This window comes from Acomys russatus, chromosome 32 (genome assembly GCF_903995435.1).
Source record: "Acomys russatus chromosome 32, mAcoRus1.1, whole genome shotgun sequence".
NCBI classification, from domain to species: Eukaryota; Metazoa; Chordata; class Mammalia; order Rodentia; family Muridae; genus Acomys; species Acomys russatus.
This window is the reverse complement of record NC_067168.1, coordinates 3,769,541-4,055,183: the sequence shown is the minus strand read 5'-3', so window position 1 is coordinate 4,055,183 and position 285,643 is coordinate 3,769,541. Positions and strand designations below refer to the sequence as shown.

The 285,643-nt window shown below is 47.6% G+C and overlaps 6 protein-coding genes, 1 non-coding gene and 1 pseudogene across 9 annotated transcripts in view; 4 read left to right on the top strand and 4 right to left on the bottom strand.

The window, feature by feature from the left end:
* Nucleotides 1–8,831, top strand: part of Tmod3 (tropomodulin 3) — a 62,551-nt gene extending 53,720 nt beyond the window's left edge. Inside the window, exons 8-10 of the mRNA XM_051140510.1 lie at nucleotides 1,278–1,421; nucleotides 3,595–3,739; nucleotides 8,743–8,831. Of these exons, the coding sequence (XP_050996467.1) occupies nucleotides 1,278–1,421; nucleotides 3,595–3,739; nucleotides 8,743–8,777 (324 nt within the window). The 3' untranslated portion in view covers nucleotides 8,778–8,831. The remainder of the gene's footprint in view (nucleotides 1–1,277; nucleotides 1,422–3,594; nucleotides 3,740–8,742) is intronic.
* Nucleotides 8,832–16,801: 7,970 nt separating this feature from the next.
* On the bottom strand, nucleotides 16,802–27,499 carry LOC127184448 (RNA polymerase-associated protein LEO1-like). Its single transcript, XM_051140831.1, has 9 exons — nucleotides 27,350–27,499; nucleotides 26,567–26,712; nucleotides 25,501–25,585; nucleotides 23,082–23,176; nucleotides 21,641–21,775; nucleotides 20,000–20,132; nucleotides 18,685–18,763; nucleotides 18,304–18,402; nucleotides 16,802–17,065 (listed from the first exon to the last, which is right to left on the bottom strand). Exons 1-9 carry the CDS (start codon nucleotides 27,428–27,430, stop codon nucleotides 17,019–17,021), a joined length of 900 nt encoding a protein of 299 aa, XP_050996788.1. The 5' UTR covers nucleotides 27,431–27,499; the 3' UTR covers nucleotides 16,802–17,018.
* Nucleotides 27,500–34,668: 7,169 nt separating this feature from the next.
* Nucleotides 34,669–64,216, bottom strand: Leo1 (LEO1 homolog, Paf1/RNA polymerase II complex component). Of its 2 annotated transcripts, none has more exons than XM_051140514.1 (12): nucleotides 64,010–64,212; nucleotides 58,421–59,179; nucleotides 57,287–57,391; nucleotides 55,959–56,053; nucleotides 54,958–55,103; nucleotides 52,282–52,366; nucleotides 48,456–48,550; nucleotides 47,911–48,045; nucleotides 46,712–46,847; nucleotides 45,345–45,531; nucleotides 42,900–42,997; nucleotides 34,669–34,845 (listed from the first exon to the last, which is right to left on the bottom strand). In XM_051140514.1, the coding sequence occupies exons 1-12, from the start codon at nucleotides 64,065–64,067 to the stop codon at nucleotides 34,741–34,743; spliced, it is 2,004 nt and encodes a 667-aa protein (XP_050996471.1). In that variant the 5' UTR covers nucleotides 64,068–64,212; the 3' UTR covers nucleotides 34,669–34,740. The 2 variants fall into 2 exon arrangements, with proteins under 2 accessions (XP_050996471.1, XP_050996472.1); XM_051140515.1 differs by having other exon boundaries at nucleotides 34,773–34,841; nucleotides 64,010–64,216.
* Nucleotides 35,142–35,251, top strand: LOC127184494 (U6 spliceosomal RNA). The gene has a single exon (XR_007830137.1). It is a non-coding gene; the product is annotated as a U6 spliceosomal RNA (small nuclear RNA).
* A 15,509-nt stretch (nucleotides 64,217–79,725) lies between the features above and the next one.
* On the top strand, nucleotides 79,726–80,233 carry LOC127184447 (60S ribosomal protein L35a-like; annotated as a pseudogene).
* A 21,642-nt stretch (nucleotides 80,234–101,875) lies between these two features.
* Mapk6 (mitogen-activated protein kinase 6) lies at nucleotides 101,876–127,032 on the top strand. 2 transcript variants are annotated; one of them, XM_051140801.1, is made up of 6 exons: nucleotides 101,876–102,042; nucleotides 115,849–117,021; nucleotides 118,880–119,024; nucleotides 121,250–121,414; nucleotides 123,009–123,210; nucleotides 124,813–127,032. In XM_051140801.1, the coding sequence occupies exons 2-6, from the start codon at nucleotides 116,467–116,469 to the stop codon at nucleotides 125,918–125,920; spliced, it is 2,175 nt and encodes a 724-aa protein (XP_050996758.1). In that variant the 5' UTR covers nucleotides 101,876–102,042; nucleotides 115,849–116,466; the 3' UTR covers nucleotides 125,921–127,032. The 2 variants fall into 2 exon arrangements, with proteins under 2 accessions (XP_050996758.1, XP_050996759.1); XM_051140802.1 differs by lacking the exon at nucleotides 101,876–102,042 and adding an exon at nucleotides 102,579–102,704.
* A 49,247-nt stretch (nucleotides 127,033–176,279) lies between these two features.
* Nucleotides 176,280–207,058, bottom strand: Gnb5 (G protein subunit beta 5). The gene is made up of 11 exons (XM_051140191.1): nucleotides 206,847–207,058; nucleotides 194,135–194,271; nucleotides 189,024–189,065; nucleotides 188,537–188,613; nucleotides 187,103–187,235; nucleotides 185,588–185,731; nucleotides 183,930–184,021; nucleotides 180,996–181,044; nucleotides 178,794–178,890; nucleotides 177,901–178,067; nucleotides 176,280–176,522 (listed from the first exon to the last, which is right to left on the bottom strand). The coding sequence occupies exons 1-11, from the start codon at nucleotides 206,956–206,958 to the stop codon at nucleotides 176,511–176,513; spliced, it is 1,062 nt and encodes a 353-aa protein (XP_050996148.1). The 5' UTR covers nucleotides 206,959–207,058; the 3' UTR covers nucleotides 176,280–176,510.
* Nucleotides 207,059–217,183: 10,125 nt separating this feature from the next.
* Myo5c (myosin VC) lies at nucleotides 217,184–285,335 on the bottom strand. Its single transcript, XM_051140830.1, has 41 exons — nucleotides 285,191–285,335; nucleotides 283,930–284,075; nucleotides 280,669–280,834; nucleotides 279,436–279,580; nucleotides 276,265–276,421; nucleotides 273,916–274,059; nucleotides 272,485–272,566; nucleotides 270,623–270,730; nucleotides 267,336–267,442; nucleotides 265,193–265,458; nucleotides 260,788–260,869; nucleotides 259,784–259,924; nucleotides 256,656–256,781; nucleotides 255,280–255,363; nucleotides 252,736–252,870; nucleotides 252,087–252,184; nucleotides 250,805–250,891; nucleotides 250,228–250,339; nucleotides 249,016–249,227; nucleotides 247,057–247,222; nucleotides 246,644–246,790; nucleotides 245,572–245,736; nucleotides 244,366–244,459; nucleotides 242,884–242,947; nucleotides 239,781–239,961; nucleotides 238,252–238,345; nucleotides 238,000–238,063; nucleotides 237,329–237,409; nucleotides 235,467–235,647; nucleotides 233,686–233,779; nucleotides 233,193–233,256; nucleotides 232,845–232,998; nucleotides 230,398–230,485; nucleotides 228,709–228,807; nucleotides 226,712–226,866; nucleotides 225,576–225,665; nucleotides 224,661–224,811; nucleotides 223,154–223,436; nucleotides 220,148–220,322; nucleotides 219,673–219,753; nucleotides 217,184–217,380 (listed from the first exon to the last, which is right to left on the bottom strand). Exons 1-41 carry the CDS (start codon nucleotides 285,333–285,335, stop codon nucleotides 217,228–217,230), a joined length of 5,367 nt encoding a protein of 1,788 aa, XP_050996787.1. The 3' UTR covers nucleotides 217,184–217,227.
* Between the last annotated feature and the right edge of the window lie 308 nt (nucleotides 285,336–285,643).

Below are 285,643 nucleotides of genomic sequence, written 5' to 3'. Positions count from 1 at the left end.
TATTAAGTTTGAATCAAGCCTGTTACATAGCAAGCTCCAGGCCATTCTGGGCCACATGGTGGGATCTTCTCTGGCTGGGGGCGGGGGTCACACAACAGAAGCATGGGGCTGGCAAGAAAGATCAGCAAGTAAAGGCACTTGCTACATAGGAGTCCTGACAACGTCAGTTTAATCCTCAGAATGCCTGTAAAGGCAGAAGGAAAGAACTGACCTCCACATGTACACCATAGTGCATATGCAGGCACATATATCATAAACACACAGAACACAATCATACTGTTTTAATTGCCTGGATCTGGATGCAATGGAGCACACCTTAATCCCAGCAGTCTGGAGATAGAAGCAGGCTGATTTCTACAGTTCCAGGCCAGCTAAGACTACATTGCAAAACCTGCCTCAGAAGGGGATGGGAGGGCTAGAGACGGCACTCAGTCCTTCACATGAACAAAGTCCTGCATCTATCCCCAGCACCACACAAACAGTGTGGTGGCACATACCTATAGTCCCAGCATACACTATAGTAAATTCAGAAAGCAGAGCCAAAAAGATTAGAAGTTCAAGGCCATCCTCAGCTCCATAGAGTTTGGGGCCAGGCTGGGACACGTTAGGATGGCTTGGGATGCATAGTGGAGGTGCATAACTCTAATCCCAGTGCTTGGGAGGCAGAGACAGGCAAATCTCCTAGTTCCAGACAGTGTGGTCTACAAAGTGAGTTCCAAGACAGCCACAGGTACCCAGGGAAACCCCTGTCTTGAAAGTGAAATAAGGGGAAAGAGAATAAAAGCACTTTCTCTCTCCAGCCGTTTCTTACAGTTGTATTATTATTTTTATTAGCAGAATTTTCTTTCCTGGATTACTGCAGTTGCCTCTTCAGTGAGCCATCTCTGTCTACCCAACTCTGAAACCAAAAGAGATATTAATGAAATTAGCACCTTAACGACACGGAAAAAGTGTGAGAAACAGGAGAAAAAAATATTAAGTAGAGAGTGTCTTTTTTTTTTTTTCCCAGTGAAGTAAAGAATGAATGACCATGAATTATGTACAGGGTTAGAGATGTCAGCACCAAGAATTACAAGTTACAGACAATCTAAGGAATATAGATGGTAATATGTGTGGGAAATAAGTAAGTACCTGAGAGACCTGAGCAGGTGCGTAGCAAGCTGAAGCAACGTAAAGAGAAACCCAAAGTTCAACTCATGAATTTTACTTATGACCCATGCAGCAAAAAGTGGGTGCTATCAGATTTTAATCTCCAAATATTTTCTCTATATTTCTAGGCTTTTGCAGATATGTTGAAAGTGAACAAAACTTTGAAGAGCTTAAACATGGAGTCCAATTTCATCACAGGCGCCGGGGTGTTAGCACTGATAGATGCCCTGAGAGATAACGAGACCCTGACAGAGCTCAAGATTGACAATCAGGTGTGCGCTGTGCAGTAGCAGCTGGGAGCTGGAGTCCTCTCGGAAAGAAGTGGGCAGAAAGGGGTTATGAGCCATTTGGGGACCCAGAATCGTAACGTATATCAGTTAAACACACAGCAAGTCTCTTTGAGTCACTTTAAAAAGTTAGATTTGAACCAGAAAGACTTTTAGATGTGACGTAGTCCACGTGTCCCCCAGGTCTTTGAGAGATGCATACAATAGGTAAACCTGTCGTGTCTGTAGTGTGTTACATTCTCAAATACACAGAAGATGAGTAGAGTTGATTGCATGAAAGAAAAGAAATAAGACTGAGGAGATGCCCGGGTGGGTGAGGGCACTTGCTGCAATCGCAAGAGGACCTGCGTTCAGTCCGCAGCACCTGTGGGAAAACCTGGGCACAGCCACCTCAGCATGGAACACCTCCAGCACTGGGAAAAACAGATCCCAGGACAGGCAAGTCAGGCCCAGTGAGAGAAGCTGGCTGCTCTTAGGGCATGGGCCTCGCCTGACAAGGACGTGCTGTTACTTTGACTAATGTGGGGCCACATATACGTAGACAAACTTTTTTTTACACTTTTTGTTTTTATAGGCACGTACGTGCATGAGTGTGTATACGGAGGGTAGAGGCTTTGGATTCCCTGGAGCTGGAGTAAAATACGGTTGTGAGCCACCTGCTGTGGGTGCTGGGACCTGAACCTGGGTCCTCTGGGAGAACAGCAAGTGTTCTTAGCTGCTGATCCAGCTCACCAGACCCACAGACAAACTTCAAAAGGGGGGGAAATATACATGCTAGAAATATTTGCATATAGAGCAACTTTTTTTTTGTTTTTTTTTTGTTTTTGTTTTTTTTTGTTTTTCGAGACAGGGTTTTCTCTGTGTAGCCTTGGCCATCCTGGACTCACTTTGTAGACCAGGCTGGCCTTGAACTCACAGCGATCCGCCTGCCTCTGCCTCCCAAGTGCTGGGATTAAAGGCGTGCGCCACCACGCCCGGCTCAACTATTAATTTTTTATTTGGAAAAATAACTTTACTAGCTGGGGAGAGGCTCAGTGGTTAAGTTCTTGCTGCATAATCCTGTGGACCTGAGTTTGCATCCCCATCACCCACCAAGAAGCAGGGTGTAGCTGAATAGCTCTTTGACCCCATTCTGCAGAAGCAAAAGATCGGCAGATCGGCAGGCTCAGTGGCCTGCCAGCCTAGCCAAACAACAAACTTCCAGTTCCATGAGAAGCTCTGTCTCAGAAAATAAGGTGGAGAATGATGGAGGAAAATACTCAGTGTTAGCCACACACATGCACCAGAAAATGCACCTGCATCCATGCATGCACACGCACACACGCACACACCACATTCACACAAAGTAACTTAAGCTATTGGAAAAGAGGCAAATGGTCCCATAAGTCCTTCATGGGCACCAGGCATACATATAGTGTACATACAGGCAGAACACTTAAACACTCGTGCATGAAGTTTTTAAAAATCTAAAAAAATAATTTTTAAGAAAAATAATGTCCTCGTGGATATTCATATATAAATGTCTTATGAGCATACATGTCTATTTCTTGGGCCTTATATCTACAGGTAGAATTGCTAGGTGGTATGGTAATTCTGTATTTCAAGCAATTACCACAGCCCACTTTCCTACATTTTTGCCATGCACACTAGCACACTACCACGCCTGGTGCTTGTCCTTCTGCTGCTTTGTTAGTTTACTGCTTTGGGTTTGTTGGCGCCAAGGTAGAGACATTGTCTCAGGTAGCCCAGGCTAACCTCAGACTTCTCTGTATGAGACGATGACCATAAACTTCTGCCTTCAGCTCCCAATACTGGGGTTCCAGGTGTGCCCCACACCTGCTGTATGTGGTACTGGCATTGAACCCAGAGCTTTGTGGATGCTGAAACTATTTCCTCAGTCCTTTCTGTCTGTTTCATCATACCCAGCCTTGTGGGTATGAGGTGGCATTGATGGTATTCATACCTTAATTAATATTTATACTATCTGAGCTTATGCTATCTGTTGGTACCAGATACGTTTCTTATGTATGTTGTAGAAATTGGAAAACTTAAAGAGACAAACAGAATCCACATGGGACTAAAAGTCTTAAATCTTAATTACCTAAAAAATGTTTTTATCATGTTTATTAATACTATTCTTTGTTTCTGATTCCTCCAGAGACAGCAGCTGGGCACCGCTGTAGAATTAGAAATGGCCAAGATGCTTGAGGAAAATACAAATATCCTTAAATTTGGGTATCAGTTCACGCAGCAGGGACCGCGAACCAGGGCAGCCAATGCTATAACGAAAAACAATGACTTAGGTAAGATGTGTGCAGTACTGAGTCAAGTTTCTGAAATACAACACTAAGCTATTTTTAAAAATAAATTTCAACATAGAAAAATTACCTATGCTTAGTATCTAATGCTGCTGCGTGAGTCAGAGCCGAGCCAGGTTGTCATGTTCTTCGTGTGTTAAATCACATGTGACAGGCATGTGGTAGCTTCAAGTGAAGCGTCCCATGAGGTGTTTTATTCTCGGTTGTCACTTACGCCTTGTGCTTTGAAGCAAAGAGCTCGACACCAGGAAGCGTCAAGCAGCCCCAGGCAGAAACTCAGTTCTCTGTTATGAAGTACAGGGTAAGCAGAGTCTGACTCCCTAGCCTCCTGTGAGCGCTCGCCTGCCCCGCAGATCCCGTTCCCCAGCGTCCTCTACCGCTGAGCCTGTGGCTTCAGGCTGAATTAATAAGTAAGGTGCTCACGTTTTTTCTCTGTGTTTCCAGAAAGTGACTGTTCTTTTAAGTTATGCTATTTGCCACTAAAATACTTGACAAGATTCATTGTAGGCAAGAAATAAAAATAAATGTTCTTAACAGGAGTGGTGTTTCCGAGCAGTGTAGGGCTTTTAGGCTTCAGCCGTATTTGCACTTAGACTACTGTTGTTTCGGTCTTTAGTTAGGGTTGCGTGGTCAGTATTGACTAATCCCCGTCTGTGACAGTTGCCCATAGGAAAGTTTTGCGATTTGCTTTTCAGAAGAGAAGACGAGTTCTTTGCTGAGCTCTTGATTCTAGAGGTGGGTTTCGGTCATCCACAGTGTCTTCGTGTTGGTTCACTTGATGTATTTCCCTCCAAGTGTTAGCTGTTCAGAGCAGTGTTTCTCAAGTCTGGGCTGACTTTTGTGAATAGCTAGAGAGCTTTCGAAACACTCCTTCCCTAGAAGCTCAGAGGTAGAAAAGCATGAACTTGAGCAGAGTGACCCTTAGCAAGATTTCTCATTCTGTGTGGCAGTCACACCATTGAAATCCTAGCTCACTTCTCTGGATATCAGGAGGTATTTGAGAGTCTAAGTCTGACACTAATACATATCTTAAGCACATGTCCCATATATATTTTGTATTTATCACATTTGTCATACTTTTAAAATTGCCTTTATTTTTTAAGTTAATTGTAGTTCATTTAAAGTGTCTGTCTCCAGATAAGTTTCGTTTTTGAGCAGAGTCCTGCCTGCTCAGGCTTGCCTCAAACTCCTGGTGATCCTACTGCCTCCACCTGCCTAAAGTTTGGATCTAGCCAGCATGAGCCAGCAGGCTAGCTAAAATAGTCCTGTTTCGGGGCAGGCAGGATGACGTCATTGTGTAAAGTGGTTCACACTGAAGCCTGACAGGCTAAGTAAGTCTGATTTCAGAGCCCCTTAACAATGGAAAGGGAGACTGGATGCCGGAACACACACACACACACACACACACACACACACACACACACACACACACACACACACACATTCACCCATCATAAATAAATAAATTTGTTAAAACAAAAGTCTGTTTTCAAACCTTGCAAGGCTTTGTTTGTTTTTTAGCACAAGGACCATGTTGCTGTCAGGAGCCATGTTCAAAATCATGTCAGGCCCATAGTAGGTTTTTAATGAAATTGTATTGTGGCACTGGGATACACCCGAGGGACAGAGTGCTTGCCTAGCATGTTCAGGCTCCTGGATTTGATCTCTAGTAAAACCAGAAGGAGGAAGGGGGAGGGGAGAAGGAAGGGAGGGTGAGAGAAGTGAATCGGGCAGTGGAATTTATCTTTACTCAGTTTTCTGATAACTGTATCATCTTAAAGTAAGCCAAGCAAATCTTCCATTTTCCTGTCCTCTGAAACGACCTTAAGTCTCAGTGCCACCAATGTATATTACCCCTAGTCACCTCTGTCAGAGTAGATGACACCCACAGGAACTACATAATTGTGGCCCATAAACATCATAGCAGGAAAGTCACAGTAATGTTCTTACGCCAAGCCAGCTGCGGCAGATCGTTTGCCCAGTCCTGTAGGAAGGAGATACATGGTAGAGTAAGACAGCGTGTGGATGGGTGACACAGAAATGAGCAGCTCCCTGGGCTCCCATCTGTGGCCACTCAGCAGGTGAGCACCTGTCCACAGCAGTGCACTGAGGATGGGAGGCCATGCAGAAGAAGGCGTGGTCTGTCACAAAGCACAAGCGAGAAGCCCACACAGTCTGCTGGGAATTCCCTAGACCCCTCTCATGCTGATAGGAACTAGCATTACAGACGTGGACACACATGTAAAGTGACAATGAGGACATTCTTATAAGGGCACTGCTTGGATGTGAGAGCAGGCAGATTTACAATAAGCTTTCTAAACATGACTTGTGCAAATAAACACAGACTTTAAAAGTGATGTCACTTGTAGGCAAGAGAGGCGCCTGACAGGGGAGGGAGAAAGGCAGGTGGAGAGGGCGAGGGTTACCAGAATGCACTGTATACAGGTATAAAAACAACACAGTCAGGGCAACACATCAGGAAGATGGGTGGAGAGATGGAGCGGGCCTTTAGTAGAGGGCGCTAACGCTACATGACAGAGGACGTAGTAGGGCTTTTACTGCGTTGTATCAGAGGCCTTTGGGCGCTGGTATAGGCTGTATGATTGACACAGCTGTTTAAAACAAAAAACTAACTTTTTAGGGACTGAGTGAGGTTAGTTAAGGCTTATTAAAAATTGGCTACCAGTGAAGGATCAAGAATTTTATTTTGGAAAGAAATTAGACCTGGTAAGACAGCAAGGACACCAGGTGACAAAGAACAATCAAAAATGGTGCTCTGCCCTCTGCCTTGTTGTGCGCACAGCAGCTGCCCCAGATCTGCTCCAGCTTCACTCTCTCTCCGTGCACGGTGGTCGCTGCCTGTGTCTAAGGTGGAGAGCCTGGGGACGGCGCTTCCTAACAGCCTGACAGCTGGAGACTGGCACAGTCTCCTGGCAGTGCCCTTTCTTCAGCTCGCAAATGGGACTGTGTCAGATCTTGTTCTCATCCTTATAGCATCTTCTCATTCTTTTCTTACTCTCAGCCAGCCACTGAAATGCTTCTGCCTACTCGCCATCCCTGCAGCTGAGAAGTGTCCCAGCCATCACAGAAAAGAGGTTATATGGCACACATACCCTTCAACTGTGGGCCTCGAGCTGTTTATCTGTGCGCTAGCTGAGTGCATAATCAGCTTTCTACAGCTTTGTGTTTGCTGCGCTCTGTCCTGTAGATGCTGTCAGGAACACATTTTAACAATTTTTTTTTTTTTGGTAGCATGCCTTTTAACATCTGAAATGATTTCCCAAAAACAGCCAAACCCTGCCCTAAGAGCTGCCTGGTGTCTCCCTTTCCGATGTGTATTTGTATTTGTTTCTGGTCTCCTTGGCTTTTTTCTCCTTTAATTTTTCAGTAGACACTTGAAGCTTGTTCTTCATACTGTAGGTTAGAGTCAGGGAAGCTGAGTGGGTAAGAATAGTTCATGCAGACTTTATCCTTTGGTTTTATTTTCTGACTCCACCCAGCCAATGGCTGAGCAGTTTTTATGCAGCAGCCTGCAGTCAGAATAGCGTGGGAGCGGCCATGGCTGGGACTGAGTTAGGAGCCAGGTGCCCTCTTGACTAGCTCCTCTGACAGCTAATGCAGACTAAAGAAAAGCGGTGCCTTGTGACGTGCGTCCAGAAGGCATGTGGGAAGTCAGTAGCCACTCCTATTGAATCAGAATCAGTGTGCCAAGTACCAAAACCAGTATCACAGGAGTACAGATCCTCTGTGGTAGCCAAGATGGCTTCCTCACTAGAGAGATGGCTGGCCAGTGCCTCAGGCCCAGTGTGTAATAATCCTCAGGGGTGGCTGAAGGTGAGCTCTCTGTACTGAGGACTTGCTGTGTTCTCAGCACTGCTCTGTTCGGCATCTTATACCTTTAATCATGTGGCCATAAGCAGTAGACACCATTATTATCCTGTTATAGAGGAAAGTTGAGACCCAGAGAAGCTGATTGCCACGGCACACAGCACAGGAAGGTGGCAGAGCTGTGGTTATGGTCCTTTGCTGCCTCTGCAGCGTGTTCCATCCTCTTTGGGCAGTAGTGTGGAGCACTGAAAGGGTGGCTCTCAGCACATGCCCTTGGTGTCTGATAGTCAGAGAGCACAGTCGCTGCAGACCTTACCTGCCACTAGTGCTCTGGGCAGTGGTCTAATGTCAGCAGTCCAGGAAAAGGCTGAGTGCTGTCAGGCCCGTGCATCTTGTGGGCTCTGTCGTCTGGACTAGTTGGTTAGCCACTTTAGCAGCCAACATGCAGTGCCCAGAAGGAAAGTTTGTAAAGAGAAGGGAAATTTGGAAAGCAATTGCAAGTCAGTTACATTTAGAAATGATGAAAATATTCTATAGATTCCTTCAATGTAAGGAAATACATTGTATCTAACCAGGGAAAGATGCAAATACTTTTAATAAAACTTGTATAATTTTATTTTGTGATTTGGTGCTTTGCCTGCGTGTATATCTTTGTACCATGTGTGTGCCTACTACCTGTGGAGACCAGAAATGGGCATCAGATCCTCTGGAACTGGAGTTATAAACAGTTGTGAGCTGCCATGTGGGTGCTAGGAATCGAACCTAGGTCCTCTGGAAGAGCATTGAGTCATCTCTCCAGGCCCCTAATATAACTCTTTAAGCATATCTCACCGGTACCATTGCAAGCATTATTGTACTAATTGATCCTTTCTCTAGACTTAAGGTTTATTTTTCCTATAAGCAAATGACTTGAAGATTGAGTGCTGAATATTCTGTGGTGTCTAGCCAGCTGTTGTGTAAGCACCAGTACCATAAGATGCATGGCTCTTGTATTAAGTCAGTGACAGGCAGATGTCCAAGCCTTCTGTTCATGGTCACACACATGAGAAGTGCTCAGCTCATCTTCATGACATGTTAGCTGTAGCATACAAAACTTGTTACAAGCAAGTTAACATCTTATAAACAAATACGCGTTAGTAACAGGCTCTTTTTCCCCACAGTGCGCAAGAGACGAGTTGAAGGAGACCACCAGTAAGCGTGCCATGGGCAGCCTTTGGAAGACTGCAGATCACCGAGGCGCGTGCCGCAGGCAGCAGATGTAGAAGGGGAAAGACTGGAAAATTTTTTTAACTATATGCATTATTTTCCTAGCTTAAGATATTATGTTTGATTTGTAAAATGAGTAATAGATAGTATTTTGTATTTGTAGCATTTCTACTGAAATCAGTTTAATTTAGCTTAATTGAATGGTTTATAATGATTTTTAGACAAAAATGCAGTTGTAGAAGGTTTCAGAAGTCATGTATGTAAAAATAATTTGAACATCTTGAGGACCAATCTTTTTTAAATCAAAAAGGGATGTTGCTGACTCAATATTAATGTTGTTCCATGTACCTAAAGGGAAGGCACATGGCAGCTTTTTTTTTTTTTAATCCATGAATTTGGCAAAAGTTTGCTTTTTCATTATTAGGGAAATAAAATGTCAGAATTTTAAAAGATGGCTCAGAATCTGATATATCTAAAATAAGCCAAAGCAAAAGACCTCCAGGACACAGCCCGTCCTCTGCATGGCAGGGCTCTGCACGTGTCTGATAGGCTCAGCTGACTTGGGTGGTTTTGTTTGTTTGTTTTTAATAGTCCTTAGCTCTGCCCCACTGCATACCTTGTTAAAAGTATGGCTAATGTAAGGTAGTACAGTATTTCTTCTTGCCGTGGGCATTAAAAGTTTGTAAAAGCTAATGGCTAAAAAGCATTAGTGTGGAAAGGTTATTTCTTCCCCATAAAAGGCTCTTGGCCAATACCCAGTTAATTAGAGTAAAAGGGAAAAAACAGAAGGGTGCCGTTAGATAAATATAGGAGAGAGTTCAAGCCTGAAAAGCTCGCAAAATGGCCATTAAACTGATGAGCACTGTCAGTTAGAAACTAAAGTGCGAGCTAGCGGGGGTGGCTCCCTCCTATAATCCTAGCACTTGGGAAGCTGAAAAAGGAAGATTGCCGAATGGTCAAAGCCAGCCTGAACTACATAAGAAGTTCCAGGCTAGCCTGGGCTGCAGGTGTGAGAACCTGTGTCAAGAAAGAGCAAACCTGTGCCATGTGGTAAGAGGCTCCATCTGTGATCCCACAAGCGCAGCGTTGCAGGATCGCGTTAATCGCTACTCCAGTTTCCCAGCCAATCACAAAAAGTGCTGTTCTTCAGAAATCCAATTGTAGTGGATCTTGTACTTTTAAAGTCCGTATGGTAAAAAAATAACTTCTGTAGCATAGGCTGCCTTTATCACCCAGGCATTGAGCCCTGTACTGCAGCTGTGTGTGGGGGGGGGGGGGTTTGTATCTGTGCTCTGCCCTGGGGCAGTACTTCTGGAAGGAATAGCAGAGGCATGCACAGTAGGGACAGCAGAGAAGAAGTGCTCCAGTGAAGCATGAGCAAGTTGACTTTTGCTTATACCATTCCAGTTCTATTCTGTAATACGTTATATAACTGAAGAAAATACTTCTTTAAAAGTAACTTACGTGTGAACTCAATCCGCTTGAATAGAAAGATTTTAAGAATTATAATGGAGAACAGTGTTTACCTTGATCTTTCAAAGTCTGGCACCTCTTGAATTTTTAATAACTTCCAGTATTTTTTAGTTCCTCTGAAATTTTATGACACAGTAATAAATTAGGATTTTGTAACCGTTTTAATTTTAAGCCAGAGATTTTTGTTTGTTTTTGTTTTTCGAGACAGGGTTTCTCTGTGTAGCTGTGGCTGTCTTAGTCTCACTTTTTTTTTTTTTTGGTTTTCCAAGATTTTCTAAACCCTCGAGTTTTATGTCAAATTAAATGGTTGTCTAAGAGAACATTCTTTACATTTTTTAATTGTTCTTTTAAAAAGCCTTAAATTGTCCATTTTATAAAACTGTGTTCATATTTATCTCAAGGTATAATTTTTGGTAAATCTGTATGCAATTGTATACATTAATGCCACTGTTAGTGGGTAGTATTAATACCTTGAAAAGAGATTTTGGTGCTATATACTTACTATAGCTAAAAGTTTAAAGAATAAATAAAATACAGTTTCTAAGGTGCCTGTCATTTCAAAGACCAAATAAACATTTTATGTTAAACATATAAGCAGGCTGTTGGTGGTTTCAAGAAGAGTGTCTGTGACCATTAAGTTGCACGTTAATCATTAGTGAAATTAGCCGCATACTTTATTCAAGGGGTGCACTCCTGAGAAGTTACATGTAAGTAGAACTTTAAAAAAGTTTTCCAACTGATAATTCCTTCACATATTTTCCTTTAAAAGTGATATAATAAAATTATAAAAAAAGAATGTCTTAATAAAATATTAGTTGTATGCTATATGTGTAACCCATATTTCCACTATGGTTCCCAGAGCTGTCTCACTTTTCTGTATAAAGTCAGGAACCACGGTTCCCTCCCAGCAGATGAGTGTTGGTTCACCTGGAGCCGCAGGTGCTGCCTGCAGTGTCCGGCTGTATTCCAGCGCAGCTTTGCTTTAGACAGTATCAACTGAAGACGTGGCACCCAAGAGAAATGAACACGTGAGCATTCGAGAGCCAACTCCTGCTCTTCTGCCAGGCACAGGTGTGCGTTCTCAGATCTGAACATCCGCATTGCTGTCTTCTCCATCAGCTCTCACAGGTCTCTATGGTTTCTACATAGTTCTTTTTTGTTTTTGTTTTTGTTTTCAAGGCAGGGTTTATCTATGTAGCCTTGGCTGTCCTGAACTCGCTTTGTTGACCAGGCTGGCTCGAACTCAGAGATCCACCTGCTTCTGCCTCCCAGAGTGCTGGGGTTACAGGTGTGCACCACCGTGTATGGCTTGATAGGTTTTACTCTTAACACTTATAAACAAACCAGTTGCCATTAAATTGAGAAAGTACCATCTGTAAGTAAAGATTTTCTTTCATGTTGACTTCTGTGCACTATAATTTGGTTCTGTGAGTCCTTCTCTATGAAAATTAAGCATAGGGGTTGGAGAGACAGTTCTGTCATCAAGAACACTGGCTGTTCTTGCAGAGGTCCTCGGTTCAGTTCCCAGTCCCCACAGCAGGCAGCTCACTACCTCCTTCGCCTCCAGTTCCAGCTGGGATGCCCTCTTCTGCCTCTGTGGGCACCTGCATTCATGTGATACACAGACAAGTGGGCACATGCACATACACAGACAAACAACAGAAACTGAGCTATGTACAGATCTTACAGTAAACATGTATAACATTTCATTAACTCTCAACTTCTCCTTGAAGGTCTAGCCTTAGAGGTTAGCTTAATCACTGCCACAGATTATTTTTACTTTTGCTTTTCTCATGTATTTTAGAAAGCTTTCATTAATGGCAAAGAATGGAGCACGCCTGTGATCCTGGCACTTCAGGCAGATGACTGAGTTTGAGGACAGCCTGATCCTTACCCTTAAAGGTTGTATTCCTTTTCCTACATTGTCAGGGTTTTGATACAGAGCAAATAGTTCTGATAAAGGTCTTCCAGATATTCTGGTGAGTGTAAGAACAAATTTTAAACACATCTTTAAAATTATTGATATGCATGTCTGCACACATGCACACATGTGCTTCTGTGAACAGGTGCCATGGCACACATGTGGAGGTTGGGGAACAACTCTGTGAAATTGGTTCTCTCCTTCCACATTTCCATGACTCCGGGAGATCAAAACAGGGACCTTTACCCTCCGCACCAGGTCATTGGCCCTACTCTTTTTAAATCTGGATTTTTGCACTTAAAACTCATAACCCAGAGAACCCAATTACAATCTTCATAAGGGTACCAAGGACACAGTTTCTTAGTTTTCTTTTTTCCTTGTTTTCATTGCAGTAGCTAGACTATACTCTCAACTGAATAAACACAATTCCTAATAATTCAGATGTCTCAGCTTTGGTTATTAAGAAAATACAGTTGAGTCCATGAAGGGTCAAGGCAGCTGGGTATGCAGACTGAGCTACTCCATACATGTCATAGAATCCTCGACTGTCCTTTTTTTTTTCCTTTTCTTTTTTCTTTTTTTCAGATTTATTACATATACAGTGTTTGCCTTGTGTATGCCTGCAGGCCAGAAGAAGGCACCAGATCTCATTATAGATGGTTGTGAGCCACCATGTGGTTGTTGGGAATTGAACTCAGAACCTCTGGAAGAGCAGACAGTGCTCTTAAGCTCTGAGCCATCTCTGCAGCCCATCCCGAGTGTCCTTAAGCTGTCCAGGTCTGAATGCCAATGCCAGTGAGAGCCAGCCAGCATGTAGCCTTGGCATCCTTTCCATCCTTGGCACTGACGGCCCCTGCCCTCTGGGGGACACAGAAGACAGTGACCTGTTCATCACACTGTTGTTTCTTAGTGCCTCTCAAATGATGAGACCCATGCTTGGGGTTACTTCCTGCCGTGTTCACCTATCGCAGGTTGCTGTGAAGAGACACCATGACCAAGGCAACTCCTAAGGAAAACATTGAACTGGGGCTTGCATACAGGCGCAGAGGCTTAGTCCATTATCCTCATGGTGGGAAGCAAGGCAGCGTGCAAGCAGACACGGTGCTGGAGAAGGAGCTGAGAGCTCTACAGGACAGCAGGCAGCTGGAAACCTCAGCCCACGCCCAGGGACACACTTCCCCCAACATAGGGCACACCTCCTAATAGTGCACGCCCTGGTGGCCAAGCACTTGAATCCATGAGCTTGTGGGGGCCGTCCCTATTCTAACCACCCCATCTCCACCTCGGAGAACACAACCCCCCTGCGCCAAATTAAAGTTGAGCCCATTATAGCCCAGTCTCACCTAATGTCCTCATCACCTTTCTTGACTCCTTTGCGTAATCAACAGCTTTCCAAGAAAATGAACAGCCTCGCAACTGGTCCAGGTGATCCTGGTATAAGGCAGAGCTGTTCCACCTGCCAAGACCCTGGTTTCTCCACATTGGATTTGCTAGGGAAGAACTGTACTTAGTGGCCTTCAAGACATATCTCCAGTGATCTGAGGTGGCTGGGAACAGGGCCATGTGTTACTGTGTATCTTGTGTCTATGTATTGTGTGTCTTGTACCTGCCATGGCACCATAGAACCCTTCCAAGTATTGCCATTGACACCCCCACTTCCTCCCCAGCTATCCAGTAATGTGCTTTGGGGGGGGGGGGGTTGAGACAGGGTTTCTCTGTGTAGACTTGACTATCCTGGACTCACTTTGTAGACTAGGCTGGCCTCAAACTCACAGCAGTCCACCTGCCTCTGCCTCCTGAGTGCTGGGATTAAAGGCGTGTATTACCACTGCCCAGCACAGTCATGTGCCTTTTTAAAGGGCCAGACAGTGAGGTTCATGATTGATTAAGTAATCAGCATGAGCTAATGGCAATGAAGCTGTAATATATAAATGCAAGTTTATTAGAAGCAGTGTAGGAGGGGAAGGGAGGACGGAGAGAGGGCAGGGAGGTGGGAAAAGGACAAGGGGGAATGGAACCAACATGTCTGGTTTATACAGTGAGTATTTGGGAGAAGGGAAGCCCCGCCCTAGGTAGAGGGCTGGCATGCGCTACAGCAGGACCTAACAGTTCACCTTTTGCCACACTGAGGTTACATCCTTGTGCGGGGGTTGGAGGAGGGGGAGCAAGGGGGTGTTCATCCCAAGTACCTACTGCCTTGGGGCAGACTGAAACATCACTGACAGTTCTGTGAGCATGAGTCTTTAGACTTCCCCGTCTCCAGAGCTGTGAGCTCTCAGCAGGGTCATCGTTTTCCTTCTCTGTTGGCTAGTAAACGCTGTTCTTGATGTAATGTGAGGTTTCAAGTTGTAGAGCCTGGAAAGCCAAGGCCTGGGTGCCATCTGGTTTCCAAGTGGCATCCTCGTTGCCTGTCACATGGCAGAAGCATGGGGCTCCCTCTAGGTGTGTAGCAATTTTTAAGAGTTTGTTTCATCTCTGGTTTAGAAAACGAGATTTCTCTTTGTTTTTGTTTAATTTTTAGGACAGGCTTTTTACCTAGGCTGACCTCCAAGTTGAGGGGAGGGGCGTTGGCTCAAAGAGCTCTGCCTCCGCCTCCAGAGTAGCTGGGACTACAAACAGGCATCACTTTGCCTAGCTGAGGACTACATTTTTTATTGAGTAGTTTTGAATTTTTAGATTTGTATGCTTAGGAACTGCTGTTTACAGAGTGTTTCCCAGGCTGGGGTGGAATCCAGATCCCAGTCCAAGGTCACCCATTACCTTGAGTGCTGACCCTCTTGCCTTCTTACCCTCTTCCCTGCCTGGCCAGCACTCGATCTGTGTGTCCTCCCCACAACCTCTTGCTGAGGCCCCGGAGTGCAAAAGTGGTGGGATTTGAAGATGGCCTTTAGAAGGCAGAGGGGGAAAGAACATGCACACACAGCCCTTGTGAGTCCACATGTTCACTTTATTTCTGTTACAGTCTTAAAGTTCTTCTAATACGAACATATCAATAAATGCTTTATAAGTAGAAAAGCAATGAGTTTTTGTGACATTTTAAATAACACCATTCATAACAAAATAAAGTTTCGTTTAAAGACTAGACGACAAGTATTTAAAACATTGTATACTGAACCAAATAACTTTATTAAAGTTCATCTAAAATGCTATATTCCAACTTTTTTTTTTTTCAATCTCTAACTTTGACTCTACACATCCTTCAGGAGCAAGCTTACTGTGGGAGGGGCATGAATGAGGACCAAGTATAAAACACATATGCACGACATGCCATGGTGACCCTGTGTGTATGCTAATCTGACTTACTAGTCAACCTTTTTAAGGGTAAAGCTTATTCATTCTCCATGTTTTTACCCTCCCCAGAGCCCTATGCTGAAGCCCTGACTAACACGCGGTAGTGGTGGGGTTTGGAGGTGGGCCTTTGGAAGACAATTGGGGTATACAAGATCCCCAAAGGGGGACTCTCATCACAGAACCAGCAAGAAGGTGGCTAGCCGTCCACAAGCCCTCACAGGGCTGAGCCCGGATGCTAGGAATGGAGGAAGCAAGTCTGTTGGAGCCACTCAGTCTGTAGCCTGCATCATTGCCTGCTGAAGCACGCAGAATGGTCAGCAGTTGGCCATCTCTGCCTCAGTGTTCATTAGCTGTGTCTTCTGTCCAAACATGTTTCGCTGACTCAGGGGGTGGGGTGGGGGGACTGGTACCCAGTGTCCTTTGCCTCACTGCAAAACTTGTCTTTTGTATATGTCAGCTTAGTTTTATGGGCAGGCAATAATGAGTATAATTAAACCATATGAAATGAGTCTTTAGTTTGAGACAAGGTCCCACTATAGCCCAGGCTGGCCTCAGACTCACAGCAGTCCTCCTGCCTCAGTCTTTCAGATGCTATAATTAGGTGAGCTATAATCCAGCCATACCTGGCTGAAGTCACTGTTTCATGAGTAAGCGTGGCCATGGCTCATGGAAGGTCAGCTGCCCAGGTGAGAGGACTAGAGTGCTGTGGGCTGGGCCTGAACAGCGCCTCCTTGTGCTCTCTCAAGCATTCCAGGTAAAAATGCAGAGCCCAGGGATGAAATCTGTGTGGCTGACCACCTGTAAAGCAAAACTGTGCAACAGTGTTGCCCTTGCTTTCTTGCAGTTGGTAGGGTTGGTCTAGAGGTTCACGGATGTATCAGTGGCTCCAAGTCACACCGTACAGAGGAGCCCTGAGCCTGAAACTGAAGCTAAGGTGTTCCAAAGGAGTTGGGATTCTTTCTAGAGCTAATGCTAACTGAAAAGTTTTTACTAGACAACCACAAAATAGTGCTATAAAAGTATTAAGGAGGTCAGGTGTGGTGCCACACACATTTAATCCCAGCCCTCAGGAGGCAGAGACAGGCAGATATTCCTGCTCTGTAGGCTAGCCTGATCTACACAGCAAGTTCACAACCAGCTCATCTAAAAATAACAAGCTGGTCGCAGTGGTGCACTGTCATCCCAGCAGTCGGAAGGCAGAGGCAGGCGGATTGCTGTGAGTTCAAGGCCAGCCTGGTCTACAAAGCAAGTCTAGGACAGCCAAGGCTACACAGAGAAACCTTGTCTCAAAACAAAACACACACACACACACACACACACACACACACACACACAATAGAAGAGGATGGAATTTAGGGGTTTCCATGTGGCCCATCTCATTGGATCATGTAGGTCAAAACAATCATTCTGTCTTTAATGGGTCTGAGGGCTAGGGTGCCCCTAAGTAGTAGGGCGCATGTGCAGCACACCATGCCTTAGACCCAAGCCCAGCACAAACAAAGCTAACAACTTGAATATGCTAGACACAGGTGCATGTTTAACACTTCAGTCTTCCTCTGCATCCCTTGGCCTCTTTCTGGAGGGTTTATCTCCTAAACAAATATGAAGAATGGGTTATAGGAGCCAATATAATGCATTTCTGGCAGCCTTGTGCAATGTAGCTCTGAACGGACAGGAGACATTTGCCCCAGAGACCTGTGTCACACAGCACCACCTCTGGGAAGCTAGGTGCCTGGGACCTGGGTTTCCCTGGGTGTTCTCAGGATAGGAGAGACACTTTTCATTACTGTGGTAAAGTACTTGAAGTACATTTTGCTTCAATACTTGTATAAAATTCAGTGTTTTAAAGTCTGACTTTAGAGCTAGAGAGAGAGTTCTCGGAGAGAACTCAGGTTCAGTCCCCAGCACCCACTTGGCAGCTCACAGCCATCTGTAACTCCAGTTGGGGGATGGAGAGTTCCATCATCGCCTTCTGGTCTCCACAGGCACTGCATACATGTGGCACACATGCACACATGCAAGGAAACACTCATGAATAAAAAAAAAAACTTAAAATATTTATTATGTATACAGTGTTCTGCCTGCATATATGCCTGTACTCCAGAAGAGGGCACCAAATCTCACTATAGATGGTTGTGAGCCACCATGTGGTTGCTGGGAACTGAACTCAGCACCTTTGGAAGAGCAGCAGTATTCTTAACCTCTGAGCCATCTCTCCAGCCCATAAATTAAAAAATCTTAAGGACTGAATTTTAAGAGTGCTTATGTATGTTTTAAATACGTATATAAACATAAAAAGGAATTAAGGCAGCGCTATTCAGACATTCATGCAGCTGTGATGCCTATCCCCACCCTGGCACCTAGAGCACATTACAGAGGACACTGAGTTAGTATGTACAGGGGCCATAGCTAGGGACCCGCACACAGTTATGACTTAAAATGTCTTCACTCTGTCATCTTACAAGAGAAAAAGCAAACAAGGAGTCAGTGGGAAGTGGCACACACTGAAGAGCTCTCCTCGGCTGCCGCTCTGTCCGACAGCAGGCAGCTGTTTACCCACACCGAGGTTCGCCATTTTCTAGATGAGCTTTGGTGGCTCAGGGCCCTGTACCGTGCCTTCCAGTCTCAGTGTAGCTGAAAGGCTCACCCTGTTGTGTGGTTTTCTGGAATCTGCTGCCTCCCAAGACCTATCCTTTCCAGGCCTCAGGTCTCTGGCTCTTATGCTACACACCTGCTCCACTGCGTGTCAGTGAGCCGTGTAACTGACATCCTGACCTGTGAGCTGGCTCTTGGAAACAAAGTCACCTAGAACTGAATAAACGGAGCTTACCTCTGTCGCTCGTGAGTTTCCTGGCTTTGAGTAATCCTCTGGCTGTATCGTCTTCATATTCCTCATGACTGCAATCTGAGGAAGACAAGGCTTGTTCCTCTGAAACCAAAGGGATTTTAGGCTGCGGTTGACCTTCAGAGGGACCCACCTTTACCTGCCTGCAGCCACCTGGCTTGTAATTACCATGCCTGCCCCTTGGCAGCTGCTGGCTTCCCTACCACTGTCCAGCACACTACAGAGGACCGCACCATTAAAACAGCTGCGGAGCTTTCTGAACAGATGTGGTGCCATCAGGGTATATGTTCCCTACAAGCGGCTGCTTCCTGCCCTGAGGGAACGCCAGCTCTGTCTTGACTGCTATATAAGCTCCTACCCTCTCACCAGGTCGCACAGATCCAGCACTGTTGCTGCCATCCTTGACCATCATCCCTCTGCTGGGGTGTCCCCAGTATACTGCCCCCTGCAGGCGTCAGTAGCCAGCTCTTCATGATGGATTTTCCTAGAACAGCCTAAAAGATGAAGATGCATTCCTGAATACTGGCTGAATACTGTCCTTCCCACTGAACTTTTCCTTGAGAAATAAGTAAGGCATTGGCCTTCTGCTAGGGGAGGAGTGGCCGGCTTGCTTGCTTCAGGACACAAGTGAAGCCGACGTGCACGTGAGCTGAATGAACTGGGCTGTTATGTGCCCAGAGCCTAAGAAACACATTTCTGTGGAGGGTTTACTTGGGGTTGTTTTGCTTTGTTTTATTTGGGTTTTGAGACAGAGTCTCCCTTGGCCCATGTGGAACTTGTTAAGTAGTAGCTCGGGCTGGCCTCAAACTCAAAATCCTCCTCTCTCAGCCTCCATAGCACTGACAGCGTGCTTGTACCACCATGTCCAGGAGCTCATGACAGCATGAAAAACAGGCTTAAATACTGAGTTCTTAATTGTGCTAATATATACATTTCCCTCCATGGTACCTATCATGTGTAGAACAGGTTTTATGGTTTTCAATAACCTTTTCTATGGGTGAGTGACCCTAACCAAAGCAGAATGGAAGAACACACGTTCTGCTGTCTTAGGTGAATAACACCAGGAAGATGAAGAGCTCACTGGAGCAAAACTAGGCTCTGCCTACCCGAGTGAGATGTGAAACCAGCATGGACTTACTGTGGCCTGCTCCCTGGTGATGGCTTTCAGCGGTAACAAGGCTGGAGGCCTCACTGTCCTCTTCTTCTCCCTCCTTGTCTTCCTCTCGCCCCTCCTCTTTCTCTTCATCCACCTGGACGGTGGAACTTGGCCCTGGACCCCGGTGGTTCTTCCTCTGCAGAGGGATATTCTGGTGAGCAGCTACCCCCAGGCATTCTTAATTTTGTATTTAAAAAAAAAAAAAAAAGGCAGCCAGGTGTGGTGGCGCACGCCTTTAATCCCAGCACTTGGGAGGTAGATGCAGGTGGATCACTGTGAGTTTGAGGCCAGCCTGGTCTACAAAGTGAGTCCAGACAGTCAAGAGAACCCCTGTCTAGAAAAACAAAAAACAAACAAAAGGCAAACTTTCAACTTTAAAAAAAAAAATGAACTACTGTAGGCAGGATGTGGCAGCGTGCACCGGTAGTGGGGACCGAGGCAGAACGATAGCAATCTTCCTTTTTAAAGCTCAGGAAAACAGCTCCAACTGTACAAAATTTCCAACATAAAGCTTAGGTAATATACCTTGATTAAATCCGTGCGTGGCCACTCAGGGTCAGGACCAGACATCGGCAAGATTCTAATCTGTGTCTTTGAATTTGCATTCCCAAATGAAAGAGTCATCTTTTTATAGGTGGCACTGTCTGTGAAGTGAGGCCTGCCGGGAAATGAACAGAAAATGCCTGTCTCAAGTTTATCAAGAACACCAAACCCACCCATAGGTAATGATGACCTCACAGCAGGCAGAGGAAACAGGACCACAGTTCTGGCTCCATCTGTCCACTGCTCAGGAAAAGTAGCGTGAACTGACCCAGAGTGCAGGGGGAAGGGGCAGGCGGCCAGATCAAGTGCTTTTACAAAGTATACCCCCAACTATAATCACAGATGGGGGGCATGAAATCTCACTTCCACAAATGTGGAGCATGCAGGAACATTTTGAGAACTAAAAGTTGTTCCCTCCACTCAATAAAAGTAGGATTTTAAAAAGTGGTTTTAAAAAGTAGGTGGCTAGGTGTCTCAAAAACAAAGCGGGCCACAATGGCAAGAGGGGCCTCAACAGCTCAGGGCAAGATCCCACCAGTCAGGCAAAGGCAGGAGGATTGCAAGCCCAAGGTGAAGACGGACAGTGAGCTCAAAGCCAGCCTGGGCTGCGTGCGAGACTGTCACGAGCAGTAAGTGCTTCCTGAGTATAGAAAGGCAGCTCTTCCCTGGGTCCCAAAAAACGAGAAAGGACTCAAGGAAAGAAACTGTGCCAAGCAGTCAAACAGTAGCTCACAATAAGCAGTAAAAAGCAAAACCAGAACTGCACTTGTGTCAGAATACTTGGAGAATCCTGGGAAGGTACTCACTGTGCCTGGTCTATGAACCTACTTAGCACAACGCCCCTGTGATGCACACATTTTACAGCTCGGGAAATTAGTGAAAGTGAGAGCCTCAAGCCTGCGGAACTCCACCGTTGTTACAGCCTTTAAAAAACACATTTACTAATAATATACGTGCAATCGTACCTTATTTTAAGTATATAATTGGTTTTTTTAATTTACAAAGTTATACAACCATGACCACAATCTGATTATAAAATACTTCAGCATCTTCAAAGGAAGCGTGCTTCAGCTGTCATGGGTGCTGCACTTCTCAAGAAAAGCTGGATGCCAGTCACAGGTGTGTGCTTAGGGGACCGTGTCCAGAAGGGACCGAAGCTCTGCCCACTGCAGCTAGCAAAGCTGGCCCCATGTCTTGACTAGGCACAGGCTACATCCACCTTTGGTCACACGTGTTGCAAGCTCACATGGCAGCGCATTCTGTTGACAGTTCAGCTTTCTTAGGTCAGTCTCTCTAAAGGGTAAAGACACGCCCTGAGAAACCTGTAGTTGACTTTACAAACTTGTCTTGGAACCCGACATGGCTCTCGGTGAGCTGCACTAGCGAATGAAGTCCGTCAGAAGGGTCAGGCTTTCAGCAGCACAGCTCTGCTTTGTTCTTCAACTGCAAGTAGCAACATGTGCGTGCAGACCATTACCTAAAGGGCCAGGCGGCGGTGACTCATGCCTTTAATCTCAGCACTCAGATCTCTCTGAGTTCAAGGCCAGCCTGGTCTACAGAGGGGCAGCCAGGGCTTCATGGAGAAACCCTGTCTCGAAACAAACAAACAAACAACAAAGTTACCTAAAGGTAAGTCTGGATTTGAAAACCGCCTGTCCGCGGAGGCCAGTGTCTTCCCGTATAAACAGGTGGTGGTGCCTGTCCTGCAATGGGACTCTGTAGACATCGAACACTTCACTGCCTACATGCAGGGACATGCTGGAGAGGGTAACAATTCGGGTGTTGAGATGTTTAGTGAGTAGCATGTCCTCATATAGAATTCATAGAGAAACGAAAAAACAAGGTGCTCCCAATAGCCTGCTTCTAAGCTGGGCCCTTGGGAGGTGGAGCAAGAGGATCAGGAGCTCAAGGGCGCAGGTTCAGGGTCAGCTGTTAACAACAAAGTGAGTTCTGGGTCCAAACGGGCTATGAAACCCTGTCACTGGTTTGTTTGAGACTGTGTAGCCTTGGTTGGCCTGGAGCTCAGTGTTTAAGCCAGGCGGCCACTAACACACAGATCAGCCTGCCTCTGCCTCCCCAGGGCTGGGAGCAAAGGTGTGCACTACCACAACAGCTGAGAGGCTGTCTTCAAAACCCACAACTGAACTCTGCTCTTTGTGGTGCTGTGAATGGGACCGGCCACCTTAGACGTTCAGATGGCTGAACACTGGTTTCCAGTGGTTGCTGTTTGGGTAGGTTTAAGAGGTGTGGCCTTGCCAGAGGAAGTACGTCATTGGGGGTGGGTTCTGAGGTTTTGAAGCAAAGGCTAATCCCAGCCAGTTCTGGGCCTTGCTTGGTTCTCAGCTGTGCGTACCACCAGGCCTGCTGCCCAAGGCCACAGTTTCCGAGATGGGATCTTATCCCCCTGGAACTGTAAATCCAAATAAACTCCCTAAGTTGCCTTCGACATGGTATCTTATCAGAGCAATAGGGAAGTAAGTAATACACACTTCAGGGTACAAAGTAGTCAAATCTACTTTTTAGCTTCCAATAGAACAGTCTTATAATATCTTCCAATCTGTATCTTTAAATTAATAAATTGAGCCACAAGGTGGTGGCGCAGGCCAGCACTCGGGAAACAGGCAGGCAGATCTCTGTGAGTTCGAGGCCAACCTCATCTACAATGCAAGCCACAGACAGCCAGGGTGACACACAGAAAAACCAAAAAATAAAAAAATAAAAAATTGCAAACTGAAATGAGTTCTCAGATATTTCTATTTAGGGTCTAGGGCTACAGCCGAGTTGGTAGGACACATGCCTTTCGCACATGACGCACTGGGTTCGATCCCCAGCACTGCAAAAAAGATTATTTAAAGTGACCCTGATATTAGCTAGCAAGACAGATAAAAGGGATCTGATGAAACAGAAGCAGATGTAAGCGCCTCCCCAGCCCACCTGTAAGCCCACCTGCTCATCCCACTCAGGCTTCCCAGGTAATGACAGCAGCCCAGCTTTTCTCCGTTCTTCAGCCCTACCCTGAAAACCTCCACTTGTCCAGGCCTCCATCGGGTGTTCCAGCACTCACCTTCCGTCTGACCACTTCACCATGCGAGCATTGCTTTCTCTAATTTTGTAGCCTTCTTCATTCTGGGATACTCTCCAGCGTATGGTGTTTTCCATCTGGTCCAAAAGGAAAGGTATTAGACAAGCAATCAACTAGCTATTTGGCTTTGTTCCTCAAATAATTCACAATCACATGCCAAGGATTAATGAGTGGCAGTACAGTGGCCAGCTGAGCAGCCCTGCCACCCACCCAGTTACCACAGCTGTCTCTACTTGCTGCTTAGGCTAACCAGGCAGTCTGTTTTGTTTGTTTGTTTTTTGGTTTTTCGAGACAGGGTTTCTCTGTGTAGCCTTGGCCATCCTGGACTCACTTTGTAGACCAGGCTGGCCTCGAACTCACATCGATCCGCCTGCCTCTGCCTCCCGAGTGCTGGGATTAAAGGCGTGCGCCACCACGCCCGGCTAACCAGGCAGTCTGTTTACTCATCCTGAGGCCCAGGTCTGAGCAGTGGGAGGAGGCCACAGCCACAGCCAAGAGCTCCACAGGAAAGCAGAGGTTAGTCCTCACAAGGTAAGTAGCTGACATTACCACCTCAGCTCAGAGTGTAACACAGAGGTAGACCACTTGCCTTGCAATATGAGGCCTGCAGTTCTGTTCCTAGCACGGCTATGCACGCGTGCACACTTCTTGCAGGGCCACTTGAAGGACTGCGGGCCCAATGGAGGAGGGGGAGCTTTAAAAGTGTCTCTCCAGCGGCCCACAGAATCAACCAAAGCAGGGCTCACAGGGGCTCACGGAGACCGAAGCGGCAGCCACAGCGCGGTGTGGGTCTGACCTCTGCGTATGCATTTGGCTGTGTAGCTCGGTGCTCTTGTGGGACGCCTAAGAGAGGGAGTGGGGCTTTTGTGTGTGCTCGGGACCCTTTTCTTCCTACTGGGTTGCCTTGCCCAGCCTTGATAGGAGGGTCTGTGTCTGGTCTTACTTTAACTTGTTATGCTATCCATGTTCAACTGATGTACAGAGAAGCAGTGGATTTGGGGGAGAAAAGAGGTGGAGGGAGGACTAGGAAGGGTGGACGGGGAGAGGTAACTGTGGTCGGGATGTAATGTGTGAGAAATACACAGATAAATGAAATTCCTCCTTTTCTAAAAGAAAGGGGGAGGGGTGCATAGTGCAGGGCTCACTGGATAAAGGCCATTGCTCCCACGCCTGACTACCTGAGTTCAATCCCCAGCACCCACAGAGGGCTTTTTGACCCATGTGTACATACATGTGCATGCTCTTGCACACACAAATGTTTTTTTTTTTTTTAAGAAAAAGGTGTTTCTTAGTCTAATGAGATAAGATCTAATGACAGGTTAATTTTTTTTAACTAATTAACTAGGAACCAGAGAGATGGCTTAGCAGTTACGAGCACTTGCTTTTCTAAAGGTACCTACACACACATAGTACACAGACACAGACAGACAGACAGACACACACACACACACACACACACACACACACACACACCAATAATAGTCTTTAAGATTAGAACAATTACCAGAACTTAAAATCTGAAACCTGTACTTAGTTCTGTTTGAGTCCAAACTTATCTCATGAAGTAGAGAACACCAAGTCACAAAGGACCACTAAGAGCGGCCATGTCTAATGTCACCACCTGTTCGGGAAGATAACATCCCTGCAGGAACAGTGCCAGTACCCTGTCATCTCAGGTATCTCAAGAGAAATCCCCTACTGGCAAGGTGTATGCTGTGCATGAAGTAAGCCTCCATGAGGAGACAGTCCTGTACCGGGTGGTTGCTGGGATTTCCCTGGAGGAAGTGTGGAGGCAGGTCTACACAAATTACACATTGTTTATCCTGAGGGAAGCTAATGAGCTTCAACTGAGGCCGGGCGTGGTGGCGCACGCCTATAATCCCAGCACTCGGGAGGCAGAGGCTCTCTACAGAGAGAGAGTTCCAGGACAGCCAGGGCCACATGGAGAAACCCCGTGTTGAAGAAAGAAAAACTAAAAACTGAAAACGTTAGAAGAGGATAAGCCCCTGCTTCCGTGTTCCACAATACTTGCTGAGCGAGCGCAAGCTCAGGCCGCATGTCCTCGCCCCTGTGTTGACTGTCTACAGGAGAAACTTAGGAGGCTGCAGAAGTGACTCATGGTTAAAAACACTTGTTGTTTTTTCGGAGGATCCAGGTTTGGTTCCCAGCATCCATAAACTGCAGTTCCAGAGGGTTCAATGCCCTCTTCCAACCTCTGCAGGTACCAGGCACAAACACGGTGTACATACATACATAATGCAGTCAAAGGTCTCACGCACATGAATAAGCCTAAAACACATCATAAGGAAGTGGCCAGCCCAGCACGGTAGTGCATGCCTGTGGCCGCAGAGAGGTGGGGGAGGCGCCAGAAGGAAAAGGAACAGAAAATGGCACACAATACCTTTAATTTTAACCTAGTTTTGTCTTCATCACAAAGCACTTTCTCATCTTCAAATTCATCTTCATAAAGCTGAGGATCAAAAGGTCTAAAAAAATGTGTCATATTAGTCATAATTAGTGACTGATTGATACTATAAACAATTATGTCCACAACATATCACAGCAGACAAACAGCTTCGTGAGAACCCTCAGGGAGGACCCCAAGGACTACTTTCTTGAAATTTCTTTTTAAAACAAACTTCCTGAAATAAAATCCAAACATAGCTCAGAATTCACTCTTTGAAGAAGCACATCACATAAATATAAATATATCTTATAAAGCATAGGTAACAATCGCTCTATCCATATCTAAAATACGCAAGCCCTCTGGCTATTGCAGTGCTCTGAAGGGCTGCGAATGCAATGAAAGGCTTCAAAAGTATCCCTTGGGCCCAGCGTGGTGGCGCACGCTGTTAATCCCAGCACTAGGGAGGCAGAGGCAAGATCTCTGTGAGCTCGAGGCCAGCTTAGTCTACATATGGAGTTCCAGGCCAGCCTGGGCCACTGTGTTCAAAAAGAAAAAAGAAAAAAAAAAGTCCCTTAGCTTAACTAGGCAAAATCTGGGCCTGGCATGTTTATATTTTTAGAGAATAAATAATAACAAATTAAAACCTGAGACCTGTGTTTAGTTCAGGTGTTAAATGTACCCTGAAGCATTTGTATCTGAGTATCTTAGTGAGTAGGCAGAGCCAACACTATTTTGTGGTCAAAGTTGTCATCTGGTTGATATTTGGGGTCATTTATTCTGAACACCTGTGATTTCTCTGGCCTCTCTCTCACTCTTTCCATATTTTCAGCTTTACACAAGTGACACTGTCATATGACACCTGTTCATCAGCCGCACAGCACCGAAGGCTAGCTAGGAAAACCGCTAGCTTTCCAAGTCTCTCCAGGAACTTACCATCCTCTTGTTTTTCGGTCGCACGAGAAACTGTTCATCTTATGACTGATCAGTTTATGACAGATAATTCACATTCTATACAGGTTTTTTTTTTTTTCAATCTTGACCTTTTTTTCAGCTCTCTTACTTGGATTCTATCCTGAGAAATTTGGGCAGCTTCACAAAATGCAATTCATCCCCCAGGTCAGACTTGATGCTGGGGACCTCTATCTTCATTCTGGTTTCAGAAATACGCCGTTCCACGTGCTGGTTCCGAGGGGCGGCACGTGCGCCCTAAGGGAGGGATCAGAAAGGGGAGGGCGTGAAGAGAGGGGACAGATGTTCCAGCTGTGCCCTCCTCTGCATGTGGCAGACACAGGTTTGAAAGGAAGTCACACAGCCACACTTGAGAGATAGTCACCCACTCCAAGTCTCTCCCTGGTACCTCACCCCAACCACACCCATGAAGCAAAACAACAAATTCCGAGGATAAGGCTCGTTAACCTGCATTAGCAGAGAACTGTATCTTGTTGGCATTTCTATATTTCTACTTTGCACGAGACATTCAGGAAGTGTACATTCAACACATCATTACTAAGTAACTGCCAAGATCAGAAAACAACATCAACGTTGCCCAGACAGCACAGCACAAGTGTGGATAAGTAAACCTTTTAAATCAATCAAAGGTGCTCGCGCTAACAGCCCCACTGTCCTGCCCCTGAAGCACTGATCACATCCTAATGGATCCTCCTGTGCCTTCTATATATTTCCCCAAGTGCCCAATTCAGCTACGAATGTCAAATGATTAGTCCTCTGAACACACCCTCCTTTCCCGCCCCCATCCCCACAACATGAAAGACAGCCTCATCAGCCTTGGAATCTTGTCTTAGTCTTGCCTCCTGGCATCAGGTGGACTGGTGGTTGTACTCACAACAGGCTGTCTTGGGATAGGTGTTGGCTGGTCCTCATCGCTCTCAGAAGAAATGTCATCTATCTCTCCAAACAGATCCATGTTCCCACTATAATCTTCAAAGTTGAGGGAATAAACATTATTAATTGGTCTAACTAGAGTTTATTTTTTTGTTTTTAATTATGTACAGGGGGAGGGTGATATGTGAACATCGGTGCGGGTGCCCACAGAGGCAGGAGTCAGATCACACGGAGCTCGGGCCGCAGGTGATTGTGCGCTGCCCACCATAGGGGCTGGGAACTGAACTTGGGTCCTCTGCCAGAGCATGTGCTCCCTCTGGCCCCCTAATTAAAGTTCTTTATGCGGGGGCTGGAGAGATAGCTCAGAGGTTAAGAGCACTGACTGCTCTTCCAGAGGTCCTGAGTTCAATTGGTGGTGGCTCACAACCATCTATAATGTGATCTGATGCCCTCTTCTGGCCTGCAGGTGTACATGCAGGCAGATCACTGTATACATAATAATAAATAAATAAATAAATAAATAAAATTCTTTATGCAGTTTCTCAACACATTTACAACATTTATCAGACAAATCTGCACTGCCAGTCTCAAGCTGGCTCTCCAAGACTAGCCCTTAGCAACTTCACTAAAATGTCTCCAGGGAAGGGAGGAGACGGGGTCAGCAGATTAACCACTTTTGAGTTTAGTTCCCAGAGATCCGGGCATGGTGGTCCACACCATGCAAGGTGGTGATGGCAGCATTTAGGAAGTAGAACAGGCGTTAGGGCTAGCCTGGACTACATGAGACCCTGACTCAAAGAGCAAACAAAAGCCATGGTTCTAGTGAGTCCACCAGCTGTGACCTCTCCATCATGTCACAGCTGTCTGTGCAGTCGATGAGCTACCACCACACTTCCAAGGTTGGACAACGAGTAATGCTGTGGCTTTTCGGCTTCTTTTCCTTGGGTCCCTCACTGTGAGGGGGGAGGCAGATGCTTTGATGTGAGGACACACCCACTGCCTGTGGGGACTCCCACCCGTGTGGTGAAAAACAAGAGTTGTGTGAGCTGGCTTGGACGCAGATCCTTCAGCTGCAGGTGGGCCTTCAGGGAGAGCAGCCCGTGAGAGTGCCTGAACCAGAACCTCACCGCTGAGCCACTCCCAAGTTCCTGACCCTAAGGATCTGGGTGATTAGAGATTACTGCGCTGTTCCAAGCTGTTGTGCACTGGGATACTGTCACGCAGCAAAGATATGCCACAGTCACACTAGAAGCACTTTCTCCCCTCACTCCTTCTACCATATTTTCCGACCCATAAGATGTACTTCTGTGGGAAGCTGAAGCTCCTGGCAACCTGCCAGGCAAGATGACTTGCAATTCTGCTCCTGGCTGGTAAACAGTCCTTATTTGGGTTGTGGGCCGTGCTTTGCTCTGATGTATGCACCCCGCCTTGTCGGGAACCAATTGGAGCTACCGACGTAAGAGCTGCTGATTGGGTGAGGCAGAGGATATAAGAGGGGTGCTGGGGTGCAGGAGAAGAAGCTTGCTGAAAAAGTTCCTGAATAAACTGCCTGGAGAAGAACGCTCGGGTCGTGTCCTTATTTTCCGCTGGTCAGAAGGGTCGCGACATACTTCCTCCCCCCAAAGTGGGGGAGGGGGAGAAATCAGGATGCGCCTTACAGTCTGATTGCTGTTTTTTACTGTTTTTCTTGTTTTACTGCTCTAAAAACTGGGTGTGTCTTATGGTCAGGTGCGTCTGATAGTCTGAAAATATGGTGCATTTTCCCATTCTCCATATTCCCCAGGGTCCCTGGTGGCCTCCTACACTTAGGGTAACTTAAGCCTGAGTCCTCTACACTCATAGGATGCACCACAATGCCAGCTTTAAAAGTGACTATTAACTTGTCCAGTAAAGACATAAAGAGGAACAGCGAGATCGCCTGACTCTCGACTCTCTCAATATAATCATAATGATGTTCTCGAATATTCCCAGCCTTCCCAGCAGCTCTCCAATACTCCCTCATCAACTCTGGGCAGCAAGGCTGTTGCCCACGACCTCAGATGCTACTTTATACTTACACTTTAATTACCTGTGCACATGAACACCAGCATCCTGAAAGAGGAAACCGTCTAAGAGAACAGCTTGCCGCTGAAGCAAAACCAAGTTCTAGCCCTGAAATATAGCCTAGATGTTAAATGCACCAACTTTTTGGTTTTTTTCTCGTCATCGTCATCATTGTTGTTTTAGCACATTCACCTGTTTGTGTATATTATGGAGGTACATGGACAATTTGCCCGGGTCAGTTCTCTCCTACTGTGTGGCCTCCAGGAATCGAGCTGAGGTCATCAGACCCGCCAGCAAGCATCTCAGCCACCGAGCCATCTCAGTGGCCCTAATAAAACACCAAGAAGACACGAATAACAAACACCTCCAGTAAAGGAGGACTGCACCACAAAATGTAGCTGTTCAAAATAATAGGGGGAGCAATACAAACAAATTCAACAGCTTAAACCAAATGATCCAGTTAATTGATGGTTACCAACCACCAAAATTTACTTATGAAGAAATAATCAAAACATCCCTGTTTCTATTAAGGAAACCAAACTGGTAGTTTAAAAAAAAAAAAAAAAGAAAAGAAAATTAAAAGAGAAAAATTCAAAAACTGGGCATGGTAGCACATGCCTTTAATTCCAGCACTGGGAGGCACGGGTGGGCAGATCTCTCGGTTTGAGGCCAGCCTGTTCTACAGAGGAAGTTCCAGGACAGGCAGGGCTACACAGAAAAATTGTCTCAACACAAAAAACAGCGTGAGCTCCCGAGGCCCCACTAGGTTTTGACAGCTGGGCATACTTACTGTAAGCCCTAACAGTCAGTTAACAGGCCAGATCTGTGATGGACTCGCTAAGGTAATTTTCTAGTATTTTATCCTTACAGAAAAAAACGGGGAGAAAGCCAGGCGTGGTGGCGCACGCCTTTAATCCCAGCACTCGGGAGGCAGAGGCAGGCGGATCGCTGTGAGTTCGAGGCTAACCTGGTCTACAAAGTGAGTCCAGGATGGCCAAGGCTACACAGAGAAACCCTGTCTCGAAAAACCGGGAAAAAAAAAAGGGGGGAGGGGAGGAGAATGTTATAAACATTTTCTAATTCATTTTCTTTCTAAAAAGTGTGTCGGCAAACCAGACAGGTAGTACACCCGTAACTCAGGAGCTGAAGATGAGGGATTGCCAAGTTTGGGGGCCAGTCTAGGCTACATACTGAGAACTGTCTTAAAAAGAAGGGAAAAAAGGCGTGGGTGATGGCACATGCCAGTAATCCTAGCAATTAGGAGCCTAATATTAAAAAACAAAACCCCATCAGTTTAAGAACAGCCTGGGCTTTACAGCAAAACACTGCCTAAATAAATAAATATTTAAAAACAATATTTAAAGTTACAATTAAGCCTAAAGTTGTTTGCTAGCTTACTAAAAATAAAAGAATTTTTATCAGAAAGAGCCAAATTCAGAGAACAACTTTCAACCCAGACCTGAGAAAACACAGGGAAGAGGTAGAATTATCAGAACTTAAATATTTAGCCAGTATGGTGGCTCACACCTGTAATCCCAGCACCTGGGAGACAGAGGCAGGAGGATTACTATGAGTTAGAAGCTATCCTAGACTACAGAATGAGATTTTGTCTCAAACAATAAACAGCCAGCCAGGCCATTGTGGGGTACCTGGAGGTAGGCAGATCTCTGTGAGTTCTAGGACAGCCAAGGCTAACAGAAAAACCCTGTCTCAAATTATTTAAATTTTAAAAGTGTACTGGGGCTGGAGAGGTGACTCAGAGGTTAAGAGCAGAGGTCCTGAGTTCAACTCCCAGCAACCACATGGTGGCTCACAACCATCTATAACATGATCTGATGCCCTCTTCTGGCTTGCGGGTATACATGCAGGTAGAACACTGTATAAATAACAATAAAGAAATCTTGTGAGGGGAAAACAATTGAGATATAATCTGAATAAATTAAAATTTTTAAAAAGATTTATTTATTTATTATATACACAGTACTTTTTCTGCATGTATGGGCACCAGATCTTATTATAGATGGTTGTGAGTTACCATGTGGTTGCTGGGAATTGAACTCAGGACCTTTGGAGGAGCAAGCAGTGCTCTCTTAACCTCTGAGCCATCTCTCCAGTCCCCAAATTAATTAAATTTTTAGAAAGGAATCTATATATACTTTTTTTTTTAAGAAATATTTTTTTTTTCTTTTTTTTTTTTTTTTTTTTTTTTGTTGTTTTTGTTGTTGTTGTTGTTGTTGTTGTTTGTTTTGGTTTTTTGGGGGGTTGGTTTTTTCTTTTTTTTTTTTTTCCAAGACAGGATTTCTCTATGTACCCTTGGCTGTCCTAGATTCACTTTGTAGACCAGGCTGGCCTCGAACTCACAGCAATCCACCTACCTCTGTCTCCCAAGTGCTGGGATTAAAGGTGTGTGCCACCACACCCGACCCAAAAAAAAAAAAAATCTTTAAAAAATTTTTTGTTTAAAAAAAAAAAAAGAGCTGGAGAGATGGCTCTGCTCTTCCAAAGGACCCAAGTTCAATTCCCAGCACCCATGGCAGCTCACAACTGTAACTCCAGTTCTGAGGGATCTGACACCCTCACACCAATGCACATAAAGTAAAGTTAAATAAACTTTTTTTTTTTTTTTTTTTTCTGAGACAGGGTTTCTTTGTGTAGCCTTGGCTGTCCTGGACTTCTTTGGTAGACCAGGCTGGTCTCGAACTCACAGCGATCCTCCTGCCTCTGCCTCCCGAGTGCTGGGATTAAAGGCGTGTGCCACCATGCCCGGCGCTAGAAGAACGGATATTTCAAAAGATTGCCTCGCACCTGAAGAAGCTGTCCCCTGGTGACTCTTGGGGCACAGTGAGGTGGGCTCTCCTGGTCAGGTGTCCCGAAAGACAAATAAATTAAATTAAAATTAAAATAAAGAAAACAAAACACCTTTCTCTCCACAAACAAACAAACTTAAATACCTCGGGGAAAGTGCCCCTGAGGTGCCAGGCATGGCTGTACAAGCTCTAGAGGCTGAGGCAGTAGAGCCTCTAGGGTAGCGTCAGCCTGTGAGGGCTACACAGTTGTCTCAAAGAATAACAGGTATTTTTTTCTTTTCTTCTTCTTTTTTATTTTCTATTTATTTATTTATTTTCCCTTGGTTTTCGAGACAGGGTTTCTCTGTGGTAGCCTGGCTGTCCTAGACTCACTCTGTAGACCAGGCTGGCCTTGAACTCACGGCGATCCACCTGCCTCTGCCTCCCGCGTGCTGGGATTAAAGGCGTGCGCCACCATGCCCGGCGCTAGAAGATATTTCAAAAGACTCCCTCGCACCTGAAGAAGCTGTCCCCTGGTGACTCTTGGGGCGCAGTGAGGTGGACTCTCCTGGTCAGGCGTCACACTGGGCTCAGCTGCCGCGGGAAGGAAGGAACTGCTGGTGGCGAGCTGCGGCAGACCCCTCACAGAAACGCCAAGCCGACAGGAAGCCCCCTGAAGGACTCCAGAGCAAACAGGAAGGAGTCGACCCTCTCTCTGCTACCCAGCCCTCCAGTCTCCCTATAGCGCCCCCAGCAGGATGGCTGGCAAGGATGAGCACAGCGGCACAGAGGCTGGGAACTGACACGCACCTGTCTACTAGTAAGGACGGGGAACACACACACACACACACACACACACACACTCTCTCTCTCTCACTGTCTGTCTCTCTGTGTCTCTCTCTCGCTCTGTCTCTCGTTCTGTCTGTCTGTCTCTCTCTTCTTGCTCTCGCTCTCTCGCTCTCTGCCTTGGGAAGGACAGAGGCAACCCAGGGGCTCTTAAACCAGGTACAGGAATTTCAACTTGGCCGGAGAGATAGATGGCTCACAGGTTAAGAACACTGTCTGTTCTCCCGAAGGTGCTGAGTTCAATTCCCAGCAACCACATGGTGGCTCACAACCATCTATGATGAGATCTGGTGCCCTCTTCTGGCCTGCAGGCTCACATGCAGGCAGACTACTGTATAAATAATAAATCTCTTTTAAAAATTTTTTTTCAACTTGGTAAGCCACAAAATACACAGAAACTTAAATTCTAACTTAGGAAAAGGGGTGGGTTGGTGATTCAGGATTTTTCCTTTTAAAAGTTCCCTTGCACTCTAATCATGGAACTATACCTCAGCTTCTATAAAGCAGTATTTTTTGTTTTTGTTTTGTTTTGTTTTGTTGAAGCAGTATTTTTAGAGATCAAAATTAGGGCTGGCCCCTGTGCTGCTCCTGCAGAGGACCCAAGTTCAGTTCCCAGCACCCACATCAGGCATTTCACAACCACCTGTAGCTCCTGATCCAGGGGATCTGATGCCCTCCTCTGGCCTCCCCAGGTACCAACACACATAGCACATATACATAAACATAGATAAAAAATTTTAAGCTTTTTTATATTTTGTTCACTTTACATTAATTTTAAAAAGTAGATATGACTTACTGTAATTACTCAAGCCGGTTGAACTGTAACCCCCCAACACAAATTCATGTCAACACAGAACCTGAGACTGTGGCTTTACTTGGGAGAAGTTTCTGTGGAAACAATCGGTTAAAACGAGGTGGTGCTGGATTTAATTTGGGCCTCTGGGTAGTGGTTCTTGTTCTTGGCAGCAGAGGGCAGTACAGAGACCCAGAAGCCAGGTTCACACTGCAGGAGCCATGCTGCCACACGCTGAAGAACTCAGGAAAAGGAAGGGCCCGTGGGAGGGAGTGTGGTCCTGTATTCATCTTGCTTTCAGACCTACAGAGATAGTCTAGGATTGAGTACATTTCTACCACTTTTAATTTTATTTTATGTATTTGGGTGTTTTGTCTGCATGTGTGTCTGGTGCCCAGGAAGACCAGGAGAGAACATAGGATCCCCTGGGACAGAGGCTACAGATTGGGTGTAAGCACCCACTGGGGTGCTGGGAATCAAAGCCAGCATATGGAAGACAGTTAATGCTCTGAACTGCTGAGCCGTCTCTCCAGCCCAGGTATTACTGTTTTAAGGCAGCAACGTGTGGTCCTCTGTTAGGGTAGACCAAGGAAACTAGTCACTGGGGGTCTTCTGTACTCTTCTCTCTCGCTGCCTTGCCTCAGCCCTGCCTCAGCCATGCCAGTAGGCTTCTTGGTGTGGAAGGAGCTGAAGTCCACCAAACCCGGACTTTCTAAAATGCTTGCAAAATCAGCTTGCTTTTTTTCTCTTTCTTCCCGAGAAAAGCAGATTTGTTAGGCATAGGGATTTGCTTTTAAATGTTTTATTACAATTAAATTTTCACAAACACAAATTAATTAATCTCAATCAAAATAACTCATGTTTACATAGTATTTATAGACAAGCTGTACAACAGATATATAAAATGCATTCACAGTTCGTACTTCAGTCATCTTCCTCCTCCTCTTCATCACTGATCACATACTTCTTATGCTTTTTACTTGCTTTATCATCATCTTCTGCTTTCCTCTTTCCAGAAGATTCACCTTCCTGAACAGATAAAAACATTAAGTTTCAAAGTCAGAACATTCCTAGGGAAGTTTATCAAAATAGCTCTGAGGCAACAATTCTCTATTAATGTAACTTTAAAGAAACAAAAACGATGGGCGTGGTGGCACTCACCTTTAATTCCAGCACTCGGGAGGCAGAGGCAGGCTGATCTCTGTGAGTTCGAGGCCAGCCTGGTCTACAAAGTGAGTCTAGGACAGCCAAGGCTACACAGAGAAACCCTGTCTTGAAAAAAAAAAAAAAAAAAAAAAAGAAACAAAAACAAAAACAACTTGTAGGTGGTCACTTCAGCAACAACACATATACTGAAAGTTGTAATGATAGAGAGAAGATTAACATAGCCCCTGTGCAAGTTTGACACAGAAGTGATGAACCATTCCATATTTCTACCAAAAAAAAAAAAAAAGAAAAGAAAAGAGCAGAGCATGGTGGTGCATGCCTTTGATTCCAGCACGCGGGAGGCGGGAGGCAGAGGCAAAGGCACGAGGCTGTCTGTGAGGGACAAACAAGCCTCATCTACATCTTGAGTTTCAGACCAACCTTACAAGTGGGACTCTGCTACAAATAAATAAACAGTAAATAAATAAATAAAAAGATAGCCAATAAATAAATAAATAGTAAAAAAATTAAAAGATAACTTTGCAGGGTTTGAGTCCAGCAGATTGTCTTATACAGGGAAACCACTGTGGGCACTGAAAGTCACAAGCAGTGGGGTCTGCCCTAGGAAAGACTAAGACTCTCTCAAAGAAGTTCCACCTGGGCCAGCAAGATGGTACCACAAACACGCGCACACACACACGTGCACGCACACACACACACACACACGCATGAGGTTTCTAATCAAAAAATGAAGATTCGCTTGACCTGTTGGAACATTTTCCCCATGATCAGGTACTTAATCAACAGTATGTCCTTTCTCAGCATTCAACTTCTGTTCCTTATCTAAAAATTTTAGTATCAATTTTTAAAATAATTTTTGTTTGGCCACCTTAAAAACTCACATCATTAAGGTTTTTGAGAAATATTTAAAGACACCAAAGGCCTATCTATATACACAAGCAGAGAATCTATTAAGACAACTTAAATTCATTTGCACAATCCTCTGACAGAAACATAACTCGGGGGTTCTGTCACAAACCAGCCCTTACCTGAGTTACATGGTGGGCTGCGTCACCAGCCCAGAGGCAGGCTGCTTACAGGACAAGCACAACCTTGGGCTGCATCCCTGGCCCCACAGGAACAAGTTCCAGGGACAGGCAAACAGCTTCAAAATTCCAGTCAGGGAAGGCCACAGAGTGCTTCCGGAAGCAGAATGCAGCCTGGCATGCACTTTCCCAATCTCCTTGGCTGGCCCCCTCTGAGGACAAGGTGACACCAGCACCTGTTTCCTGCCCTTTTATCCCAACTGCACTCCTGTAGACTGCGGAGTGCCACAGGAGGGCTCAAGAAAGCTATGCGCCCACACAGGACACACAAGTCCTCCTTACACCCAGTCCCGCTGGGGCCTCTTGTAAAGCAAAGCCAGTAACAATTCTGAAAGATGGATCACGCCCATGACAAGTCACCTCCTTCCCCACTCCTCAGCCTAGCATACACCCGAATCCTCCTGCTGGGCCCTGGACTGTTCTTCCCCCTGCAGAACCCTGAAAACATGCCTGAACATACAGTGTCTGGTGTCTAGCTCTAAAATTCTTTGGTGGTGGAGACTAGATTTCAGTGGCGGAAAGAACTGGCATGGTGTGTCTAAAAATGTGTAACATTTCTTCAAAAGCTCTTGCACAAGGGGCAACAGCAGCCCAAGCAAGGCCAGGGCTCTCGCCGAAGTCTAAGCGGCACCAGGTCCAGTTCACTGTTAGAGCTGAGCAGCTGTGGGAAGTCTGCCAAGACTGACTGGCTCCCCACAGGCTACAGGCAAGCACAGCACAGGACCCCCAGGCTACAATGGAGCCCTTCAGGATGACCTTATTTCAAGCGTGCAGAAGGCTGCCTCACCCAACAAGCCAAAACACGCCCCTGTGCCACACATAATCAATAGTAAGACTAAGCTGAAGCTTTACCGTGTAGCCATGAACACAGGTCCCTACACACACGGGCAGGTCACAGGCTGTGAGAAGGCTACAAGGTGGGTTCCCGAGAGGAAGAGGGAACAGAGGAGCCAGGCCCTTCTGACGAACCCTTCTCAGCAGGCACCCTGTGACTAAGACAGAGTCCATCACGCCTCTGCTTTCCAGTCTCCATCTGAGTCTTTCAACTCAGTATTCCCTTTCCCTGGTCCCCAGGAAACAGAGAACTGACCGACAGTCCCCACTTTCCCCACAGTTATGAGCCACACTCAACAAAGAACAGACTGGGGGAAGAGCTGACTCGCCCCACAGCATGCAGACACTGACTGGCAAGTATGCGTGACGCTCAAATTCCACAATGCATCTGATGATAACCTTTCTTTTCACGTTTGTCTTTTGAAACAGGTTCTCATCAATAGCGCAGCTGGCCTGGAACTCAGTATGTAGCCTTCTGCTTCAGCCTCCTACAGCTTAGGCCTATGAGGGGTATGAACCATCGTGCTGGGGTAGTCTAGCCTTGCCCTGACCCTCCAGATCTGTTCTGGCAAAGCTATGGTTCCTAATGTGGGTGTCCTGACACCTGGATGCTCCCCACATCTTAGAAACACAGCCAGGTTACTGGCACTGGGGGGAGGGGACTGTTATGCAAAAGAGAGCAGGAAGGCTCCTCTCTGTTCCTAATCTGAACTGCAGATAACAGGCAAAGGCAGAGCAGAGGCTTGGAGGCAGAGGTATAACACCTGCTGTCAAGCTGGGCAGTGGAGACTTGCACCTTTAATCCCAGCACTCAGGAGGCAGAGACAGGAGATCTCTGAGTTCCAGGACAGCCTGATCTACAGTGAGTTCCAGACCAGCCTGACCTACAGTGAGTTCCAGGCCAGCCTGATCTACAGTGAGTTCCAGGACAGCCTGACCTACAGTGAGTTCCAGGCCAGCCTGACCTACAGTGAGTTCCAGGACAGTCTGATCTACAGTGAGTTCCAGACCAGCCTGATCTACAGTGAGTTCCAGACCAGTCTGACCTACAGTGAGTTCCAGGACAGTCTGACCTACAGTGAGTTCCAGGACAGTCTGACCTACAGTGAGTTCCAGGACAGCCTGACCTACAGTGAGTTCCAGGACAGCCTGATCTACAGTGAGTTCCAGGACAGCCTGACCTACAGTGAGTTCCAGGACAGCCTGATCTACAGTGAGTTCCAGGACAGCCTGACCTACAGTGAGTTCCAGGACAGCCTGATCTACAGTGAGTTCCAGGACAGCCTGATCTACAGTGAGTTCCAGGACAGCCTGATCTACAGTGAGTTCCAGGACAGCCTGATCTACAGTGAGCTCCAGGACAGCCTGATCTACAGTGAGTTCCAGACCAGCCTGATCTACAGTGAGTTCCAGGACAGCCTGACCTACAGTGAGTTCCAGACCAGCCTGACCTACAGTGAGTTCCAGGACAGCCTGACCTACAGTGAGTTCCAGGACAGTCTGACCTACAGTGAGTTCCAGACCAGCCTGATCTACAGTGAGCTCCAGGACAGCCTGATCTACAGTGAGTTCCAGGACAGTCTGACCTACAGTGAGTTCCAGGACAGTCTGATCTACAGTGAGTTCCAGGACAGTCTGATCTACAGTGAGTTCCAGGACAGCCTGATCTACAGTGAGTTCCAGGACAGCCTGACCTACAGTGAGTTCCAGGACAGCCTGACCTACAGTGAGCTCCAGGACAGCCTGATCTACAGTGAGCTCCAGGACAGCCTGACCTACAGTGAGTTCCAGGACAGCCTGATCTACAGTGAGTTCCAGGACAGCCTGATCTACAGTGAGTTCCAGGACAGCCTGATCTACAGTGAGTTCCAGGACAGCCTGATCTACAGTGAGTTCCAGGACAGCCTGATCTACAGTGAGTTCCAGACCAGCCTGACCTACAGTGAGTTCCAGGACAGCCTGATCTACAGTGAGTTCCAGGACAGCCTGATCAACAGTGAGTTCCAGACCAGCCTGACCTACAGTGAGTTCCAGGACAGCCTGATCTACAGTGAGTTCCAGACCAGCCTGATCTACAGTGAGTTCCAGGACAGCCTGATCTACAGTGAGTTCCAGGACAGCCTGACCTACAGTGAGTTCCAGGACAGCCTGACCTACAGTGAGTTCCAGGACAGCCTGATCTACAGTGAGTTCCAGGACAGCCTGATCTACAGTGAGTTCCAGGACAGTCTGATCTACAGTGAGTTCCAGGACAGCCTGATCTACAGTGAGTTCCAGGACAGCCTGATCTACAGTGAGTTCCAGGACAGCCTGATCTACAGTGAGTTCCAGGACAGCCTGATCTACAGTGAGTTCCAGGACAGCCTGATCTACAGTGAGTTCCAGACCAGCCTGACCTACAGTGAGTTCCAGGACAGTCTGACCTACAGTGAGTTCCAGGACAGTCTGACCTACAGTGAGTTCCAGGACAGCCTGATCTACAGTGAGTTCCAGGCCAGCCTGACCTACAGTGAGTTCCAGGACAGCCTGATCTACAGTGAGTTCCAGACCAGCCTGATCTACAGTGAGTTCCAGGCCAGCCTGATCTACAGTGAGTTCCAGGACAGTCTGATCTACAGTGAGTTCCAGGACAGCCTGATCTACAGTGAGTTCCAGGACAGCCTGATCTACAGTGAGTTCCAGGACAGCCTGATCTACAGTGAGTTCCAGGACAGTCTGATCTACAGTGAGTTCCAGGACAGCCTGATCTACAGTGAGTTCCAGGACAGTCTGATCTACAGTGAGTTCCAGGACAGCCTGATCTACAGTGAGTTCCAGACCAGCCTGATCTACAGTGAGTTCCAGGACAGCCTGACCTACAGTGAGTTCCAGGACAGCCTGATCTACAGTGAGTTCCAGGACAGCCTGATCTACAGTGAGTTCCAGGACAGCCTGATCTACTGTGAGTTCCAGGACAGCCTGATCTACAGTGAGTTCCAGGACAGCCTGACCTACAGTGAGCTCCAGGACAGCCTGATCTACAGTGAGTTCCAGGACAGCCTGATCTACAGTGAGTTCCAGGACAGCCTGATCTACAGTGAGTTCCAGGACAGCCTGATCTACAGTGAGTTCCAGGACAGCCTGATCTACAGTGAGTTCCAGGCCAGCCTGATCTACAGTGAGTTCCAGGACAGTCTGATCTACAGTGAGTTCCAGGCCAGCCTGATCTACAGTGAGTTCCAGGACAGCCTGACCTACAGTGAGTTCCAGGCCAGCCTGATCTACAGTGAGTTCCAGGCCAGCCTGACCTACAGTGAGTTCCAGGACAGCCTGACCTACAGTGAGCGTTCCAGACCGCCTGACCTCAGTGAGTTCCAGGACAGCCTGATCTACAGTGAGTTCCAGGACAGCCGAGAGGATACACAGAGAAAACCCTGTCTCAAAAAACAAACAAGCAGAGGGCCAGAGAGAAGGCTCAGTGGTTAAGAGGACTCGCTGCTCTTCCAAAGGTCTTGGGTTCAAATTGCAGCACCCACATGGTAGTTCACAAACATCTGTAACTCCAGTTGCAGAGGATATGGCATCCTCATACAGACATACATGGAGACGGAGAACACCAATGTATATAAAATCAAATCGAAAACAACAAAACCACTTGTCAGGAAAGGTAGACAGTACAGAGATTCGGAGAGCATGCTGGGGGGGGGGGGAGGGGCCTGGAAGAGGGGCTGTTGTAAGACCGTTGAGAGACATGTTTAAGCCACAGGTTTGCACTTTCCCTCTTTTCCTAGGAATAAACAGTTCCACGGCATTTCTCAGTTTCCTCAGCTTGCCAAGGATTAAGCATCTGCTTAGATGAGATCCCCATTTGCCAACTGTTCATCACACTGAAAACGCACTTTTAGGGTGTTACTTCATCAATCCACAACAAATATGCTGCAGAATAATGTTAACAGATTCTGTCTACAGCAAGCTACTCCCAAGAACATCGTAAAATATTAAATGTGGTAGTCAGCAGTAAACTAAGGACATAACTTTGCTTCCCATGCGAAGAGCTCATAAAAGCCCAACGTAAGTAAAGGAGCTGGAGAGCAAAACAGGAAGATACCCATTTCCTGCAATATGGCAGACCAGGACTTAGAAACCAGTGAATGATGACGAGGAAGAGAAAAGAAAAGCAGGACAGAGGCCAAAAACGAAGCAAAAACAAGAAGGCAGAGAGAACAGGGCCCTGGAGCAGGCTCCGCTCAAAGACACTGGGCTATGTGGCCATGAACACTGGCTCTTAGACCCTGCAAGGAGGGCGGGACAGAAGACAAGGGATAGAAGCCTTCAGTGTAAAAATGACTAGGACATAAGCTTAGCACTGTTTGTCTGAGTCAGGCGTCTACAAACTTTAAAGTTATTTGGTCTTGTATTGTGGGGTGGGGGGTACATTTGTACCCCAGCATGGATGTAGTGGTCAGAGGACAGTTTGCGGTGGTCAGCCCCTCCTTCCATTACATGGGTTTCACAGATCAAATTGGTGGTCAGGCTTTGCAGCCAAATCAGCACTTTCATTTTCCAAGTTATCTAGAAAGATCTCAATCTGAGAATAGTTTCATGTGGTCCTAGATAGCAGATGCCCAGGGCAGCCTGCAAAGACACATACAAATCGCCAGGCCTGGTTGTGCAAGCCTATAATCTCACTCAGCATTAGCAGGAAGCTCAGGAGTTCAAGGCATGCCGGAACTACACGAGACTCCAAAACCCAAACCCAAACTCAAAACCAAACCAAACAACAACAACAAAAATATCATCTTCAGAGAAATTAATCAATCTAAGTACGAAAAATTCCTGGGCAGGGCTAGGGAGAAGGTTCAGTGAATGAGCACACTTGCTGCTCTAGTTAAGGACCCAAATTTGGTTCCTAACACGCATGTCAGATGGCTTATACCTGTAACTCAAGATCCAGGGCATAAGACGCCCTCTTTTGGCCCCTGGGGCACCCACATACATGTATGTGCTCACACACAAAGACAATCACATACACGGACATAAATAAAAATAAATCTAGAAGAACTCCTATGGCTATCAGCTCAGTAAACCAACCAAAATCGATCATTCAATCACAGAATGTACAAAGAAATGGTACCATATTTCTTTGTATGAAGAAATAAGGTACAGCCAGAAAATGCCACAGTTTGTTTGGGTCTCATAAGTCATCCACTCAGATGGTAACCTCAGATTAGGAGGGCTCTTGGAAGGAGAGGGTTGAGTCTCTTCCTAGGACTGAAACATTCTATAATGCTAGCAGCTCCTTAAGCAGGAAGGTAATCAACTCAAAGCAGCTTCAGGAAGTCCCTGAAACTGACCAGACTCACTCACTACACCCATCCCTGCAGAGTAAGCAATAAAAGCGGAAAGTCCCTCTCAGACAAGTCAAGCCGAGCTACAAAGGCTCTGAGATGGGCAGAGCTGCCGAGATGACTTTGACAAGCTGAGAAGGCTCTAAGACTACACCAGCTGCAGACACCACCCAGGCTGCTGACCAGCTGTGGCACAGGGAAAGACCACCCTCCAACTTGTTGAGCTGCCTGTGAACTGAGCAGTATGCTCCCAATTCCTGGCCTTTGTGGGCTGTCACCCATGCTGAGATGGAAGTTGGGGATGGAGCTATCTTTGAGTCATTTCTGATCTTGTAGGTAACCCCAACAGAACTCACTGGGCCACCCAAGTGGGCTTTGGTGGTATCTGTACACTGCTGTCATGATTTCCCTATCTGGGATGAGTACACTTGTGTGTCCCTCCAGGGAAGGTTTTGTCACATGACAGTCATCAGGACATAGGCAGAGTCTCATGAATGGAGTGAGTACTATACAACTGTGGGCCCAGAGCCTGGCCTTACCCCCACGCAGGCAGCTTGTGGACTAGGACCTTTGTGAAGAACTCATTTGTGTCTGTCTCGAAGCTCCTCCTCCTCCCAGGAACCAAGTCCTAAGTACAGGGGAAGCCTAGAGTTCAGAACGTGTGGCTTACCTCATCACTGTTGAGTTTCTTTGCTTTGAGTAATCTTTGAGCCTTGTCTTCATCTGAGCCCTCATCACTGTCTGAGGAGTAGATTCTTGCCCGTTCCTCTGAAAACAAAGGATGTACACTCAGTCATTTTCAGACAATTACCTACTCACTTTTGGATTTTCTAACTAATACCTCAGTTCTCTCTACACAGTTTCCACAGAGGAACAAAAAGTCTCCTGTGGGGGGGTGGGGATGGGGTGTTGGTAAACCGTACCATTCAGCAGGGACAAAGCCAGGACACACGGTCGTGTACGTCTCATATTACATTATGGTTTCCAAAGCTCTGTTACAGTGAAGCAGGGAAGGGCTGCGCTGCAGCTCAGTGGAACAGCAATATAGGCCCTGAGCTTTAACCCAGCGCTACACCCAACTCAAAGCATCAGCAGACCTCATTTCTCATTCTATAGACAAGGCAAGTGACAGTCAGAAATGAGAAGTCTCTTGCTCAGAGTGGATGAGGTGAGAGAAGAGGCTTTAGGAACACTCATGCACAATGCACTGGCATCAGCCCCGAGTGCACATGTTCAACCCTCATTCCACATCCAATAGCAGACTGACTGATTCCAGATGACACAGGACAAGCTCAACAAGGTTATGGAGCCCTTCCAAAGTCACTCTGTTAAAAGGGGGCAGAAGTAGCCAGGCACGGTGGCGCACGCCGTTAATCGTAGTACTTGGGACAGGCTGATTGTTTTGAGTTCGAAGACAATCTGGTCTACAAAGCAAGTCCAGGACAGCCTGGGCTACACAGAGAAGTCCTGTCTCAAACTTTAAAAAAAAAAAAAAAAGGGAGCGGGGGCACAGAACTAGCTGGGCATGGTGATACATGCCTGTGACTCAGGAGCTGAGGCAAGGGAATTTCAGGCATCCACGCTATCTTCTCAGTCTGCTTTTCTTTTCCAAATGCATTATTGACTTTACTTAACATGTAGGTGCTTTGCCTGCATGTACATCCTGGACCCTGTGTGTGCCCATGTACATCCTGGGCCCTGTGTGTGTGCCCATGTACATCCTGGGCCGTGTGTGTGCCCATGTACATCCTGGACCGTGTGTGTGCCCAGTGCCTACAGAGGCCAGAAGAGGGCATTAAATCTCCAGGAACTAAAGTTAAAGCTAGGAGCCTTTAGTTTTATCAGCAAGAGCAAATGCATCAGAGCTCTGTGCAGAGACCAAACAGGGAATATTCACGTTTTCCCGGGGCCCCGTGTGCACTGAATCAATGCTATTCACGTTCTCCCGGGGCCCAGTGTGCACTGCATAAATGCTATTCACGTTCTCCCGGGGCCCCGTGTGCACTGAATAAATGCTATTCACGTTCTCCCGGGGCCCAGTGTGCACTGAATAAATGCTATTCACGTTCTCCCGGGGCCCCGTGTGCACTGAATAAATGCTATTCACGTTTTCCCGGGGCCCCGTGTGCACTGAATCAATGCTATTCACGTTCTCCCGGGGCCCCGTGTGCACTGAATCAATGCTATTCACGTTCTCCCGGGGCCCAGTGTGCACTGAATAAATGCTATTCACGTTCTCCCGGGGCCCAGTGTGCACTGAATAAATGCTATTCACGTTCTCCCGGGGCCCAGTGTGCACTGAATAAATGCTATTCACGTTCTCCCGGGGCCCCGTGTGCACTGAATAAATGCTATTCACGTTCTCCCGGGGCCCCGTGTGCACTGAATAAATGCTATTCACGTTCTCCCGGGGCCCCGTGTGCACTGAATAAATGCTATTCACGTTCTCCCGGGGCCCAGTGTGCACTGAATAAATGCTATTCACGTTCTCCCGGGCCCAGTGTGCACTGAATAAATGCTATTCACGTTCTCCCGGGCCCAGTGTGCACTGAATAAATGCTATTCACGTTCTCCCGGGGCCCAGTGTGCACTGAATAAATGCTATTCACGTTCTCCCGGGGCCCAGTGTGCACTGAATAAATGCTATTCACGTTTTCCCGGGGCCCAGTGTGTACTGAATAAATGCTAAGCACTATAAAATAGACACTGAGAGGAGGGACTCGGTAAAGCTGAAGGCCAGACCAAAGCACCATGTGTCCTCAATAGCTAAATTTCTTGTTAACTGGCAACTTAGTTGAATAAGGTAGTTTATGCCTGAAATACCAGCACTTGAGAAGCTGAGGCAGGAGGATTGCTGAAAGTGTGAGGACAGCCTGGACTACAATGAGACTCTTCCTCAAAACAAAAACTGTCAACCTTTCAAAATGGAAACCAGGTCAAGTGGTACATTTGCATGGGGCCTGAACTATGTAACCGCCTGGAACCCTCGTGCCCAGGAGACAGGCGTGTGGGAGCCATGCGAGGGGCGACTCCTCAGAAGATCCTACCCTTCCAGGCCAGCTACACACAATAGTGGCTGACAGTCAGTGCACGTGCAAAGCGAGCACACACTCACCGCGAATGCCCCCTTTGTAGCGGTTTTTAATGGCCGCCAGGCTGATGGACTCCTCGCCCTCCTCCTCCTCGTCATACCGGTCGGGCTCCAGGTAGCTGGCGCTCAGGCCCCGCTGGTGCTGCTTCTCTCGCATGCGGCGCTGCTGCGACTCCCTCCTGATGGAGGCCCTCAGGCGCTCTTCCTCTTTCTGGAAGAAGGCAAATAAGCCATGTGCTATGGTTTGAAAAGTGTCCCAATTTCATGTGTTGGAACTACCTAGTTGATAGTTTAACTGATAAATTAACAGGCTGACAGGCTGTCATGGGACTGGCCATCCCAGAAGTGAGTTTGCTCTCTGCACACAATGATGTCTCCACCACACTGGGACGCAGCAAGAAGACCCTTTTATCAGCTGCTGCTCCCCTGTTCTTGGACATTCTAGCCTTTTTTTTTTTTTTTTTTTTTTTTTGGTTTTTCGAAACAGGATTTCTCTGTGTAGCCTTTGCCATCCTGGACTCACTTTGTAGACCAGGCTGGCCTCCACCTGCCTCTGCCTCCCGAGTGCTGGGATTAAAGGCGTGCGCCACCACGCCCGGCTTCATTCTAGCCTTTTTTTTTTTTTTTTTTTTTTTTTTTTTTTTTTTGGTTTTTCGAGACAGGGTTTCTCTGTGTAACCTTGGCCATCCTGGACTCACTTTGTAGACCAGGCTGGCTTTGAACTCACAGCGATCCGCCTGCCTCTGCCTCCCGAGTGCTGGGATTAAAGGCTTGCGCCACCACGCCCGGCCACCACTCTAGCCTTTTTTAAAAATTCATTTTACTTTATTTATTTTGTTTGTGGAGGATAGGTCAGAGGCCGGCTTAAGAGAGCTGGTGTTATCCTCCTACCACGTGGTGCTGGATTAATCTGGGGTTGTCAGGCTTAAATGGAAGACTTTCTTGCCTTGATTTTTCGACAAGGTCTCAGCAGACACCAGGCTAGCCCAGAACTCACAATCTAAGAATGACTAAGGCTCTAGGTTTTATCCTCAACACAAAGCGAAACTCCGTAGATGACAGTGCCATCTCCTTCACCTGCCCACTGAGCCCTGACACAATAAACTAGTGCAGATGCTTTAGCAGCATTTGGTATGTGAAAACTCAGGTATTTCAGTGACCAGTTCTGTGCGACTTTCAGGCTCTACTAGGGGGAACCTAAGAGCATGCATCTATTTCACGGCCATCCCCACATTACTCCGCTTGATAAATGCTTAGGAAATTAACCTACCTCGTGTCATTGGAGAAGGGAAGGGCAGTCCAACAGAAGATGATGAGCAGGTGAACAGGCAGTTTGGGCAATCTATTCTTACTACACAGAACTGTTCCAGGATTACACTTAGGTGACATACCTTAATCATCTCTGTGCGCTGGCACTCAGGGTCACGGCCGGCCATGGGTAAGATTCTAATCTTTTGTGTCTTTGAACATCTGTCTGCAAGTGACAGAGTCATCTTCCTGTGTGTGGCACTGTCTGTCGAGTGGGGTCTGTGGGGAATGAGCAGACACTTCCCAATGTTTATCAGGTTTACCTGTGAACCATCCCACCCACATCACAAAAACATAAAGACAGCAGTCACTTCCGGGTCACCAAACAAGTAGGCCAGACTAGTAAGCTGAAGAGTGTCCCTGAGGACTGGACTTTCCTTCCTCTAGCCCATCGGTTCTCAGCCTGTGAGTTGTGACCACTTTAGGGGTCTGATGACCCTTTTACCAGGGTTAAATGACCCTTTTATAGGATTGCATATTAGATACTTAGATTATGATTCATAACAGCAAAATTACAGTTCTAAAGGAGCAAAGAAAATAACTTTACGGCTGGGGTCACCACAACATGAGGAACCGTGGCAAGGGGTTCCAGCATTAGGAAGGCTGAGAACCACTGCTGTAGTCCAATGAGACAAGAGAAAAAGAGAAAGCTGGAGTGAAGACTGCTTGTGTAGCACAACCACCAGCACAGCAAACAGACAGACTCCAGCAGCGCTGACGGACACTGTGCTCGGCATGCCACCCTGCACCTGACCTGTCAGCGCCGCCCCACCCCGTGAGCTCATCTCACAAGACAAATGCTGTCCAAGGTCAGGAGTAGAAAAGGACGCAGGCAGACCCCCCAAGCCTAGCTCTGCCTACCCCAGGGAAGGCCTAGAGAAGCACAGTGCCCTCACGGGTGCCCACACATTCCCACAGAGGCCTGGACACGTCACAACTAGGCAATGTGGTAGCCCCAAAATTCACAGCCCCCAACTCAGTGCCTTTCCTTGGTGCTAGCGTGTGACACTAGCACACACCAGTCCTAATTCTCAGTGTGTCTCCAGGCCGATTTTATTGGAAACAAAAGAAACATTTGACCAGCACAGACAAGCTCTTTAGGCCTCCTACCAGGGAACTGAGAGATGAACGTTCTGCTTTACATCAGCCTCTTGTAAACTTGGTTGGCAGGCGCAACCTGGCCTTTGAGGAAGCATCCTCAACTGTCCTTGACAAAAGTCCCTGAGCCTCCAGAATTGAGTACAAGCATCAGAACCCGAGCCACATGAGCAAGAGCACTTACCTGAAGGTGAGCTTCGTCTTAAAGACGGCCTGGCCCTGCAGCCCAGTGCCTTGCCTTATGAAAAGGTGGTTGTGGTCACCCTGCAGCGGGGCTTTGTACACATCGAACACTTCGTTCCCTAAATGTAGGGACATGCTGAAGGGGGAAAATCTCACACAGTAAAACCAAGAGGCTTTTGTCCTACATCTCCACTTCACTGACAATGCAACTCAGAAACTGTTATCCTCTACACAGAATGAAGGAAAACACCACACTGGGGGAAATGACTTGACAGGAGTCACCCCTGCTGGACTCAGGCCCCGCCCTGCTACACTCCCAGTGAAGGACACCCTCCCTCCTATTAGTGCTAACCTCACATTGTGTTTAGTTTATTGTCTTCCACTAGCCCGAACAACCTCCAACTCTCATGTCTCAGGCTTTCTATGTAATCACAGGGAGTAACGACTAGAGAGTCTCTAATAAGAGCCGGCCCTGAGCAAGGGCGGAGCCATACTGGTCTCTTCCTCAGGGTTCTGGGTGTTCAAAGCCAGGCATTCAGGACTCACCTGCCATCTGACCACTTGACTATCCGAGCGTTGCTTTCTTTAATTTCATTTCCTTCTTCATCTCTGCGTATCCTCCATCTTATAGTATTTTCTACCTGTTTTAAATACAAAGACTTAGAAAACAGTCCTTGGGGGATTTTCCCCTCGAGACATGCAGGCATAGACTAAGCGTACGTAGGTAAGTGACAGAAAGAAACAGCAGCTGAAGTCCTCGTGGGAGAAACTAGGAACAGGAGGGAAATCCGTGTTTGGAGTGATTTCTCTGCCTACACGCCCAGTAGCCAGGGAAGCACCTCCCTCACACACATACGGGGACTCATCACCTGCTGGATGGAAAAATGCCATTTAGAAAATCTGTCACTGCTACAGATGGGCATTCTAGGAGAACACAGCTCATTAAATGCATGGGTTTTTATCATGCCACATCCTGGAAACACACTTAAAAAACAGCAAAAGGGGGAAGTTCACATTCGCAAAGATTTAAAAAATGAGAACCACCCAAGTGTGGTGCGTGTCTGTGCCCCGGCGCAGGGACACTGTGGACGGAGGGCTGTGGGCTGGCAGGAAGATGAAGATGGCAAGAAGGAGAAGCAGGCGCTCCAGGCCACGCACCCCACTCCGTGACCGCCTACCCCACTCCACAGGCTTTGCCTATGGCAGCTCTCAACTGCCCAGTGCTTTGCTTCCGGTTTTCCTATTTACTTATTCCACACTAAAGAAGCAACTACTAAGTCAGCTAAGTAAGAACTTGATAACCTTAGATATGACAGCGTTTCTGAGATCATGTCAAAATCAACTAGGGAAGGCAGGGTGGAGAATATTGATGAAACAAGACTGCTCAAGATGCAGGGTGTGGTGGCGCACGCCTTTAATCCCAGCATTCAGGAGGCAGAGGCAGGCGGATCGCTGTGAGTTCGAGGCCAGCCTGGTCTACAAAGTGAGTCCAGGATGGCCAAGGCTACACAGAGAGACCCTGTCTCGAAAAACAAACAAACAAACAAAAACAAAAAAACAAAAAAGACTGCTCAAGATGACAGGCACATAAGAGTTCGTTACAGCATTGCCCCTATGTTTATGTGGGCTTAGAATTTTAATAAGAATTAAAATGGGCCTAGTAAGATGGCTTACCAGGGTAAAGGGGTACACCATGTGGCCAAGCCTGATAAACCTAGTTTAATTCCTTCCAAAGCTTTGTTGGAAAGAATCAATTCCTAAAAGTTGACTTTTGACGTCCCCATTTACAAAGTGGATTGTGCACGCTCACAAAGAGGTGGGTGGCGGTGCAGGATGAAGGGCTTGCTGGTCATTCCCAAGCCCCAGGCAACCCATTATCACTTAGGTTCACCCCTCAGGGTTGTAGGAACACGGCAGACAAACTGGACACGGGGGAAGTTGCAGCTTCAATATGGCCAAGCTGAAGAAAAGCAAGATGCCACAGAATAAGCACCCTAGTGACCAAAGAGACCACTGAGCAGGAAAAGAGGAGTGAAATTTCCTAAAATTTCCCCACACAACGCCACCTTTTCATCTCCAAGACCACCTCGTGATGTGGAGGAGAGCTACTTGCAAGATGGACACAGGCCACAAGCTGCTATGGACCTGGGCATTCGGCGCTGATGCCACTGGCCCTCAGGTCTCTGAAGGGGGTCTGCCTCACTAATAGGGCTGCCAAACTTTACCTGTTTGCCCTGGGATATTATAGAAAATCGTTTGTATGATTGAGGAAAATAAAAATTTAAGGAATTAAAACAACGTACTACTAATCCTGTTTTCCCTCTTATGTACAATAGAGGCTGGCCGAAAGTGTAAGATTTTTTAAATAAACCCTTTCTTTCCCAACTTGCTTTTGGTCATGGTGTTTTATTACAGCCACAGAAACCCTAACCAAGACAGTTGACTACATGTAAATATACAAACGTATATAGGTATGATCTTAGCTACTTTTTGTTTGTTTGTTTGTTTTGTTTTGTTTTCAAGACAGGGTTTCTCTGTGAAGTCTTGGCAGTCCTAGACTTGCTTTGTAGACCAAGCTGGTCTCGAACTTACAGAGACCCTCCTGCCTCTGCCTCCCGAGTGCTGCTGGAATTAAAGGTGTGTGCCACCACGCCCGGCTTTTTTTTTTCTTTTTTTTTTTTCTTTTTTTTTTTTTTAATCTTAGTTACTTTTATATTGCTGTGATAAAACACCATGACCAAGACAAACTACACAAGAATTTAACTGGGGGCTCATAAGTTCAAAGGATTAGAGTCCATGCCATCATGGCAGGACGCATGGCAGCAGGCAGGCAGCAATAGCTGAGAGCTCACATCTTGATCAACAAGCACAAGGCACAGAGAGCTTACTGGGAACAGTGTGGGTTTGAAAGCTCAGAGCCCAGTGACACACCTCCTCCAACAAGGCCACACCTCCTAATCCTTCCCAAACAGGTCCACCACCAACTGAGGACAAGTATTACCGCTATGAGCCTCTGGGGCCATCCTCATTCAAGCCAGCACAGGTATGAACAACTGAGGAGACACTTTGAAAGATGTCTTTGAGGACACACTATCAAGTCTTATTCTACATGCATGAAACACATGAAAATACTTCTAAAGACACAAAACCTCACAGAGCCACACTGCTCATTCCTGATTCATTAAAGAACTATGTCACCAATCAGCTCTAAGACTGTTCACCTTGTCCTAACCATCACTCAAGAAACAACGCAGCCAACGATATTTCTTTTTTTTTTTTTTTCTTTTTTTTTACCCCGAGACAAGCTTTCTCTGTGTAGCCTTGGCTGTCCTAGACCAGGCTGGCATCAAACTCACAGGGATCCACCTGCCTCTGCCTCCGAGTGCCAGGATGAAAGGCGTGTGCCACCATGCTGGTGAGATACTTTCAATCACTTCCCTAGAGTCTGAAGGAGAACTGCCTAAACTAAACTCTTGACACTTTCTACTCTGAAGCACCTGAGGCTTTGGAACAAAACACTGATGTCTAAACTATGATGTCCACACTAGAACATATAGGGGCCATACTGATACCAACAATTCACTATGACAGAAAATGGAAAAATGCCAAAATGATTAAGGTGAAAGGGAGCAGAAAACCACCACATTAATTTATATAAATGATGGAAATAATGAAAAGCAGCACATGGAGTTTGAGACATTAGAATGGTCATGAAAAAGTTAATACTGCTAACTCTAAATCAATACACACACGTTCCATGCAAATAATAGACAGGTGAGCCGACAGTGCAGAGGCATTGGAGGGCAAAGCAAATAAAGTCCAAACCATCTATCAGTCTAAACCTACCAGTTGTATGATCTTGAGCTCAGGCCCTCTTTCTTACTTACTCTGCATTTCCACAGTGATCACTGAACAGCTCTAGACACCGGCGCCCTAGACAGGAAGCATCCTTACCAATGTTGCTTAGCTCCTCCTGAAGCTGCCCTAGGTAAAGAAGGCAAACTCCTAGAAATGCAGAAGTGCAACCCTTAGGCAGGCATGTTGCTCACGCCTAGAACCCAGCACTCAGGAGGTGGGGGCAGGAAGATCATGTATTTAATGCCAACCTGGGTAACATAGTAAGACTCTGCCTTAAATTTAAAAAAAAAAAAAAAAAGCCTAAACTGCAAGGGCCTAGGTTCGATCCCCAGCCAGCATTCAGGGACCACAGACGCAGCTGCATGAAGAGTGTGTGCAGAGACCCACAGTCCAGTCCCCAGCACCAAGAGACGCTGAGAAGAACAAGAGACACTAAAACCATCTTTAAACTCAAGTCTTAGGTTAGCATCCCCAGACTCACTCTATGAAAAGCAAAGCAAAGTCTACACAGTACCTTCAATTTTAACCTGGTTCTCCCTTCTTCATCCAACATCTCCTCATCTTCAAATTCATCTTCATAATACTGAGGATCAAAAGGCCTACAAAATATTTTTAAAATAAGCAGTTAATCCTATTTCATAACGAATACTGCCATAATGTAGCTATAGTTATTACAAACCATTATATCAAAATTCTAAACTTTATTTTATTTATTTATTTATTTATTTATATTTTTGGGGGGGGGGGTTTTCGAGACAGGGTTTCTCTGTGTAGCCTTGGCAGTCCTGGACTCACTTTGTAGACCAAGCTGGCCTCAAACTCACAGCGATCCGCCTGCCTCTGCCTCCCGAGTGCTGGGATTAAAGGCGTGCGCCACCACGCCCGGCTCCAAAATTCTAAACTTTAAACATCACACTGTTCACATACTTTGACGCTCAACTTGAAAGAAGTATTCAAATTTGGTTTTTTTTTGAGACACCATTTCTCTGTGTCACCATGGCGGTCCTGGACTCACTCTGTAGACCAGGCTGGACTCGAACTCACTGCCTGCCTCTGCCTCCCAAGTGCTGAGATTACAGGTATGTGCCACCACACCGGGCTTAAAATTTAAATTTTTGATGCTGTTATATCATACTTGAAATAAAGTACAAACATGGCTAAACAAAGAGTCCAAACAGCTGGGTGTGGCTTGGCACATGCTTTTAATGCCAGGATATAGGAGGCACAGGCAGGCAGATCTGTGAATTTCAAGTTAGAGGCCAAGTATTTAAATCTATGAGCCTACAAGGGCCATTCTCACTCAAACCGGCACAGGTATGATCAACTGAGAAGATGTTTTGAAATATGTCTGGTCTACATAGTTAAGTTCTAGTCTAGCCAGGGCTACACAGTGAAACAATATCTAAAAGGAAAAAAATTCTCAATTTTTCTTATTATAGAAGTCTTCCAAAGAGAAGACCACATACCCTGTACCTTCCCACAGCATTTTCCTTGTGGGGAAGCATGACCCGAGCATTGGAGTGTTACTTTAGGAGTCCCCATCAGCACTATTTAGCCATAGCTTTCCAGTGTGACAGCAGCTGCTACAGTGGCTGGGCAGATCTCACTGCTTTCCACTGCAGTGCTATTGGGCTGTATTAGTTACTAAGTCTTTTAAGAGACTTGGTTTGGGCTGGAGAGATGGCTCAGTGGTTAAGAGCACTAACTGCTCTTCCAAAGGACTGAGTTCAATTCCCAGCAACCACATGGCAGCTCACAACTGTCTGTACGTAACTGCTGTTCCAGCAGTTCTGACACCCTCACACAGACATACATCCAGTCAAAATGCCAATGTACATAACATAAAAATAAATAAATTAGGGAACTGCAGAGATGGCTCAGTGGTTAAAAGCACTGATTGTTCTTCCAGAGGTCATGAGTTCAATTCCCAGCAAGCATATGGTGGCTTACAACCATCTATAATGAGATCTGATGCCATCTTCTGGTGTACAGGTGTACATGCAGGCAGAGAGAGACTTGGTATCTACTCATTCATAACAGAGTATCAAACTACTGACAACAGCCAGGAAGTCTCCCTAAACACTAGGCTATGTCTTTTCTGTTGCAGGGTGCTTGATTTACTTTTTCAGATGTATGAATGATTCCATTTCTGTGTAAGCAAAACACATTCATGTTGACATAATGTTATTGTGCACTGTATATAGTTTACTCTTGTACTATTCAAATGCTGATTTCTCCACCCCACATCTGGTTTCAATCCAGACACGACTTTGTTATACTTGTGTAAACAAGCCCCCCAACTGTTCTCTACCTTGCCAATAAAATGATGACCAGCTGATACTGAGCAATAGAGAGAGTAAGGTGGGACATCTGGGTCCAGTGAGGGGAGGAGAAAGACAGTGAAGTAGGGATTGAGCTATGAGAAGGGAGAGGTTCAGAGAGCATCAAGAAAAGAGAACTGGAACCAGACAAGGATTTAAAACATGCAGGTGTGATGGGGACTCTGGCTGGGAGGAAGCTAGACCAGCTTGGAGGCTTAGGGTGGAGTAGTGATTGCTCAGTACTGTGCTCAAGGCTAATCAAATACACCACAGTCTCCCTGTGTCGTTATTTGGGTAAATTGCCGGCTAAAAATAAACTGCTGCCATACTTATTTAATGCATTTACATCTTTTTTTTTTTTTTCAAAACAGAGCATTTACATCCATATTAATAATCATTTTACACAATCACATATACCCACATATTTCTTTTCTTTTTGTTTTTGTTTTTTTGTTGGTTTTTTTCTCTTTACTTTTTTGTTTTATTTTTGTGTGACAGGGTTTCCCTATGTATCAGCCCTGGCTGTCCTGAAACTTGCTCTGTAGACCAAGGTGGCCTTGAACTCACATCGCCTGCCTCAGCCTCTGCTTTGAGTCTTGGGATCAAAGGCATGTGCCAGGTTGGAGAGGTGGCTCAGAGGTTAAGAGCACTGACTGCTCTTCCAGAGGTCCTGAGTTCAATTCCCAACAAACACATAATCATCTATTATGTGATCTGATATGCTCTTCTGGTCTGCAGGTGCACATGCAGACAGAGCACTATATAAATAATAAATAAGTAAATCTTTAAAAAAAAAAAAATATGTGCCATGCCTGGCTAATACCCACATATTTCTAGCCAACACCCAGAAGACATCTTAATTTTCTTACCTGGGCTCTACACTGAGGAAGTTGGGCAGTTTAACAAAATATAAGTCGTTTCCTAAGTCAGTGTTTACTTTGGGGATTTCTACTTCTATTCTGGTCTCAGGTATTGGCTCCTCCTCCTGCTGATCCTGAGGCAAGCCATTTTCATCCTAGTGCAAGAAGGCAGAAGGTTAGAGCTGTAGAGACGGGTGACAGCCCAGTTCAAACTCCACATTTTATTACATTCGGGAGCAAGAAACAGTGTTTGGGTTTTATTTTGTTCTTTGTTTCATTTCAGACAGGATTTCCACTCTGTCCTCCAGGCTGGCCTAGAACTCTCTACATAGCCCATGCTGGGGTCAAGCCCACAGAAATCCTCCCTCCTCAGCCTTCCAAGTACCGGGATTACAAGTGTGAGCCACCATGCCCAGCAAGAGCCATATCTAGATACAATCCTAGGGTTAACGCACCCTCAGTCCTCAGCACCGTTCGTCGATCTCCAGAACATCTCAGGAGAAGGACAACGGGTCCGCTGCCTCAGTACAGAGCTTCTGTGATCAGCTATCTTCTAACCCTTCCCTGACAGACGTCCAATCAGCTAGCACTTACACTCTCACTCTAATGGCACCAGAGAAGATTATCCACACATGGCGAGTCTGTGGCCAGCCTGGGCTACATAGCAAAACCCTGTTTCCAATACTAAATTTACAAAATAAAAAGGGAAAGAGTGAAGTAAAAATTATTTACACCGCACACATTTACTTGCATGAGTAACAAAAACAATTAGGTGAAAGGCTCTCAAACCCCAGGTCCTTGTGATCTTGGCCTGAGAGGCACAGCACCACCTCATGTTAGCAGCACTCACGTCTCCTCCTCTTGGGAACCAAAGGTTTCCTATAGACTTAAGAAAGTCATCTACTCATTGTATTTTCACACTATAATTTAGCTAGCAAATCTCTCTTCTTGAAGAAAGAGAGGTTCTTCCTTTCTAAGACTTCACCTCACTTGACACTACTGTCACTTACCACAGGCTGTCCTGGAGTAGGGGGCTTATCTTCGCCATCACTCCCTGAAGATATGTCATCTGCACCTCCAAACAGATCCATGGTTTCATTATTGTCTTCAGTGCAGAAGGAAAAATGCAGAGGGTTAACAGCTGGTCTTCACTTTAACACCCCCAAGGTGTCTGGCCAGCTCCAGGAGATGGTGTAAGCCTGCGTCTGCAGCACGTGTGTAGAAAGACAGGCACTGTGGCACGTGTGTGCAGAGATGAAGGCACTGTAGCACATGTGTGCAGAGAAAGGCGCCGTGGCACGTTGTGTGCAGAGATGGGCACTGTGGCACATGTGTGTGCAGATGGGCACACTGCATAGGAAGCACCTCTTCCTCCCTCCATGTCTGCATCTTTCTTGCATTTTCCTTCACTGTCCAAAGCCAGTTGTTTGTCCCAGGCTAGGCCCTCAAATCTGCGGTAACTCATTCTATGTCAAGAGTTACGTCACTGTCTAGCTAGGCCCCATCCTCACAGGCAGAACACCACTGAGGCACCCATCAAAACAATGATCCGTGTAAGCCAGGGAAGCAGGAAGCGCCACACCAAGTGAACAGACAGACAGGGAGAGTGGCTGGAGAGCCATCTGTTTCAAATTGCGGTAACACAGGTCAGAATTACTTGTAAACACAAGGCTATGAGACTATGTTACAGAGACGTGGCAGGAGACAAAATCACTGGACACCAAACAAAGGTGACCAGAGTACTGGAAACCCCTTATATGATCAAACAGGAAATGACCATCCTAGCCCCTCCTCAGTATTCCCCACTTAGCCCATGTCACCATCCAGCTACTTAATGTACATGTATGTACATATATGTAACAGCACAGTAGCAACTGCACATAGCCCAGCACCTATCACAATCATGTCTGCTGTAACCTTCATACTAGCATCTTCCGTGCATGGTCACCTGCCATTTGCAAACACGCCACAGAGAAACCATGTACAGCTCACACCTTAACACCACGTTTCCATGACTGACCTCTTCATCTAGTCCACAGTCAAAGGCCATTCCTTCTCCTAACGTTAACCTGTTAGAGACGGTAAGGGCGGTCAGTGCAGGACTGTCCTTACTCACGCTGACCACACTGAGTGAGTCACTTCCTAACTGACCAGAGGCTCGGCCCCCATTGGTCAATTCACTCAGCCTGTAACAAAGCAGGGGGCTCCTTACAGGCAGCGCTGCATGGAGCACAGGGAACACGCACACACAGTCTTCCGTGAGTCACGCAGTCGTAAGGTTTGCAAGTGTGCTATAAAGAGCTGCGACCTAGACCCGGGAACAAAATAAAATGGCTACCTTTGGGCACCTCGGTGTCACTATCCGCTTCGGAATCAGATGGAATGGCATTCTTGCGCTTCATTCGTAAAACTTCATCTTCGCTGTCACTGCCTCTTGCGGATTCTGAAAGAACAGAATCAGCAGGCATGCAGACTCATCATATGCGAGCTTGACGGAGAAAGCCTACAGCACTCACACAACGCAATCCAGTGCAGCAGTAAACAGAAAATAACGACGATACACATAACAATTTGGATTGGTCTAAAATGCGTTATGCTAAGTAAAAAAGAAAACCTAGCCAGCAGAGACAGGGCCTGTAGTCCTAGACGTAAGGAGGCTGAGGCACAGGAGACAAAAGCATAATGAAAGAACAGATCAGTAGGTGACGAGGCCGAGGCAAAGGATGTGGCTATGAAAACGGCTCTCAGAACACGCTGTCCTGTATCATGATGGTGGCAGCTGCATACATCTATAAGCATGTCAACACTAATTAAACTGCACACAAACAAAAAGGCAGACGTGTAGTAGCTTAATAGCTGAGTGTGTGCCTAGTATGGCCAAGGCCCTGGGTTCAACCCATCACAGAAGAAAAATTACAGTGGTGGGGTGGGGAGCTGGGTGTGGGGGTACATGCCTGTCATGCTTGCAGCTCAGGAGCAGAGGCAGGAGGACAGCAAACTTGAGGTCAGCCTGGGCTATGCAGCAAATTCCAGGCTAACCAGGGATAAACAGAGAGGCCTCATCTCTAAAGGCAGCAATACCAAGTCAACCTTAACACACATAAACTTTCTTTTGTACCCTGGCTTGCCTGAACTTGTTTTGTGGAGACCAGGCTGGCCTTGAAGTCACAGAGATCTACACACCTCTGCCTCCCAAGTGCTGGGCCATGAATTAATTTTTAAAAATAGACATGGTGTGGGGGCACACACCTTTAACCCAGCACTCAGGAGGCAGACGCAGGCAGATCTCTGAGTTCGAGGCCAGCCTCGAGGCCAGTCTACAGAGTGAGTTCCAGGACAGCCAGGGCTAAACAAAGAAACTCTATCTCCAAAAACCAAAAAGAAAAAAACAATCTTTAGAAGGAAGCAAGAGCAGACCATGCTGCACCCACATGTCTGTACTGAGCTGCACAGGCTCCCAAGGATGCTTTACCTGACTTCTGGTCCTGCTCCTCCTCCTCATCGTCTGAATGCCTTCTCTCATCATCTGAGACTTGTGGCCTCTCATCATCAGAGTTTTGCATTTTCTCCTCATCGGACAGCTGTGGCCTGTCCTCATCGTCCGAATTCTGCTTCTCATCATCATTGTCAGAAGCTACAGGGTGCTCATCATCAGAATTCCCCTTTTCCTCCTCAGACAACTGCTGTCTGTCATCATCAGAAAGCTGGGCCTGGTCCTCATCATCTGTGTTCTGCATTTTCTCCTCCTCATCGTCAGAGTTCTGTAGCTTATCTTCGTCAGAGCCCTGCTCCCGCTCCTCGTCATCAGAGTTCTGCAGCTTTTCGTCATCTGACTGGTCACTTTTATCCTCTCCGTCCCACTTTTCATCGTCTGACTGTGCTTTTTCAGAACCTTCTGCCTCGGAGTGCCGGCTCCCCTCATCCGACCTGTGACCCTCATCGTCATCATCGTTGTGGGCTTCAGAGCCACTGTGCTGATCTATGTCAGAGGGCTCATTGTCCTCATGGTCAGAGCGCTCAGAAGCCTCTGACCTATTGTCTGACTGTTCGGAGCGATTGTCACTGCCACTATGATGAGAGGCCCCCTCCTCACTGTCCTCGCCAAACAGTTCCTTGTTACTGGGCTGTCCTGAATCACCTCTTTCATCCTGGTCGCTCTCGCTGCCGGAGGCATTGCTGCCAGACGCACCGTTCTCCTGGTCAGAGTCTGAGTCAGACCCAGAATCAGAAGCTGTGGGATTTTGTAAACACAAAACAACATCAGCAGATGAAAAGGACTCTAAAAGTCCAGTGCAGGCTTATAAAAGGCAAACAGGAACTGGTAAAACTGTTGGGGCCAGAGGCAAAGAAGTTTCAAGAACAAGGAGAAGGATCAGTTAAGAAAAATTAGCATGCCGGGCGTGGCGGCACACGCCTTTAATCCCAGCACTCGGGAGGCAGAGGCAAGCGGATCTCTGTGAATTCAAGGCCAGCCTGGTCTACAAAGCGAGTCCAGGACAGCCAAGGCTACACAGAGAGACCCTGTCTTGAAAGAAAGAAAGAAAAAAAGAAAAATTAGTAGACAGTAAATAGGCACAGTAGCACCTATAAGCCCAGCATCAGGAGGCTAAAGCAAAGGACCAACTTCATTTTCAGGCCAGCCTTAACTATACAGTAAGTCCCAGGCCATCCTAGGCTACAGCATGAGACCTGGTTCCAAAAAACTGAAATAAGTAAATAAATAAATAAATTGCAACTCTTTGTGTTTTAACCTCACCCAGTCCTACCCTCCACTGCCTAGTTCACTCACACAAAATAAACAGCCTTACATTTCTAGTACACATACCAAGCAGTGGTACCTGTACCAGAAATACAGCAGGAAGACAAAGAATGAAAAAAAATGAGCAGAGCCTAAAAGTGTAAGTATAGAAAAAAAAAAATTGTGCATGGAAAGTAATATCTAAAGAAATAATGACCTGAATTCAATGAATCTACACATTCAAGAAGTTCAATTAGCCGGACAGTGGTGGCGCACGCCTTTAATCCCAGCACTCGGGAGGCAGAGGCAGGAGGATTGCTGTGAGTTCAAGGCCAGCCTGGTTTACAAAGCGAGTCCAGGATGGCCAAGGCTACAGAGAAACCCTGTCTCGAAACACAAGAACAAGGAGGAGGAGGAGGAGCAGGAGGTCAAGGAGGATGAGGAGGAGCAGGAGGTCGAGGAGGAGGAGGAGGAGCAGGAGGTCAAGGAGGAGGAGCAGGAGGTCGAGGAGGAGGAGCAGGAGGTCAAGGAGGAGGAGGAGGAGCAGGAGGTCAAGGAGGAGGAGGAGGAGCAGGAGGTCAAGGAGGACGAGGAGGACGAGGAGGAGCAGTTGTTCAATTAACGCCATATTGAAAACCCATCATCCAGTTGTCAAACAATCTTGAAAAAAAAGAAAGAAAAGAAAAAGAATTGTCAAGTACAAGGGATTCTCTCTAAAGATGATGGCTGAGTTTTCATCAGAAACCACAGAAGCAAAAACCGGCATCCAAATACTGAAAGAGAAAGACTGTCCAACAAGAACACGATTCTTTTAGCAGTGCTGGCAACAGGGCTTGGCAGTGCTGGTCAGGAACATGAACCTTAAGCCACGGTCAACCTGACCAAGAGTTTTATGTCTTGCAACTATGCTGCAAATAATAATCTAAAGGGCTTGATGAATGAATTACATAAAATATTTTAGGATGAATAAAAATGAAAACGTTACACCAATTCTTAGGGAGCAAAAGGAAAGCAGTCTTCCTCAAAAGAAACTCTAGAGCGTGGCTGGGCGTGGTGGCGCACGCCTTTAATCCCAGCACTGAGGAGGCAGAGGCAGGCGGATCGCTGTGAGTTCGAGGCCAGCCTGGTCTACAAAGTGAGTTCAGGACAGCCAGGGCTACACAGAGAAATCCTGTCTTGAAAACCCCCCAATAGAAAAAAAGAAAAAGAAACTGTATAGCTACAAACATCTACATTAAAAGGAAACATAACCTACTTTAACATCTTTGGTTTTTGTTTTTGAGACAGTGTTTCTCTGTGTGTATCCCTGGCTTCTCTGTGTGTATCCCTGGTTGTCCTGAACTCACTTTGTAAACCAGGCTGGCCTGGAGCTCATAGGAATCCACCTGCCTCTGCCTCCCAAGTGCTGGGATTCAAGGTGTGCACCACCATGCCCGGCCTACCTTAACAGTGTAAGAGATCAAAAAAAGAAAATAAAGCCCAAGCACAGGCCTTTAATTCCAGCACTTTGAGACAGAGGCAAGAGGATCTCTGAGTTCAAGGCCAGCCTGATCTACAGAGTGAATTCCAGGACAGCTAGGGATACAAAGGAAAAATCTTGTCTCTAAAACCCAGAAAAAAAGAAAAGAAAGCCCAAAATAGCAGCAGCAAGGGAATTAAAAGAATGAAAGAAAATTGAAAATCAATAAAGCCAGAAGTTTGTTTTCTGTTTTTTATCAAATAGGTTCTTGTAGTCTCAGTTGGCCTATAACTGCTATATAGACCAGGCTGGCCTCAAACTTATGCCAGTCCTCCTGGCCTCTTGTTTCGGGGTGTTAGGATTACAGGGATGCACCGTCATGCCTGGCTAACAGTTCATTGTTTAAAACATTAGCCAATTTAAACCTTCAGGCAAGCCGGGTGTGATGGCACACGCCTTTAATCCCAGCACTCCGGAGGCAGAGGCAGGCAGATCGCTGTGAGTTTGAGGCCAGCCTGGTCTACATAGCGAGTCCAGGACAGCCAAGGCTACACAGAGAAACCCTGTCTTGAAAAACAAAAAACCTTCAGGCAGACTGTCCAAGGGGAGAAAAAAAAAAAAAGCAAGACTCAAATTACTAAAGTCAGGAAATGAAGTGGGGATGCCATTACTGACTACAGAAACAATGACTATACACCACAAATAATGCTAGACACCTAGACATGTTCCTTTTAAGGTCCAAAACAGCATCTACTTTTGCAACTCCTGTTCAGCATTATAAAGAAAGCACTAGCCAGAGCAAGTAAAATAAATAGGTAAGAAGAAGAAACAGTACACTTTCTCTAATCACGATGGCATGGTTTTATATGTAGAAACACTAAGGAAGCCACACAAACTATTACAGCTAGTGAGTGTCCTGGCTACCGGATAGCAACAAGACACAAGGTCAGCTTATACTAGAAATGAAAAATATGAACTACTAGCTAGGAGTGGAGGTACATACACATAACCCCAGCCCTCACCCAGACAGGGGACTCAGGAATATGAAGCCGACGCACACAGCAGATCCTGTAGAAGAAAGAGGGAAAGAAGGGAGGCAGGAGGTAGGCAGGCAGACAAGCAGGTAGCCTACCAAGTTCTACCCCGTCACATCCATACGAGCTTCAAGACCAAGAGCAATTGTCAAGGACAGCACACCAGACCCGAAGTAAATCTTCAAGAGTGTTCACTAAGTTAGTGGCAAAATGGAAGAAAACGGTCATGGCCTTAAAATAAGTTTATTTTGGGTTTTTTTTTTGTGGGGGGGGGGAATGTTTGTTTGTTTTTTAGGTTTTCGAGACAGGGTCTCTCTGCGTAGCCTTGGCTGTCCTGGACTCACTTTGTAGACCAGGCCTGCCTCTGCCTCCCGAGTGCTGGGATTAAGGTGCGCACCACCACGTGCGGCTTGTTTATGTGTGTGTGTGTGTGTGTGTGTGTGCGTGTGTGCGTGTGTGTGTGTGTGTGTTTAAAGATAGAAGGGGGGCCGGGCGTGTTGGCGCACGCCTTTAATCCCAGCACTTGGGAGGCAGAGGCAGGTGGATCGCTGTTGAGTTCGAGGCCAGCCTGGTCTACAAAGTGAGTCCAGGACAGCCAAGACTACACAGAGAGACCCTGTCTCGGAAAAAAAAAAAAAGATAGTAGGGGGGAAGAAACCCTTAGGATTAAAATCATCTCTACACACCCCTGCCTTATGCCTTGTGTTGCTGCTACGTTGCCATGGGAACACACTGCAGGTCTACCTCACTAAATAATTTTCAACTGTGTGTCCAAAAAGCCCTAAGCATTAATATGAGGTGGGGAGAGGGGAACCAGCCTTCTCATGATGATAGCCCCGAACACCTAGCAGATACCTAGCAAGGTAGCTAGGAAATGTTTACTGAAAGAATGAAATGAAAAAAAAAAAAAATGTCATGGGAAGGTTTACATAGAAGTGTGCCTCGAAGACACAAAGAATAAACAAAGAGAAAAAAATACTAGCAGACACTATGGGACAGAAGTTAGTATAGAGAGATCTTCCAGGCTTATGCTGAGTACAACTCTCACTGTAGAATACAGTTCTCCGTACTTTTACCTACTGCGCCCTTCACTAAAGTCATTACATATAAACTGGAGTTGGTGAAAACTGGGGGCAATGACAAGAAAAAAGACATTTATGGGCCTAGAGGGCTGCAAGAATTCTGAGGTTGACCTCGGAGCTTTCCTCATTCCACATTATTTCTATTCATAGCTCATATTCAGCTATTCATAGGCCTGTGGCAGAAATACCCCCCCTATGCCATCTTAATTCATTCATTCACCACCAAACCCTCTGTCGCTTCTCTCCAAATACCCCACAAGCTTCCCCATTCTCACATCACAAACAGGGAAACTACAAAGGCTCTCCCAGGACATCTCCACCGCGTCGTCCTTCTGTAGAGCTGCACCCTGATCCCCCCTCCCCCACACCCCAGGACCCTTCAGGAGCATCTGCAGTCGCCCATCAGCTCGCTGTCTCACCCAGGCGGCCGTTATCTGGCCGATGGACATTGATCAGGACTCCAATTATACACTGCCACCCCTCATTTGGCCAGGTGTGTCACTGAGGGGCGCAGGCCACACGTCCTGTACGTGGGCCCCCACGAGCCCAGGCCAGACCCGGGCCTCCGAGGCACATACTCCGCGCCCGTCTCCCGGGAGAGGCTGGCACCGCCGGGCATGCAGGGGGCGCTGGGCAAGAGCGTTGGGGGCACCACGTTCCCCGGCGCCGCGCCTCCGGCCGGAAAGCAACCCGACGCCCCATGCGCCCATCCGCGGAGAACCCACGCCAGCCCCTCTGCCCGCCGCACCTTTGCGCTCCGCCTCGCTCTCAGCTTCGCTCCCGAAGAGGTCCTCCATGTCCGCCATGGCAGTTAGGTCCGCGGCCTTGGCTTGGGCGGCTCGGGTCTGCTTTACGGCCGGAGCCGACCGAGCACGACGGTGTCGTAAACAGCCCGCGTGCAAAGGCCTACTTTGCTTCTGTGACCTAGTTTTCCGCGTGCATTCGACGGGCTCCGCCCCGAGAGTGTGAGCGCACGCCCGCTGGCTTGCTCGCCGGCCCAGCGGAGCTTGAGGCAGACACGCTTAGGATCTGTCAACTGCCCTGGGTAGGCAGGCATAGGTGATCTCTTCGTGTATGTAGCGAGTTCCAGCCAGACGTGGTGGTGCACGCCTGTAATCCAGCACTCGAGACAAAGGGTCAGAAATTTAAATTCATCTTCAGCTGCATAGCAAGTTCAAAACGCAGCGTGGGAATCCCTTGAGGATCCGCACCCTAAAAACAGAAACAAAAGCTAGGGAGATAAATTGTTGGTAAACCACTTGCTCTTCAGACCTAAGAATCTGATTTCCCAAACCCCAGCAGCACCTACTTAAACCCAGGCACGCCCCCGCCATCTGTGATCCCAACACTGAACCCACAAGTTCTCAAACTCAATAAGGAACCCTGTCTTAAAAGTACAAAAGTCAGCTGGGTGTGGTGGCGCACGCCTTTAATCCCAGCACTCCACAGGCAGAGGCAGGGGGATCTCTGTGAGTTGGAGGCCAGCCTGATCTAACAAGCGAGTCCAGGGCAGCCAGGGCTACACAGAAACCCTGGGTTGGGGGACGGGGTGCAAAAGCTGGGGGAAGTGAGGGGGGCGGGTTGCGGCGTAGGGTGAGGTATGGTGTTGAGCAATCCAGGAAGACACTCTAAATCGGCCTTTGGCCTCTAGAAATATAGGAAGTACCTATTATGAGCGAAGGTTCAGATTCAATCTGCATTGGAGGAAAAAAGATTTAGGACTAATAATCCTTACACGTGGGAGCCTGAGGCAGGAAGACAGCTGAGAATTTGAGGCCAGAATAGGCCACAAAGACAGCCTGAGCTACCAAGAAGGATAATTAAAAAAAAAAAAAAATATATATATATATATATATATATATATATTTTTTTTTTTTTTTTTTTAAATGTGTATGGGTGTTTTGTTTGCATATAACAATCACATTCATGCCTGGAGAGGTCAGAAAAGGACATCACATCGCCTGAGACTGGAGTTGCTGGGGAGAGAGTTGCTGGCTGCCACACGGAGTGCTATGAATCGAACCCGGGTCCTCTGGAAGAGCAGCCAGGGCAGCACAGCCGCTGTCCTTAACCACAGAGCTGTCTCTCCAAGCCCCATTTCTGAGCTTTCTTGATTTTAGAATTCTAGATAAGGGATTGTGGATCAACAACTCTATAAGAAAGGCAGAGGCAAGCGGATCGCTGTGAGTTCGAGGCCAGCCTGGTCTACAAAGTGAGTCCAGGATGGCCAAGGCTACACAGAGAAACCCTGTCTCGAAAAACAAAAACAAAAACAAAAACAAGAAAGGCAGAGGTTCTCAACCTGTGGGTTTCATCCTCTTTGACACACCTCTCTCCAAAAAAGGTTTACATTATGATTTATAACGGTAGCAAAATTACAATTAGGAAGTAGCAACAAAAATAATTTTACCAGCTGGGCGGTGGTAGCCCACGCCTTTAATCCCAGCACTCTGAGAGGCAGAGGCAGGTGGATCTCTGTGAGTTTGAGGCCAGTCAGGTTTACAAAGAGAGTCCAGGACAGCCAGGCTACACAGAGAAACCCTGTCTCAAAAATAAAAATATTAAGAATAATAATTATTCTTATTATTATATTTTATGATTGGGGGTCACCACAACACGAGGAACTGTATTGGTTTTTTGTTTTTGTTGGTTGGTTGGGTTTTTTGTTTTTGTTTTTGTTTTTTGAGACAGGGTTTCTCTGTGTAACCGTGGCTATCCTGGATTCTCTTTGTAGACCAGGCTGTCCTCAAACTCTATGGCTGAAGCTGGCCTGTTGAACTTCCGAGATCCTCCTGCCTCTACTTCTTTAAGTATTAGGACTGGATTTGAGCCACTACACCTGGTTTGGTATTTGAATTTTAAAATATAACAAATACATATGTATAATTTACTAAGAAATGCATCCTGGGTTTTTTTTTTTTTTAATATAAATTAAATGAAGCGTAAGGGGAAGGAGAAGGCGGGGAAGGGAGAGTAGTTAGGGAGAGAGAACAATCATATGCAATATATTCTTGCTTCTCAAGATAGAGTGGATAGTGAGAAATAAGTCAGCTACGTTAGTGACATACGCCTTTAATCGAAGCATTTGGGAGGCAGAGGTAAACCAATTATTGAGTTCAAGGCCAGACTGGTCTATGGAATGATTTTCAGGACAGCCTGGGCTATGAAGAAAGACTGTCTCAAAAAAAAAAAAAAAATATATATATATATATATATATATGATATATGATATATGGTTAAGCCTAGGGGTCGTGCTCGAACTATGGCACCAGCCAAGGATAATACATGAAGTAAACTTCGAACCCCTACACAGATCTAGCCAATGGACAGGGCATTCTCCACAGTTGAGTGGAGAGTGAGGTCCGACTTTCACATGAACTCTGGTGCCCCATATTTGACCACGTCCCCTAGATGGGGAGGCCTAGTGGCACTCAGAGGAAGAATAGCAGGCTACCAAGAAGAGACTCGATACCCTATGAGCATATACAGGGGGAGGAGGTCCCCCTCAGTCACAGTCATAGGGGAGGGGAGTAAGGGGAAAATGGGAGGGAGGGAGGAATAGGAGGATACAAGGGATGGGATAACAATTTAGATGTAATATGAATAAATTAATAAAATATATTTTAAAAAGATATATGGTTAAGGAAGAAACTTTTGAATAGCATACATATAAAACTGTGTTGGCTCGAGCCGGGTGTGGTGGCGCACGTCTTTAATCCCAGCACTCGGGAGGCAAAGGCAGGCAGATCGCTGTGAGTTGGAAGCCAGCCTGGTCTACAAAGTGAGTCCAGGATGGCCAAGGCTACACAGAGAAACCCTGTTTCGAAAAACAAACAAACAAAAAAAACCACAAAACTGTGTTGGCTCAATTTTCTTAACAATTACACGTTATCATGAACTCACCAACAGAGTGTACCTCACAACCCAACTAACCCAAACAATAGGAAAAGGAGATCAAAGAACACAATAATGAAACCTTAAGGATATTAGTTCCAGGCTGGGTGTGGTGGCGCACGCCTTTAATCCCAGCACTCAGGAGGCAGAGGCAGGCGGATCGCTGTGAGTTCGAGGCCAGCCTGGTCTACAAAGTGAGTCCAGGACAGTCAAGGCTACACAGAGAAACCCTGTCTCGAAAAACCAAAAAAAAAAAAAAGGATATTAGTTCCAAGGAACAATTCTCCCGAGGTAGTCAGCAGGATCTCAGCAAATCCGCAATTCAACCAAGGTTGCTGCTGGAACCTGGAACAGCAGCTGGGGCCCAGAGCCTCAGCTGGAGCACCAAGCCTTAAAGCCTTCCCTGGAGCAGTTCTCTCTAGGAGGGTCTCTAGAAGTATTGATGAACACCCAAAACAATCCCAAGTCCTCTCTCCAGCCTCTTGTTTGGGGCTCATGTATATATCCTCTCAGTCTGTACTAGGATGTTTTCAGCTGGCAACATCCAGAGCTCCCCCACAAAGTGGTTCGACTTGTAAGTGGAAAAACATCCTGCTCTCACAAGTCTGTTCCGTGTCCCACACTTGGGATCAACACAAAAACACATTTATCTCTCCCTACAAAGCTACCCTTAAAACTCTGTGATCCAGGCACAATGGGACACACCTTTGATCCCAGCACTTGAGAGGCAGAGGTAGAGGCAGGTGAATCTCTGAGTTCAAGAACAGCATGGTCTACAGAGTGAGTTCCAGGACAGCCAGGGATAGTGAGACCGTGTCTCAAAAGAGCAAAAACAAAACCCAGACCTCTGTGTATAGCACAAAATTGACCAACTGTCTCCAGAGGGGTCCATCAGTAGGAGCTGGAAACAGTGGCTGCCTCCTAAGAGAGGACCCTGAGGACGGGGACGGGAGAAAAGCCATTCTTCACTATGGTCTTTTAAAGATTCACTATCTTTGTCTATGTTGTGCCTGCTTGTGTCTCCCTTTCCCTGTCTATGTATGTGCCTGCTTGTCTCTGCCTTTCCCTGTCTGTGTGTGTGCCTGCTTGTCTCTGCCTTTCCCTGTCTGTGTGTGTGCCTGCTTGTCTCTGCCTTTCCCTGTCTGTGTGTGTGCCTGCTTGTCTCTCCCTTTCCCTGTCTGTGTGTGTGCCTGCTTGTCTCTGCCTTTCCCTGTCTGTGTGTGTGCCTGCTTGTCTCTGCCTTTCCCTGTCTGTGTGTGTGCCTGCTTGTCTCTGCCTTTCCCTGTCTGTGTGTGTGCCTGCTTGTCTCTCCCTTTCCCTGTCTGTGTGTGTGCCTGCTTGTCTCTGCCTTTCCCTGTCTGTGTGTGTGCCTGCTTGTCTCTCCCTTTCCCTGTCTGTGTGTGTGCCTGCTTGTCTCTGCCTTTCCCTGTCTGTGTGGGTGCCTGCTTGTCTCTATAAGTAGTAGCAGAAGCCAGTAGAGGGCATCAGATCCCCTGGAACTGGAATCATGAGCCACTTAACAATGGATGTAGGAATCAACACCATGTCCTCACAGTACAGTACACGTTCCTAACTCCTGAGCCATCTCTCCTGCTCCATTACTGCCATTTTAACACCCTCTGGGTTTTGTATAAAGTATCCTCTAAAATTAAAGTGAAATTTAGAAATACAAAAAAGATACTAAATGCCGGTGGTGCTTAATTAGCTCTGGGTGCAAAGATTTTATTTTGTTCTGCTTTCTAGATATTACTACAATGGGGATATATTAGAATAAGCAAGGACGATTTTTTTAAACTCTAGTAGGACAGACGGTGTTATGTTTTTCCTACTAATTTGGCATGCTGGTTAGGGTTTTGTTTGTCAGCTTGACATAAGCTAGTCATCTGGCCTGCCTCTGCCTCCCAAATGCTTGGATTAAAGGTGTGTGCCACCATTTCCCAGCTGATTTCTTTCTTACCATCCATGCGTATAATCCCAGAACTCGGGGAGGTAGAAACAGGTGGAGGATCTTCATGAGTTTGAGGCCACTCTGGTCTACAAAGCTATTCCAGGACAGCCAAGGCTACACAGAGAAACTTTGTCTCAAACAAACAAAAACCAAAAAACCCAAGGAGAGATGGGGGAGGAAGGGGGCAACAGGCATACCTCACAAATAAGAATATGCCTGTAGGTAAGTCTGTGGGGGCATTTTCTTCATTAATGATTGATGTGGGACAGCCTGCTGCACTTTGGGCAGTGCCACTCCTGGGCAGGTTGTTCTGGGTCATATAAAAATTCAAGCTGGAGAGATGGCTCAGAGGTTAAGAGCCCTGTCTGCTCTTCCAGAGGTCCTGAGTTCAATTGCCAGCAACTTCATGGTGGCTCACAGCCATCTATAATGAGATCTGGTGTCCTCTTCTGGCCTGCAGGGGTCATGCAGGCAGAACACTGTATACATTATAAATAAGTCTTTTTTTAAAAAGGGGGGTGGGGACAGGTGTGGTGGTGCACGCCTTTAATCTCAGCACTCAGGAAGCAGAGGCAGGCAGATCTCTGTGAGTTTGAGGCCAGTCTGCTCTACAAATCAAGTCCAGGACAACTCCCAAGACAAGGCATAGACATGAGAATTTCTCTTCCCTAAGGCAGGCCATGGAAGCAAATCTTCTGGTGTCTTTCTGTCTTGGAGCTGGCCCTAAAGGAATGACCTTATGAGTGAGGCTGGACATAGAGCTCAGAAGTTAAGAGTGTTGACTGCTTTTTCAGAAGATCTGAGCTCAGTTCCCAGCACCCACACCAGGGTGCTTACAACCATCTGCATATAACTCTAGCTCCAGGGAGATCTCAGGCCTCTGGCCTCTGTGGGCGCCTGCACTCACATAACACACCCAAACACAGACACATACTTAAAAATAAAAACTATTTAGAAAAAAAAAAAAAAGAAGTGACCGTGGGCTAAATTCCATCCCCAGCACGATGTCAGAGTAACGCTACTAATAAATTTTTAAAAATCAATAAAATCAAGCTGAGCCAGCCAGGGAGCAGCTCGCCTCTGTGGTCCTGCCCTGATTTCCCTTCAAGATGGAATGTAAACTGTAAGGTGAAATAAACTCTTTTCTTACCAAATTGCTTTTGGTCAGTGTTTTATTACAGCAATAGAAAGAAAACTGACGTTTGGCATAGAGGATTCTGACAAGTGGTTTTGAAATTGGAGTGGGAAATGAACAATCGAGTATAAACTGGGGATCACATTAGTTAGTTGCCTCATATAATTCTGTGTGGCTGGATGTGGTAGCACATGCCTTTAACCTCAGCACTCGGAGGCAGAGGCAGGTGGATTTCTATGAGTTCGAGGCCAGCCTGGTCTACAAAGCGAGTCCAGCACAGCCAGGGTGTGTGTGTGTGTGTGTGTGTGTGTGTGTGTGTGTGTGTGTGTGTACACATACTAGGCATTATAAAATTTATTTGGATGTGAAGCTAATTTCTTTCCTTCTTTCTTTTTTTATTTTTGGTTTTTCGAGACAGGGTTTCTCTGTGTAGGCCACCACGCCCGGCCTTGAAGCTGATTTCCATATGATAGAGTTTTCTGGGTATTTACAGATTGAAAATACACTTCCCAAAATTAAGTTTAAGCTGTTTTCCAAAATAATGACAACCGTTTTCTCTTTAACCTCCATTTCCTCCTAGCAGCTGGGTTTTTTGGAGATTCGACTCAAAGCCCTGGTAAATCCCCTATGCAAATGAGTTTGGGCAAGTAAAGATGAATGTGGAGAATGTTCGAGTACGCTTCCTAAGAAAATGTGTATCTATGTGGAGAAAAACAGAGAAAAACAGACCACATCGAGCAGAAGAAAGTTATTAAATCAGAAAGCATTTCTTACGAGAGAAATAAGGTGGACCTTTTTCCGTTGGGAGCTTTCCCCTCCAGCGCGGAGGGGCTTGGGAGGAGGCTGGGTTTAGTTATTTCCTGCCCGCAGAAGGTTACCAGGGAGCTGTGTCCTGGAAAGACCTCCGCCAGCAGGCAGGATGAGGTCAGGCGCGGCACCAGCGGAAGGCGGGCGGCGAGGCAGAGAGGGGAGGAACCTGCAAAGGAGGCGGGGCCTGCCGAGAGGAGAGACAGTGACAATGACGATGGCTGTACCGGGAAGGAGAGACCAGAGGACAATAGAGATGGGAGAACTGAGGAGATGGAAGAACTTCTTTAAAGCGCCTAATGAGATAGTGGGGTGGCGGGAAGGGGCGGGGCCGGAGCGGGACTGGAAAGATGGCTCAGTGGTTAAAAGAAGGTAGAGCTTCTTTTTTCTTTTCTCTTTTCTTTTTCTTTTTCTTTTTTCCCGAGACAGCGTTCCTTCTTTCCTTCCTTCCTTCCTTCCTTCCTTCCTTCCTTCCTTCCTTCCTTCCTTCCTTCCTTCCTTCCTTCCGTTTCTGGGTTTTTCAAGACAGGGTTTCTCTGCGTAGCCTTGGCTGCCCTGGACTCACTTTGTAGAGCAGGCTGGCCTCGAACTCACAGCGATCTGCCTGCCTCTGCCTCCCTGAGTGCTGGGATTACAGGCGTGCACTACTACGCCGGTCTTGAGATAGGTTTCTCTGTTTCTCTATTGTGGGCTCTGTAGACCGGGCTGTCCTTGAACTCCAGTGATGGATGCCTTTGTTCTTAGCACTCGGAGACAGATCTCTGAGTTCGAGGCTAGCCTGGTCTGCAGAACAAACTTCAGGAGCCAGAGCTACACAACACTGTCTCAAAAAAACAACAAAATAAATAAAATAGACTTAGGCCAAAAAATCAAAACGGGAACGTTCTCCTTACGGTAGCACTACTCAGATTAAATCTGCTGGTACAGCCCGGTGTGGTGGCACACTCCTTCAATCCCAGCACTCAGGAGGCAGAGGCAGGTGGATCACCGTGAGTTCAAGGTCAGCCTGGTCTACAAAGCAAGTCCAGGAGAGCCAAGGCTACACAGAGAAACCCTGTCTTGAAAACCAACCAAACAAACAAACAAAAATCTGTGTGGTGTATTTTCTTACTTAACTGGTTATTTTAGAATCCTGCATAAACACTAAGATGCCATCTCAGCAGAGGGTGGTATGCCTGCTTGGCTGGCTCTGTATATTTCCTCTCTCACAACACAGGACACACTAGGAGGAGACTGGCTTCAGGCCTCAATTACAAAAGCTTTGAAGTCTTAACAGTAATGTGGCAAAAGGCCACAAGATGGTGATGGTACGCAGAAGAGCTCTGTCAGCAGCCAAGTGAGGGCATTGAGGAACAGGCCTCCCTCATCCTTTAACCAATGTTTCTTAAGCTAAATGTTTGTGTAACCCTGTGGAGAAACATGAAGCAATCCCTTTATAACCTCTAAAACAAAATGTAGCCATCTTTCTCACAGTTAGAAACAACAGCTTTTTTTTTTTTTAATTGGTTTTTCAAGACTCTGTCTCTCTGTGTAGCCTTGGCTGTCTTGGACTCACTTTGCAGACTAGGCTGGCCTTGAACTCACAGAGATCCTCCTGCCTCTGCCTCCCGAGTGCTGGGATTACAGGCGCGCGCCACCATGCCTGGCTGACAGTATTTTTAAAAAGACTGACAAACACTACAGAAAGGAATTTTCTGCTGGACACCTGACTGCCGCTCAAAGCAAGAAGGTCTCGCTCTGTTGCCGAGGCTGGCCCTGAACTCCTGGGCTCAATTGATCATCTTGTCACTGCTTTTCAAGAAATAGGAGGACAGGGAGGCGCTCTCTGAACCTGGAAAAAGTGATAGTTTTTGGTTTCGCTGTTGTTTCTGTGGCAGGTTTTGTTTGTCTTGTTTTAAGGTAGCCTGTCCTTATGTAGCTCTGGCTGACCTGGACTTTGTGATCCTCCAGCCTCAAGCCCCAAGAACTGGGATTACGGGCGTGTGCTACTACACTTGTTGATTCAATAACAACTGCTACATTTTTAGGAAACCGCTTTCCTTAGGCACCATGAAAAGAGAAATTTCTCCTAAAGAGTCCACTGAGATTTTTAATGTCTTGACTATAATTTATTTCCTTACTTACCAGGAAATGACTGTTCAGGACAGTCCCTTACCTTTAAAGGGTGTGATACTTTATGATTTGATTTCTGGGTAAATCTGGCTTTCAGATGTGGGAACCTATGAATTTACATTGCTGCTGCCTTGTGTGAGTACTGCGGATCAGGCCAGGGCCTGGGACAAAAGAAGGCTCTCTCCAGGTTAAGCTACGGCTGCATCATTATCAACTGCTTCACTGAGAAGCAAAATTTGAATGCAGGAATAGATTATAATCTTGGGCTTAAAATAGCAAGAAAAACTAAGCAAAGGGAAACAGAATACAAGATGCCACCAAAACCACAAATCCTCTGTCTAACTATGTTATTCATTAGAGGTTTGAAAAAAAATCTTTTTCTTTTTTGTTTTTGGTTTTGGTTTTTTGGTTTTTTGAGACAGGGTTTCTCTGTGTAGCCTTGGGCAATTCTAGACTTGATTTGTAAACCAGGCTGGTCTCGAACTCACAGTGATCTGCCTGCCTCTGCCTCCCTAGTGCTGGGATTAAAGGAGGTTTGAAATTTTATTTTGATTGCACATGCATGAATTTTGACTTACATGTATGAATATACACCACACACCTGGAACGCCTAAGGAGGCCAGCCCTTAGAAATTAAATTTGAGGGAAAAAAATTGACAGCTATGCAAATACATGGAAAATTTTTTCACAGAAACTTTATTTATTTTGAGACAGAATTTCTCCGTGTATCCTTGGCTATCCTGGACTTGCTTTGTAGACCAGGCTGGCCTGGAACTCACAGCAATCCACTTGCCTCTGCCTCCCAAGTGCTGGGATTGAAGGTGTGTGCCATCATACACCTGGCTTGGGAATTCACTTTTACTGACCTAGTCCAAGACCTTAAAATAGTAGGGAAAAATCTTTCCTGTCCCTGACTTCATCTGTTACTGCTGTACCCTACTCTAATTTGTGCTTATTTTTACTTGATGAGTTTTACTTTTATTTTTCTTTATACAGACAATCCCTCTATAGGCCAGGCTGGCCTTGAACTCATATAGAGTCTCCTACCTCAGCCTATGAGTCCTGGGATAACAGATGTGAGCCACCACATGGTGCTTTTAATTAATTTTGCCATGCTGAGGATTAAACCCAGGACCATACACATGTCATATGATAGCTGAGCTACACCCTTAGACCCTGATTCTAACTTTTAATTAATTAATACTTAATTTTTTTGTTTTTACTTACGTGTATAAGTATGCACACAAAGAATGTACGTGAGTGCAGTGCCCACAGAATCCAGAAGAGGGCGTCCACTCCCATGGAGCCTGAGTTTACAGGCAGTTGTGAGTTGCCAGATGTGGGTTCTGGAAACTAAACGCAGGACTTTTGCAAGAGCGGTAAGTGCTCTTAACCAACAGCTCAGCCATTTCTCCAAACCCTCCCCATCTTCTCCCTCTCGCCCTCCCCAACCTCACCTCTCTTTCTCTTCTTCCCTCATCACAGTCATTATGTGGTTTAAAAAAAAAAAAAGTGTGATTTTCCTGAAGCATGTGATCAGAATGTGATTAGGGAAATGTGTGTGTGTGTGTGAGTGTGCTGCCAACGATGGATTATCTTAAAATGCCCCTTTCTTCTGACTTCACAGCAGGTAGGGAAAGAATGTGTGCAGAGTGCTTTTGTTCCCATAAGGACTACCAGAATACATCACTGTATGTGTGTGTGTGTGTGTGTGTGTGTGTGTGTGTGTGGTGTTAGCCTGAAGAATATACTTTAAATTGTTAGAAAAGCTTTTTCTCTGGGAATATAAGATTGCAGAGACGCCCCGTGATGCAATTTGTATGTTTCTGAAATGTTTCAGGAGAAGTCCTGCGGGGCTTGGCGGCACACACCTATCACTCAGCCACCCAGGAGGGGAGAGGAGGGCAGGAGGATCCCACGTTGCTTCAGGCTGGCCTGGGTGTGGCTTAGCAAGGCTTTGCCCCAACGTAAAAGAAGCTGGCAGTGTCGCTCAGTGGTGGGAAACTTGCCCGGGATTCATTCCCTCTAGCCTCAATCCACAGCACTGGACGAGAAGAATCTAGGTTACTTGCACAATGCAGAAAGAAATGAAAATGGGGAGGGAATTCAGAAAAGACGGTGACTTCTGAAGTCTTTGTTTGTTCAAGTGTCTCTTCCAACAAGGTCTGCTTGATCATTCAAGGCCGGGCCGCCCCGCCCCGCCGCACCCTGGAATCCCAGGCCCCTCACAGCTTTTCCATCCGTCTTGACTACTCCAGGCTGTCCAGACTTTGGCTCTTATCTTTGCGTTTTATCATACAGAGGGTATGAGCATTATTAAAACTGAACGGCGGGCCGACAGGCTGCATGCATTTGCTTTGTGTCTGCTATAGAGCCTAAACATTCCAGGGCCACAAATAAATGGTTGCTAAATGTTAAGTTAGTTCAAAAATCCAACATCTAAGGAATTTGAAAAGAACATGCAAAGTTATTTTCTGAGAGAAAACATTATGAAGGATAAAATGGGATTTTAAAAATACACAGGCTAAGAAAGGAAAGCAGCAAAGATAGAAACATGTCAGGGAGAAGCTACTGTTTTAGTTGCTTGTGGCTGACCACAGTTTGGTGGCTGAATTCAGAAGAAATGTAAGCAAGCACTCACAGTCTGTAGCCTGGAAGCTCAGTCTCACTGAGAGAGAGAGAGCTTCAGCAGAGCTCACAAGAACCCATGCCTTGTCTCACTGGGCTTCTGACGGCAGCCAGCACTCCCTGGCTTCTGGCCACAAGAGTAGAATCGCTCCATCTGTGGTTGCATCGCCTTGTCCTTTTCAGTGTATCAACTCTCCCTCTGCCTCTGTCCACGAAGGGTATAAATCATTGCATCTATGCCGCTCCTCCCTCAAAAAAAAAAAAAAAAAAAAAAAAAAAAACCAAACCTCTTGACTTAACCACATATGCAATGAATTTCCCACCATGTAGGTCACATATGCAGATCACGAGGATAAGGACCTTGGCACGAACCCTTTCTCTGAATTGCAGGAAAGTCTTGGCCTGTTCTCCAGCCCTTCGTTCTCTTCTGTGTAAAGATTAAAATTCCTAAAACGGCTAATTCTAATAACTTCGTGATTAAGTCAGAAGTGACAAACAGACATTTAAAGCAGCGTGGTTGGGCATGAGGAAAATACCAGAAGTCTATATTCTCAGCTGGGGACCACAGCAAGACTAGTAGCAGATGGCGCTGAGAGAGATGACACGCTTAGAATCGAACTTCAGAGTCCCACTCTGTAGATCCATGGTGCTCTGTCACCCCAAGTGTGAGGGGGAGGGTTCGCAGCTTCAGAAGACACCGTTGGATAAAGACTTTATAACCAAATGGTTCTCCCCGCTCTAAATAGTTAAATGGAGCAGCCCAGCCAGATTTTCCATAATGCCCTGCTTTCAAACAGATTATGAGATTCCAGGCTAAGGCAGGCACAAAGGAAGCAGCTGCTCTCCTGCTGGCCTTATGTAATTCCTACCAGGAGTGAGGAATTGGGGCCACATCTCCACAGATGAAAATAGGATTTTGAAAAAGAAAAAGAAAATAGGATTTTGACCATTGAGATGTAACAAGAATAAATTAATAAAAAATTTAAAAAAAAGAATAGAATAAAGGGAGTGATCACAAAAAGAAAATAGGATTTTGTTCAATAGGAAAGTAACGAATAATATATTCTGTGGGAAATGAAAATATGTCAATATTTCATAACGTTAAAAAGGCTAGAATGGCTACACAGAGAAACCCTGTCTCGAAAAACCAAAAAAAAAAAAAAAAAAAAAAAAAAAAAAAAAAAAAAAAGGCTAGAATGGAATACCATTTGGGCAAGATAAAAATGCGGATTTACATGGACAAGTCTGGATTTGCAGTGTGGGTGGGTTTTACCTCTTGGCAATACTAACACAGCACGCTGCATCCTGGAAGAGGAAGGCAAACATTTTAACTTTCCTGCTCTTTAGACGAGGAAAGTAAATACTTTCATCTCCCATAAGGTAGAAAAGTGAGGTCTTATGCTAGCTACCAAAAACATGCCAGTAAGAAATGTTGCTGGGTGTGGTAGTACACGCCTTTAATCCCAGCACTCGGGGAGGCAGAGGCAGGGGGATACCTGTGAATTTGAGGTCAGCCTGATCTACAAAAGTGACTCCAGGATAGCCAGGAGAAACAAAAACAGAAAACAACCAAACAAACAAACCCTGAAATTTTATTGGCCAAGGATGGTGGCACATGCCTTTAATCCCAGCACTAAGGAGACAGAGGTAAACAGAGCTCTGTGAGTTCTAAGCCAGCCTAATCTACATAGTTCCAGGAGAGCCTGTAACTAAGACCCTATCTCAGAGAAAGAAAAAAAAAATTAACTTTTTTGATGTTTCGGTGTGTGGTGGTTTGAATAGGTATGGATCCCATAGACTCGTGTGTTTGAATGCTTTGGTTCATGGAGAGTGGCACAGTTAGGAGATGTGGCCATGGGGGACTGGAGAGATGGCTCAGTGGTTAAGAGCATTGAATACTTTTCCAGAGGACTCCTGTTCAGTTCCCAGCACCCACATGGCAGCTCACAACTGTAACTCCAAGATCTGACACCCTCACACACACGTACATGCAGGCAAAATACCAATGCACATAAAATAAAATAATTATTTTTTTAAAAGGAAATGTGGCCTTGTTGGAGTAGATGTGGCTTTATTGGAGGGAGGGTATCACTGAGGGGGGGGCGGGGTTTGAGGTCTCAGATGCTCAAGCCATGCCCAGTGGGGTATTTTCTTCTTGCTGCCTGAGATCAAGATGTAGCCCTCTCAGCTCCCTCTCCAGCACCACGTCTGCCTGCACACCGCCATGCTGCCCGCCATCATGATAGGATAATGGACTAAACCTCTGAATTGTAAGCCAGCTTCGACTACATATTTTCCTTTATAAGAGTTGCTGTGGTCACAGTGTCTCTTTACAGCCATAGAAACCCTAACTAAGACAGCCACTCGTAAGAGAGGGTAAGTTGCTCCCTGGAGGCCTTGTACACAATATAGAGGTTTGACATATTTGTTACATTGTGTCTTAGTTAGGGTTTCCCTGCTGTGAAGAGACACAAGGCAGCTAAGGAAATCATTTTATTTGGTCCCTACGGATCAAGCACTCAGACACAGGAGTCTATTCAAAGCACCACAGCAAGACTGGGAAAGGCATCTGGCACAGATGCCAGGGTGCAGACTTGTAAGACTGGCAAGGCCTCGGATGACGTGTGGGATGACTTTAAGGCTGTGATCTTTGGGGATGCAATGGGAAGACCAGCCTGAGAGAAGAATCTAGGTGAGTAAGGCTTGGAGTCCGCACCAGAGAAAGTGATCCTGGGCCCGTACAGCTTTAGGGCATTTGAAATATCTGCCCCTGGGGGTGGGGGTGGGGGATTATTCTAGCATAAATTTATGGGCAGAGATGGCTCAGGAGGTAAATGAGTTTGCCGCCAAGCCTGACTGAATTTGATCTCCGGACCCATATGGTGAAAGGAGAAAACTTACTCCGGAAAAGTCACCTCTGACTTCGCGCCTATGCTACAATGCAGACACCCCTGCCCAAGTAAATAATAAATAAATATAATTCTAAAAACTGAGACTTTTGGAGGCCGTTGGGGTTGCAGGGAGATGCTCAGTAAAGTAGCGTACCCTGCTGTGCAAGCACAGGGACCTGAGCTTGGCTCCCAGCACTGACATGAAACCCCACATGTGGTGGTGCACAGTGACAGTGAATCTTGGGGGGTGGGGGGCTCCCTAGTGGAAAGCAATAGAGGAAACCCCCAACATGGAAACATAGACCTTCACAGAGGAGCACTTGGGCAAAGGCCCATACACACACAGGCCCACACTACACACACAAGTATAGTCTAGAAAGATTAGCGAACATTCTAGTGGGAAGCAGGAGAGCAGAAAGGGGGCGGGGCCCCAAGTGTTTAAAGCAGCTGCCTAGTCCCAAAATAGCACACCCTATCTGCTAGCCTGAAGCACCTGCTGACAGAAATGGGGAGAGGGGGATTTTGGGGTCAACTGTTATCTATTGCCCTGCATGAGCCATGGAGGTCCTGCTAGAAGAGGCAGTGGCACCATAAAGAGTTGGTGGAATTTGGTGGGGGGACCTGTGATTGTAATGTGGCACTTGGGAAACTGAGGCAGGAGAAACACTATGAGTTGGAGGTTAGCCTGGGCTACATAGTGAGGCCCTGTCTCAAAAAAGAAAACAAACAAACAGAGGCAAAAATTAAAAGAATGAGTTGTGTAGGTGGCTTTGGCTCCCCTGACAAAGGTAAATGTAACCGATGTGATAATAAGTACATATAGGTGAAAGTTAGGATGGAACGGAATGTCAAAATAATGTTTATTGCAAGTGAGCCTGAAGAATGGGTGTGGCTCAGTTAGTAGAGTGCTTGCCTGGTTCGATCCCAGCATTGCAAGAGCCACACATGGTGCACATTTGCAATGCCAGCACGTAAGAGGTAGAGACAGTCTTTCCGCCATATTGGCGCCTGTGGAGGCCTGCTGGGAACAGGACTTCTAAAACGCAACTATGTCTGGAACGCTGTGGTGCAAGGCCATTTTTGCTGGCTACAAACAAGGTCTTCGGAACCAAAGAGAACACACAACTCTTCTTAAAATTGAAGGTGTTGCTGGGCGTGGTGGTGCACACCTTTAATCCCAGCACTCAGGGAAGCAGAGGCAGGCGGATCACTGTGAGTTCGAGGCCAGCCTGGTCTACAAAGCAAGTCCAGGACAGCCAAGGCTACACAGAGAAACCCTGTCTTGAAGAAAAAAAAATTGAAGGTGTTTATGCCCGGGATGAAACTGAATTCTACTCAGGCAAGAGATGTGCTTATGTGTATAAAGCAAAAAACAACACAGTGACTCCTGGAGGCAAACCAAACCAAACCAGGGTGATCTGAGGAAAAGTAACTCAGGCCCATGGAAACAGTGGCATGGTTCATGCCAAATTCCGAAGCAACCTTCCTGAGAAGGCCATTGGACACAGAATCTGTGTGATGCTGTACCCTTCTCGGATTCAAACTAATAAAAAATAAATAATAAAAGTGGATTTATGCTCTTGGATTTTTTTTTTTTCATTAAAAAAAAAAAAGAAAGAAAAAGAAGTAGAGACAAAGCTGGGCATGGTGGCACACACCTTTAGACCCAGCACTCAGGAGGCAGAGGCAAGCAGATCTTTGTGAGTTCGAGGCTAGCCTGGTCTATAAAGTGAGTCCAGGTCATCCAGGGCTATTACACAGAGAAACTCTGTCTTAAAAAACAAAACAAACAAAAAAGAGGTAGAGACAAGAAGATCAGAAGTTTGATGTCATTCTCAGCTATGTAGCGAGTTGGAGGCCTGTAGAGGACTGTTAATTCAGAACATGGCTGTTGGGGGATGGGCTGATGTATTTTGATGTTAATTACTGCTTTCTGTCTGTGACCCACCTTTTGCTTAATAAAAAGCCATCCCACCTAGGCTGGGCAAAGGAGATAGGTGGGGCTTAGAGAGAGAGGAATTCTGGGAAGAAGAAGGACCGCCACCAGGAGAAGGAGACCTGAAGTGGAGAGAGGAAGGCCGCCATGGGTTAGCTGGAGGAGAAGCACACAGACCGTGGCATGGATGGAGAATCCAGCCCAGACGAAGAACATGAGCAAGTATATGGGATTATGGGTGGGAGGTAGCTTGATAGAAATTATTAGAAACAGATGACATGGGGTTGAGACAGGGATCCCATGCCTACCTGACTATGGGAGGCAATTTAGAGGATTGGTATCTGCCCTGGCCCAGGTTAACTAAAGCTATCTTAAAATATAACAAGTGTCAGCTGGGCGTGGTGGCGCACGCCTTTAATCCCAGCACTTGGGGGGTGGGGGATGGGGGCAGAGGCAGGTGGATCACTGTGAGTTCGAGGCCAGCCCGGTGTACAAAGTGAGTCCAGGACAGCCAAGGCTACACAGAGAAACCCTGTCTCCAAAACCCAAAAACAAAACAAAACAAAAAAAATATAACAAGGGTCTGTGTCTTGATTGATTGCTAGCCAAGCCTACTGATAATACTGATAATTTTAAAAACAATACATGGCTGTTCTGGCAAGAAATCAAATCTGAAGACTTTCTAGGTCTATGTGATCCAGCTGGTAACAGATCACATCCAAAGATCTTCTAGGTCTGTTTGATGCTAACAAATATAAGCACGCCTTTAATCATCCCAGCACTCAGGGAGGCAGAGGCAGGTGGATCTCTATGAGTTTGAGGTCAGCCTGGTCTACAGAGTGAGTCCGGGACAGCCAAGGCCACACAGAGAAACCCTATCTCAGGGAGAGAGAGAGAGAGAGAGAGAAGAGAGAGAGAGAGAGAGAGAGTCTTCCAAATAAAAGTCAAGACTCAAGGAAGAGATGCAGAAAGACAGCAATGTGGATGCTGCAGAAGGCAGATCCCCCTGCACAGAGACAGCTTAACAAGCCAACAGAGGAAGGCCAGACTGGCAGACTGCAAAACCTTGCTGCTGAAATGGACTGATGCTGAAGGGTCAGCGCATCGACGGCTGAGTGCATCTTCATAAGGACATTCAGACTGTTACGATTGTGGGATTAATAATTATTTCTACTATAAAATTCTATTGTACAATTTTAGCTCGCACTGAAGGGGCAGGGGTAGAGGAATGTTAATTCAGAACAGCGCTAGGTCTATGTGATCCAGCTGGCAAGAGATCACGTCCAAAGATCTTCCAGGTGTGTGTGATCCCGCTGGAATACAAACACGCTTTTTATACAGGAGGCAGAGGCAAACAGATCTGAGTTCAAGGCTAACCTGGTATAGAGTAAGTATCAGGTAAAGAAAAGCTTAGGTCCAGGCCTGGTGATAACAGGCCTTTGTTCCCAAACTAAGGTAAATTTAGTTTGTAGCAGGAGGCACCCATGCTGAAAGTGATGTCTAATTGAGTGGCAGAAAAGGTGAGGAACTGGAGAAGATTTGACAGAATAGGACACACCCAACTCTCAGGAGAAGAGAGAGGAAAGGGAAGGCACCCAAGAGGCAGTTTTACCAGCATAGTAATAGAGAGATGGGTTGCAGAGAAAGAACTCAGATAGAGACGAGCAAGACAGAAAATGAGAAGAAGCCAGAAGATTAGAGCAGACTGCTGAGTTAGTTAGAGGCCAAGCAGAGCAATTCTGGACCAAGAGAGAAGCCAGCTTAAATAAGTCAGCTGGGAGAAGAGTTTGATCTTGAACAGCAGAGTTGAACCAGCTAGCCCAGAGCTCAGGAAGAACAAGTAAGGGTGAGCTTAGTAAGCAGTAAGTCTCAAGGGTGAAAACATTCTAGGCCTAGGTTAGAATGTACAGAGGCTAGAAGCTTCCGGGACTAGGCCTAGGCTAGCAGAAGGAGGCAGTGAACCTCCCAGACATCAATTGAGCCAGGAGAATAAATGTTACTTTTAGAGAGGCCAGCCTGGACTACATGAGGCTTTGTCTCAAAAATAAATGAACAAATAAATAAATAAATAAAATAAAATAAAATAAAAACTTGAAATGTGATTAACAGTATGTCACTTTTTTTTTTTTTTTTTTTTTTTTTTTTTTTTTTTAACTTTCTTCCCTTCCCTTCCTTCACAAATCAAACCATGTGCAGCAGGGCTGGTATGCTTTGGGTGTGGTTTGAGGGTCCTCTATTGGAAGCTTGGTTGGTCCTCAGTGGGGTGATGCTGGGAGGTGTGGAACCTTTAAGAGCTAGAGTTCAAGGCACTTGTTAAAGCATCGGAGGTGTTTCCCATGGAAGGAATTAGGGAGTTTGTTTTCAGGAGAATGTGCTACTGTTATAAAAAAGGCCCTCTCTGCTGCCTGGCTTCTCTCTGTGTTGTACTCCTGCCATGATGCCATCTGGCTTGATGTGATGTAGCCAAGGAGTTCCTTGCCAGGAAACCATCTGATCTTAGAGTGTCAGTCTCCAGAACTGTGAGTTAACTAAATACACTGTGTCTTTAAAGTGTCCAACCTCAGTCCTTTTGTTATAGCAATAAAAATAAACGGAGGTAGAGCCCAGCAAAGTGGAGGTTTCCGAGCCCTAGTGGTCTAGAGTTTGGGTGGGCAACTGGTCTGGAACAGGAGGTAAAGGCCAAGAGGAATAAGAAGGATTCTGTGTAGAAGGCGGCTTTACTGGGATGGGGAGGGCATCCCCACAAGAAAGGGGCACCTGTGCAGTATTCTTTTTTTTTTTTTTTTTTTTTTTGTTTTTTCGAGACAGGGTCTCTCTGTGTAGCCTTGGCCGTCCTGGACTCACTTTGTAGACCAGGCTGGCCTCGAACTCACAGCGATCCGCCTGCCTCTGCCTCCCGAGTGCTGGGATTAAAGGCGTGCGCCACCACGCCCGGCTGTCAGTATTCTTAGATAAGGGAGACTGGAGTCCCTTTAGAGAGGCAACCGGCTGTCAGGCTTTGGAAATCAAAGGAAAAATAACAACAACAAAACACTTGGGGCAAAGAGTAGGAAGCCTGCACTGTGCATTGGTCAAACCACCTGAGGAGACCCAGAGCACTGGGCCTAAGCAAGATTGACATCTGCCTGGGAGGCAGAGGCAGGTGGATTGCTGTGAGTTCGAGGCCAGCTTGGTCTACAAAGCAAGTCCAGGAAAGCCAAGGATACACAGAGAAACCCTGTCTCGAAAAAACAAAACAAAGAAAAAAGATTGACATCTGTCATTGTACCTGCAGTGCAGGTTAGGAGCAAGGTCATACTGAAGGGATGGGGGTGGGGCACACGACAGACAGGAACCCGATGCTTCAAGACCCAGGAAAAAGAACTGTGTCCTCCCAACCCTCAGCCACACACTGAACACTTCTGACCTCAGGTTCCTCAGTAGACAGAGAGGAGGACTCCCACACTTCAGTTCTGACACTCTACCCAGAAGAGGCTGAACCCACAGATTGAAGGTGTAGTGCCATAGGTGGCCCTCACTTCTCAAGCTGCCCCAGGGGTTGCTTCCGACTCGAGTTATAGATCTGCGTTCCCACAGCGCTTCGCTTCCTCAGGTTCTTGTAGTTGGTCAGGGCAGCTCATGTGCTCAGGGAAACACATTGCTGATGATCATCCGTGTATGAGAAAGTCTGGTACAAGAGCTAGAGTCTAAGGGAGGATTGCTGCAGGGATGTGGCGCTCTCTGAGGCCCCACCCCCTCTAGCATAGCCTACCCGGAAGCTCTCCAGACCTTGTCCTTGGAAGTTTTGTGGAGGCTTCATTAGGAAGTAACATTGCTTACAGGGCTGGCCCATTCATGATCAGATCCACCTTCGTTGCTTTGCTCCATCGGATCACGTGGCTGGTTCCCCTGGCAACCAGCCCCATCTTGAGGCTATCCAGGGACACATCAAGAGTTACCTCTTTACAACAGAAAAATGTGTGGGAAAGATTAAGCTTTGTCACAGGTGGAAGCAGTCTTGGCAGGCTTTACCCTTGGGGCACCCCATGAATACCTTGTGACAGACTGAGTGGAGCCATCCTGGGCCTGGAATTCAGGAAGCAGACCTGAGAACCCCAATTGGGCTATTGTTTTTTTAATTGACCCTCAACGGGAGAAGGACCGCCCTTTCCATGTGACTTAGGCAGGTGGGGAGGAGAGAACAACAGGTTCAGCCAGGGCTTGAGCATGTGTGGAACAGCGGACAGGCTGAACCAACACGCGGGCCAGAGAGACACCTAAGGACCCGTCCCGTGGAACGGATACCGAAAGGTTCACTCTTTTGTCTCTTTAACCTTTTTTCCTTCTTGTGTAAGCTAGCTGGGTTGTATAATAAAGTTTAATTATTAAAAAACAGAGCCAACAAAAATGTGCCTGTCTCAGGGAAATTCCACGGATTTAGGGGCCCTGGGTTAGATATGCCAGTAACTCAGGAAATTACAGAGGTCTGAAGATCTCTTGAGTCAGGAACCAGAGTCAATGACCAAATATTAAGAACACCAGATTCTTCCAGGAGCCATGTTACTCAGGAAATCACAGACATTTGTGGATCTCTCTGTAATGACCAAATTTATATTTCACAGTATCACAGGCTGTGAGGGCGGTTGGTTAACACAGGAACGACCGATTAGCTAAGTCATGGGAACCCGAGCCTCTCACCCGCAGGGGCAGGCACTGGGTATATAGGAAATAAGAGGACTGAAGCTACTCACAGTGGGACTAGAATTAGAGGGAAGAGCAATGTTATTTTGGATATACACGGATGAGTCTAGAAATAACTATAGCTCTAAATGCATATGTTATTAGTCATAGGTACATACTTGGGCATATTTCATATATTCCCTAGCTGTAGGTGTCAGTGGGCCAAAGAACAGTCAGAGAGTAAATAACACATTTGAGGCCCAATTCCTGGCTTGTAAGAGAACCAAAACTCCTTGGAAAATGGCCAGTTGAGGGGTTGGGGCTTGGATGACACCAGGTAAGCTTGGAGTGTCTTGCACAGTGAACAAGGAAGTAGAAAAGAAGTGATGGTGATCAGCTACACGGATAAGGAGGCCAACGTGCAGGAGCTACGACTGGCCAAGAGTGAAAATTCTGGAAAACTAGAACAATGAAGTAAGTCAGGCATGGTGGCTGGCACACCTTTAAGCCCAGCAATCAGGGGGCAGAGGATGGCAGATCCCTGTGAATTCAAAGACAGTCTGGTCTATAGAGCCAGTTCCAGGACAGTCGGAGCTACGGAGAAAGACTCTGTCTTGGAAAAAAAAAAAAAATGTAAAAGTAAATAAATAAATAAAACAAAACAAAACAAAAATCAACAAACAAATAAACTAAACAATGAAGTGAATTATGACCTGCTGAATGTATGACCTGCTGAATGAACCAGGAGTCCTTCAAGCAATGCAGACACGAAGGCGTGAATAAATACGCTGAAAGTCTGATGAAGGGTAGAATATTTACGTAGCTTTAATGTGTGTCCCCACAAACACTTAATTACAAAGGAAAAAAAGTAATATCACAGTGGGAAAGCCTGACAGTCACCAAGGGATCACCTGATCACAGTTACCCATAGCTGTGATGGAACAAATCGGTGTCATGTGTCACCTGCGAGGGTGCGGTGAGAAGTGGCTTCTTTGATAGTTTGGCCAAAGGTCCATGATGTAATTATGATAAGACCATGGTTTTTGACTCTCTGCCCGTCGGTACCTTGGAAGATGGCGTTCTATGCTTTCAAAGCATGGCACCTGAAGAGACACTTGTCGGTGGCACAGCCAGTGGACTCCGCTGCCAGGTAAGCCAGACATCTGTCCTCACAGCATCTCCATCGCAAGATGGAAAACTCCAGAACACGCTACAAAAAGAAGTGACGCAGAGTCTTGAAAACTGTTGGGTCATGAAAGTCAAAGGAAGGTTACACACATGACAGTGCATACCGGTGGCACTTGGGAAGTGGAGGCAGAAGTTTGAGGCTAGCTTGGGCTGCTGCATATGTGGGTATGTATAACATTGCACATGTGAATATTGTATAAAGTAAAAAGTGACTAAGAAGCTATTCAACACTGAAAAAGGCCAAAGGGGCTGGTGAGCTAGCTCAGCGGATACTGTTGCTCATGATACTATCCCAGAATCCTCATGGAGCTGGAAGGACAGAAAGGACCTCACAAAGTTGTCCTCACGCACTCCATGTACATGTGCATATATACATGTTAATACTCATAAAACTGAAACAAAGAACAGAAGACAAAACCCAGGCTGGTGGGATTTCAGGAAGGATCTTTTCACTAAAGATATTATTAGGGCGAGGAGGCCAGCTTCGTCAGTAAAATGTCTGCCTTGCTAGTGTGAGGATATGAGTTCGCTCCCCAGGACCCATGTAGGAAAGTCAGGCATGGCAGTGTCCCCTGGTAATCTCAGAGCTGGGGAGGTGGAGGTCCTGAGGCTCTCCAGTCAGCCTCCCAATTTAGAGACTTCCAGGGCAGTGAGAGACCCTGTCTCAAAATAAAGTGACACCTAATGAACTGTATACACATACACATACATAAAGCCCCCCAGCCATGAATAAACCCATTTATTTATTTATTTATTTATTTTGGTTTTTCGAGACAGGGTTTCTATGTGTAGCCTTGGCCATCCTGGACTCACTTTGTAGACCAGGCTGGCCTCGAACTCACAGCGATACGCCTGCCTCTGCCTTGCAAGTGCTGGGATTAAAGGCGTGCACCACCACCGCCCAGGCAAATAAACACACATTAAGACCAATTACAATGGAGTCTGGAGATCAGGTACAAACTTGTTAAATCCTGATTTAGAGGTTTTTCTGGAATGCTCTGAGTGTTCTCATTAGTAAGAAAAACACATCACAGTTCTAGGGGCAACAAGGCATCTTCAGAGCTTTGGCTCTACAGGAAGACGCCGCTGAGTCAGAGCCTAGCATCCAGGATGTTTGTTAGGGAGTGTCTTTGAAAGAGACACCGGTGAAAGAGAAGAGAAGGAAGCTAACACACAGGAAGACCAAATAGCCTTAGTTGACCCACGAAGAGCCCAGTGCTACATAGCACTGCCCCAAACCAGCCTGAAAACGTTGGGGTTTATTTTATTGTTAGATGTGTGCATATTTGTGTTTTGTGCAAGGTCACGTGCTTATATGTGCATGAGCATACAGAGGCTAGAAGACCTCAGGTTTGTCTTTTAAGAGACATCTACCTTGGTTTCTTCTTCTTGTTGCTGTTGTTTGGTTTTTTGAGACAGGGTTTCTTCATGTAGTCCAAGAGGTCCTGGAATGTAGACCAGGCTGGCCTCGAACTCACAGAGACCCACCTGCCTCTGCCTCCCAACTGTTGGGATCAAAGGTGTTCACCACCACTCCCAGCTGCGTTGTGTTTTAAGATAGGGTCTCTCACTGGCTTGGAAGTCACCAAGTAGGCTACACTGGTTGGTCAGTGAGTGCCAAGAGATCCTCTTGCCGCCCCCACTGCAAGCACATGCTGCCATGCCTGGCTTTGTTTGTGGATTCTGATGCTCAGACTTGGAGGCAAGCAAGCACGCTACCCGCTGAGCCACTTCCCTGGCCCAAGCCTGGGTTTATTTTTATTTATATATTTTTTATTTTATTGGTTTTTTTGAGTCACGGTTTCTCTGTGTAGCCTTGGCTTTCCTGGACTAGCTTTGTAGACCAGGCTGGCCTCGAACTCACAGCGATCCGCCTGCCTCTGCCTCTGAGTGCTAGGATTAAAGGCGTGCACCACCACACCTGGCTCCAGGCCTGGGTTTAGAACCAAACCTTGATCTGCTATTGGATGTGAAGGTCTTGATGATGAGGGTAATATTCCCCAACAGGACTGCTTCTCTTCTCTCTGGACACCAGGTACACAAGGGGCCCTGTAGAACCAGAACAGCAAAGTGGATTCTGGGATTCAGGGGAGTGATAGCAAGGCAGGCTTACCCCTACTTCCACAGTTTGCTTCCTAGGTTCACGCATTCTGTCTGCTGGAGACATAGCATCATAGTAGAAGGTATTTTTGTTGTTGTTGTTTGTTTGTTTTAAGTCTCTGTCCTAAGTAACCTGAAAAATGGCATTCCGTCTCTGCAGAGTCCGGGGCCCAAGCAGGCGCTGATGCAGCTCGTAAGAAATGTAGACAGTAGAGTCCATGTCAGGAATTCACCGTCATGGTTTCTTTGTTGCAAGTTGAATCCTCTGGTCCGATGAAATCTTCTCAGAGATGCTATGCTGATGGAATATTCCAGAACCCCAGGGTGATGCCTAAGGGGTGAGACATTCAAACCACTCACCCAAACACTTGTCCATTCCTGTCAGAATGAATCATTCACCAAAGAGGATTCCCAAGTATCCTGCTTTTGTTACCAGATGGATTCTTTTTTTTTTGGGGGGGGTGACAACATACCCAGTCTCTTGCTGGTCACTTACTGTCAAGTTGGACCCTGGTAGAAGCAATAAGTAGTTAAGTCCTCGTAAGTGAAAACCTGTGCTACTGGGCCCAGAAGAGCCTCACTCTGCCACACGGTCACTTAACACATGCATCTGTTGTGCCAGCAAATGGTGAGGTAACAAAGGCTGACTCAGCTGGCTGAGCAGTTTTATATGAAGGATTTATATCTGTCATGTTGCTGTTCCTTAGGTCTGTTTTACCTCTCTATTCCTCCATCACACCTCTTTTCTATTGGAAAAAAAATTTTTTTCAAGATGGGGGTACCTGCCTAGTGCCTAGGAAGTAGAGGCAGAAGGATCAGGAATTCAAGATTATCCTTGGCTACATAGGATAAGCTAGCCCAAACTACTTGAGATCTTGTCTTAAAAAACAAAAAAACAAGCTGGGCGGTGGTGGCGCACGCCTTTAATCCTAGCACTTGGGAGGCAGAGGCTGGTGGATTGCTGTGAGTTCAAGGCCAGCCTGGACTACAAAGTGAGTCTGGGCCAGCTAAGGCTACACAGAGAAATCCAGTCTTGAAAAACCAAACCAAACCAAACCAAACAAAACAAATCAGGGTGCTGAAGAGATGGTTTAGGGATTAAGAGTGTTTGCTGCTGAGCTAAGCATGGTGTCACATGCCTGTAATCTGAGCACTCTGGGAGGCACACGCATGTGCACACACACACACAAACTTTTTTTAGTGAACAAAAACCTTTTTTTTTTTTTTTTTGAGACAGGGTTTCTCTGTGTAGCCTTGGCCATCCTGGACTCAATTTGTAGACCAGGCTGGCCTCGAACTCACAGCGATCCGCCTGCCTCTGCCTCCCGAGTGCTGGGATTAAAGGCATACGCCACCATGCACGCTAAAGTATCATCTCCATTCTTGTCCTGTACCACAGGCTATCTAGTCTCCATCTGTCACTTGTGGTACTTGCGGTCTGCTTGCCAGGGGAGAGTGAGCCCTGTCTGAGCTCTGACTTGCCACACCTCCCCTGGGATTGGCTTTTTTCAGGAAGCAGACTGAGACAGATTTTAGTGCTCAGGATATTTATTAAAGAGAGCTGTTGGGATCAACATCTGTGGATGGGAGGGGGAGTGGAAGGAAACCGGATTGGGCAGGAAGGAGGAGTTGAGAGGAGAGGCAGACTGATGGCCTGAGCTAACCCCACCAGGGAGCCTTGAAACAGAAAGCCTCTGAAACATCACACTCTGCGGGGCTGACGTCCCTGGCTTTTTCTATTTTTGCTGTGACTTGTCAATGGATTTGGGCCACTGAGGAAAAGGTGTATCTCTCTGCAGATAAGACAGACCCTGTAGAAAATGATTGTGACAGCCACTGGCAACCACAGTCCCAACAGCTTAGTATCAAGTTCTTTCTTAAAGAAAAAGTCCAGTGGTTTGGATGTCTACCATAGGCGTCATGGAGGCAGTTTATTCTCTCATAGTTCAACACATGAGAGCACTTAAATGCTGTGTGAGCAGTCTTTCTTTCTTTCTATTTTTGTATTTACTTTATGTACATGAGTATTTTTTTCTGCATATGTACGTGTGTATTCTGCCTGTACCTGGTACAAGCAATGTCAGAGAGGGTGTCGGACCCCCTGGAACTGGATCAGCAGGGGCTGAGCAGAGGCCACAAGGCGTGTTGCTTACTGCCTTGCTCCCCGTGGCTTGCTTGGCCTGCTTTCTTCCACATGGCTGTGGGCTACCACATGTGTGATGGGAACCAAACCCTGGTCCCCTGTGGAAGCAGCAACTGCTCTTATTGGCTAAGCCATCTCCATGTGCCCCCTCCCCCCTCCTTTTTCCTTTTACAGGGTTTGAACCCAGAGTTTTTTGCAGGCTAGGCAGACACTCTACTAAAGTAAGCCACATTCCCAGCTCAGATATACAGCTTTTCTCTTAGTCTGAAATGCATCAAAAATAAAAAGCTTTCCCAAAGAGAGCATTGAATGGCTGACGAAACAGGAAGAGCCACCCATTGCTGATATTGAAAAGATGAAAATCCGTTTGAGTTTGCCAATCATGGGTCTCTAGGAGACTCAGTGGAAGGCAAGCCTGCAAATAGTTAAGCTTTATCTTTCTTAAGGCAACAAAATGTGTAAGTCTTAAGAATAATGGGGTGTCCCGGGTGTGGTGGTGCACACCTTCAATCCCAGCACTCAGGAGCAGAGGCAAGGGGATCGCTGTGAGTTCAAGGCCAGCCTGGTCTACAAAGCAAGTCCAGGACAGTCAAGACTAACACAGAGAAACCCTGTCTGGAAAAACCAAACCAAACCAAACCAAACAAACAAAAAGAATAATAGGGTGAGTGACTGGAGTGATGGCATAGTGGTTAAGAGCACTGGCTGCTCTTTCTGAGGACCTGGGTTCAATTCTGTCTTACGGCTTCTATTGCTGTGATGAAGAAACACCATGACCAAAAGCAACTTGGGGGTGGGTTGGGGGGAGGGGCTTATTTGGCTTTTGCTTCCGCAGCACTGTTCATCATCAAAGGAAGTCAGGCCAGGAACTCAAGCATGGCAGGATCCAGGCAGGAGCTGATGCAGAGGCCATGGAGGGGTGCTGCTTACTGGCTTGCTCCCCATGGCTTGCTCAGCCTGCTTTCTTAGAGAACCCAGGACCACCAGCCCAGGGATGACGTTATCCATAATGGGCTTAGCCCTCCCGCCTCAATCACTAATTAAGGAAAGGCCTTCTAGGCTTGCCCACAGCAAATCTTACTGAGGTACTTTCTCAACTGATGCTCCCTCCTCTCCAGTGCTCTGGCTTGTCTAGTTGACAGAAAACAAGCCGGCGCAGATTCCCTACGCCTACGCGGTAGCTCACAACCATCTGTAACCTCAGTTCCAAGGGATTCACTCAACACCCTTTTCTGGGCACTGCATGGACATGGTACACAGATAGCTATAGAGGCAAAACACTCATATTAAAAAAAGAAAAGAGACTGGGTGTGGTGGCACACGCCTTTAATCCCATCAGAGGCAGCAGGATCTCTGTGAGTTCAAGGCCAGCCTGGTCTACAAAGGGAGTCCAGGACAGCCAAGGCTACACAGAGATACCCTGTCTCGAAAAAACGGAAAAAAAAAAAAAAAAGATAGTGGGGCCAAAGTGGGAAACCCTGCTTTCCCTATAGCTGGATGGGCTGCAGTGTGCCTCGCCTCTGGGCATGTCAGTCTTTTGACTCTCCACACAGTGTCACTGTTCCTGGGCTGAAGCAGGGCTCCATGGTAATCACACTTGCCAACCACGAGTGAGGTCTGGGCCCGTCCCCAGCATCACAAACACTGTTTCCGCTGGGCCTGGAGACACAGGCTTGTAATCGTGTTTACTGAAGAAGGGGTAGTCTACAAGTTCAAGTCCTGACCAGGCTACAGAGAGAGTTCAGGGCCAGCCTGGGAAACGAATTAGAGAACCAGTTTCAAAAGGAAAAGAAGGCTGGAGATACAGTCGGGGGGGGGGGGGGGGGGGGGTGTAGCGTTCTTGTTTGGCACGCACAGTTGCTGTTTACCAGCCAGGGGGGCTAGAGCACATGTGTCCTCCTAGCCCTGGAGCTGAGGCACCGGGAGCTGATGTGTGAGACTAGTGTAGGCCATACAGTGCGATCGGGTCTCAAAAACCAACCGACCAACAACAAACACCACCACCCCTCTGCTGGCAAGAAATAAAACTACAAATTAGTTTCTGCCTTCTTCCCTCTGTTCCTTTCCCTTTGTCTGGCCTCATGTCATGGAACTTAGAGTGTGCCGATGTGTCTTCCTCAGCGTCCCTGCACTGGGGCTGGGTCTATTTTTAGGGATAGTCTGAGTCACAGAGGGAGGCAGGGAGGAGCCATTTCTTTTCTTCCTTTTCATTCTTTCATGCCTTGCTGTCCGGCTAAGTCACTTTGCAAATGTTGCCTTTCTCTCCTCGCCTCCCCCAAGAAAACTTCGCCTTCTGTCTGTGCTTTGGAAGTGCTATCCGTAACCCTTTAAGAAAGGCTTTCTAAATGTAAAAGAGATTTTCTTTTGCCCAAATGGACCTCAGGCTAAACTACAGAGCGTGAAAAGCTGTCCTTGAATATGTGACAGAATTCATGGTGGTGCTGCATGCTGGGAATGCAGAAGTTGCCAGTCACCCTGGTGTCACTCCAGCTGCCCTTCTTAGCTCTGTCCACCATGACCTTCCTTCTGCCTCTCCTGGCCGAGTGCAGAAGGCACACTCGCTTCTGAGGGAGGAGAAAGCGCGCCTTCTTTCTTAGGAGAGATGCACCTGGATTGCTTGGCCCTTTGTCCCTGACACTGGGTATGTGTTAGGCTTCACTATTCATCACGTCTTGGAGAAATAATTAAGTACAAAACAACACACACCACGCTTTAAAAATGTTTCAATCAATCATGGACGCATTAAACACTGAAAACAACAACTTCCCAACTAAGTTCCCCCAGAAAGTCTGGAGAAAGTGGCTTTGCAGTCTACTCTCTCCCACTGCCAGGCATCAACCCCAGACCGAATGTATGTTACACAGGTGCTGGATCACAGAACTCCATCGCCAGCTCTAGAAAAAGATCCATCGAAGCTGGGCGGGGCAGCGCATGCCTTTAATCCCAGCACTCGGGAGGTAGAGGCAGGCGGATCGCTGTTGAGTTCGAGATCATCCTGGTCTACAAAGTGAGTCCAGAACAGCCAAAGCTACACAGAGAAACCCTGTCTTTAAAAAAAAAAAAAAAAAAAAAAAAAAAATGAATACAGCAAGTGGAGGGAGCCCTGGCCAACTTCAGGAAGCCATGAAGGGAAGAACAGGCACCCAGGGGTTTCCCTTCCGCATTTCCAGGGTGCTTTCCACACGGTACTCACGAAAGCCTCAGAATGACTCCGAAATTCAGAGAAAAGAGTCGTGAGACATCTACGCTGCCCTGAGATGAGACGAAATGACTTGCCTCGAGTCAAACCAATAATCAGAGGCGGCAGCGGAGCTTATCCCCTGGTTCAGTGAAGCTGTTGCTCTCAGGACCCCGGATGGACACCAGCAGCTCCCGGTGCTTTCAGAAGCAGAGCTCCCATGAATCACCACTGCTGGAGGGCAGGAGACTGTCAGAGACTGCAAATGAGCTCATGCAGCGAAAGTCACTGGGCTGAAAATGTCCTGGAGCTCTCTGCTGCAGTTTATTATGAGCAGACGTACCCACGTTGAAGAAAAGGTAAATTGCACAGAGCCGTGTGGGTGGACACGAGGGCAAAAATGGGTTCCGTTTTGTACTGCTGAGAATAATTCTTTTAGGCCGTTGGTGTGAAGTGTACTTAAGATGAGCTGGGAGCCACCCTTGTCCCAAGAAGAGAAGCTGAGTTTAGCTCCGCAGTTGGCTGAAGTCATACAAGAGCCTCCTTACCAAGAAGGCAGAAGCCGGGCGTGGTGGCGCACGCCTATAGTCCCAGCACTCAGGAGGAGGCAGAGGCAGGCGGATCGCTGTGAGTTCGAGGCCAGCCTGGTCTACAAAGTGAGTCTAGGATGGCCAAGGCTACACAGAGAAACCCTGTCTCGAAAAACCAAAAAAAAAAAAAAAAAGAAGGCAGCACACACAATGAGAATGTTATCTTGCTCAAGACAGTGATGACGCATTACTCAGAATCATGCGTTGAACTCTTCCGGGAAACCTTAAAAGAGGACCTAACAGGTTCCCCAAGGCTGTAACCCAACCAGGCAGACCTTGGGGTCTGCCGTTCAGATGGGGAATGTTCCCAAGGCTCACGGGCTGCAGGCTTTTGGGGAGGTGACTGGACCATGAGAGGTCTGATGTCAACACGGAGCTACCCACCGAGGAGCAAAATTAGATGGTGCTAGGGGGTGTGTGTGGTGTGCTCTAGAAATAGGGCTTACTTGGAAGGAGTAAGCCACTGGGGATGGGAGTGTCATAACAGGGATCTATCTTGTCCCTGGCTCCCTCATTCTGCCTCTCAAAGCCCCGTGTCAACAGCCAGATGGTCGTGGAACCTTGGAAACCGTGAGCCAAAGTAACTTGCCATTTTTTATGCAGGCACTTTGTTACAACCATGAAATACTACGGGCTGGCGAGATGGCCCTGTGGTAAAAGCACTTGCTGCCAAGTCGCTGAGTTTGGGTCATAGCTGGCAAATGTAATATTCATAAACAACTTTCAACCCTTGCTGAAAGCCCACCACAGCCAATAGCAGAGTCACAGTGAGTCAAACCCAGAAGTTTTATGCACACAGCCAGAGAATACCAGACAGGCTGAGTCTTGGATCCCGCTCAGCAGTCATCTTTGAGGGTAATTTTTCCCCCCTCCAAGACAGGGTTTCTCGCCGGGCGCTGGTGGTCACGCGTTTAATTCCAGCACTGGGGGGGCGGGGGGGCAGAGGCAGGCGGATCACTGTGAGTTCGAGGCCAGCCTGGTCTATAAAGTGAGTCTAGGATAGCCAAGGCTACACAGAGAAACCCTGTCTCGAAAAACAAAACAGAACAAAACAAAAGACAGGGTTTCTCTGTGTGGTCCTGGCTGTCCTGGAACTCGAACTATAGAACAGGCTAGCCTTGAGCTTAGAGATGTACCTGTCTCTGCCTCCTGAGTGCTGGGGCTAAAGGCTTGTGCCATCACTGCCAAGCCATTTCTGATTCTCTCTCTCTCTCTCTCTCTCTCTCTCTCTCTCTCTCTCTCTCTCTCTCTCTCTGCGGTTTTTCGAGACAGGGTTTCTCTGTATAGCCTTGTTGTCCTGGACTTGCTTTGTAGACCAGGCTGGCCTCGAACTCACAGAGATCCACTTGCCTCTGCCTCCTGAGTGCTGGGATTAAAGGTGTGTGCCAGCTGGGAGGTGGTGGCGCACGCCTTTAATCCCAGCACTCGGGAGGCAAAGGCAGGCAGATTGCTGAGAGTTCCAGGCCAGCCTGGTCTATAAAGCGAATCCAGGACAGCCAAGGCTACACAGAGAAACCCTGTCTTGAAAAACCAAAAAAAAAAAAAAAAGGTGTGTGCCACCACGCCGAGCCATCTCTGAATTCTTAATTACCATCTGTTTAGCCAACCATAGTCGGAACAGTACTAGCCACCAGAGACCATCAGCCTCGGTGGAGCAGGTTCTGTAAGCTGTAGTTCTAGAAGGCTGGACTCTTCGCAGGGGACAGAGCGAAGTTATAGGTGTTAGTAACTTTGTGTTAACATATATTTGCCCCAGTCTTCTGCCTTTCTGGATGGTGCTGGCTTTCCTGCGCTTGGACGACACGCAGTCCTTCCTTGTGGCTGAGATGAGTTCTTAGGAGTTGATTTCTGATGTGTGTCCCTCACAGCCACCGTGCTACACCCTCCCCCACCCAGCTCCCGCAGTAATGAAGCCCAGTGTGTATTTACTACAGGAAGTGTGCCTCAAGTGCGGCAGCTGATTAGAGGCAGCCTTGAATCCTCAGTACAGAGCACAGCCAGTTGCTTCTGGCTTGCTCAGGAAGTGAGGGAGTGCCGGTAGGTGGGGAGTTTTTCTTTGACCCACCTTCTTCAGGGGTTGGGGAGGTGCCAGGCTGGGTGGATGGTTTCTTAGCAATGCTAGTGAAAATTTCTAAAGCCCTTTGTTCAAAAAGCATTAAAAGAGAAACACTAAGCTAGTTGTGGTGGTCAATGCTTATCCCCCCTCCCCCGCCTGCAAAAATGCTGCTAAATACAGTAAAATATAAAGTTCTCTTTTCTTTTCTTTTCAATTTGTTAATGTGATTTTAAGGAGAATGTTTTATGTTGTAGGAAAGCAACTCTACACACAAACATAAGCACTTAACTTTGCCACATATTTACCAAACTGACAACAGTTTCTGAGTTCCAACATTTTGGTAAATTTTGTTCTGAGCAGAGTTGCAAGAAACCTGTCCGCAAGCCTCATTGTTTCCCCGCTCCATACACACATTCTAGCAAGAGTGTCCGAAGCGTAAGGAGGAGCTGGTTAGGACTGTCATCAGGACAGGTGCTTGGCTAACACGGGAAACAAAGCAAGGGCAGCCGTGCCGCCGCCGCGTTTCAGCCTTGTCTCGGACGGCCTTGCTTGTGTTTCAAGTTCTGGTTTTACTGGAAAGCTTGGCCTCTGGGAGCTGCCAGCTCCCTGCTCACTCATCTGCAGAGAGCACACTCAGCTTGGATTTAGCAGCTGTAAACACCGATGCCTGCAGGACCATCAGAGAGCTACATTTGTGGGCAAGGAAGACGCTCTGATGAGGGTAGTAGTAAGACAGAGTGCACTTATGGTCTCCGCTGTTTACTCCGTGCTCCTTTGTCTTACCTGATTTCAAAACAGGAATTATTAGGTAAGTCAGATGGCAGAGGATTAAATGTGTGGCTTTTCTGAGCATCTAACAGTAGCAGAATAAGTTATGTTGGGCAGAAACAACAGATTCTCCTGGCCTCTCAGGGTCCTCGGTCTTCTATCAATCTGCCCTTCCCATTATTGTGAGCCAGTTCAGTTCACAGTAGGGGCAGGCCAGGGCCGTGACTCAGCAACAGAGGCCCCGCCTAGTGTTCAGAAGCCTTCATCATCGATAATTAGTTACTTCACCTAAATTCCTCACCCGGTGTCATCACAGGAAATCTAAAACTGTTGGCAGGGTAGTCCAGGCCTTCTCTGTCTGGGACCTGCTCTCTCAGGCCTGTGGTACGTCAGTTTCCCACAGTGTGGGCTGCAGGCCCAGGAAGGTCTTTTGTCCTGCTACTACTCGCTCCAGGTAAAATGCTTCCTTTGGCTGAGCTTTTCCTTGACGTCCCCAGCTCCCATTACTGTTCCTACTGGTCACTTGTGCTCAACTCCTGCAGGTACTCCAGTGCAGCTCGGAAAGGGATCGTATTCTGCCGCCTTTGGCCACGCTCAGCCTCTCCCCCTACACTTACACCACACCCATGACTTTCAAACTAGCATGAGCAAAAAATTCATATATACAGAGTTATATATGCTTTATGTTTCAATAGTGTGTTCTTCCTCCAACTTAACAGCTCTGAAATCAGAACAAAGCAAATGAGACATTTTGATAAGGTTTTATTTATTTATTTATTTTATTTATTTGAGACAAGGTTTGTAGCCTTGGCTGTCCTGGACTCACTTTGTAGACCAGGCTGGCTTCAAACTCACAGAGATCCACCTGCCTCTGCCTCCCAAGGGCTAGGATTAAAGGCGTGCGTGCACCATCACTGCCCTGCCTATTGATTGCTTCTTTGAAGCAGGGTCTCACTGTGTAGACAGGGCTGGTCTAGAACTCAGAAGATCTGCCTGCTTCTGCTTAGCTGCTGCTGGCAGTAAAGGCATGTCTGGTTTTAATTTTATCATTCTTTAAAACAAACAAAAGTGTAAGAATGTCTTGGCTGCATGTATGTCTGTGCACCGTGCCCATTCCTTCCTTGTGCCTGTGATGGCCAAAAGAGGATGATGCAGCCCTGAGCACTGGAGTTACGGATGGTTGTGAATGCCCATGTGGGTACTGGAGTCAAACTCTGGTCCTTTGGAAGAGAAGCCAGTGCTCTTAACCTCTGAATCATTTCTCTATTTCCCTGATTTTTTTTTTTTCCTTACTTTGAAACTTTATTTGAGAGCTGGGCGTGGTGGCGCACGCTTTTAATCCCAGCACTTGAGAGGCAGAGGCAGGTGGATCGCTGTGAGTTCGAGGCCAGCCTGGTCTACAAAGTGAGTCCAGGATGGCCAAGGCTACACAGAGAAACCCTGTCTCGAAAAACCAAAAAAAAAAAAAAAACTTTATTTGAAGTTGCTAGTGCTATTTTTTCTTTTCTTTTCTTTTTTTTTTTTTTTTTAAAGATTTATTTATTTATTATGTATACAATGCACATCAGATCACATTATAGATGGTTGTGAGCCACCATGTGGTTGCTGGGAATTGAACTCATGACCTCTGGAAGAGCAGTCAGTGCTCTTAACCGCTGAGCCATCTCTCCAGCCCCCTAGTGCTATTTTTTCATTTAAAAATTTTTGCAATTTAAAATTTTTTTTTCTTTTTGACAGGGTTTCTCTGTGTAGCCTTGGCTGTCCTGGAACTCACTGTGTAGCTGGCCGTGAACTCAGAGAGATCCACCTGCTTTTGAGTGCTGAGATTAAAGTCATGCACCACTACTCCCTGGAGAAATGTAAAAAATGTTCATGTATATGGATACTTTTGTCTGCATGTGTGTCTGTTTGCCATGTGCCTGAAGAGGATGTTGGATTTCCTGGAACAGGAGTTATAGACAGTTGTGAGCTGCCATGTGGGTGCTGGGAATTGAATCTGGGTCCTCTGGAAGAGCAGCCAGTGCTTTTTAACCTCTCAGCTATCTCCCCAGCCCACAGGGCCTGGCTTTATCATTCTTAGTAGTACATAAAATGACAGCGTGGTTGGTAGCTAGTAGCGCTTGGATTTGCTGAAATGTAGCAGGAAGCCGAACACTTCACTGTTGCCCTTTTTGTTTTGGGGGGCTGCTCTCTCGCTGTTCTGGGAATGAGATTTGCTGATCATGCCCCACAGAAATGATTTCCTTACTTGTGACTGTCCTACGCAACTTCAAAAACTACCTGGAGCAGCTGGGTGAGGGAGCTTGGAGTGTGGAGCACTGGGGAGGCTGGGGTGGGACAACCAGGACTTTGAGGTCAGCTTGGGTACACAGACAGACCTTGCTTCAAAACAAACAATTCCCTTCAAAACAAAGCAAACCTTAGTGGAACTGGACTGTTTACACCCATGCCACAGGACTAAGAAGCAAGCCCAGCTGTGCAATGCAGCTGTGCACATCAACAACCCTTTTCTAAAAATCTGTTGACAATTTCACTCATTGTATATGATAAAATGCGGTCATTTTCACTCCCCACTACTCTTTCTCCTTCTTTGCTTGATTGCCTGCTTTGGGGATGAGGTCTTATGAACCCCAAGGACTGACTTCACCTCGGGATTCTCCCGTCTCAGCCTGCAAAATGCTGTGCTGACGAAGGTCTGCCGCCACACCTGGTTTGCGCGCACGACTAGTTTCAAGATAATCTCATCCAGAAGGGGGATTTGCAAATATTTTATTGCACTTTCAGGCAGAGACTTCCTCAAAGCCTGTTTTTTAAGTGACCAAAGCCATCGTGGTGAACAGCCACCTCCTCAGCAGGCTTACTGGGATTATCCAACATTACACCCTCCTTGGCATCGGTCAAAACTCTCCCCCTTCCCCATCCCGAACTGTTAGACCACGCAGTCCCAGCCAAGTGCCCTTGATGAAAGATCTTCCCTAAACCAAATCCCCCAGATCTTGTAACTAGCTTCCCCTGACCTCTCTTTTAAGACACTGCAAAGACTTGACATCACGGGCTCCCTTGATTGCTATAAAACAATATGGTTGGCTTTAATGGAAGTCAGGGGAGATGCATTATCAACTTTTTGACGGAAAGTATACTGCTTGCTATTTGTTCTCACCACCACCCAGGTGTCCAGACTTTACAGGGAGATGGAGGGGAAGGAGTCTCTGAAGAGGAACAGAGGAGGACAGAGCAGAGTTAACCAGCACAGTGCAGGCTGCATCCACCAGCTGGAAACCTGGCATTCCTCTCTGGGCATTCCTCTCCCTCTCCTGTACACACCGGGTACTCAGATGGTATTGCTTTAAATATAATCGAGCTGGGCTCAGCAGCCTAAGCCTATAATCCAAGCACTAGGCAAGCTAAGGCAGGAGGATTAGGTGTGCTAGGGCAGGCTGGGCTATAGAGTAAGATACTATCTCACCGAGTATACATTAGAAAACATGGAAGCTCACCTCCAGCTCTCAATTTCAAGTGACTGTGTCATCTCTGAAGGGGTTGGCTGCATACAGTGGATAATGGGACTGCTGTGCTCAGACTTTTTTTTTTTTTTTTTTAATTTTAGGTTGGTCGATTATTGCTGATAAAAGGGGCTAACCAAATCCCTACTTTCTTTTACTTTTTGTGAGACAGGGCCTCATGTAGCGGAACTGGCTTTGAACTCACTGTGCAGCCAAGGATTACCTGCATCTACTAATACTTTTTGTCTCCACTTCTGGATCATAGGGGGTACATTAATGAGCACCTCCCCTCCCCCTTTCGAGACAGGGTCTGTTATGTAGCCCAGGTTGTCCTACAACTGACTATGTAGGCTAGGCTGGTCTCGAGCTCACAGAAACTCTTGCGTGTACCACCACTCTTAGGCAAACCCTGTGTTTTTGTTTGTTTTGTTTTGTTTTTCGAGACAGGGTTTCTCTATGTAGACTTGGCTGTCCTAGACTCATTTTGTAGATCAGACTGGCTTCGAACTCACAGAGATGCGCCGGCCACGCCCGGTTTAGCCCTGTGTCTTTTAACCTCTAATTTCCTAAACACTTACACACTTCACCTAAGCAATGGAAGGGCAGATCACCTTTCCCAGCACACCTACGTCTAATGCTCCTTGTCCTAGTCCTTCAACAACTCTCCTGTCTGGCTTTTTGCTCATAGTTCTCTCAGGACCCCTCACCCATTCACCTCCTGGGTTACAGTGGATGCTTCTGGAAGCAAATAACAGGCCCCGAGGAGCCGATTCCTGGATCCTATCTGCTCAGCACCGGGGGGCCTTGCAAGCTCGCCCTCCGCCTCTTCCTCCCCACTGCCTGGGGCCCAGCTGCCGTTCAGAGGCTCGCCCTGCCGGGTCACTTGGTACGACACGACGGTGGTTCAGCCGAGGCCAGGGTATACCCGCCAGCAGGCCGCCGCGTGCATCCCCCGCCGCCCCCACGGCGCGCGAAGTCACGGGCGTTGGAAATTCCGGCGCGTGCAGCTCCCGGCTGGCGGGGGCGGGGCCGCTGTGGAGTGAGCCTGTGACGCGAGGGGCGTGTCCCCGCGAGGCCCCGCCTCCTCTCCGCGCCCTCTCTCTCGCGGGTCGGGGTTACATGGCGGCGACTGCGGCAAAGCGAGAGCCTCGGAGACGCCGCTGCCGCCAGCACAGCCGGAGACCTGAGCCGACCTTGGGGGCTGTCCGCGGGCCTCGCACTCTCTCGATGAGTCGGAGAAGTCCCGTGAGTGTGTATGTGTGTGTGTGTGCGTGTGTGTGCGTGTGCGGGCCGGCGCGGGAGGGCCCGGCGGCGGCGGCGGCGGCGCCGGCTCCCGCGTCCATTGTGTGTGACCCTCCGGACGGCCGCCGCTCAACAAAGGCGCTTTTGTTCCGTGTGCCCGCTCGGCCCCGGCGGCGCGGCCGGCTGCGAGGGCCGGGTCCCCGCGTGGGGCTGGCGGCGCGACCGGCGCGCCCCTCCCACCCGGCACGCCCCTCACCGGGCGGCCGGCCGCAGGCACAGCCGGCCGGCCCCGCCGCCTGCGCCGGGCTGCTGCGTTGCTGTGGGTTCGAGTCCCCGCCGCCCGCGCCCGGGCTCCGCGGGTTCGAGTCCCTTCCAGCGCGCAGGCGAGGGCGGTGGTTTCTGGAGCGCTGGAGGCAGCGGAGGCTTGCCTTCCTGGCTCGCTGCCTCCCTAACGCTCTCCTGTCTCCTCCCCCAGCCCGCCCGGGTGACTCGGCCTCAGCTGACTCCGGCCGGGCAAAGTCTCCCGGCACGTTGCGTAGCGCTCTTAAGTCTGCCCAAGTTTGTGTCTGCCGGTCCACGAGGTGCCGGGCACCGGCCAGAGAGGCAGGGCTCCTGACACCTTCTGGACGTTAAGGTGTGATCCGGGAAAACACCCAGATGAAAACGTACGTTACCGGTTACAGGCCTCCTCGCTGGGAGCTTGTTCTAAGCCGACCTGGGAGTTGAGTGGATTGGAGGGCTTTCCGCCGCCTTTTGTTCCTTCCTGGCATGGGCTCTCCGGCTCAGGTGCCCAGGGGAAGAAGCTGCGTGCAGCAGGCGCCTTTACATTGCTTTTGTGTTTTACCTTTCTTTGGCTTAAGAGTAAGGAAGATCGAGTGGCGGGACCTGCTGCGGGGGAGTTAGGAGGTCTTACAGTATTTGGAACAGTTCGTGTGCGTTGCTGAAGCAGTCGTCTCAGAATTAACTTTTTAGGGACACGGATGATTGATTGTCAGGGGGAAAACATCCACAGACCATCAAACGAAGAGCGGCTAGCTTCCGAATACTTTTCTAGGCGTTGATTATTCTCGCGTGTTTATTTTGGTAAAATTCTGTTTTTTGGTTTTTTTTTTTTTTTTTTTTTTTTTTTAAAGGTTCTGTGCCTTTAACGTTGGAGAACCGTGTTGAAAAGAATGATTTAAGTAGAGAAGAAAGTAGGGTCTAAACAGGGTCGGGCCCTCAAAGGTTTTTTGTTGTTTGTTTGTTGAGACACTTGGCCACGTTGTCTCTCTCTCCTGGGCTTTGAGAAATGATTCTCCTGCCCCGGCTTACTGCTACTTTAACACGTGTGCACCAATATCCTTAGCTTTAGAGTTTCTTAGAAAAGACAGATTTTAATGTTTGGACATAAGTTTGAATTGGGTTGAAGGAACATCTTTAGATCGGGGTTGTTAAAAACCTGCTTGTGGGGGGGGGGTGCAGGGGGAAGACCTGTTCGTGATGTTGTATTAGTTAACCTAATTACCTCAGAAACCTTGCTTACTGAGGTCCTAACCAATAATTGTCATCTCGGAAACTTGCCAGGTGTGAGTTGACTATTCTATCCTTCAGTATTACTGTAAAGAAAAAAAATCCTGGAAAATGAAACATTTTTTAAAATCAGCCTTCTATCTGAGGGTATTTTGGAGTTTAGTTATTTGCAGAAGAGGATTAGAAGTAGCCTGCCCACTTTCTGCGATTAAAAAAGAATCTGGAGAGGACTGACTTGAAGAACATTTAGTTTTGCAGTAGAAAAAAAGGCAACCTTTTTACTGACAAGTGTTAGCGCTCAGAGTGCGGTAGCATTTTACATAAGTTCATGAGGGCATCGTGGGAACTCAGAACTGACAAACTAGTAGGCCTGCTGACTCAGGGTACCCTGTGCCGGGGATGGGGTCCGGTGGGAGGAGGCTGAGAAGTATTGCAAGTTTAAAGCTGGGTGATGACTCATCCTGCCCACTGCCGCTACTACGTGGCTTTTTTTTTTTTTTAAATGATAGTCTAAAAGGTTTCTGTACATATCATAATTCTTTTTTCTCTGAAGAATAGTTCCCCCCCTTCCCCCCAAAAAAGTAATGGCTTCTTAAATTGCCGTTTAAAAGGATATCCAATACCCTGCAGGACCAATTGTATAACATTTGAGAGAAAAGATAGTCTTTGCTGGTTAGTTGCTGAAATTAAATGTTTGGTACTAATAGGTCTTTGGCTATTATTAAGAGAGATTTGTTAGAAGTTATTTACAAAGGACAGACAGGACATTCTAGTCTTGGCGGAAATTGACTGGTTTTCATTGATTATGTAAAAGTTATCTTTACTAAGAAGACATTGGTTTAAGTGTACAAATATCACCATAGTTTAGTAGGAGCTGTTAGATATGACTTTTTTTTTTTTTTTTTTTTTTTTTTTGGTTTTTTGAGACAGGGTTTCTCTGTGTAGCCTTGGCCATCCTGGACTCACTTTGTAGACCAGGCTGGCCTCGAACTCACAGTGATCCGCCTGCCTCTGCCTCCTGAGTGCTGGGATTAAAGGCGTGTGCCACTATGCCGGGCTAAACATAAAACAGGACTTTCTTGTGATATTCATGCATTTTCTGTATTTTAAAATTATTTTTATCATTATGAGTGTTTTGTTTGCATGTGTGTCTGTGTACCATTTGCCAGGTACCCTCAGAGAAGGGTCAAGAAGGCATTGATTGGATCGCCTGCACTGGAGTTTCAGAAGCTTGTAAACCGCCATGTGGGTGCTAGGAATCAAATCTGGGTCCTCTGGAAGAGCAGCCAGTGCTTTAACTGCTGAGCTATGCTTCCTCCAGCCCTGTGAATTTTCTATTGTAATAAAGACAAGTTGAAACCACATTGTTAAAAACACTGGGTTTTGTTTTGTTTCAAGACAGGGTTTCTCTGTGTAGCTCTGGCTGTCCTGGAACTCATTCTGTAGACCAGGCTGGCCTGGAACTCACAGAGGTCTCTGCTTCCCAACTGATGGGATTAAAGGTGTGCGCCAGCACTGCCTGGTTTACAAACACTGTTTTTAATCAGTATTATGTTGTTGTTTTAAAAGATTTATTTATTTGTTATGTATATAGTGTTCTGACTACACATTTGCCTGAACACCAGAAGAGGGCACCAGGTGTCATTTTAGATGGTTGTGAGCTACCATGTGATTACTGGGAATTGAACTCAGGACCTCTGGAAGAGCAGACAGTGCTCTTAACCGCTGAGCCATCTCTCCAGCTCCAATCAGTAGTTTTTACACTGAATAATTCCAATTTAGGACTTAAGCTGAAGCTGGTGATAAAGTAGATATTTGGACATATTTCATGGCCAACATTTAACAAATTGGCTTAAAGTGGTATTGAAGGAGGGCCAGGCGGGCTTGTACTCACTGTTAAAGCCACTACTCTTCAGGCAGGGCTCGGTAGAGCGTGGGTTGGAGGCGTCTGGTCTGTATGCAGAGCGCCTTCCCAGAGCCAGGGACTGAGACCAACCTGACATGACAGAAGAAAGAAATAACAGTCTCCCCAATGGTTTGCTATTTTTTCCATATTGTTCATTCTCTGAAAGCTATTTGGGGCATTTCCTGGGCTGTGAATGTATTGTGAATTTGAATGAAAATTTGGAGACATTTTGAAGTTGCGTTACATGCTTCGCATAGTTTTGTTTGTTTGTTTTGTTTTTTGAGAGAGAGTTTCCCTGTGTAGCCTTGGCTGTCCTGGACTCACTTTGTAGACCAGGCTGGCCTCGAACTCACAGCAGTATGCCTGCCTCTGCCTCCCGAGTGCTGGGATTAAAGGCGAACGCCACCAGGCCCTGCTCACATAGGTAATTTTAACAAGGATTAATTAATACTTAATTATTAAAGGAAACACAATAATACAATGTGAAAGGACTGAGTTTTTCAAAGCATAACGTCTCTTAGAAATTGAGCAGGTGGGCTTTTTAAATGCAGATAATTAGCTGTTATACATAATTCAAGAGTTAAAAACAGGCTTTCTCTAAGGTGTTGCTCTGTGAGGTGGGGAGCCTGCTCTCCACTGCTCCCCGAAGCTGTTTATTTGCATTGCTCCTTTGGACCTTGTGTCACTTCAGGGCTCCTGTTAAACCAGGAAGACGATGCCTCTGAAGTCACTTCTCTGTGACATTGTTGGCAGTCCTCTGCCAGTGCTGGCAGGCTGTTTTGTGGACTCTTACACTGTAACCTGCCTACAGTACTGGGAATCAGGTCAGTTTTACTGCTTTAGTACTCAGACTTTACAAATATGAAAATGACTCTACTGTACTGTACCCCATGGCTTTTTGCCAACGAGCTGCTCATGTGAGCTGATGCCATTAAGATGACAGTGGCTCCTGGCAATAAGCGTCACTCTTTTCTCTCCATGAATTGTGTTTGGAAAAATATGATCTGTCTTTCTGCTGAGGCGCAGCTCCCCAGTTTGTTTATGGCTCCCTGTGCAGCCCGGCCCCGCCACAGTGTCCTGCTTCAGCCTCGGGAAGTTACAGGCATGTGACACCAAGCTTGGTGCTAGAGTTTGTTGTTCTTGCTTTTTGTTTCGTTTTGTTTTTAAGATTTACTGCTGGGTGTGGTGGCTCACAGCATTGGGAGGCAGAGACAGGCATATCTCTGAGTTGAAGGATAGCCTGCTTTTGAAAAACAGATCAACGAATACTTTTTTTTAATTCATGTGTGCTCACGCTTGCACATATGTGTGAGCAGGTGCCAGATGAGGTCAGAAGAAGGGGTCGGGTCCTCTGGGCCTGGAGTTATGTGCAGTTGTGAGCCTCCCACCTTGGTGCTGGGACCCAAACTGTGGTCCACTCTAGTAGCAGCCAACACTCATAACCACTGAGCGGTCTTTCTGGTCGCTTGCTTTCTTTGCTGGTTTTTGTCTGTTTGTTTTGTTTTGCTTTGCTTTCTGAGACAGAGTTTCTTTGTGTAGTCTTGGCTGTCTGAACTCACATGGACATTTTTGCTGCAGCTACATCATTTGACAGTTAAGCAAACTGAGGTCTGGTATGAACTGAGACTTTAGCACTTAGGAGCTGGGTTCAGACCCTGGAGCTGGGTGCCATGGTTCAAGCCTGTAATCCCAGCACTTGAGTTTGAGGCCAGCCTGGTCTATAAAGTGAGTCCAGGACAGCCAAGGCTACACAGAGAAACCCTGACTTGAAATCCAACCAACCAACCAACCAAAACAAAAAAGGTCCAGAGCCTTGGCTAATCCAGACACAGTGAACTAGAAGCTACATGTTAGCAGGAGTCTCAGTGATTTGAACGCACATCCAGTTCAGGTTCTGCTGGGAAAGACGTGAATGACCTCAGCCGGGTAGTGACTGTTTCGAAAACCCAAATCTTATGTGCTGTTCTTTCTCCTAGCCCTCCTGGAAAAGTTGGGTAGATGATCATTGTTGGGGACGACTAGTGTGATGAGCGAGTGTGTAGAGAATTTCTTTTTAAAAAAGATTTATTTATTTAGCTGGGTGGTGGTGGTGCACACCTTTAATCCCAGCACTTGGGAGGCAGAGGCAGGCAGATCGCTGAGTTTGAGGCCAGCCTGGTCTACAAAAGTGAGTCCAGGACAGCCAAGGCTACACAGAGAAACCCTGTCTCGAAAAACAAACAAAACAGATTTATACATACATACATACATACATAGTGCTCTGCCTGCATGCACACCTTCATGCCAGAAGAGGGCGCCAGATCTCATTATAGATGGTTGTGAGCCACCATGTGGTTGCTAGGAATTGAATTCAGTACCTTTGGAAAAACAGCCAGTGCTCTTAACCTCTGAGCCATCTCTCCAGTGTGTAGAGAATTTTAATCCAGCAATATGGCTACTCTGCTCACATTTTAGGTCTGTGTGATCCTCAATACAGCTATGTTTTGTGCTGTCCGATGAGGTCTTAGTTGTCAGAGTAATACTGATTAAATACTTGATAAGTGACTGATGATCCTGAAAGATTGAAATTAATTAATTCATTAACTAAAAACATTTTTTTTTTTTTTCATGACAAGGTTTCTCTGTGTAGCCTTGGCTGTCCTGGACTTCCTTTATAGACCAGGTTGGCCTCGAACTCGCATCAATCTGCCTGCCTCTGCCTCCTAAGTGCTGGGATTAAAGGCGCCACCACCGCCCAACTTAATTAATTTTTGAGACAGGTTTTTCTGTGTAGCTTTGGCTGGCCTGGATTCACTTTGTAGACCAGGCTGGTCTTGAACCCAGAAAGATCTGCCTGCCTCTGCCTCCCAAGTGCCAGGACTAAAGGCGTGCGCCACCTGTTTAGCTTTCTGTTTTGTTTTTAGTGAAAGGGCCTTAGGTTGTAGGTAGTAACTGGTGGTGCCAGAGTCACTATGTTGCCAAGGCTGGCCTTGAACTCCCAATTGTCCTGCTTCCATCAGATGCTACAGGCATGCACCATTGAGCTTGGCTTTGTGTGGTGCTGGAGATGGAGGCCAGGGCTTCCTGTGTGTTAGCAAACACTTTACCAGTTGAGCTGTACTCCCAGCCTAATCTAGGTGTTTTTACTACATTTGAAAATAGCTCAGTCTCAATTTAAAACGAGCCTCATTATGTAACTCTTCTGTCTTTACAAATTGAAGAGATGGTAGGTTTTTGTTGTTGTTTGTTTTTACTAACTTTATGCCTGCATATTCCTTTCTTATATTTTTTACTTATCTTTATTTTATGTACACTGGTGTTTTGCCTGCATGTATTCTATGTGAGGGTTTCAGATTCCTTGGAATTAGAGTTTCAGACAGTTGTGAGCTGCCATGTGGTTGCTGGGAATTGAACCTGGGTCCTCTGGAAGAGCAGTCTCTTAACCACTGGGCCATCTCTCCAGCTCCCTGGATAATTTTTTAATGGCTGTTAAAAAGCAGTTTGCCAATTTTCTGATACTCTTGTTCAATAACACCAATCTAGGTTGCAAGAATGCATACATGGCTGGGCGGTGGTGGCCCATGCCTTTAATCCCAGCACTTGGGAGGCTGAGGCAGATCTCTGTGATTTTGAGGCCTGCCTGGTCTACAAAGTGAATCCAGGACAGCCAAGGCTACACAGAGAAACTCTGTCTCGAAAAAAACAACCAACCAAAACAGAACAAAAAAGAATGCATGCACGTTTCTTCCAATTTCTCTCAGGTGCATCAAAAATAATACAAATGAATTAAGTTTTTCTGAGTTACTTTATGGTCAGCAGTAGTCCTGCCCTTACCCCATCTCTCCAGGTTTTGTTTTGTTTTGCTTTGATTCTTGGTTTTTTGAGGCAGGATCTCTCTGTGTTAGCCTTGGCTGTCCTGCTTTTTAAACCAGGCTGGCCTGGAACTCACAGCAGTCCACCTGCCTCTGCCTCCCAAGTGCTGGGGTTTTGTTAGTTGTGGAAGTCACTGCCAAACTGACCTGCCTGCTGTGTGCTTATTTCCAGGTGCAGAAATGGGGAGGACTTGAGGGCTCACTCAGAGGTGCAGACTGTTTTGTCAATTTAGATTAAGAATTGCCTGGGAGCCAGGTGTGGTGGCGCATGCCTTTAATCCCAGCACTTGGGAGGTAGGCAAATCACTGTGAGTTTGTGGCCAGCCTGCTCTACAAAGTGAGTCCAGGACAGCCAGGGCTACTACACAGAGAAACTGTGCCTCGAAAAAACACACAAAAAGAATTGCCTGGTAGATTTCTAAAGCATGCTGTCCACTGTGATTCCACCCCCTGATTGATTTGTAATTCAGTGGCATTTTGGGAAGCTGGTTAACCTGGGGTGGGGGAGGTGGTCTTTGAGGGAAGTGGACTACCAGGGGCGTGGCCTGGACTTATGCCTTGCCTTGCCCCCAGAGTGTACCCAGTCACTGCTCTGCATGGCTTGCACTCCATGATGGGATGACATTTTGAAACTGAGTCAAAATAAATAATTCCCCCTTTTAACTTGTTCTCAGGGATTTTGGTCATTGCTTTTCAAAAGTTACAAAAACTGTATGCAAATAGAAAATTCGGACTCCAGAATCAGACTGGTGTGCTCAGATCCTGTTTTACTGTCGGTGTGACTGTATGGGATTACCTCACCTTCAGGAGCATCTGGGCTCTGTGAAATGGGATCTTTGTCACGTAAAGAATGCCCGGCACTCAGTAGATCCAGAGGGAACGATGGGTTAGGTTCCTCCCTCTGCTTGGCTCCTGTGTTTCTCTCTGTGTAATCCTGGTGTTGGGTTCTCTCCAGGCTAACGCATGCTCTACCTGTCCTGTACCCACCCTGTGCTTCCCTGCTCCTCTGACTGCTCTGCCTGTCCTGTACCCACCCTATGCTTCCTGCTCTTCTGCTTTGGCTCCTTCTCTCGGGTTCCTGAGGCGTCTTCTTACCAGCATCATGAATGTCACCTTCCTGTTAGATTGCCTTTTTAAATATGGAAGTGTGCTGAAGAGTTGTACAATATGATAGCCACTAGCCACTTGTAGGCATTTTAATAATTTATTTTATTTTGGTGATAGAGGTTGAACCCCCAAGGCCTTGGGCATGGTAAGTGCAGTTTGTCATTGAGCTGCACGTATAGCCAAAACTCAACATTTTTGTTGTGTATGCTGTTATTTTTGGGACAAGCTCTCTCTGTGTAGCCCTGGCTGTCCTGGAAGTCGTCATATAGAGCAGGCCTAGAACTCACATAGGTCCTCCTGCTCTGCCTCCTCGGTGCCGGCACTAAAGGCATTTCCCCCTTAATTGATGGAGGTGAGACTCTAGCTCAGAGATAAAATGTTTGCTTCCCTAGCCTGCACAAGATCCAAGTTCAATCCCTAAGACCGTAAAAACTAATGAATGAATGAATGAATGAATGAATGAATTCTTGAGTGGAGTCAGTCATACTGCAGTTACTTAGCCACCATCTGTGGCCTGTGGCTACTCTGTGGGGCAGTATAGTGTAGACATCAAAGAAAATACTGTGAACTGTAATACGCTTTATAAAGTCTTTCACGGTTTTTTTTCTGGTGACGGCCTCATTTCCCTGCCTTCCAGGTTTCTGTTTTGTTCCTAGTGATGTCCAGCCCTCAGTCTTCCTGTTCTTCCCTGATACACACTTTGTTTCTTCCTGCTGAGTGGCTTTATTTTTTTGTGTCACCCATTTGGTGTCAATTCGTTTGTGAGTTGGTGTTTTTCATCTATTGTGGAAATGTTCTGGCATGTATTTCTGAAGTCGCATTAGATCCCTGAGCCTTAGAGTTCTCTGCTTGCAGCCCAGCTCCCGGCTCCGCTGGCTGGCGGGCTTCTCTCTTGCTTTCCAGTGCAGCCCCATGCTCCCTTGGCTCAGCCTTAGGAGAATAGGAGCTTGCTGTTCTGAAGATGCGGAGTACTGCAGAGGCTTTTATCTCAGCTTCATGTCTTGGCCCCACTTCGAGAGGGCAGCTCCTTTGGAAATGGTGGGTTTTCAAGCCCCTTTTATTTTGGAGATAGTCTCCACAGGTAGCCCTGACTGGCCTCAAACTTACAGCTGAGTGCTGAGTGCTGGGGTGAGTGTGGCACCACATCCGATTTGCCCCCGGTCTTTTGTACTCACTAATGATACGTAGAAAGGGCTGTAGAGTGAGATGTGTAAGTTGGCCTCTGGTGTGCTAACATTCATCCATGAAACTCCTTAGACCTTTGAGTCCTCCTTAGCCCTGTCAGCAGAGAGTCCTGTCTTTGCTCTGTTGCGGGCATAAAAGCAGCCTTGCTGCTTCTCTTCTGAAGGGCTTGACATTTTAATGAACCTTTTAAAATTTTTATTTATTATATGTGTTTGGGTGTTTTGCCTGAATGTATGTCTGCGCCCCACATTCATGCACGGTGTCTGGAGGTCAGAAGAACCTGCTGGATCTCCTGGAACTGCAGTTACGGACGGGAACCGACTGTAGGACCTCCTGAGTTCTGGGCGAGGGCTCTACTACAGAACCATACTTCAGTCCTTTCTAGCACTTTTTTGAGATGGTTTTTGTTGTTGCTCCGACTGGCCTTGAACTACTGGTCCTCCTGTCTCAGCCTTGTGATAATCTAGGAATACATGTTGGTGTGAGTCAGCCCACTGATTGTAGACAATGTTGTATGGTCCTGTGCCAGAGGTGTCATTTTCACCTGTAGTTTGGGGAGGGCCTAGGTGCCCTAGACCCTGCTAGGATCACAGCTCGTAGACAGCTCTGCCTGGGCTCCTGGGCTTTCACAGAGGCTGGAGAGCACATTTCCCTGATCTTTCTGTCCTTCCCCCTTCCCTGACAGAGTCCATCCTACCACCTCCACACAGGAAAAGGGCCGTGTAACAAAGCTTTTAAGTGGTTTTGCTTCTGCACTCCCAGAGATTGAGGCCAGGTGCTTTTTCCTGCTGACAGCGTGCATCCTCACGGTGGGATGAGGCCCCTGAGGGAGTGCCTGGGCAGTGTAATGCTGGATTTGTATCTTCACCGATAGTCTCCAGTGGCCAGGCTAGACCCCTGATTCTGGAAAAATATGACAGTAGGGCTTATCTCCCGCCAAAGGTCTTCTCATCTCACTGGGCATGCTGTTTTATTCTCAGTACAGTCTATAGGGCACCTACTAACTGTTCAGAAAGTGCTAGTAAAACTGCTTAGTCTCAAACCTTTCCATTTAGAGCAGACAGCGCCAGGCTGGGGAAGGGCTGGCGTCCTGAGAGGAAGAGTAGAGGACCTGAAGAGTCACCTTGGAGAGGTGAGGATGCTGCAGAAGAGGAGGAAGGAGTGAGGAGAGCTCAGACTCAGGCTTCTGAGTCTGGAGTGAAAGCAGGTTGTCTCTCTCCTTCATGTCTTAGTGCTGCTCTGACAGGCGAGTTGGGTGGCTGGAAGAATGAACTCTTAGACTCCTACAACTCTTAAAGTCTTGGTTCTCTGTACTTCTGGGTCCTGGTTGGGATAACGCTTCCTCAGCTCCTTTGGGTGTGGCTGTGAGCTGTGACCTGCTTGGGTCTGTAATAGGTTGGTAAATGCTGTGGCATGGGGTAAGGAGTGTAGATGCTCTTTGGTGTGAGCTCTTTGGTGCACTGAGTGTCAGTGGTAAAAGGCGGGGTCTTCACTAGCTCAGATAACAACTCCGTTGGGCTTGTGGGATGGTGACTTAGAGTAAGTCGGAAAGTTTTGGGGGCTATTTGGCCTATCTTGACTGCCACAAAAATCTGATGGGATTCCTTAGACATCCAAAGATATCTGAAGAAGAATTGCTCAAATGTTTCATGGTCCTGTGTTTGCTTGAGTGTTTCTTAGTCTTAGGTTAATGTGGCATTTTAGAAGCAAAGTTGAGCCAGGTGTGGTGCCGCAGAACTTTAATCCCAGCACTCAGTGAGTTCAAAGCCAGCCTGGACCACATAGTGAGTTTCAGGCTGGCTGAGCTACATAATGAGGTTTTCTTTGCCCCACCACCCACGAACTCCTGGGCAGGAGGAAGATAGATACTGGATGGAGGGAGGCTAAGTCCTGATACAGCTTGAAACAAGCCTGCTAGGTCTTGGTGTCCTTAACCAAGAGGGACTTGGTTAAATCTCTCCCCAGCTTCCTGAGATGTTTCACCAACTACTGGGGTGTACCACTGGTCTCCTTGAGGTCCAGATCCTGAAAGGATAACTCTATAGGTCACCCTATTTGAGGAGCAAAGGCTTTGTCAGGACCTCCTCTGCCCTGGGAACTCAGTAACTAGAGAGCCTGAGGCGTGATTACAGACAAGGGTGGGCTTGATAACCACAGCATTGTGCCAGCTCAGGAGGCAGTAGATCCTAACCCATCTCTTCCCAGGGCAGCTGGCCGAGCTCCAGTTAACCCAGGCTGCTCACTTGACTCTGGAGAAGAACAAGGTAAAGTGCCTTTCAGAGGTTGTCACTGTGAACAGGTTAGGGGACACTTTTCCTTAGGAAGCTGCAGTGTGCTTGGAAGTGTGTGTGCACATGCATGTGTGCAGAGCTAGCTCTATCCTTAAGGCCATTATCGCATATGTAAATGTGACCATTATAGCCAATCTGATACAGTGAGACCACAGTTAGAACAGAAAGTCCAGTTCCTGTAGCATGGGAGCATTACCAAAAACAAAAATCAAATGAACAAAAACTCAACAACATAAAAAGAAAGCATTTGTAGGTTTATTACAGGCATTTCTCCAGAGCGCTTACCTAAAGGAAAAATTGTTGGGTCCAAGGATATTGCTTGTTCATTCCTTCCTTCATGTGTTTATGCCATGTTGCTTTAAAATTCTTACTTTTATTCTTTTTTTCTTGAGACAGGGTTTCTCTGCGTAGCCTTGACTGTCCTGGACTCACTCTGTAGACGAGGCTGGCCTCGAACTCACAGAGATCTGCCTGCCCCTGCCTCCCTGAGTGCTGGGATTACAGGTGTGCGCCACTATGCTCAGCTTCACTTTTATTCTTAATTATTTTTTCTTTCCTGAGACAGAGTCTCCGACTAGCTTGGCTGAACTTGCTATTTAAACAAGGCTGGCTCTGAAACTTAAAGACATCTACCTGCCTCTGTCTCCCCAGTGTCGGGGTTACAAATGTGGACCACCATGCCCAGCTTTCTTATACTGTAGCAATAATCTGCTTTTTGGTTTTGTTTTGTTTTGCATTCCTCCTCACACTTGATGTTAATGGAATATTAAAATATGTTTCAGGGCCTGGGGAAATGCCTGTGAATAAAGTGCATGAGAAACTAAATCCAATCCCCAGCACCCATGTAAAAGCCAGGCATGGTGGCACACACATGTGTGCAGCCAACATCCCACACTCCCAATTTTTCTAGTTTGAAATGCTAAGGTATTTTATTTCCGTGGCATTCAGTGGAGTCCATCCCACGTGAGCTGCCCACTTTTGACCAGCTTCAGAGTGTGCTCTGCAAGTGCCTCCTCTGTTGCTAGACTTTGCTTACTGGATACTGACAGTCAATTGATAATAACATGATGATCCAACTAAGAAAAGTGCTGTTAAAACTTTACCTTTCAAATGAATTTTACTTGTTAAAAAATTGTATAAAAATATGAAGATGCTGGGCGTGGTGGCACACACCTTTTTTTATGAGAGGCAGAGGCAGGTAGATCTCCATGAATTTGAGACCAGCCTGGTCTACAAAGGGAGTCCAGGACAGCCAGAACTCTGTTACACAGTGAAACCTTCTCTTGAAAAACTAAAAAAAAAAAAAAAAACTATGAAGCTTCCCATACTGGTTGGCATTTCGTGGTGTGCATGTACATGTGTGCACTTGTGTGTGTTGTATATGCACACCTGTTCTGCAGACAGATGCCTGTGTGCGTGCAGAGAGTAGAAGAGGATGTCACAAGTCCTACTCTGCCATTCTTTACCGTATATCCCTGACAACGGCTCCTGTGCTCCTCCTGACTGCTGCACACAGTGCTGCCGTACAAGCTGTTTTCATGGGGCTAGGAATTGGAGCTCCGGCCCTGATGTTTGCACACCAAACCCTCTTCCTGAGCTGTTGTCTTAGGTGCCCTGGTTGCGTTGCTGAAATGCCAACCCAATGAGCTTGTGAAAATGCCAACCCAATAAGCTTGCTCAGAGAGTTCAGTGCTGTGTGGTCTGGGACGCTTAGCACTTGACTAAGTAAGTGTGATGCGCCATGATGAACAGATGGAGGGATGGGCAGACAGACAGACAGACAGACAGAGACCAAGAGACTATTACTCTATAGCCCTGGCTGGCCTGGAACTCTAAGCAGTGCTCCTGTCTCAGCCTCCCCAGATGACAGGCATGTGCCACCATGCCTTGCTGCCGTGTCATACAGATAAAGACGTGTTTTCTCTAGTGGTGATTTCCCCTTCTTTCCTTTCCACCCCAGGTTGTATCAGAGTAAGATGGACGGTACCTTTGACTGTGATTGTGGTGAGCTGGAGCCACCTGATCACTAACAAGAGACGTCTGTCAGCCACCATCACCAGGGCTTCCTGTTGAAATTCAGCAACAAAGGAAGAGAGGAAGCAAAGGGAAGGAGTGCTTCCCAGCGCCTTAGCATGCTGCTCAGGACCAGTCCAACACTGAATGTATCTGCACTGTGAGAGGATGTCCACGGAGGCCCGCCGGGTGCATATTTATTCACAGTTTTGTCCCATGTTAAGTCAGTAGCATAGTAAATCTGAGTGCACAGTATGTCATTTCATTCCGTTTGAGTTTCTTGAGTGTTTTCTTTAAATGTCTGCAGGGTTGCTGCCCTTCCTTGAACTATGAGCACTGCAATCTTGTTAATTCTCAGTATGAATAGAGATTTTTGAGCTTTAAGTCTGAGGGGAATTCAGCGGGCCTGGTTGCCGTCTGCAATGAACATCAAGAAGCCATCGTGCTGTGGAAACGTAGTTGTTTTTCTCCCTTTCTGAGAGATCTGTCCTTTTGATGCCAGTTTCCTTCCTTGTTTACACAAGTTCAACAATTTGAAAGGAAAAAGCAATTGTAAGGTTTTAAAATGGCGGAGAAATTTGAAAGTCTCATGAACATTCATGGTTTTGATCTGGGCTCCAGGTACATGGACTTAAAACCGTTGGGCTGTGGAGGCAATGGCCTGGTGTTTTCTGCTGTAGACAATGACTGTGACAAAAGAGTAGCCATCAAGAAAATTGTCCTCACCGATCCCCAGAGCGTCAAACATGCTCTCCGTGAAATCAAAATTATTAGAAGACTTGACCACGATAACATTGTGAAAGTGTTTGAAATTCTTGGTCCCAGCGGAAGCCGGCTAACAGATGACGTGGGCTCCCTCACGGAGCTGAAGAGCGTCTACATTGTCCAGGAGTACATGGAGACAGACTTGGCGAACGTGCTGGAGCAGGGCCCTTTACTGGAAGAGCACGCCAGGCTCTTCATGTATCAGCTGCTACGTGGGCTCAAGTACATCCACTCTGCAAATGTGCTGCACAGAGATCTCAAGCCAGCTAATCTTTTCATTAACACTGAAGACTTGGTGCTGAAGATAGGTGACTTTGGTCTGGCTCGGATCATGGATCCTCACTATTCCCATAAGGTAAGCAGGAAGCCAGCTCTACCCAGCCTCCAAACGGATGTGTCTTCTCCTGATGCAGGCCCTGCTTTCATTTATAGTCTCTGGGGTTTGAATTGAAGGTGAAGTAGAATCCTAGTTAAATACAACTTCCTCAAAGTGTATGGCTGTGTGTTAGTAGTGAAATTCTGAAGTGTACAGATTTTTGGTTTTTGAGATTGGGTCTTGCTGTGTAATCATGCTGCCTTGTACTCTAGAGCGTATTGCAGGCCAACACCAAACTCACTGTCTTCAGCCTCCTCAATACTGGGGTCTCAAGCATGCGCTGCCATAAAGAGTTATGTATTATAATTGAAATGCTTATTTAGTTATCTCAGTGTATATGTTTTTATGTTTGGGGCTGTGTCGTATTTGAAGGATAGAGAAGTTTTCCCAACTTTGAGGTTGTCCTTTGTCCCTTTGGTGATGCTGTTCTATTCTATACTATACTGTAGTTATGCCTCGCTTAAAGGGAATTTAGTTTGAAATTTAAATTTGCATGAACTGGCAATTAAATACAGCTGAAAAGAGTCACCTCATAGCAACATTTCTTTTTAATGAACTTTTTTTTTTTTTTTCATATAAGAACTTAATAGTGTCGCCGGGCGGTGGTGGCACACGCCTTTAATCCCAGCACTCGGGGGGCAGAGGCAGGTGGATCGCTGTGAGTTTGAGGCCAGCCTGGTCTACAAAGTGAGTCCAGGACAGCCAAGGCTACACAGAGAAACCCTGTCTCGAAAAACAAAAAAACAAACAAAAAAAAGAGAACTTAATAGTGTCTTCCAAGCCAAACTCTGGCCTTTTGATTTTACATTGAAATCTTAGGTAGAATCTTGATGTTTAAAAGTAAGCTGGGTACGGTTTGCATACTTTTCCTGCCAGTGCTCAGGAGGCAGACACAGGTATATCTGTGTAAGTCAAGGCCAGTCTGATCTACACACTGAGTTCCAGGCCAACTAGGACTAGACGGCGAGACTCTGGTCCCCATAAAATAAAATTAAAAAGTAGAAATGATTTTGGTGACAAAGAGCCCCTGAGAACAAGTCCTGTAACTTGGCAGTCCAAAGCCTGTGTCTGAAACAGACAATTCTTCATTCATGCTGTTGTCTTACTGGATATGTCCCTCTGTTCAAAAACAGGGCAAGGGAGGTGGTGAGATGGCTTGGCAGGCAGGCCCGTTGCAGCAGACCCCTAAGAAACCTAGTTCAGTCCCTGAATCTCACACTGCAGAAGGGAATGGTGGTGTGTGGTTGCTGGCTCTCCTCCCTCCACCCTCTCCCATGCAGATTAATGAACAAAGGTCGAGTCCAGGCTGAGCACAGTGCGATGTGGAAGGAGCCACACCAGGGCCTTGACTTGCAACTCTACCTCAGTCCCTAGGCTATGACCTTAAGCAGGCCCTGACCCACACAGTATACACCAGTTCTGTGTCTCTGAGTCCTGAGGGCAGAACAAGGCCGTGTGGGTATGGGTTAGAGTGGGGGTGGGGTGGAGTGCTATCTCCCCCCAGCTTTCCCTCTGAGCCAAAGCAGGCCTGTTCCTTAAGTATGTTAAAATGTGGAGTGAGAACTTGTCTCTTTTCTGAGACAAGCTGAACTTTGCCTAGAGTTGGCGTTAAGGCCTTCCGGTGAATTTTGTTCTGCACTTTTTGTGACAGTCATTTGAGAGATGGTGTAGCTACCTCTAAGGGACACTGTGGCCACTAGATGGTAAGAGCCTTGAAAGACGGCTTAGAACAAAGCAGTACTGAGAACTCAATGACGTTTTTGGAGGATGTATCTTTGCACCCTTCCCCTTCCCCAAAGTAATGGATATTGACGTCTGTTTGGTGTTTCTTTTCCAGGGTCATCTTTCTGAAGGATTGGTTACCAAATGGTACAGATCTCCACGGCTTTTACTTTCTCCTAATAACTACACTAAAGCCATTGACATGTGGGCTGCAGGCTGCATCTTTGCTGAAATGCTGACTGGTAAAACCCTCTTTGCAGGTCAGTGTTAATGTGGGACAATGTAGAGGTCATTTTGCATTTATCCCTAAGGCAAGATTATATAAGATTTCAGAAAATGTATAGTCCAAAATATTCAAATGCAAAGATAAAATGGTGTTTCTGTTACTAAGAAATGAGAAAATTTACTCCCATGTGCACTAAGTTGCTCTAGCATTTAGTTAGAGCTCTGGTGCTCTTGTACGCCCCAGCTTATTTCTGAACTGCAGGGTTTTGCTGGTGACTTGGGTTAAGTCCTAGCTGACTGGCGCCACTCATTTCCTGGTAAACTCACTGTTGAAAATTGGACAGATTCTGTTGTCCCCCGTCTCCAGGTTTCCTTTGGACAGTAGGGGTGTCCTCACAGTGTGGAATCTGTTAGCTCTTAAAAGTGCAAGGAATAAGCCAGTGTTTGAAGGAACACGTACCTAATTCACATACCACTCAGCTTACCCATTTAAAGTGTGTAGTTCAGTGTGTTTGCGGTTTATTTATGGAGTTACGTCTGATCTTAGAACGTCTCCATCCTTCTGAAGATAACCCTATGACAGTAGTTATTCCGTTTCCCCAGCTCCTGCATCCGCTGGGCTGCTTTTTATCTGTGCATTGCCTGCTCTGAACACTTGGTGTGGATGAAAGCTTGTCTGACAGGCTGCTTTCACACGGCGGTGTTTTAGAGTTCATTCTTGTTCGGCATACGCCAGGTGACACGCCCTGTGTGCATGTAGGCTTCATTCATCAGTGGGTGGGTGTTTGGTGGGTGTTTTTTTTTTTTGTTGTTGTTTTGTTTTGTTTTGTTTTGTTTTTTTGGTTTTTCGAGACAGGGTTTCTCTGTGTAGCCTTGGCCATCCTGGACTCACTTTGTAGACCAGGCTGGCCTCGAACTCACAGCGATCCGCCTGCCTCTGCCTCCCGAGTGCTGGGATTAAAGGCGTGCGCCACCACGCCCGGCTGGTGTTTGGGTTTTTACTTTCTGGCTTTTGTGAACAATGCTGCTGTGAACATTTCAATTCTCTTGGGTATACGCGCCAGGCATAGAACAGCTGGGTGACACATGGTATCTTGGGTTGAATTTTGAAGACTAGACAATTTTCTAAAGCCGCTGTGTGTTGTTGTTTCCCAGTCACCTGAGAAAGTGGGGAGGTTCTATTTTGCCACATTTCACCAGCACTTTAGAGAACTGTCTTTGTTGAGTGTGATCCTTGGTGGGTGTGAGAAAGTATGAACAGGGTACCTCTCTGCTTACTGACCTCTTGTTTGTTGCCATAGGATCTTATAGTGGAGCTCAAGTTAGCCTGGAGCTCATAGGGCCTCGTGCCTCAGCCTCCTGGCTGCTAGAAGTACAGCTGTGAGCCCCCGTGCCCAGCCTCTTACTGGCCTTTTTAATGTCTTTGTAGAATGTCCACATCCTTTACCTTTAGTTGGATTGCCTCCCGTATTTATAATTCTTTACACACTGTGGACATGGAGTCTCCTATCAGATAGTATTTTTATTTTCTCCCATGCTGTGTGCACTGTCTTTTCCTTTTATGACAATGTCTTTTGAAGCACAGAACATTTAGTTCTGATGAAGGCCAACTGATCTGTCTTTTGTGTTAGCCTATCTGAGAAACTGTTCTCTACTTTAAGGTCAAAATATTTACTCCCATGTTTTCTTCAAAGTATTTTAGAGTTTTAGTTTTTCAAGACAGGATTTCTCTGTGTAGCTTTGGCTGTCCTAGAACTCACTCTGTAGGCCAAACTGATCTTGAACTCAAAGAGATCTACCTGCCTCTGCTTCCCTAGTGCTGGGATTAAAGGTGTGCGTACTACCGTCCTGGCTAGTTTTAGCTTTTTACATTTAGATCAAGATTGCTTGGGTTAATGAGTGTGCGAGCATGTGCGTGGGTGCGTGTGTGTAGTGTAGTCATTATTTTGCTTGTGGGTGTACAGTTGTCCCTGAACCATTTGGTAAAAAAGTTTTTATTTACAAATTGAATAGTAAGACACCTTTACATAGGAAAAAAAGTCCAAAGCATGAATTACCTTGTGACTTTTCCTCAGAAGTTACACATTGTCATTTCAGCCCAATATTCGCTTTAAAGCAGGTCACCAAGGACAACTCAGAGTCAGTGCAGAAAGGTGCTGACTTCCTGAAGAGAACAGTATCAAGGAATTTGTGAGTGTGTTTACTGCTGGACAGGTGGCCGCTGTGGATGGTCTGTTTACTCTGGTGTCCCTCTCACCAGGTGCACATGAGCTTGAGCAGATGCAGCTGATCTTAGAGTCCATCCCTGTTGTGCATGAGGAAGATCGGCAGGAGCTTCTCAGCGTGATCCCAGTTTACATTAGAAACGACATGACTGAGCCACACACGCCGCTGACTCAGCTGCTTCCAGGAATTAGTCGCGAAGGTATTGTGGCTGGCCAGTAACTGCATGTCTGTAGCTTGCTTCCATTTTGAGGTGTGTCTGTAGGACTTCAGGTGGACCATGCCTGTGAGTCAGGCCTTCCGCTTGTGGCCTGGCCCTATTTCTCTCCTTTCCTGGAGTTAATACACCCTGTCCTTTCCAGTTTATCTTCCCACCTACTGAGGGTAAGCCTATCGAAGGAGGGGCTCCAGATTAGCTGCAGTGGAGTTGTGTCAGTGCGCAACACTAGCCAGTGTGCCTGTGCCTATGGCCTGTTGTCTTTGTTTAGTTAGTCTTCTGAGGCCACGTGGACGGCTTTGTAGGTAGTGATAGCACTGGCTGTCCCTAGAGCACTCAGCTTCAGGTCCCACCGCCAGCGTGCTAGCTACTAATAGCTGTCATTTCATTTCCTAGAGCTCTAATGCTTTGTCTTCAGACTTCCCTGGGCATCGGGCATGCGTGTCATACACAGGCACACATGGACAGAACACGTACATAAAAAGTGAGAAAGCAAGCCATATTCTAAAATAAACCACCACTCGAGTCTTTAAAAAATTGTCAGCTTTCACCCTGTGAGTTCAGGAGATGAAACTAAGGTTGTTGGGCTTGTCAGCAACACCTTTACTCCTGGAGCCATCCCCTTGGCCTGAGTGTACGTACGAAAGGAATTGAGCCAGAGAAGGCAGACATCTTCATGGCAAAGAAAAAAAGAGCAAAGTGCAAACAAAAAGTGTTGGACCATGTAATAATCCAAATGAGCAAAATATGTAAGAGTTTGTATTAGTGCTGGGAGTATGGAGTGCTGGGTGTGAGGGTCTGTGCGGTCTTGGGTATTATAGAAACTTGGCGAGAGGGGTTTTTTTGTTTTTGTTTTTTGTTTTCTTTTTTGGGGGGGGGGTTGAGACAGAGTTTCTCTGTGTAGACTTGGCTATCCTGGACTTGTTTTGTATACCAGGCTGGCCTTGAACTCAGAGACCCACTTGCCTTCCCGAGTGCTGGCATTACAGGCACACACCACTGTGCCCACTTTGACATCAACTAGTAAGACAGTTAATTTCTCGTCTTTGTGGAGCGATGTGCTTGTACAAAAGTCTTTAGCCTTTGCAGTTCTCTGTAATAAGGTAACGTTTTTTGAGAAAAATACTTAGACCTAAGTTTGGCTCAGTGGTAGACCACTTGCCTAGCATGCTTAGGCCTTCTGGTTAACTCCTAGTGTCAGTACTGAGCGCGTGCACTTCTATACATGCACTTATGATAACTCTGACACCTCAGTGTATCTGACTACATAGTCAAAGATGTTAGGGCCTGGGCTGGAGCTCAGTGGTAGAGAGCTTGCGTAGTGTGCACCAGATTCTGGGCCCAATGCCCAGCACTGAAAGCAAAAATTCGTGAGCACCTTCACCTCTCATTTATACACCCGCTTACTTGTATCACCCGCTCCTGGGGTTAAGTGTGGTTCAGGTTTACATGCATCAAGGTGTGTAAAGTGGCAAGTGTGAAAATGGGCGCCAGCTAGACACGTATCCCGTGAGACCGAGTTTCCGTTTTCTTCAAGTGAGCAGTCTGTCTGTAAACCTTTCCTCTCCTCTGCCCTTAGCACTGGATTTCCTGGAGCAGATTCTGACGTTCAGCCCCATGGACCGGCTGACAGCAGAGGAAGCGCTTTCCCACCCATACATGAGCATCTACTCTTTTCCAACGGATGAGCCGATTTCCAGCCATCCTTTTCACATAGAAGATGAAGTGGACGACATTTTGCTTATGGATGAAACACATAGTCACATTTATAACTGGGAAAGGTAAGTTCTTAAGTTAGAAAAGCCTTCATTGAATTTTCAGTGTACCGTACGTTGCATGTTATATGTTATAGATGTCTCGTCACTGTCTTTATTCAATGGCTTTTACAGAATTCAGCACTAGGTACAGGTGAGGAAATGGGAGAATATGGCTGTTTTAAGATGGTTGAAAGTTCGATTTTATAAAGTCAAATTTCTTAGAAATCATTTTAATTACACACCTAATCTTTTTCATCATGGGAATAAAACCCAGGGCCATGTGAGAAACATGCACTTTCCAAAACCTGGATCTACGTATCCCAGTGTCTGAATGGAAATGTTCTTTGATTCCTTGTATGTGTGACAATTGAATTGTTGGCCAGATGACAACATCTTAAAATGGGTTCTGGCTATGCACTGAATAGAGTGGGTGACACCCATGACAGTGCTCCTTGCACTGAGTAGAGTGAGTGGGTGACTCCCACAACAGTGCTCCTTGCACTGAGTAGAGTGAGTGGGTGACTCCCACAACAGTGCTCCTTGCACTGAGTAGAGTGAGTGGGTGACTCCCATGACAATGCTGCTTGCCTTAGCCACCTCTTGGCATTTCAGCATCTCTACGTTTCTGGGGATATATAGCTATGTCATCCTGCTTGCAGTGAGTTCATCAGGGTCAAGGTCTTCAGTGGATTTGATTGTAGCTGGGACTGAGAATCACAAATGAGATTTAAGTTCTCAAATTTTTGTTTTGAAAGAAATGGTTAAACTGAAAACAGTGACACCTGTCTGTCATCCAGGGTACTTTCTTCCTTATAGCCAGAATGGCCAGGTCTCACCCCATCTTGACCCAAGGCAAATAAAGGTAGTTAAAGCAGTGTTTCTCCTCTTAATGCTGAGGTGTTTGACAGCTGGCAGATGGGGTGAGTATACACTTGGCATTCCCCTAAGTACAGTTGAGTACACCCAGATATTCCTGACCAGTTCATTCTCTCGTGTTGTTGAGTCACCAGTATCTTCTCAGACTCCTTGTGTCCTCCAACCGTGGTTGTTGTGGCAGTCTGCTTCCCTTTGGGTGTGGTATAGTTGCCTTGCTGTGCTGTGTCAGTACACAAACACACGCATACACAAACACACCGTGACATGGAGTCCAGTCAGCCCTCCCCACTCCTCAGCTACCTTATTATCAGTGGAACCAAGACTGGTAAAGTGCCTGCTCCAAGTTAGAGGTACAGATTTTGAGCATGTGAAACTGGAGAGAACACATTACAGATGTGCCAGCCTCCTAGATAATTACTCGTGGATAAGAATAGAACAGAAGCAAAGGATGTGAGAAGTGGCACCCCATCTCACGCAAGAACGGAGGACTGGAGTTGCTTTTGAAATTGGTACTTTGTATGTTACCTTCTGGCTATGTGCACCGTGCTTTTAAAGACACGCACTCGGAGCTGGCTGTGCACAGAGTCCACATCTAGTCCAGTAGTGGGGAGGCGGAGGTGGGATGGTCGCAAGTGTGAGGTCAGCCTGGCTACCTAGTGAGAGACAAGAAGCACTCTGTGTTTCCACAGAGCGCACACTGTGCGCTTGAGAGTGAAGTCAGCACGTGGAGTAACCCCTGTGTCTCCCCAGGTACCATGACTGCCAGTTCTCGGAGCATGACTGGCCTGTTCATAACAACTTTGATATTGATGAGGTTCAGCTTGACCCAAGAGCTCTGTCTGATGTCACCGACGAAGAGGAAGTTCAAGTTGATCCTAGAAAGTACTTGGATGGAGACCGGGAGAAGTATCTGGAGGACCCCGCCTTTGACACTAGCTACTCTGCCGAGCCTGCCTGGCAGTACCCGGATCACCATGAGAACAAGTACTGTGATCTGGAGTGTAGCCACACCTGTAACTACAAAACACGGTCGCCATCCTATTTAGATAACTTGGTGTGGAGGGAGAGTGAGGTTAACCATTACTATGAGCCCAAACTTATTATAGACCTTTCCAACTGGAAAGAGCAAAGTAAAGAAAAATCCGATAAGAAAGGCAAGTCAAAGTGTGAGAGGAACGGCTTGGTGAAAGCACAGATGGCGCTGGAGGAAGCATCCCAGCAGCTGGCTGAGAAGGAGAGGGACAAGAGCCAGGCCTTTGACTTTGACTCCTTCATCGCGGGGACTCTTCAGCTCAGCTCCCAACATGAGCCTGCCGGTGTAGTTGACAAGTTGAATGACTTGAATAGCTCAGTGTCCCAGCTAGAACTGAAAAGCTTGATATCCAAGTCAGTGAGCAGAGAGAAGCAAGAAAAGGGAATGGCTAATTTGGCTCAGCTGGGAGCCTTGTACCAGTCCTCGTGGGACAGCCAGTTCGTGAGCGTGAGCGGCGGGGAGGAGTGCTTCCTCATCAGCCAGTTCTGTTGTGAGGTCAGGAAGGACGAGCATGGGGAGAAGGAGAGCACGTACACCAGCTACCTGGACAAGTTCTTTAGCAGGAAGGAAGACTCCGAAATGCTAGAAACTGAGCCAGTGGAGGAGGGGAAGCGTGGGGAGGGAGGGCGAGGGGCGGGGCTTCTGAACAGCAGTGGGGAGTTCCTCCTGAGCAAGCAGCTAGAATCTATAGGCACCCCTCAGTTCCACAGTCCAGTGGGGTCCCCTCTTAAGTCCATCCAGGCCACGTTAACACCTTCCGCTATGAAATCTTCCCCTCAAATCCCTCACAAGACATACAGCAGCATTCTGAAACATCTGAACTAAACACTCAGCAGACATTTCTTTGTTCTTCATGAAATGTGTTGTGTCTTTTTTTATCACTAATGTTTTAAGTCATTTTTTTTTTTACTTGAATCAGAAGGTGTCATTAGTTTGCAAGGATTTTTCTTAGTTTTCGGTTTGTAAAATGCAGACGTTTTTTCTACATGTGAGTTAGTTTTTGTTTGACCTGGCATGTCGTTTGCACACACACAGCATAGAGCAGACGGTGCAGGAGGAGACAAGATGCTATGCGCTAGGATGAGCAGACGTTCTCATAGACCAGTGACCTGCTTCACGGGAAACAAAACCTTGCCTTGAAACTTACACAGTGAGACTGTACATAATTGCATGAAAAGATCTATTTTTTTCCTGAAACATTTTTCATTCATTAGTATTTTCAAGTTTTTCATACTGTACACATTTCTTAAGACACATGATACCAGCAGCAACTGAAAACGAATGCCGAATTTGGTACACATGTGTTATCTACCTCAAGGTAACAAAAGTATGTGGCAAAACATAAACCACCCATAGTGCTCCACGGCATATGCATTTCTATCTAGCCAGCGTTTACTGTAGTAAACTATTGAAACTCGTTCACATTTATAAGTGTCCTGGTATTCATTCTTTATAGTGAAGTGTTAAATACATCACATCTTATTTATTTTTAGCAAATCAGTATATTTTCTGTATTTAATTGTAAAAGTTAACTTAGTTTTAAGTTTATTTGCAACTGCCCTTTTCTTCCATTTGGCACTATGGTTTGTTGCCTGCCAAGCTGATGTGACATCAGCTTGCTCTGAGGCTGTCCATGTACGTTAAGTAAAGTACTCACTGTGTATAGGAATCTGTATTTTGGAGGTGCTTGATCTATCTACAAAGAAAAATTAGGAATTTATTATAAAATGCTCCTAGAAGTCTTAATTGTGTTTATTTTTTAAAAACTTGTAATGTTAGACTTGTGTGCATGGAAGTAATTAAGGTACATCATTATTGTAGTTTAAACATTGTACATGAAAAGCCTTCCCCTCTCCCCCCCGTTTTTACTGTATGTTTTTATTGAATGATCTATTTCCCATCCCTAGGCAAGCATGAATAAAATTAGGTTAAATGTAGCATGTTGCTTCTCGGTCTTTTAGAGTTTGTTTTATGTTTTACTTTGCTGAATCCTGTCTGTATCTTTGGTTATCCTATTTGATGGGAAAAGACAAATAAAGATGGCCAGCAGGTGCGGCTCCTGTCTGACTCTTTAGAAGGAAAGTTACCTCCAGGATGCTGTGGATGTCCCCAACATTGAGAGGAGATAATACCGCAGAGTCAAAAGCTTAGTCCTCGTAATGGAAAGACTCATACCATGAGGCTGGGACAAAAAGGGAGTTGGTCTGTACGAAAGCGTCTTGCTGCTGTGCCTTCATACATTCAAGTGGGCTAAGCCTCTATGTGCCTCAAAGCTGTTAGACCTGGGAACGCTCTGAACCCTGCAGAGAAACCTGGATCTGCTCCTCCGTAGATGCCCACCTGGAAGCTGGGCACAGTTGACACATGCCAGTGTTCACTAGGAGGTGGCAGGAGGATCAGAAGTGGAAGGCCAACCTGGCCCGCATGAGTGCGTGTCTGTAGTAAATGAAATGCTCTCATCAGAGGGAAGGCAAGGGTTTCTTCCTGGGACTCTTGCCCCCGAGCTTATTTTATTATGGCCAACTGAGCGTCAGTAGTGGTTGAACTTTAACTGTTTGACCTTATAAAGTCATGAGAGGAGGAGGAGGAGGCGGACATATAATTACTTTGAAACTATAAAATACACTTGGTTTGTGGGGGGCCAAGACTGGGTATTTGTTCATTTTGTTTATAAGCTTCAAGTAGCCTCAGCTGGCCTGGTCTTGAGCTTCTAACCCTCCTGCCTCCGCCTCCCAAGTTTCTGGGTTTAGATGCATGAGCCATCATGACTGCTTTAGGTGAGGATTGCATCCAGGGTTAGCGTGTGAGGCAGGTGCCCTCTGACCTACACCCCCAACACCAGTCCTTATGTTTGAAATGAATTCTGTGATGTGAGGTACGGTGTGGCCTGCCTGTAATCCTATTACTTGGAAAGCAGAGGCAATAGGATTGCCCTAAGGTCAAAGCCAGTTGGGTCTACACAGTGACGTGCCAGTTAGGCTACATTAAGATGGATCTCAAAAGACGTACACATGAGTCTTGTATATATCATATAATTGGATTTTAGAAGCTCATTTAGCCATTTTGTCATGCAGTCAGGAATCAATCCATCAGTTATTGTTTCGTGTCTTGTATTTTTCTTTCCCTGTTTTGTTACCTGCCTTGTGTTTGTTGGCCTGTGTGTGTGCACGAAGGGGGTGGGGGCGTTCTTATTTCTGTAGACATTTTCTTTTCAGACACCATAGGAGTTGTATAAAACATTGATGGTAGCACTCTGTTTTAAACTGATAGCAACTTCAGTGTGGAAGCTACTTCACGTCCATCCCTGTGGTAGTGGAGTCAACTTTTTTTCTTGAGTCAACATTTTTACCTCTTAATTTTTTAATTGTAATTGTAAGAGAACTTTATGTGTATGGGTGTTTTGCCAACATGTATGCCTGTGTGCCACATGATGCCTGTTGTTTGAAGAGGCCAGAAAGTGCCAGATCCCCTGAAACTGGAGTTAACAGATGATGGTGAGCCACTAGTGCTGGGTCCTCTGGAAGAGCTCTTGGTGCTCACAATTACTAAGCCATCTTTCTAGCCCATACTTTTTAATTCTTTGAGTCAGGGCCCCACTCAATAAACAGCCCAGCTGGCCGCACATTTGCAGGCCGCCTGTGTCAGCCTTCTGAGTGCAAGGACTGCAGGTAGCTGCCACCACGCCAGCCAACAGACCGTCAGTGCATGTGAAATACAAAAAGACGCAAACTGGCAGCTAGAGAAACGGCTCAGGATTTAAGAGCACTGGATGCTATTGCAGAGGATCCAGATTCATTTCCTAGCCTACAACCATCTGTAACTAATTCCAAATATCTAATGCCCATTTCCTGCCTTTAGACGTACTTGCACTGTGCAGCACATTATATACTCCAGGTGCACGTGCACACGTGTTTTGCTTTTGAAGTTTTGGGCCTGGAAAGGTGGCTCCATGGTTAAGAGCACTGGCTGCTGCTCTTCTAGCGCTAGGAGTGAATTTGGTTCCCAGCACCCACTTCATGTCTCACAACAACCTTTAGCTCCAGTTTTGACGGTCCGATGACCTCTTCGGGTGCCAGGCATGCAAGTATTGCCCAGAGATTGATGCAGGCAAAAGGCTCCCTACGTGAAGAATTCAGCACAGGTTAGTGGTGCACTCACAGTCCTGGGCTGCGTGGAGAAACGTAGCAGCTCTGTATTGGCAGTGGCTTCAGCCAGCTTATTGCCTTATTTCTTGGCCTCACCAAGAAGTGATGGTGACTACCTGTCCCATCTAGTTCTGTAAGTACGCGGTGATGAAATCGTCCAGTGACGGGGATTCTCAGAACACGCTATCATTAGGCAGCGTGGGATGTGCAATTTACACTGTGGCCCATTGTCTAAGGAATCAGAGAGGATCACGAATCAAGCAGTGTTTTAAAAACAAAAACCGTAGCAACTTAACTTGCTTCTGAGTTAAAAAGCCTTGGTACAGCACTGCCCCTTATGTTGTTGGGCTATTCAGAAAACCGTTTTTAAAAACCACAGACGCAGCCGGGCGTGGTGGCACACGCCTTTAATCCCAGCACTCGGGAGGCAGAGGCAGGCGGATCGCTGTGAGTTCGAGGCCAGCCTGGTCTACAAAGTGAGTCCAGGATGGCCAAGGCTACACAGAGAAACCCTGTCTCGAAAAAACCAAAAAAAAAAAAAAAAAAAAAAAAAACCACAGACGCTGTGGCGTAGTACAGAACATAGTGGATTCCAGCCATCAAGTAGATGGGAAGTGCTTTCACCCTCTCACTTCCCACTTCCTGTTAGATTCAAGGCCAGTAGCATATAGGCTCTGCCCTACACAGGCGTGTCGGGTACAGCAGTTCATTTCAGTCATTGACCTCATGCCTATCTGTGGTCTGAGTAGAGACCACTGAGCTTGGGGCAGGGAGGTCTGAATTCTGGGTCACCTGTTCCTGTCACTTGGTTGTCAGTCTCGGTGGACCAACACTCTTTCTGTTTGAGGCAAGATCTATGCCTCCTAGGCTGGCCTGCAAGAGCTAGCTAGCTTTCTTTCTTTCTTTCCTTCTTTCTTTCTCTTCGAGGCAGGGTTTCTCTGTGTAGCCCTGGCTGTCCTGGACCCGCTTTGTAGACCAGGCTGACCCTGAACTCACAGCAGTCCGCCTGCCTCTGCCTCCCAAGTGCTGGGATCAAAGGTGTGCGCCACCCTCCTGCTTTCTGAGTGTCACGATTATGGATGTGCAGTGCCGCACCTGGCCCAGAGTTCCTTTTGAACCCGGAGGTGCAAAGCACCTGGGCCCACCAGTGCAGTCGACCCAGGAGACCCGGCCAGGATGGTGTGTTCAGTTGTGATAGCACTGTACACTGTAAAAGCTCAAGCATCAAGCCGTGAGGGAGCAGCTTTTCCAGCGACTCTCCCTTCCTGCCAAATAATAATATGCCTTGAGATCTCAAATAAAGCTATGTACTCAGTGCGCTGCCCTACTGTGTGCTCAGCCTGTTTTAAGTCTAAGCTACCTTTAAGAGAACAGTATAAGCGACCTTATGCCTTGGATTGCTCATGCAATCAGCTTTAACACCCTAAGCTAAGTGCGGAGCTTTACTCAGGATTTAAGGACTCAGATCCATGACCCTGACCCAGAATGGAGAAATGGGGGGAGGGAGAAAGATCATTTGCTGAAAACAGCCAATGGATTGAAAGAAACTTTTAGGGTTTTTGTTGTTGTTGTTGTTTTGTTTTTGAGGCAGGGTCTTTCTACATATTCCTGGCTGCTCTGGAACTCACTAAGCGGACCAGACTAGCCTCAAACTCAGAGATCCACTTGTCTCAGCCTCTTGAGTGCTAGGATTAAAGGCGTATACGACCACACCAGCAAGAGAAAGTCTGAGGCCTGGAGGTATGGCTCAGGAGCCAAGAGCACTTGCTGCTCTTGCAGAGGACATGATCCCAGCACCTATATGGGGCAGGTCATGGCCACCTGCAACTCCAGCTCCAGGAGTCCATACTCGTCTGGCTTTTGTGGGCATTGCACACATGTGGGACACACACACACTTTGAAAAAAAATGTTTTTATTATGGGTACAGGTGTTTGGGTTATATGTATGCCTGTGCTCCATGTGGGTGCCTGGTGCCCACTGAAGCCAGAAGGCAGCATTGGACCCTGGAACTGAAATTTCAGGTTGTTGTGGCTTCCCACCTGGATGCCTGGAATTGAACCTGGGCCCTCTAGGATAGCAGCCAGTGCTCTTAACTACAACTTTTCCAGCCTTTGAAAGCAAATTTAAAACAAGTATCCACCATAAACACTGTAGATAACATGTGGATGTAGCTTGATCGTGTGTCTGTGGTTCTTGAGTGCTATTCTGGGTCCATAAGTAACTTCTGGTAAAGCTGTTAGGTTCCTTTTATAAATTAGGATAACTTTACATGTGTGTTTTGATGTGTACCACATGTGTACTTGATGCCTGTACAGGCCAGAAAAGGTGATCAGATCCATTATACTGGAGTCACAGGTCCTTTGGAGCTGCCCCGTTGGGTGCTGGGAATTGAACCCAGCTTCTCTGGAAGAGTATTGAGTGCTCTTAACCGCTGAGCCATCTTTTCCTGCCCCCTACCCTCACCCCTCAGTTGAAGATTTCGGCAAAAAAGATTTCTTTTTGTTCTTTTCCCATATCATGCTTTCTGTGCTGTTTAGTAAATATAGAGCAGAGCCATTTGTTGGGGACAGACAGATTTTGAACAGACAGGCCACAAACCACAGACAGAAATAAGAGAATTTACATTTGGGTCCACTCTTGGTCTAAACTACTCCAAGAGGAAGATGCTTCCTTCCTCAATGTGACATCACAGAAGCCATCAACAGACTGTCCTCACAAGCTCGACAATGTCTGGGTTGGGCTAGACTCAAACCTTTTAACCACACCGGGAAGCATTTCGTTTTGTGTACCAGTATTTGTTGATGGATAAAGAAAAACAAAAGTGTTAGAATCTGGAGGTTTGCTTCTCAAGCTTAGTGCTCACAGGCCTGAGATGGTCTCCTTAAATTGGCCAAGAGTGGCATTTTGGCTGCTCTTCCTCCATCTGGTCGTCACAGGGTTCCTGAGGGAAGGGGTGGGATTTCACCAGTCACCTTATAGCACTATCTGCATTGCAGTACAGCAGCCTGCCATGATGCATACTGGTGCCACTGACCTCACCAAGCAGATGTGCTCCTTGTGCAAGTCAGCGCCCAGAGCCCCACCCCCACCCCCTGTGCTGCTGCAGGCCAGGGGATGGGATTTTAAACCCCATCCCAAGCCACTTTTTCACATCTGACTTAGACCACAGACTGAGGTCTGTGCATTTCAACTCCTGCCCTGTGCTCACCGCTCCCATGCCTGCTTTACTGGAAAACCTCTTGCTAACTCCAGCTGCAACTGAGATGGTGCACTGGGCAGTATGACCTGGGGCCTGAGTCCAGTCTAAGCCTCGAGCTCTGTCCTTGTGTAGGTTTCTAATTAGTAAAAGAGGGCCATTGATACACAATCCATAGGTTATTCTAAGAATTAAATGAGGGCATTATGAATAAGGTTCGCATGATGTTTGATACTTAGTATGTGTGTAATTTTCATGTATATGAGTTTTGTGTGCATGTTTGTCTATGTATCATGTGCCTAGTGCTCAGAAGTCAGGAGAGGTTGTCAGATCCCCTGCAACTAGAGATAATGACAGTTAGCTTCCGTTTCGGTGCTGGGATTCGAACTCAGGTCCTCTGGAAGAGCTATCAGTGCTTTTAACCTCTGAGCCACCTTTCCGGAGCCAGATTTATTTTTAAAGTATGTATCTGAGTGTATGTGGGTCTGTGCGTGCGAGTGCAGTGCCCATGGAGGCCAGGAATATTGGATTCCCCCGAAGCTGGAGTTACTGGCAGCTACTAGCTTCTCAGTGTGGGTACTGGAAACCGAATTCAGGTTTTCACCAAGAAGTGTGTGCTCCTAAGGCCACTGAGCCATCTCTCCAGTCCCCCTTAGTACATTATTATTGTCCATTTGTTATTGGAGTTGGGGTCAGCTTAGGCCCCCAGAGTCCTTTAAGAGGCCAGGCTCAGCCATCTGCCTTCAAAGGGCCTGCTGACAGGACAGGTCAATACTGAAACACAGAAAAGGAACACATTTGGAAGATGAACAAATCAAGAGGTCTAGAGACCACCCCAGCCCCTCCCAATCCATTTCCTGGGTCCCAGCATGAGATTCTGGTTTAAGTAAGGGGCCAGGTGTGCAGAAATCAGCAGTTGAGGTGTGGTCCTGCTCAGCATCACTGCTTGGGCCCACGTTGTCTCTTCCTCAAGACAGTCCGACAAGCTGTAAGTCTGCTTCTAGGAGACAGCTCCCCACCCCAAGGCTGGTGCCAGCCTTTAACTTTTCCTTCTAATATGAGACAACTTGGAAAATTCCAATTTCTAGGAGCCCGTTGTTTCAATCGTATGATGGACTGAGTGAGGGTTGAGGGGGAGACCAGTATATCTTTAGAAATCTGTCCTGCCAGGACTGTTAGTTCTTCCCAGATCAGACAGAAACACAGAAAACCTGACTGCCTTTAGTAAGCTTGTTGCATTAAAAAAAAACTCTGGTGTTGATGGTCAGGGCTTCTGCTGTAGCTGTGGGCTCACTTTTCATCCTTTCTCACCAACCCAGACTCCTGCTTGAAACAGCTCCATGTGGGCAGCTCTGCATCCCTAAAGGCCTGATTCACATCCACCACTCAGGTCGGCTGTGAGCAGTCGGCTTTGTCCCCGACCAAAACAAAAAATCAGGCAGCTGAAAGCCCTGGGGTCTGGACAGAAAGCCTTTCTTCCCTTCAGGATGCAACCTGCTGTCTATAATCTAATGCTAATAACTCAAAGCTCTTTTGAAGGGGGAAAAAAGGTCTTGGATAAATATGTTCCTTTCCTGGAAATCATTGCCATGTCCATCAGTGGGTCCTGTGGTGATAGCAACACTCAGCCTCTCACTCCCTTCCCTAGCTCTGGCCACCATGATGCCGCCTGCCAGTGAGGGGTTGAATAGCATCCTGACAGGCACCCTGCTGCTGCCTTCATCTCCTAGAGCTTGTTTGTTTGGCTGGTTTTGTTTTGTTTCTCTGTGTAGCCTTGGCTGCCCTGGACTCAACTTGTAGACCAGCCTGGCCTCAAACTCACAGTGATCCACCTGCCTCTGCCTCCCAAGTGCTGGGATTAAAGGTGTGCGCTACCACACCAGTCTTTCTTTCTTTCTTTCTTTCTTTTCTTTCTTTCTTTTTTAGTTTTTTGAGACAGGGTTTCTCTGTGTAGCCCTGGCTGTCCTGGACTCATGTTGTAGACCAGGCTGGCCTCAAACTCACAGAGATCCTACTGCCTCTGTGTCCCTGAGTGCTGGGATTAAAGGCATGTGTCACCATGCCCGGCCTATGGTTTATTCTTTTAAAAAAATATTTAATTTTAATTTATGTCCATTGGTGTGAGGGTGTCAGATCTTGGAGTTACAGAACAGTTGTGAGCTGCCATGTGGGTGCTGGGAATTGAACCCAGGTCTTTTGGAGGAGCAGGCAGTGAGTGCTCTTTACCACTGAGCCATCTCTCCAGCCCCATATGGCTTATTCTTAATCTACAACTAGAGTAAGCCATTTATTTATTTATTTATTTATTTATTTATGTTACTTACTATTTGCTTTTGGCTTTTTTTTTTTTTTTTTTTTTTTTTTAAGATGTGATCTTATTCTGTTATCCAGGCTGATCTAACACTCACTAGTTCTGCCTCAGCCTCCCAAATGCTAGGATAATAGGTATGAACTACCATGTCCAGCCAGATGGGGTCTTTTTTTTTTTTTTTTTTTTAAGATTATCTGTCGGTTCATTTATTTGTGTGTATAGTGTATGTGTATATGTGAGTGTGTATATATGTGTGTGCATGTGTGAGTATATGTGCGTGTGTGAATGTATATGTATGAGTGAGTGTGTGTGTGTGTGTGTGTGTGTGTGTGTGTGTCGCTGAGGATGCAGAAGAGACAGATTTCCTTGAGCTGCTAGAGTTACAGGCAGTTGTGAACCACCTGATGTAGTTGCTGGGACCTGATCCCAGGGCTTCTGTGAGAGCAGCAGGCACTCTCAGCTGCCCCATTATCTGCTCTCCAGCCCACAGGCCGATCCTCTAAACTGTTAGGCGGCATCACTCCTGGAGCTCCTCAGTGTCTTCTCCCTTAACCTGTAGAGGCCCCTGAGGCAGATCCGTCTTCCACTCCTCAGTCTACATCCATGATGTGAGTAGTTTGGCCCAGACTTACTTCCTGGCTCTCCTTCCCACTGCCTGGGAAGGTCTGGGTACAGTTGTGTCACCGTCCCTCCCTTTATTAGAAATCTAGTCAGTCTTGTACCAGTGTCAGGACTGGTAAGCACACCTGATCTTTAGGGATCTCCACACACCAACCCTAAACCCCAGATCTAGTCTAGGGCCCATATCCAGTGCCCTGGCCTAGTTCAGTGAGCCCCCAACATTGAGGTTCTGGTCAGGAGACACATTGTACCCGTCAGCACAGGCTCTCCTCTTAACCATCTGACTTAATCTCTCCATGGCATATCCAATCTCCAGACCCAGTCTGACCTGCAGATCTTGAGCCAGGGCCAAGCTTGATGAACTGTCTGGTTGTATCCACACGCTCTCTAATCCCCATGTTAGCCTGGGTCCCACATCTAGGGCTCTGGCCTAGTCTGGTCAGCTCTGCCCATGCCACACCCAGCTGCCAGGCTTTGGCCATGACCCACTTTCCTGCCAGCCCAGCCCAGCCCAGCCCCACCTTCTACCACATGACTTTGGCCTGTGCTACATGCACCCTCCAGGTCCAACAGGAACAGCCCAGCCCGGTGACTCCATATCTGACACAGAGCTAACAAAATGACGCCACCTGCCCAGCCTTTATTGCAGCAATACAAACAATATGAGAGATCAAGACAGTATGTGCCCCTCCCCCAGCCCACCAGTCTGCAGATGAACGCCAGAGTATAGAACTTAAAAGAACACACGTAAGCTTCAAAGAATTCAAGGAGCTTGAAGTTAATACAAATGGCTTAATGAACTTAAAATATAATGGAAGAATAAACGTTGGCACGATGCCCAGGAAAAACACAAGCATCATTCTGAATGAAATGACAATCTAGAATTTGAAAACTAAATTCAGTAACGAGAAAATATGATGAGCACATGAGCTGGAATGAAGGTGGAATTAAAATAACCTACCTGGAAAGCGGAAGGGGACTCTCACAGGTAGAATGGGTCCAACAGAAGACAGAACGTCAGGGCTTGAAGATCAAGCAGATGAACTGGACCACGCAAGCAAAGAACGCGAAACACACACACGGCAGGGTCGGGCACAGACCAGATTTTCAACAGGATGATAAAAGACTTCCCCAAACTAAGGGAAGACATACCCCATACAGGTACAGGAAGTGCGTAGAACATCAAATACTCAAGACCAGAAAGTCTCTTCAAGTCATAGCGCAGCTAAAACACTATGTATACAACTGAGTATTGGAAATGGCAAGAAGAAGAAAAAAGTCACACACAAAGAACATTCTGTTTTTGTTTTTCAAGACAGTTTCTCTGTGCTGACTGTAGACCATGATGCCCTCAAACTCACAGAGAACTGCCTGCTTCTGCCTCCCAAGTGCTGGAATTAAAGGCCTTAGCCACCATGCCTGGGTAACATCTGTTTTTTGTTTTGTTTTGTTTTGAGACAGGACTTCTCTTATAGGCCTGGCTGTCCTGGACTGGCTTTGTAGACCAAGCTGGCCTCAAACTCAGAGAGATCCGCCTGCCCCTGCCTCCGAAGTGCTGGGTTTAAAGGTGTGCCCCACCACATCTGATTTTTAATTTTTATTTATTTATTTTGTTTTTTTGAGACAGGGTCTTCTTGTAATCCTGGCCATCCTGGACTCACTTTATAGACCAGGCTGGCCTTGAATTCACAGAGATCCACCTTTCTCTACCTCCTGAATTTTGAGATTAAAGACCTGCGCCACCACATCTGATTTTTTTTTCTTTTTTTGCATTTTTTAAAATTAATTCATTCATATTACATCGTAATTGTTATCCCATGCCGTGTATCCTCCCATTCCTCCCTTCCTCCTGCTTTCATCCCTATACCCCTCCCCTATGACTGTAACTGAGGGAACCTCCTCCCCCTGTGTACCAAGTCCCCTAGGGTATCAAGTCTCTTCTTGGTAGCCTACTATCCTTCCTCTGAGTGCCACCGGGCCTCCCCATCCAGGGGACTTAGAAGGATCCAGAGGGTCCTAGAAACCTACAAGAAGAACACTATAATGGGCGGATCTGGGCCTAGGGGTCCTGCTCAAACTATGGCACCAACCAAGGATAATACATGCAGTAAGCATCAAACCCCTACCTAGATCTAGCCAATGGACAGGACATTCTTCACAGTTAAGTGGAGAGTGGGACTGACTTTCACACATCTGATTTCTTAATGGAAATGTTGAAGGCCAGAAGATCCAGGAGCAATGCATTCCGCATTCTAAGAGACTACAGCTGCTAGCCTGGACTGCTATGCCTAGTAAAACTATCAACTATAGTTGAAGGAGAAAGGGAAAAAAAAAAGTTTTTGTTGCTGTTGTTGTTTTTTATACAAACACGCTTAAAAGAATTCATATCCTGCATATCAATTTTAAATAATTGAGCAATGCTCTGGCCTGACGAGAATAAGCATAGCCAAGGGGCTGTAGGGAAAAAAAAACCCAACAACAAATGAAGCTATAATCACTGAAACCAAGTATGACTAAGAACACAGACATCAATAAGACAAATTAATGACTGCATCCAATGTGCACCTTTCAAAAATAACTTTAAATATTAATGGCCTTAACTCTTTAATCAGAAGACACAGGCTGGTTGACTAGATTAAGAAACAAAGTATGGGACTGAAGAGATGGCTCAGGGATTATGAGCAATGGCTGCTCTTCCAGAGGACCCAGGTTCAAGTCATTGCACCCACCTGGTGGCTAGTAACTGTAGCTCCAGCTCTTTTCTGGCCTCCGTGGGCACTGCACACATGTGGGAAACAGACATATATGCAAGCAAACCACTCATACACATAAAAGAAAATAAACTCGGCACGACAACATGTGCCTTTAGATTGAGTACTTGGGAAGCAGAGGCACGTGGGTCTCTGTGACTTCAAAGTCAGCCTGGCTAGAGAGTGAGTTCCAGAAGAGCTAAGGCTACACAGAGAGACCTTGTCCCTCAAATAAGTAAATCAATTAATAAACCTCAAACTTAAAAGAAAAAGAACTACAAGAGAATCCCTGTCTCAAAAAACCAAAAAGAAAAGAAAAAAAAATCCATCTTTCTGCTGTCTACAATAAACTCTTACTAATATGCTTTAAAAATAAGGGCCATCTTAAAGCAAAACAAAGAGAAAAGCACTCCAATCAAAATGAACCAGAAAGCAAGCAAGTATTGGGCTAACATCTGGCAAAATTGATTTTACACTAAAATCAATCAGAAGAGATAAAGAAGGACGCTTCATTCTAATCAAGGGAACAGTTAAGACATTACAATCATAAACATATGTACACCAAACTCTGATGCATTCACTCTCACAGGAAATGTACTACTGGAACTAAAAATACAGATTCACATCTTTTTAAAATTTTTATTTTCTTTTATGTGCACTGGTGTGAGGATGTCAGGTCCCTCGGAACTGGAGTTACAGACAGTTGTGAGCTGCCATGTGGGTGCTGGGAATTGAACCTGAGTCCTTTGGAAGTGCAGACAGTACTCTTAACCAATGAGCCATCTCTCCAGCCCCCCCAGATTCACATAACACAAGATTTGTCACACAAACCACTCAAGTGAGATATTGATGGTTTATTAGAACTCCAGACCCCAAGACTGACTCTGCCTAGGGACACAGTGGACTCGGAGTCAAATTGTGACATTGGCGTGCTTCTAAGGCAGGCTTTTTATAAGAAAAACCATAACCAGGTACCAACCAGGTAACCAGGTGGGAAGCAAGGGGAGGGCAGCAGTACATCACTTTGATTGCTAAACACAAGAAGACTTGTAGGCTCTGTTTCTTAACAATTAAACTTTATTATACAACCCAACTAGCTTACACAAGAGGGGGAAAAGGTTAAAGGAAAAAAAAGAGTGAACTTTCCAGTATCCGTTCCACGGGACGGGTCCCTAGGTGTCTCTGGCCTGTGTGCTGGTCTAGCCTGTTCGCTGATCCACATGTGCTCAAGCCCGGTCTGACCCTGCCGCTGCTCTCTCCTCTCCACCTGTCTGTGTCACGTGTGAAAGGCAGTCTCCTTCTCCCATTGAGGGTCAATTAGAAAAACAATAGTCCAGGTGGAATCCCCAGGTCTGCTTCCTGAATTCCAGGCCCAGGATGGCTCCACTCAGTCTATCTCAAGGTATCCATGGGGTGTCCAAGGGTAAAGCCCGCCAAGATTGTTTTCACCTGTGACAAAGCTTACAGTCTTTCCCACAAAGAATCAATTTTGTTGTAAGCACGATGTCCAGCATTTAAAGCTGATTGGCTAGGATATGGATGTGGGGACTTTTCAGTTCTCCACTCTTGTGGGAGAATGGAACATAGCAGGGTATTGTGGTTTTAAGTACTACATAAATCAATAATTCAAGCAGAATGCCAACATCTATTGAGTTATAAGTAAAAGACTATTCAAGCTCCCAAGCTTTTGGGTTTCTTTTTCGTGGTTGTTGTTGTTGTTTGTTTGTTTTTGAGACAGGATTTCTCTGTGTAGCCTTGGCTGTTCTGGACTCACTTTGTAGACCAGGCTGGTCTTGAACTCACATCAATCTGCCTGCCTCTGCCTCCCGAGTGCTGTGACTAAAGGTGTGTGCCACCACACCTGGCTGATCAAACATCTTAATGTAAAACCTAAAACACAGAAACTGTTGGAAGAAAACATAGGAAGTCCCCTGCAAGATGTCGATGTGGGAAAGGACTTTCTGAATACACCGCACTTGCTCAGGAAATAAGTCCAACAATTGACAAGTGGGACCTCATAGGACTTAAAAGTTTCTGCATAACAATCAAAGATTCTGCATAACAATCAATGATTGAAACAAAAGCCTAAAAAGCAAGAGAGACTCCATGTTAGCTATCGATCTGGCAGGGGCTTGATACCCAGAATGTATAAAGAACTCAAAAAACAGACTCAAGGAAACAAGCTGCCATTCACAAAACAGACTATGGAGCTGAACAGAGATTCACCAAAAGAAGAAATAAAAATGACTATCAAATACTTCCAAAGTGTTCATTATCCGCAGCAAATAGAAGAATATACACCCAAAGCAGCTTTGAGTTTCAGCAGAATGGCTAGGATCAGCCAAACAACTGACAGCAGACAAACGCTGGAGGGGGCGGAGAGGAAGAAGGAATGCTCACCTAGTTTGCTGGAATTGCAAACTGGTCTGGCCACTGCGGAAATCAGTGTGGGGAGTGCTCAAAAAGCTAACAATCCACCCAGCACAGGGCCCAGTCGCAGCTCTCCTTCCATATGACATCCTTCTCCACAGATAGGTGCTCAGCCGTGTTCGTAGCCACCGTACTCGCAAGTGTGAGAGAATGGGGGTACATATACACAGTGGTATACGATTCGGCCGTAAGGTAAAATGAAATTTGCAGGTACATGAATGGAACTAGAAAAAGATTTTATCAAATGAGGGAACCCAGGCATGTTCTCTCGCATCTGTGGTCCCTAGGTCCGTATCCTCAGATGTGCATATACAGCCTGGAGTAAGTGCAGAACACAGGAAAGTAAAAGGGGACAGTGGACTTGGGGGGGGGGGAATGCAGGAGAGGGGGAAGGGTAAAGTGGTGGGGGAAGGAGGGAGGACAATACAGAAGTGGGAGGGAGAAATAGCTAACACTAAGGATGTTTGAAAAACCATAAGGAATCACACTATTAACCTAAAGTTATTTATATAATACATACATACATACATACATACATACACATAAACAAATATAAGTATTTTAAATGAAGTTAAGCCTTCTGGGATAACTTAATAAAAAAATGTCAGTACCAGGCAGGAGAACCGCGCCCCCACCTTTAAAGTTGTTGGTTAGGTGTGTCCAAGAGACTCCCAGAACAATATAGGTTATTGCTCTTGCCTTTGGTCGCCTCCCAGAGGTCAAAGGTGAGTCCCTATTGTTGAAGACATCATGCACTTTGGACACAGAACTTGGAGGATTCATGTTGGATCTGACTTGAAAGCCTCCACCCTGAGGAGGAGCTTTCATAGCACCCAGGATGTTATGCAACTTGCCAAGGGAGGGAAGCACCAATAATCCTACCCAGTTTGTGACGCCTGTGAACAGCATCAACGACCAGCCTGTTATCATATCCCTAAAGGTGCAACGTGGCACTCATATCTTGGTGATAATCGACAGCCATCTGTGTGGCCTTGGGCTCACTGGACAGGAGAGAAGTGATACCTAGGGCTAGTGAGGTCATGGCTGTTGGAGGAGAGCCTTCAAGCAGTGCTCTATGAGAGCAGCATACTTCCTGTGTTCTAAATACGTATGCTTACACCTACGGACAAATGTAGCCCTCCCCCGCCCCCATCAAAGAAGCTTCTCTTTGCAGCAGGCAGAGACCATTACAGAAAAACACAACTGTCAAAACGCAGAGAACAGCCGACTGCTCATGGGCTGCCCAGCCACAATGGCTACATATGCAGACACAAAACAACTGCTGCACCTAAGGCTCAAGAAACATTATGTGCCAAGCGCGGTGTCACACGCCTGTAATCCCAGCACTCAGGAAGGCAGAGGCAGGTGGATCACTGTGAATTCGAGGCCTGCTTGGTCTACAAAGTGAGTTCAGGATAATCAAGGCTACACAGAGAGACCCTGACTTGAAAAAAACAACAAATCAAAACCACCACCAACAAAAAAAGAGGGTAGGAAGATTTTTTAAGAGCCAGAGGAATAAAAAGTCTGCTGTGTGATTGTGTCTCCTAAAAAAGGAGGAGGAAGCTACACACTCATGATGTGTCAGCAACATGGCTGCCTAACCAAGACCTGTTCAATAACAGTGCCAATGTGGATTCCTAACCTCGAGGGTGGGAATCTCATGGGCCCCATTCCTAGACAAAGAACTACAGGCGAGTAAAGGCTTCTGAGAGGAGGAATTTAGTCCTCCCAAGGGATAGCCCCCTAATTAGTTATCCAATATTAAGTGGTCAGCCCTGCACTCATACATACAGGCAGCAATAAACAGTCTCAGCAGGTTCCATTTATGTGTTTTATTATATTGTAATACATTATGTTATAATTATATTGTCAAATATTATAACTATATTGTAATATATTATTTATGTATAAGTAATATATCACATATATTATATATAAATATATAAATACAAATTATATATTATATGTATATGTGTATTTTTATGTATGTGTATTTATATATATATATACATATATATATATGCCATGATTTTAAAAGGAGGGGCATGAGAGGGTTGGAGGGAGAAAAGGGAGAGGAGAAATGATAAAACTATATTTTAACTTAAAAAGAAGTCTGCCTGGGCACGGTGGAGCACGCCTGCAATCCCAGCACTTAGGGAGGCAGAGGCAGGTGGATCTCTGTGAGTTTGAGGCCAGCCTCAGAGCAAGTCCAGGACAGCCAACGGTATACAGAAAAGTCCTGTCTCAAAAAACAAGACAAAGCTGGGCGTGGTGGCTCACACCTTTAATCCCAGCACTCAAGAGCCAGAGGCAGGCGGATCATTGGGAGTTTGAGGCTAGTGCGGTGTACAAAGTGAGTCCAGGACAGTCAAGGACACACGGAGAAACTCTGTGTTGAAAAAACAAACAAAAAACAAAAAACAACCCAACCAACCAACCAAACCAAACCAAACCAAACCAACCAAACCAACCAACCAACCAAACAAACAAAAAAACCAACCAACCAACCAAACCAAAACAAAAAAAACCCAAAAACCAAAAAACCAAAACAAACCAAAAAATAAAAACAACCAAAAAGGAAGTCTCCTCTTATTGCTGCTGTCCCTGCCAGTGTGTGCACACCAGCACTCCTCCTGTCCTTCCTGTGCCCTGCCCTGCTTGAGTTCCCTTTCCAGCCCACAACCACTGATAACACCACACACTTTTAGACCATCCACCCGTCTTGTTAGAGAATAAGCCCCTTGACGCAGGGCTTTGTCTGCACAGTCTCTCCACCACCCAACAGTGCCTGGCACACGGACACATAGTATTTACTAGCTGCATGACAGTGTGAAGAAGACGTCCCAGACTTCTCAGTCACTGATGCTTTATGACCATTCTGCATTTGCTTGTTGGAGGGACATCTTATAGTGTTTGTAGTCATCAATTTTCTATAATTTGTAGGTGGCCCAGAGGTTTGGGAGCTGTTTAGATGTGACTCAGTAGAAGAGCAAGCTCTGAGTTGTAGTCCCAGAAGCAGTTGGAAATTCTGGGAAAATGTAAGCCTGCTTCTGGCTGGTTTATTACCTTTAATTGCATTTTCAAATGTGGGTGCAGCTCAGGTTAGCATTTTCGTTGCTTTTGAGTCAGCTGCTCCATGGCTTTCCCAGCTCTTAGCGGATGACTGTACCTGTCAGTGTTGCACAATGCGTCCGTGACCTAGTTAGGCCAGTGCCAGTCAAGTTTGTTTCCAAGTGTCCTGTGCGCCATCCCTCTGTCACATGAGCCAAGGCCCAGATTACACAGTTAGCCAAGGACCCTTGGCAGCAGACCACCTGCGCTAGCCTTTCCAAAATGAGACATTTCTCATGATTCAAGGAGGCTCTTAGGAGCCCCTCAACCCCGGCTCAGGCAGAATCCGAGCCAGGCTGGGGGAGGGGCACCAGGGGCAGTTGCTCATCTCTGCTGCATCCTTTTTCAGCTAAAGGCTTCTGGTGCAGACGGCAGGCAGCAGGGGCTGCCCATAGCTCCGCAGATACAATCCTTCCAGTTCTGTTAGACTCCTGCTCTACGTCCATCCCTCTGTCTGTTTATCTGGGCAGGGGCGGTGGGTGTGAGGGCAGGGTGGGGGGGTGGTGGTGGAGGGGAGGACAGAAGAGGTGGTGCACCCTGCTATGGCCAGGAGGTAGAAACCCCACCCCTGAGAGTCAGCTTTGGATAGGGAGAGCAAGGCAGGCAGCAAGGTTGTTTCCATCTGAAGGTCGCCCAATGAGCCTGTAGTATACAATAATGTGCTGTGCAGCTTTGCTTTTCCTGTCTTGTCTGTTCCCAGTTGGCCTTGAACTTGTGATTCTTCTTGAGTCTCAGGCTCCCCTGTGCTCTTTATTTTTATTTTTTTTAGTTCATGTATTTATTCATTTTATGTCCCAATTGTAGCCACCTCCCTCTTCTCCTCCCCATCCCTCTCTCCCTCCTCCTTTCCCCTTCCCCTCCCCCTGAGGAAAGGGGAGCCCCTCACTGTATACAGCTTTATTATGTTTCCTATTGAGCATTTAACTAGCTCTTCTGCAGGGTAGTGCCTCTTCAGCTGGGCACACTGGTGTCCTGCGGGCACCAATGTCATTAAGTCATCTCTGGTGGGTTCCAGTCAGCCACTGTTTCAGTCACAATCCCTTGACTTTAGGGCACATTTTGATATTAGAAACTTGATGTGACTTTCACTTTTCCCTAAGAGGTAAAGTATAGCAGGTAGCATTTCCTTCCATCTGTGATGCAAAAATGGAGAAATTCAGTAATTAAGTGACCTGTCTGGTGGTGGTAAAAATAAGAATCTAGAATACCTAGTTGTGTGATGCTTTTGTCATTTTTCAGTTGTTTTGTTTTTGACAGGATTTCATACATCCCAGGCTTGATCAGTGCACAGGAGGATGACTTTGAATGTCTGAACTGATTGCTTCTATGCCCCAAGTGCTGGGATCACAGGTGGGTACCATCAAATCTGGCATCTACACAGCCTCTTAAAAGAGAAATGCTTTTGAACTGTATTAGCAGGGTTTGCAGCTCTCGCCATAATCTAATTTCAGGACGCTGGTCACTCCTCAGTGTAGGTCCCTCCAACAGCCCTGTGACCGCTAGGTTACTTCCTGTCTCTGTAGATGGGCTCAGTTGTAATGGATTTACAAACACGTCTTTGTGACTGGCTTTTATTGTTTTTTGTTTGTTTGTTTGTTTGGGTTTTTTGTTGTTGTTGTTATTTGTTTGTTTGTTTGTATTTTGGTTTTTCGAGACAGGATCTCTCTGTGTGTTAGTCTTGGCTGTCCTGGACTCACTATGACTGACTTTTAGCTACCTTAATGTTTTCAAGGTTCATTGAGGTTATTATTTCATACATACACATACACACACACACAAACACACACACACACACACACACACACACACGTTGTTTTTGTTTTTGGCTGGCAAGATGGCTCAGTGCATACAGGCACTTACTGCCAAGCCTGACTATTAGAATTCAAAACCCAAGGATGGTGGAAGAAGAAACGGACAGTTGTCACAATTGTCCTTTGACAGCCATCCTGTGTGTGTGCCTACACTCTTTCTCTAAGTAAGATGTGATAAATAAAGAAACTTAACTAAACTTTTTTTTTCGGTTAAAATATAAAGTAATGGGTTTCCTGATATTTTATACTTGTGAATCGTGCCTTCCTATAAATCATGTCCTTTCCCCTGTTTCCTGCTGTCTTAGTCGGTGTTCTATTGCTGTGTCTCTTACAAAGGAAAGCGTTTAGCTGGGGCTGCCTTTCAGGTTCAGCACTTAGTCCGTTATCAGCATAGTGTGCAACACGCACGCAGGCAGACACGTGCCGGAGAAGGAGCTGAGAGTTCTACGTTAGGGCCGGCAGCCAGCAGGAAAAGAGAGAGAGAGAACCTCTGGACCTGGCTTGGGTCCTTGAAACCTCAAGCCCCTCCTCCCTGCGCACAGACCGTGACACAGCTCCTCCAACAAGGCCCATACCTCCCAATCCTTTCAAATACCGCCACTTCTTGGTGACCCACCATTCAAATATATGAGGCCCATGGGGACCATCTTTATTCAAATCAGCACACCTGCCCACTCTGCCTGCTTCCCTCTTCCTTCTAGCGGGACCCCTCGGCTTTCTTTCTTTTTTTTTTTTTTTTTTTGGTTTTTCGAGACAGGGTTTCCCTTTGTAGCCTTGGCTATCCTGGACTCACTTTGTAGTCCAGGCTGGCCTCGAACTCACAGCGATCCACCTGCCTCTGCCTCCCGAGTGCTGGGATTAAAGGCGCGCGCCACCACGCCCGGCTCCCCCTTGGCTTTCTTATCACATGTACTCCACATTCTTTTTTTTTTTTTTGGTTTTTCGAGACAGGGTTTCTCTGTGTAGCCTTGGCCATCCTGGACTCACTTTGTAGACCAGGCTGGCCTCGAACTCACAGCGATCCGCCTGCCTCTGCCTCCCGAGTGCTAGGATTAAAGGCGTGCGCCACCATGTCCCGGCTCTCTCTCTCTCTCTCTCTCTCTTTTTTTTTTTTTTAATAAAACTGTGTTTGTTTTTCTCTTAAGCAGCTATCATACAAATAACGGAGACTCTATTCTATTATTTTAACAAGCTTCACAGCACTAGAACTGAGCAGTTATTAATCTATTCTTAACCCACTAAGCTAATTTGGCTTCCTCCCAGAGTTCATCCCAGAGATGCTTGCACATTGTAGCTTTCCTTGTCCCAGCTCCTCTCCTGATGTCTCTTGGACCTCTCCACGGCTGAATCCCCTACTTCTTCTAACTCCTCCTCCCCTGGCTGGCAGGAAGTCCACCCCTATTCTTTCCCCTGCTCAGTGATTGGCTATCAGTTGCTTTACTGGCATATCAGGGGGACACTTGGGGAACAGGAGATTCTCAGAACAAGGACTGTAACCAGACATGGAGGTATAGAAATTAGCATTTGAATTACACAATAACCTTATGCCTACATCTGCCTTCTCTTTCTCTCCCTAAGATATCTTTTTTATACCTCATGATTGGTCGCCTTTCTAGTTTCTTTTTTTTTTTTTTTTCTTTGGTTTTTCGAGACAGGGTTTCTCTGTGTAGCCTTGGCTGTCCTGATCTCACTTTGTAGACCAGGCTGGCCTCGAACTCACAGCGATCCGCCTGCCTCTGCCTCCCGAGTGCTGGGATTAAAGGCTTGCGCCACCACGCCCGGCTTGCCTTTCTAGTTTCATGCTCTGCACTCACACACAACACAAGGTTGCAGATCTTTATGCGTTACCCCTCCTTCTGTCATCACGTCATTCCTTCCCTCAGTCAAGTAACATTCTACCATGTGGACCCTATGGCTTATTTGCCTGCTCATCACTTGGTAACATTTGTATGTTCTGGCTATTATGGATGATGCTATGTATTATATATTGGTGAATAATTTCTGTTGGAAGCGTGTGCTCAATTCTCTCGTGTGTATGCTTAGGTGCGGCATTGCTGGGACCCATGGTAACACTCTAGGAAGTGTTACACTCTACCGGGCATAGACTGCATTGGATCGAGGATTCTAATTTCTCTACATTCTTTCTAGCACTTGCCTATCTTTCTAAGGACAGCCACCCCACTGGATTCAAAACACCAGCTCATCATGCCTTTGATTTCTTCGTTCCCGGTGAGTAATGAGGACGAGAACTTCCGGTGCTAATTGGTTGTTTGTGTATAATCTTTGGGGAACGGTTTCTCCAGCTCCTTCAAAAAAGATTGGCCTTTTTTTTATTATTATGCTTAAGGATTCGGGTTTTAGAAACAAATATCTTACCATATGTATGATTTGCAAATATCCCATTTTGGAAGGGTGTCTTTCCGTAGCACCATCCTGATGCTTTCGGAAGAGTTTGTGAAGGACTGTTATTAGTTCTTTAGTGGCATTCACTAGTAAAACCATCTAGGCCTGGCTTAAAAAATATTACACCTACTTATTAACTTATTTATGAATTATAAATAATTAATACATATTAACTAATGAGGTAGAGGGCTTGTGTGTGTGCTATAGCATTGTGTGGAAATCAGAGGACAACTTTGGAGAGTTGGTTTTCTCCTTCTACCACGTGGTTTCTGGCTATTAAACTCAGGTCTTCAGGCTTGGCGGTAGGTGTCTTTTTTATTTTATTTTTTTTAAATTGCATATAAATGCTTTATCTGCAGAAGAGGGTATCAAATTACATTATAGATGGTTGTGAGCCACCATATGGTTGCTGGGAATTGAACTCAGGACCTCTGGAAGAGCAGGTGGTGCTCTTAACCACTGAGCTATCTCTCCAGCCTGGCGGTAGGTGTCTTTAACCACCGAGCAGTCTCACTGGCCTGGGCCTGATTTTTGTGGGAAGTTTTTTTTTTTTTTAATTAATTTATTCTTGTTACATCTCAATGTTTATCCCATCCCTTGTATCCTCCCATTCCTCCCCCCCCCATTTTCCCATTATTCCCCTCCCCTATGACTGTTCCTGAGGGGGATTACCTCCCCCTATATATTCTCATAGGGTATCAAGTCTCTTCTTGGCTACCTGTTGTCCTTCCTCTGTGTGGGAAGTTTTGAAACCAGTTATTAGCAGGTTGATTTTTTTTTTTTTTTTTTTTTTTTCTGTGTGATGCTAAGACGGACTCCTGACTCGGTTTGTTTCTAGGTGGGTAGCCAATTATTCTTACCCCACTTACTAAATAATCTAGTTGTTCTTCCTCATCTTAAATGCCTAAGCATACTATTTTGGTGGTTTTGCTTGTGACTTTACTCCTGGCAAAGCATGAAGGCCATTTGCTTTATCGGTGGCCTACATTCATAGTTTTGAGAAATTCTTTGTCCTCTTGGGATGTGACATTTGGAACCAGGGGACCAGGGTAGGGGCTGCGGCTTTCCTGCCATCACTGCTCATGGTGTTCTGAGGTCTGAACGTGAGCTGCACGCACCTGCTACTCTCTGCCTACTAGGCTGGGAGCACGCCCTGGAACACTTGATACCCACAAAGCTCAGGGAAGAAGCCACACCCAGCCCTCCGGCCTGGAGTCTTACCTCTGGTGAGGCGCCAGACTTTGGAGTGTCCCTTGCCCCACTGGGCCTATCTGTGTCTCCTGCCTCTCCCTGGACTCATGGTGTTCTCAGACCTTGGACCTTATTTAAGCGTCTATCCCTCAGCCCTTGAGAACAGTGAGTTCTGAACCTCGCTCGCTTGGATGCAGGACATCATCCTGTCAGCAGCTCTTAGCCCTCCCATTCATGCCTCTGCTTATCCCTGAACAATATGTTCCGATCCTCCCACAGTTGCTCACTGTACGGTCTGAACATGTCTCCCCTGGCCCCGACGCCCAGGAGATGGGATCCTCTGCTCACCCCTGAAGCACCGCTTCCCCCTTGTTGTTATTTAGGTGTCCCCTCCAAAGCCATGGGGATGCACGAGAGCAAGAGGGAATGCTGGGAAGGGACCAGGGTCACCACCCAGGCAGCTACATGTAGAAACCAGAGGAAGCACAGACTGGGCATGAGGCTTAGGGTTAGGTCAATTAAAAAAAAAAAATGCTGCACAGGCTTGCCTACAGGCCAATTTGAGATGGAGGAATTTTCTCAACTGGCCCTAGTTTGCTTCAAGTTGACAAAAAAAAAAAAAAACAAAAAAAAAAACAAACAAAACAAAAAAACAAAAAAACCCAAAACAAAACAAAAAAACAAACCTGACTTGAACAACCCAACCACATAGATGACTGTTGAGTTTATTGAATGTCTGTGCCTATGATTGGCAGGTCTTCCACCACAGAAATCCCTCAGGGCCTTCATAATGAAGCCGTTCAGATAAAGTGTCTTCAGCCCAGCACTGTCTGCATGCCCACGCACTCAGGCCTGGCCCCATCCACACAGAGGATTGTGTGGATAGATGCCATGTTTTCCCCTGGGTGGTGAGTGTTCCCTCTGCGCTTCTTCGCCGGCTCTGTTGTCACTTTCCTCAGGAAGTCCTCTGACACTCTGGGCTTGGTGTCTCCGCCCAGTCATCCCATGGCATCTGTGTGTTGGTGTAAACTTGGATATCCCTCAAGTCCTCTGGTCAGGTCTTACTCCATTTTTCTTGCATCACTGCAAAGAAGCCAGCTATTGCCACATAGCGGTCGAGTTTACCCAGCCTCCCTCTGCCCACATACACGGATACTAACAAGCCAAGTGTGGAGCCAGGAGGCCTGGCCATCTCTTTGGGCCTTACATAGACCAAGAGTGACAGCGTGTGGTACCCAGGCCACTTCATCTCTCCTGAGGTGATCTGGTAGCAGATGCCTCTCTTGTCTTCTCATCTCTCCAGTGCTCACACAAGGGATGGTAACTGTGAGTCTGGCTTCCAAAACTGCTAACTTTCCAAGGGTGGACATGTGTTTTCTCCCTGGCTAGCTGAACCCAAGTCTTGCTATAGTCTACTTTTTTACTGGTTTTAGGGAAAATAGATGTTTACGTTTTTTAGTAACCAAGGATACAGGCATTCAAATGTTAAAAAGCTTCCAAGCCACTCCGGAGTAAAGTTCTTAGGTGTGTCCGGCAGTTATGCAAGGTTTACCCCTCCCAGTGCACGGTTCCCCTCAATCCTGAGGCATCAGTCGCCTCACTCAAAGGCCAGGCTCCCCCTTGTGGGAGAACATAGTCTTTTCTGAACTGCCAAACTTAAGGCAGGCCAGGCAGTGAAGCTCTCCTGGAACCACGAGGCTGATTATTGTTTAACATGTATAAAAATATATATTGTTTTGTTCCTGGTATTAAAACTGTGCCTAGCCGGGTGTGGTGCAGCATGCCTTTAATCCCAGCACTCAGGAAGCAGAGGCAGGAGGATCGATGTGAGTTCGAGGCCAGCCTGGTCAACAAAGTGAGTCCAGGACAGCCAGGGCTGTTACACAGAGATACCCTGTCTTGAAAAAAACCAAACCAACCAAACAACCCAACAAAAAAAACCCTGTGCCTTCTCATGTTATAAAATTTAGCAATTGTAATGAATTATGATAAAGTGCCAATAAAGAAGTCACCACAATTCCCACCTTCCAAAGAGATATAGTTTTCTTTTTCTTTTATTTTTGAGACAGGGTTTCTCTGTGTAGCTACCGCTCCCAGTGGAGACATAGTTTTTCAAGCTTGGTATTTTGGTATATTTTTTCCAGTTCTTTCTTCTGTGTGTGTGTGTGTGTGTGTGTGTGTGTGTGTCTGTGTCTGTGTATGTATTTGTATATATGTGCCTCTGTGTATGTATTTGTATACATGTGCCTCTGCATGTGTCTCTCTCTTGTGTATATGTGTGTGTCTCTGTGCATGTGTATGTATGTGTTTGTGTTTCTCTGTGTATATGTGTGTAAGTATGTGCATACGTGTATCTATAGGTACATGCATGTGTATATGTATGTGTCTGTGTCTCCACATGTATATGTCCATGCATGTGTATGTCTGTGTGTGTCTCTGTGTATGTATGTGCACTCATGTGTGTGTGTGTGTGTGTGTGTGTGTAGGCCATAGATTGAGGCCATGCATCTTGCACTCCCTACCTTGTGTCTGAAGGCAGACTCTTGCTGCCCCTGGAGCTGGCTGATTGGCTAGACTGACTGGCTGCAAGCCTCCGGGATCCTCTGCCTCCATGTCCTCAGGGCTGAGATGACAAGCACACAACTCAGGTTCTCCTGCTTACAAGGCTGGCCCTTCACTGACCGAGTTGTCACCCAACCCCTTAGTTCTTTTTCTGTGGAAATACAGGAAGTTGGCTGTACATTACTCTTTCAATATACTCGATAAAATGTTCTCAAAAGAAAATACAGGAGGGGGAAAAAAAAACCCAGGAAATCCACACAGGTGTCTGTATGCAGCATATACATTAACCTACAGATTTAAAGTTGAGGTCACTCCTCCCTTTGGTGACTAAGCCTGCGGCCTGGAAACCTGCTGCCTTGCTCTGAACCCTGCCTTCACCTGTCCCACTTAGGGCTTCTATTGCTGTAATAAGACACTACGACTATAAACAAATCAAGTAAAGGGGTTTACGCCATCTTACAACTCTCAGGTGACACTCTATCACTGAGAGAAATCAGGACAGGAACCTGGAGGCAGGAACTAGAGCAGAGGCCGCAGAGGGATGCTGCTGACAGACTCTTCCTGGATTGTTCAGTTTGCTTTCTTTTTTTTCTTTCTTTTTTTTTTTTTTTTTTTTTCGCTTTTTTGAGACAGGGTTTCTCTGTGTAGCCTTGGCCATCCTGGACTCACTTTGTAGACCAGGCTGGCCTCGAACTCACAGCGATCCGCCTACCTCTGCCTCCCGAGTGCTGGGATTAAAGGCATGCACCACCACGCCCGGCCAGTTTGCTTTCTTACATTATCAAGACCACCTTCATCGGGTTGGCTCCACCCATAGTGAGCTGCGCACATCAGCCATCCATCAGGAAAATTGGCTTGCCTACAGGCCAATCTAGTGGGAGCATTTTTTTTTTTTTTTAGTTGAGATGTCCTCTTCCTAAATGACTCTAGATTGTTTTCAAGAGGACAAAACACCAGCCCTCAGCACGTCTACCTCCCTACCAAGGGGCTTTTCATTTTTTTACAGCATTAGTTGCCTTCTACCTACCACACACCTTCCTTACTGTCTTAGTTTTTTGTGTCTTGGGGGCTGGAGGTTAAAGGGCTAAATAAATGCCGACTGCTCCAGGTGGCATACTATACATCCTGCTTTGAACCTTTATTCTAAATGAAGTCAGGGCCAAATGAAGCTTACTGATTTTAAGAATCTTCAAAGGGTAGCCAGGTGTGGTAGCGCACACCTGTAATCCCAGTACTCTGGTAGGCAGAGGCAGACAGAGCACTGTGAGTTCGAGGCCAGCCTGGTCTACAAAGTGAATCCAGGACCGTCAAGGCTACACAGAGAAACCCTGTCTTAAAAGAGATGGGGGAGGGGGTGGGGACTCTTCAAGGTCTAGAAGAGACTGCGAACTCCAAAGTGGGCCTGTTACCTCAGAACGGTTAGTTGCCAGCACCCAAGAGTCCAGGTCTCTTTCTCACTTAAAGACATTGGCTGATTCTAGTCTGGGTTGTAGGTTTAGAGGGTGACCCCGGCATGTCTGGTCATACCAGCAATAAGAAAGCTGTGGAAGGCCACCATGTCTGCATCTACTTAGGAGCTCACAGGAGAGGCTGGGCTGCTTATGTAGCAAATGGGAAATGAAGGTATAGTCGATACAAGATTGGCTATAAATTGACAATGATTGAAGCATTGGGGGCATGTGAAAAGTCATCTTTATCTTTCATAGGTTCATATTTTGTTTTGTTTTGTTTTTTTTTTTTTATGATTTTTTGAGACAGGGTTTCTCTGTGTAGGCTTGACTGTCCCGGACTCACTTTGTAGACCAGGCTGGCCTCGAACTCACAGCAATCCGCCTGCCTCTGCCTCCCGAGTGCTGGGATTAAAGGTGTGCGCCACCACGCCCGGCTTAGGTTCATATTTTGTACATGATAAAGTCCTAAAAATAGCAAAGTAAAAAAATAGCTGTACATGTTTTCGTTCTGTGCAGGGGATGGAGGCTAAAGAAGACACTTTATTTATTTTTATTTTTTTAAAGATGACACTTTAAAATGGCAACATGGGATTGAGGCTTCCCGAGGATCTACTTTGCACTGTGCTAAATATATTTTCAGAAATTGTTATACAGGCTGGAAGTTTAAGAGTTTGAGCATAAAGGGTGTGAATCATAAAAGCAAACAGCAAGGACCCACTTATATAGACATAAATGGATAAACCTGATGCTTCATCTTCGTTGTCAACATGACTGGATTTGGAGTTGCCTAGGAGACACACTCTGGGAATGTCTATGAGGGTGTTTCCACTGTGCACATGGGTGGTACCAACTCATGGACTATGGTCCCAAGTGTTATTCATTTTTGAGATGGGGTCTTACTATGTAGCCCTTGCTGGCCCTAAACTTGTTATGTAGATCAGGCTAACTTCAAACTCACAGAAGTTTGCTACCCTGAGCCTCTCTAGTTCTGAGATTAAAGATGTGTGCCACCACACCCAGCCAAAATATTTTATGTGTATGAGTGTCTCATCTGTGTGTATGCCTGTGCATCCTATGTACCTGTGGAGGCAGAATAGGGAATTAGAGTCCCTGGAACTGTAGTTACTGGTGGTTGAAAGTCATTATGTAGGTGCTGGGAATCGAACCCTGGTCCTTTGAAAGAGCAGCCAGTACTCTCACCTGCTGAGCCATCTCTCCAGTTTCCCAGATGAATGAAAAGGGAGTTGGCACAGGAAGCTAACAGACTACCAGCACTTATTTCTACCCTCTGACTCTGCAGACAATGTGACCAGCTAACTCACAGACCTGCTGCTGTACCTTTCACGCCATGGTCGACTGTATCCCCTCTTGAATCATGTGCCAAAATAAATGCTACCTTCCTCCAAAGTTGCTTTCTAGGTGGTCATTTGGCTCCAGGGGGGGAGTACCTTCTAAGCACAAACCTTTGAGTTCCACCCTTAGCATTGAAGAAGAAATAAAATAAACATAGGTTTTAAAAGGTGCTTTCTGGGGCTGGAGAGATGGTTCAACAGTTAAAAATACCTGTTGCCCTTGCAGAAGACACAAGTTAGGTTCCCCACACCCATGTCAGGAGCTCACAACTGCCTATAACTTCAAGTCCAGGCATCTGATACCCTCTTCTAGCCTCTGAGGGGACCAGGGGACCTGTGTACCTGCACACACACACACACACACACACACACACACACACACACACACCATTTTTTAAAAAGTCATGACCTGTACTTTGTTGATGAGAAGATTAGTGAATATGGTAAGTAATGAAAAATTATATGGCTTCAGTGGGTGTAAATGCTAAGGTTGAGAGAGAATTTAGATTCTGGTTAAAAGAAAAGAAACTGCTGGGTGGTGGTGTCACATGGCATGCCTTTAACCAACCCCAGCACTCTGAAGGCAGGCAGACCTTTGTGAGTTTGAGGACAGCCTGGTCTATGGACAGAGTACCAGGACAGCAAAGGCTACACAGAGGAATCCTGTCTTGAAAAACCAAAACCAAACCCAAACCACCCAAAAGCCACAAGAACCCTCTCCCCAGAATGGACAGTGTATACTTGCCCCAGGGTTCAATTCTATCTGCTGGGAGCAGATAGGAGGCAAAGCAAGTACCCGAGGGACTCCCCAAAACCATCTGTGGGTCAGAATACACAGGTCACCCATATGCTGCCACTGAATATCCAGACTTCTGGGGAAGTCAACCCTTCATGCAAGGAAACACTATTACAGTCACCCAGGATACGTGTGACCCTGTGTGACCCTGGGAGAGAGGAGCCAGGGATTCCCACTTGGTCTCTTTTCCCCAAGTCTGCAAGATGCACTGGAAGGCCATGTGGGAGAGCAGGGAGTGTTTGGGACAGCCAGTATTCTCTTGCACTTCCCCTGGCAAGTGGCACTTTGCACACCCTTCCTCCTCCTCAAGGGGCCAAGCTCTGTGGTTACATGCCTCTGAAGGTAATTGCCACTCAGAGGGCTGCTCAGAGTTATAGGAAAGCAGCTCCAAAAAATATAAATAGCCACAGGAAAAACTGTGGTTGGAGCTTGACACACAGCAAACCCAGTTTCTCTCTTCTTAACAACTGACTTCTCAGAAACAGTCTTTGCTATTGAATAGTAGTAAGCTGGCCTCTGGTGGGTCACTCCAGTTCCAAGGAGGGGTCAGAGGACACAAGGATCCTGAGGATGGGCAATGGCCTCTCTCTCCTTTATCTGACCTGCTTTTATTCAGCAGGAGGCAAACTTCCTAGCCAAACTGGGCCTTTTCTGGGTGTGCAATTGGCTAAATACACATCTTTTAAATTGGATTTGCTCTTGTACAAAGCCGCTTGTTTGGTGGGTGTGTCAGTGGAAACATAGTATCACAGGCAGGCTGAAGGCATTCCTTTCTGGAAGGCTGCAACATGTGATCTGTGCTGCTCCCCCACAACGCTGTCCTTGTCATAATTACAACGCCAATCCACCAGCTAGCTCCACCAGAAAAAAAGAAAAAAAAAAAAAGCAGCAAACATTAAAAGATGGAAATTAAGAAAATTAGATTGTACAAAAGGGTGGTCAACATCTAGAGACTAAAAATTGTAGGAAAGAAATCCGAGGAGCCTTTCTCAGGACGGGAGGACAGATTACCCCAGAGTGAAAAACTTCCTCAACCTTGAGTGGGATGGATGCAAACACCCACCCATGGCTGTAAATCTTCAAAACCCATATTAAAAAGAAGGCCCTGCATGCTCCTAGAGAGAAAACAGAGGCCCCCTTCCCCACTACACATGTTGGAATAAACGCCTGAAAACTGAAAGAAAATGGAGAAGTGCCTGGAAATCCTGAAAAGAAGCCACAAAGCTAGAGCTGCGTGTCTGGATGAAATGTTAGTCAGAAGCAGCATGAAACAGTCAGACATGACCTCGGCAAGCAGTCTCCTCCTCCCTCCTCCTGGTTAGGAAGCTGATCCAACCAGGCAAGGGCCAGAGACAAACAAACAAACAAACAAACAAACAAACAGTGAGCTAGGATAGACACGGGAGACCCACACAGAGGAGAGGTGGTAAGGATCCTGACTCTGGAGAGACACTGCAGGATGGTGCCTGGGAGACCCTGCAACGTCACATATGAGCCACGTAATGGAAATTAGTGTCTCCAGAAGAGATTTCCACAGCTACTGGAGAATTCAAGGATGGGTCATTAAAACGTATATACAAAAGCCTGGCGCAGTGGCGCACGCCTGTAATCCCAGCACTCGGGAGGCAGAGGCAGGCGGACCTCTGTGAGTTTGAGGCCAGCCTGGTCTACAAATTGAGTCCAGGGCAGCCAAGGCTACACAGAGAAACCTTGTCTCAAAAAAAAAAAAAAAAAAAAAAGTTTATACGAAACCAGTTCAAAACTAATCAAGTAAGAAAGATGAAGCAATTATTAACTCAAAGAAGTAAATTGTGAGAAAGAAATAATCTGAGCTGATTACATGGTTCACTTCAGGACAGCATGAGAACGCATAGTATAGATAATGAATTCTGGTGGAACTAACATTGTGACACAGTTACGTTGGGAGGTGCTAGGGGATGGGGATGGCAAGTGATGGGTTGGGAGTGTAAAGATAATGTGTCATACTGAAAATCAAGAAAAGCATTCTATTTAAAGTTCTATTTAAAGATCTACGAGCAGGCTGGGCGTGGTCCTGGACAGCTGTAGTCCTAGATAGCACTTGGGAGGTGGAAGTGTCGAGGAATGCAAAGTCAACTTCGGCAACATAGCAAGTTCAAGGCCACACTGTCTGAAAACAAGCAAAACCAAACCAGCTAAATGATTGAGGCAGGAAGTAAAATAATTCAAGAAAAGATGAGGAAGTTTCCTGTGGGACTGGTTGGCAAGAGATGCCTAGATCAGGTCAGTTCCTGTAACAGACCGTATTGAGCTTTTTTTATTTTATTTTATTTATTTATTTATTATTATGTATACAGTGCTCTGCCTGCATGTACACCTGCAGGCCAGAAGAGGGCATCAGATTACATGATAGATGGTTGTGAGCCACCATGTGGTTGCTGGGAATTGAACTCAGGACCTTTGGAAGAGCAGGCGGTGCTCTTAACCACTGAGCCATCTCTCCAGCCTTTTTTTAAAAATTAAATTAGATAAAAAAATTTTTTTGGGGGGAAAAAAGGTTGACAATTTATAATGGATAACCTTAAGTATCTTAAGATGTAACTGAAATCTTGTATGGATCAAAGAAACTGATTAGGCTCAAATGGAGCGGCATTAACTGCCGTTATTAGGTTAGTAAAGCCGTTGAAAGCCCGGAGGCACAGCCCTGCCTTCACATTAGAGCCACATGAGGAACTTTGAGAGCCCGCCGTTCCACACCATGCTCCGCTTGAGCCATGAATCACTGAGACTGGCAGGCAGAGGCATCCAGAGTTTAAAAGCACTTCAGGAGATTCTGATGTGCAGTTTGCTGAGTCTAAAGGTGGCCTGAGGAAATATTTTAAAATTTACCTCTTCAATCATTCATTCTTTTTTTTTTGGCTTTGAGACATAGGCGGCCCATATACCCGAGGATAGTTTTTTATTTGTTTGTTTTTGTTTTAAACTTGCATGTTTAGTCCAGGCTGCCCCGGCCTCTGGAATGCTGATATGGTTCGCTATTCCACTCACAGCTCCATCTCCTTCCTTGTTAATTATTACTATTTTTTAAGATGGGGCTTCATGTATCCTACGCTGGCTTCAAACTCCTGATGGAGTTTAGGATGACCTTGAACTTCTCATCCTCCTGCCTCAGCCTTCTGTGATTATGAGCTTGCACCAGATCCAGTTTATATGGGTGACTGAACTTGAGGGTTTGTGCATGCTGGGCAGGCAGGCTACCAGTGCAACCACATCTCCGTGACTTCTGGCTTCATTTTTATTTATTATAAAAATACTTGTGTGTATATGTGTATATATATCATATGCATATATGATGTGTGATGGGGGCCTTGTGCAGTCCATGGACGTCAGAGAACAAGCGTATACATCAGTCTTGTCCCACCTTGCTTGAGGCAAGGTCTCTTGTTTTACAAATTCAGATTCTACGCTAGCTGGCCTGCTAGCCTCTGAGGGAATTCTCCGGTCTCTGCTTCCTATCTTGAGTAGGGGTGTTGGGATTACAGACACACACAGCACCACATGTGGCTTCTATGTGGGCTCTGAGGATCTGAACTTAGGACGCCAGGCTGGATGCCAAGGCCATTACCCACTAAGCCATCTCCTTGGCTCCTCACCTGAATTTTCAGTTCTAAATGACTTCAACTCTTGTGAGGCGTAGCCACAAAATACAACCGGGCTGGAGAGACGGCTCGGTGGGTACAGGCACTTACTCACAAGCCTGAGCCCTGGAGCCCACATAAAGTGAGGTGAAAGGGGAAAAGCAACTCCATAAAGTTGTCCTCTGACCTCTACATGCATGTGTGGCACTTGTCTCCAACCCCCACCCAGTTAACATACACAATAATAATAAAAACTTCAAGAGTGTTAAGAGTGTTGCAGTGGATGGGAGTTTGGTTCTGGCAGCTCACAGCAGCCTAGAACTCCTGTTCCAGGAGTTCCCATGGGCACCCGTATACATGTGTGCACTCAGACAGACACAGACACATGCACAGGATAAAATCTTTTTTTTTCTTCTTTCTTTTTTGGGACAGGGATAAAATCTTTTTTTTTTTTTTTTTGAGACAAGGTCTCTCTGTGTAGTCTTGGCTGTCCCGGACTAACTTTGTAGGCCAGGCTGGCCTCGAACTCACAGCGATCCACCTGCCTCTGCCTCCCGAGTGCTGGGATTAAAGGTGCGCGCCACCACTCCCACAAATACTTGCAGCCATTTGAACAGGGTCTCTAACAACAGGATGAAGGCCTCAGGGCAGGAGGTGCCAAGCAAATAGAAGCCTTTCTTACTTGGGCGACGAGAGGGGTGGAGGACGCACTGTGGGCCTCTGGCCTAGATTAGGAGAGGACTCTCCTTTCTAGCTGGTGCTAAGTCAGAGCACGAGGCTGCGTGGTGTCTGGGAAGCCAAGGACGCAGAAGTGGTCTGTCTCAGGATTTTAAGCGCACAATTTTTGTGTTTCCCCAGATCTGGGCCAGGTAGCTTTTTTTCCGTTTCTCCTTTGCAACCCTGGGGGGTTGAACCATGGAAGGAGGTGGAACCCCACATCTTTCTGGTGGAAACGCTGAATAGTAAAGCTGCTAAGAACAGTTCAGCAGATCCGCCACCCGCCAAGCCTGCAGTTACCACAGGGCCCAGCAATCCCTACGGGCTTGCACCCAAGAGTGCTAAAAAGCCCAAGTCCGCACAAAGACACGTAAAAGCATGCTCAGCGCTCCGCATTCACACTATCTGAGGAGGAGGGAGAGCCACCCACATTCCGGTTAGCTGTGTGTGGTAAGCGCGATGTAGCCATTAGCCTTGAGCAGGCGTGAAGTCCTGACATGCTACATCGGGCAGAAGCCTAGGAAACGCTTGGTTAAATAAGAAATCAGACACAAAAAGCCATGAGCTGTCTAATTCCATTTATGTGAAGTGTCCAGAAGAGGCAGACCAAAAGGCAGAAGGTATATTAGTGGTTGCTGAGGGTAGGGAAGGGGGGATCAGAAGACAGCTGATGGGTGGTGCTCCATCTTTGAGTGATGGAATTAACCGGCGGTGCTGTACTACGGTAAATACACTAAAAGCCACCGAAATGCACTTTAAAACGGTGCAAAGGGCTTTGTGTTGTATGAATGTTATCTCAACACAAATGCGAAATATAGAGCTGACAGAATGCGGGGTTAGAACCCAGCCTCTGCTCAGGCCACAGTACTTGCCGCGGGCCCACCCCTCTCGCAGTTACAGACAGGCACGCACCTACTGAGCTAACAGACTCAACTGGGCAACTGAGCATACAGCCAAGGGGCTATATGGGTGTACACCCCCGCGCCTCACCCTCTAGTGCCTAGTGCCTGGGAACCGGCCAAGCTGTAGGCTTCCGCCTTCCCCCATTCTCAGGAAGATATTCAAGAGATCCACCCCCACTTGTGCCACATGGGATTCCCGCAAAACTGGGATTTCCCTAGGAGTCTCATGGTAGAAAAAGGAGGTCAGAGGGCTAGCTGCTCAGGCAAAGGTGATTATTGCCTATAAGCCTGATGACCTGAGCTCGGTACCAGGGAACCATGTGGTGAAGAGAGAGAATTAACTCCTGTAAGTTTGCTTTCTGACCTTCACACATGTGTACAGTGGTATGTACACACACACACACACACACACACACACACACGATAACTAAGCAAACCAATAATAAATGTAGTCTGGCTGGTGAGATGACTTGGTAGAGAAAGGCATTTGCCACTATGTCTGATAAACTGAATTTGATCCTGAAGACACACATCTCCAGCCAGAAACCCTTGCCACAGCCCACACCCCACCCCACGGTCAGACCCACCCACCCACCCACCCCATGGTCAGACCCACCCACCCACCCCACGGTCAGGCCCACACCCCCCCCCACGGTCAGACCCACCCTCCCCCCACCCCACAGTCAGACCTACCCCCCACCCCACGGTCAGACCCACCCCCACCCCACGGTCAGGCCCACCCCCCCCACCCCACGGTCAGACCCCCCCCCCCACCCCACGGTCAGACCCACCCCCTCCCACGGTCAGGCCCCCCCCCCCACGGTCAGACCCACCCACCCCCCCATGGTCAGACCCAGTTTTATGAAATGCATATTCATCGCTCTATGGAGGATTGGAGGGGCACACTGCTGATTACGCTACAGGTTCTGAGTAGACTGAAGAGTGGAAGGGGGAGGAGAAGAATGATTTATGGACTTTCATGCAGACTGAATGTTTAAAACAAAGCATCATTAAGGCTGGAGAGGTAGCTCAGTGGTTAAGGGCACTGGCTGCTCTTCCAGAGGACCCATCTTTGGTTCCCAGCACTCTTACGATGACTCACAACCACCTGTAACTGCTGATCCAGGGATCTAACACCGTTTTCTGGTTTCACAAGCACCAGACACATACGTGGCACAGAGATATACATACATGTATATCATCCATATGTTATTTTTAAACAAAATCCCAAACACTCGATTTTACCCATAAAGGCTCAGGAGCCAGGTGCTGTGTTGCTAGCTCAGAGAGGCAGAGAAAGCACCCAGCTGACCTTCCTACTCAGCTAATGTCCTAGAAGGAAAAGGCTTCTTCTTCTCCATGCTGTCTTAAAAACCCTTCAAACTGAATGTCCCTCCTTTCTACTTCCTGTGTGTCTCTCTCTCCACCCTCCAGACTTCCTCTCACTCTCTAGAGTCTTTTCCTATGCTCACTCCCTGTCAATTGGTTGCTTGTTCTGCCTCTTGACCCGTGGTTGACATTATCTAATCCTGTTTACAGAAAGCTCTTGGATTAAAGGTGTGTGCTAGGGCTGAGCCACACCACAACTAGAAACAGATTTTTTTTTCCAGTACATAATCTCGGAGTTCACAGTGTGATCAAATGTCCTGCAACATTTCCCCCCCCTTGTCTAAATAAAAGACTTTATCTAATAGTAATAATCTATATACTATCTGATAAGAATTACACGCACAATGTCCAGTCCACTAGTACTTGGCAACCTTGGAGAAAGTGCTCTATTACCCAGCCTATCTTAGTGAGTCCAAAGTTCTGTATCGAAGTCACTTTCTATCATATCCTGCATTTATCAACTTAGAAACATCTCTTTTTTAATACCTTAAAACATTTTTCTTAAATCCTAAATAACTTAATCTTAATTGTGAGACTATAACTATCTAGTCTTCAACCCCATCAGAGACCTGAGAAGGATAAATATTACCTGAATAAGCAGAAAATGTAGAGTGAGCAGCTTCCAAAACTATAGAAATGACAGAGACTGCCTGAACAGTCACCCAAGATTCCTCTGCAGTGATGGAGCACCCATCTCTTTGACCTACTGGCCTAGAATATCTGACAGATTATTTATTATTATTATTATTATTATTATTATTATTATTATTATTATTATTATTATTATTATTATTATTATTATTGAAGCAGGAATTGTGAGGGTCTTCTCTACCTTGTCCTGGCAGAGTTAAGCAGTTGACTTTCTCTGTGTCCTGCTTGGCCACAGCTTGGCCAGCATACTTTCAGCAGGTGAAGCAAGGGCACATTCTTGCCCAGTGGCAGCTTGCCACATTTGAATCAAACTCCATAAGGAGGCTCTTTGATGCTCATCACTTTCTTTGAAGTAGAATGGGGTTGCTGCCAGGAGCTGACATGTCTCATTGTCAAAAAAGTCTGCAATTAATAAAACACCTTTAAATGCCATATCCTATAGATATGAGGTTTTTGAAGACCATCTATCTCAGTATATTTGAATAGGCAAATGTTGTTTGTCTCTAGCTTTTTGCTAATTAACTTAGAAGACTCCTGTGATTAACTAAACTCCTACTTAATAAAACCACAAGTTTGATTGAACATTAGTTTGCATTTCTTAATTATCCTAAACAGTTTGTGATAGTAGCTTTCAAAAGGACTAGAACTTCACTTTGCATTTTTAAGAATTATATATGTACAATACCTTAAAAAGAGTTGATACATAGTATGTTGTAACCAAGGGATATCATTAATTTTATATCAATATACAAAGATCTGTACCAACGTAACCAAATATAACCTTAATTTGTATCAATATACAAAGATCTATACCAATGTAAGAATTTTGGCTAGCTCTATGGTTTAAGGTAGAATCAATAATCTTCCCTTTTTATGCTATTATTCCTGCATTATACACCCCTCCTTTTTTTTTTTTTTTTTTAAGTAAAAAGGAAAGATTTTAACTCTAACACAGTAAAACCGTTTACAATAATGAAGCTTTTGACAATGTCCAGCTTGGTTGTATCTAGCAGTCCTAGGTTTAAACATTTTTTAATTCAAAGTTCTGTAAATGTTTGTGCCAGTCTCCTATGAACTCAGCAACTTAAATGTCCCGACCAGGTTGTAGTCTGAATCTGATCTTTGGGAGCTTAGTGGCAATCCTGGCCAGGCAGAGCATAGGAGTCACCCAAAGGTGTCCACTGCGTGTGCAGAACCTGGCAGCTGAAGAGGCACGGGGCAGTTTTCCCCAGTGGATAGTGTTACCACAATCCAGATGGATTCATTGTTATGGGGCTGATCTTCTTGGAGACCTAAAAGGAATGGAGTGGTAGAAAACCTAGACGTTGTAAATGCCATATTCAGAAGATCTCTGAAAGGTTTGAGGACCATAATCTATCAAGTGCATTCAAGGTACATAAACTTTGTTCCTAGTTAGTTGCTTCAGACTTAAACCTGAAAACATGTATAGGAAGCTGGATAAAGTTTATATATACATACTCATTTTATAGATTTTAAGATAATATTTAGGGGGCTGGAGAGATGGCTCGGCGGTTAAGAGCACTGTCTGCTCTTCCAAAGGTCCTGAGTTCAATTCCCAGCAACCAAATGGTGGCTCACAACCATCTATAATGAAATCTGGTGCCCTCTTCTGGCCTGCAGGTGTACATGCAGGTGAAACACTGTATACTTAAATAAATCTAAAAAAAAAAAAAAAAAAAAAGATAATATTTATACTGTAAGAAAAGTTTAGAGGTGGGATGTGGTGATGCACACCTTTAATCCCAGCACTCAGGAGGCAAAGGCAGGCAGATTTTTGTGAGTTTGAGGACAGACTGGTCTATAAACTGAGCCTGGACAACCAGGGCTACTGAGAGAAACCCTGTCTCGAAAAACCAGACCCCCCCCCCCCAAAAAACAAAAAACAAAAAAACAACAACAACAATAACAACCCACATTTTCATTTCATGCCAGCAAAGAAAGTGTACCTTTGGTAAATTATCACTGAATAATATTACTATTATTTATTTTTTTCATGCCTGATCATTTTTTTAACCATTTGTTAGTCTTTATTAAGTTAGTTTGGACTGAGTGACCAAGCTGTTTGATGACCTATTGCCTCTCTTTATTCAGGAGATCTTTCCTGTTTGAAATTAATCTTTATCATTTTCATAGCTTTTCTTCTCCTGTGGAAACAAAATCAAAACCTCTTCCCCAATGTAACACACATCCTGACTTCCATTCTGAGGTCAACACATTTTTAAAATATACAGGTTGATTTAATTCAGCAGTTCCCCCCCCCCCCCAACTCTCCAATATCTCTCTGGAGCTGTTGTTCCTTTCTCATTAGCATTTAAAACTTTTTATTTTTTTATTTTTTGCTTTTTTGAGACAGGGTCTCTGTGTAGCCTTGGCTGTCCTGGACTCGCTTGGTAGACCAGGCTAGCCTCGAACGCATAGCGATCTGCCTGCCTCTGCTCCCCGAGTGCTGGGATTAAAGGCGTGCGTCACTACGCCCAGCTAAAACTTTTAAAGTTAATAAAGCACTATGTAATCTATCTTTTGGGGGTACATCTTTTAAAAAGTACTATTAGATCATTCTATAACTGCTTGCCCTGTAGGATTGTGTGGTATTCTTTTAATATGCTCTATGTTGTTAATATGCAAAAAACTTTTGTTTCACTAGAGACATGTACTGGAGCATTTTTAGTGTTAATTTTTACAGGTATCCACATAATAGTTATAACTTCTAATAAACGTGTAATTACAGAAATTAGCCTTTTCTGAAGTTAAAGCATTTGCCCATTGAAATCCTGGGTATGTGTCTATGGTATGGTGTACATATTTTAAGTTTCTAAACTCTGCAAAATGCAACACATCCACTTGCCAAATTTAATTTCCTTGGGTACCTTTTGGGTTACTTTCTGCAGGCAATGAAGTCTTGGCTGTATAAAGAACAAGTAGGCCTTGTAATTTCCTTGGTTTGTTGACAGGTTATAGAAAAATCTTTCTTTAAACCTTTGCTGTTAATATTGTGATTATGAAATTTGAGGCATCTAGCACATTTCCCATTAACAGTTGATCAATTTTGTCATTACCATGTGCTAGAGGGCCTGGTAGGCCTGTGTAGGATCTGATATGTTTGTGTATAGTGGATGATTTATATTTCTGATTATTTGTTGTAGTTGAATAAATAGCAAAGTTAATTCTGAATCATCCAGAATAAGTTCAGCAGTCTCAACATGGAAAGTAACTCTTTCTGCATATTGTGAGTCAGTAACTATATTAAGGGATTCAAGAGAATCTAGTTAAAAAAAAAAAAAAGAGAAAATCTAATAATACCATAAGAATGGCATTCAACTCTGATTTTTGAACTGAATCATAAGGGCTCTGAGCCATTTGTTTTTCCTGACTTATAGCATGCCTTTCCTAATTTTTTTACATTAATATAGAATGTTGGTGCTTGAGAAATTGCTTTCCTCTTTACTATATAAGGGAGAATACAATTAGTACTTTTTATAAATTGAAGTCTCTTGCTTTGGGGATGTTTGTTGTTAATCTCTCCCAAAAAAATTGCTGCAAGCTCTTGGCCAGTGTTCACTTTCTGCCCATGATGAGGCAATTTCAGCATTAGTAAAGGACACCACAATTTCTGCTGGCTCTATTCCTACTGATTGATGAAGTCTCATTTTTTTTTTCTTCAGAATCAATTTAGAAACATTCTCTACCTAGGTCTTTAATTTTTTACTCTGTGTGCTAAAAATATCCATTCTAAGATATTATTATCTCTCTGGATAAGAATTACTGTGAGAGAATGAGTAGAAGGCAAAATAACCAAAATACAATCCGGCTTTGGAGCCAAGCGATCCACATGTGCATCCTGTAATTTCCTTTCTACCAGAGCCAATTCTCTCTCAGCCTTAGCTGATAATCTTCTTGGACTACACTTCATTACAACCTGGGGGTGCCCATCATCTCCTGTTATGTCTTGTGCAGTAACTGGATAAACTAAGGTTGGTTTTCTCACAATCTTGGGCTGCCCCCTTTCTGTTTCATGATGCAGTTGCAGCACGGTAGGCTCTTGTCTAAAACACTGTCTATGTTTGAGTACTTTTATTTTAATTTATAGGTCTAAGGCTTGTCTAAATTCCTCTGTCTGTGTCTGGGTATTTTCTTATTTTAACTTATAGGTATTTCTAAGGCTTGTCTAAATTCCTCTGTGTCTGAGTATTTTTCTTATTGGCACTTATAAATCTTTCTAAGGCTTGTATATTACCAGTCCACTTTTCATAGCTTTCTGTTTCCTTATTTCTAAATCTTTTTTCTTTGAGAGGATATAAAAAGCCAATATAGATATTAAGAATAAAATATGAAATATCAAAATAATAATCATAATTTGTATTGAGCCAATTTCAGTTAAGTCGTTTGGCCCTTCATTTTCTGCTTGCATTTTCAAGCCATCTAAAGTAGAACCATAGCAGGTCCTAGTGCCTTGTATTAGGGTATTCCTCATCCTTAACTCTTTCCTGGGGACTTCCCGGTGACTTACCAAATCTGATTCCTTTTTCAGTTTGTCCACAGCTAGAGTGATTTCTCTGTCTAGGTGGTCATGCCACATGTTGGATTACCAAAATGTTGTTTTTACACAAAATCGCAAATGTTTGATTTTACCGATAAAGACTCAGGAGCCAGATGCTGGGGTGAAAGCCTGCTAGCTCAGAGGCAGAGAAAGCACCCAGCTAACCTTCCTACTCAGCCAATGTCCCAGAACGAAAAGGCCTTTTCTTCTTCTCCTCCATGCTGTCTTAAATACCCTGCAAACTGAGTGTTCCTCCTTTCTACTTCCTGTGAGCCTCTCTATCCATCCTCCAGACTTCCTCTTGCTCTTTTTTTAATGACCTTTTTTTTTTTTTTTATAGATTTATTTATTAAGTATCGACAAGTTTTGTCTGCTTGTAGGCCAGAAGAGGGCATCAGGTTACATTATAGATGGTTGTGAGCCACCATGTGGTTGCTGGGAATTGAACTCAGGACCTTTGGAAGAACAGGCGGTGCTCTTAACCACTGAGCCATCTCTCCAGCCCCTCCTCTTGCTCTTTATGTTTTGTTTTTCCCTATGCTCACTCCCTGTCAACTGGTTGCTTGCTCTGTCTCTTGACCTATGGTTGACATTATTTAATCCTGTTTACAGAAAGCTCTTGCATTAAAGGTGAGTGGTAGAGCTGAGCCACAGGACAACTAGAAACAGGTTTTTCCAGTACACAATCTCATGGTTCACCGTGTGATCAAATATCCTGTAACATGCATACACATTATAAAAGTAAAAATTACCCCCTCCCATTGCAATATAAACCAAACTCTGGTTTATACTGAAGTAGACAATGAAAGTAAACTGTCTTCAATTCAAGTTACTCCCAAGAACAAGAGTCTTGCTGAATTAAAGGAAAACCCAGTCTTTTTCTTTTTTTAAAAGTATACATTTATTAAACATTTGTTAAAGAGGGTGCACTATAAATTCAGAAGTCATCCTGAGAATTATGCATGGAATGACTTTGGTTTGAAGGATTCCTTAAGAGTTCCTTTGGCATCCCTCTGGGCTTTGGTGCTTTTGGATGGCCTGCCCTGGAACTCTGGCTACTTAAAGCAGCTGAAGAGACACAAGCGGGTCTGCTGCACTTGCAGCCAAATGCTGACAGCAGCACACCTAGCGCGCAGATGTCGTTTCTTCTCACGGTCTTTGGAGTGAGGTACCTGCGGACCATTCCCCACCTAGCAAAGAGCCACTGAGGCCCCGACACATGTCCCGAACACAGGACTCCAGATAGCATGCAGGTAAAAATGTCTCTAGACAGGAGGATTTCCTCAGCTATTTTCTAGTCATCTAGAGTTAGGCAGGTAAAATTGCTTAAAAAATTTAAAACTATCTGGGTGTGGTGCCACACGCCTTTAATCTCTTCAGGCAGAAGCAGGCAAATCTTTGTGAGTTCGAGGCCACCCTGGTCTTCAAAAAGAGTTCCAGGACAGCCAGGCCTGTTACACAGAAAAACTTTGTCTCAAAAAACCAAAAATAAAATAAAAAATTTAAACTTATAACTGTTTCCAAATATACGGGATGACCATTACAAAGAAGCATGACACAAAAGCCTGGGTCAGCCCGAGTCAGCCCTGGTCAGCCCTGGTCAGCAGTCCTCCAGAAGCCGAAGAAGAGGCAAAAGCCACCCTATAAGGAGCAGAAAAGGAGAATTAGACTGCTTCCCTATGAACAAACCTGAGCTTCAGGCACACAGGAGGAAGGCTGGAGAGATGGCTCAGTGGTTAAGAGCACTGTCTGCTCTCACACATCGTGGCTCACAATGGCCTGTAACTCCAGCTCCAGGGGGTCTGACATGCTCTTTCTGGCTCCTCTGAGCATTGCATGTACATGGTATACATCTATACATTATTTATTTATTTATTTATTTATTTATTTATTTATTTGTTTTTCGAGACAGGGTTTCTCTGTGTAGCCTTGGCCATCCTGGACTCACTTGTAGACCAGGCTGGCCTCAAACTCACAGCGATCTGCCTGCCTCTGCCTCCCGAGTGCTGGGATTAAAGGCGTGCGCCACCACGCCCGGCCCCTATATATTATTTAATAGGAAGGGCTAGTTTGGAGCTTTGAGGTCAAACGTGTGATCAGCAAGGCCATGGGACAATCTCCAGTATGAAAAACACCCCCAAATGTCATGGAAGGTTCTAGATCATGCCAAAAAGGTGTGTAGTTACCACACACCTTACACCTCACAGTTAGGATTTGTAATAAGTAGTAAAGCTTACCACATCGAAACAACCGTCTAACTTCCTGATATGGTAGAAATATTTCATAACACCTCATATTTTGCCTCAATGCTGAGGAAAGATATCTAGAGGAATTCTATTTAAAAAAAAAAAAACAAAACTCTTCACTTGGGCTGGAGAGATGGCTCAGAGGTTAAGAGCACTGTCTGCTCTTCCAGAGGTCCTGAGTTCAATTCCCAGCAACCACATGGTGGCTCACAACCATCTATAATGTGATCTAATGTCCTCTTCTGGTGGTGTACATGCAAGGCAGAGCACTGTATACATAATAGTAAATAAAAAAACAATATAATTTTACCTTAAAAAAAAAAACCTCTTTACTATCTGATGTTATCTACATAATATCCAAAAAATTGAAAAACTTAAACCCTGGGCATTCCCTCCGTTGATGAGACCTGTCTGTCTTTAGCTTGTCTATTTGCTCTTGACCCGCTCTCTACAAATCAAATTCCCAACGGTGTGAGAAGCCGTCAGGGACCTCCTGGGTCACACTTGTGTCTACCCCTTTACTGCTGTCTTGGTTCTTCCATCCATAGCCCCGCCCCCCCTTTAGCACACCTCCCATCTCAATTCATCCAGACTGCTGTGTGGCGGTGCAACACACACACTCATGTGGACAGCATCCTTCCGTTGTACCAATCCAGGCCTCAGTCTCTGACTCAGATTCCCCGAGACGGGACATCAGCTGACTCCACCCCACCCCAAGTCAGTATGTAGCAACCAGACATTGAACTTAATGCCTGTTATCCCCCAAACACAAAAGGCTGGGGGTGTCTTATTGGAACTAGAGGGTATCCATGACAGGCTAACTTGCAGCAACAGTTTTCTCGGCTTGCATAAAAGAAATAGCGGACACCCTATTGAGAGCTAGCCTGGGAACTGTAAGCCTCTCTTCCCCAAAGGGAGCTTACCAACCCCAGGCTACCTGAGACCCTAAGCCATCAGGGACGAGGGGCAGCGAACCTGCATGATGAAGACACATTAACTAAAGGGCACAACCTTTCCCTTTCCCCTGTTGCTCTGGAGTGAGTGACAGCTATATTCATCACTGTGTGCCATGGGACCTCCCCCTTTCTCTGGAACCTGTAAGAGGGGACTTCCGCTTGGCCTCACAGACCTAACCCCTGCCATGCAGTCCTTCCGTGGTTTGAGTAAGTCTGTTTGTGAGTCTCTTCCCAAAAGGAAAATCTGCCTCATCAGTCCTCTCGAACCCTCCCGATTCTGAGACCTTATGAGAGGGGGGAGGAAGGGAGACAGGATGCAGAGGGAGAAATTAACACTCTGTCTTTAATGATTTCTTCAGAGGGCTCAGAGAGGACCTCAGACTCAGCTGGAGGCAGTCTGAGGGGCCAGCGGAGACCCATGCATCAGGAGCCGGCAGGACACCCCACGCTGCCCTTCTTTCCCAGGTGGTTTAAATGCAGACTTGACAGGAGGGTAATTGTTTGTTTGTTTGTTTTGTTTGTATAGCAGGTTTCAATAGTTAAGTTAATGTATCCCATCACATGGGCTGTTTCAGTTTGGATTCAGGCCCAATGAGAAGGGAAGTAAAGAAAGCTCAGCACCCAAGGGTGTTCTAACCTGGGGTAAAGGGCTCCCCCTCGCTCCCCCGTCTTTTCTGATGGTGCTGGGGATTGCACCCAGGGCTTCACAGATGCTTACAGTATACCATCGAAAGCTTTAGTCCCATGCTGGGGATGTTCCCTCAGCAGCAGCTCTGTAGCTGCAGACCAAAGGCAGCCTCTTCAGCCTACACCGCAGACAGAGATTCAGGACCAACCGAAAGCCAGGAGCCTGGGGGCTGCCCAGTAGGGAAGAGTGCAGTGGGGTAGATGTAAAGATTCCAGTCAGGGCCCCCACTTAGTGGCCACACACATTTCACAATCCCTAAGGCCTTACCCTCTTAAAGGGTAAAAGAAAAGGGAAGAGCTTCCATAGAGCCTGGCTGTGACCGACCACTGCTCCCTTTATACTACTTGGGCATATTCGACTTAATAAGCCCTCCCAGACAGTCCCAGGGGTAAGGGTTAGCGTAAGTCATGTGTGCCTGGCTGTCCCTGGATGGATTTTTATGACATCTATTGAGCAAGGGCAGTCTGACTATCTATAAAGAAATCCTGGGCTGGGGACATGGCTCAGGGAGTAGAGTGCTTGCCTAACATGCTCAAAGCCCTGGGCTTGTACTTTCAGCACCACTTAAACCCATCACAGTGACGCCGCCTGTCATCCTGGTGCTCCTGGCATGGAAGCCATAGGACCTCAGTGGCAGGGGTTTATGTGATGAGTTTGAGGCCAGCCTGGGCTACATGAGACCCTAACTTAAAAAAAAAAAAGAAAGAAAAAAAGTAAAGAAAATAAAGTCGGACTGCACAGTACAGGTGAAGCGTTTCCGGTCTCTTAGAGGCGCTCAACACAGGACCCCACCCCCACCCCATCACTCCCATGCTTTCAGGGTCTCACCAAGCTGCCCTGAGCCTCCAGCCAGGAGTGGTGCTGTCCCATGACTGAACACAGCAAGGCCCCCATGAGAAGGCCTTGAATATGATTCCTCAAGCCATTCCTCTGTCTGACAGCCTTGCAAGGACCTTGATTCAGAAGTGTTCCCATAGAGGCTATGAGCATCACCAGGCAGCCCCAGTTGAAGCTTTGGGCATCTGAGAGCACCTCATCTGTCATCTGTGTCACCAGCTCTAGGCGGTTGCCTTGGTAGCAAGGAAGGAGGAAAAGAAAACGGGTGCTGCTGGCTGATATATGCTACCACAGAGCAAAGCAAGGCTGCTAGGGTGGCGGCTGAAGTGACTGGCTCCCGTGCTCGGAACATCAAGTAGCCAGTCAACAGCCTTCTAGTGCTTTCCAGCAGCAGGTCGGACCTCTGGCCTCCTCAGACATTTGGGAACCTCATTAGCACCTGTTACAAGGGGGAGCAGCTGAGCCCATAGGCCCTGAGGGTTAAGAAACAGACAGGGGAGGGGTGGGGCTGGAACCTTCTAGGGGGCTGGGTAGCCTTGGAATTGTCATTCTCCCTGCCTCAGCCTTCTGAGTTGCTGGGGTTACAGGCTTGTGCCATCAGGCTCAGCTAGAAGCTGTGTCTTAACTTATTAATGACTGGGCTGACTTGCTTGGGAAATGAGGATACAGAAATCATTTTGCAAACGCTTGCTTATCTCTGACCTTCCAGCTAGGCTCCCTAGCACCCCTGTCTGTCCTCCATTAACCCAGTCCCTAGTATAGCAGTTCTTAACCTTCCTAACTCTTCGACCCTCACATTGTGGTGACCCCCAACCGAAACATTATTTTGTTGCTACTTCATAACTAATTTTGTTTTGTTTTTGTTTTTCGAGATAGGGTTTCTCTGTGTAGCCTTGGCTATCCTGGACTCGCTTTGTAGAGCAGGCTGGCCTCGAACTCACAGAGATCTACCTGCCAAGTGTTGGGATTAAAGGCGTGTACCGCCACACCTGGCTTCTTCATAACTAATTTTGCTGCTATGAATCATAATATAAATATCTTGATGTGTGGCTCCCAGAGGGGTCTCCGCCCACAGGTTGAGAACCACTGCTCTAGTAGGGTCACAGGCCTGCTGGGCGCTAGTCCTTGTGGGCTCTGTTGGGGCTCCTCTTTGACCTTTGACAGTCTGTGATGCTGAGGTTACCCCACGTTCCCTCTGAGGCCCTTTCCCAGAGGTCAACCCTGCCCAGCTGCCCTGGTCTCTTCTTTATGTCCACACTCTCTAGAGGCCTGCTTTAATTCAGGGGCGTCTCCTCGAGGGGCAAAGAGAGCACTTCAGAGTGTCAGAATGTAACCAGAACTCTTGTGAGTCCCCGAGACTCTTTTGGGGTTCCGAAATACTAATACTAATGACATAATGAAAACATGTGGCTTTTGTCACTCTCTGTTCCACAGAGACCACTGAAGAGGTGACAGTAGCATCCTGTTGCCTGGAAGAGTGGCGTTTCTGCAGGTCGCTCTGAGGAGTATGGGGCTGGGGCAACAAAACCAAAGCAACTAAGCAAAGAACTGGGCAGAGTATAAGACCAGAGACCAGACAATCTGGAGACACACACACCATCCTTCTCAGGGACAGTGAATATTTGCCTAAGACCTCCCACAGTGCCAGTTTTACCCCAGGAATGATTGCCAGTGTCTGAGGTGACCTTTGGTTCCCAGCATACTTAAAAAGAAATCTTTTGGCTGGGTGGTAATTGTGCATGCCTTTAATTCCAGCTCTCAGGATGCAGAGGCAGGCAGATAACTGTGAGTTGGAGGCCAGCCTGGTCTACAAAGTGAGTCCAGGACAGTCAAGGCTACACAGAGAAACTGTCTTGAAAAACAAAAACAAAACAAAACAAAAATCTTTTTAAAGATGGGATCTTGGGGCTGGGGCTGAGGCTGGAGCTCAGTAGGTAGTTTGTGAATCACGAGGGAAAGTCTGGGTTAGATCCCTAACAGTGCACCCACAGTATTAGTGCACCCAGTGTGTGGTGTGTGCTGGCAATCTTAGTGTGCCAACACCTGAAAAGCAAAGGCAGAGAGGTCAGAAGTTCTCAATCGTAACTGACAATGGAGAAAGTTTGAGGGCAGCCTGGGATATGTGATAGCTTGTTTCCTAAACAAACAAACAAACAAAACTCAACAACAACAAAAAAGAAAAGAAAAAAGAAACGCCAGACACAGTGGTGCACCACTGTAACCCCAGCACTCTGAGAGGCAGAGGCAGGCTGATCTCTGTGAGTTCGAGGCCAGCCTGGTCTACAAAGTGAGTCTAGGACAGTTGAGGCTACACAGAGAGACCCTGTCTCAAAAAACAAAAACAAACAAACAAACAAAGGGGAAGTAAGACTGCTCAGCGTGTAAGGGTGCTTGCTACCAAGCCTGACTACCTGAGTTCCACCCCTAGGCATCACATGGTGGGAGGAGAGACCAGGCTCCCACTGTTTCTCCTCTGACCTCCACATGTGCTCTGTTGCATGCATATTCACCTACACACAGAGAATACATATTCATATATGAATAAATAAATAAGAATAAAAACCAGAATAGAGCAAAACAAAAAACGAAAAGATGCGGCCTCACTAAGTGGCCGGGGCTGATCTTGAGTTCTTGGCTCAAGTCACCCACCGCCTCTGCTTCCCACACACCTGGACTTCCCAGGGTGTGCCACTGTTTCTGCTAAAAGGCATTTTATCATATGAAGAGTTTCCTTTTTTATTTGTTTGTTTGTTTTGAGGCAGGGTTTCTCTGTGTAACCCTGGCTGTCCTGGACTTGCTTTTGTAGACCAGGCTGGCATTGAACTCACAGAGATCAACCTGCCTCTGCCTCCCCAGTGCTGGGATTACAGGTGTGCGCCACCACACCTGGCCACAGGAAGAGTTTCTAAAAGAACAAACTTCTATACCTTTAAAAGAGAAAACGTAGAAAAAGCAGGAACCTTGTAAGAAGCAGCCAGTAGCATCTAGAAATAATTGCTGATTCAAATAAAGACGAGATACCCCTTGATAGCAAAGACATTCTTATTCATGGCCTGTTCATCAGTCGGTGTACAACTGCCACACAGGGCGCTTGAAGATAATTTACATGGACAACACACACTCTTTCTTAGACATTTCTGATAACACTACTTGTAGGAACCAGGCCCGACTGGGCTGCCTGCCTGTCTTGTTGTTTCATGTCCTGTTTCTAGCAGCTTCCACGTCTGTGTTTATCTTGGTTAGCTAGTCGTGTTTACTGCTCTGAGAACGCGCCCCTCCCTTCCTCGAGACTTTTCCTCCTGTGTGCAATCACCTCTTGAGGGATTTCACCTGGGAGGGGGAGTCTTGTTTTGCAGCCTATAAGAAGGCTCTTTGGAACTCTGGGAAAATAATAAACCGCTGCCGCGGCTGCTCCTCTCTTAGCACAAAGGGCCTGCTGTGTTATTGTGTGTGTGTGTACGCATGTGTGCGCACATGAGTTAAATCTGCAGCCCCTCGCCCTCGACTTGGTACCAGGGTGGCGCGGGCGCCACAACTACTAGCAGGCTTTTAAATCAGTTTAGTGACCTGTCTTCTCACACCAGAAGGTTGTTTGCTCTCAGCGGCATTTGTGCTATAAATGGCAACAAGTTTTCCCTTCAAATGGGAGGGAATGCCGCGTGCCATTTATCACAAGTCAAGCACACGGCCTGTTTTCTGCACATGTCCACTTAATTTCTAAAGTCTCTCTGTTGGCTCTGTTTCTTAACAATTAGACTTTATTATATAATCCAACAATCCTATACAAGAAAGAAAAAGGGCTAAAGGGAAACAAGAGTAAACCTTCCGGTATCTGTTCCACAGGACGGATCTCCAAGTGTCTCTGGCCTGCACGCTGGTCTAGCCTGTACGCTGCTCTCTGCCCAAATCCTGTTCCAAAAGATGCAGCCTTCTCCTCTCTCCTCCACCTGTGTCTCTCTCCTCGGGTGTGCAATGGCCGGTCTGGGTCAGGATCCCTACCCGCATCAATGCTCGGTTAGAACACAATAGCCCGGCTAGAGTCTGCTTCCTGAATGTCAGACCCAGGATGGCTCCATTCAGTCTATCCGTGGTGTTTCCAAGGGCAAAGCCCGCCAAGACTGCTTTCACCTGGGACAAAGCTTACAATCCTTCCCACACCTCTCCAGACAAAAAACACTCTTATCTAAAAAAGGACAACTGAACAGGTTGAAAAAAGATACGTTTACATAAAAACAGTTTTAAAAAGTGGTTCTGCGTAGTCACACTTGGAATGGGAATTTTCTTCTATTTCAGGCCAATGAGCGATCATCCTCGCAGTCCATAAAGCTGGCTGGTCCAGAGGAAGGTTCTAGAAGCCACAGTCCACACCAACAAAGGGTAGAGTTTAAAGTGCTCTGAAGACAGACTGGACTTAAGGAAGCAACAAGGGACATTCTAAATGCTGATAAATGTGAGATTCTATTGGTTGGAATAACTTAAAAAAACAGACTTCACAAAGTATTTGCGATGAAACAAGGGCTTGAAGGTACCGTTGACGTATCAAGGCCTACACAAGCACATTTCCAGGAAGGAGGTGAATTACACGGTGACACCGGAGGGGCTGAGGGAGTGCCGAGCTGTGAGGTTGCTCCCATAAGCTAGTTGGTGGGAGGCTCTGGGCTCGTCTAGAAGTCCTATCTAGCTGGGAGGACACGTGTTCTTCGTGCACGCTGTGAGGGGCTTATGCCCAAACCTGAGAAGACACAGATAGAGCCTTTTTAATAGTAATAATTTTTAAGACTTGAGGCTAAAGTTTAAAGATAGGAAGTTGGGCTGCACACGCATACACACACACACACACACACACACACACACACACACACACACACACACACACACACACATACTCCACCAAACAGGGCTCTCACGGGCTTCGGCACGCTTGACACCTATCCCCTCATTAGCTGTCTGCAGGGCCTGTGTGACCTGCCACTGGTGACTCCCTTAGATTGGGAACTGAACCATGTGTATCTGCACAGCTCACTATGTACACCAACCCCTCCCTACCAAAGTAGCGAACTTTTCTTTCTGCAATGTCACAAATTTCCTTATTTCATCTGTCCTAAAACTAGACATCCAACGTACTCCCTGTAAAATGTGCAGAACACAAAAGGACTGCTTCCTTTCTAAGACCTTATTAAGAATAGTTTTCATGCATCTATTTACTGCGTATGTATCTGCATACATGTGCATGTGTGTGCCACTGCACGTATGTACAGGTCAGTGGATCATTTGTGGGCCTCCAGGAATCTAGACAACAGCTGTCAACCTTGGCGGCGAGCGCCTCTACCCACTGAGACACCTCCTTTGGCTCCTCTAAGACTTTCTTCAAAATCCGTCCCTTACCCTCTCCCCAGCAATGTCAAAATCAGCACGCTCCAGATATGTTCAAGACTAATCAAGCCTCCATCCAAAGATCCAGAACCAGATCCCTGAGCCCTCACACGCATCCCGGCTCTCCCCGTGGGAGATGCCAAGCCTCTGTCAGATTTGGAGTCCTGCAAAGCAGTGGGCAATGTACTTAGTGCTCACATGCTTCGGGTTGCCTTCCCCATCCCCCATCCCCCGCCCCCTTGCCTTTTTGCTGTGGCGGTGGTACCCCAGGGGAGTTGTAAGTCTGACCAAAGCCACAAGGTCCTTTTCCTGGAATAGCATGGGCACAGTCAGCAAATAACCCCAGGGGCCTTCACAGACCTCCCGGGGGTCTGTGACCTGACACACGCCATCTGCACTGGTATGAAGAGTTGCTCAGCACAGGGAGTAGGCTGGGAACCTCTGGCTTACCCAAGGCCAGGATATAAAAGCCAGACTTTTAGGTTTAAAAGAAATAACCCAAGCCCCCCCGCCCCCCAGCCCCCCAAACCCCCAAACCATTTGGGTTTTTTAGCTCCACTATTCCCTCAGCATCATGGGTACCCTGTGGCCTCTCTGAACACCTGTGTGGATGAAGCCCCTGACCTGGACACACCCCTTGCTGTCTGCATCTCTGCACAGAGCCATCGTGAGAGTGCTCAGCAGGGCCACCAGTCCGCCCTCTCCTTTCCCACAGGAAAATGGCACATCTCTCTTACTCTTAGGGTGTGATCCCACGATCCTGAGCAGAATGCTGTCCCATCAGGAGAGACTCGCAGAGTGCTGACACGGTTTTCATGTCCAAACAGGATGGAGACCCGGGAGCCCTTGAGAACATCCCAGACATTGATGGTGTAGTCATTGTACCCAGCGAAGAGCAGGCGACCTGGAAGTAGAAGATACAATGGTTATATTGGTTCCTGTTTTTCCTTCCTTGACAGTCACTCACATACTCACTCACTTGTTCACTCACTCACTGATCCATTCGTTAATGAATTAATCCATCCATCCATCCATCCATCCACCCATCCAACAAACACAGACCCATCTAGGCCCACTGTACGGCAGGCAATGTGTGCTGCCTTCGGAATTCAGGAGAAATCGGTCACTGTCCTCTGGGGAAAGCAGGGGACAGACAGGCATATCCCTGTAGCATCATTTGGTTGGGTCAAGTGTGTGTAGGATGACATTGGGCCTTAGAGGAAGCAGGAGCTCTGCTGTCCTTTCTAAACTTTTGATGAGTTTACAGAGGTTAAGGCAACGTGATCACTGCTCTTGAGGGCTAAGCAGTTATCTTCGGTGCTTGGGTAGAGGTGCCATAATGCGGCTGCAGTTTTGTGTGCAGAGGCACAGACTCAGAACGGGGGGCAGGGGGGGAGCGCCCCATGAGCACTGGCTTGGCTTCTGCTAGCCGCCTTCCAGGTTTGTTTCAGAGAGCACAGACGGGAAGTGGCCAGGGAGTGGGGTGAAGGGAGGGGTGCCTGAAGTCCCACATGGCCTCGGCATACTGCCCCGCAGAAAGCTCAGCGATGGAAAGCGTGGCAGAGAGCTGCTTATTTATTTTAGGTCTAGTCCTACCATCCTGGGGGAGGTTTCTGAAATAAAATCTTACCGCTGAGGGAGAAGTCCACGCTCGATGCTCCAAATATGATGCTCTCCTTGGAGTAGATGGCTACCTCTCTGTCTGCCCGCAGGTCATAGAGGCGACACTAGGGTGCAAAGAAACAGAGAAACATGCCATTACTTCTGGCTTCAAGTTGTCAAAATGCAGACCACAGAGCTACTATTTGGGACCAGAAGCTTTGGTAATTTAAGGCCTGACAGGGGAAAACCTCTTTAGTTTTCTCTCCTACTATTTTATCCTTCAGTCCTGTTTCCTGCTGTTCTCTATGGGTCAGCGGAGACTCAAAGAAACAGCAAGTGTAGAAAATGTCTTTGGGTACAGAGACAAGCAAAGAATCCTCCTTTTTCTTGGTGAAGTACAGTCATTGTGGATCATTCTGAAATACTTAGAAATTCATGCACAAGGAAATGAAAGTCACCCCAAGTCCTAGTGGCAATTGCTAGTGACTGGGATTTTTTTTTTTTTAAAGATTTGTTTATATATTTATTATGTATACAATGTTCTCTCTGCATGTGTGCCTGCCTGCCAGAAGAGGGCACCAGATCTCATTACAGAGGGCTGTGAGCTACCATATGGTTGCTGGGAATTGAACTCAGGACCTTTGGAAGAGCAGAAAGTACTCTTAACCTCTGAGCCATCTCTCGAGCCCTGACTTGGATGTTCTAAAGCCATCTGAATGGAGGGAGCCTCAACTAAGAAGATGCCTCCAATTTTAACTGGTTTGTAGGCAAGCCTGTAGGGTATTTTCTTAATTAGCGATTGGTGTCTCCCAGTCCATTGTGAATGGGGTACCCCTGGGTTGGTGGGTCTGGGTTCTATAAAAAAGCAGGCTGAGCAAGCATGAGGAACAAGCCAGTAAGCAGCATCCCTCCATGACCTCTGCATGAGCTCCTGCCTCCAGGTTCCTGCCCTGCCTGATGGTGAGCAGTGACATGGAAGTATAAATTAAATAAATCACTTCCTCCCTATCTTGCCTTTTGGTCATAGTGTTTCATCGTGGCAGTAGAAACCCTGACTGGGACTGTGTGGATATGGGTGAGATGGGCGCTGCCTTGCTGCCTCCGTCAACAGTGTGTGGTAATCATTTTCCAAAATTAGTGACGACTCACATATATGTCTGCCCAATATTCCCCATGAGGCTATGTCTCAATCTGTTAAGGCATGCCACCTAATGTTCTTCTTATGGCTAAATTTTCTCTTTTATACATAATTTTATAATAAAGATTTTTTTTTGTGGGAAGAAAACTGATTTTTCGAATACACTACAAGGAGCAATGGTCTAGGCAGAAACAATAGAACTGCACGTAGCCAAGTGATGAACACTTTTATGTAAAAAATATTTACATGCATGATGATGTCTCCTTTGCATTAGTGTATAACAGAACTGTCCTTCCTGGAAACGGTGTGGCCAAACGTGCGCCTTTATATTGTGTTACATATTTTTTGGGCATGGTGGCGTACGCCTTTAATCCCCGGCACTCGGGAGGCAGAGGCAGGAGGATAGCTGTTGAGTTCGAGGCCAGCCTGGTCTACAAAGTGAGTCTAGGACAGCCAAGGCTACACAGAGAAACCCTGTCTCCAAAACTAAACCAAAACTAAACCAATCAACCAAACAACCAAACAAAAAACGAAACCAAACCAAAAAACAAACAAACAAACCCCAAACAACAACAAACCCCTGTGGTTTTTCCTTAGGGAAAGAGAGAACTTCGTTTCCTGCGATTTTTATTCAGTTACTATATATGACTTCTGTGATCAGAAAACAAATTGTTTAAAAAACAAACACAAACAAACAAACAAACAAACAAAAACAAAAAAGCTAAGGGGCTGGAGAGATGGCTCCGCCATAAAGATCACTGGCTGTTCGTTCAGAGGATCAGCGTTCGAGTCTGGGTACCAGACGGTGCTCACAACATTCTGTAACTCCAGCCTCAAGGCGTCCCAGCCCCCTCTTCCAGTCTCCAAGGGTATCAGGGATGCGTGTGGTACATAGACATACATGCAGGCAAACATACACACACATACAAAAACATAAAAACAGAAAGAAAAATAAATCCAAGGCCTGATGTTTTCCCGTTTGTTGCTTTGGTTTAAATAAAAATTCCGTGCGACTTTTGCAAACAATGAAACAAAAACAAGCTATTATATCTCCCCTCTGCCTTGAAAGGGCTGTCAATAACTGAGCCATACCGTTGCATCATCTGACCCGGAAGCAAAAGCATCTCCACTGGGGTAGTACCTGCAGAGAAAGTTGGTGGAAAGCCTGTTATGGGGAGCACCCATTCCCAGGACACCCCCTCTCAGGGACCCCTGGGAAGGCAGCCTGGCTCAGGGTCACAGAGCCAGCAGCTCCATTTCTGGGACGCAGGCCCGATGGGAGCCTCATGTGGTGGGACCACCAGCCTCTCATGTTCCTGGGATAAGCCTGGGACGGCGGCTCTGACTTGCAGAGAGAGGTGTGCTGAGGGCCAAGTGAGGTCACTGCATTCACATCACGTACTGAGCAGGGCAGGAGCCCTGTGATGCACCTTACTCCCAACATGTGGCTCGGAGCACAGGGACATGGAGTCACACGGACAGAGCCACATCAGCTGTCAGGACGTGCGATACTCTGCACGGCGTCGTCATCTTCCCCAGCCTCGTTTCCTCGTTTGTAAGGTGAGGATACTAAAGCCTGTCCACACGGTAAAGATCTAACAGGACAGTGAGTGCTGATACATAAAAAGCATTGGCTATTCCTGCCGTCCTCCTCCTCTCAGTGCTCAGGAGGAAGTATGTATGCATGCATGTATGTATGCATTATGTATGTATGCATGCATGTATATGCACGTGCATACACATGCATGTATGTATATATGTATGCATGCATGCATTATGTATGTGTGTGTATATAGCTGGGTGTCACGAGGCCCAGGCCAGCCTTGACCTCTGTATGTGAATGACTTTGAGTCTGGTCCTCCTGCCTGCACCTCCTCTGTTCTGAGGGTACAGGAGTAAGGCACCACAGCCAGGTTTATGCCATGCTAGCAAGAGAGTGTGCGTTAGCTAAGCACTCTGCCAACTGAGCTACGTCTCCTGAAAATGACGTGTCTTTACGTCACTTCCCCGACACTCAGATGTGTTCCATCCCTTTCAATGCAACTTCTTTCGGATTACAAATGGCTCTCACCTTCCAGCTTGTACTAGGGAGATGATAGTTAAGAAAAGAAATTGCAAATAGGGAAGTTTTGTTGTCATTTTTAATGCATGCATTTGTGTGTGTGTGTGTGCGTGCGTGCGTGTGTGTGTGTGTGTGTGTGTGTGTGTGTGTGTAAGGCTGAGGACAGCTTTAGGAAATCAATCTCAGAGAAATGGCCTCCTCCTTTGAGTCGGGTTCTCTCACTGACCTGCAGTTCACCAATCAGGATAGACTGGATGGTGCCAGGCCCAGGATGGCGGCCCCCTCAGTGCTGGGGTTACAACCACCTGCTTCTGTGTATCTTCATGTGGACGCCAGAGACTGAGCTGGGACCTCAAATGCCTTACCAAATGGGCTGTGGCCCGAGCCCCAGCAAGATTGATTTTGTGTGACTACCTAACAGAGTGTCTAATGGGAGAGGATGAGAACAGAAAAGCTGGAGGAAAAACGCTCAGGGTTTAGCTGTTTGCCTCACACCATGGTGTTAATGCACTATATGTGTGTGTGTTAAAAAAAACCAAACACTATGTGTATGTGTGTGCACATGCGCGTGTATATGTGTGCGTGCGTGGGAAGGTGTGTGCGTGTGTGTGCACATGTGCGGGATGTGTGTGTGTATGCGTGTGTGCACGTGTGTGTCTGTGTGTGCTTCTGTGAGGGCAGGTGTCCTGAGGAGGTGTGTGTGTGTGTGCGTGCTCCTGTGAGTGCAGGTGTCCTGAGGAAGTGTGTGTGTGTGTGAGTGTGTATGCATGCGCACGTGTGTAGGTAGGTGAGTGCATGTGCACCTGTGCGCACGTTTGAGTGTGCATGTATGCACATTATGTGCGTGTGGGGTGCATGTGTGCAGGTTGTATGTGCGTGCATGTGTGTGTGTGTGCTCCTGTGAGTGCAGGTGTCCTGAGGAGGTACTGGAGCTCCAGGAGTCAGAGGCAGTTGTGAGTCTTCTCACATGGGTGCTGGGAACTGAACTCAAAGGAATGTGTCTAATGTTTTCCCACCAGGAATGACGGCAATTCTTAGGACTCTGAGCAGAATGGTGTTTTACGTTTAGCCATGGCCGTGGCACCTTATGAACAAATGAAGTCCTGCTGGCCCCTTTCCTGGAACCCCACTTATGGAGAGCTGCCGGGCTGTCTAGGGTTTTCTCGCCTGAAATAGCCCTGTGTTGGTTCAGAGCCCACCTGCCCTCCATGCTTCCTCCAGCCTTCTCTGTGTCAACTGTCCAGATTAGAGACCTGGGCTTCCTGAGCTCAGTGTTCTTAGAGTGTGACCCATGTCACCTTACTGCCCTGCCTTAGCAGTTGTCAAGCCTGCCTCTTCAGCCTCCTGGCCTCAGTTTAAATGTCACCTTCTCAGAGGCCTTCAGTCCCTAAGAAGCAGCCCACCTACTGTACATGTGTTCTACACAGCCCCGTACCCCCTGCTATGTGTGTATGTATCGTTTTGTGTCTGGTCTGTTTCCTGAAGGGCAACAGAAGCTTTGTGCAGCACATTCCCTGTTGTAACCCTGATTCCGAGGAAATCCTTGGCATGTGCTCATTCGGTAAGCATGTGAAGAACAGCCGAGAAACAGCGGCTCGCTCGGGAGGATACAGGTTGTCCCTAAAGCAAGCAGAGTAAGTGCTGCTTGGATCTGGAGCTTTTCCTGTTGTGGAGCCCTTTCCTCAGGTAACCACACCCTCTGCCGTGTGTGTGTGTGTGTGTGTGTGTGTGTGTGTGTGTGTGTGTGTGTGTGTGTGTTGTATGTGTGTGAGTGCGGTATGTGTGGTGTGTGTATGTGTGTGTGGTGTGTGTGTGTGATGTGTGTGTGTGTGTGTGTGTGTATGTGTGTGTGTGTGTGTGTGTGTGTGTGTGTGTGTGTGTGTGTGTGAGAGAGAGAGTGTCCTGTTAGGACAACCCAACCCTCAGTAAAGCCCCAGACCAGAGGATCCCAAGCACTCACTGACCGGACACTGTTCACATCAGATTCGTGGGTTTCGAAGGCTTGCACACACTGGCCAGAACGCATATCCCACACCATAGCCTTCTTGTCACAACCCTACAGACAGAAAACAACCTTGTTACACACTATGAGGATGGTGTACAGACAGGGAGGAATCTTAAGTTACTTCTGCTCCCCCACCCCCAGTCCCCCCACCCACCCCACTCCCACCCTCCCGTCATGCTCGAGGAGGCAGCATTTTCCAGGCTCGAGAAGCAGGAGGGCACATGACTTCCTCCTTCTGCGTGTTTCCTTCTTTCGTGTATTTCTGGGTTGGAGGTAAGACCTTCGGTGTTTCCTCCCTCATTCCTCCCGGGCACTTCACTTTCTTTCACGCCTCTTCCTACCCACTTTCCTAAGCTCAAAGGTGAGCAGATGTTGGCCCATGGGGTGGGTGTGGGTGTGGGTGTGTGGGTGGGTGTGTCTAGGCTGGGGACACTAGGGACGGGTTGGTGGTTTTCAAACAGAGCAGCCAAGAACCTCAGCTTTGCTAGGGTTATAAAGCCGACTGTCAGCAGAGTTAGGAATGGGGTTCCTCTGGGCCACGTGCACCTCAGCAGCATGCTGATCTGGGTAGTGGCTGTCCCAGGGCCTCTTCATAGGCCTGCCATTGACCGAGGGCGGCAAGTCACCCTCCCCCCCCCCCCGCCAGCCTTCTGCCTCAACTCTGAAGACTGATGCTCTCTCTGAGTCACACACAAGTCAGAAACCATAAATAAAGATTTTCCATATTATGCGATCATGATTCTGGGAGCTTTTTGGTGAATTCCCACAGAGCCTGAATTGCAAAAGGCATTCTCTCAACAGCTAGGTGAACTGATGGCTTCAGAGATATGAAGAGACACCTGCCATGGGGTATAGTAAGTACCCTGAGAGTTTCACTGACGACAGAGAATCAAGAAAATTCAAGTACCTTCAGCCTCCCACTGGACACTAAAATGGCTGGAGCTCATGTATGCAAAGAGACAATATAATCTATAGAGATGATGGTCATTTCAAGAGAGCGGGGATGAGGCAGTTATACGAAGGCACAGATCAGAGGCATACATGGGTGGCCAAACACACAAGAGGAAAATCAGGGTTCCTCCCAATGAGCAATGGGAGGTTCCCGAAGGCCTGAAACCACTCAGGGCCTATGTGTTGATTCCTATGGTTCGTCTTCTGTTTCCTTCATCTGAGGGTGAGAAGGGAATGGTGGGCAAGAGATGTGGGATGGGAGTGTCCCCCAGCCCAGGGCTCTGTGACAGGCCAGCACTGGTTCTTCCTTGCATGCACTGCACATGCACAGTGGCCTATGGTTGAGCAGGGATGCAAAATTTATTTGAGGGATCTTAGGAACACTGACACACACACACACACACACACACACACACACACACACACACACACCCGAGTTGCAGCATTCAGACAGAACATTCTGGATCTCTACAGAGACTTCTGTCAGTGACTGAAGGAAGGGGGCTCAGCGACAGTGCTGACACTGCTGCAGGCACTGGGGTCTAGCTGCAGGGAGCTGAAGACACTTCTAGGAAAGACACAGCACCAGGTCCAAGAACAAAAAAAGAACTGCTAGCATCTGCCTCCCTGTGGAAAAAAGACCCCAGAGATTTTCCCTGTTTTTACCCCAGACACAAAGGTGTTTCCAGTTTCTGAGGGGGCCAGGTCCAAGCAGAGGACATCAGCCCCGTGCCCATGAAAGCTCTGCAACAACTGTCCGCTCTCCACATCCCACAGGGCGCATGTCCCATCACCACTGGCTGTCAGGATCTGCATGAAGAAAAGAGTTTTGGGGAAGGTTAGCTAAAGGCTTAGCCTTCCACAGAGCATAGCAGGCTGCACACACACACACACACACACACACACACACACACACACACACACACACGCACAACCCCACACCACTGAGTTCAAACACAGAAAAGTCTCTCCTACACCTAAAAGGCCAGACTGTGCTTTTAACGTCCCTAAGTCATGGGTTACACACATCCACCAGAGCTGAAATCCCGGCGGTCTTGCTGCGGTGCCTCCACGCAGGGTGCCATGCCAGCCTTGCCTGTAGGAGATGCTCCTAATTGTGGTGCAGACACTCAAGTGTTCTCAGACATCAGCTCGCACACAAATGCAGAGGGTCTGCAGAGGGCACACGTCTAGACAGGACCTGGGAGCCCGCTTGTCCCTGAACTCCTCCGTGATGAAGCTGCTGGGGTCACTGGGGTCACTGGGTTGCATGTTGAGCACTGAGGGTGGAGGAAGCCTTCGTGTGCCTGCTAGTCTCTGAGCAGGACACTGTTCAGAGGCTCCGTGTACACTCCTCATGTAACCTTTGCCGTCTGCTGCTACTGTCCAGCCTCAGCTAAGGTGTTTGTGTCTGCAGGAATATCGCGTGTTGGTCTCTGTTCTCCTGAAACTATTATAGGCCTGGCAGTAAGAATAATTTCTCTCTCTCCCCCTCCCTCCCTCTCTCTCTGTCTCTCTCTCCCCCCTCTCTCTTTCTCTCTCTGTATGTGTGTGTGTGTATGTGTGTGTGTATATATATATATATATGATTTATTTATTTATTATGTATACAATGTTTTGCCTGCATGTACAACTGCAGGCCAGAAGAGGGCACCAGATCTCATTACAGATGGTTGTGAGCCACCATGTGGTTGCTGGGAATTGAACTCAGAACCTTTGGAAGAGCAGCCAGTGCTCTTAACGGCTGAGCCATCTCTCCAGCCCAAGAATAATTTCATGTCAATGTAACTTCCTGTCACTGTGTCAAATGACCCTGGGACTCCATGTGCGTTCCTGTTACTGTGTCGTGCAAGTTTGAGGAGCTGAGGTGGAGCCCCACACCTATCTAAGAAGCTAGGCATGACGGTGCACACTTGTAACCCTGAAGCTCAGTGGCTGCCCTACAAGCGGCACTCTGACCCTCAGCTAAGCAGAGCAGAGCACTCTCTACAGCAGCCTGGGTCTATCTCGGCTCTACGTCAGTAACTCTGGGTTTCCTCTTTCTCATTTTACTGGAAACAGCAACCAAGGAGAAACGGTAGGTGCCTCCCCTGGAGTCTGTGCCACACAGAGCACGCCTTACCCCGCAGTTCCCAGATGTGCTTGGCAAGGGTTGTGCCCCAGGGTGAAGTGTGCACTTACCTGCATGTCCGAGTTGGTGAAGCTGCAGGCAGATAGGTAGTTGGTGTGCATAGCGACCGACTTCTTCTTGGCAGCCATGTTCTCATTTTTGTCAAATGTCAATGGGTACACAGAACACTTGTTATCCAGACCACTGGCCCAGGAGACAGAGGACCAAAGGTTGACATGGAAGGGTGGGAGACACACCTCCTTTTCTCATTTATACTGGCTGGGCAAATGCTTTTCCTCAGCAGTACCTTACATTGCAATCTTTCCTCTTTTACTCAATGCCTTCTAATCTACAGTCGTGCTGAAACAGACCGACCAAAATGAATTTGAAACCACTTTCCTCAGATTCACAAACAGCTTGCCAAGGGAGTGGGAGCGAACGGAGCACCATGTGAATACAAACGCGACATTCTACCTCAACCTAGATCAAAGTGCACATTTACATCTCTCCTGAATAAGAACTCTCCTCATGCATCCGCTGTGTCTTTGTCACAGCTGAGAGAGGCGCAAGGGCTCCCTATCAGCTAGTAAGGAGCCATGGAGCTAAGAACCTAATGGCTGGAGAGATGGCTCAGTGATTACAAACACACTGGCTGCTCTTACAGAGGACCTGGGTCCAATTCCCAGCACCCCCATGGCAGCTCACAACCATCTGTGGCTTCAGTTGCAGGGGCTCCCAAGTTCTCTTCTGGCCTATGAGGGCACCAGGCACGTATGCAGTGCACAGATTATACAAATACTCATAATAAAAATAAATAAGCATAAAAACAGCAAATGCAAAATAGCTACAAAACTGTTATAAAAGTGAATATTTCCAAAGGCTCATTTGTTGCTTTTGCAGAGGGCCCAGTTCATTTCCCACGTGGTGGCTCACCCTCATCTGTAACTTTAGTTCCAGAGGCTCCAACGCCCTCTACTGACCTGTATACTGTACATATGCACATGCAGGCAAACACCCACACACATGGAATAAAATAAATCTAAATTTTTAATTGAAAAAGTACCGTTACTATTTTGTGTGTGTGTGTGGTGGGGGGATGTAGCACAGCATCCTTTGTCCTGTCAGAGGACAACTTTCAAGAGTCAGTTGTCTCCTTCCACAGTGGGACCCAGGGGTTGGACTCTGCCATCAGCTTGCCCAGCAGGCTTCTTTCCTCCTGAGCCATCTTGAGGGTCTGGGGCCAGCTTTTCACGAGGGTGATGGGGTCTGACCTCACGTCCTTACATTCATTTGTCCCCTGAGCCATCTCCCCGGACCTCTGTTTTTTTGTTCAGGACAGCTCTTGGCTAGCTATTAAGGGCTGCTCACTCTGGACTTAACTGTTTTTCGTGGTTACAAAGTACACGCCGGGATCAGAAACGTTTCACATTGTTTAGATTTTGGGATATTTGCCTATATAGAGCATAACAGCCTTTTGTGGCTAATGGGACATTTGGAAAACTTACCCACAAGCGATGGCACACCCTGACGGAGCGTAAGCGCACGCCATCACCCAGGTGCAGGGCATGGTGACCGCATGCTCCTGAAACATTAGCACCAACAGGAGTGAGTAACACGCACCTCCACACAGGACTTAAATGTCTGAGCTTTTACTAAACATGAACACCAGAGTCCCTGAAGGTTTGTCACAGTTTACACGGCAGTGGCAAGGGATGGAAGTGGGCTTCACAGTGACAAGGGGCCTCGGCTGTCTAGTACCAACCAAATCTCAGTTGGTAAGAAGCAGCAATATTTCACGTCACTGTTTTCTTGTCATTTGCCAGGGGTTTGACAGGTTTCCCTTGCTGTTGCCCTATCTGGTCTGGGGTTGTGGTCCTCTAGGGGGTCAATATTAGGGGGTGCTGGCAGAGTTGCTGTTTTCATGGGGGCACTAATGGGGAGAGTCAGGCTGGGAAGCTGAGGCCGAGGATGTATCCAGGAGGGACACCTCACCTTGTTCGTGGTGAAGGAATCCCACACAATCACCTTCCCATCCTGGAGAGAGAAGAAACAACATGTTAGGAGCCAGCACCTGGCAGCGTGTTCCTACCCATAATGACCTAGATGTCCTCAGAGTACCCTGCCCTGACCCAACTCTCTCACCCCCTTACTCGAAAGCAGGCTGGATTTCCCAGTCAGCTCTCCCTTTTATTTTGATCTAGACACACACACACACACACACACACAAAAAAAAAAAAAAAAAAAAAAAAAAAAGTAAAAGGGAGAGCTGACTGGGCAATAGATCAAATGAGAAAAAGCAAGACTCTGATACTATTTTTTATTGGCCAGGGTCTCCTGTAGCTTAGGTTAGCTGACACCTTGCTACATAGCCGAGGATGACATTGGATCTGCCCGCTTTTGTCTCCTGAGTGCTGGGGTTGCACTCTCATGCCTGGCTCGGACTCAAGTCTATCAACCCCCTGAGCAATTTGGAAGTAAAGGTGGTGAACGGCACAGGAAAGGCGCCTGGAAAATGCCCCCGAGGGCAGAAGCAAGGTCTGATGTAACAGTGGCAGAATGTTCCTCCGTCACATCTGGTGGCAGGACAGACAAAGCGCATAGTCTAGGGCCCTTCAGGATCCCTGGCCTCACGTGTCTTTAGGTTTAATTTCTGGCCTAAGTGGCCAAGCAGAACGCAGAGGATGTGTTAGGGAAGACAGTCATTTGTGACATAACAGGGGCTCTGCACTGCACACGAGGATCCTCTGCACCTGCAGCCCACCCTCCCTAGACACGGACACTGTGTCAATGTGGTTGTTTCCTCTGCCTCGCTGCCTGCCATTTCCCACTGCCTACCCACAGTGTGCGCTGAAGTCTCATTAAACTCAATGTGAGCTTCCACAAGCTGATGCACTTGCCAGGCGCCCACATACCTGGGGAGAACTTACCTCCACCCCCAAACCCCAGTCCCACTCATCAGGGTGATCAAGTCTCCTTTGTTAAAGGGACAAGGGTGCTGGTAATCCAAAGATTCTTTAGTGTTCCAGAATCTTCAAACCAACCTGTGGTGGTCTGAATAGGAATGGGACCCACAGGACTCATGTGTGTGAATGCTCGGCCTCTAGGGAGGGGTACTAGTAGCTGGTGTGACCTTGTTAGAGTAGGTTTGGCCTTGTTGGAGAAAGTGTGTCACTTGAAGGAAGGGCTTTGAGGTCTTATAAGCTCAAGTCTGGCCAGTGTGACACACCGTCTCCTTCTGCCGCCTGTGCCTTCAGATGTAGCACTCTCAGCTCCTTTTCCAGCACCATGTCTGCCTACACACCACCATGTTTGCCACCATGACAGTAATGGACTAAGCCAGCCCCAGTGAAATGTTGTCCTTTATAAGAGCTGCCGTGGTCACGGTGTCTCTTCACAGCAATACAACACTGACTGATACAAGCCTCCATCCCACACTTCCATGCACATCCCCCTACCTCTCTGGAGCAGAGAGGGCTGCATGAAGTGTGCTCAGAATTGCCCATGTGGTCCTGCCTCCTTCCCTCTTTCTCCAATAGGGGTGGGACATGAGGGGCTGGGGATGTACTTGAGTTAGCAGAGTGGCAGCCTGGGATGCCTGAAGGCCTGCGTTCAGGTTTCAGCACTCCACAAAGGGGGTGTGGTGGTGCGCTTGGGGGTAGAGGCAAGAGGGTCAGAAGTTCAAGGTTATCCAAGGTAACATAGTGATTTTGAGGCCAGCCTAGGAAACAGGAGACTCTGTCTTAAAAAAAAAAAAAAAAGGCATGTGAGTGCCAGAAAGTCCCCCACACTTGGCATACTTGCAAAGACTGAAAAGTCAAATGGCTAGGTAGCAATCACTTTATAAAACTAAGTAGAGACTAGACAGGGATGCTCTAAATTGGGAAGTTGGGTATGATAATATATGTCTGCAGACTCAGAAAGTTGAGGCAGGAGGATGTAGCCTATAAGCCTACAAAGCAAGACGTATCTAAAAAATAAATAAAAAAGAAACCTAAACAATAAATAAAATTTAATTAAGATAATGACTAATGCCGGGCATGGTGGCGCACGCCTTTAATTCGAGGACTCTGGAGGCAGAGGCAGGTGGATTGCTGTGAGTTCAAGGCCAGCTTGGTCTACAAAGTGAGTCCAGAACAGCCAAGCCAAGGATATACAGAGAAACCCTGTCTCGAAAAAACAGAAACAAAACCAAACAAACGATAATGACTGAAACAGGGGAGTCAAAACTGTGCCTTACTCTCAGGTGTCTTTAATATGCATGGGTGATAAATTTATTATAGATGCAAAATAAAAGATGAGTGCAATATGACTTAGCACTGCCGGACCCACAGCAAATTGATAGCACCCATGCCATGCAGCAGGCTACCAACAGAGACTCTACAGCAGGTGGGTCATCTGCAGCATGTGCCTTTTCTTTTTCTTTTTACTTATGTGTTTATGTGCACATCTGTGTGTGGGTATGTACATGTTTATGTGCACATCTGCGTGTGAGTATGTACATGTTTATGTGTACATCTGCGTGTGAGTATGTACATGTTTATGTGTACATCTCTGTGTGGGTATGTACGTGTGAATGTACTGTCTGCAGAGGCCAAAGGAGGTCACTACATCTCCTGGAGATGGAATTATAGGGCATTGTGAGCTACCTGAAGTGGGTGATGGGAACTGAACCTGGGTCCTCTGCAAAAGCATTACAAATCCCTCCATCTCAGAACATGTCCACTTTCATACTTTCACAAAGGTTACTAAGAAAAGATGAGCCTTCTTTTGAAAAAGCTGAAAGGAAGCCAGATGTGGGGGGAAATCTATATTAATCCTAAGAACCTGATCTACAGAATATGACAAAAGACTTCAGTTCATAGGTTTCTGCTTGAGACAAGGTCGCATGTAGCCCAGGCTGCTCTTAAACTCATGGAACCAAAGATGATCTTGAACTCTCGATCCTCCTGTCTCCACCTCTCAGGTGCTGGGGATGCAGGTGTGTGCAAGAGACCAGCATCACTGAAAAAGAACTTTCTGGGAAGTGTTTCCTCAGGGTCAGGACATGGAGGCTATGGCACAGATGTAGCCCAGGCTGAACCGCACGCTGGCAGCCTAACTTGGTAGTGTGTAAGAGTCATTCAGGCGGTCCTGGTTTTGAAGGTGCAAACGGGGTCATGGAGAGAGGTTGAGGCTTGGCACTGTATTGCAAGAATGAATTCCTGGATGGAGAGGCCACTGGAGAAGTTCAGCCTTGGTAGCGGTGGAAGGCCCAAGGTTAAAGGGGTCATTAAAGAGAAGTTAAGGTATGCCACTATGCAGCAGGGTTGTAGCCCCTGAAGAGAGCCCAGAAGAGGCTACTGGTGAGGGCGCAGTGCAGTTGCAATGGCGACACCAACATTTTGGGGGTGCTAATACCATGGGTCAACTACCAGAGACAGCAGTTGTGGTGTGGAGCTGGCTTGAGTCTAGGAGCAAGCCAGTGAGCAGCATTCCTTATGGCCCCCACTTCACTTTCTGTCTCCAGGTTCATGTCTTGGGTTCCTGCCTTGAATTCCCATCATGATAGACTGGTGATTGGAACATGTGAACTAAAATTCCCTTTCCTTCCCAAAGTCGTGGTGTTTTATCACAGCAATAGAAATCTAAATAAAAGACACCTAACCTAAAAATGCACGTACACATTACTAAGCTATGGAAGTCAGTTTCTGTCCTTATTTTATCAGGGACGTTCTACGTGCCCAACCCAATGTAACAAAAGTACAGAACATGCCAGTTCCAAGGCTTGGTCACAAAAGAGCATGGCTCTGCTTCTGTTTCCTGCCCTTGGGTCATTTGCTGTTAAGGGGTGTCAGTTACCAAGTGGTGAGCAGAAACTATGGAAAGGTTCACATGGCAAGAAACAAAGGTACAGCCAATAGCCACATGAGCAAGGCACCCCGAGAGAGTGCGCACCTCAGTCACACAGCTAGCCAACTGCAGTCACACTTACATCTTTAGTACCCTCACAGCTGAGTAAGAACCGATGCCCAGCTGTTGGATGCTCAGAAGCCCTGTGATCTGTGATGTCCTTGTGCTAGGCTGCGTAACTCAGGGGTGATTTATTTCAGTGCTGGAGATGGATGCCAGGGCTTTGTGCTTGCCAGGCAAGTGCTGGGCCACAGAGCTAAATCTTTTGGAGTGATGTGTTAGGCGGCAACACACAATGAACACGTAAGGTATAAAAAATAAACTGCAGCCAGGTGTGGTGACGCACGCCTTTTATCCCAGCACATGGGAGGCAGAGGCAGGTGGATCACTGTGAGTTCGCGGTCAGCCTGGTCTACAAAGTGAGTATAGGACAGCCAAGGCTACACAGAGAGACCCTGTCTCAAAAACCAACCAACCAACCAACCAACCAACCAAACAAACAAACCTGCATAAGCTATGTGAGAAACTATACATCCCAAACAATTATGTTAAATTTCTTCTTATTAAACACAATAGGAATTAATAAACTACTGGGCATGGTGGTGCATGCCTTTAATCCCAGCACTCAGGAGGTAGAGGCAGGTAGATCTCTTTAAGTTCAAAGAAAGCCTGGTCTACATAGCAATTTCCAGGACAGCCAGAACTACACAGTGAGACCCTGTAAAAAACCAAATCCAATACCAAAACAAAACAAAACAAAGCTATTAGTGGAATCTCAATAATTTATGTCTCCCCTCAAAGTGAGGAAAGGCTTTTTAAAAGGGGTTCATTTACAAATGGGGCCTTGTAATACGCTTAGAGAGAAATGGGCCTTGAATGCTTTATCAAAGCAGCCAGGCACAGTCCACGGTGTTTCTTCCATCACTAACTCAAAACCAGTGACATTCTCTTGGATGCACTGCATCTGTGTGTCCAGCACTGGGGACCACGCCCAGGGCACGGGGCGTGCCAGACAAGGGCTCTAACACTGATGCACACCTTCACCGCTGCAGGAGAATTCCTTTGTCCACTTACATCCCTTGGAGAAGAAACAAAGTCATAGGGAGGAGATGGGGGAGCCCGTGACAGGACGGCTCTTCCTTCCTGAGCTGTGCGATCAGATAATGCATCGAGGCTGACCGGCAAGTGCGACGCGGTAGGCGCATGCGCAGTACCTGTGACGAGCTCACGATCCTCCTCTTGTCTTTGCACCAATCCATGCACAGGACCTTGTTCCCGTGGCCTTTGAGGGTCCTTCTGGTCTTCATGACAAACTGGCCCAGCGCCTCCACCCGCTCAGCTACCTGGTGCACTGCAGGGACAAACACCACAGTCAGTTCTGTTACCCAGGGCCAGGCTCTCAGTTCCAGCAGGCTCAGGAAGGGCTTTGTCTCCCCAAAGGTGAATGATGGTATCCTTAGGCCTTGCAGAGCTTTCTTCTAAGGTTAGAGAGCAGAGGCAGCACGGGGCTCTCTTCTGCGTTTAAGACCTGACAGTTCTCAAAGTATTTCTGTATGTGCCTGTCCCGAGACTAACAAGACAGTTTCATATTTCTTTTTTTGTTTGTTTGTTTGTTTTCGAGACAGGGTTTCTCTGTGTAGCCTTGGCCATCCTGGACTCACTTTGTAGACCAGGCTGGCCTCGAACTCACAGCGATCCGCCTGCCTCTGCCTCCCGAGTGCTGGGTTTAAAGGCGTGCGCCACCACGCCCGCTCAGCTTCATATTTCTAAAGCACCACTTAGACTTTCCCCTTGGTTCTGAGAAACAGGCAGGGCTGGCAGTAGAGTATGGTGGCTGCTTCCATGTGACAGCTAGACATCAGGCCTCCCAGACTCTTCGGTTAATATAAGTCCATACAAGTTGCTGGGAGCCAGGCTGGGATGTGAGGATTTTACCTTTCATTTCCTTGTGTGCGTGTGTGTGTGTGTGTGTGTGTGTATGTGTGGTGTGTATGTGTGTGTATGTGTGTGTGGTGTGCGTGTGTGTGTGGTGTGTACATTCCAGAAGACAACCTTAGGTGCCATCTTCAGGGATGTCTATGTCTTTGAGACAGGGTCTCTCACTCGGCTTGTAATTCACCAACTAGGCTAGGTGGGCGGGCTATGTGGCCCCACCCCCACCCCCATCTGCCTCCCAGCACTAGGGTTACAAGCACAAGCTATCACACCAGGCAGCTTTATGGCAAGCCTTTTACTGACTGAACCATACCCAGCCTCAACCCCCTTTTTTATGAAACTGACTTCATAAAAACCACCCCACACTTGCTGCCTGGCGGTAAGTATGTATCTATCTTTGGGCCTAGCAAACGCCTGGGGCACGGTAGGAGCTGCAGGGATGAGCAGATAGGCAGTGAGCAAGTGATGCATGTGTGAGGTCACTGAGGAGCTCTGAGCCCACAGAAATCAACCCTGTCCTAAAAGTCTGGACAGAATCTGCTCGCGATGTCAGAGCTCCACACAGCTTTCTCCTGGAGGGAGCGGTGGTGGTGGCTGGGACCTGTGTCCTTTTCCCGAGGCCAAGAAATTGCTCATGTGCTTAGAGATGTGCGGCTAATGCTAGCCAAGTGACAGGAAATAAAAAGGCCACTGTGAAGCTGATTTGAGACAGAGGCCTGCAGGGTTCAGGGACTCGCCTCTGTGGTACGCAGTTGAGGGGTACTGCTCCCTTGCTGGTTTAGTGGCTGGACCAGGACGGGCCTGGGTTTCTGCGTCTTTCTACAGTCAGAGGGACTAGGAGACAGCCGACAAAAGGCCTGGTTCTTGAAGAGCCAGGGTAGCGGGGTGTCAGAGTGTTGAGCTGCTTCCTCCATAGCCAGGCTGATGGGGGCTTCTCCGTCTCTAAAGCTGGAAACCAGGGCTATGACAACTGTGCCCCCAGGGACTTCTTCCCTGCCTCTCTTCCTGGGCTCACACTGCCTCTCTGAGTTTTTTTTGTTTTTGTTTTTTTTTTTAAGATTTACTTATTTATTGTGTATACAAATCTCATTATAGATGGTCGTGAGTCAACATGTGGTTGCTGGGAATTGAACTCATGACCTTTTGAAGAGCAGTCAGTACTCTTAACCTCTGGAGCCATCTCTCCAGCCCCAGCCTCTCTGAGTCTTATGAAGTCATCGTGTAGTGATCCGCATGAGGGGGTTGATGCTGGCTAATGTACAGGCCCTGCTATACGCTATCCCAGCAACACCCTTTGTAGCAAGGGTGCATTTAAGGCCACTCACGGCATCCTCTGGGGCCCTTCAGCACCTGTCTGGTGCTACTCACTCATGATGAGGTAATGCCTAGGCACACTTGTCAGGAACCCCACAGGGAGACAACATGACTGCTACCCTCTGCTATTCTGTCCCTCTGCTGTTGATGGCGACTTTGGTCACTTGGTGAAGGCAGTCAGTCCACCAGTTAACATTCCACCTTCTACCGTGAAAAACTACCTTTCCGGGAGGTACCCTGGGTCACGGTCTCTGGAGGCTTTTGAGCTCACCCCGCCAGCTCATTTCTCACCTCCCTGCTCCCCCTCTTCTACCTGGGGCACACATCTAGCGTACCCACTCATTTGACCTAGTGAACTCCCAGCTTTGGACCAGTGCCTTCTGAGGGAACATTTTTGATTTGTTCAGTGCAGCATCTCTAAGGGTCAAAGAGAGCCTGACACACCAGGGGCTGGCAAACTGTGTGAGTAAAAGATAGGTGTGTGTGTGTGTGTGTGTGTGTGTGTGTGTGTGTGTGTCTGTCTGTCTGTCTGTCTGTCTGTCTCTTGACAGAGAGATGCAGGAGGCAGAGATATGGAGGTTGAGGGGATCCTGAAATGAGGGGTGGAAAGAAGCTGACCCTAGTGCACCGAGTGAGTGAACTGTTCTGTCTGCAGAGACCAGAAGACGGCGTCAGATCCCCTGGAACTGGAGTTCCAGACAGCGGGCGAGCTGCAGGTGCGGCTGACTTAAAGGGACTACATGTCAGAGATAAATGCTGTTATCTCTGCAGAGGGTTCTCTCGGTGTTGGAAACTGATTCAGGCTCCTCTGGGAGAGCAGCCACTGCTCTTAGCCCCTGAGCCGTTACCCCGTGCCCACACTCCCACAGCCTCTCTTGCTTCAGCATTAGGGGGTGCCTTAGCTTTTCAACACCCCTCTTAAAAAAAAAAAAAAAAGGACAAGATGTCTCAGCGACTGAAAGAGAGCCCTTGTTATGTAAGTCTTATTTTAACACATTCCAACTATCAATTATCTTTTCTCTTCGTGCCTTCCCTTCCCACATGGATTCACTCTCAACCCACCTCATCCTGCTTTTATCTGCCAAACCTTGCAAGCATTGAATTAAAGAATTACAAAAAAATTAAATATCAGAAAATAACAGAAAATTTGGAAATGAGCTAAATATGTATTTATGGGGCTGGGGCAGGTATGATTCTTCCAGTGCCTTCTGACAGATTGTTCCCCCAGAATATGAGATACACACACACACACACACACACACACACACACACACACACACACACACACACACACACACATATATATATATATTTTTTTTTTAATAAAGAAAGAAGTGAGGAGCGCACTGGTTTCTACAACAGGAATGCTTACTGGTTAGAAAATTTGGCTGGCAGGTAAGCTTCAGGAAGACAGTGGTGTGCACTGTTTGAGCCACCTGTGGGGACTGAGAGACGGCCACACAGCCATCTGCCTTCTAGCAAGCTATCTCTCCCCTTTAGGGTCTGATCCATTCTCACTAGTTTCTCAAGCCTGGTACAGAGGGGGCACTTGATAAATCAGAGATGAGGACACAGAGTAAGGGGTTCTCAGTGGGCATGCTCAGTGAGGAAAGGTGAGCCGTCATCAGGGACAGCGGAGGACCGCATCTCAGAGAGCGCACCTGAAACAGTTGTTATCTGTTGACTGTTGGTGTTCTGTCATCAGAGTGACATGGATCTATCATTTTGTGGCTGTCCCTGGCTGCAGCATGGCATAGTGATGACACTGGGGAGAGAAACCAGCCAGGAGACTGCTCTTTCAGAGAACACTCTGCAGAGATAACAGCATTTGCTCTCTGACCTGTGGTCCCTCTAGGTCAGCCGCGCCTGCAGCAGCCTTGAAGCTGATCCAAAGGAGCCTGTCCCCCGACCCATGCCCAGGGTGGCAACCTATTCCCTGACCCATGCCAGGGGGGTCCACCTGTTCCCTGACCCATGCCCAGGGAGGCCACCTGTCCCCTGACCCGTGCTTGGTGGGTCCACCTGCCCCTGACCCATGCCCGGCGGGGGGGGTCCACCTGTCCCCTGACCCATGCCTGAGGGGTCCACTTTCTTCACCATCCTTCTGCTCAGGTAGGGCGCATGTAACTTAAATTGCTGAATATTCTGGAACCAGCATAGTCGGAACCAGAAGCTGGGGCCATGCTCAACTTTGTATTAAGAACCGTGCCAAATACCTCAGTGCAAGAATAAAGCTGTCCTGGCTCTCAGGAGGCTCACAGCCTGGAACTAAGCAACAGGGCAACACCAGGTACCAAGCACTCTGTAGTGTGACAGGGACTGAGGCTGTCATATGAGGTGACGGAACCACAGGGTGCTATGGCTGACTTGCTGTCAGGCCATCAGAGGTAATGCCAGGAGAGCCTGAACTTAAAGGAGGCATAAGAACTGGGGTATGGAAAAACAGGTGCCCCCACATGTGCCCAGACTTTTGATGTATTTGGACAATATCCTCCATTTATTGCATTGGGTTGGGCAGGGGGCTTTATACAACAGCTAGAGGACACAGTTTTTTTTTTTAATTTTAAAAAAGATGTATTTATTTATGTATTTTCATGTATGCCTACATGACAGGGAGGACATCAAATGCCACTATAGATAAGATGGTTGTGAGTCACCATGTGGCTGCTGGGAAATGAACTCAGGACCTCTGGAAGAGCAGCCAGTGCTGCTCTTGGCTGTCCCGGAACTCATTTTGTAGACCAGCCTGGCCTCAAGCTCAGAGATCTGCCTACCTCTGCCTCCCGAGTGCTAGATTAAAGGCGTGCGCCACCACCACCACCACCACCACCAGGTGAGGACAGTTTTAAAGCTCTATTTCTACAGGTGACGAAGGCAAAACTCAGAAGCGCTGAGGACTTTCTGAGCACACACTTCAGCCCTTGAGAACAGGTATACACACCCTCCAAGAACGAGATCAACTTTATGCCAAGTGGCTGTGAGCCTTCGGGAGGTTAAGGACAATGACATTCAAGAATGGGAGATACCCTCTGGAGACACCATATGGGGGGAAGCCAGATCGGCCCGTCTCAGGGTTGGTTAAGAGACTGCCTGGTCCTCCCTTGACCTCTATCTGGTTGTGGGAAGTTACCACGGTGTGTATGTACACAGCATCTTCAGTAGCCACGCCCCGCGCTGAGCTCCAGGCCTGCGGGGGCTGAACAGGATGACCAGTTCCAGCTGCATGGAGCTCGAGATCTGCTGAACACAGGGCCTGAGCACGGCACAGTGGTTTTCAGACTTCCATCTCCACCACAGAAGTCTCCCTCCACTTTTCCTTAGAAGTGAAATCTCACCAGACACTGGTGTAGACAAACGCAGAAGTGAGCCTGGACCATGAAAACACCAGGCAGAGGAGCAGCTGGGCTCCAAGGCTGGCCACACCACAAGGGGGAGGCAGCGAGCCACACTGGCTTCCCTACCTCTCCCGAAGGGCAAGGCTAATGGAAAGACATCATTGTTAATTCCACGGAAGCAAGCAGGCTCCTTTGAGCTTCCGCTGCCCTCCCTGAAAGGCAAGTATTAAGGTTCTCTAGCTGGGACTGTGGGAGTAGTCTCTCACCCTGGGGACCACGCGTCCATCAGGACAGAAACGTCTTTCAGCTTTCAGCCAACACCGAGTAGCTGGCTGTGGGGGTGCACACCTGGAATCCTGGCATCTGGGAGGCGAAAGCATTAGAGTGAGAAGTTCAAGGTCATTCATCCTCAGCTACATAGCATAGCTGGAGACCAGGATGGGAAGGATGAGCTTCTGTCGCTCCACTTGTCCCCAGACAGTTTCTCCTGTACATAACAGCAGGAAGTAACTATTGGGTTAAATGTAAAATGTGTCTCAAGTGCATTGAATACAATCTCAAGAATGCTTACAAAACTATAAACATAAAAGCAAGCCACGAGGGCTATCAAAACATGGAAAGAGGGGCCCTGCAGGTGTGGAGTTACAAAGACTCTCCTCCTTCGCTTTAACTGCCCTACAGGGATCGGATACTGAGAGGACCCATTAGAAAGACTTCCCATCAGTTTGTGCAGGCTCAGGGCTTCCTCAAGACCCAGCTATTCCACTCCTTGGAATATACCCAGAAGATGCACCACCACACAACAAGGATATATGCTCAACCATTTTCATAGCAGCCTTATTCATAACAGCCAGAACCTGGAAATGGCCTAAATGTCCCTCAGTAGAAGAATGCATAAAGAAACTGCGGATATTTACACTATGGAATACTACTCAGCTATTAAAAACAAGGAAATCCAGAAATTTGTGGTCAACTGGATGGGACTAGAAATGATCATGAGTGAGTTAACCCAGAAGCAGAAAGACTCACATGATATGTACTCACTTATAATTGGGCACTAGCCCAAAAGACATGTCCTACGAAAGTCTTCACTTACCAGGACACTGGGATAGATGTGAGGACATCCTACTGAGACTCTAGGTAACAGAAATCTAGGAGATGGGGAAATAGAAGGACCCAGAGGGTCCTAGAAACCTACAAAAAGAACATTGTGATGGGTGGATCGGGGCCCAGGGGGGGTCTGTTCAAACTATTCCACTAACCAAGGACAATACAATAGTAAACATTGAACCCCTACTCTGATCTAGCCAATGGACAGGACATTCTCCACAATTATGTGGAGAGCATGGACTGACTCTGACATGAAATCTGGTGCCCCATATTTGACCACCCCCCCTTGGTGGGGAGGCCTGAGGGCACTCAGAGAAAGAATAAGCAGGCTACCAAGATGAGACTTCATAGCCTATGACCATATAGTGGGGGAGGAGGTCCCTCTTGGTCTTAGACCTAGCAGAGGGGAAGAGGGTGAAAAAGGGAGGGAGGGAGGAACGGGAGGATACAAGTGATGGGATAATAACTGAGCTGTAATCTGAGTAAATTAATAAAATTAAAATTAAAGAAAGAACAATGCATGCAGAGAACCAAGACCCCCCTGTTCAGATTTAGCCGATGGACTGTTGATTCTCCACTTGAGGGGGAGGGGGACTGCTGCTGAACCTCTGACACGCACTTGGGTGCCCACAATTTAGTCACTGCTCCTTGGCAAGACAGTCTAGTGGGCACACAGTGGAAGGGGATGGAGGCTATCCTGATGAGACTTAAGAGGCTGGTGCCAGAGGTCTAGGATAGGGGAACAGGAAGAAGAGAGAGGGAGGGTGGGAAAGGGAAGATAAGAGGGAGGGGATAGCAATCGGGAGGTAATGTGAATAAATTATAATAAATAAAATATATATTTAAAAAATCTGGGCAGAGGAGGAGGTTGCTATAGAGACTGATGGACCAACCAAGGACCGTGCATGGCTGAAGATGATGCTCCAATGTTACAGAGAGTTTTGGGTGACTGTTCAGGCAGCAAACTGTCTCTGTATTTTTTTTTTTTTTTAACTTGGGAACCTGCTAACCTGCACTTCCTTTTTACTCAGGTAATTAATTTTATTCCTTTTCAAGTCCCTGATGGGGTTGAAGACCAGATAATTTAGTTTTACAATTAAGCTTAGTTGTTTAGGGGCTAAAATGCCTCTGTGTCTAGATAGATGTTTTACGTTGATAGAGATATGATAGATAGTGATTTACATTCAGAATTTTTTTAGATGCACCAAGATAGGAAAGGTTGCCAAATACAAATAGCCAAAACACTATGAATGTAACATTAATAAAATTCTGATTGTAACATTAATATAATTCTGATTGTTTCGTGGTTCTTCTTTCTGTATGTAGCTTACTTTATATATGTGTAATAATATAAATGTATATGTAAAAAATGTATATGTAATAGTATAAATGTATATGTAAAAAATAAAAAATATTTTAAAAAGAAGAAAGAAAGATATCCCCTAGTGAGCATGCTCCAAGCCGTGACTGCAGAGCAGAGGAAAGCACAGGAAGTGAAAGGCGGGCTGGCATTCTGTTCCCACCCCAGGTATTATCAGAGGGCAGAGCCGCAGGCAGCAGGCCATCTGTCGGCATCGGCTTTCCCTCAGCCTGGGTACCGGGGCTGCCTTTCCTCGCAAAGGACACATTTGCTGCAGGCCTGTCTAGAGTGTGTTTTTGCCTAAATTTCCCCCCTAAGCCACGAGATCAGATTAGTACAGAGCTCCAACCATCGAGTGTTTAAGGGGAAAACCTTTCACAAGAGCATCCTCAGGACAGACAGAAAAGCCGATGCCCTCACTGGTAAATCCTGTGACTTAACCCAAATGGAGTCTGGATTTAGGAAAAGTTACGTAAATTTACTTCTGCAGCTTTGTTCTTTAACAAAATTAACAGCTGCCTCGAAGGAGTTGGGACTCTGTATAACAAAGCTCACACAGCCCAGGATGCTGCTGCCTGCCAGCTCTTCCCGCTGTCAGCCGGCCTTCCAGATCATTCCTCACTCTTGAGACTCCAATGTGGAGCCGTGTCTCCCCACCCCCCCACTGTCTTGACACTATCCCCACACCCCTTCCTTCCCACAGCACATGCAGCCATCCTTGAACGGGTCCTGACAGACACTGGGTGCTGAGTAGACTATGGCGGGCATACCGTCTGTACTTGCCCTATATTTATATTGCTCTTTTAATTAACAAAACAAAACACCTCTGCTCTCTAGAACACGGCGGAACACGGAGAGGGGCGACCTGTAGCTTTCTCATCTAGGGTGGGTGGTAGAAGTATGCTTCTGCATCTGGGGTCCGAAGCTGAAGAAGGTCCCTTCCTGATCTCTCAGGACTGTTGACAGGCTACGCCCGTCGCTCCTGATGAGGCTCACATCCTTAGAAACCGAAGATGTCGCCTCATGTGGCAAAAGGGCTTTTACAGACGCCACGAATGTTAAAAGATTTTGAGATGAGACTGTGATGTGGACGGAGCCAATGTGACCCCGTGGGTCCGTTTTATAGGGGAGAGCAGAGGGAGCCACAGGGGGTGATGTGAGAAGCAGTGGTCGGAATAAAGTGGTCTGGCTGTGAAGCAGGGAGGGGCCTTTATAGATCAGCGGTTCTCAACCTGTGGGTCGCGACCCCTCAACCCCACCCTCTCGCAGGGGTCGCCTACCAGAAAAAAAAATCACAGCTGTGAAGTAGTGACAAAATAATTTTACGGTGTTGGGGGGGTTGGGAGTTCACCACAGCATGAGGAACTGTATTAAAAGGTCGCATCGTTAGGAATGTTGGGAACCACAGCTCAAGCTGAGTCTAAACTGTAAGGCGAGGACCACGCCCTCAGGCTGTGGACCTATGGAGAGGCTCTCTCCATAGCCTCTGAGCCTGCTGACCCATTTAGACTTCTGGCTGCCCAAACTAACAGCTCTTGGCCTATGGGAGTCTGTGCAGCAATAGCCGGTCAGGTAAATAAGAAGCTGACACAAGCCCTGGGACAAGCCCTGGGACAAGGCTGCCCTCCCCAGTGGTGGATTGTCAGTGGGTGGGAGTCAGGGCAGGAGGCTCTGGGGAGGAGAAGGAACTCTGCCGGAAGGCTGGTGTGACAGGAACTCCTGGCTGTGCGACTTAGGCACACCGACTCCCTGTCATCCAAGCCATATGAGCTACTCCAGGCATGCCCGGTTGGCCAAGGATCTGGCTGGGGATGACGTCTACAGAGTGTTAACGTCAGGGGCTGAGGACAGAGCGGGGACCAGGAGCCGGACATCCTCTTCTTGTTTTCATCTCCAACTGTCGCACTGCCTTAAGAATATTTATGTACGTGTTTATTTGTTTTTTAAACAGGGTCTCAGGCAGCCCAGGCTGGCCACAAACTCAGCTGTAGTTGAGGACAAGCCTGACCTTCTGATCCTCAACCTCCCAAGTGCTGGGATTTACAGGCCCGCATTGCAGATGCGGTTTACGTGGTACAGAGAATGGAACCCAGGCCTTGTATACTCTAGGCAAGCCCTCCGCCAACTGAGCTGGACTGGTTTTTCACTCATCTTTAAATTCCTTTCAAAATTATATTTATTTATTCATTCACTTATTTGTGTGTGTGTGTGTGTGTGTGTGTGTGTGTGTGCGCGCGCACACACACACATGTGTCCTATGTGGACCTCAGACTGTCTCTCCTTCAACCATGGGGGTCCTAAGGATGCAACTGTGGTCCTTAGGTCTTAGCCACAACCTGCTGAGCTATCTTACTGGCCCCACTGTAGGGTTTTAAAAGAAATTTGACTTACTTTTCTGTGTTCTGTGAGAATACATATACACAAATAAAAAATGAAAAGTAATTATAAAAAAACCTGAAAAACAAACATGCCAGTGGTTCAGTTCACTCAGGCTTTTTAGAAACCAAGTCCCTGGGCTGTGGAGATGGCACTTGAGTCCAGACCGGAGTGTGAATTCAGTTGCTATAGTGGCTTATGCTTGTAATACTAGAGGGAGGCGGGGACAGGAGGATCTGGGAACCCAGTGGCAAGCCTGGCTTACTTGGTCTAGGTAAAGGTGAGAGACCTTTAAAAGACCAAGGTGGACAGCATTCTGAAGAACCCAACCTGTGGTTGACCTCAGGCCTCTCTCACTGTCTGGAAGTTTCTGAGCTCCCCCACAGCTCATTTCCCACCTCCCCGCCTCTGCTCCTCTATCCAGAGCACATAGCTAGCCTACTGCTTATTTGACCTATTGACCTCCTGACTCCCATCTTTGGACCAATGCCTTCTGAGGGAACACTCTTGATTTGTTCACTGCAGCATCTCGAAGGGTCAAGCAGAGCCTGACACACCAGGGCTAGCAAACTGTGAGTAAAAGATGTGCGCGCGCGTGCGCGTGTCTGTGTGTGTGTGTGTGTCTGTCTGTCTGTCTGTCTGTCAACAGAGGCAGGAAGCCAAGAGATGGAGGGAAAACTAAGTATGAGGTGATGGTGGGGATCCGGAGACTAGGCGTGGGAAGAAGCTGACTCTAGGCAGGAGCGGTCAAGTGTGCCAGGGAGGTTAGAGCTACGAACTCAGGGGCCAGCTTTCTACCTTCCATTTTCTGTGGAAGAAGACAGAGGTGGGCAGGACAGAGACCAATGTCTGACAACAGCCAGGGTAGAGGGCTAAAGATCCCGCAGGCGTGACAGCCACTGAGCACAGCGGCCTCCTGGCGCTCTCTTCCCAGCAGCCTTTGGAGTTCAGCTGCAGAAGGAAGGAAGTGGCACCAGCCAGAGCTGAAGAGGAGGCAGGAGGGCCAGAGGCACAGTCTCTGGGCAAGACTTTTGAAAGTGGATGCCAGGGAAGGCCCGGAAGCCAGGGCAGGGCTGAGAGGTACAGAAGAAAGCCAGGGTTCCAAAGGACCTGGGAGAGACTATGGTCAGAGTGGGACAGAGTCCAGGAGAGGCAAGACATGAGTGTCCCTGTGTGGGGGGCAGGGCTGTGCCAGAGTAAGGGGCACACGTCACAAGAGCCACCTGTGTAGGACTTCAGAAAAAACTCTCAATCCCCAGGGCTAAGGAAAGCCTCTGTTTCCTCAGCTGTCAGATCGAGAAGCCTGCCTGAGGTGGCGTACAGGGCTCTGGAGAGGAAGAGGAGAGACCTCATGCCTCTGATACCTACTCCCCATTTCTCCACAACTTTGGGGTGGCAGTGTGCTCAGCCTGGCTCCCCCTTTTCTAGTCTCCCTGGCAGAGGCCACATGGCTTAGTTCTGGTCAGTGAAGTACGAATAGAAATGTTGGGATGGGAGGAATTCTGGAGAAAAATTTTGCTTTCTCCCTAAGAAGGAAAAGAGCCTGGTGTTCACACTCTTCTTTCTGCTTTGGATACAGAGGCAATGTTCGGAGCGGTGGCAGTCATCTTAGAGTTACTGGGTAAATAAACGCTAATGGTCTAAAGTGTGGAAGGGCCCGGGTCTCTCAAAGCAAGAAGTTGTACCAGACACGATCTTGTTACCAGAAAACTAACTCACAATTTAACTTACTTACATCTGGACACATTTGTAAACCACACAGGACCTTACTGCTCTTCCTTACTCAAGAGAAAGGCCCTGGGACGGCACGACCAGGATTCTATACTTCCAGCAAGTTTCAAAGAAAATAAAAAGCTAAAGGCTCTATATTGAACCGCAGTTCCTTTCTCCAAATGGATCTTTAAAAAGGGCTGGGGCCAATTAGGAAGGCGGGAGGTTGGGGGAAGGTTCCGCACATGAGTGTGTGCGGGTGGGGGTATGGCAGGCCTTGTTCAGCAAGGGAGGGTGAGCAGGTAAGACCACTGTCCAAGCCCGGTCCCCCATTCCCAGCTCTGGCCGAGGGTCCCTGGGCCTGTTCTGAATCGGGATGCGGCACGCTGGCAAGTTCACACCACCTCGGCCCTAGCATGTCAACTGCAGCATCCATCAAACCCTTCTAAAAGGGCCTACCACAAGCCGAGCCGGCGGATGCGGAAAGCACATCTGTTTCCCTCCGCCATGCAGCTCCCTTCCCCCAAGGTCAGTGGAGAGATGGAATACCGAGCTTCGAAATCCACGCAGAGGAAGGACCCGACAGGGGCACAGAAGCCCAGAGAGGAACAGAACAGTAAAGCGGTTCCTCCCGGCTGGCGGCGCCTCTCCACCCGCCCCCTGGGAGGGGCTCGGCATCCTCCCACCCGGAGCGGTGGAACCGGTCCCACGCGGGTCCGCCAGCCCCTCGGAGGGTCCGGCCCACTCGGGCAGAGAGCGACCCTTCCACCCCCGGCTCGCACTCACGCTCCACGTCATGCAGCTTGGCCCGCTCCTCCTCCAGCTTGCCCTTGAGGCTCTCGGCCTCGCTCTTCAGCGACGCCAGCGTCTCGTTCTCGTGCAGCCCATCGGTTGCCATCTTCCTCGGGATGCAGCCGGGAGAGAACCGCAAAGCTTGAGATCGTGAGCCGGAGCCGGGTCCCGACGAGAGGGCGGGGCGCAGCAGCAGCCTCCGTGACCCCCACCCCCCGAACACCGCCCCGGGCCCACCCCCTCGGCGGTGACGTGACCGCTGCGTGACCGCAGACTTCCCTGGCCCCGCCCACTGAGTCCTCCGTGAGAACCAGGCGGGGCTATTCCCGGGGGTGGGGTGGGAGAATGGGGGTGGGAGGGAGTGAGGATGGGTAGGGGTGGGAGTGGGTGGTGTCGGAAGGATAGGAGAAACTGAGGCTCAGAGACCAAGCTGTGACCACAAGCACAAAGGAAAGCTAGTGGAGTTGAAGTCACATAGCCCAGTCCTCTGCATTTGGGGACTTGGACTTGGCTCAGGAAACCTTCTTTTAAAAGTAAGTTCTGACAGCTGGGGTCCTGGGGTGGGACAGCAAAAGCAGAGGCCCGAGGCACACTCTGCTGGGGTCAGGGGAGCGCTCTCCTCTGGAATGAAGGCTTACTTATGTTTCCTTAAACTTGAGAATTTGGTGGTTCCTTTGGCCCCTCTCTAGCAAATTCTGGACAGAACAGTGCTGAAACAGTCTCCAGTGCTGGCCCACTGTGTGCGTGCGTGCGTGCGTGCGTGCGTGCGTGCGTGCGTGTGTCCTTCTCAGTCTGAGAGGGGATTTGTGTTAATTAGCTGTCTTTTAGGTAAGATTCTGGGATCCTCCCTTTCCTTAGCTGGAAAATCTATTTCGTAGCATCTACACCCCAGGCCTTTTATGAGCACTGGACGCTGTGGAGGACACTCGAGGCGACTTCTCTCCCAGGCCCCTTCCCCTTCGATAGATGGCTATCCACTGCATCTTTATTCTCTCCGTCTTTGTCTCTGTCTCTCTCTGTGGGTCTCCCTGTCTCTCTCTGTAGCTCTGGCTGTCCTGGAACTCCCTTATGTAGAGCAGGCTGGCCCAGAAGTCCTATCGCTCCACCTGCTCAGAAAGTTTATCCATCATTTATCTTTTAGCAGAACATGGACAGATGGAAACGGTTCAGTTAATATTAGCTTGTTAAAAGGATGTGATAAACAGGGCATATGAGTGCACACATATTAAGTGTACATATAGAGAGAGCAAGGGGCTGGGGTGATGGTATAGTGGGTAAGAACACTTGATGCTATTCCAGGAGACCCAGGTTCAATCCCCAACACCCAGATGGTGGCTCACAACCCTCTGTAATGCCATCTCCACGGAACCCAATGCCCTATTCTGGTTCCACTGGATCACTCTTGTCGGGAGTATCATAGAGAGTGCATTATCACCTGTGACCAGATGGAGGCACTAGCGAGCCACAGCTGTGAGCACAGTCTGGCGGATCTTCTGAGACTCAGGGACTGAGCATACTTTTATTTTCAGTTTTTTTTTGGGGGGGTGTCTTTAGAGACAGGGTCTCTCTGTGTTAGCCTTGGCTGTCCTGACTCACTTTGTAGACCAGGCTGCCCTCGAACTCACAGCAGTCCGCCTGCCTCTGCCTCTGCTGGGATTAAAGGCGTGCACCACCATGCCCGGCTCTCATACTTTTATTTTTTGTTTTCGTTTGTTTGTTTGAGTTTTTGGTTTTTCAAGACAGGGTTTCTTTGTGTAACCTTGGCTGTTCTGGACTCACTTTGTAGACTAGACTGGTCTTGAACTTACAGAGATTCACCTGCCGCTGCCTCTCTTGAGTGCTGGAATTATAGGCATGTGCCACGGAGCCCAGCTGGCTGAGTATGCCTTTTGGTGTTGATCTGAAGACTGGGAATTGCCACCTTTGGTGAAGGTAGCAAAGATTGAATGTACTTTGAAAGAAGTCAGGGTTTTTGTTCAGTTCCTCCCCTGGCCAGCAGGTGGGCTAAGGAGCACTGTAGTTTAGTTTTGCTTTCTGCCTAGGATGGGCAAGATCAGCCAGGCTGTCCAAACAGTCCCCTGAGACTGTTTACCTACCAGAATTTCATATTTGTTGGCTCGTTGGACAGACCGGGAGGAGACAGAAGCAAAAATCATTAGCCCCAGGAATAATGGCTTACTAAAAAGTAATTTAGACGCCTTGTCGCGACCTCACAGGACTCTGTCAGAGCCCCAGGGGGCAAGTCTGTTAGCATTCTTATCTTGAGGGTGGGAAAACAGGCCTCTGGAGATGGGTGACAACCGGTGTCCCCACTGCCTAGGATAGCAAGCAGCCAGCACCCCACACAGACACCAGAGTCACCCAGTGTGACTACTCTGTGTAATTGGTCTGTTGCAGGCTTGCATTAGGTGCCACTTTAAGGCAGGGGACTTAAAGAGCAAAACAAAACGAAAAACGAGACTCACGATCTCGGCACACGGGGAACAGTAGCTGAGCTGCTGAGATTTCTTGAAAACGGGCCTCAGGGCTCGTTGTTTGAAGCATTTGTCGCAGGAGCCAAACACGTTAACCAGGAAGGTCTGATCGCACATCTTGCCTGAGATGAGGCTGAAGGACAGAAAATATGAGCAGAGCATGGGGAAAGACAGCAAGTGCTTCTGGGATCCGAGCCTCCTCCTCCCGACCCCACCCCTCACTCCCCACCCCCACCCCCGACACATGGGCAGAGCTCACCGTGAGTCCTCACCGCATTTACTGAAACATGCAACTCATTTAATCAACGAGAAAGCGTCAGCCAGCTTTCTGAAGTACACACGGTGTACTGATTGTTTGGATAGCTCGCCTACACCCTTACAACTGATCCGTAGAACCTCATTTAAAAACATTGTAATGCATAACACAGTTAATTTCTTTTTTGTTTGTTTGTTTTTTATTGTTTTTGTTTTTTCGAGACAGGGTTTCTCTGTGTAGCCTTGGCTGTCCTGGACTCGCATTATACATCAGGCTGGCCTCGAATTCATAGAGATCCTCCTGCCTCTGCCTCCCGAGTGCTGGGATGAAAGGCGTGTGCCACCACTGCCCGGCCACAGTTAATTTCTTAACATCATCTTTTTGCTTTTCATTTTTATACATTTTTTATTGGTGTGTTTGTGCACATACTCTCACATGCCATGGTACAAAGGATAGGGGTCAGAGGACAATTTGGGGACGTCAGGGAATAGATTTCAGGTCACCAGGGGCCTTGTTGTCAGACACCTTTGCTCACTCAACAGTCTTGCCAGCCCTTTCTTATTTTTGGTACAAGGGTCCATGCAGCCTTGAACTTGTTAAGTATCAGAGGGTGACCTTGAACTCCTTGCTCCTCCTTCCTCCAACTCCAGAGTGCTGGGGTTATAGGCACATACCCCCAGACCTTGCCTATGCAGTCCTAAGAACGGAGCACAGGGCTTCCTGTGTGCTAGGTAAGGACTCTACCTAGTGAGCTTTCTCCAGCTTGGAGAGCCACTTTATTTTATTTTCATTTTTAAAAAAAGATTTATTTATTTTTCATATATACACATATATCAAAGCCTGCATGTACACCAGAAGAGGGCACCAGATCTCATTGCAGATGGTTATGAGCCACCATGTGGGTGGCTGGGAATTGAACTCAGGACCTTTGGAAGAGAGCAGCCAGTGCTCTTAACCTCTGAGCCATCTCTCCAGCCCCTGGAGAGCCATTTAAAAACATTCACAAGTGTTCCTCCCCTTGGTATAAAATTTGGATTAAACAGAAGAAATAGAAAATGGGCCTGAGCCCAGCTAGAGGGTGGAGGCCATTTGTGTGCACTGTTACCCTCCTAAAAAAAATGGGCATTTGTATCTATTACACATGGCAGACAAACACCTGGGACCCCAGCTGGCGGCTGCATGAGCAGAGTGGCATAGGCGTAGGAGGATGGTGGCTCTGGGAAACAGCTCCACCAGGGGCCTGTAGACCCCAGCTCCTGGTCAACCAGGTTCTGGTCCCTTGCTGGGACCAGTAGGCATGACTTCCCTGAAGCTTTCTTCACTGACCCCTGTAGTGTTGTCATGGGACTTAGAAGAGACAGTATGTGATGGGCACTTAGCTCCAGGCTGGGAGTATAAGGAACCATTCCAAATCACGCTGCCCCGTGGGTGGCAGCAACAGCAAGAGCAGCAGCAGCCTTGGGAAGAAAGGGAAGAGGAAAGAGCCAGAGGGCTTCTGGCAGACGTGAAGGCTGGCTACGACACTGCCAGCCTTGGACAGAGCAAAGGGAAGAGGAGGAAGTGGTGCTGAAGGCCTGTGGCTGACATGTGGCTTAGGTTTCTTTTGGGAGGGGCTGTGGTGCATTATGGGAGATGGAGGACTGGGAGGCTAACAGGGACCGGCCAGCTCAGTCATGTGATCTCATGGCTGTTCTGAAGGGAGCCCCAGCTTAAGATATAAGGAAATTACCCATGAGCATATTATGGGGCAACGGACCGGACACGCCAACAAAGGAGAATGCGAGGTGTGTTTTGGGTGGAGGCGATGTTGGGGATACTTGAGAAGGACAGTGCTGTGCAGACTTCACCACAGGGCCAGAGAAAGAACTAGAAGCTGGGGAGTTGGGCAAAGGTGTGGCCAGCAAAATACCTGAGGATGAGGTGACAAGGGAACAGAAGGCAGACCCTTAGGGACAGAGATCTCAAGGGAGCAGATACCAACTGCCACAGAGGTCTTGCTTGGAGCTTCCCACAACCTCTTTGGAGGGAAGAGGATGTCTCTGTGTGGAGGCTGAGGAAACCGAGGGATGGAACAGTGGCTTCAGAGTCAGAGAGAGAGAGAGAGAGAGAGAGAGAGAGAGAGAGAGAGAGAAAGGCAAAGCCTAGATTGTAGCAGGGCTCACAGAGCTGCCACTGTCAAACTGCCAGGCTTGTCACAAAGGGTGAGCTACAGAACACCAAAGGGGGCAGGGATGGTGGCTCTGTGAGCTAAGTGCTTCTGTGTAAGCATGAAGATCTCACGTTAATCCCCAGAATGGAAGCGAAAGAGCCAGGGTTGCGGGATAAACTTGTTACCTCAGAGCTGAGGAGGCAGAGACGGGCAGATCGCTGGGCCTCACTGGCCGGCCTCGCCAAAGGCCAGAGAGAAATCCTACTTAAAAAACAGCTAGATGGGCCGGGCGTGGTGGCACACACTTTTAATCCCAGCACTCGGGAAGCAGAGGCAGGCGGATCGCTGTGAGTTCGAGGCCAGCCTGGTCTACAAAGTGAGTCCAGGACAGCCAAGGCTTCACAGAGAAACCCTGTCTCAAAAAACCAAACAAAAACAAAAACAGCTAGATGGTATCTGAGGATGGATGCCTAAGGCTGTCCATATGTATTCATGAACACACACACACACACACACACACACACGTACCCATGAACACACACACACACGTACCCAGTAACATACACACACATGTACTCACAAACACACACACACACATACACACACACACACACAGAGCATGGAAAGATGTGCTCATCAGAGCATCAGAGCTTGGGGCTTGGTGAACGTCTCCCATCCCCAGCCCTGCAGTGAGTGGCTGCTGCTAGTCTTAAGGTCAAGTTGAGCCATCAGGTTATAATAGCATTAGGGGCAACGTCACTGGAGGGCACCATCCCAGGATTTGCTCTCCCAGAAATAGGTCAGGGAGAGATGAACCAGAGGAAGAGATTACGTTCTCAGAGGAAGTGACTCTCAAGGACCACGATGAAGGTTAAGAGCATCTCCAGACATAAAAGCCACGAAGGAATTGGTCGTGGGCAGGGAATGGGAAAGAAAGAAAGAGAGGGCTTGAATAACTGCTGACGTTCCAAGTCTGAACAGAGACAATATTGTTTTTCTTAGTCTAAGTTCCAAGACATACAAGGTGTTTATAATGTTCATTATAAACTATTAGGAACAGAAGGACATGGAAATGACCACCTATATGTCCTGTGGCAGCAGGCCCTGGACCCGCTCACCCTCCACGTTCACTTGCAGTTTCTTCATAAGCATAGTTATGCTTATAACTATGCAGTTATAGTCAGACAACTGGGACATGGGATGTGGGACGGCTGGTGAGGTGACTTAGCAGGTAAGCAGGTAAGTAGAGGCTCTGCCTTCCGGGTGCTGAGGCAAACTGCTCTGGAGTGAGTATGAAGGAGCTCTCCCTCACACAGGCACAGCCCCGCAAAAAGCAAAGGTTTCACAGATTCCTGGAAGGGTCTCCAGGGACCCCCAAGATCCACCTCATTTACTGGGAGAGAAACTTTGGGAATGATCACAGAAAACTGGGGTCTGCAGGTCTGTTTCCCTTGTGCTCTGCCCGTGCACCAGTTCTCAACACCAGCTGGTGAGTGACATGGTTCAGTGGGTAAAGGCACTTGCTGCCAAGCCTGACGCCCTGAGTTCAATCCCAGGGACCCACAAGATGCAGAGAGAGAGAACTGACTCCTGTAAGCTGTCCTCTGACCTCTATTCCACATTGTGGCATGCAGGTACACACACTGCTGTGTGTGGCGCACGCCTTTAATCCCAGCACCTGGGAGGCAGAGGCAGGCAGATCGCTGTGAGTTCAAGGCCAGCCAGGTTTACAAAGTGAATCTAGGACAGCCATGGCTACACAGAGAAACCCTGTCTCGAAACCCCGCCCCCCCCCAAATGTCTCCTGCATTAAAAACACATAGGAGTGTTTGAAGCAGCATTGTTCTTAGGTAAACCATGGAAACAACTCAAATGCCCTAGGGAAGAACAGGCAAACAAAACATGGTACGTCCATGAGGCAGGCTTATTACTTAGCAGTAATGAGGAACGAAGCTCTGATTCTCATTGCAGGATGACATACAATGGAAACGTCTTGATGTGTAAGGAGCCTGACAAAAAGTTCACGTGGTACCATTACACGAGTCACATGACATCAGGTCACTGTCAGTTCAGCCATAAGTGGTACAACTACCATGGAGACCTGGATGGTAGGACCTCTTAATAGTAAATAAACACATATATAGAATTACTGGGTTATAGTGTGTGTGCGCGCGCGTGCGTGTGTGAGTGCGTGCGTGTGTGCGTGCATGTGTCCATCCCAGCAATTCTACTCCTGGGTATGTGTTCAACAGGAATGTTTATTTCCTAAAACAAAAACAACTTAAGACTGTCATAACAACTTTGTTCACAAATAGCCCTGAGCTGGCTAGGTGTGGTGGCGCACACCTGTAATCCCAGCAGCCCGGGAGGCAGAGGCAGGTGGATCTCTGTGAGTTTGAGGCCATCCTGGTCTATAAACAGAGTCCAAGAAAGTCAAGGCTACACAGAGAAACCCTGCCTCAAACAAGCAAGCAAGCAAACAACCAAAACAAAAAAAAAGCAAATAGCCCCGGACTGGGAAAATCCGCATGTTCACCAGGAGTGGACTGTATTCGAAGGAGTAGAACGCAGTAAGCTGGGGTCGAGGCAGGAGCAGATGGACCCCACAGACCCATCTTAGTGGCTCATCTGTCCCACCAGCTGCACTTGGGGGCTTCGGTTGTTATACTGCAGCTGGACCAACTTTGAAAACCAATTAACTTATTTTAAAGACGCTTAATTTGTTTACTGACTCCAATATTAATGGTTTAAAAAATATCTCATCATGATGTTTGAAATAAAGTCATGAAGGTTGAAGAAAAATTAGAATATACATATTCAGAGTGATCAGAAAAAAAAAAAAAAAACACTTGCTGCTGAGCACTCACCACAGAAGAATCCCCATAACCTTGGTCTGTAAGAACCCAGACAGCACAACTGAGGCAGGCAGCACAATTGAGACACAACCCGGACAGCACAATTGAGAGCCTAAGCTCCCTGAGGTTAAAGAGCACTTACCTTACTTACAGAGCAAGGAAGCCCTGGACCGGCTGGGCAGCGTGGTTACTGGTTACTGCTGGGGTGTGAAGGTTTGAGCCACTGGTCACCTAATCTCTTTATCTGGAATTGCGGCTCAGGGCCTGCCCCTCCCCATCTGCGTACCTACCCATGCCATGCCACGCACTAGCACTAGCACACACACGCCTCTAGAGCCCTCTTAACTCCCTTCCCGGGCCCTTTTCTCTGCTCCCTGTAGGGGATTTGATTCATTGGACCTTGTGAATTGGCCTCTACTCCACAGATCAAGCCTGACATACCTGCCTTGTGTGGTGAGAGCGTCTCTTCTTCCTGCCTTTGCAGAAGAAAGCAAGGCCATGGGAACAAGCGTGGAGGCGCACAACTTTAATCCCAGCACTTGGGGAGGCAGAGGCAGGTGGATTCCTGTGAGTTTGAGGCCAGCCTGGTCTACAAAGTGAGTCCAGGACAGCCAAGGCTACACAGAGAAACCCTGTCTCCAAAACAAAACAAACAAAAACCCAACAACCAACCAACCAACCAACCAAACAGAAAGGCCATGGGGTAAGTGTCTTCCCCTTTTTCCTTTGTGTATAAACTTAATGGCATCTGTCAAGTCTCCTGCCTCCACACAAGGTCTCCTCCTATACTCGAACCCTTGCTTTCTCCACGGTACCTTGCCAATTCAGTTGCCTCCCAACCACCGTAGCATACAAATAAAATGTAAGATAAGATGGGGTCCAGCCCTCCAGGAACTCACAGGCCAGCAGAAGGCATGGCCCAAGGCCACTGGTGTACAACCCAGGGCATTCACAAGGAGTCCTCCTGGGGCAGAGGACAGGCGTGAGCACTCAGCAGAAACCCAGCCAACTCCATCCCGCAGTAACAGCTGGGGAACCCCAGACACAGTCAGCACCCGTGACATGTGTGCCCCCCTCAACGTCTACATGCATAGTTCAGGTGATGATGCACTGTGCATCATGGGACCCTAACATCTTTTTGTCTGACCCTCAAGGCAGGACACAGAATGGTGCAGGGAGAAGACCGGTCATCTGCAATGGTGGAAAGAACTGCATCCGATTTGCTCAATAATTTATTTTATTAAAGTATTATAAAGTTCCATTTTCATAATTTGGGCACAGTTTGAAGAGGCAGCACACATTTGTAGGTGGCGTTACTTTATAATCCTCCGGCCTCCCCAGGGACCACCGTGCTGTGGTGTCACAGCTACTGCTGTGACTGTAGACTGGAGGATGGTCAGGTCACCTGGGGTGTGTAGTTTCTCTCAGCGATGGGCCCGGAGGGCTCATCCAAGGGCTTAGTATTCTGAAGGGAAGGAAAACAGTGTGGGGAGGAGGAGTAGCCAGTTCTCACAAAACCAGGGAAAATTAGATTTCTCAAAAAGAAAAGTTGTCCAAATCTTCAGTTTCTTTCGTGAAAAAAATGAAAAAGCATATTAGAACAGTGATTAGATAGGAAGGGGAAAAAAACCACTTACGGTGAACATGTGTACCTGTGTGTGTGCATGTGACCTGTGTGTGTGCATGTGTACCTGTGTGTGTGCATGTGACCTGTGTGTGTGCATGTGACCTGTGTGTGTGCGTGTGCATGGGTGATGCTGGGGCCAAACCCAGGGCCGGCTCCTTTATCACTGAGCTCTGGCCCAGAGCTAAAATCTAGTTTTTAAAGAAAGAATTACATTTTAAAAATTTAAATGAGAGATTTTAACAAATGTGTTGGCTGATACAAGTTTTTAAGATTTCAGAAAAAAAGATAAATGGCATAAAAGTAAGCTCCAAAAGTGATTTTGTTTTAAATAGATATATACATAAAATCCACCCCCCCCCAATCTCTCTGTCTCTTTTCTGAGATGGGGGTCTCACTCTGTAGTCCAGGATGACACTGAACTCAGGATAATCCTCCTGTCTCATCTTCCTGAGTGCTGGTATTATAGATATGTGCCACTATGTCCAGCTCTCAGACTGAATACTCTCTTTAAAATAAGGCATTATTTATTTATTTATTTATTTATTTATTTAGTTTTTCGAGACAGGGTTTCTCTGTATAGCCTTGGCTGTCCTGGACTCACTTTGTAGACCAGACTGGCCTGGAACTCACAGTGATGCACCTGCCTCTGCCTCCCAAGTGCTGGGATTAAAGGTGTGCACCACCACGCCTGGCTAAAATAAAGCATTTTAAGGGAACAGTTTTCCTCTGTTCCAGTGGCCACGTAGGACTCTTTCCTGGAAGAGTTCCATGGACATCACCTGTGGCTTCATGAATATCTTTGGACTTCATGGGAACTTTAGAAACCTTGGGAGCCACGGTGACCCCAGATTTTACTCCTGTACGCGGGGCAGGGTCCCTGCCACAAAACAGAATAAACAGAGGCCCCGGGGACAAAACTGAGCCTTCAGGTCAGAAGCAATACCCTTGGTGGAAGGCAGGCAAGGCTGGATCTGCACCCAGGGCTCCAGGGAACCCCGTCCATCTTTTCTCCAGCTACAGTCTCCGGAGAAAGCCGAGCTTGAAGCTGCTGGGGATCTCGGTCATCTCCAGGGCGTGCGGTGAGGCGGTGAAGGGAAATGTGACTTGAAAAAGATACTTGGTGTCCAGCATCAACTGTGACGAGTCACCCCGGTTATTCAGGAGAGCCTGAGGTCAGAACCAAGGGGAGAGGTCAGGGAGCAGGCGTGTCCTGGCTCACCACCACTTGGAGGTCAAGAGCCAGGAAAACCCAACAGCTCTGTCTCCTCCAAGGAACCCCAGCAACCACCAGAGGTGACAATCAGGGTGTTGTAGCACAGCTGTGTGTGTGGGTGTGTGCGGGGCATGGGATAGCCTATCAGGGTGTCTGGTGCAGCTATCTCCCAGGAATAGTCAAATAGTCACCCAATAGTTCACTCCAAAAGCCTGCTCCCTATAAGATAGGCTGATTGTAAATCTGACATTACTCCTTATTAAAAATTACATTTATTCGTGTGTGTGTGTGTGTGTGTGTGTGTGTGTGTGTGTGTGTGTGTATAGATCAGAGGACAACTTGTGGGAGTCTGTTCTCCACATACAATTCTTCTATCATGAAGGTTCTAGGGGTCAAACCCAGACCTTTAGCTTGGCAGCGAGGACCTTCACCTGCTGAGCCATTTTATTCTTGTGTATATATCAAGGACTAACTCTAAGCACAGACATGACTGGAGCTTAAGTTTTACAGTTTTGTTTCACTTTTTGTTTGGTTTTTCGAGGCAGGATTTCTCTGTGTAGCCTTGGCTGTCCTAGACTCGCTCTGTGGACCAGCCTGGCCTCGAACTCACAGCGATCCACCTGCCTCTGCCTCCCTGAGTGCTGGGATCACAGGCGTGCGCCACCGCACCCGGCTAAGTTTTATGATTTTATTGAATCCATTTGCTTCTTTATTCTCTGAAAATTATGTGGTGTCACGATTGCTTTCTACTCTTACCTGCTGAGCTGGCTATTCAGTGCTAGGTTTCTATTCTTTACATTTTGAAACATTGCCAAGGTGGGGGCTGGAGAGATGGCTCAGTGGTTAAGCGCACTGTCTCATCTTCCAGAGGTCCTGAGTTCCATTCCCAGCAACCACATGGTGGCTCACACCCATCAATACTGGCATCTGATGCCCTCTTCTGTCATGCAGATAGAGCGCTCATATACATAAAATAAATATATTTTTAAAAAATTGCCAAGTGTGGTAGTGCACACCTTTATTCCCAGTACTCAGAAGGCAGAGGCAGGTGGATCTCTGAGTTCAAGGCCAGCCTAGTCTATAGTATACAGAAAAACCCTGTTGTGAAAAATCAATCAACCAATCATTTAAAATTAAAAAATGTGTGTATCTCAGTGTTTCATATGTATGCAGTACCCACATAGGCCAAAAGGGGGTATCAGATTCCCAGGAGCTAGAGTTCCAGGCAATTGTGAGACTCCGGACACGGATGCAGGGAACTGAACTTGTGTCCTTTGTGAGAGCAGCAAGCGCTCTTAACTGCTGAGCCATTTCTTCACACTTACATTATATTTTTTAATAAATATGAGGAGTCCAAAGAGCTTCTGTATATGTGGGTCTAGCTAGTGATGGTTTTTTTTTAACCATATTTGTAACTTAAACAATATTTAAATAATAATAAACTTGTTAAACAGAACACAACATTTTGTTGAAAAACAGCTAAATTTTGATAATGAAAAACCAAAACAGAAACAAAGAAGCAACACAGTGAGAAGCAGGACAGTTTTCTGGTCTGAGGACCTCTCAGTGTCCCACCTGCTGGGAGATGTGTGTGTGGGACGCCTGCTCTGCCTTCCGGGTGCTGAGGCAAGCTGCTCTGGAGTGAGTATGAAGGAGCTCTCCCTCACACAGGCACAGCGCCTCAAAAAAGCAAAGGTTTCACAGGCTCCTGGAAGGGTCTCCAGGGTCCCCAAGTTCCACCTCATTTACTGGGGAGAGAAACTTTGGGAAGGATCACAGAAAACTGGGGTCTGCAGGTCTGTTTCCCTTGTGCTCTGCCCATGCACCAGTTCTGGTGAGTGACGTGGCTCAGCGGGTAAAGGCACTTGCTGCCAAGCCTGACGCCCTGAGTTCAATCCCAGGGACCCACAAGATGCAGAGAGAGAGAACTGACTCCTGTAAGCTGTCCTCTGACCTCTATTCCACATTGTGGCATGCAGGTACACACACTGTGGGGTGCGTGAGTGTGCACACCCCCAAAACAAACTGTCTTTAAAATCAAATTTAGAAAAGGGCATCTGAATGAAGATCAGGTCTTGGCTTATGTGTTTCTAGTCCCTTCCCGTTAGGACCAGGACGAATCAGAATCCACCCGCTGTCTTTGGGCTGGTGTTTCACATGCTTGGCGACAGCACCATGCTAACTAACATCAGTTCCTTACAGTGTGCGTTGGAGGTCAGGTTAACACGCCGACATAAAGACCTCACCTGCACTTTGCGAACGAAGGAGGGAGTGACTCTTTTCTCGAAGTCATCGATGGGTGTGTATGAATTGAGGATTTTTATGATCTGTGAACATTACAAAGCAGGGAATCAGACCAAGAAAAAGAGCCAACAGTTCTGGACAATTAGGAGCCGTTGGGACGCATGGGTGGTTCTTTTATAGTACAATTTGTGTCTGGAGCCAAGAGACCAGAAAACAGCACAGGGTACAGAGTGGAGCACAGACCACACAGTCAGAGGGCAGTGAGGGATGCTCCCAGCTGCACCCCAGCCCCACCCCCGCCTTTAGTACACATATACATATTTATACCTTGAAGTCTGCAATCAGTATCCACCAAAGAGTTATCAGGAAAAAGAGGAGAAGTCATACAGGGGCAGATGCACCACACAGCCCGCTACGCTAGGCCAGGGAATACCTCGGGATCTCCCCTTCAAGGTAGGTCCAGCCCGCTCAGCTCACCTGCACAGCGGACAGGGAGGTGCAGCATTCGGAGATCTCCTTGGCGTCGCTGTCTGTGGTCTTCTTGACCTGGAGCAGCCAGGCTGCCTGGGAGAGGGGCTCCAAAGTCTCCTTGGCTAAACTGTTCTGCAAGTTCTTATCTTTAAGCCACTCTTCTAAGAAGCTGATGTTGCACCTGGAAGAAGCCAGAGGACGCTTCAGGAACCAGTGTCAAGTCCCCTCGGTGCGTCCTGGAGCCTGGCGGAGCTTGCTGTACCGGCTCATGGAGAACAGGAGGGGATGGGCCAGAAGACAACGTTCCGGGCCACCACCACCACCACCACCACCACCACAATCTTTAAGACAGCTGTGACATGATAGGACAGTGTCAAAAGCTCTGTACGGTGGGGGAAATGCTTAACACACCACTTAACATGATGTTGATTCTAAATGGGCAGTGAAAACATAAGTAAGGGTACTTTGATCCCCAGAGCAACCACAAAAAAAAAAAAAAAAAAAAAAAAAAAAAAAAACAAAAACAAAACAAAAAACCAAAACCCAACAAAAACCAAACAAACAAAAAAAGCATAAAAAGTAAATTAGATAACAAAATGTCCCAGTGACACCAAATAGGCAGAAAAGGGGAATCAGAGAAACAAAAACCAGGAGGGGCAAATAGAAAGTAGTATGGGAGGGTCTGGAGAGAGGGCGAGGGCTTAGAGGGCTGTCTGCTGTTGCAGAGGGGACCCCAGCTCAGTTCCCAGCATGCTGGGAGCCTCACAACTGCCTATAACTCCAACTCCAGGGGCTCTGCCTCTGGGATCTGTAGACACTGCATCCATGCATACATATCCCCTCCCCACATACACATAATTTAAAAACAATAAAAATAAGTTGCAAGAAGGAAAACCAGGACAGTAGATAAGGCTAAACATATAATGAATTAGCGCGCACGCCCAGAGCTCCGGAAAAAAAAAAAACCATATAATGAATTATATTAAGTTAAAACAGTCTAAATTCTTCAATTAAGAAGCACACATGGTCAGAGTAGAATAAAAAAAGAAAACATGACCTGGGCTGGAGAAACAGCTCAGCAGTTAAGTTTGGGTCCCGGCACCCACAGTAGGCAACTCACAATCACCTAATACTCCCACTCTCAACCTGTGGCCCTTTAATACAGTTCCTCATGTTGTGGTGATCCCCAACCAGAAATTTATCTTGTGGCTATTTCATAACTGTAATTTTGCTACTGTTATGAATTGTAACGTAAATGTCCTATATGTGACCACTGTGAAAAGGTCATTTGAAGGAGCATGATCCACTGGTTGAGAACCTTCTGCTCTGGAGGCATCTGATGGCCCCTCCTGGCCTCTTTGGGTACTGCACTGACATATACATAGTCCCTCATACAGGTAATTTTATTTTCCTCCATAAAGCAGAGGGAAGATTTGGGAGGCCAGAAAATCCAGTTTCTTCTCAAAGGCTGAGTTTCTTAAAGTCTCAAAGAGTCTTCCTCTCCACACTCAGGGTTGGTCAATTAGAAGGCATACAGGATAACTGACTGGCCCACAACTGTTGTGTAGCATGTCATCATCCATACAGGTAATTTTAAAGCAAAGTCTTAAAAACAAAACAACAGGACACACACTCATGTGGAATATTTACAAGAAACTCACCTCAAATATGCTGCAGGCATGTTAAAAGTAAATAAACAGAAAGTATGTTATGGAAATATTACTCAGTTAAATCTGGAGTGGCTATAATAAATTTAAAGATTTCCAGAAAAGAAAATTACTAGGAAGGGATAGCAGCACATGACGTAATAGCAAGGGGGCCAGGTCACCCGGGGTGCTCGTGCTGCCATCTGTCCCCTTAGTCCCTGTGACTGCAATAGAATTAAACTAGACAACAGAAAGGTGCCAGGCCAGGGTAGCATCACAGGTGTGCACAAGGTGTGGTGCTGGGGACGGGACCTAGAGCTTGCCGTATGCCAAGCAAGCGCTACCAACTGAGCGTCTCTCAGTCCACTGCCCTGTCTTTCAGTGGAGGCTTGCTCCGGCTCACAGCCATCTGAGTAGATGTGAAAAGGGCAGAGGTTTTTAATCCTCTGTCAACGAAGAAAGAAGATCTGCCCAGGCTGGTGCTTTTGAGGTCCCCTCTGTGCCTAACACCTGCAGTGAGGTGCCATGGGATTTTGTCCATGTGGTTTATGAGAAATCTAACTCCAAATTTCACGAATGCTAAGAAGGCACGATGGGTTCTTTGCAGGTATTTCTTGGCTTGATAAACTTTGTCACCTCCCTCAGATCACAGCCCACACCCATGGTCACTTCGCCAAGCTCTCATAGCACACCAAGCGAGGGAGGGGGCACTCCTTTGTCTTCATTCATCTTATACTTGGGATGCTCCTTTTTCTCAACCTCCCGTCATGAGTGTTGACTCATCTCTTTGGTTTCCTCAGTGCACCTGTCCTCACCTGCTTGTGACTAAATAATTGATGTCTTGGACTACTACTTAGCTATTTTGAGTCTCTCAGCATCTTATTGGAGTCTCTCTCTCTCTCTCTCTCTCTCTCTCTCTCTCTCTCTCTCTCTCTTTGCATGCGGGGGGGGGGGGGGGGCGGCGGCGGTGTTTCAAGACAAGGTTTCTCTGTATTAGCCTTGGCTGTCCTGGAATAGCTTTGTAGACCAGGCTGGCCTCGAACTCACAGCGATCCGCCTGCCTCTGCCTCCCGAGTGCTGGGATTAAAGGCGTGCGCCACTGACAGGAGCAGATGATTGATACTGGTATGTATATGACAACCTTGGATACTAATCCTGTTCTCTCAGGCTAGAGTTGGCAGTGGATCATGGAGGCATTGGTGTGGAGCCACCAACAAACTGACATTCAGGAGGCTCAGGGGGGTGCTTGGATGCATCCCGGGAAAGGCAGGGAGAGTCCTGCACTTGGCCTTCCTGGGGCGCTCCTTCCTGCTGGCCTCTGGGGGTGACATGCAGGGTGGGGAGGGCATGGCTTGTGGGTGTTTACCTGATTTGCATCCCTTTCCTGCAGGAGCACATGTCCTTGCGCAGGAGAAGGCTGTTGAGTGTCACCGCCCCGATCAGGTAGAACAGCTGCTTGACCACCTGCCTCACGAGCTCGGGGTCCAGGCCGTTCTGACACATGGTGCTGTAGAAGTAGCTCAGCTGCTGCAGGACTGACGTCATGGTGTAGGCATCCGTGTCATCGATGCTGGATGAGCGCTTCCGGAAACCGGTGGGCTTCAGGCCGGAAATGCCCTGCAGACTCTCATACTCCAGCATGCCTGGCACTGCCGGGAGGGTGGAAGGCTTCTTACACAGGTGGTCGGCCAGGGCGCGCGTCCCTAACCTCGCGTGTCTGTTTCTCATAGTTAGTGAGCGTAGTTGTGATAGAGTGCAGCGGTTAATCTTGGTTACGAGCTCAATGGGATTTGGAACCACCTAGGAGACACACTTTTGGGCCTGTCTGTGAGGGATTTTTCTAGAATTGGGTAAATGAGGTGGGCAACCCCACCCCAAGTGTTGGTGAGCTACATTCATACACTGGTGTCCTGGACCAAATAAAAGGAAAAAAAGCCACCTGTGTTCATGTGACCATCCTCTCTGCTTCCTCACTGGGCATGAGATTTGGCCAGCTGCCTCAAGGTCTGGCCAGTGGCCATTGTGACCTTGGTGGGCTGTTTCCTTAATCTGTAAGCTGAAATAAACTCATTCTTATGTTTCTTTCAGCATAGAAACAAAAAAGTACTAATATTAAAAAAAAAAAAAGAACTGAGTATATTGGGGTACCAGAGTATGCCAGGGCCTGGACCATAGTTTACAGAAGGGCAGGTGTACTTCCTGGAGGCTTAAAACAGGGTCCCCATGGGAAAGAGATCTAGCAAACAGTAAGTAGCTCAGGGTTTGAGAGTCATCAAAGCTTGAGGTATTTAAGTGTCAGAGAGCAGAGCAAAGCATACAGAAATGTGGATAGGATTTGAGGATTTCAGAAATACTTGGTGTGACCCCACAAGAACTCAACACTACACATAAAATGAATTATGTAAGTTCTCTACAGGGTTTCTTCGGGGAAAAGGCATCCTTAATTAAAGAAAATGGCCAAGGGTGTGTCATTATATATAGGTCACCCACAGCAAGAGTTAAAAGGTAACCATTTACGGTGATTATGTTTTCTAGCTATGCTATTTATAATCACATATACCACCTACACAAAATTTTTACTTCAAAAAGTCTCTTGGGCTGGGATTGGAGCTCGGGTGGTAGAATGCTTGCCTAGCATGCATGAAGTCTTGGTTTGATTTTTCAGTACTAAGTGAAACCAGGCACTGTGGCACATGCCTGTAATCCCTGCACACAGGAGATACAGGCAGAGGAGTCCTGAGCACAAGACCTGCCTTGGCTATAGTTACATATCAAGTTCAAAGCCAGCCGAGGTTGCAGGAGGCTCTGTCTCAAAACAGACAGACAGCTTCAATGTCACTCTAAGTATCTCTCGGTCAGCACTTCTCTCTTACCTATTATTGGCTGGAGGTCCTTTTCCATCACAATGATGAACTGATGATAAATCCGTATAGCCACGTCACTCAGAATCTGCCTGTATTCTGTAAGATCAAAATTGTCCAAGCAGTTCTTATTCTGCTGTGGGCTGTTATACTTCATGAACTCCTGAAAGCAATTTGAGCATAAACATGAGTGAGCTGTGGACAAGAAGGAAATTGAAACACTGTCTATACTAAAGATGTCATAATCAGCATCTAGAATAATTTCTGTAGCTTAAAACTTAATGTCTACTTTTACATGAGTTCTTCCAGTTTATTTCGTGTGGCAAAAAATAATATAGCAATTTACTGCATGACGTCAGTCAGTTACAGCACTGCTCCTGAGGCAGAGACCTACAGAAGCAGATCCCCAACGTCCTGCTCTGGCCTCTGCACATGGAATAAAAATACCCTAAAAATCACTTGTTCTAGTTCAGTGAAAAATGCCCCAAGTGAAGTTTGAAGGAGAACATTTCACGATGTTAGTTCCTGGAAGGAGGTTGGGATGCAGAGGTCATCTGTTTATGGATTATGAGAGAACAGGGTCCTCTAGAGAAAACAGTTCGCAAGACAAAGCAGAGGTTATATCTTGGGTCTTAATACTGAAATCCACAGAATGTCCCCAGCAGGAGGAAACAGGACAGTCTCATCTGGTGACTTGACAGCTTGTGAACCAAAGCCTCACACTAAAGCCCAAGGTCTGCACTTCCCAGAGTCCCCAGTGTGAGGTAACAGCCAGGCACACAGCAAGGCAGAAGCAGATTGGCAAGCTAGCCAGCGCAGAGGCCGCGTGGGCTGGGGAGTGGGCATCGTGGTTACTGGCGCTGCCTCTGCGAGCCGGATTGTGAGGCGGCCGCAGGATGCCACCAGCAGGACGGTGTGCACCCGTACCTCTTCTCCACTGTACTGCTTCAGGCAGTTGAGGAAATGGCAAGTGTTGGAAAGCCAGAAGGACAGCATCTCCAAATCTTCAAAGTGTTCCTTAGACAAGAGAAGACAGTATCGGTGGGCACGGTGACACACACCTTTCTTCCCAGCACTCGGGAGGCAGAGGCTGGTAGATCTCCAAGTCTGAGGCCAGTCTGGGCTACACAGTGAAACCCTGTGCCAGCAAACGCCAGACTAAGCTTAGCTGCTGACTTCTGTGCAGCTGGAGCACGTGGTAACTACCCAGTCACCCTGATGTGACAGACAGGGAGGGGCATTCGGCAGGCTGACTAGAATCTGGGGTCCCAAGTAACTGTGTGGAGCAGAGCCACCCTCCAACCTGGATGAGTCGGGATGGGGGAAGTGAGGACTATATGCAGGGTCTCCATCTTCTTCAACACACTGTGTATTGGGAGTGGGGCTGGGGTGGGGTGGGAGGTATCTCAGCGACAGTATTTTAACCTTACAAAGTTACCAACCTAAGAGGCACATGGTTCTTTTTTTTTTTCTGGACCAGGAAGAACAGTGATAAAAACATTTTGATTAAAACATTAATTACATATATGGGTGTTTTATTTTCATATGTGTCTATGCACCATGTGTGCACAGTGTCCGTGGAGGTAAAAAAAAAAAAAAAAAAAAAAAAAAAAAGGGAGCATTGGATCCCCTGAAACTGGAGTTATAGATGGTTATGAGCTTCTGTGTGGGTTCTGGGAATCAAACCCAGAACCTCTGTAAGAACATCCAGAGCTCTTAACCGCTGAGCTCTCTCTCCAGCCCCAATATTAATGTTTTAGGAAGGAGAGTGACATACTTGTCAATGGAAGAGATGAACAGTTTTCCAGTTTCCCATCCCCCTTACCGCTACACTGATGGAGCACATATCCCTCACACATGACGGGATGGGAAGGGGAGGGGGGTGACTTCCAGCTGTACCCGCTCCATAAGTCTTTGAGGGCCACTGGCAGAGCCTCACCCACCTGCCTTTCCTTAGGAGCTTGGCTTCTTCAGGGAAGAAGGGCCAAGGGCGAACAAAGACTGGGTGTCAGTGATTTCCCAGAACTGTTTTCCAAAGCAGGTACCACGCCTAGGGCCCCTACCTTAACCACGTGCTTGATGCCGCTGATGGCACTGTTCATGAGCGATTTGAGCATGCTGGCATCGTTCAGGGAGTCAGCATATCGCACGCACATGAACAGGATGTGAGCTGGCAGTCCGGGGATCATGTTCACGACCACGCCTCGGGGCTTCAGGTCTGCACGCAGAAAGAAACACAGCTCTCAGCTGCTGGTTAGCCCTCCTCCGGTGGCTGCTGGTGGGAGGGGGCGTGGGGTGGGAGGCTGCAGTGGGGGTGGGGTGGGATGTGACCTGGGTGGAGCCTGCGAGCACAGGTGTGTCTTCTTGTTGAGAAAGCCAATCTGGGTTCTTACTTGGCAAAAGTACATGAGGGCCACAGGCTCCCCTCACATCTCTTTGTAAAGTGCTTCCACTTTTTTTTTTAAATGAAAAAGATGTTTTTATTATTATATATAGTGCTCTGCCTGCATGTACACCTGCAGGCTAGAAGAGGGCGTCAGACCACATTATACATGGTTGTGAGCCACCATGTGGTTGCTGGGAATTGGAACTTAGTCCTCTTAACCTCTGAGCCATCTCTCCAGCCCAGTGCTTCCACTTTTAAGAGGCCAGACAGGAGAAACAAGTTGTAATTTCCCCTGGAGTGAAGGCTCTAGACATTGGATCCCCAATATAAGAAAGGAACCCAAGCCTCAGATACCTCACCTCAATCTCTTTGATAAGGATGAGAGCAATCTCAAGTCCCAGGAAGCTGCCTTAAGTAGAGACACTAGAGGCCTACAGTACTGCAGAGGGGACAAGTAGCCTCGGGATAGGAGATGTCAGAGGGGGACTGGAGAGATGCTCAGAGGTTAAGAGCACTGGCTGCTCTTGCAGAGGACCCGGTTCTGTTCCCAGCACCCATGGTGGCTCACGATCATTTGTAGCTCCAGGTCCAAGGCATCTGGCACCCTTTCACAGTCTCCACGAACACTGAGAATCCACATGGTGCATAGTCACACACATATATACATGCAGGTAGACACTCATACACACCAGCTAAATAAATCAGTCTTTTAAAGAGCGAGGCCTTGGAGAGAAAGAAGGTGGATGAAGAGGGAAACCGCGCAGGGAAGCATAGGAAACGACAGCAGCGCCTTCCTGTGGCTGACCTAAGACACCACAGAGACAGGGCCTTCTGTGTCCAGGTGGGGAGGGCAGTGTAGGCCTTAGATCTGGAATGTCTCATAAACCTATGCTCCGAATGCTTGTTTTCCAACTAGTAGCGCTATTTTGGGAGATGGATACCTGGTGAAATTACATCATTAGGGTGGGCCTTCAAAGAAGGACCCTGGTCCCTGTTGCTGTCTCTGTCTCGAGCTGCTGTGATGTAAGACAGATTTCACCACCCACTCTTAGCACCAGGAACTGGGCCGGCCCACCATGCCAAAATAAATCTTCCTTTTAGTTGTTTCCATCAGTCATTTTGTTAATAGTGATTGAAAAGTAACCAATAGGCTGATGCTCTTTTGGGGTGGGGGTTGAGATACAGTATCTCTGTGTGGTCCTGGCCATCCTGGAATTCTCTCCATAGACCAGGATGGCCTCAAACTCAGAGATCCACCTGCCTTTGCCCCTGAGTGCTGGGATTACAGGCGTGCTCAATGATGCCCAGGACCAGGGCATCTTCCATCCTGACCGTACAATTAGACCCACGAGAAGGTTGGACAGTGGTTCTCAGCTGGGGACCATTTTGGTCCCCCCAAAGGACACTGGCAGTGTCTGTAGAACACTGGAGCTGACACTGGTTTCCAGTGTAGGCAGAAGCAAGCGATGTGCTGCTGTGGTGTGGTTTACAGTGCGAAGCCCTTCTCCCTCAGCCAGGAATCACCCAAGTCAGTTAGCGCTGAAGCTGGGAAGCTTCAAGCTAAGGAAGAAGCCATGAAGGGAGAGAGAAAAGGAAGAATGGCCCCTGGCCTGAACTGTGTGATATTCGGGTTCTCAAAGAGAAAGCACAGCCCGGAGATTTGGGCTTGACTACCGAGAATGAGGTTTCGAATGAGCTTGGCCTCATCTTCTTTCTTGTATCCCAGCATTCCAAGGTACTCCTTGGGTCCTGAGGATGGGTTCACATTGTTGGCTGCAGACAGAGGCAAACGGTAAGCTATGTAAACAAAGCTACGCACACAAGCTACGTAACCACACTCCCCGGTCTCACGGTGGAGACACTGTCTGAGTCCGTCCTGGCTCATGGGCTGCTGTGCCTTGCCGCTGTGTGAGAGCTGTGGGATGCTTTATTCAGATTCTCCATACAGTGACCTCTGCCTGTGAGTATGGCCACTGTGAGAAGGCTCAGATGCTCTTGAATGAATTCTAATGAGTGTCTGGTGAGTCACCAACACGGCGGGCAGAGAAAGAAACCCAAGGTACTGCCCTGGTGTTACCTACAGGGATGGGAGCAAGACTCAGGGAACAAATTTGAGTCACAGGGTCTTGACCGCAGTGGTGGGATGGGGCTGCCAACCTCCTATGGCTCCTGCGATAAACCACCACAAACTTGGTGGTATGAATGTTAGGCTGCTAAGTTTGGGGTACTGTGTTACCCCAATGATGGCTAATGGATACAGGCAGAAAAGAGTTCTGGCTTAAATGTGTGGAGGTGAAAGAAGCAGCCAAAGGGACAAAGTGACTCTGGGGCCCAGGAAGAGGAGTGAAGGTTAGATATGAGCTTTGGTGGACTTTATACAGAGAATGCAGCTCGTCAGTTTGCTCATCTACTTATTTTTTGTTCATCTTTCCATCGTCTATTCTCCATCTATCTCCCATCCACCCACCCGCCATCTATTAATCATCTATCCATGTACCATCTATCCATCCACTATCTATCCATGCATCCATCCACCCACCAATTCCAACACTTATCCCCATAAGGGATAAGACATCCAGACCTCGCCCCTGTTCCCACGGGGCAGACTGGCACCTAACACCTATTACTGAAGAGGAAAGAGCCTCAGTTCAGCTGAAGAGTTTCCAGGTCAGCAACTGTGTCTGCCTCTCGTTCAAATTTTAGATAAAAGCATAATAATAAGAATAAAGGAGGCCTCAAAGGAGTGAGCACGGAAAAAGAAAGATATGGTTTCAGGTACAGCCTGTGCGAGCAAGGATGGGACAAAGAGGAAAAGTAAAGAACAAATGTGTGACGAACATGAGACGAGAAGAGGAGACTGGCACAGACATGGACTCAAAAGCAGAAAGGGAGAAAGGTGTGTGTGTGTGTGTGTGTGTGTGTGTGTTGTGTGTCCTTCCTTTGGCCTCATGGGGACAGGCTATACATGCCATTCAGCTGAGGTCAGGACGTCACGTGTCTACTTCCTCTCTGTTTCTCCCTGCTAATAGAAACTGAGAGGCTGATGTGGGTATGAGAGGTGGTCCTCAAAACGATTACCTAGTTGTTCCTTTACAGTCTCAGTTTGAAAATGTGGAACCAACAGAGAAAGGGATAATGTCTTTGCTTTAGGGCGTCTCTTGAAATGACACAAGTGCACTCAGTATCTGATGTGGCGAGCTTTTATGCCTCGAAGGCTCTTTAGCGCATCCCTAGGTCCTAACCCGACCAGTTGAGCACCACTCCTCTGGGCTTTGTACACTTTCGACAAGGCAGTGGCCACACACTTCTGAACACAGCACCTTACCTAAAAGCTCAACAGAACGTGGGTGTACCCATTCCTACCTTTTTCAATGGTCTTGGTCAGAGTCTTGACTTGGTCCTGTAGCTTTTTAATCATTCTGTCCTTCATGTCTAACTCTTCTTCGAGATCCTACAGAAACCCAAAGAAGCAAGGACTTTTATTTGAAGCATTTTCTTTGGCTTTGGTTTTGTTAATGGCTTAATGGAGCTGTTAATTCACATACCATTAAAATTCGCTCATACACGACACGATTTGCACAGCAACTGCTCTCTGTATTATCCAGTTCCAGATTTCCAATGCACCCAGTAAAGAGCACTACATCAGGGCTTCCTCAGAAGGTCAAGGGGCTTTGCCTCCAAGCCTGATTCTCTGATATCAACACCCAGTACCCACATCTCACACACATACACACTCACTCACACATACTCACACACACACTCACACACAGACACACACTCACATACATACACACACAGACACACACTCACACATATACACACAGACACACACACACTCACACACATACACACATAGACACACACAGACACACACTCACATACATATACACACAGACACACACTCACACACATACACACATAGACACACACGCTCACACACACTCACACACATACACACACAGACACACACTCACACATACACACACACACACACACACTCATACACATACACACATAGACACACACGCTCACACACACTCACACACAGACACACACTCACACATACACACACAGACACACACACTCACACACATAGACACACACACTCACACACACCCACACACATACACACACTCACACATACTCGCACACATACACACACACACAGATACACACATTCACACACACTCGCACACATGCACACACAGACACACACACTCACACATACTCGCACATAGACACACACACACACACAGCTAAAGTCATATGGGAAGAGAGAACCCCAATTTAGAAAATGTCATCACCAGATTGGACTGTGGGGGAATTTTCTTGATTAATGATTGATGTGGGAGGGCTCACCCCATTATGGGTGGTACCACCCCTGGGCAGATGGTCCTGGATGATAATTTTTAAAAAACCACGCTGAACAAACCACCAGCAAAAAGCTAGTAAGCAAATTTCCTCTATGGCCTCTACTTCAGTTTCGGGCTCGAGCTCCTGCCCTGATGCCCTCCATGACGGACTGTCACGTGGAGCTGTAAGCTGAAATAAACCTTTTCCTCCCCAAGCTGCCTTTGGTCATGTTGCTTTATCACATCAATAGAAACCTTAAATAAGACACGTACAAATATAATTTTTAAAAATTGAAGAACGTGCCAGGCGTGGTGGCACACACCTTTAATCCTAGCACTCTGGGAGGCAGAGGCAGGCGGATCTCTGTGAGTTCGAGGCCAGCCTGGTCTACAAAGTGAGTCCAGACCAACCAAGGCTACACAGAGAAACCCTGCCTCAAAAAACCAAAACCAAACAAAACTTTAAGAACACTGTAGCCTTTAGCTGTCACTCTCTAGCTATTTCTGTAGTCACTAATTTACTGTGGCTGTGGGTTTGCCTATTCTGCCAAGAAAATGACACAAGATGTAGTATTTTATTTCTGATACTTCCACATAACAACATTTTCCATGATTAATATCTTTTTATAACGTCCTACTCTATGGTTACAGTATAACTTGATATATATTCTTTGATTATATATTAATACCCAAACGCAGACTTTAAAAATAAGAGCACAAAGCTGAGCACAGTGGTGCACCCCTGTAATCCCAGCACTCAGGGAGGCAGAGGCAAGTGGATCATGTGAGTTCGAGGCCAGTCTGGTCTACAAAGTGAGTCCAGGACAGCCAGGGCTGCACAGAGAAACCCTGTCTCAAAAAAAACCCAAAACAAAACAAAAGAAAAACCACACACACAAAACCCCAACACCCTCCTGCAAAACAAAGCAAAATAAAAAATGGGACATGGGCTCTTTGGATGTCAGAACTGGGCACCAGAGAGACCATCCTGAGGTTTGGGCGTGGCTTTCCCTTCCCTTCTGCGTGAAGAGGTGGCCCCATCCATGCTGAGTTTGGCTTAAACACTAGGAGAGTTCCAGGGCCCCAGAGACATGTCTTACAATGGGCATAGAGTGTTTCGGTTCTTCTGAAAGTGACTACCTGTTATTTTTCCCCATCTCCTTATGCCAGGGTCTCGTGTATAGCAGGCTGCTCTCAGACTCCCTCCAGTGATGGCTTTTAACTTCTGATTCTCCTGTCCCCACCTCCTGAGCAATCATCACCAAGCCCTGGCTGTGCAGTGTTGGGTATGGCAAGAACTCCACCACTGAGTCTTATCACCTCACAAGCCCCTGCCTTTGAGGTAAGGATGCAGAGCACTCTTAGGGAAGGTCTGTTCCAGCTGCCGGTGTCACTCTGTAGGTGGCGAGCTTCCCCATCATCACGCCACACAGGCAGCCAGTCATTCCTACTCCTCACCCTGTTTTCCGAGGACAGCCGGGGTGCCTCTTGTTGGGGAGTGCCTCCTGCTTCCCCTTCAGCGTCTGTGTGCTTCCTGGGGAACCTGCTGGCTGCCTGCAGTTCTTGGATCTGACTCACCAGCCTGTGCATTTCACTCTGTGCTTCCGCAGCCCTGGGGAAGGGACAAGGTGGGGCACGCTGTGGGTGTCAGTGTGACCACCCTGGCATGACCACCCTGGTGTGACCACCCTGGCATGACCACCCTGGTGTGACCACCCTGGCGTGACCACCCTGGCGTGACCACCCTGGTGCTGATGACTGCAGAGATGGGAGAAACGCTGGCCAGTTCCCAGCAACAACACTTACTTGCCCTGCATTCCTTCCTCTTCTCGGACTCGATTTAGGTGGCTGAGCGGCTCCTCCAGTTTTCCTGTCAAGAGAAACCTGTCAGTGCCGCGGCTAGCCGAGTCACCGAGTTCTAATTTGGGGTTGCCACTATTTTCCACAGATCTAGGGTTCCAACCCATGTCTAGTCGGAGAGTAGGTTTGGTTTGGTCTAAACAAGGATTAGCTTCTTGTGCATTGTAGATGAACATCTGGATTTGCTTTAAAAATAGTAATAGTGGCATCACAGGCTACATTCCGCCCCCCGCCCCCCGTGCCGGACACCAGTGGATCTTGAAGGAAGCGGTCCCTTCAATAACCCACCCGTTCTTGTCCTCCACCCAGCTCACCTCTTACCCTGCGTTACCTGCCGGGCCCCAGAAAACACAGCTTCATGCCCCCAATGTCGAGGCTTTCCACCAACTCCCTACTTGCTGGAGTCTGTTAAGAGCAGGAGCAGGGGGATGGCAGTTACCCTGTGTCTTCTCGGCCTGCTCCTTCAGGCGGGACTCAAGATCCTGCTTCTGCCTCTCCAGCTCCGAAATCTGCTGCTTAAAGTCTGGGATCATCTTCAGAGGAGAGAGAGAGAGAGAGAGAGAGAGAGAGAGAGAGAGAGAGAGAGAGAGAGAGAGAGAGAACGGTTGGAATAGTCAGCGCTCAAGTATGGATTTTGATGCTCTCCAAGTCGGACAGTCAGCGATCCCCTTGTCCAACTTGTGGAATACCCCGTTGTGGACGAGGCCCTCTGGGGCCGAAGATTCATTGACATTACAGTCCCCCTCCCCCTTCACCTCAAAGGCCTATGCCTCAAGAAATTCTAGCATACTCAGAGAGAGCAGTTCTCCTATGGCTATCCTGGGAGGGAAAGAGGTGCATTGTGGGAAGGGAAGGGTGCCCTGTGCTGAGCCGCACCAGTGCCTAGCAATGCCATCTCACCTGGAAGAGAGGACACACTATCTTAGGTCAGTCTGCAGCTGGAATTGTCCGGGACTCTTCCGTCAGCCTTTCTCCTTTGTTGTGTTATCTTTTCGACCGTCCAACCCCGCCACACCCGGGCAGGTAGGAAGAGGTTTTCTGTCCTCTAAGTTTATACAAACACCCAGGCCTCTGAAGCCCAAACAAAGAATACCTCACTGTAGTTCCTCATCAAAGTTTATCCCAGCATCATGAGCTGGGCGTGGTGGCGCACGCCTTTAATCCCAGCACTCGGGAGGCAGAGGCAGGCGGATCGCTGTGAGTTCGAGGCCAGCCTGGTCTACAAAGTGAGCCCAGGATGGCCAAGGCTACACAGAGAAACCCTGTCTTGAAAAAACCAAAAAAAAAAACCCCCCAAAAAACAAAAAACAAACAAACAAACCCCCCCCCCCAAAACAACCAAAACCAAAGTTTATCCCAGCATCACACAAGCCTATGAAGGCCCTTAACTGGGGCCACAGGTCCTGCCCCTGTGTGCTCCCTGGGGATGTCACCCTGAGTGTCCCTGGAGAAGGAGCAAAGAGGCGGCGGCAGCTAGCGAGGTGGAAAAAGGAGCCTTGAGGAGTGTGATCCAGAGGCAGGGGAGCACCGGTGTTGCCACAGGGTGCTGAGGGGCATGTGACCGAGTGGGGTGGTTGTAGAGACAATGAAGGATGTGTGGAAGGATGGCTAGTGGGCTTTGAGAAGGCCTATCGACTCACAAAGATGTGCGATGGTGAGTGCAGGTATCATGGATAAGAAAGCATGTGTATGTGTGCACCTTGAAAGTGTGTGTATGTGTGTGTGCAGATCCTGAAATCATTGTGTGTATATGTACATATATAGCGTGTGTGTGTGTGTGTGTGTGTGTCTATTGCAAAAGCATTTAGCAGATATAAATGAGAAAAAAGGACCAGCTAAGCACAGTAAGAAGGGGAAGATTCAGGGGCTATTTGAGGGATGAACAGATGGACTGACATGAAGATGTGCCCTTCTCAAGAGCCACACTTTGCCTTGGTCTGTTTTTGGTTTCTTTGTAGGAGTCTGAGGCTAGAATTAAACATATAAGCTTAGGCACATTCACAGAGTTTGAACCCATCACATGGTAATAAACACTCCCAAAGCTGAGTGGTTTCCAGCCTGGGGACTTTGTATAGATTTATCGCCTGACCTTGTTATTTACCAGAGAAGAACTAGTTAAAAAATGAGTTGTTCTGCTGCGAAGAACTGAGCTTTGCTCTGTCTGTGAATAGTGGTTCTGGGACACACACCGGCTCCAAGCAGACCGTGGCAAGCACGTACCATGTTTTCCGATGTCAGCCTGGTGACTTCATGGCGGATGCTTTCGTTGATGTCCGTCTCTTCCCTGAACAGTTTCTGCAGGTGGTTGATCTCTTGGCTCAGGTGCACGACTTTGAAATTCAGAGCTTCAATCTCTTTTTCGTAGCAATCCCTTTGAGACTGGAAATGGCTCTCCAGGACACTGTTAAAGAGAGGGTAGAGGAATGAGCCCCTGGGCTCTGTGTCGTTGGGGTGACCACAGAAAAGCCACGGTGCAGCAGCCGAGAAAGCCACGGTTTTGCCCTCTGGACCTAAAGCTGACAATGCATTCACAGAGGACAGGGAGGGGATTAAGAACTGTTGGCCACAGACCCTGACCGCTCTTACGGAAGTGTGTGGGATTAGCGTGCAGTTAATGGCAAATTTCATTTTTAATTCAGTTTTTGCAGCTAGTGGTTGTTTTGTTTTGGGGAGTTTTGCTTTTGGTTTTGGTTTTTTGAGACAGGGTTTCTCTGTGTAGCTTTGGCTGTCCTGGACTCACTTTGTAGACCAGGCTGGCCTCGAACTCACAGCGATCCTCCTGCCTCTGCCTCCCAGAGTGATGGGATTACAGGTGTGTGCTACTGCATCGGGCTTACAGTTAATAGTTGGAAAGCTCTGTTCTGTGTGATACAAATGTGGTTATGGGTCCCCAGGTACTTGTGAGGATTCACTGAGTATACACGATGGGGCCTTAATGAGGAGAGCTAGTGGCAGTGGGGAGGCTGCACATGGGCCAGGATTAAATGCATATACCACTGTACCCAGTGAGAAATCTTTTTTCAACTCAGTTTTGCTGTGGACTTAAAGCTTCTATAAAACAGCAAAATTTATGAACTTAAAGAAATGCAGAAGCTTCTTTCAATTCAATAATACTATAGTGTTTGCTTATATAATATAACTGTTTTCCTTTTAAAAATACTCATGTAGTTTTATTTTATGCATATGTTTGCCTACATGTATGTATGCATGTATACCATGTGTGCAATGCCTGTGGATGGTAGAAGAGGGCATCAGATCCCCTGGAGCTGGAGTTATAGATGATTGTGAACTGCCATGTGGGTACCGGGGAGCTAACGGACCTGGGTCCTTTGCAAGAGCAGTCAGTGTTAGCTAGCTCAGGCTAGCCTCAAACTTTTTAGGTAGTTAAGGATAACCTTGGACTTCTCCATCTTCCTGATTCCTAAGTGTTGGGGTCTTAGGTCGTCACACCCCATTTATTCAGTGCCAGGGGTTGAAATCAGAGTTTTATGCATGCCAGGCAAGCACTGTACCAACTGAGCTACCTCCCCAGCCCTGTAGCCAGATTTAGCAAACACTAGGCAAATGGCTGAATTCTCAGAGAAGTCTTTTTTAGGGGTTATTGGATCATTTTTCCATAACAAATTACTTCACAGATGGGTGTGGCAGGGCATACCTTTAATCCCAGCACTTGGGAGGCAGAGGCAGGCAGATGTCTGGGAATTTGAGGCCAGCCTGGTCTACAAGACATCCAGGACAGCCATGGTTCCATGTAACATAGAAACCTGTCTTGAAAGAGAGAGAGAGAGAGAGAGAGAGAGAGAGAGAGAGAGAGAGAGAGAGAGAGAGAGAGAGAGGAGAGAGAGAGAGAATATGAAATCTTGGGGGAAATATCCTCAAAAACAAAAAACAAACGAGAGAGAGAGAGAGAGAGAGAGAGAGAGAGAGAGAGAGAGAGAGAGACAGAAAGAAAGAAAGAAAGAAAGAAAGAAAGAAAAGAAAGATTATTTCATATGCCAAATCTAGCTAAGCTGAGCTTCCCAGCACTGTATTACTGTATTGTCTCCGGGGGGGGGGGGGGGGGGGGGGGAAGAGTGTCTAACCGAGTTGCTTTCTTTAGTCCTTCATAGGCAAACCAGAGTTCTCCATCCTCATTCAAGTGTTCCAGATCTTCCACAGACAGCCTGGGAAACAAAAACAGAGACGGCACAAATGTCTAGCTGACGTTTCACACGGTTTGTGTGTGTCATTCACCTTGCTTTTTAAAAGAGAGAGAGAGAGTGTGTGTGTGTGTGGGTGTGCGTGTGCAGGTGCTGGTGGAGACGCAGAAGATGGCATCAGATCTCCTATAAAGCTGGGTTACAGGTGACTGTGAATCACTGACACGGGTGCTGGGAACTGATCTCTGGTCCTCTGCAGGAGCAGCCAGCACTATTACCCACTGGACCATCTGTCTCTCCAACCATCAACACCATTTTTTTTTTTTTAAAGGCAGAGTCTCTCCATGACCTGGAGCTCACTGATTAGGCTAGACTAGCTGGGCAGTGACCTCAGCAATCCTCCTGCCATGTTTACCTTCTCTCCCTCCCTCCCTCCCTCCCTCCCTCCTTCCCTTCCCCCTCCCTCCCTCCCTCCCTTCCTCCCTCCCCCCTCCCTCCCTCCCTCCCTCAAACACATAGGTTCTAGGGATCACGTTTACACACTAACACTTTGCTGAGCCACCTCTCCAACCTGTTTTGTGTCTGTAAATGTCTGATAATGTAAAACTGATTACCTGCTTCTAACGTCTTCAATGTCATAGCTCTCCAGGAGCTGTTTGGTGACCTCAGACATCCGTTCTGGGAAGAAAAGGGAGAGCAGCGTAAAATGAATTTGAGCACAACGTTACTCCCCACGGCCCCTCCAGAGCTGTTTCCCACAACGTGCCACTGAACCACCTGCCTGCTGCCCCCCACCGCCCCAACCCACTAACCGCCCTCTAACGAGTTGTCCAGACCACCAACTAGCCAGCCCATGGCCCTGGTACCTCTCATCTCCCGTTTCTGTGACTGCACGTGCTTTTCCACATCTATCTTCTGCGCCTGCAACAGCTCTATCTCCTTCTCAAACTCAGAGATGGTCTAAGGCAGAGGCACGAACAGGCCCGGGGCGGAGGAGAACAGCCGTTAGGAAGACACACCTGCCACAGTGCGTGGGGTGCCCTGCGGCCTCCACACGGCTTCCTAGCTGGACTCTTATCTAGCCCCCACAGCCTCGTGAGCAGCTCTCCCCCAAAGCGGCTAAACTGCTCAGCCGTTTGCAGATCTAGCTGGCTTCAGGAGTTAGCTTCCCTACTGTAAAGGAAGGAGCCAGTTGCAAGTTTGCCAAGAGAAGGGTGGAGGGCACATGGAGGAGGTGAAATCACAGGTGGGGATGGTGCCGGTGCCGGTGCTGTCCTCGGAGGCTTTGGTCTTCAGCCAGTCTGAGGGGGTGCAGTGCAGAGGCAGGGAGGCTAGGCACCCTGGGAGAGCCACCTGAGCACAGTTTCCTACAAACATGTCTGCTGGTCAAAATGGCTGCACCCGCTGCTGTTCACACTGCAAGCTCAGCTCAAGGATGAGCACAGGGTTGTGGGGGTTTTGTAGCTAAGACAGGTAGAACTCGTCCCAGGGGTAGCAGAGGTGAAAGGCCCTCTCCGAATACTCTGTTACTCTGAATATCGACAGGCCCAGCTCCTGACTCCACGGAAGATAGGGAAATCAAACACCCACGCCTCCTAACAGGCCTTGAGGTAAGGCCTTGAGGTGAGGCCTTGAGGTGAGTACAACAAGCTGAGTCCTCATGCTGAACTGAAGGTTAAATGACACACTCAGGGGCATGTGTTAGGGTTATGGGACTGTCCAGTTTGTGGCCTTGTTTCTCTTTGTGACTCTTCATGTATTTAAGGTAATGTTTGCATTTACTTACAATCTCCAGACCGTACCAGAGAGAGCTCGACAATGATAGTTTTAAGCTCTTAGCCAGACCTCTTACTGTGTCACAAGAGGTAAGTGACATCTACTGGTGCCACACTCTAAGTGCTGCCTCACAATTCTCCCAGTTTAAGATTAGCCTGGAGAGATGGCTGCTCTCCTTCCAAAGGGCCCAGGTTGTAAATGGCCATGTGGGTGCTGGGAATTGAACCCAGGTCCCAAGCACCCTAAACAAGCCGGGGCTACAGATGGCACCTCCTGTATGATGGACACATCTTACTTAGATAAAGGGCCAAGCCACCGCCCCCTCCCTGATACCCAGGAATCTGAGAAAACCTGACTGCAAGCATGCAGTATCGGCCACTCAGCATCTACAAGGCATGGAACCTCTTCATCCTGCCTGAATCCGGAAGAAGAGCCCCCAGCAGCGCCTCACCTGAGATCTCTTCAGAACCCCTGCCACGCTGTCTGTGGTATAATAAATCTCTTAACGAAGGAACCGCTCACATAGGGTCCCCTCCTGAAACCCAAATCTGAGACCTTTCTGCTGTGTCTGTGTAGACCCAGGGCACCAGCAGGGGATCTAAAAGCCAGCACTCCTCACCTTTGCCTGTGTGCTCAGGCGAGCCACCTCCCCCTTCAGGCTCTCAGCGGTGACCTGTCCCTCCTCCAGCTGGTGCTGGAGCTGTGTCCTCTCATCCTTGAGGACTTTAATTTCTTCTCTCAGAGACTCCATCTGTTTCTCATAGGCTTGTGTTTTCAGCTCAAAACTTTTTTCAAGATGTCTAGACAGCAAAAGAAGAAAAGAGAATCTAACTTAGAGTTGTTTGCATAGACAATATACAATATTCTGACAATACCGAGGAGGCACCTCCCTGCCAAAGGAGGCGATGGGGTAGTCAGGACCCACTACAGCTGTCGTAGTAGCCAATGGTACTGTTTCCTGTTCTCTTAGTCTAAAATTGGTGCCTTAGACCTTCTGGTGGGAGGAACCCGATGAGGGTCACAGAGAGCTAGACGTCAAGTCACACTGGGTTCTGGGGCACTGCAATCTCAAAGCCATACCGAGGTTCCTGGGTGGAGTTCATGTCCCTCAGCAATGACCTACCATAGGCCCTTCCAAGTTCCCAGGACCCTTCAGGGGTCTGATTTAGTCCTCAACAAATACAAGCCAAGCACCCCAAATTCCCAAAACTCAACCAGAAATGCTAAAATCCAAAACTACACCACAGTGGGATGATGAGAGGTGTCCATCTTTGAAACATCTAGGATTTGGGACTGTGGGAAGAGGACTGCTCTCTTAGGGAAGTCTAGGCCAAGTCTCCAAAACACGAGAAAGTTAGAAAGCAAAACCCTCCTGGCGCCAAGTTTCTCAGGCGAGGAACACAAGCAGTGGAGCCATCTCTGTGGCCATGGGTCTTACCTTCCAAGAGATTTAAAAATGACTGTGTGTGTGTTGTGTGTGTGTGTGTGTGTGTGTGTGTGTGTGTAAGCCGGAAGAGGGCATCACACTCCTCGGAGCTGGAGCCACCCAGCTTACACGATACTAAGATTCAAACCCTGGTTGTTCAGCATGTGCTCCCAAGTATTCAGCCATCTCTCCTCTAGTCCCTGTTCTAAGAGTTCTAGAATGAGCCGGGCGTGGTGGCGCACGCTTTAATCCCAGCACTCGGGAGGCAGAGGCAGGCGGATCGCTGTGAGTTCGAGGCCAGCCTGGTCTACAAAGTGAGCCAGGACAGTCAAGGCTACATAGAGAAACCCTGTCTCGAAAAACAAAACAAAACAAAACAAAACAAAAAAAAGAATTCTAGAATGAGGAGTTGGAGAGATGGCTCAGCGATTCAGGGTACTGGCTGCTCTCCCAGAGGACCTGGGTTCAATTCCCAGCACCCACATGGCAGCTCACAACTGTCTGTAACGCCAAGATCTGACACCCTCACACAAATACATGCAGGCAAAGCATCAATGCATATTATAAATAAATTAAAAAAAAAAAAAAGAATTCTAGAATGTATTTCAGCAGAGCCAGGTGTCTCAACGTGTGTGGAAATTCAATTCCTTGTGAAAGGATCACTGAATTAAACAGGTGATGACAAACCAAGAAAACAACTATAAAGAGACACATGACATAGATGAACTTTTCGTAGCCTGCAGGGTCCAGTCAGAACTGAGGCAGCGCCAGGGGCTCTGTGCACTTCCTGCAGCCTCACAATGCTGAGATGCCAACACAGAGCTTCACACTCAGGCCCTCACTCCCAGAGCTTCACACCCAGGGCCTCACACCCAGAGCTTCACACCCAGGCCCTCACACACAGGGCCTCACATTCAGGGCCTCACACCCAGGGCCTCATATCCAGGGTCTCACACCCAGGGCCTTATATTTAGGGCCTCATCCCCAGGGCCTCATACCCAAGGCCTTACATCCAGGACCTCACACCCAGGACCTCACACTCAGGGCCTCACACCCAGGGCCTCACACTCAGGGCCTCATGCCCAGGCCCTCACACCCAGGGCCTCACACTCAGGGCCTCATGCCCAGGCCCTCACACCTAGGGCAACCTAGAGCCTTGACTGATTTGCTTTAATTGTCCAAAGGAAGAGGCTCTGAGGAAGAGAGCCATGCTCCACAGAGATTTCTGTTTCATCTCCTTTTGTAGATATCAATTAAACTTTAAACTTTGTAACCCACCCCTAAAAAACCACTACAGTAAGAACCAGAACCAAAACCAAACTCGGAGTCGAAGACACAACAAATCTTGGACCTGAAGCCTGACCTGTCAGGTCTGCCAGTAGTTTGTGCCTCTGAGAACGGTGACAGGGGTCAAGCATACACATGTAGACGATCAAGGACCAAATGGAGCTGCAAAGCGGGCCAAGGCAGGTACAGTTTTGCTCGCTTCACAGGCCTGCACAGCCTCACCCAGACAGCTGGCTCCTCAGTCCTCGGAAGTCCTGGTACCCACCTCCCTAACTGCACAGGGAAGCAGCACCTCATCAAACCAGGCTGCCCTAGGATTCCATCTCCCAAGAAACATGACAAGAATATACCCCACATCTCCCCATCACTCCTCAGCCCCCCCCCACTTAGATCTATAAATCATGGGCTCCTTCTGAGAAAGGGAACCTAGGCTGGACTCTCTGGGAGTCAGCATGGCTTCTGACTGAGGTAAGAAAGGGGCTGGTCCAACCCACGGCTGTGGGACCCGTGAGGGTCATCGGCCGGAGCAGTATGGACAGTCCCTGGCATGGGCATCATTTGAAGCTGTACCTCTCGCTGCTGGGAGGCCAACCCAGATATTGTACTGGGTCCTCAAGACTCTAAAACTCATTAAAAATACCACATCCTATCTGCCAGGGTATGGGCTGTGCTGGCTGCAAGCTGAGAAGCAACACAGCAAATAGCAGAGAGCCCTGTTGGGGGAAGACTTGCCTAGTAAGCCGGAGGCCCTGGGTCCCATTCCCAGCAGTGGATAACACTAGCAGGGCACCACCTGTACCCCCAGCACTGGTGAGGGAGATGCAGGGGAACCAGAGGTTCGAGGACATCCTTGGTTATGTAGGAGGTTCAAGGCCAGCTAGTGACGCCTGAGACCATGTCAGAAAGAAAAGGAAGGAAAGACGGAAAGAAGGGAAGGGAGAGAAGGGAGAAAGGAAGGGAAGGGGTAGGCGAGCGAGGGAGGCGGTGACTTGAGGCAAGCATCTCTTACAGCCTTTGCTCTTCCTCTTTTTGTACGTCGTCAAACAGCTGCCTGGTGAGCTTGTCCATTTTTTCTGTGGACAGAGAACAGTCTTTGAAACAAATCTGCCGAGACAAACGTCTTAACCGTCTCACAGTCCAGAACCACCACGGAGCATTTGTTACTGCTGAGACTCAAGGTGAGCGCGTGTGTGATTCTTCATAAACTAGGTATGGTAGGTGAGGGGCTTCAAAAATAACAACTCTACTAAAATTATTCAAAGGTGCCGCTAGTACCAAACAGGCAGATTTTCACTTACCCTCCTGAGAACATAACTATTCTTGTGGCAAACTTCACATAAAGCATGTGGGGATTAGCCCCTACCTGCCCAGGCTCCAGGCTACTCCTTAAACTCTCTGCCTCTCACTGACTCCAGTGGGCACCAGGGCCTGGGCCACAGTAGCGTGCCTTCTTGCTGGAACCCGGATGCCCAGCTCCTAACCTGGCCCAGAGGCACTGACTACCTCCCCTCCACCGTGGGCTGCTCCTCCGCTCTGCCCTGCACCCCAGGCCTGGTGCCCCTCCATGGCCACATGCTGGCAGAGCATGAGTAAGGTCCCTCAGGCCATTCACAAGATTCTTACACACTCACATACACTCATATGTTCACAGACACTCTTGCACACACACCCCCATCCACAGATCTCTATATACTTACACGCTCATGAACACTCTTGCACACTCACATACATTCATATCCCCAAACTACACACTTATACTTGTACACACTCACTCTTAGCACACTTGTGTCCCCACACTCACATTCATACACTATTACACAGTTACACATTTACACACGTTCACACTCCCACAGACACTCACTCACACTATACACACTATATACTCTTTTGTTGTTGTTTTCGAGACAGGGTTTCTCCGTGTAGCCTTGGCTGTCCTGGACTCGCTTTGTAGACCAGGCTGGCCCCGAACTCACAGCGATCCGCCTGCCTCGGCTTTCCTGAGTGCTGGGATTAAAGGCGTGCGCCACCACACCTGACTACAACTACACACTCTTAAACACACACATTCCCCACACACTTACACATTTATGAACACCCCGAAACTCTTGCACATGCATTCTCTCAACACAAGTGCAGACACACCATTGCACCCATAACCCTTGCACACTAATCTACTCACACCCATTAATCTACTCTTACATACTCACATTCACACACGAATTCTCACACGCTCATATGCTCTTATGCATACAATTTCATATACACTCAAACTCTCACCCACTCACACACATACAAGCAACACAGTACAGACACACATACAACATACCACACGCTCACACTCTTTTGCTTGGGTAAAACCTCGGGGCTGCTGGTTCTGAGGCACAGATAGGGTGCCTTTTACACACACTTATTCCCTTGACGCGTGGTGCAGTAAGCACACAGTGGAGGCCCTGTCGCACCCGCACTGCCAGTGACGCCCAGAGCTGACTACCTTTCAGCTCCTCGGTCCTGTCTTGCAGTACGCGCTCTGCTTGCTCTCTCTGCAGCTCCAGCTGTGCGTTGTGCTTCTGCAGCGTTGACAGTCTCTAGCAAAAGGAAAGGGCGTGACTCCCTGGTGACGTCCCTGCCACCGGTCCTGCCACCGGCCCTGGTGACGAGCCCTGTGCCGAAGCCTTCCATCACATACGCTGGGCTCAGTCTCTGCCCAGAGTTCACAGCCTGCACCAGCCACAGAATCAGGGAGCCAAGGGGACTTCAACACAGACACCAGTCCTCACCCCCCAAGCCACACTGACAGCTGACATCTGGGAGAAGAGCCCCAGTCCAAGGAAAGTCTCAGGCCTCTCCCGAGCTCTGGGTACCCACAACAGTTTATTAATTAACTTAATCTCTTAGTTCCCAACGCACAGTGGAGTCACAGTGACTGCTGTGGAGGGAGGGAGCAGGGCAGGGCCTGTGATTGTAGCCATCTTGTGATGAGAGGCCTGCAAGGCTGGAAGTGTGGGCCCCTTGGTGGGGCGAGCCACTCAGCAGCAGTGTGGGCATCCCCATACACCAGGTCACAGCGCAAAGGGAAGCCCTCCAGGGGCTCATAGTTCCTGATATAGGCACAGGAGAACAGACAGTAACGAAAGAGACCCTGTTAGAAAATGCTAGGATATACCCGCTCTTGCCTGTGTGGGACCCACGCATGAAAACGCCATCCTTAAATCTTTTTCCAGACCCCTTTTGCCACTGTTGTTTTAAACCCAAGAAAGTTAAAGCTCAGAGGGTCAGTGACTTGGCCAAGCTGCACAAAGTAGCCAGGAGCAAAGTCAAGATATTAATCTAGGACGCTGGGATTTCTCACTAGACCACAGAGATAAAAATCTTCCCCAAGTCCTGTGTCACAGATCAGAGAAAGGAGGCCCCCAGGGCCTGTGCAGGTGGACAAGTGACAGAAAGAGGGGAGGACGTGGCCGGCAGCGCTCCTTGGACCTTGTGTGAGCTCGTAAAGGTGGGCAGAGAGGTAAGCTGATCCCTTCCGTAAGCACATGCTTCTCCTCAGAGTCCTCTGGGCTCCCTTGTCAAGAGCTATGAAGCTCTGTTTTACTAAAGCACAAACAACATTTGCCTCCCGGGCAGAGACAGGAAGGTGACGGCCAGGCTGCCATGCGGTACCCTCCTGACCTCCTCCACTATGTGGTACCCTCCTGACCTCCTCCACCGTGTCCCGGTATCTCCTGCTCTTTTCCTCATAGTTGTGCCGGTGGGTGGCGGCTCTTTCCAGCTCTGCTTCCAGCTTCTGAAGCTTTTCCAGGTCACCAGCCCGCAGAGCGGCCAGGCTGGTCAGCTTCTCCACCAGCCCGTGGTTCTCTCTGCTCTAGAGAGAAAGACTCGGGAGGTCAGAGGTTTGTTCACAGTGAAGAGGCTGTGCCACTCATGCCTCACACTGCAACGGCGAGTCTATCTACCACAATCACACTCAACATAAGCTGCGTTTATTAGCATCTTCCCATGGAACTGGGTGAGGTAGACTCTCTGAGCTGGTGGCTCTCATCAGGTGTGGCCTGTCTGCTCCTGGGACTCCACAGCAACGCTAGTGCTATATGTTGAATTGTGGTTCCCTAAAAAATTATATCCTGTACCCTTATCTGTGGACTTAGGGTATGTCTATTAAAAAAAAAAAAAAAGGACTTCGAGGCCGGGTGTGGTGGCTCACACCTTTAATCCCAGTACTCGGGAGGCAGAGGCAGGTGTGATCAAGGTCAACCTGTGTAGCCAAGGCTACACAGAGAAACTCTGCCTTGAAAAACAAAAACAAACAAATAAAAACAAGACTCTAAAGAGGGAACTTGGGTAGCTCTAGAGGCCACGGGTAGGTGTCGGGCAACACTGCTGGTGCACTCAGTGGGTCAGGACAGACTCACAGAAGGCAGGCAAGGGCAGGGAGAAAAGTGCTGCCTCCAAAGCCAAAGAGCTACAGCTTGGGTTTGCAGAATCCACAAGAACGCCCCATGCCTATAATTCTAGCCTTGGAAGGCAGAGACAGGGGATTCCCAGAGAAGGCTGGCTAGTAGGAGCTACTAGCCATATAGGTGAGCTCTGGGTTTGACTGACAGTCCTTGCTTCAAGGAGAATAAAGTAGAGAGTGAGCAAACATGCACATATATGTGCGTGCGCTTACACACACATACACCCTATACATATGAACCCATGCGTGTGTACACACCTGCATGCGCATGTGCACACACATACACACACACACACAGATCTGTTTGGATGCCTACCTGATCCTCCAGTTTCTTTTGCAAGCGCTGGACCCTGTACGTCAGCTGAATGTTGAGCACGAACCTGCGGATATTCTGGAATCTGCGCCGGGCCAGCCACGCCCTCGCGTACTTCTGAAGGATCACTGCCTTGTGCTCCTGCAGCAACTGGAGGAGGAGCTAGGTGAAACATCGGCCAGCCAGACCTCCTGCTTCTCTCTCCAGCTCCTTCCTCCGTGGGAGAGCCAGCTCTGGAACATTCCCACAGTGCACAACAGGAGTCTCCCATCACTGACCCCACTGAGCCCTTCACTCCAGACCTCTGGAGCAACCTCTCAGGCTAACCCTCAGGGCAGCGGAGGATGCCTCTTTCACCAGAACCCCTGCAGTGAGGAAGGCACGGTGAGAAGCAGCAGCCTGGGCCCACTCCATACCTTCCGGTACCGCCTCCTGGTGAGGAAGCCCCTGGTGTAAGCCTGGATAGTGATGGTGGCCACCCGGATCAGCTGGTACAGGCTACGGACCAGGTACCCTCGGCAATGCTTCTGGAGGATGATGGCTGCCCAGGCCTCCTTCAAAGCAGTGGCGGTGATGGCCTTCCTTGGGTGAAGAGATGGTCGTGTGAGTGGGTGGCCAGAGCCTCAGCCTTCACCAGGAACCACAAGTGTGGGCAGTGCCTTTCAGTGATCGGGGGTTCTCAGGTTCTTGCATTTTAGGGGTTCATCCTGTGGAACTTCAGGCCTGTCTGAGCTTACCCTGACCTCAGTGTGGGTCACTCTGGCACAGAGGGGCCATGTGGGATCCCCAACACAGTGTCTGCTTGAGCCAGTTAATCCACAGGTGCACATATGTGCGCAGGCGCACAGCACATGTCCACAGAGACTGTGATGACCAGGCAGTGCCCTGGAAGCCCACTTGCTCATCCACGGAGAGATGGGTTGGAAACTGCAGGTGTGCAGTTGGTGGACGGTGATCTGAGGGTCAAATCTGCTGTGGCTGAGACCATCAAGCCTCGGCGGAACACAACTATGTCTGCTCTACACACACTGCCGCCAGAAGCTGTTGCGGCGGGAGCTGACTTTCAGCGGGTTCCCCCAACAGTTCACACGATGGACACCTGACCCTGGTTGTTATGTGATGTAAGGCATGGCCCGGTGGAGTGGCCTCTGAATAGCTCAATGTGGATCGGAGCCAAGGGGAGTGTGTTTTAGACTTTTTTGTTTTCATTTTAAATTTATTTTATTTTTATGTGTATGTGTGAGAGCATGGTGCATATGCACAGGTGTGTGCCCAAGTACATGTGGAAGCCAGAGGAGAATGTCACGCTCACACTCACGCTCACGCGTGTTCTCTCTCTCTCTCTCTTTCTCCCTCCCTCCCTCTGGAGCTCACTCCCCGCCCCCCCCCCCCGCCTTACTCCCTTGAGACAAGGTCTCTTTAGAACCTGCAGCCAGGCTGGTGGCCAGCATACCCAGAAGTCCTCCTGCCTCCCTGGTTATAAGCATGTGTGGACAAGTACAGCTGTTTTGATAGGGTGCTTGGATACAAACTTGGTGTTACACTTTGCATCCAGTACTCTCCCCTCCAGAGCCATCCCCAGCTCTCATTTACTTACTTAATCAGGGACAGGGTCTTGCTAGGAAGTCTTGACCAGCCTAGTACTCATCATATGGTCCAGCCTGGCTTCAAGCCCACAGCGTTCTCCTGACAGTTTCCTGAGTACTGGGATGTACCAGCACAGGGAATACCCCCACACCCAATGAGGGTGGGTTTGTGTGCAGAGAGGAAGCCTCATGAACTTGGCCCTCTTCCAATTGGCTGTTTCTGTTTCACTCTGTGCCACAGCAATAGGGGCCATTACCAGAGACCAAAACAGTTCATGCTCAAAACTGTGATCTGAACAAACCTCTTTTCTTTTATAAAGCATCAAGCCTCAGGCCCTTTCTCACAGCAACAGAAAACAGACTAATGTGTCTGCTTTCAGGCTATAATGGCAGAAGTTGCCTAAATTAGTATGGGAGGTAAACATAGGCTCTTCCCTTCAGAATGGATGAACTCATGGAGGAGGGAGATTTATTATAAATGGCCAAGAAATATAAGTAAAATCACTATGAAATAATCTCTATACTAGATTGTGGAAGAAAGAACAGTCATCCTTGCTGGGAAGAGCCAGCACACAGGGCAGGCTTTTCTCATATCTAGGCTCATTGTCACTGGCGGGCACCCCTGGCCCACACCCATGTCCTCAGCTGCCCATCCTCTTGGGTACATCAACAGTGAAAGCTCTATGACCTCGCTGCTCTCCACAGGTCCAGCATACCCCAATGTGAAGGATACCATACTTCCCACTGACCTGGGAAGTAATTGGTGTGACCCCAGGGTCATCCACTTACCTCACTGTTTGCTGACCCCGGAAGTACTGCTGGATTGTCCGGGCAGCTTGTCTCTCTCGGAGGAACTTCCTCCTCTGCAGCCAGCCCCGCACATGCTTTTGAATCATAATACAATCCTGCCTCAGCTTATCCAGGCGGAGTTTCTCCAAATAAGCCACTTGTCCTGCTCTGAAGAAAATTTTGGTTCTACCAAACTGGTACTGGTTAGAATCCTGGAAGAGAAGAAAGATATAACTAGAAATAAAACCTTTTAGAGTTGACATCGAGTCAAAAGATTCTCAAACCATTGGTTTGTTTGTTTCTTTGTTTTGACACAAAGCAGAAAAACCAGAATCACAATCTAGAAACTTCTACTTCAAGGCACACATTGCTTTCTGTCTTGCTTTTAGTTTTGCCTCCCTACCCCACTTCCTGGCTATCACAACTAGCATGCCATCTTTTTTTTTTTTTAATTTTAAAATATATTTTATTAATTTATTCATATTATATCTCAATTGTTATCCCATCCTTTCTATTCTACCATTCCTCCCTCCCTCCCATTTTCCCCTTATTCCCCTCCCCTATGACTGTGACTGAGGGGGATTACCTCCCCCTGTATATGCTCATAGGGTATCAAGTCTCTTCTTGGTAGCCTGCTATCCTTCCTCTGAGTGCCACCAGACCTCCCCATCCAGAGGACGTGGTCAAATATGGGGTACCAGAGTTCGTGTGAAAGTCAGTCCCCACTCTCCACTCATCTGTGGAGAATGTCCTGTCCATTGGCTAGATCTGGGTCGTGGTTCTATGTTTACTGCACGTATAGTCCTTGGCCGGTGCCTTAGTTTGAGCAGGACCCATGGGCCCAAATTCGCCTGTCATAATGTTCTACTTGTATGTTTCTAGGACTCTCTGGATCCTTCTATTTCTCCATAGCGTGCCATCTCTTTTCTGTCCTAACCCATCACCTTAGGAACAGTCTGGATCCATGCTGAGCACATGACCACTTTGCTTAGTTATTGCCTCATCTGGCTGTGTCCTGCAATCCACTATGGAGCATGGTATTGGATCATGGGAGAACAAGGCAGGGGGATGACTGTGGAGTCCAGGGTTTGGATCCTGGCTGGAGATGCCTGCTGTTAAGGGATCTTGCCGCAGGGGGCGCGACTGCTGCTGCATCGCTGGCACATGCTTGAGAGGCACGCTGCTGGCAAGAGTCCAGCAGGCGAGACCAACCTGGATGAGCCTGTGCAGGGCCACCTTGCACACCTCCTTCTTATCACCGAGGGACAGCTCCTGCTGGGCCATAAGGATGCCATAGCGGCAGTAGAACTCGAGGTATGTCCACCTGCAAAATCAGAGAGAACTGGGGTGGGTCTCAGGGAGGAGGCTCTTCACACAGTGGACTGTGCTGTCCCCCCAAATCACCCCACCTTTCACAGGGGAGGTGGTGGAGTCGGCTCCGATGACTCTCCCTGTGCCATCACCAAGGCCACCCAGCATGTGTACCTTCTCTATGAAGTGACCAATCCTCCATCCCTCTGACCCTCCCCAGCTCCTGTCCTGACAAGGCAGCTGGGATCAACAGCAGTAGCTGAGAAGAGGGCCTGGGGTGCTGGTGGCTTCTGAGATAAACACAGCACCTATGTCACAGTGCGGATGCAGCGCGTGCATATCTGCGCGCTCGCCCCCACTCACGCACACCTCCCCCCCCCTCCCCGGTTTGATTCTGCCCCCATCCCCCAATAGACTTTCTACCAATGGTGTGGTCCCATTTGGTGGCTTTGCTGTGCCCTCAAGCACAATAACCGACCTGGAAGGGTAGCTCTGGGCACTGATGCGGATCGTTTCTAAAACGCCACAGGCTCGCAGCTGCTGGACGATTCGTTTCGAGTCAAACCTTGAAGTAGTTTTACAAAGGGTTAAGTCCTTATAGCTACCAAATGCCCCAGAAGATCAGCATCAGGGAGGCCTGGACTTCAGGCTCCTGGGCAGTAGGATTCAGCCATGTTGTTCCTTCACCCCCAACAGACATACAGAACGCCAGGCATCCTGCATGTCTGCGGAAATATCTACAGAATGTTTTGCAATAGCCTTCCTGTGGAACAGTCTAGAAACTGGGAGTGTATGTAGGTGGGGGAGGGAGCTCCAACTGAGGGGGGATGTTGGGGGAAAAGACCACCGAGTGAGGGAAAAATACCTGAAATGAACTTCCAGTGACAACCAGGTAAAAAGAGATGTGTGGGCAGTAACATCCCAGCACCTGGCCAACAGAGGACTGTCCTTTACAAGGCACCCTACAGCGGCCAACACTGTTGGTAGCCCACAGACATATGTGTCCCCTTATACATGAAGGGAGGCTAGGTCTGGGGTATCTACCCTTTGCTTGTACACAATTATTTCAAACTCAGCCCCTTTGCTCAGCCCTGGAGATGAGGTCATTTAAAATGAAGAGTGGCGCTACTATAGAAAAGGCAACAACACTGCCTGAATCATTAAAGAACTCAGAAACTGAGCGAGGTGCACGGAAAAATCTCAACAGACTTCAAAGCCATGGTGATTTGAATGAGAAAAGCCTCCTACAGGCTCAGGCATTTGATTTCTGTTGTTGTTTTTGGGTTTTAGTTAGTTAGCTAGTTTGGGGACAGGGTTTCTCTGTGTTGGCCTGGCTGTCTTGGAACTCACTCTGTGGACCAGCCAATCTGCCTTCAAACTCAGAGATCTGCCTGCCTTTGCCTCCCAAGTGTTGGGAACTAAAGGTGTGTGCCACCACTGCCAGATATGACTTGGTGCATGTGTATGTGCATGTGTGTGTGCATGTGTGTGTGTGTGTGTGTGTGTGTGTGTGTGTGTGTGTACCTGAGCTTGGAATGTTTATAGCCTTGGCCCACTTCCAATCAGCTCTCTGCTTTCTGCATGTGAATGGAACTGTGAGCCCTCAGTGTTCTGCTCTGGCGGCCTGCGGCCATGCCCCCACACTACAGTCTCCTTCTGGAAGCATTAGCCCAGATAAACTCTTTCCTCCTTAAGCTGCCTTTGGTCATGGTAGGATATTGCTTTTGCAGGGCTTTCCTTTCTTTGACAAGAACACTTACTCAAAGGGCAGTTTCTCATCGTTTGGCTTGATGCACCGAACGTAGTGGGGGGTGGTGGCGTTGAGGGTTTCCATGAGCAAGTACAGAGAGCTGCGGAACTAGGAAGCAGGAGCAGAGGTCAGAGGTCAGAGGTTGCTCTGCAATGATACGCAATGCTTAGATAAAAACAAATACAGCTGAACAGTAAGAAGAGGTAACTTTGGGTCTGGAGAGATGGCTCTGTAGTTAAAGGCCTTGGGGCTCTACTGGAGGACCTGAGTTTTGTCTCCAGCACCTATACTGGGTACGTGTAACTCTAACCCCAGGGGACCCAACACTCTTCTCTGGCCTCTGTGAGTAGCTGTGCACACCCCATCCTGACACACTCACCTGTACACAAAAAGAAAAGTTAAAGAAAAAAAAAAGTCTTTCAGAAGAAGAGGTAACTTCACACAAGCATCCGTTGGGACAGGCTTCACACTCTGACTGTGGTTTGTAGGTGGGCCCTACCTGGCTGTGCACGGGTGGGGGAGGGGCACTGGGACGTGCTGAACTGAAGTTAGGAGTCTTAACAGATGGGTTGCCAGGCCCGGCCTGTGGGTCCCAAGGCTGTCTGGCTCCCTAGAGCCTGGCCCCACTGGTGACCACTGCCCACGTCACTCCTGTGTACCTTGCTCCCAACTGTGGTCCGGAAGTGCTTGCTGTTCGGCTTGATGACCTGCTTTGCCGACTTCAGTGTGATCATCTCACCAAAGGGAGAAGATGGAACAGGGCTTTCTTGAAAAAAGGCAGCACAGAGATGAAACTGGAAGGGAGCAGAGAGGCTTTTAATGTCCCCACGTGTGACGGACAGTCCTCACCAGCACAGACCAAGTACACAGTCATAACAGCTATCTATATGAGAGGGTGCAGGGTGACAACGCCAGGCACCTCTATAGCCAGAACTCCACTGTACAGGGATAGCCTCCTGGGTGGTGATGCCCACGGACTCCGTCCTGGGACAGCTGTGTAGGTGTCTGCATGCGTGCTCTGCTACATCTGGCAGAAGAGAAGAGACACCTACCGGCCCTTGGCTCAGCCAGACTCTCTTCTCAACCCTCAGCCTCCTCTCTGCAGATCTAAGCCCTGCTCAGGAGTCACAGTGTCTTCCAGTCACACGCGACTCACAACGCTGGACCCACATCCCTACATCCATGGGTCTATGTGGATATGTTTATGTATAGCGTGTGTGTGTTCATGTGTGTGAAAGTGCACGTACACATACATGCATATGGAAGCCAAGGGCACTCTTAGGTGTCTGCACCTCAAGAACACCATCCACCTTGTTTTTGAGACAGGGCCTCTCACAGAGACTTGGGGCTTACCCAAATCAGAGTACAGGAAGGCCAGAAAACCTGTTTCCACCTCCCCATCTGCTGGGGCTACCTGTGTGCACCACTGTGCCTGGTTTTTTCACATAGGTTCAGGCTCTCATTGGTGTATGCCAAAGACTTATTGACTGAGCTAGCTCCTCAGACCCTTTCCTTTTTCTTTTTTTTTAAAAAAGATTTATTTATTTATTATGTATGCAGTGATCTGTCTGCATGTACACCTGCAGACCAGAAGAGGGCGCCAGATCTCATTACAGATGGTTGTGAGCCACCGTGTGGTTGCTGGGAATTGAACTCAGGGCCTTTGGAAGAGCAATCAGTGCTCTTAACTGCTGAGCCATCTCTCCAGTGCCCCACACTCCCCCTTTTTTGAAGCAGGACCTCACTGTGTAGCTCAGGCTGACCTGAACCTTCTTACTAACATGTAGCCCAGGCTGGCCTTGGTCCTGCCTCTCCTCACTCATCTTTATTTGTGCCTCTTTTGAGGGACCCACATTGTGCTGTGCATCAGTTGTGTCAAGTGTCTGTCTTCTGTCACCATCCCTTCTTTTAAAGTGGATAATGGCATCAAAGCAGGACACTGCATCCTCCTGCATCCTCCCGTGCCCCTCTGTGCAGTGACGGAATCTGGAGATCCCACCTGTTAGCCCAGGAGACAGACCCAGTTCTATGGCCACACGACATCTTCCAGATGGGACCCTGGGATAAGCTCGGGGCTGAGTAAATAATCAGCAAATTAAGACAACTAATTGTGTCACAAGATGCGACTGTGTTCCAACACTGGAGGCTCTTCTGCGGGCAACCTGGGTGGGTGTGGCTGCTTCCACGTGGCATTTGTTTATTATTGCCAGTGCAACTGTGTGGGCTCCTGCAGGAAACTATTCAAAGACCTGAGCCGTTTAAAACGGTGGACTGGATCTTCTAAAAGAGGGAAGTGAGTGTACCTCAAATTATTATAAAATGAAGGCCTAACTATGAAGTACTCTGTTCTCAAAGTTTCATATGGAAGAGTTTGAAGTGGGAAAGAAATAGCCACAAGTTGTTTGTTTGGAGATACTGTTTATCACACCAAGTGGTAGATTCTAGAACCTGCGGCCCAAGGCTGTACTTCTTTCTGCTATTCTCACACTTGGTTTGATTTCTTTCTTTTTGTATGTGTGTGCTTGTGAGGTAGCCACTTCGTTGACATCTTTCCAGCTCCTTTGTTTTTCTTCTCTTTGGTTTTTGTTTTTGTTTTTTGAGACAGAGTTTCTCTGTGCACCTCTGTAGACCGGGCTGAACTCAAACTCAGAGATCCACCTGCCTCTGCCTCCTGAGTGCTGGCATTAAAGATGTGCACCACCACTGCCTGGTTTTCTTTGTGTGCTGTGGGGTCTTCACGCTGCTTGTTTCTGTGTTAAGGAATGTGGCTTCCACTAGAATACTGGTCCCCAGAGTGAGGATGGGACTGACCCACAGCTAGAGCCACAGTCCTGTGCGTGAATGAGGGGGCCAAATGTGAGAGCCGCGCTTTCCTAACCAGCTACGTTAGCTGTCTGTCCCCCTCTGTCATCCGCATGGCCGACTGCATGCATACAATTTACAACGGTTTTAGATACAAAAGCATACTTTACCTTCAATTCTAAAACAAACAAGATGTGATACATGGATATATTGGAATTTTATTCAATGGTGAAAAAGAAAGAAAGGACAAAAGAAAGATGAAAGGAAGGAAGAAAGGAAGAAAGGAAGGAAGAAAGGAAGGAAGGAAAGACCTGGAAGCTGTCACCCTCTCTCTCCCACTCCACCCTTCCTGTGTCAGCTGACAGTGATCAGCAGCCTGTGCCCCTGGGGACCCGGCTAACCTTGCTTGCTCTGAGGAGCTCCACCAGCATGTCATACACGGTGTCCCTGTTCTTCTCCAGGAAGCCTTCACACTGGTACTCCACCTGTGTGGAGAGAGGCCGCTTACCCCGAGGCCAGAGCGCGCAGCCGCCCGTGCAAGCTCATTTCTTCGCTTCCTTCCTTTCTTTGTAGTACATGGATCAAACCCAGGGCTCTACATGCGCTAAGTACGTATTCTACCACTGAGCTACACTCCCAGGTCCCCGTGTGTGTGTGTGTGTGTGTGTGTGTGTGTGTGTGTATTGTTAGGTCTCAGGCAATTACATATATCCAGAAATGAACTCAATCTGGACTACAGAAGGATTTCTGGTGTTTAGATATAAACACCAGCATTCCCCCCAGGAACTTGTGAAAAGGTTTCTGTCCCCTAAAAGGAGTCATTTCTCTTGCTTCTGGAAGAACAGACATATACCTGTGGTAGCTATCAGCATATCAAAGCTCATGCTAGCTGCCAGGCTCCCCCAGATCTAACTCACTAGTACTTGTTATACATTTCAAAGCATCCTGCCCCCCACTTCATCCCTAGCCCCCAGGTCTGCTCTAGCTGACAGGCTTCCCTCCCCCAGCTACTTGTCCCCCCCTATAGTCTGAGGTTCTCTACTTCCTTGCTCTAGCTCTCTTGCTGTCTTGTTCTTCCCTCCTCCTCCTTCTCCTCCTCTTTCTCCTCTTCTTCTTTCTCCTCTTCCTCCTCCTCTTTCTCCTCCTCCTTTTCCTCCTCTTTCTCCTCCTCCTCTTCCTCTTTCTCCTCCTCCTCTTCCTCTTTCTCCTCCTCCTCTTCCTCTCCTCTTCCTCCTCTTTCTCCTCCTCCTTCTTTCTCCTCCGTCCTCCTTCTCCCCTCCTCTTTCCTCCTCTTCTCTTCCTCTTCCTCTTCCTCCTCCTCCTCTTCCTCCTCTTCCTCCTCTTTCTCCTCCTCCTCCTTTTCCTCCTCCTCCCCTTTTCCTCCTCCTCCTCTTTCTCCTCCTCCTCTTTCTCCTCCTCCTCCTCTTTCTCTTCCTCCTCCTCTTCTTCCTCCTTCTTCTCCTCCTCCTCTTTCTCCTCTTCCTCCTCCTCTTTCTCCTCCTCCTTTTTCTCCTCCTCCTCTTTCTCCTCCTCCTCCTCCTCTTTCTCTTCCCCCTCCTCTCCCTCTCTTCTCTTTTACCTATAATAAAACACCTTCCCACCAATAGACTATATTCGTATGTCATCATGCCCTGTTTGTTTGTTTTACAAAGGGACTGGGATTGAACTCAGGTCCTCCTGCTTAGAAGGCAAGCACTTGACTGACGCGCTATTTCCCCAGTTCCCTTTGGTGAGACTTGTCCTGGGGCATAGCACACTGGTCGAGACTTCACTGTACCTTGTCAGCAAAGTGCTGGATGATGAAGGACGTGTTTGACATTCTAGGCTTTTCAAACAAAGAGTTCTTGTTGACAAAGTTGTTATACAGCTTTTGAAGCCAGTTTTCATCAGTTCCATGAGGCAACTGGAAGAGAAGGCAAGGGAGATCTCAAGTAAGGTAACGAGATGAAAGATGAACTACAGGGAGGAAAGACGCTAATTTGGGGGCACCAAGGCCTCAGGGAGCTGCTCTAACTCTAGGCCAGGGGTCCTCAACCTTCCTGATGCTTCAACCCTTTAATACAGTTTTGTTTTTGTTGCTACGTCATAACTGTAGTTTTGCTGTTGTTATGAATGTCATGTAAATATAAATATTTGTGTTTTCCAATGGCCTTAGGCGGCTTCCCTCACAGGAATCATGGCCCACAGGCTGAGAACTGCTGCTTTAAGCAATTCCGAGCATTCATGTATCTTTGGCCTTATTAGTCTTTGTAGATAGTTACTCTTTATTTTTTTTATTATGGACAAATAATAATTATGGCAATATAGAAAATATTTAGTCACGATATTTAAATGGCTATGCCTGTTAAGATTCTGCTTCAGTCTGCCTACCTGTGATGTCATTGCCTACCTGCCATGGGAGCGTGGCCCTGCCCAGGGCCATACAAAAGAACAAACCCTCCTCATGGCTCTTTCTCTTCCTCTTCTGTCTCTGTCTCTATCCCTCCCCCCCTCTCTCTCTGGGGTACCTCTCCCCTGTTTCCTTCTCTCTCCATGCTCACTTAATAAACTCCTCTATAACATAATATCTGGCATCTGGTACCTCATTATCTTATATCTTATTAAATATAAACATAAAAATGCCAGTGTTCCTCTAGAAGACCAAAGTATTCTAAAGGGAGATGGCCACCTCATGACTTAGGAGTGAAGACGTGTCTTACTGCAGAATAGGCAGGGTTCTATTCTTCCTCTCAGAGACGCCTCATAGTTCAGGGGAAGAAGAATGTGATGGGAAGAACAGCGCCAGGTGTGCGGCTTCCCTACCCCCATCTCAAGGAAAATAGATTTTATCTTGCTCTTCTGCCTCCCAGAACAGAGATTGTACTTCCTCCTGCTAAGCGTCTTGAAAAACCTGTTTTTTTAATGCTGGCATTTAGACATTACTAGTTAAATTCAACTCCAACAGAGTGAATTCAATACCCCATTGTGTCTCGATTAGGAAACGCTTTACAAATAACTTGAAGTCTACCTTGCCCTTTATACTCCTGACTCTAGAACACTGTAGAACACTGGCTTGATGCATGCAAGAGCTGGTGTTGGGAAGTGTCATCAGGAAGAATTCCAGGAAGGAACTATCAAGAAGTCCTCACTATTGTGCATAAAAATGAGGACACAATTGCTCCAAGATACGGCTCAGGGAAAAGGTTTCTACTGTAGATATGAGGAAGAGTACAACCAGAGGCATCTGAAAGAGTCCGGCACAGGGAGAGAAGGTAGCAGACTGACCATGGCCAGTAGACTAACATACATCATGAGAGGAGAGAGATGGGAGAGCAAGAGAGTGGAAGAGAGGACAAGAGAGAGCGGCAAGAGAGTACAGAGCTAAAGCGCCAGGGTGATGAGGGGAGGAGAAGTTGGAGAAGGGAAGTCTAGGGGCTGGAGAAGCTTAGTTAGAATAGGGATGGGGTGAGAAGAGCTGAGAGGAGCCACGAGTCCCATCCCAAGTGAGCCTGGAGGCCTGCACTGCTTTGGTATGCTAACAGGCTCCACCATTAGCCATTTGTCTTGTTTCTTTTGAACCTGACATATTGTATCATTATTTTTAAGCAAATAAATCTTCTTGGGGGAGGGTTAGAAATGACAGCTCAAGTGTCAGGAGTTACTGTTTCAAGCCCACTTATCCTCTCCTGGGGAGTACTGTTCTCAGAGCTCACAGCTGGGCTGACCCACCTTCAAGTTGCTCCTCCCAAAGAGCAAACGTAGCCAAACAACTCCTGGCCAGGTCTCTGGAATCAGGTGGTGTTGACTCCCTGCACCCCTTCCTGGTGACTCACAAGACCAGGAAGAAGGAAACTGTCACTGTTGTTAGCAGTTAGCAACAGGGTAGCCGTTGCCTGTGTGCCTACACATCTGTCTGCGCGCTGGCCTCAAAGATTGCCTCCTTGCTGGATGTCACCCTAGAAACTGTACCTGATACCCCATTAGGTCTCAACCTCAGGGCAAATGGCTGGCTGAGGTGCCCATTTAAATGTGGACTCTGGCCACTAGTCTCCCTCAGTCCCTACCTGTTACAAGGTCACCCTGGCTGCCATACGCCACCCCACAGCCTCAATCTCTTCAGCTCCTGCCCTTCACTGCCCTTCCCTCAGCTGTTCCGCCCTGTATAACCCAGCTCTTTTACCTACGTGGCCTCTCTTGGTCCTGGACCCCTCCCTTGCTCCACCTGTCTTCTTTTCCTCCTCCCCGGACTTCCACGGCCCATTTTAGTATGGACCCTTCTAGACGCCTCTGGCTATTCTCTCCCTCATGTCTACTGCTAAATTTGAAGCCCCAGACAAATGGCTGATGTGCCTATTTAGCATGTCAAAGCAGACCTGGCAGCCAGATTCTCCCAGCATCCCTTAGTCCCTACCTGTTACTGGGCCCTCCTGGCTAGCAGTCTCCAGCCCAGGGCTTAGGCTGCTCTTCTGTATATAATGTAACCATTTTAGTTACCCACCCTCTTTGTACCTTTGGACCTCCGGCTGCTGCACCTGTCTCTTCTCTCTCTCCTTTCCCTTCTGCTTCCCTTCTCTTCACATGGCCCAGCTCAGGGTCACGTCTTCTTTGGACTCTTCTAAATGTCCCTGATATGCTTTCCCGCATATCTATAACAATCCTTCTCTTCCACCATACCTAGGAGTGTCATGTCCTCATTTTTTTTTCCTTTTAAATGTATACCCAAGGGTGGTACATAGCGTGCTAAAGGTGGGAGGGTCTTAGGGTCCTAGGGTTCCAGGTCCACATTTGTGTCTCAGAGATAATATCTAACCAAATGGGTAAGGCATCCCGACTTAACAGATGCAGCCCCGAGAAGAACCACTCTACGGTGCATGCATCCATAGCTGCGCGGACGCTGAAAAAGAAGCCAATTATCCTGAAAGTTACCAAGCATTCTTCATCCAGCAACTCCAAAATGCCCATCTTTGCTTCAATCAGGTCAATAACAGGTCGATTGTCATAGAAGTCTATCAGGGTCCAAGGGATGCCTTCCTTCATGTATTCTTCTTGCTCAAGCTTAAAGACGTGCTGGGGGGATTCCAGGGATAAGTCGGAAATTAAACGACGTGAACGAACAAGAGCACGTGAAAGGCAGGTCACAGGCTTGGAAGATGCAGATGGAGGGCTGATAGGTCATCAGGAAGACCCCAGAATACTGGCCTGCCCCTTCCCAGGGACAGAGCCATCATGTACTCTCCTGCCTGTCTGTCTGTCTGTCTGTCTGTCTGTCACCCTGACACCTTCTCCACGCCCAGTGTGTCAGCCTTAGGCCAGCATGTGTTACCATGAACATAGCTCATGAGTCCCTTTTTGCTTTGGCTGTGACCCACTGCTGCTCTCTGGGGGAAAAAAAATTTGGCCTCCTTAGCCTGCAGCAGCCCAGCCAAGGCAGGGCAGCCACAGAGGATGATGGCTATGCAGCCAGTGTGCAAAGCCTATACTAGGCTTTAGCATGTCAAAGAGGCTTCCCCAGGACCCGCTTCAGACTCCGCCTGGAGGACAAAGGAAACAGGTGACACACAGGGAGGAAAGCAAGTTGGCTTGGAAGAGAAATCGAAGCTGGTGGTGCAGTTTCAAGATCCAACCACAGAGCGGCACAGCAAGCCAACGTATAGCTCTAACCATCAAGACATTTTAATCTATCCAAGCACGGATCCTTGGGATTCTGGATGAGGAACCAGAAAAGGACTCATGCCATGGGCGTGCTCACAGAGGGATGAGCACTGTGTCTCACCCATCCCATGGTTGTGCTCACAGAGGGAAGAGCACTGTGTCTCACTCATGCCATGGGCGTGCTCACAGAGGGATGAGCACTGTGCCTCACTCATGCTCTGGTCGTGCTCACAAAGGCCTGAGCATTGGCCTCAGGAAGACAAAAAAGTGCCACCTACCAGGTTAAACTGCTGCTGCAGCTTTTCATTAGCGTAATTGATGCAGAACTGCTCAAAGCTGTTTATGTCAAAGGTCTCAAAACTGAAACACAGTTGAACAAATCAAAATGAAAGCAAGCGCAGGACCTTAGACATTCATTCATTACAGCAAAGCAAGATTTTGTAATGACTCCATAGTGTTAAGGGGTCTGCTACACTTTCAGCAAGCCTAAACCACTTCAAAGCTGCTAGTCAGCTGACAAACTATCCCTTTTCCCTCTGGTTGTTCTCTGGAAGGATTCTGGCTGTACGTGACTCACTGCTCCCAAGCCAGGCATTACAGTAGCCCTGTCACACATGGCATATCACTTAACCCGTGGAACACCCGCGTCAGCATTACTGCCCTTGCTCTATGGAATGAGAAATGACTGAGAGGTTGGCTCAGATTCCTCAGGGTTCAGCACCAAGGTAGCAACGCCTGAGCTTTCAATGGAAGAACACTTCCCTCTCCCCTCTCCCTGCACAGCCAAAGAGCGGACACAATTCTGTCTCCCCAAAGCTTGCTTTCAGAGTTCCTGGAACAAAACACTGAGGTCACTTAATACCTCAGCACAGCAGGAAGCCACACACTTCCCCGCCCTGTCCTCAGACTTTAATAGCTGTTTCCAGGGTTACCGGTTAGTTGTAAACTCAAGAGCTTGGAGCAGCCAGGCAGGAGACAGCAATGGGAGACTGGCTATTTACAGCACAGCAGTGAAGCCCTTTGGGGCCTATGACAAATAGAATTGTCTTGAGGAACAGCCTAGCTCATTGCCAGCTGTGGCCATTTATGAACCCAGGCCAGGATTTCCCCTTAGCTGCTTCTCAGGAGGAGGCAGCAGTTTACTATGGTGTACACTAAGTCCTCTGCCTGGCTGGGTGAGCACCCTGCTGGGAAAAGTCTGAAGAGGAGCCCTCTCTTTGCTCTAACTCTGCCTCAAGTGGGGCATTAATGTGACTTCATTGTGATACACAAGGCTCAGAGGACAAGAGACCATGGTGAGACCCAACAGAGTCCAATGATGCCCAAAAGTCAGCTTGATCCCCATCCTCCCCCATCCTGGCCACACCCAAGGCTTTGTCCCTCATGGCTCTGGTCCTGTGAGGTCACTGTCAACCCCCGCCATAGGTTCCTGGAGATCTCCAGGGTGAGCTGGCTGTAGCAGCTCTTTGAACCATTTTCATAGCATCTGAAGTCAGGGCTGGACCTGGAGGGACCTCAGGCCAGGGCCAAGAACAACATGGCTTCCCACAACAGGGCAGATGGTCAAATGATGTTTCTTTCTTTCTTTTTTTTTTAAGTCACTGTGAGCTGAAGTTTAAAACCCATGGACCTGTGACTTAAGGTGCCAGAGGAGTGCTGTCTGTGACAATGGTTTCCACTGGGACCAGGGCTTAAGGTTCAAGATGCCTTGGTGACTTCTTCCATCTGACTGTCCTGATAGTTCTGGAGAAAAGGCCCTGCTGGTGGCTCTGAAAATGTGTCACTGAACTGCAGAGGTCTAGCCTCAGACTCAGACATTTCCAACCCTGATCATAATGTAAACACATAAATATAAACATGCCACAGCCCAGGGCATCAAAAATCTTTTTCCACTCTGCAGCTGAACCTCAAAGCTCCCAGCTGCAGCTTTGCCTGCGTTTGAGGACGCTCACATTTCCTGGCAGCCACTGCCTCACCCAGGTTAAGCTGAGCTCAGTTCCCTCAAAAGCTATGCATGTGTGAAGACCCAAGTCAACACAGAGGTCAGAGTTCTAGGAAAGGATTCACCTAGGCCACAAGATCTGCCACTCAGTGGGGAGCTGTGGGTACATGCACCATTTTTTATAACTACCACAGAAGAGTCTCATTTCCCAACTGGAAATTTCAATGGACAAGTTTTTAAATTTGCAAGTACTCTTATCATATAATGGGCCAATTAGTGGCAAAATCCAAATTCTTCATTATGGTTGTCTGGAACGCTGTGGATTTTAGTCCCCTCTCCCATCCTGCTACTCACCCACTGTTCTTCCTCCCTCTCCCCGCCCCCCCCTGCCTTTGCTGTTGCTTGTTTTTCGAGACAGGGTTTCTCTGTGTTGCCTTGGCTGTCCTGGACTCACTTGTAGACCAGGCTGGCCTCGAACGCACAAAGATCCACTTGCCTCTACCTTCCGAGTGCTGGGATTAAAGGCGTGCACCACCATGCCCTCCTGGCTATTCTTCCTCTTTATCTGTACTTACTCTACACAGACACACAGGCACAGACAGACTCACACAAAACGCACAGAGACTCACACACAGTCATGTGCATGCACACACACACACACACACACACACACACACACACACACACACACCTTCCTCTGTCCTCATCTCTACATACCCTGCTCCTCCCTCCCCTCCCCTGCTGCTCACTTTATTCCTGTCATCCTGACTTCTTCTTCCTTTCCTCCTCCGCATGGAAGGCATGAGTCTTTCATCACACACTACCTGGCAAGTACTTATGTGTTAGATAAAAGTATGAAAAAGTGGCTAGGGAGACAGCTCAGCAGTTAACAGCATGTGCTGTTCTCACAGAGGGACAGGGGTCAGTTCTCAGCACCCATGTCGGGTGGCTCACAACTTCCTGTAACACCAGTGCCCTGCATCTGACATCCTCTTCTCGACTCTATAAGCATCAGTGCTCACATAAATACAAACCCACCTGCAGACACACACACTTACACATCGTTAAAAAAAAAAAAAGTTTAAAAAATACATTGCTAAAGTAAGACATCTGTTATTTTTAAAGGCAAGTTCAAGAAAATACAACAATTATTTCTTACCTTAGTGTAAGATTTTATACCAGGCTACCAACTTTCTCCAATTCTATTCTTTTTTTTTTTTTTTTTTTTTAAACTGGTTACTCAAATTATTTCTTGGGATAAGCCAGGGTAAATAATTTACTAACCTATCCCAGTAGTGGATTAGTATTTTCAAACTGTTGATATGTTTTAACTGCAAGCCATGAGTAGTCATTTAAGATTAACATTAAACAGTAACTCCCATTAGTATCACATTTTACCTAGAACAGGTATCGGTACAGCTTGCTCTCTACCTGGGCAAAAAGTTCAGGGTCAAAGCACTGCCCCCCTTCCTGCTCATACTTGCGAGTGTGCTCGCTCTCTCTCTGTCTCTCTCTCTCTCTCCTCCTTTGTGTGTGGTGGGGAAAGAGCCCCTCGTCCACGGAAACTACACAGTGTTTGCTGGAGAAGCCAGGTGTAGTCCTGGGAGAGTGGCAGGAACGGGGACATGAGAGGCCAGTTTCTAACAACCAGAAAGCCCATTGGAGTCACCTCCACACCAGCTCCACTTGGCCTTCTGTAAGCAGCTTCAGCAGGGGCTAGACCCCAGAGTTCAGAAAAGCAGGACAGGACAGAGAGAAAGATGAGACCGAACTCCATAGTGGCCTGAGCACTGTACTGTTTGGAGAAGGGGCGGGGCGATTGAAGAAGAGGCGGGGCGGTTGAAGAAGGGGTGGGGCGATTAAAGAAAGGGCGGTGCGATTGAAGAAGGGGCGGGGCGATCGAAGAAGGGGCAGGGCGATCGAAGAAGGGGTGGAGTGATTGAAGAAGGGGCGGGGCGACTGAAGAAGAGCTGGGGCGAACCAGAACCCTTATCGCCCAGGAATGGACAGGAATGTATATGTGCAGGGGTTGGGTGGGGGGCGGGAGATAGCAGGCTAGGCCGACTGGGAGGATGCCAACCCGCTGTAACTGCCATTCCCCAGGGAAAACAGGAAGGTACTTCAGGGCTCTGCACCTCAGGAGCCTATAGGAGATGGACATGGACCATATCCCCATGCCAAACAATCAGCTGTGAACAGCTTAATTCTTCCAAGCCTTGGTTGTTACCTCTCTAAAGGGGTGCTTGAAGAGCAAGAAACCACTTAACACAGGAACTGTTGCACAGCGAGCTTTGATGGGCATTGCTAGTTCAGCGTTTATTATGTGCGTGTGCACGTCTATGTGTGTGTATGTGCTCGTGCATGTACACACATGGAGGGCAGGGGTCGATGTTGGGCATCTTAGAGCGCACAGGTTCAGCTATGCTGGCCTTCCCCTGCCTTCCCTGTGCTTTGTGGGGCTTGGCTTTTTACATGGGTGTTGGGATCCGACTCCTGTTTGTAGAGCAAGCACTGTACCCACTGGGGAAAAAAATCTCCCTATCTCTTCTTTGCCCTGTATTTAATGGACTGTACAGAAAGGACACCATGAACCAGGACCTATACTTAACATCTCTACATCCAACACAGAAAAAAAAAATCATCTTCAAAACACGCAAAGCAAGTGGAAGGAAGCAGCCTAAAGTAACAGGGCATTTAACATTGAAATGAGGAAAAGGCAGGCACACGGAAGAGAGTCTTACCCATAAATGTCCAAAACACCAATAAAAGTGTGCTGCTCGCCTGAGAAGTGCAGTGCCTGGTTGATTCTCTCTACAATGAACTCGAACAGGTGAGCGTAGATCTTTTTGGCCAGTGCATCCCTGGCATTGATGGCCTGAGGCCTAGTCATGGGCTTTACCACAGTCTCTGAGGTGGTCACGATTTTTCTATTGCATAGCCACTGAGCCACTTTGCTAGTCTCTAGGCCCAAGAGCTCGCAGAACACCCTCAGGTGACTGTCATCCTCCTTAAAACAAACAAACAAACAAACAAACAAACACAAGTACCGTCAGGGTTATCCAGCCATCCAACATTAATACTGCCCCATGTGGCTAAGTCTCTGCAAGAGTGGAGGACTGTGTGAGCTATCCCGGCCTTGGGACTGAACCTAGGCCTGGAGCAGAGCAGGAGGCTGTGCTGAGACTGTCCCTGCTGCAGCGATGGCTACGGACCAGCTGTGTCTTTCTGGGATCCTTTATTCTGGCTGAGGGAGCCAGCAGGCCTGGTCCACACATATACACAGCTATGCACTGTGCCCCTACCCGCTCTGGGCCTGCTCCAGGCACGCCCTGGTCAGCATAGGATTGTCCACCGACCCCCCCCCCCATCCCTCCTAATGTGTCCAGGAGTCCCCTAAGTGATCTGCCCTGGAAGATGCCTAGGTCTTGCTGCCAGACAGATCTGGTAGGAGTCCCTAGCCTGAGCTAGCTTTTCAGATGATACCAGGGCTGTTGGGGGACTCTGCTGAATATACAAAATGATTTCTCTCTTTTGAGTCTGGATGTGAGAGATGGCCCGCTGGCCTGCAGACAGGATATGCTATCTGTCTTAGCCAGCATGTGCTGCCTCCAGTTCTTGTCACTTGGCAGACTCCACGTGACTGAACACCACTCTTCCTCCCAAGGAAAGCAGCACCACACAGTGACACCCTTTAAATGTGCAGAATGTGGGAGGGGAAAAGCTAAACCGCACACGGTCTTGTCACCCCCTCCTTGCTCCTCACCCACATTCTTCCACCGGCTACCACACCCACACAGCGCTTCCTTCTGGCCTTGCTTGGCCTCCTCTCTGGGAAACCCCTGAAGTGGAAAGACTTGCTGCCATGCTCAGCAGGAGATGTACAGGGGCAGCAGCCTGCTGACTTCTAAGAGAGCTCCCCCCAAGTTCAGTCTATCTGACATTCTAAGCTCCCAAGACTTGTATGCTGTACCTAAGCCAAGACCAGTAATTATAGGACTCATCTTTTCTAGTTTTAACTGGCGCTGGAGAGATGGCTCAGCAGCTAAGGGCACTGGCTGCCCCTCCAGAGAATCCAGTTCTGCGTATCAGGACCCACACAGCAGCTCACAACTGTGCTCAACTCCAGCTCCAGGGGAGCCATCTCTCTCTCTACTGGCCTCCCAGGCCAGCAGGCAGGCAAGGGATGCACAGACACATATGCAGGCAAAGCACCCAGACACATAAAATTTTTAAAAAATTAAAAAACTTTTTTTAAGAGTCTTAAAATTCTTTCCTCTCCAGGTGATTGCCTCCATGGCAAAGCTGTGCGCCACGGAGGTCTGTGTGACCGCGTTTGTTGGGTGGGACCCATGTTTACTTTATGGGAGTGTGAGAGGAAAAGGGCAGAGGCCTGCTTCTCTGAGGGAGACACAATCGCATTATATTCAGCTCTCCCAGTCACCTGAGGGCGGGCGAGGTCTGGGAAGCCTGGACACTGGCGGTGGGAGGGGCAGTGAGTTGGAAGAGGGTAAGGAGTGCACTCCAGTCACCCACCAACCTGGAGAGCCTATGGGAGGCTTTCCTACTTTGTCCAGACCACACCTCCTGTGAGGTCAGGGCTTCTTGTTTGGTCTGATGCTGTTTCACCGAGCTTACAACAAGCCCTGGCACATGACAGGGTCCATAGATGGCTGCTGACTAAAAGAACACATAGCACTTCCCTCACTACACGCACGCACTGTAACAGGGGAGCAAGACAATCTTTCTTTCTTCTTTGTTCCAGCCAAACCAGTCTGCCTAGTAGGTCCAGCCATGGCTGGTGTTCATCCATGCAGGCCAGCGAGCCATGAGCTGTGCCCCGCTGACCCTCACACCAAAAAAGGGCAAAAGGAACACAAATCTTACGCTGACAGAAGACCTCTCATTGCCCACGGTGGTGACCTGCACATTACCCAGATGCAGGATGGCAGCTAGAATCCTGAAAATATCCATCTGAAAATCTTCCTTGAAACCTGAAAGCAAACATTCCCCAAGTCAGAGTACTGCCATTCTCCTACGCCCCACAGTACAGCACCTGATTCCAAGACTCTAGTTGCAGAGCCAGGAACTGAGACAGGGGTGTGCAGTAGACTTGTCATGGGGCAGGGGTGTGAAGGGGGCTTTTCATGGGGCAGGGGAGTGGAGGGGGCTTTTCATGGGGCAGGGGAGTGGAGGGGGCTTGTCATGGGGCAGGGGAGTGGAGGGGGCTTGTCATGGGGCAGGGGAGTCAAGTGTACTTGTCATGGGGCAGGGGTGTGGAGGGGGCTTGTCATGGGGCAGGGGAGTGAAGTGGGCTTATCATGGGGCAGGGGAGTGGAGGGGGCTTGTCATGGGGCAGGGGAGTGGAGGGGGCTTGTCATGAGGCAGGGGAGTGGAGGGGGCTTGTTATGGGGCAGGGGAGTGGAGGGGGTTTGTCATGGGGCAGAGGAGTGGAGGGGGCTTGTTATGGGGCGGGGGAGTGGAGGGGGCTTGTCATGGGGCAGAGGAGTGAAGTGTACTTGTCATGGGGCAAGGGTGTGGAGGGGGCTTATCATGGGGCAGGGGTGTGAAGTGGGCTTGTCATGGGGCAGGGGTATGAGGTCAGCTTTGTGACAAGCTGTTCTCAGCTCCTCTCCTAGATAAGAATGCTACAGCCAGTGGGTTCCTCTCTTCTGGGCTGCCAGAGAATTCAACACCTATCTGGGGGTGAGGGTATATATGGCTCAGTAGGTAGAGTGCTCGCCTGGATTGCAGGGGACCCTGGACTTGATTCCCAGCATCATATAAACCAGGTGTAGTGGAAAATTCCTGTAATTGTGGCATTCAGGAGGTGGGGGCAGGATTAGAAGTTCAAGATCATCCTACATAGCAAGTTTGAGGCCAGACTGGGCTACAGGAGACCCTCCCCCCACCCCATCTCAAAAAACACACACACAAACAAAAAACAAAACAAACAACCCAACAAAACAAAACAAACAACCAAAAAACAAAACCAACCAAACCCAGAACAAAACTACATCTATGACAGCAATGAAAACAAAACCGATTCCTCCTAAGCATCTGTCTTAAGGGAGGTTCCAAGGAGACAAGGCTCCGGTGCATTTCATGTGTTTGAAGGCTTTCTTTTCTTTTTGCTAACAAGCTCCCAGAATCCTTCTTCAGGTGAGATGATGGAAGGATTCCATTTGCCCCCCAGTGCCCTCAGATCAACCACAGTGGATCAAGGCAACAGGCTCTTGTGTCCTGGGGTCTCTGGCCAGGTCTGATTCACAGAGAGCCATGGAAGGAGACAAAGGAGGATAAGGAGGAAAAAGGGGGCAGGAGAAGGATGACAATGAGGAAAGTGACAATGAAGACAGTGTGGTAACTATGACAACAAAGATGGTAACCACCAATAGGAAGATCGGGAGGAGCAAGAGGAGGAGGGGGAAGAGAAGGGGGATAGGCAGAAGGCAGAACAGAGGGATGGTCTGAGCATGTCCTGCCGGGCTCCTCTGTGCAGTGTGGCCTCACAGACAGCGGGGTCTGCTCCTGGCCTGGCACTGAATTTACCGAAGCCTCCTTCCAGGCTCATAGAACAACAGTGGGTCTGAACAAGAAGATGCCAACCACAGTTCTGTCCCTTGTCCTGGGTCCCTGCTGTCCCTGGTGAAGCTTGCCTGGACCTCACCCTCCCTCTCTGATCCTGTCTTGACTTTGCCATGCAATGCCGCCGGGATCTTGGCTGATGCATGTGGAATAGAGGGAACTGGTCCATTTCCTGGTGCCGAAAATAAACTAAGCTAGCTGCTGAGAGGACCATGTGTCTAGCTACCAGCTGTGAGCTGGGCTGTGTTGATTCAGGATGCAGCCATGCGTGGTTTTGTGGCACTCCTGTGAGTGTGGGGAGATGCTGGGGGCCTCTTCCCATCACTGTCTAAGTTGTCCATCTCCATCACATGTCCATCTGGTCCATGCTGGGTGAAGGCCGGAATGGAGGGCAGCATCACCCCTGCCGTCCAGCAATGTAGCCAGCCCCGAGTGCCACGTAAGCTTCCCGTGGAGGAAACCTGGGCTCCCGGATCATCGGATTCCTAAGTAATCTCAAGACTCTGAAAATCTCTGCTTCAAAGACAAAAAATACCAGACCAGAAATACACCGAGTCTATTGAGTCTGGGAGTTAGCTGAATGACAGGTGAGCCTGGCAAGCCTGCAGGTGGCTGACGTGACAAATGACAAATAAAGAACTGACTGAGAAAAAGCAAAGGAAACCACAGAACCTGCAGCACCCTACTAGTGCTTCGTGGTCTTTAACCAAATCTCTTGGCCACCAGGCCTTTTTGAGACAAAAACGTGCAGCCTCAGCAACACTGCCTGCGAACGAATTTTAAACCTCCGTAAGTCACCATCTGACCTAAGACAACATCACTCCAGTACCACAGTGGCAGGGATCAGACACCAGGGAGTGACTGTGCCTGGTCCCTTCTCTGGAGCCCAGGGTGTGGACTTGTTGGTAGGGACCAAGGGCCACAGCAACAGCCAGTGGCAATGACTGTTGCCAGAAAGGAAGGGAATGGCCGAAGAACGGAAGAAACAGGGACAACAGCCTAGATCTGCGTTTCTAACATGGCGGTGCTCAGGCAATTCAAGGAGATAGCAACCAGCAGGCAACAGCCTTGAGGACAAAGCTTATTGGACACAGCAGCTCCTACCCAAGTCATTTCCCTGGCTGAGGCATCTGACACCTCACACAGCCCAGGAGTGGCCCTGGCCATTAGCAGCCCTAGGAGGTGATAAAGTAATGTTCTTTGATTCTCTGTACAGTGTTGGGAACTGTGTCTATGGCTCCAGGCCTGTGTGCAGGGCTGGGTCTGGGTGGAGGAGCCAAGTCAGTGCCTGGGGCCAATCATGTTCTTTATTTTAAAATCATATTTGTTTTATGTGTATGTGTGCTTACAGCCTTGCATATGTACCCTTGAGTGACTGGTGCCCTCGGAGTTCAGAAGAAAATCTGCTTCTTTGGAACCAGAGTTAGGGGTGGTTGTGAGCTGCCAACTGGGTGCTAGGAATCAAATCTGGGTCTTCTGGAAGGGTAGGTAGCCAGTGTCCTTAACCACTGGGCCATCCTTCCAGCCCTGCGGGTTCTTGTGTGTGCTGAGAGTGTGCACTTCTTGGCTAGCATGATGCCCCTTACCCAGCAGTGTGAAGGTCTTCTGTGTCTCCACCATGTCAGCTCTGTCATTTACACCTTCAATGACAGTGCTGCCCCCTAGTCTCGTGTAGTTGAACTCATCTGCGCTCCCTGGAACAGAGGGGACAATTAGTTCTACCCACAGCTCAGAAATCCAGACCCACACAGTTACCAGAAACAAGAAAAAAGGCCAGGCACGGTGGCTTTCCTCTGCTACCAAGTTCAAGGCTAGCCTGGGCTACATCATAAAATCCTGTTTAAGAAACGGGGAGAGCTGGGGGTGGGGAGAGAGCCGGAAGAGGGCAAGGGGGGAGAGAGCTGGGGGTGGGGAGAGAGCTGGGGGTGGGGAGATAGAGAGCTGGGAGTGGGGAGAGAGAGCTGGGGGTGGGGAGAGAGAGAGAGCTGAGGGGGGGGAGAGGGAGCTGGAGGTAGAGAGAGAGCTGGGGGTGGGGGGAGAGAGAGCTGAGGGTGGGGAGAGAGAGAGCTGGGGGTGGAGGTGGGAGAGAGATGGGGGCGGGGAGATGGAAGGAACAGGAACAGGAAAGGCAGTTCACACTTGATGGGCTCTACCAAACACTTTACAAGGATTTATAGAAAGCCAAGCTGAGAATCAGGAAAATGAAGTCCTCACTTAGAGGCTCACATTTGACAGAGAAGCAGGGGCTTAAAAATAGTGCTGAGGGGCTGGAGAGACAGCTCAGCAGTTAAGAGCACTGACTGCTTTTTCCAGAGGGCATGAGTTCAGTTCCCAGCAGCCACAAAGTGGCTCACAACCATTTATAATGTGATCTGATGCCCTCTTCTGGCACACAGGTGGACATGCAGGCAGAGCACTTTATACATAATAATAAATAAATCTTAAAAAAAAAAAAAAAGACATTGAGAGCCAGGAGTGGTGGTGCATGCCTTTAATAATCCCAGCACTCAGGAGGCAGAGGCAGGTGGATAGATGTGAGTTCAAGGCCAACCTGGCCTACAAAGCAAATCCAGGATAACCAAGGCTACATAGAGAAACTATGTCTTGAAAAACCAAACCAAAACAAACCAAACCAAACAAACAAAAACATTGTATAAAAAATAAGCAAGACAGGACTGACTCTAAAGCTCTGTTTTTTGTTCCTAAGGCTCCTGCGCTCACCTCTAGGATTACAGGCATGTACAGCAGACTTGGTATACGCAGGGCTGGGGATTGAACCTGGGGCTTCACGCATGCCAGGTGGGCACTTGACTAACTGAGATACACTGCCAGCTGTTATCTCTCTTTTTCCTTTCTTTCCTCTGTTTTTGGGCAGGGCTGTATAGTCTTAGGTAGCCCATAAATTGTTATGTTCAAGACTACGTTAGTCTTGAGCTTGTGGTGATCCTCCTGCCTCTGCTTTCTGAGGGTTGGCCCAATTAATTATTTTTTTGAAACAGAGTTTCTCCATGTAGCCTTGGCTGTCCAGGACTTGCTTTGTACCAGGCTGGCCTCCAACTCACATCAATTCACCTGCCTCTGCTTCCCGAGTGCTGGGATTAAAGGCCTGTACCACCACGCCAAGCTCAATCAATTATTCTTAATGCATTCATTTCAGCTCTAAAATTCATCCTATGTTTTTAGAAAAAATAGGTTTGTTTTGTTTTTAAGATTTTCTTTGTGTAACCTTGGCTGTCTTGGAATTCCCTCTGAAGACTAGGCTAACCTCAGATTCAGAGATCTGCCCACCTTTGCCTCTCAAGTGCTGGGACTAAAGGCGTGCGCCACCACTGCCAGGCTGACAAAATAGTTTGTTTTTAAAGTTTTTTTTTTTATAATAAAGAAGAAATTAACTAAGAATTTAAACACCTTCAGAAAAGAGCCCTGTCATTTGCTGCCCTCCACATACCCAGTTTAAGGTGTTTAAATTCTGACTGCTGGGCCGATGCACAAAGCTGGTAGAAGATGTGGTAATTCCGTTCATTTTCTGACTGCGGGAGAAAGAAAAGGTCCTCAATTACACCAGCTCTTTACCTGTGAAGATTTATTTATTATTATGTATACAGTGGGCATCAGATCACATTATAGATGGTTGTGAGCCACTGTGTGGCTGCTAGGAATTCACCTAGAGGCCCCTAGCTGCCAGTCTGGATGGCTGACTCCCTGGGATGGACACTGGTGGCTAACGGCAGCTCACAGATGGCTGTCCTCAGCACTGAGGCAGAACTGGGGGCCACAGATGATCTTCAAGCACAAGGCCCAGGAAAACACTATTAAGTGAACATATTCCATGCAAAGGCATGGTGTAATTTTTATAGGCAGGAATTTCTGGGATGTCATTAGCTTCCTGTTGCTCTGGTGAACGTATTTAAAGAAGTTTCTCCGGACTAGAGAGGTGGCTGAGAGGTGAAGAGCACCAACTGCTCTTCCAAAGGTCATGAGTTCAATTCCCAGCAACCATATGATGGCTCACAACCATCTATGAGATCTGGTGCCCTCTTCTGGTGTGCAGGCCAGAACACTGTATACTTACTAAATAAATAAATAAATAAATAAATAAATAAATAAATCTTTAAAAAAAAAAGAAGTTTCTCCATTTTACTGACAGAAGAGCCCCACCCTAGTGCCACCCTCTCACCAGCTCTAACCTCTCCTCTCACCAACAGAAAAGCCAGGCTGGCAGCACTCCCTGTTTCAGTGTTTATATCTGAGAAAGATACACTAATTATGTGAAGCTATAAGGGCTTTACTTTTCTCCCCGATTTAAAAAAAAAAAAAAAAAAAAAAAAAAGTAGGCTGGTCCGAAGGTAGTGAGTTATCACAATTAACTGTTCACAGTCAGTTACAGACTGAACTCCTGTTCTACACTTTCCCCCCTTCTCACTACTGTACTTGACTAGTAAACAAACAAACAAACAAAAAACCAGTAACCTTTATTTTCAATTCTAGAACGCCAGAGCCCACATCTACGCATCAACTTCTGCTTTTAAAAGGAAGGACAGGGCTAGCGAGATGTCTCAGAGGTTAAGAGCATTGGCTGTTCTTCCAAAGGTCCTGAGTTCAATTCCCAGCAACCACATGGTGACTCATAACCATCTATAATGAGATCTGGTGCTTACTTCTGGTGTGTAGGCACATGCAGGCAGAATTCTGTATAAATAATAAATAAATAAATCTTAAAAAAAAAAAAAAAAGAAAGAACAATAAAGAATCTGAGAAGCAAAGGAAAGGAGCTCAGAGCCTGCCCTTCAGGCCGCAGACGCCACAGACTGTCTCCCGAGCCTGCGCACATAAGCAGCATTCAGAGCTGGGACAAGAGGTTAAATACCGTTATCTTTACCTGAAAGACAACTCGGGACTTCTCCAGGAGGTAGGTTCTCATATTGGCACCAATGATCTGATTTCTCTCATCAAAGCTGATTTCTGTGTACTTCCCAAAGCGACTGCTGTTGTCATTACGGGTGGTCTTGGCATTTCCAACGGCCTGGAACACACAGGGTTCAGCGTCCCAGGAGAGGTGGCCAGTGACATCCTGTCCCACTCTCTGAAGGAGCACAGGTTCTGGGCTTTGTGACCCTGGGCTCCGTTTCGGCTCTCTGTAGAGTGCTGTAAACGTTAACTTCTTTTTCCATGTCTTCCTCTACTTGCGGTAGGGAAACTTATGTGTGCATCCTGCTGTTATGGACTGAATGTGACCTCCTACATCTACACAATTCTTTTAAAAGTTAGTGTGTGTGTGTGTGTGTGTGTGTGTGTGTGTGTGTGTGTGTGTGTCACGCGCGTGCATGCGTACATGCACACAGATGTGTGGAAGTCAGAAGACAACTTGTGGGACTCAGCTTTTTCTTCCCGCCATGTGAGTCCCAGGGATTGAACTCGGGTCGTCACGCTTGGCAGCACGAGCCTTTATCTGCGGAGCCACTTGCCAGCCCAAACTTCTATGTGCTGAAAGTATCACACTATGTGTTGAGAGGGCATGAGAGTGGAGCCCTATGGGAGGGGGGGGTTCCATGCCAACATAAAACAGACCCCTCAGCAAAGAACTCTCGGTGCTCTCTTCCTCAGCCGTGTGAAGACACCAAACAGAGTCTTCACAGAGCCCTGCTGTGCTGGCATCCCGGTCTTGGAGCTACAGCCTCCAGAACAGTCTCTGTAAGCCCCCAGGTGTTACAACACCTGACTGGTGTTGGACTAAGAGTTGGCAGGAGCAACGGAGGGAGTAGAGTGGCGTCTGCAGGCGCTGTGTTGAGAATTAACAGAAAGTCCACACCCTTCCTTTTGCTCATCGCTGGCCTGACTGCCTCCCACGCAGACTTCCTCAAGCTGCTTCAACTGCCCCTCTTTACCTCCCGCTCTGGCTGATTTTCATTCTTTTGTTTTGTTTGTTTGTTTGTTTCCGTGTAACCGTCCTGGCTGTCCTGGAACTTCCTCTGAGTCGAACTCAGCCATCTGCCTGCCTCTGCGAGATTAAAGGCGCTGTGCCACTGCGGCCAGCCGAGCTCTGCTTTTCATTCTTGAATCTATGTCTCTGCCGAGCGCCCTCCATCTGGAAGGAAACTTTTCCCTCGTTTTCCTAGGATTACAGGCAGACTGCAGGACCTTTCTTACGTATACTCACTACACTTCTTGCCCAGATCACCATGACTTTTGTTGACATAGTCCTGCGGTGTACTTACTATGACTCAGGCTTGGTCAGCTGGAGTGAACTTAACTGATGTGGTCCCACCTTCGTGGGGTTTTATAGTCTTCTGGTGGGGACACAAACCTTAAATAGCTCTACAGCTGTTTGCTAGGCAGCTCCTCTGAGGTGTTCACATGGCACTTCCTGTGAGCTGCTTTCCTGTCAATGTCTTGGCTGGTGACTTGTTTCCATGTGGCCAGCCTGTGCCTGTGGCTGTGCGCTTCAGGCTTGCTCCGTTCCCTCTCTATCCGTGCGGTTATTTCATTTTAAAATATGCTTCTGTTAGCACGGGGTCCAGATCCAGGTTTTACTTATTTCCATTCTGTTGACTTCCTCCCCACGTGGGTGGCAGCAGACATCCCTGAAGGTTCTGATTTGGGACACAGGGAGGGGCTCTGGGGTTCAGAGGCTGCACTGCCCAGCCCATTTTCTGCAACCCTCTTCTCATTTTGTAAGGCACAGAGCACTGGCCTTGAGGAATCCCTGCCCTGTGCATTCTAGGTATTCCTAGGGCTGTCTGCTCATCCTGGGGTGCTATGTTGTGGCTTTGCCCCACTGGTGAAAGGTATAAGAGTGAATACAGCTAGCATATGCCCGAGTGCAAGCTGCCAGTACTCTATCTCTATAACGCACTTTTGACTCTCAAAGCTCAAACAATCCCCTCATAAAACCCGAGAGTAAATAACAACCAGCCTGTGAGAGCCGATGCGGGCTGGCTGGAGAGCACTTGGGATCTCCACGTGTGTGGGGATTCCCCCCAGGATGTCAGCACACACCTGGCTCCTTGAAATCTGATGACACAATGTCCAATGTCATAGGTAGAGAAAACCTTGGCAGCCACCACTCTGCCTCACCTCCTCCCATCTTGCCACCCTCCCTCCTTTGGACTTTTAAAGGCAGGAAGTCCTATCAACAAGCATAGCTCATGTACAGAGCTACCCCCTCCCTGCCCCCACCCCCTGCACCTCCAACCCTCAGCATCTCCTTGTACACTAGTGAGGTACCCACCTCAGTGATGGGATTGGACGCCAGGACTTTGTCCTCCACATGGGCGTTGCTGCTGGATTTACTGACCGTGGCAAAGTACCTCATGGCATAGCGTGCAGAAACAGTCTTCCCAGCTCCAGACTCCCCGCTCACAATTATGGACTGATTTCTATTGTTCCTACAACCAACACACGAGAGAGGCATTGAGATGGAGTGAGAAATCTTAAATTCTCCCCATTAAAAAGGTGGTGTAGTTCAAGGTCAAGCTAGGCAACATAACAAGACCTGTCTCGGGGGAAAAAGAAAAGAGTAGGGTTGGAAATGTGGCTCAGCCAGGACAGGGCTCGCCTAGCATGCATCAAGCCCGGGGCTTGACCCTCAGTTCCCCATAAGCCAGGCATGGTGGTACACCTAGGAAGTGGAGGCAGTAGAATTTCAAGTTCAAGATCATCCTTAGCTATATAGGATATTAGAGGCCAACCCGGGCTACATGAGACCTTGCCTTGGAAGAAACAAACCAACAAATCAAAAGCTGTATCTATCTATCTATCTATCTATCTATATTCTATCTATGTATCTATCTTCTATGTATCTATCTATTTATCTTCTATCTATCTATCTGTCTTCTACCTAAATTAGAAAAGGGGATGAACGGGAACTGTCCCAAGGGTCCAAAGAACAGTGAACTTCCTTCTAGCTTTTTTCTAATATATTACCACAGAGAACACACACTGTCTCCTGCTATGTCCCTTGTCCCTTTGTGTTGGGGTCCTCAAGCTCAAGGTCAAGGTCAGCAACCTTGAGAAGGGGATGGCTTCATAGTCAAAACAGTGGCTAGGACAGACCACACTGAAGGATTCAGAGCAAGATCGGCCAAGGCAGAAGCTGTGGTGCGACCTCTCAGGAGCCTGCCGCACTGTGCCACAGTGGCCACATTCCTAATTTGGGGATTGGATTTCACGGCAGGTGTGAAGTTCTGTGTGCCTGGAACCCACACGTCAGGGGCTAGTGCCTGCCCTCTGCTTCCCAGAGACCGGGAGCTCAGCCTCCCGGGAGGAAAGCAGGTTCTCAGCATCAAACAAGCTGCTTGTACAAAGTGTACGCTTAGGCACAGAGACCCTATTTGTAGGAGATATGGAGAATTGTCCCGGAATTGGCCGGGCTCAGGCTGGCTTTCCAAGGAGGCTCTCAGGACAGCTCCCTCAAGCCCTGTTAACAACTTCTGCACATCCTACTGACATTATTTTAAGAGCAACAGTTCAAAATATACTTGGGGACATATGTGCTGTATAAACCTACACATTGTTACATAATGTAGATATTTTTAAAAATAATGCCATAAGCTCTTCAAGGACTTTGGTGGTGTGCTGCCGCCATGAGACGAGCCTTGCCTATGTGGTAGACGTTGGGTGGACATGTCACATATGTTCTCAGTTATACTTCACAGCAGTCCTATGGCAGACTTCTCAGTGTTACAGATGTGTGAGCTGGGGAGTCACATGTCACATGAGCTGAACTGGGGCACAGTACGTGGCCTCCTGTGGTGACGCTGGAGTTTCTGGTCCAGACCTTTCCTTTCAGAACAGAGGAAAGGAAGACCCTAGAAAGGCAGCAGATGTGTGCCTCTCAAGAAAGGCAGGTGGTTCTGTCCAGCACCCAGCCAGTCCACTGTGAGCCTGCTTTCTCTTCAGTCTATTCATTCAAGTGACACGGATTCAAGGTGGACCTCACACTGTTGATGACCAAGACTATAACCTCAGATGTTGGTCATCAGATTGTCCCCTCGGGGGCTTCTAGGAGGCTTTCAGAAGCCAGAAAGTTCCAGAAGCAGGGTGTTATGGGAAGCAGCCTCGGTGCAGCACAGATGTCCATCCTTTCTTCCTTCTTGGGAACATGACCCCATTTTGAGAGGCTGGGCTGCTGCCGGAGTGAAAGCATGCACCAGCCTTATCTGGCCACGTGGGTATGTTTCATGAGCAGTGTTGCTCTGTGGGGCTCGGTTGCCTGGAGGACAATTCCTCCTCTTGATCTATGTGACTTAGAGTATGGAGGAGATGGCCAGGCACTAGTTTGGCTGTGTGGATAAGTTTTCGCTCAAGGGACAGGGGAGTGGGGCATCACTCAGTCTCTGATGACTCAACAGAAGTAAAATTTAGCCTCAGATGCCCACCCGGCTTCCCTGTAGGGGAGAATCATGCCTTGTTTATGTCACCAGAGCTTCCTTGGTCTTAAGTGCAGAACAGAGATGGACCTGCTGAGTCTGGCTCTCGGATGAGGCCTATTCAGCTGCTATACACAGAATTATGAGGCACACAGTAGGTTCAGAGTCTATGACTCAGTTTCTCCTGCAAGATGGGGTTAATGAGAGCAGTATAGTGAACTCCACAAGAGTGTGGTAAGACCCTAGGATCACGGTGTGTGAAAATTCTTTTGCAAACTGTAGTGTTTGACACTTAGAATGGTGTTTTTATTCTCCGATATCCTACAGACAAGATCAATGGAACCAGGAGAACACAGTCATGAGAAAAATAAATTACGCTTAGAATCAAGAAAATCTGGGTCCAAATCCCAGCTCTGCCGTTAGCTCCCTGCCTACACCAGGTAGAGGGCATTCTGGGGTTTAGGTTACCATGGCAAGGCGTGGATATCATGAGCTATCTTGAGGGTACCAAGATGGTGCTGGAAATGTGAGCCTGGTGTTTTTGTGGCAGGATTACAAAATTTACAAGATTTTTTGTAAATGTCAAGTTGCAAAATCAGAATTCTACAGGGTCGTGCAAAAGCAAAGCGAGGAAATCAGGTTGAAATCCAAACCTGTGGCTAGACCTCATGCTGATCTGGCAGTATTCTGCCTCCTTAAATGGATAAAAACCTAACTATAAACCATTAACATCCCATGGTGCAGAGTCAGTCAGTCCTCCATCAGTCAAACACACTGCAGGGAAACACAGATGGAAGGCCTGACTGTGACCGCCAAGGACCAAAACCCAGAAGGTCTCTCTCTAGACAGGCCAGCTACCCTGTGACTGTCACCTGCTGTTCACTGTAGGCATCTATTCAGCCAAGCGCCCACCCTGGCTTCACAGTCCCTATGAGTGAGCTGATCTCAAAACAGCTTCCATTCACTGTGAGGGATGAGCAAGTGCAGAGAACACAGCACAGCCGAAGAAGGCCAGCCTGGCCGCGAACTACCTGGCCATCTGCTTGTAGGCCTCCTCTGCAACCGCGAAGATGTGCGGGTCCATGTCGCCCATGTTCTGCCCGCTGTAGGCATGGATGATGGCATCCCCGTATATTGGCAGCTGTTTGTAAGGATTCATGGCCACCAAGATGATTCCTGAGGAAAGAGATGAGGTGCAGTCACCAGACTCCCACGGGGCCTCTTAGTGGGAGACCCTCCTCGGACACACACTTCTTTTTTATGTCTAACTCTTTTTTTTTTTTTTTTTAAATTTATTTGATTTTTAAATTTTATTTTATGCTCAGTGGTGTTTTATCTACATGTATGTCTGTGTGAAGGTATCAGATCTTGGGATTACAGACAGTTGTGAGCTGCCATTTGGTTGCTGGGAATTGAACTCAGGTCCTTTGTAAGAGTAGAAAGTGCTCTTAACCACTGAGCCATCTCTCTAGTCCCTACGTCAAACTCTTGATGCTTATGCAAACGGGCTACAACTCATAATCAGGACGGTAGGCCTTTGGTTTTAGTGTCCTCCACCATCCACTGCTGTCCTCCCAGAAGTCAGTGGGTTGGAAACATAGCCCCCTCCCCCCTTCACATGTCGATAGCACCTGGAGATCAGTCTTTGGAGAGTCAGTGACACCAGATGAGGTTCTGAGGGTGGGGACCCCACAGTAGCTTCCACGGAAGAAGAGACTGGAGTTTGTACACGTGCTCTGTCTCCCATCACGACACCCTGATCAGTAGGTGCTGGCACCATGCCCTTAAGCTTCCCGGCCTCCAGAGCCATGAGCCAAACTTCTGTTCTCTGTAAGTTATCCAGCCTCAGGTATTCTATTACAGCAACAGAAAACAGGTGAAGCCGTCCATCCTCACAGGCTCTTTCCAGAAGGCCCACTTCTGCCACTTCGCTTGACATGGGTCAGGTCACTTAAGTGTTCTGAATCTTAGTTACCTGACAGTCACCCTCATCTAAGGCTGTTCTGATGGCTGGACAGGGTGACACACTGGGAAATGAACTGTGTTCCTGCAAGCCCCAATGTAAACGCAATAATAACAGCAATGTCCCAAGAAGTAATAAATGTGTCGGATGTAGTGAGAAACTCAAACACAGCCCATGGTGTCGCTTCCCTCACTGTCCATCTTCGTTCCCACAGAGATTCTCCTCTCACAGCCGGCCTCGGGGGCGTGGGGGGCGTGGGGGGGGTGGGGGGGGTGCGGGGGGGTCATATTCGAACCCTTACCACTGTAGGTGTAGATGAGTTTAGACTCTGCAAAGCGGATTCTGAGGTTATGCAGCACTGCTGGCTCATGGAGGTAGCTGAGGGCTGTGAGGTCATTCTCACCCACCAGGATGTCTGGGTTCCGAAGCGGAGGCAGTGACCCTGGGTCAACAGGGTAAGCCAGCTCCTATGGACGAAGACAGATGTAAACTTCTGCAAATGGAGGGCCTTTGGCGTTTCTCAGCTATTCTCCTACCTACTTCCCATAGAGGCATTTCTCACATTTAAAACAAAAAATAAAAAATAAAAAATAAAAAATAAAAACAACAGCATCTCACAACGTTTGAAGAGGTTATTTGTGTGGAGGTGTATGTTTGCCGGTTTGTGTGTGTGTGTGTGTGTGTGTGTGTGTGTGTGTGTGTGTGTGTGTATGGCATTTACATTTATGCAGTGCCTGCAGAAGCCACAAAATGTCATTGGACCCCCCCTGAAAGTGGAATTCCAGATGATCATGAGCCACCATGTGCTTGCCAGGATTGAACCTGGGTCCTCTGTGAGAGCAGCAGGCACTCTTAACCGCTGAGCCATCTCTCCAGCCCCCGCTACTTTTTTCTTTCCCTCTTGAGACAAGGTCTCACTAGGTAGTCCAATGTGACCCCAAACCCTCTATCCTCCTGCCTCAGCACTTCTGGGATCACAGGTGAGTGTCACCACACCAGTCTTAGAAACTTTTAAGTAGAGGAGAAAGGAAATAACCTTCAGAGGTGACTGGAGGTGATGAAAAACTGGGAGCCAGGGGACCAAAGTGTTGACGGTGTGCCTGAGAGCAAGTCGTCCTCCCTCTACCTGCCTTTCCTACTCTGTGAAGGGGGTCCTCAGAGCTGAAGAGGCTGTGACGGACAGTGATAAGAAGCCAACAAGTATCCAGCGGCCTCACCCTGTATCTACCATAGGGGCCATGGGAATACACATTTGGAAAGATGTTGTTGCTGTGACCACCCAGCCCGAGGTGCCTTGTGGTTCTGAAGTTGCCAAGTGTCTCCTCAACTGACACCAGAGCAAGAGAAGTATCTGAAGGGGCCCTTGAAGCGGGGGTGGGGAGGCTGTCCCCTCCCCCTCAACCCCCCTCCCCACCCCCGCCACCCTCAACTGTGAGTGACCGGCTTCCTCGGGTGGCCCTTCCTTCCTAGGAGATAAACTTCCTGCTCCCCAGAGCATCTGCTGAGCAGAAGGAAGGTGATGTTGGGGTCCTTCATGGCATCATGCAAATGACTGGAGCCCCCTCCCCCTCCCTCTGACTCCCCCACCCAGTAATAACAGCATCCTGATGCCTCCACTCCTGTTTTACTGTTACGGAAAGCTTGGGCCAGAGAGGGAAAGAGGCTTGAGAGAGAGGTCGGGCTGCTGGCTGGTCTGCCTTCCCACTCCCAAGCTCCCCCTCATGATGCTTGGTCCTGGACCAGCTCTGCCCCCCCCACCCCCCCCCCACCCCCCCGGCAAACGCCAGGCTGTCAGCCATGATGCTCTACGTATGCATTGGGTCTGCCTTCTGAGGAAGGCATGGCTGGCCAGGTGAACACTGAACAAGACAGGCTGGGAAGACCGTCACGCTCTCTCCACACCCCACATCATCCACCTCATCCATAAAGGGCTTGACCCTGTGGGCCGGGTCAGTTTTCACATCAGGAGAGAGGAACCTAGGCAAGCTCAGGACACAGAACAAGAGTCCTTGGACCAGATCCCGCTGATCCTCAGCAAGGCAGGTCTATGCGTAGTCTGTCCTGCCAGCACATTCCTTAATTCCACACTGTGCTGGGGGGACTAATATCAACAAAGAGATTCTCCAGCGGGGGTGGGGGGGATGGAGGGTGGGGGGAGGAGTGTCAGCCAGCTAGATAGTTATCAGTGGGGGAGGGGAAAACACGAGATTGATAGATGGAAGGCGGCAAGGGCGACATGCTCTACACAAGGCAAGCTTTGTCCTCAGGTACAAGGAAGGGTTAAGGTAAGAGGCACTGGCTGCCTGCCATTCTCTCTGCCTCCCTGCCCAAGGGAACAGCCACCTGGAGCCTGTTAATAGCACAAGCAGCTGCTGTCTCAAGACTCCCCTCCCTAGGCCTAGCCACCTGTTTAATCCCCAGCCAGATGACTGAGGTGGCTAAGAGCTACAGGAGCCATTGAAGAGCGAAGTGCCCTGCAATGCAGCACCCTGGCTGTGGCCTTGTATCTGTAGGGTACACAGGATGGTCCCTGGCCTTCAGGACTTGTGCCAGGACAGTGTCATCAGTTCCTCTGTGGAGAGTCAGGGATTCAGTGGGTGGGTGGTGATGCCTGACACCAGAGCATGAGTCCTTCCTTCTCGGCACCTTCCGAGAGCTCAGGAAACGCCTGGCAGCCAGGACAAGAAACCTGAAAGTAGCATGTGGTGCCTGTACGTACATTTTGTAAATTCCCAGCATTTAACGCTTGTAAGGAATTCCCAGACCACCCCTGATCCAGCGGAGCCCCTTAACACTGGAGCCTAAAAGCACAAAGAGAGTGTTGGCTATGAACCCTGGGGGTGGGAGTGGCTTCTTAAAGCCAATATGCAATCTTCAGCTGCTGATGATGAAAAGACTGGGGTGGCCCCTGGCTGTAACTCTGCGGCAGCCCAAGCCACAGGAGGAGTCTTGGCTGAAGTCTGAGCCATCATCTTTCTTTCTCAGCGCTGCTGGTTCTGCCTCTGCCCTCTGCACAGCCTCCCGGCCTTTCTATGGTTCTGCACGTCCTAGGCTGACTTTCTAGCTCTCCAGGCTCCTACACCTCTGACCTGTCCCCAAGGCCCAGCTCTCCCTTCCCATCTGGATCCTGCCTTGGGGTCCAACTGCTTCCCTCCAAGTTCCTCCCCTGCCCGCTCTCTACTGAGTGAGTCCCAGGAACAGAACCCGCTGATGGCTTTTCAGCACTTGCAAACACAGCAGAGGCGCATATCTGGGTGCCTAATATGGAACCCCTTATAGATGGGTTGCTGGTGTGGGGCAGCAGGAAGGCATGCATGTGTGTGCGCATGCATGCGTACACACACACACACACACACACACACACACACACACCACCGGGTCCGCAGCACTAACTGCCTTCCTGAATATGGGGCTGGTGTCTCTTCTGCTCCTTTGCCTGCACTGTCCCTCGGGACCTTCTGCCAGTGGCCCCTGTGTCACAGCCGTATGTGTTTATGTATGTGTATGTTTATATGTATGTTTATGTATGTCATTGTACACTGTGGGCAGCAGAGACCCTCACCGTTCCGTCCTCTAGTAGAAGCCGAAGCACTCGGTCACCAACTCTGTAGTCCTTTGCAATTTCAGCCGACTTCCAAACTTCCTCAGGATCGGGGATCCAAACCCTGTTGTACTGACCACAGGATAAGGCAGGTTTAATCTCAACATCTGAAAACCCCAGACACAGATCATTAGCTCCCACTCCCCCAACCGTGAGTCTGTCCACTGGGTCAGCTCCCACATTAAGGAGACTTTCAAGGCTAAGAGTAATTCTGTGGGTAGAGTGCCTGCCATGTAAACACAAGGACTGTTCAATCCCTGGCACCCATGTAGGAAGCCCCCGAGGATTCCTGGAGCAGGCCGGACAGCCACCCTAGCCAGGGGGTGAGCTCTAGGTCCCAGTGAGACCATGACTCAGCAAAGTGATGTCTCTCGAGGAATGGTAGGTAGCCTCTGACCTCTATATGCACATGTACATGCATGGGCATACGCATGCGCGTGCACATGCACACACACACGCACACACACAAACACAGCCTCGCTTTAGAATACGTTCACCCCTCCCCGCTTTGTTTTCTGTGAGGAGGCAAATTTTAGTGCATCTGCAATGCACCGCCAGGCTCACTGGCCCTGTGTCATAGGTAGCAGAACCCCAAAGCTTCATGAATACACCTCGAAAACTGAAAGCTTAGAGTGGGAAGGAAATCTGAGGGTTCCCTAGTAAAAGCTGGGAACTTTCTACAAGCCTCGGGCAGAGGAATTGGGCTTCCGCCAGAAGGCTACTTATTTAATTTCTAGTAGCGTCGCTTCTTACTTATAACATGATACAAAGTCCACTTCCCGGGGGTGCTAGGAGGCTAGCTGTGAAAACGCACTAGAGAGCTTTTGGAGTTGATGTGTGGCTCAGATGGTAGAGCCTTGTATTCCATCCCCAGTAGTGAATAAACAAGACACGGTGGTGCACACATGCAATCAGGACACTCAGGAGGAGGTGGGGTGTGTGTGTGATCAGAATTTAGGGTCGTTCTTGGCTACGTATCGAGTTCAAGGCCAGCCTGCCACACACGAGACCCTGTTTCTAAAACAAAACAAGCAAATAAGAGCAATTTAGTAAAATACTAGGGAAGTACAGTTACCTCGGACTATTCTTATTTCGAGACAGGGTCTCAGCCTGTTTCCCAGGCTGGCCTGAAACTGGTAATCCTCCTGCCTCAGCCTCCTGAGGGCCAGGGTTACAGGCACAACCATCACATTTGACTATTGCTCTGCTTTCAATGTTTTACGACAGCCGCCAAGGACTCCCACACTGGGAACAGCGGAAGGCCCTCGGCAGCCGCTCAGCTCTCTTCCAAGCAGGCGACTGGTGGCCCATCTGTGCTGCGGAGCAGACCCCACGGTGCTACTGAACCGTGTCCCTCCAGATTTCATGCACTGAAGTCCTGGTCCCCGATGTGACAGTGTTTGAAGACTATGGCCTTAGAGATGACGAAGGGTAAAGGAAGTTCTAGGGGAGAAGCCCTGACCTGAAGGGGATTATAGGAATGTAGGTTTGTAAGAGGAGCCATGGCAGGGCTGGCAAGATGGATCTCTGGCTACCTGAGTTTCATCTCCAGGGTCCACGTGGTAAAAGGAGAGAACTGACATTCTGAAGTTTTCTTCTTCTGACTGGCACCCATGCACCGTGGCATACATGCACCCCCCAACAATTAAATAAATGTAATACTTTTAAAATTTTA

Coding starts and splice junctions, on each gene's coding strand:
- LOC127184448 (XM_051140831.1), bottom strand. CDS start 27,430: ATGGATCTGTTTGGAGAGATAGATGACATTTCTTCTGAGAGCGATGAG. Junction 18,403..18,684: donor TGCTGGATCTGTGCGACCTG/GTGAGAGGGTAG, acceptor CTTTGGTTTCAG/AGGAACAAGCCTTGTCTTCC. Junction 17,066..18,303: donor GAAACTCACGAGCGACAGAG/GTAAGCTCCGTT, acceptor ATATTTGTTTAG/GAGATAAACCCTCCAGAAAG.
- Leo1 (XM_051140514.1), bottom strand. CDS start 64,067: ATGGCGGACATGGAGGACCTCTTCGGGAGCGAAGCTGAGAGCGAGGCG. Junction 59,180..64,009: donor GAGCGAGGCGGAGCGCAAAG/GTGCGGCGGGCA, acceptor AAAATCCCACAG/CTTCTGATTCTGGGTCTGAC. Junction 45,532..46,711: donor AGCGCACAGAGATGATTAAG/GTATGTCACCTA, acceptor GCCTTCTTCCAG/AAAGAGGAAGAGCGCCTGAG.
- Mapk6 (XM_051140801.1), top strand. CDS start 116,467: ATGGCGGAGAAATTTGAAAGTCTCATGAACATTCATGGTTTTGATCTG. Junction 117,022..118,879: donor ATCCTCACTATTCCCATAAG/GTAAGCAGGAAG, acceptor TTTCTTTTCCAG/GGTCATCTTTCTGAAGGATT. Junction 121,415..123,008: donor TCCAGGAATTAGTCGCGAAG/GTATTGTGGCTG, acceptor CTCTGCCCTTAG/CACTGGATTTCCTGGAGCAG.
- Gnb5 (XM_051140191.1), bottom strand. CDS start 206,958: ATGGCAACCGATGGGCTGCACGAGAACGAGACGCTGGCGTCGCTGAAG. Junction 194,272..206,846: donor CAAGCTGCATGACGTGGAGC/GTGAGTGCGAGC, acceptor TTGTCCCTGCAG/TGCACCAGGTAGCTGAGCGG. Junction 181,045..183,929: donor TCTGATGTGAACAGTGTCCG/GTCAGTGAGTGC, acceptor CTTTCTCTGCAG/GTACTACCCCAGTGGAGATG.
- Myo5c (XM_051140830.1), bottom strand. CDS start 285,335: ATGAAATCTGGAGGGACACGGTTCAGTAGCACCGTGGGGTCTGCTCCG. Junction 280,835..283,929: donor TTCTACTAGAGGACGGAACG/GTGAGGGTCTCT, acceptor CTTCGTCCATAG/GAGCTGGCTTACCCTGTTGA. Junction 250,340..250,804: donor GCCCAGAGCTACCCTTCCAG/GTCGGTTATTGT, acceptor CTGATTTTGCAG/GTGGACATACCTCGAGTTCT.